Source organism: Euleptes europaea, chromosome 4, assembly GCF_029931775.1.
Source record: "Euleptes europaea isolate rEulEur1 chromosome 4, rEulEur1.hap1, whole genome shotgun sequence".
Classification (NCBI taxonomy): domain Eukaryota; kingdom Metazoa; phylum Chordata; class Lepidosauria; order Squamata; family Sphaerodactylidae; genus Euleptes; species Euleptes europaea.
Genome location: NC_079315.1, coordinates 19,102,032 through 19,390,389, shown reverse-complemented (window position 1 = coordinate 19,390,389; position 288,358 = coordinate 19,102,032). Strand labels below are relative to the sequence as shown.

The 288,358-nt window shown below is 45.1% G+C and overlaps 1 protein-coding gene across 1 annotated transcript; it reads right to left on the bottom strand.

Annotated features, from left to right (window-relative positions):
• Positions 1 to 101,423: 101,423 nt before the first annotated feature.
• Positions 101,424 to 278,257, bottom strand: CPLX1 (complexin 1). The gene is made up of 3 exons (XM_056848251.1): positions 278,131 to 278,257; positions 147,943 to 148,118; positions 101,424 to 101,692 (listed from the first exon to the last, which is right to left on the bottom strand). The coding sequence occupies exons 1-3, from the start codon at positions 278,159 to 278,161 to the stop codon at positions 101,495 to 101,497; spliced, it is 405 nt and encodes a 134-aa protein (XP_056704229.1). The 5' UTR covers positions 278,162 to 278,257; the 3' UTR covers positions 101,424 to 101,494.
• Between the last annotated feature and the right edge of the window lie 10,101 nt (positions 278,258 to 288,358).

The window sequence follows — 288,358 nt, the reverse complement described above, 5'->3', positions numbered from 1 at the left end:
TGACACAGCTGTCTCTTAATAACTCAGCATGATGTGGATGCCGACCAGAGTCCTCCAGTGGTGTGTAGAAATGGCAGGAGCGGAGACAGTGATGCATGGAGGCTAGGGTTGCCAGGTCCCTCTTTGCCACTGGCGGGAGGTTTTTGGGGCAGAGCCTGAGAAGGGTGGGATTTGGGAAGGGAAAGGACTTCAGTGCCTTAGAATCCAATGGCCAAAGCAGCCATTTTCTCCAGGTGAACTGATCTCTATCAGCTGGAGATCAGTTGTAATAGCAGGAGATCTCCAGCTAGTACCTGAAGGTTGGCAACCCTAATGGAGGCGCCCCTCTGTCGCAAGGTTTTATCTTGTCTTGCCATCTGATTCTTTGTTTTAATTTTTTTTAATTTTCAAAAGAATAAAGGAGTAAACATAAAAGAAAATGGATAGGGGGCAATAAGGAATTACAATAATGCATCAAAAATATTACATGGGCCGTGGCTCAGTGGTAGAGCACCTTTTTGGCATGCAGAAGGTCCCAGGTGCAATCCCCGCATCTCCAGTTAAAGAGACTAGGCGAGTAGGTGATTTGACCTCTGCCTGAGACCTTGGAGAGCTGCTGCTGGTCTGAGTAGACAATACTGACTTTGATGGACCCAAGGGTCTGAATCCGTATAAGGCAGCTTCATGTGTTCATGTGTACTGTTAAAGTATATAGAAGAAAAAGTATATAAACTGGTTGGGAATATGTCTTTCCCCCAGTTTAACCTCTAGCATTCTAAAATGTGGTATATCTATTGTCTATTTCTATATATTTGTTATACTAAACAAAAATAACTTTAAAAACACATTTTTAATATTATCCATATCGAACCCCTCATAACTGATGCTGTTTTCACATAAGCATAATAAAGCCTCCAATTTAGAAACAATTCTTCTCTAGGTCTTTTGTTTTCTAAATTAGTTCGTTTCGCCAGGACAGCATATTCTGCCAATTTATCCTTCCATTCTTCTATGTTGAGACCTTCGTCCGATTTCCATTTCATGGCTAGTACCATTCTGGCAGCTGTGACCGCGTATCTATAAAATTCCTCAGACGCCTTTTCCAATGTTGCTGGTGTTATCCCAAATAGCATGTTCTTAGGATCCAAGGCAAACTTAATTTTTAACATTGTTTGTATTTCTCTATGAACTTTAAGTGCAGCTGATTTTTTGCTTGTGTCGTTTATTGCCAGGGACTTGCAGTGCTATTAATCCAGTACTAGGTGAGCCATGGCTACCATGGACTGCCCAAAAAAGCAAATCAGTGGCCATTTATGCTTGGTAATTAGCAGCACATTCCAGGCTGAAATGCCCTGCATATTTTTTTTATTTCTTCATGCTGAACCACCATTCCAGACGTCACTGCGAAGCAGGCCCATACCTGCTTTGCATTTCTTAAGAGCCCCATTAACGCAACCTTTTATATTTGCTCCACCCCCACATCGAAGCATTCACTGAAGGAAGCATGCAGAATCCCAGCCATGGCTTAGCTATGCAGATGACTATTGCTAATGGCTATGCAAACAAAGGAATGAAGGAGCAGGCGAGTGGGGGTGTATGTGAAATTTGTTTGACTTTCTCCTCTTGCATCGGGACCGTGAATAGTCATTTTAAAGGTTGGATTTGAAAAATCAGCATTGAGCAAAGAGCAGAATCGACCCTGCATAAATGGCCAGTGAGTTATAGATCAAATCAAGCCTGAACTGACCCTAGAAGCTAAAATGACTAAACTGACTTTCTCCTCTTGCATCGGGACCGTGAATAGTCATTTTAAAGGCTGGATTTAAAAAATCAGCATTGAGTGAGGAGCAGAATCGACCTTGCATAAATGGCCAGTGAGCTATAGATCAAATCAAGCCTGAACTGACCCTAGAAGCTAAAATGACTAAACTGAGGTTGTCGCACTTTGGTCACATTATGAGAAGACCAGTCACTGGAAAAGACAATCATGCTAGGAAAAGATGAAGGCAGCAGGAAAAGAGGAAGGCCCAACAAGAGCTGGATTGACTCTATAAAGGAAGCCACTGCCCTCAATTTGCAAGACCTGAGCAAGATAGGACGTTTTGGAGGACACTGAGTCATAGGGTCACCATGAGTCGGAAGCAACTTGACGGCACTTAACACGTACAGGTGAGCCACTGCAGGACTTGCTCACTTCCTATCTCCTGGTGCAGACTGGGGCTGCTTGGGAAAGCGAGGAGGAGATATGTTGCTATTGACCCTAGATCAGACAGTGGACAATGATCAAGAGACTCTGGGTTAAAATGGCAAAAAAAACGGATGTCGCCTGAAGTTGAATAGTGGTTTACGTATAAAATTGTCCAGTGGTATGTGGGCATAGAAGCCAGTGTGCAACCCTGCAGTGCTCTTCCCAAAATGAACTTTGCAATATATAAAGCAAACAAGCAGCCTCCCAGTAAGAACAATAGGTTCATTAGGCCATTCAGCCTAGTTGGGTTTGCTTTGACAGGAAACAGCTCTTTGCTAAGGTTACCAACCTTCAGGTGGTAGCTGGAGATCTCCCGCTATTACCACTGATCTCCAGGTGACAGAGATCAGTTCCCCTGGAGAAAATGGCTGCTTTGGAAGGTGGACTGTATGGCATTCTACCCCACTGAAGTCCCTCCCCTCCCTAAACCCCTCCCTCCTCAGGCTCCACCCCCACAATCTCCAGGTATTTCCCAACCTGGAGGCTGGCAACCCTACTTTTTGCACATCCTGGAGTACAAGGATCCTTCCTCTGTAACAGTCACTAAATTCCTACTTGTGCGGTGCCTGATTTGGATTGAGTCCCTGTTGCGTGCGGAGAAGAGGCTTTGGTAGGGTTGCCAGCCTCCAGGTTGGGAAATACCTGGAGATTGAAGTCCCTCCCCTTTCCAAACCCCGCCCTCCTCAGGCTCCGCCCCAAAAAACTCCTGCCGGTGGCAAAGAGGGATCTGGAAACCCTACATATATTCAGTGTGGCCCGAAAGACGTACCCTGCATGGTGAATTCCAATATACATTTTAGCTTAATGCTGAAATCCTTTTGGTGTGTGACTTTTGCCCCACATGCTGTACATTATCTAGAGATTGTGTGCCTGGGAAGAGGTCCTTTGCAAAAGCACCTTATCACACTTTTTAAAAAAGAATGTGTTGCCTAGGCTGATTGATAGCCCCAGAAAAATACATCTTCTGTTTATCTAGCAAGTGAGAATAGGTAATTGCTTTTTCCAAAGTCTCACAAAGGCTTGACTGATGGGGGTTAGGGAACATTGCTATAGTTCAGTGGACGATTTATACCTCATCATGCTTATGTGGACTTTGGCCTTGCTGATGAAAAACGCTAACTCGGAGCCATAATGGAGGAAAGCTCTTTATTTCACCTGCACAGATGAAAAGAGTTAGAGAAGGGAGAAGGTACATAAATGTCTTTGATCTTGTGGAAGCTGGGGGACCACCCTCCCGCCAGAAAACGGCACCCTTGTTATGGACCAGGGTTGTAAACGTAGGAAAATTTGGGCGAAACTGAAAAAGAAAAACTTGTCACAAAATATGTTTTGCTGGCTGTGTGAGGTTGTTTATGCATGGGTACTTTCACTCACATTTGCCCCCCGTCTGTCTCGGTTGTTCCTTGGAGCTATGCATGAATTTTCCATCTGTTAGAGATGACCTCACTGCCAGCCCTCACAAATCCTGGGACTTCCTGCTCCTCTATTAACACGATTCTTCCATCTCCCATGAGCTCAGCCCGGGTGAAATCTCCATGTATAAGGCAAAGTGCGGGACATGCAAGCTTAGTTTCGCTCACAGCCAATTACAAAGCAGCATGTCCAGAGGCAGGGATTCAAGTACTTCCTGCTCCCTGAGAGCTCTTCCTGAGCAGAAGACAGGCTTTTTAAAACCAAGGCTTGGATTTCTCCCTCCCCTTTCTTTCCAGATTTCTCCATTTTTTGTTTTATGTTCTCAAAATGCTTTTTAATGTGGCAATTGGGTACGACGGGGAGGGAACTTTTCTCCTATTACAGCCAATTACGAAGCAACATTTCAAGGGGCGGGGGTTCAAATACTTCCTGATTTGAGCTTGGTGACTGCTGGTGCATAGACTCCCAACAGGAAAGTGTGAGTCCAGAGTAGGGTTGCCAGATGTTTCTTCGCCACCGGTGGGAGGTTTTTTGGGCGGAGCCATGGAGTTCAATTGCCAAAGCGGCCATTTTCTCCAAGTAAACTGATCTCTATCGGCGGGAGATGAGTTGTAATAGCAGGAGATCTCCAGCTAGTAAAAAGATAAAGGTCCCCTGTGCAAGCACCGGGTCATTCCTGACCCATGGGGTGACGTCACATCCCGACGTTTACTAGGCAGACTTTGTTTATGGGGTGGTTTGCCAGTGCCTTCCCCAGTCATCTTCCCTTTACCCCCAGCAAGCTGGGTCCTCATTTTACAGACCTTGGAAGGATGGAAGGCTGAGTCTGCCTTCAGCCGGCTACCTGAAACCAACTTCCGTTGGGATCGAACTCAGGTCGTGAGCAGAACTTGGACTGCAGTACTGCAGCTTACCACTTCTGCTCCAGCTAGTACCTGGAGGTTAATTAAAGACACAGCACGAAGGTTCAAAGACAAAACAACTATTCCATATACGGTTACTAATAACCTAATTAAAAAACAAATGCTGGCATCTATACACAACATACGCAGGTACAATAGCACAATAACCTTTTGCTACTCAGAGCATTCATGTTTAACATTTCGAGAATATCCTTGAAAATGATTCAGAAGCTATCGTTGGTAAAGAATATGACTGCTTGTCTGTCAATGACACCCCAGAAATGGAAGAGTACATCACCGCCTTTTTGCAACAGCTGCAGTGGTGGTCAGTTTACTTCCGAGTCCAATTCAAGATGGCAGTATTGATCTTTCGGGCCTGATAAGTCCTGGGACCTGTCTATTTGAGAGACCACCTCTCCTTTTATGAACCCACATACCCCGAGTCTCGAAGAAGAAGAAGAAGAAGAGTTGGTTTTTTTATATGCCGACTTTCTCTACCACTTAAGGGAGACTCAAACCAGCTTACAATCACCTTCCCTTCCCCACAACGGACACCCTGGGAGGTAGGTGGGGCTGAGAGAGCTGTGACTAGCCCAAGGTCACCCAGCTGACTTCATGTGGAGGAGTGGGGAAACACATCCAGTTCACCAGATTAGCCTCCGCCGCTCACGTGGAGGAGTGGGGAATCAAACCTGGTTCTCCAGATCAGAGTCCACCGCTCCAAACCACCGCTCGTAACCACTACACCACGCTGGCTCTCCTCCTTCTACTTCATTCCTTTTTCAGAAACCACCCCAGATCTTTGTAACAGGCTGTCTGAAGGGCTCCCCCCACCCCGGCTCAGTTTCTCAGCCGGTTTAAGGCCATCTTGTTTAGGTAGGACTTTGGCAAACAATCAGCTGTGGAGGACGACGAAAGCTTGCTGTTAATATGTGAAATTCACACTTCAGTTTCTACTGGTTTTGTCTGCCAGTCCAGTCACTATGTGAAACGTGACCTAAAATTAACAAGCAAACAAAACCTTTTTAAGGAGATGTCTAGAAAGGTGGTCAAGGAAGCTTAGGCAAAGAGTGGATCAGTGATAAGAACACTGGAGATGGGGGCAGTTAGCGTGAGAGGAGTATAAATTTACTTGAAATTAAATCCTATTGAACTCGGAGCTCAGTGCGAACACAGTGGCATTTAATTCTAAAAGAGTTTTATTGACGATAACTTTCATCGATTAAAGTATGGTTTACTATCAGGCAGTTGTGCTTCCGAGTGCATCTGTAACGTTAAATGATTAGATTGCGGTCACAACACGTTGGAGAAGGATAAAGAATTAGAAATTCCTGTGCGGGGTAAAGAATTAGGAAATCCACTCCCCGCCACAATATTGCAATATTCATCACTACCTTGTCCTGAACCTCCGCAGTTAACAAATTGGCCTACTGGGCTGACTTAAGGGTGCCAACCTCCAGGTACTAGCTGGAGATCTCCTGCTATTACAACTGATCTCCAGCCAACAGATATCAGATCACCTGGAGAAAATGGCCACTTTGGCAATTGGACTCTATGGCAATGAAGTCCCTCCCCAAACCCCGCCCTCCTCAGGCTCCGCCCCCAAAACCTCCCGCCAGCTACAAAGAAGGATCTGGCAAGCCTAGGCTGAGTCCTGAAGTCCAGGATTATGTAACCAGGAATGTACTCATCTGTCTACAGACATGAGGGATACGGATACGGAGGGATATTTTACCTCCTTCCTATTCTGGGTAGAACAGATTTTAAATCATGATGGGCTGGCGTGCCATGCATTCTCCAAACCTATTCTCATACTGTTGGAAGTGAAGGACTTTGCACTGTCTCTTAATCTCAGACTTCAGAGGGGGCCTGGACTAGAGAGTCGGAGATAGGGTTGCCAACCTCCAGGTAGTAGCTGGAGATCTCCTGCTATTACAACTGATTTCCAGCCGATAGAGAAAATGGCCACTATGGCAATTGGACTCTATGGCATTGAAGTCCCTCCCCTCTCCAAACCCTGCCCTCCTCAGGCTCCACCCCAAAAACCTGGAGGTACTAGTTGCAGTCCTAGGTGAAGATATCCCAGTCTCATCCCAGTAAGATGTCTCTCATCACCACTTTATCCACTGCACCTTTGCCGTCATCTTCACATTCTGCCCACCATCGCTACTCCCTGGTTACTGTTTCTTCTCTTCGGCTGATCTTTGTGCCTTGTTGTATGTGGTTGCTAGGCAGCCCATCAATGCCAACTTTAAGTTTGTGAGATCTTGGTTGCTATTTTTTTTAAAGGCATGATTTATGCGCCCCACTCACATCATTCCCTGGTTTGTTTTTTAAACCCTTCCAACCTTAAAAAAAAAAAAAATATATTTGAATTTTTCTGCAAACCTGGAGGTTCCCCTGGGTTTGTAGAAACATCCCCCATGTCCATCCCTGGCCCTATTGGGTGGATTATTTTCCCCTTCACAAGGCATATCTGTTTAATATTTAGTATATTTTAAGTACTCTCAGAAAAGTTGTGTGGATTTTTAAAAATCTGCTCCCTGGATCCAAGGTTCAGAATTAAATGCACAATATCTGGAAATCATTTTTCCAAAGCATTTAGACAGTGGTATAGAGTTCTTGTTACATGTTATGTATTCATTTCATTATCCTATCCCATCATCCTTTTCATTCACAGATTCTTCTCAGTTTTGCAGAATCTCAGAAATCTGAGTAGAAGGCAAAATCTGTCTGTCCCTCCTTGGCAATGATAACTTCTTTGTACTAGCTTTAGCTCTCTTAAGAATAGCTGTGTTTCCAGCTTAAGTAGGGTTGCCAGGTCACTTCCCATGCCTGGCTTGGAAGTGGGGATTGCATGCATGTGTGGCTGCGCCGACGCAATCGGGTCACTTCTGGTTTACACCTGGAAGAGCCACATCGCAACGGGCCTGTTACCATTCAAACTCCCAAATTGAGTGGTAAAAAGCCCGTTGCGATGTGGTGCTTCCGGGTGTAAACTGGAAGTGACGCGATCGCATCGGTGCGGCCGCGCACATGCAATCTCTGCCTCAGCTCTGCCCCAAAAACCTCCCGCCAGAGCCAAGGGGGGGGGGACCTGGCTACCCTAAGCTTAACCTTTAGGGCAGGGGTGTCAAACATAAGGCCCGTGGGCCAAATCTGGCCCCTTGAGAGCTCCAATCTGGCCCGCGAGCCAGCTGAGGCAGCCACCCCCCCACTCTCGATCTGGGCTGGCGAGGCATGGTCTAGCCCGACCAATTGACATTTATGTCATATCCGGTCCTCGTAACAATTGAGTTGGACACCACTGCCATAAGGTCTCCTTGCTGGTCTCTCCAAGCTCTCTTTGCGTTCAGGAAGCAGGACAAGCAGCGGAGGAGGAGGATGTGGGATGCATCAGTTGCCAGATCGGTGTTGTCGTATTCTTCTCAAGAGTGTCAAGGAACAATGCCACAAGTATTTCGCCTGCCTCGCTCGTTCTCAGTTGAGTAGCAAGAAACCCAAAGGACAAACATGAGAACACAAAAAATAAAATCATGTTCTTTTGTTGGCAGCTGGAAGCCATTTACTGTGTGATCTCTGTCCGCTGTTGGTCTCGTCTCCAAGAGCTGGAAATGACAGTGATGTGGAAGTAGCTGTAGTTATTTTAGTCCCTGGCATTCTTCTGCGTTCTGTTTGGTTTATACTAATGCAGTTTGGGGACTGCACGGTGGGCAAAACAATCTGTGCCCTTGGGACTGAGGACGTTGTTATACTGTGATGATATCTTTAACCCCAAGTATCTGATCCCAACCTGATTGCCAGCTCCAGAGGAATCTCTGTGGGGTATAATGCCATAGAGGCTGTTCTCTGAAACAGCCATTTTCTCCAGGGGAACTGATCTCTGTAGCCCAGAAATCAGTTGTAATTCTGGGAGATCTCTAGGTCCTACCCGGAGGTTGGCATGCCTAGATCCTAGTGGTAGGTAGGCCAGGGGAATGGAATCAGTTTCTAAGACCCTGGCTTCAGTCCTGCCTCCAGGCTCAAACGAAATGGAGGCGTTAACTTTTGTCTTAAAATCAGTAGAAAAATCAGAATTAATGTAGCAAAACTCAACAATACTAAAACCGTAAAAAAGCAGCATGAAAACAACCCATTTAAACAGTTTCAGGAAACTTGTACTAACCTCCTCAAGTAGTGCCAGCATAGACATTAAAGATCTTCCTTAAATATATACCCATGCTAAAAGTATAAATCTCCTCTGAGAAATTGCATTGGTTTTATTGATACGTTCTTGCTTCCTTCAAAATTCCTTGGAAGGTTGCGGATAGGAAATTCCAGATTTCCTATAGGACTTGACTGCTTTACCCCACGTTTGATGGAAATTCTGCTACCACCATTTTCAACAACCCAGTCCAGTGTATGATTTCTCCTTCCACCCTAAATAATCAACAGGACATGGAAGAAAAAAGAGGGGAATAAGACCCAACCTAAAAACCGAAGCTGGGTACCCGAGGTTGGGCAAAAGGGAAATCTCTCTCTCTCTCTCTCTCTCTCATATATATATATATACACACACACACACACACACACATATATATATATGTGTGTGTGTGTGTGTGTGTGTGTGCGCTCGTGCACGTGTGTGTGTGTAAATACTGTAAATGTAATTTATTGGAAGCGCTATGTAAAGGTTAAAAATATTTTTAAAACATTAAAATAGCACAATGGCATATCCTAAGGTTGACATCTGTAACCACAACCAAACGCATTTCGGCCTATTGGGCCTTCATTAGTGGTTAATTAAAACCCATGTTAGCCTGCATACATTTACAGAAATAAATAAATAAATACATACATACATATACAAACAGTTCAAACCCAACGAGGCATGTGCATAGGTTGTCTGAAAAGATAGAATAATAATGGGTTAGTTTCTATCTATTTAAGAGCCTATTATATAATCCAGTTCACCAGATTAGCCTCCGCTGCTCATGTGGAGGAGTAGTTCTCCAGACCCGGTTCTCCAGATCAGAATCCAGTGCTCCAAATCGCTGCTCTTAACCACTATACCACACTGGCTCACTACACCATAGCTCTTACTACTACCTTGTAGGTTCTCTAACATTTTTCTTTACCTGGCATTGATTGCTACTCAGATGGCCACATTCAGTTAGAAACTGGAAGGGCCAGTCACACTGCTTTGGGTCTGAGAGCCCTTGGGAGCTACACATGAACTTGGCTTGCTGGGTAATGGTTACGCGCTGCTTATATCTACAAACAAAAAGGTGCCATAGTTTCTGCCAGCGTGAAACAGTCCTGTTTGTAGACTTCCTCTTTGTGATTTTCTCCTTTCTTCTTCTTGTTTGTATTTGCTACACACCGTTCAAGGTTTCCTTTTCTTCTCTGCTTTACTGAATTTTTTTGTAGTGATTTTCAGGCCAGGAAATGAGACAATGCACAAGGCCACATTTGATTGCTTGCCGTGCGGCTTTGAGATCTTCTGCACAAAACAACTCCGTCTACAATAAGTGGAATTCTCCCATGCCAGTTTTCATTGTTGTGTAACCATGAGTCAAACCCTCTAAGCAATGTTTACTGTGGGTTTTGATTTTGCCTTCCCCTGGAAAATATATTGCACATTGTGTGCTGGTTATATGCACTGAATTACTTCTTAGCAGGTAGTGTCTACAACTTGGCACATTGGGAGGCTCAAAACCAGCAAGGCTAGTATACCAAAGACTAGAGGCTTGGGGACTGTGTAAAATAGCTTGCTATGTGGCAGACTTCTAAAAACAAGGTGATTCATTTTTATGATGATCAACCAAAGCACATGGTGGTGAAAAGTGCTGTCAAGTCATAGCTGACTTATAGCGATCCCATAGAGTTTTCAAGGCAAGACGTGGACAGAGATGGTTTGCCATTGTCCGCCTCTGCATAGCAACCTGGGCCTTTGGTGATCACCCATCCAAGAAATAACCAGGGCTGATCCTGCTTAACCTTTGCGATCTGATGAGATGGGGCTAGGCTAGGGTTGCCAGCCTCCAGGTGACAGAGATCAGTTCCCCTGGAGAAAATGGCTGCTTTGGCCATTGGACTCTATGGCATTGAAGTCCCTCCCCTCTCCAAACACAGCCCTCCTCAGGCTCCACCCCCAAAATCTCCAGGTATTTCCCAAACCGGAGCTGGCAACTCTAGACTAGGCTGGGCCATCCAGATCAGGGCTAATCACACAATACACTTTCAAATTCCCCAAAACCTCTCCACCATGCTCAATTTCAGTACAAAAAACCCTCAAAAAATGTGTGGAGAAGGAAAAGATGTTTTAGCACATGATGGAGTCCCACATGCCAGTTGTCTCCACATGGTAAGGCATTTCTAGAAGAAGAAGAGTTGGTTTTTATATGCAGACTTTCTCTACCACTTAAGGGAGACTCAAACCGGCTTACAATCACCTTCCCTTCCCCTCCCCACAACAGACACCCTGTGAGGTGGGTGGGGCTGAGAGTGTGTGACTGGCCCAAGGTCACCCAGCTGGCTTCGTGTGTAAGAGTGGGAAAACAAATCCAGTTCACCAGATTAGCCACTTAAGGAAGAATCAAACTGGCTTACAGTCACCTTCCTTTCCCTTCCCCACAACAGAGAACCTGTGAGGTAGGTGGGGCTGAGAGAGCTCTAAGAGAGCTGTGACTAGCTCAAGGTCACCCAGCTAGCTTCATGTGGAGGAGTGGGGAAACAAATCCAGTTCACCAGATTAGCTTCTGCTGCTCATGTGGAGGAGTGGGGAATCAAACCCAGTTCTCCAGATCAGAGTCCACTGCTCCAAACAACTGCTCTTAACCACTACACCACGCTGGCTCTCTAGGGTTGCTAGATGCAGCTTAGGAAATTCCTGGGGACTTGGGGGCAGAGTCAGGAGATGGCAGAGTTTGGAGAGGGGAGAACATTCAGCCGGATTGTGATCTCTATGGTATACCATAGAATCCACCCTCCAAAGCTGCCGTCTCCTTTAGGGGAACTGTGCAGTGTAGTCTGGAAATTAGCTTTAATTCTGGGTGAACTCCAGGCACCATGTTGAGGTTGACAGCCCTATGTTTCCATCAGCAGTGATCCACCTTGTAAACACACTCCTTCCTACATGCCGTTGCAAATTTACCCAACTATGCTTAGTTGGATTTAAGAGGATGTTTTGGCCATGTTTGATATTAATGTGAACACAGAGAGTACAATAGACTTATGCTTCCTGTGCTGAGTACTGCTAAGTTTATGTTAAAGGGAAATTTGATAACGCCTCCACCCAAGAAAGAAATGTTTTAGCTCCTCATACGGGATAGGGTGGACCGATGTCCCTTTTCACTCCTCTTTTTTAGGCCTGCCGTTTGCAATGCCCAGATTCTTCTTCTGTCTAAGAAAAGAGTCTAAAGTGGCTATGGAACAGGGTTGCCATCTCTGGGTTGGAAAATACTGGAGATTCTGGGGGTAGAGCCTGGGGACGGTGGAATTTGGGGAGGGGAGGGACCTCAGCAGGGTATAATGCCATACAGTCCACCTTCCAAAGCAGCCATTATCTTACGGTAGCCAACCTCCAGGTGGTGGCTGAGATCTCCGGCTATTACAACTGATCTCCAGCCAATAGAGATCAGTTCACCTGGAGAAAATGGCCACTTTGGCAACTGGACTCTATGGCATTAAAGCCCCTCCCCTCTCCAAACCGTGCCCTCCTCAGGCTCCGCCCCAAAAATCTCCAAGTATTTCCCAACCCAGAGCTGGCAACCCTACATTTTCTCCAGGGAAAGTGATCTCTATTGTCTGGAGACCAGTTGTAATTTCGGGAGGCTTCCAGCCACCACCTGGAGGTTGGTGACCCTACTGAGGAAGTTTGATTCCTAAGCAGCCATGGGGGAATCCAGAGCGACCTGCAGTGGGAAGAATGGATGTAGAAATGAACCGAGCTGTTCGGAGTGAATTAAAAAAGTTGAGCCACAAGAAAGAGAACGTGGTTTTGAAAAATTCCCCTTCAGCAGTGAGCACATGGAAAGCAGACAGAGCTGGCACTCTGATCAGCTGTGTATCTGTTTACATTATAGTAATCACATGTAATCACATGTAATTTCTCCATCTGGCAACCCTACCTTGTTGTGATTATGCATGCCGTTTCCAACCGTCAGAGGTGGCCTCGCTTCCCCCCCCCCGCCTTTCCCCATGTTTTGCCTGGTTTTCAAATTCAAGATAAAACAGGTCTCTGAAAATGCGGGCAAAATGCTGGGAAACGCAGGGGGAGAGCAAGGCAACCTCTGAAGGAAATGGCATGCATAACAAAGACCTGAAGTCGTCAGAGGGGTGACTGCGAGGGAAACAGCCAAGTTTAAAAGGCTGCGAGGGAAACATCCAAGCATTTCATTGCACTTGCTTGTCTTGACTTGTCTTCTAATGTGGAATATTGTGGCATAGTGGGGCAAAAAAATCCCAACTTCACATATACACTGATGGGATCTGTGCTGGCAGTGACAGACCTAGAAAGGGATCTTGGGGCGGTGGTGGGTGGATCGCTCGAGGAAGATGTCAACCCAGTGTGCAGCTGCTGTGAAAAAGGCAAATTCCATGCTGGCCATAATTAGACGAGGAACAGAGAATAAAACTGCTGATCTCATACTGCCCTGGTACAAATCTATGGTGAGACCACACTTGGAATACTGTGTACAGTTCTGGTCACCGCACCTAAAAAAGGATATTGCAGAGCTCGAGAAGATGCAGAAAAGAGCAACCAAAATGATCAGGGGATTACAGCAACTGTCCTAAGAGGAGTTTGGAGAGAGTGGACAGGGAGAAGCTTTTCTCCCTCTCTCATAATACTAGAACGCGGGGTCATCTGCTGAAGCTGGAGGGTGAGAGACTCAAAATTGATAAAAGGAAATATTTCTTTACACAACGCATAGTTAAATTGTGGAACTCCCTGCCCCAGGATGGGGTGATGGCTGCCAACTTGGAAGGCTTTAAGAGGGGAGTGGACATGTTCATGGAAGAGAGGAGCATTCATGGCTACTAGTAAAAATGGATACTAGTTATGATGCGTACCTATTCTCTCCAGGACCAGAGGAGCATGTTGAATATATTAGGTGCTGTGAAACACGGGCAGGATGGTGCTGCTGCAGTCGTCTTGTTTGGGGGCTTCCTGGAGGCACCTGGTTGGCCATTGTGTGAATAGACTGCTGGACTTGGTAGGCCTTGGTCTGATCTGGCATGGCTTTTCTTATGTTCTTATGCAAAGCCAAGCTTTTTTCGGGGGTGTGTGATGTAATGCTGTTTCTTATGAGCAAGCAATGACTGGCAACTGGAATTAATTTCATGCATGTTAGGTGGGGAAGGTTTCCGATCAAAGAGAAGAAGAATTTCCCATGCAAGGGGAACAACCAACCGCGCTTTTGAAACAGGTACTGCCATGACAGTCAGACTGAGGGAAATCATGACAGGGATGCCGACCTGGCAGTTCCCTAAGGAGATTCTGCCGCAGCGCCGAGGTTGTCCGAGTTGCCTCTTTGCCTATTTCCCTGTTACTCAGTCACTGCTGAATCAGAACTGGTTTTGCTTCAAAATGAAAGATGGGGGTGGGGAGGGGGGAAATTGCCTTTTGTTGTAGAGATTCAAAGCTGAAAAGATGAAATATTTATCAGCAGGAAACACTTTTCATTATCTGTAGGGAAAGGATGTCTCCAGAGCAAGATAAAGGGAGGGGAAAAGGGAGTGAGATCTGATTCAACAGCTGAGAGAAATTTACATAATGGGCAGATGTTCTGAAGAGAAATCCTTCATTTATTGGCAGCCTTCTGGCTAATTCAGATTTTTCAGTTTGATTGATTTTCTTTTCAAGTTGTCACTTGGAAAGATCAGCAAGGAAAGAAGCCAGCTTGGATCCTATATGTGAACAGTCTGAATCAGAATTGATCCGGGTCTTGTGGATCGTATATCTCTGCCTTGAGTGGCTTGCATTGTGAATAATATCTAGGGATGATTTCAAATTTCTCTTTCTGGATACTTTTGACCTGAAAATAACAGTTCCTGTTTTGTCTCTCACTTGTGCAAATCATGGGGTTGCCAGGTCCCTCATGTTCAGCCTTGCATGCAGAGTTTTAAAAAAGAACCACCCTCACATATGTAGGGTTGCCAGGCCCCTCTTCGCCTCCAGCGGGAGGTTTTGGGGGCGGAGCCTGAGGAGGGCGGGGTTTGGGGGGGAGGGACTTCAGTGCCATAGAGTCCAACCGCCAAAGCCATCATTTTCTCCAGGTGAACTGATCTCTATCGGCTGGAGATCAGTTGTAACAGCAGATCGCCAGCTAGTACCTGGAGGTTGGCAACCCTAGCAAACTTTAGTAGCGCCTTTTAACTTTAGTAGTGCCTTAGCAGTGTTGTTATTCTATTAGCAGCAACATGAGCTTAGTCATGCCTCCTTTTACCTGCAGGGGGTATGGCAATAACCCTTCCACCCATATATACTTAATAGACTGGAACGTGCTCAGTGGATGTAGCATTCCCAAGTAGGTTGGCTGTTGAGCTTGACCAGGGGAGGCAGCTACAGCAGAAGGGTGGGGAAGGCTTGCATAGCTTTTGATGATTCAGAGGGCCGCTTAGAAGAATGTGCAGGTACATGCTGGTAATCATTCGTAGCTAGAGATTTCCTTCCAAACAAAAGTGAAGTCACTCCTTTTAGGGCTTATTCAAGGATGGCTTGGGAATGATACTCATTAACTTCATTTATAGCCCAACTTTCTCACTGAGCCTCAAGGCAGCTACAAAATATGATCGAAACAGTTCAATCAAAGAGTAGAGTTCTGTAATGGATAGGGTTGCCATGTCCTTCTTTACCACCGGCGGGAGGTTTTTGGGGTGGAGCCTGAGGAGGGCAGGGTTTGAGGAGAGGAGGGGCTTCAGTGCCATAGAGTTCAATTGCCAAAGTGGCCATTTTCTCCAGGTGATCTTTATCGGCTGGAGATCAGTTGTAATAGCAGGAGATCTCCAGCTAGTACCTGGAGGTTGGCAACCCTACTAATGGGTAAAACAGTGCAGTGGGGCTAGGGCTAAAGAACTGGAAAACAACGCAAGCAAGCAAAAAAAAACCCCACACCTGCCTAAGGCAACAAAATGGTCATTGTAGGCAAAGAACTGACTACGGCAACAAAACTTTCTGTGGTTTGACAAAGGAAGAAGACGTTGAACTGCAGCAAAAGGGGGGTGATATACAATAAATGCCCTATTATCCCTTATAGAAGCAACCTCCTCGGTGGATCCATTATACCATAGGTCTGATCCCTTTATAAGAATGCCCTCCTGAGCATTTGCGTTTTGCCATTCTGCTCAATGATAGAAACGCGGGGGCCTTTTTGATAGCATCAAGCAGACCATTCTGTAATTATGGGAGCCACCACAACATCGCATAAAGCAGTGATATCACTTCTGGGTCTCTACTTGGAAGTGGCATTGCTGCATCAAGATATAGTGATTTCATAAGTCTTTGCCCTCCTGTCTCCTGCCAGTGGCCAGCGAAGGGCTGGTAACCATATGGGTATGTGGGTCTAATGCCATTAAGGCCTTTGTAGGTGACAGCTAGAACCTCGAACTGAACCCAATAACCGAGTCTGAAGAATGGGTGTGACAGAGGTATGTACCAATTATACTTTCAAAACTATCTTTAACTTAGGGTTTCCAGGTCCCTTTTCTCAACCAGGGGGAGGTTTAGGGAGGCGTGGTTGGAGGTGGCGATCAGTGTCATCTACGCGATGACATTTCTTCCGGTTTATGCGGAAAGGTTTTCACGAGTGCTAGAGCATTCCCCCAGGGCAATGCCGGAACTTCCGCATAACCCAGAAGTGACGCCATTGCGCAAATGATGCCGATTGCCCCCCTTCCTTCCCTAGACTGCTTCTACCCGCTGACCAGCTGAGAGTTGGCAGGCAGCAGAAATAATTGGTGGGCAATTGCCCACCATAACCGGGCAGTTGGGAACGCTACTTTAAGGGTAGATCCATGCAGAAACCATTACAATAATCTAGCCTCAACATAACTGTATAGGGGTGCCATGTGCCCACTTTCGGTGGGCAAACCCCTGCTGAAGCACCCCCATTCCTCACTGGTGCTCAAATGAGTGGCAGGGGAAAATGGGGGAGAGTACATTGTTGATGCGTTGACATCACTTCCGGCTAGAACCTAGAAGAGACATTATTGATGCTCTAGGATTTTTCTAGTCTCTACGGTTTTTACCTTTAAAACCCTGGCTTCACAAAGACAAACAGCAGCTTTCATGCATGGGGAGAGAGTAGGGTTGTCAGGTCACTCTTTGCCACCGGTGGGAGGTTTTTTGGGTGGAGTGGGGTTTGGGGAGGGGAGGGATTTCAATGCCATAGAGTCCAATTTTCTCCAGGGGCACTGATCTCTATCAGCTGGAGATCAGTTGTAATAGCAGGAGATCTCCAGCTAGTATCTAGAGGTTGGCAACCCTAGGAGAGAGTCATGTTCCTTTCCTGACCAGGGTAATGATGAATGCTTGTGAAGGAGGTGGATGAGAAAGGGTGCTGCTGCTGCCATTTGTAGTATATTATAATGATACCAAACAATTCATTGGCCAGAGAACTAAAAGCTCCTGAACAATCACATGTGGTGTGAAACATGGGCAGGGGTGTTTGCCTGCCAATTCTGGCCCTTGACCACCGAGATGTTCTAATGCATCTCTACAATACCGTAAGTCTGCAAGGTGTGAAATATAATCAGAGGAAAGAATCAAAAAGCCCTCGGTGACCAAAGCGAGTTCCAAATTCTCTGTACAAATCACCAGCTGCAACATTTGCAGGGGTGGGGAGATAGCTATTCAAACTGCCACTGTGGAGGTTGACGGAGGAGAAAGTAATTCACGGCGATTCGATTTAAATGTGTAACGCAAACAGCCTTTGTCAACTGCAGGGAAAAAAAAAAGCTTGGCAGCTGATAGAAAGTAAAGAGAGACTGATAATGCTGAGTCAGTGGGAAAAGCTGTCCCATTTTTATAGAGTGGCCGTTTAAGAAATAATAGCTCCTTGCTTTAAGTCAGGGATACTGACTTTTGGCCCAAAGGACACCTCTGGCTTTCAATGCAATTCTAATTAGTAATGCTTTAATTTTCTAAATTTGCTAAATGGTTCCCCTTCCCATGGGTTTTTCAAAGTAAAATTTAAACACCTTGGCCTTTTATGCAGGGACGTTTCCCCGCGGTCACCCCTGCCTACTGCTTCAGGGCTTCCTTTTGATTATGCATGCCTTTCCCAACAGTCAGAGATCGGCTCACTCTCCCCGCACATTTTGCCCATGTTTTAGCCAGAATCTGGAAAATGCGGGCAAAATGCGGGCAAAATGCGTGGGGAGAGGGAGGTGACCTCTGACGGATGGAAAAGGTATGCATAATCAAAAGGAAGCCCCGAAGGCATGCATAATCAAAAGGAAGCCCCAAAGCAGTCAGTGGGGTGACCACGTGGAAATGTCCCTGCATAAAAGGCCCTTGACAGTGTGGCATAGCCCTCATTTTATCTACCCTTTTGTAGCCATACTAAATTTTAATCATGGTTTGCATGTGTGTGTAAAGTGCTTTAAAGTCACACCTGACTTATGGAGACCCTGTGGAGTTTTCGAGGCAAGAGCTGTTCAGAGGTGGTTTGCCATTGCTTTCCTCTGCATAGTGACCCTGGTATGCCTTGGTGGTCTCCCATCCAAATACTAACCAGGGCTGACCCTGCTTAGCTCCCAAGATCTGATGAGATGGGGCTAGCCTGGGCTATTAAGGTCAGGGTAATTATGTTTCAGTGTATAAAAAAAGAATTCCTCACATTTTCTCTTGTAAGCAAAATGTTCTCACCAGGGAAATACCAAGGAGAGCCAGGGTGGTGTAGTGGTTAAGAGCGGTGGACTCTAATCTGGAGAACTGAGTTTGATTCCCCACTCCTCCACATGAGCGGCGGACTCTAATTTGGTGAACCGGGTTGGTTTCCCCACTCCTACACATGAAGCCAGCTGGGTGACCTTGGGCTACTCACAGCTCTCTTAGAGCTCTCTCAGCCCCACCTACCTCACAGGGTGTGTGTTGTGGGGAGGGGAAGGGAACGTGATTGTAAGCCGGTTCGATTCTTTCTTAAGTGGTAGAGAAAGTTGGCATATCAAAACCAACTCTCCTCCTCCTCCTCCTCCTCCTCCTCCTCCTCCTCCTCCTCCTCTTCCTTCTTCTTCTTCTGTGTTAGAATTTTATACACAGTGTCCTGTCTGTTCGGGAGAGTATGTGATCCATGATTGTGTAAAAAAAAGGTAAAGGTAAAGGTCCCCTGTGCAAGCACCGGGTCATTCCTGACCCATGGGGTGACGTCACATCCCGAAGTTTTCTAGGCAGACTTTGTTTGCGGGGAGGTTTGCCAGTGCCTTCCCCAGTCATCTTCCCTTTACCACAGCAAGCTGGGTACTCATTTCACCGACCTTGGAAGGATGGAAGGCTGAGTCAACCTTGAGCCGGCTACCTGAAACCAACTTCTGTTGGGATCGAACTCAGGTCGTGAGCAGAGCTTTTGACAGTACTGCAGTTTAACACTCTGCGCCACGGGGCTCCTATGATTGTGTAGCCTCTACTAATATCCTCTACTAATATCTGGCCCCAATTGTTTTAAGGGGACTAATGAGCTATCACAAGTGAGTTCTGCGTTTGTGGTCTGGAAAACAGCGCAGCCCTGGGGAAAGCTCAAGTTGGCCCTCCCTTTCTTATAAGATGCAAGCTCTTATCCAGAGAAAGGCTTCATAGAAGCAGCAAATTCTTTCATGCGGTGCCGTGGGAGTCATCCATTCAGCTCGTCCCTCTGTTCTGATCGTTCCTCTCAAGTTCTAAGGCAGCTAGCAGAGGGAAGACAGGGACACGGCAATGACAGCCCTGTTTTGTAGTGAGAATCTCGGTCTTGGCGGTATTATTGTCCTGCCTTCAATCTGATGCAGATATCCAAGTGGCAGCTGAAATCTCCTCCTTTTGATTTGTGTTTCTATCTAATTGGGTGCTAATGAAGGCAGGGCTTAGCCTTGGTAGCCCAGTGAGTTCCCCCCCCCCACTTTGATTGTCATTTCAGCTTAGGTTTTCTTTAACTTTTACAGCTTTTCTCGGGTTTCAGTTTACCTTCGCTTCAGCATAAACCCCTTCACCTTCGATGTAAAGAACTCTGCCCCTTGAAGACCATAATAGCCAATTTGTGGCCATCGGCAAGAAGGAAATTAGAGCTGGAAGGAGACGTTAAGGTGGATTTGTGGCTGCTGCTGAAAACTGCAGCTCTGCGTCTCCTCCCCCTTTCTCCCCGCTAATGTCTAGTGAGGCAAAATTCATGACGGGGATGTCGCCCAGCTCTTGCTTTGCTCTGTTTCACTGGCTGGCACTTGCGGGGGGTGGGGGGAAGGAAACCTTGAGCTCAATGATGTTGTGTGTTAGTTTTGCTAGATGTTGCTGAGGAGGGTGAGGCACAGGGATTCCACATTTGGTGGCAGCCACCCATCTTCTGCAAGGCCTAATTCTGGCCCTCAGACCACTGCGCATCCATTCCTGGTGATAGGAGCCCTCTTCTTTAAATTACATCACCCTGTAAAGTACATGTGCATTGCTGTCAGCAGTGTGACAAAATTAATGGATTGTTCACATATGTGTAGGGTTGCCAGCCTCCAAGTACTAGCTGGAGATCTCCTGCTATTACAACTGATCTCCAGCCAATCTGATCTCAGTTCCCCTGGAGAAAATGGCCACTTTGGCCATTGGACTCTATGGCATTGAAGTCCCTTTCCTCCTCAAGCCCTGCCCTCCTCAGGCTCCACCCCAAAAACCTCCCGCTGGTGGTGAAGAGGGACTTGGCAACCTTAAATAGGTGAGGGTGGTTCTTTTTTAAAACTCTGCATGCAAGGCTGAACATGGCTGGTGCCTTTTGCTGTGCCATTGGTCATACAGTGGCCATGTAGTAAAAAAAAGCATATGGTATGTCTCATGTTACACAGTACCCTTGATAGTTTCGTAAAATGTGAAGCAGACTTCCCCGCTCAACCCAGCACATTCTATCCCCCATCCCCACCCTATGAAACATGAAATAAGTACACTTTTAAAAACTAGAGTGCATCTTGCAATATTTGCATTCCTTCAGATCACTTAAAAAAGATGCCAGAAACAAATGTGGTGGCGATGGTGCCATCCATGTGTGTAGCCCTTTCCAGAGTACAAGACAGGGATCTTAGGAGGTTACAGTATAACTTTGAAACAAGGAGAAAAAAGGAGGGAGATAAGTCAGGGGAAGAATATGTTATTTCAGTTACATGCTTCACTTTGATGCATGAGGAAAAGGGTTGCCAGGTCCTTCCCAGCAACCAGTGGGAGCTGCATAGGGGCAGGGCTGAGGGGCAGCGATCCATGTGTCCACCATAATGATGTCACCTCCGTGTTTACCCGGCAGTGCTGGCATTGTGCCAGGACACTCTACCACTCCCCCCCCCCAAAACTCTAAACCATAGAATTGGGGGGGGGGAGTGCTAGAGCATCCCCGGCATGATGCCGGCATTTCTGGGTAAACCTGGAAGTAATGTCATTGCTCCAGGCAGGCAGATTCCCTCCCCCCCTTCCTCTGGCCCGCTTCCACCCGACGACCAGCTGAGGGTCAAGGGCAGCCCAGTCAATTGGTGGGCGATTGCCTGCCATTACCAGGAAGCTGGGAACCCTAACGTGGCAGGAATAAGGAGTTATGCCAAAAGACGTCTTAGAAAAGGTAAATTTTTAGTAGGGAAATGAGAGACAAAGAAAGAGGTGGCATTGTTCAGATGATTTGAATGGCTGCTCCAGGCATAAGACCTAAGAGGTAGCAAGTAGGGTTGCTAACTTCAACTTGGGAAATTCCTGGAGATCTGGAGGTAGATCGGGGGGTGGTTGAAGAGGGGAAGGACCTCAGCAGGATATAATGCCACAGAGCCCACCCTCCAGAGCATCCATTTTATCCAGGGGAACACACCTCTGTTGTCTGGAGATCACCTGGAGTTTGGCAGCCTGTTAGCAAGGGGGAAAGATGGAGTGGCTTATGGAAGCAGGAAACATTGCTGTGGCTGAGGGTGGTGGTAAAGCTGGAGGAGCAAAGGTCACAGGTTCAAATGTATTGGGATATGAAAGCAGAGAGAGAGAGAGATAAGGGCGAGGTGAGGCCACTCAGGTAGGGTTACCAAGTCCCTCTTCACTTTCTCTGCCACTCAAGGAAGAATCAAACTGGCTTACAATCACCTTCCCTTCCCCTCCCCACAACAGACACCCTGTGAGTTAGGTGGGGCCGAGAGAGCTCTAAGAGAGCTGTGACTAGCCAAAAAGGTCACCCAGCTGGCTTCCTGTGTAGGAGAGGGAAACCAACACAGTTCTCTGCCGCTCACGAGGAGGAGCGGGGAATCAAACCCAGTTCTCCAGATTAGAGTCCACTGCTCCAAACCACTGCTCTTAACCACTACACCACCCTGGAGAGGTGACCAATTTTGGTGGCAGAGTGCTGAACAGAGACTGGTTGTCAAAGTTCCTATTGTGCCCTTCTTTATGGCTGAATGTTAGACTTATCATTCGATTATTTTACTTATTGATTGCAGGGACACATATCTTCCGCTAGCTGCAGTCGCAAGATCTTAAATCAGTGCTAGGCGGCGACTCATTCAACAAGACCGGTCTTACTTCAGGATTTGTAAACCTGCCTGCTTCCCCCCTTCCTCTGTAGCTGTTTGTTGTGCTCCCTACAGAGTATGAAGGGCAAAGCAGGGGGTCTGCCATGTGTGTGGGTGGGTGTTGGTGGGAACCACACTTCTCTCTTCTAACAGATGCTGCTCTGCCGACAGAACTACTGTTACTCTGGCAGAACAGATAACCCATGTGTGTCTGTGTAAAGTGCCTTCAAGTCGCAGCCGACTTATGGCGACCCCTTTTGGGGGGGTTTCATGGCAAGAGACTAACAGAGGTGGTTTGCCAGTGCCTTCCTCTGCACAGCAACCCTGGACTTCTTTGGTGGTATCCCACCCAAATACTAACCAGGGCCGACCCTGCCTAGCTTCTGAGATCTGACGAGATCAGGCTAGCCTGGGACATCCAGGTCAGGGCAGTTAACCCATAGTAGATTATTTTCTGTTTCAAAAAGTGATGTAAAATGGAGGTTTGAGGTGACACGAAGAGGAAGAAGAAGAGGAGGAGGAGGAATTTTTATAACCTGATTTTCTCTTCGTTTAAGGAATCTCAAACCGACTTACAATCGCCTCTCCCCACAACAGACACTTTGGCCATTTTTGCATGATCAATTTTGATGCTCGCTCAAAGCTCTTTTTTAAAATGCCACTTTAAAAAATGCCTATTCACGGTCCCGATGCAAAAGGAGAAATTCCACTCCCCACTCTCCTGCTCCTTTGTTCCTGTTTGCATAGCCATTAGCATGCGCATAGCTAATGGGCCTCTGTTGTTTTGCATAGTTCCTTGAGGGGGATTCTTCGCAGCAAACACCAAAGATCACGTTCTAGGGGCTCTTTAGTAATGCGAAGCAGGTATGCGCCGGCTTCGCAGTCACTTCCGGAATGACGTGCAAAATGCATGCGTGCAAAATGCATGCGGGGCAATTCAGCCTGGAACGCGCTGCTAATTACCATGCAAAAATGGTCCTTGTGAGGGACGTGGGGCTGAGAGAGTTCGGAGAGAACTGCGATTAGCCCAAGGTCACCCAGCAGGCTTCATGTGGAGGAGTGGGGAATCAAACCCAGTTCCCCAGATTACAGTCCACTGCTCTAAACCACCACACCACGCTGGCTCTCAGGTAGACATATTTACACTGAATTGATGAATTGCCTAATAAGGAAGGTGATTCATCAATGAACCTTCTTCAATCCATTTGGTGATTCTCCTTCCTCCCTGCATACAGTGTACCATTTCCCACTTTGTGTCTATCTGGCTGCTTAATCCATGGGAAAGAAAAGAAAAGGGGAGGATGGAAGCCCGTGCGAAAGGAGGATAAGGTTTTTGCTTGTCTGGGAAAACGTTGACTGGGAGTTGGAGACGCATTCTTAAGAGCCATTTATCTTTCCTCGGGCACAAGCACCTCTACAGCAGCAGAAAGGGACTTGTAAGATGCAAGCCTTTCATTCCGTTTGATTTGTTTTAATTCCAGTGATTAAGCTGGCCGCTGTGATTGCTTTTGCATCTGAAAAGCCCCGCAGGAGACAAAACACCAGGCTGTCAAGGAAACAGATAGGGGGAGCATCCATCTTGTGTTTTCCCTTCATTTGAGTCCGAGGCAAGAGTTGTCACGGGCGTCAGGAATTGCCTCCGTCGATGCAGGATCATTCTTTATGTCATGCACACAAAAGCTGGAAGCTACCAACTTCCAAAGCTATTATGCTGAACATAAACGCTGCCAGAGAATCGGCTGTCTTATCCTCCTTCCTCAGAGATAGTGTCGAAAGCTCTTCCCAAAGATCCAAATGGAAAAACCTGCCCTGCGGCCCTTGAGCACATGAAGTTGTCTTATATCGAGTCAGGTAGTTGGTTCATCTAGCTCAGTATTGCTGTCCAGTAGCACCTTGATGAACAAGATTTCCAAGCGTATGAGCTTTCAGGAGTCAAAGCTCCCTTCATCAAATTCATCAAGGTATTGAATCTGGACTCCGTTCTTTCTCTTCTACCACAGGCCAACATGGCTACCCACCTGAAACTATCTAGCTCATAATATTGTCGAAGGCTTTCACAGTCAGAGTTCATTGGTTCTTGTAGGTTATCCGGGCTGTGTAACCGTGGTCTTGGAATTTTCTTTCCTGACGTTTCGCCAGCAACTGTGGCAGGCATCTTCAGAGTAGTAACACTGAAGGACAGTGTCTCTCAGTGTCAAGGGTGTAGGAAGAGTAATATATAGTCAGAAAGGGGTTGGGTTTGAGCTGAGTATTGTCCTGCAAAAGTATTGTCCTGTAAGTATCAAGATAATGTGCTAATGAGGGTATGGTATGTTAATATGGAACCATTGTATCCTGAAGTGATCTGTTAATGTGTGTAATCCAAAACTAATCTGTATGGCTATTGTTGAATGTTGTCTTTGTCTGGAGGTTTTTCAGGGCAGGAAGCCAAGCCTTATTCATTCTTAAACTCTCCTCTTTTCTGTTAAAGTTGTGCTGATGTTTATGAATTTCAATGGCTTCTCTGTGCAATCTGACAAAATAGTTGGTAGAATTGTCCAGTCTTTCAGTGTCTTGGAATAAGACCCTGTGTCCTGTTTGTGTCAGTCCATGTTCAGCCACTGCTGATTTCTCAGGCTGGCCAAGTCTGCAGTATCTTTCATGTTCTTTTATCCTTGTTTGTATGCTGCGTTTTGTGGTCCCGATGTAAACTTCTCCACAGCTGCAAGGTATACGATATACTCCTGCAGAGCTGAGGGGGTCTCTTTTGTCTTTTGCTGATCGTAGCATTTGTTGTATTTTCTTGGTGGGTTTAAACACTGTTTGTAGGTTATGTTTTTTCAAAAGTTTCTCCATCCTATCAGTGACTCCTTTAATAAATGGCAAGAACTCACACAGATCGCTACTTACACAAAAACTCCAACCACCACCCCCGACAGAAAAGAGGAATAATCAAAACATTAATGGACCGTGCAAGACGGATCTGTGAACCACAGTTTCTCAAGGAAGAAACTAACCATCTAAATCACGCACTGCTAGCAAACGGCTACTCCAAGAATGAAATCAGAAGGGCCATTGAACCAAACAAAAATCAGAAAACTCAAGTAAAACAGTCTCCCATAGGAAAGGTATTCTTGCCATTTATTAAAGGAGTCACTGATAGGATGGAGAAACTTTTGAAAAAACATAACCTACAAACAGTGTTTAAACCCACCAAGAAAATACAACAAATGCTACGATCAGCAAAAGACAAAAGAGACCCCCTCACCTCTGCAGGAGTATATCGTATACCTTGCAGCTGTGGAGAAGTTTACATCGGGACCACAAAACGCAGCATACAAACAAGGATAAAAGAACATGAAAGATACTGCAGACTTGGCCAGCCTGAGAAATCAGCAGTGGCTGAACATGGACTGACACAAACAGGACACAGGGTCTTATTCCAAGACACTGAAAGACTGGACAATTCTACCAACTATTTTGTCAGATTGCACAGAGAAGCCATTGAAATTCATAAACATCAGCACAACTTTAACAGAAAAGAGGAGAGTTTAAGAATGAATAAGGCTTGGCTTCCTGCCCTGAAAAACCTCCAGACAAAGACAACATTCAACAATAGCCATACAGATTAGTTTTGGATTACACACATTAACAGATCACTTCAGGATACAATGGTTCCATATTAACATACCATACCCTCATTAGCACATTATCTTGATACTCACAGGACAATACTTTTGCAGGACAATACTCAGCTCAAACCCAACCCCTTTCTGACTATATATTACTCTTCCTACACCCTTGACACTGAGAGACACTGTCCTTCAGTGTTACTACTCTGAAGATGCCTGCCACAGTTGCTGGCAAAACGTCAGGAAAGAAAATTCCTAGACCATGGTTACACAGCCCGGATAACCTACAAGAACCAATATCTAGCTCATATTGTCCATTCTCATCAGCATCAGCTCTCCAATCAGAGAAAGGTCCTTCCTAACAAGTCCTACCTGAAGATTCTTCAGCTGGAGATACTAGGCGTGAACCTGGAACCTTCTGCATGCAAAGAGCAGTTCCTCAGTGGAGCAGGCTTCCTCGGTAGGTGGTAAGCTCTCCTTCCCTGGAGGTTTTTAAGAAGAGGCTAGATGGCCATCTGTCAGCAATGCTGATTCTATGACCTTAGGCAGATCATGAGAGGGAGGGAACCTTTGCCATCTTCTGGGCATGAAGTATGGGTTACTGGGGGTGTTGGGGGGAGGTAGTTAGGAATTTCCTGCATTGTGCAGGGGGTTGGACAAGATGACCCTGGTGGTCCCTTCCAACTCTATGATTCTATTATTCAAAGCATGTACTCTGCTGCTAAGCCATGGTGCCATGTGCTTTTGCTGTGATTAGGGTTGCCAACCTCCAGGTGATCCAACACGATGACCTGACTATACCTGTTGTGATCTATATGAACAATATGAAAACCTATGGAAGCACAGCTGGAAAAGACTTGTAGTCTTATTAAATCTCAACATATGGCAACCAGCACAACGCAAAAGGCAACCAGCGCAAATCAACGCTGAACAAACTGCTCCTAAAAGGACAAGGACATAAAAACATTAACAACTGGACATTTTATACTTACCAACTGAGGAAATTTATTTTTTAAAACAGGACATATACCGGAATCCTGTCTTGTTTTGTTTTTATGTATGGGTTATTTTTGTGGAGCAACAAGATTATATACTTGGGTTTATTTTCTAAGCCTGTATAATAAGTCCATTCAGAACTCTTGTGGAGCAACAAGATTGTATATTTGTATATATGTTCCAACAAATTCCTACATGAATGCTGTGAAGAAACAGATTCAAACTAATATATAGACGTTATACTATTGGTTTGGTTTAATTTATTTTAGCCATAGTAGCTGCATAGTCTTGAATAACCTCCAGGTAGTAGCTGGAGATCTCCTGCTATTTCAACTGATCTCCAGCCGATAGAGATCTGTTCACCTGGAGAAAATGGCTGCTTTGGCAATTGGACTCTATAGCATTGAAGTCTCTCCCCTCCCCAAACCCTGCCTTCCTCAGGCTCCGCCCCCAAAACCTCCCGCTGGTGGCGAAGAGGGGCCTGGCAACCCTAGCTGTGATACAGGGAAGAAAAAAGTAGATGGATATATACCGGTAGTCCCTCCCCAAGTCTCCAAAATGGGCTGAGATGCACATTCAGACAAGCAAAGACCTTTTATGCATGGCTGTTTCCCTCGCCATCACCCTTCCGGCTTCGGGTCTTTGTTTCGATTATTCATGCCTTTTCTGAATGTCAGAGGGCGCCTTGCCCTCCCCTTTCATTTCTCTGCATTTTGCCCGTGTTTTCAGGGCAGTTTTATCTCTAATTTGCAAACACAGGCAAAATGCGGGGAAATGCAGGGGGAAAGCAAGGCAACCTCTGACTGTCGGAAATGGCATGCATAATCGAAACAAAGACCTGAAGTCATTGGAGGGGTGGCCCCGAGAGAAACAGCCTTGCATAAAAGGACAAAGTGATGCCCTGACTTTTGCACTGGTGTCTCTTCAAAATCTATCGGGGCAGGGTATCTGGCATGAACCAGATGTTTAGTACTTTCTTGCTAAGTATGTTTGTTTTTCAAACAAGCTTGCAGCTCCCCCCAAAGGGGCTGAGGGTACCATGTGTAAATGGCATACATCATGTTTTCAGGCATGTACAGTGAGGGGAAAAAGTATTTGATCCCCTGCTGAATTTGCCCATTTGCCCTCTGATGAAGAAATGACCAGTCCATAATTTTAATGGTAGGTTTATTGTAGCTGTGAGAGACAGAATAACAACAGGAAAACCCCCAGAAACCCAGAAGACAAAAGTCAGAGATTGATGTGCGTTATAATGAGTGAAATAAGTATTTGATCCCTTTGCAAAAGATGACTTAGTACTTGGTGGCAAAACCCTTGTTGGCAATTACAGAGGTCAGATGTTTCTTGTAGGTGGCCACCAGGTTTGCACACATCTCAGGAGGTATTTTGTCCCACTCCTCCTTGCAGATCCTCTCCAAGTCAGTAAGATTTCGAGGCTGATGTGTAGCTACTCAAACCTTCAGCTCCCTCCACAGATTAAGGTCTGGAGACTGGCTAGGCCACTCCAGGACCTTAATGTGCTTCTTCTTGAGCCACTCCTTTGTTGCCTTGGCCGCGTGTTTTGGGTCATTGTCATGCTGGAATACCCATCCTTGACCCATTTTCAATGCCCTGGCTGAGGGAAGGAGGTGCTCACCCAAGATTTGATGATACATGGTCCCGCCCATCGTCCCTTCGATGCGGTGAAGGTGCCCTGTCACCTTAGCAGAAAAACACCCCCAAAGCATAATATGTCCCCCTCCATGTTTGACAGTGGGGATGGTGTTCTTGGGGTCGTAGGCAGCATGCCTCCTCCTCCAAACACAGTGAGTTGAGTTGATGCCAAAGAGCTCGATTTTGGTCTCATCTGACCACAATATTTTCACCCAGTTCTCCTCTGGATCATTTAGATGTGCATTGGCAAACTGCAGACGGACCTGTACATGTGCTGTCTTGAGCAAGGGGACCTTGCAGGCTCTGCAAGATTTCAGTCCTTCACGGCGTAGTGTGTTACCAACTGTTTTCATGGTGACTATGGTCCCAGCTGCCCTGAGATCATTGACAAATTCCCCTCGTGTAGTTTTGGGCTGCTTCATCACTGTTCTCATGATCATTGCAACTCCACGAGATGAGATCTTGCATGTAGCCCCAGACCGAGGGAGGTTGACAGTTAGGGTTAAAGTTAGGGTTGTCACCCTAACTGCTTGGCAGTAGTCTTGTAGGGTTGTCACTAGGGCTGTTGAATTAAAAAAAATTCGGTATAGTTCGGATTCGGCTGAATTCAGCCCGTTTAGATTCGGGATATACCGAAGTCCGAACTCCCCCACTTCGGGTCCGTGCAATTCGGCGGGAATTCAAAGTTCGGGAAAAAATTCGGCCGAATAAAGCCATTAAAAACACAACTGCGCCTTTCCGCCGCTCTGGGGGGCATTTTTGGGGGTAGAGGTCCCAAACTTTCAGCGGAGCTTCAAAGGACGTTTCTTGAAAGACCCCCCAAGTTTTGTAAAGATTGGGTCGGGGGGCTGAGATATGGGCCCCGAAAGGGGTCCCCCCACCCTTAATGTGCATCTCTGAGCAGAGCTTGCCGCCCATGCACAAAGCTCCCAGCCCCGACAAACAGCTGATGAGAGCAAGGGCAGGGCAGGTGCAAAGAAGTTTGCAAAGCAACACAACTGCAAAGCAACACTGCAAAGCAACACAACTGCAAAGCAACACCTTTGCAAACATGCAAAGGGCGGGGCAGGTGCTAAGAAGTTTGCAAAGCAACACAACTGCAAAGCAACACTGCAAAGCAACACAATTGCAAAGCAACACCTTTGCAAACATGCAAAGCAACACCTGACACCTGGGAATTTGCAAACCATGGAAAGGGACAGAGGCAGCTAGCTATGCATAATGAGCAGGAGGGGGTGGAATTTCCCCTTTTGCATGGGACTCGGGACCAGGCAAATGCATTCTTTCAGTCACCATTTGAAAACCAGTTTTAGCAAGCATCAAAATAGACCTAACCGTCGTATGAATGAGGGAAAACCTGAGGACATACAACTGAAGCCCCCCCTCAAACCAGGGAGAGAGAGACTCGAGGGGGCACACACCCCCAGGCAGAACAGGCAAAAGCCCCCTTTGGCTTCCCCCCCACAGAAACTGCTCCCTCCCCACACACACAAACTCTGCTTCCCTTTCCCCCCCACACACACACGAGAAAAAGTATAGATTAAAGCCCCCAATGGGGTCTTACTGTGGCTGTCTTCTGTTCCAGCAGGAGGGGCTGGGAGGAGGACTGGGTAATCCAAGACGATTCCATTTAAGCACGGGACATTTTGCTCTGGAGATGCATACAGGATCAGGTGATCCATTCATCCCAATAGGGAAAAGGGGAAAGCCCATATCTCGGGGGGCCCTGACCCAATGTTTACAAAACTTGGGGGGTCTCTTAAGAAGGCTTGTCTGAAGCTCCGCTGAAAGTTTGGGGTCTGTACCCCCAAAAGTGCGCCCCCTGCAGCCATGGAAAGAGAAAAGGGGGGAGCTGATATTTCTGCCCCCACTGAACCCATCTTTACAAAACTTGGGGGGTCTCTTAAGGCTCGTCTGAAGATATCCTGAAGGTTTGGGGGCTGCACCCCCAAAAAAGCGCCCCCTGCAGCCACGGAAATGGAAAAGGGGGGAAGGGAAAAGGGGGGGAAGGGAAAAGGGGTGGAGCCCATATATCGGGACCCCCTGACCCAAAGTCTACAAAACTTGGGGGGTCTCTTAAGAAGGCTCATCTAAAGCTCCGCTGAAAGTTTGGTGTCTGTACCCCCAAAAATGCGCCCCCTGCAGCCACGGAAAGAGAAAAGGGGGGGAGCCCATATCTCAGGACCCCCTGACCCAATGTTTACAAAACCTGGGGGGTCTCTTAAGAAGGATTGTCTGAAGCTCCACTGAAAGTTTGGGGTCTGTACCCCCAAAAACGCGCCCCCTGCAGCCACAGAAAGGAGCGAATGTGCACAAGCACCCCCCACACGAGGATTTCTCTCACTCTCTCTCTCTCCCCGGCCCGGCCTCACATCAGCTGATTCCTCCAGTACTCAATCCTGACTGATTGGCCAGAAGACGACCCAGCTTGGCCACCGATTGTCCGGGGGAGGAGAATGCTGCTTACTGACGGCCCTGAATTTGCCGAATTTATTCGTGAACTCCTGAACTTGCTGAATTCGGCTCCCCCGTTTTCCCGCCATTTTTGAGTTCGGTTCGTCCCGAACTAAAAACCGCCGAATCGGGAAATTCGGCTGTTTTTCAGTTCGGGCCGAACCGAATCGACAGCCCTAGTTGTCACCCTAACTGCTTGGCAATAGTCTTGTAGCCCAGTCCAGCCTTGTGCAGGTCTACAATCTTGACCCTGACATCCTTGGACAGCTCTTTGGTCTTGGTCATGGTGGCTAGTTTGGAATCTGATGGATTGATTGCTTCTGTCAACAGCAGAACCCTAACCCTAACCCTAACCCTAATCTGGCTGGTTGATAGGGGATCAAATACTTATTTCACTCATTATAATGCACATCAATCTCCGACTTTTGTCTTCTGGGTTTCTGGGGGTTTTCTTATTGTTATTCTGTCTCTCACAGCTACAATAAACCTACCATTAAAATTATGGACTGGTCATTTCTTCGTCAGAGGGCAAATGGGCAAATTTAGCAGGGGATCAAATACTTTTTTCCCTCACTGTATATGGTGCTGCCAGGATTTTGTCTCCAGCAGCAAGGCAAGATTGTCTATACAGACTCCAATGTCTTTGTGCCATCAGCAACCAGTTCACCAATCCCCTCCTTCCTCTGATACCTGTTTCATAGAATAATAGAATCATAGAGTTGGAAGGGACCCTCAGGGTCATCTTGTCCAAGCTCCTGCACAATGCAGGAATTTCACAACTACCTCCCCCCCACCCCCAGTGACCCCTACTCCATGCCCAGAAGGTGGCCTCCCTCTCATGATCTGCCTAAGGTCATAGAATCAGCATTGCGGACAAATGGCCATCTAGCCACTGCTTAAAAACCTCCAGGGAAAGAGAGCTCACCACCTCCCGAGGAAGCCTGTTCCACTGAGGAACCGCTCTGACTGTTAGAAGACTCCTCCTAATGTCTAGATGGAAACTCTTTTGATTTAATTTCAACCCGTTCTGGTCCGACCTTCTGGGGCAACAGAAAACAACTCCGCACCATCCTCTATATCACAGGCCTTTAAGCACTTGAAGATGGTTATCATATCACCTCTCAGTTTTCTCTGCTCCAGGCTAAACATACCCAGCTCCTTCAACCTTTCCTCATAGGACTTGGTCTCCAGACCCCTCACCATCTTTGTTGCTCTCCTCCGGGCACGTTCCAGCTTGTCTACATCTTTCATAAATTGTAGTGCCCAATTGTGGTTTGTATGGTTTGTGTATTATTGTGGTTTGTATGATTGCAATCCGTAGGTGTGAGCTCCTTGCTGTTAAATCAAATTGCTTTCCTGCAGCTTTTGTTGCGTTCGTCATATGTGCTATATAGAGACCGTGCCTCATAATTTGGAGGTGTACCAATGACATTTAAGGCTTCAAAAGTACCTGGGCTATGGTTTGCCATGCAGATAAAACATGGGAAAGAATAATCAGGCATGAATATGAATGTACAGAGGTGAAGAAGAAGAGTTGCTTTTTCCATGTCGACTTTCTCTGCCACTTAAGGCAGAATCAAACCGGCTTACAATCACCTTCCCTTCCCCTCCCCACAACAGACACCCTGTGAAGTAGGTGGGGATGAGAGAGCTCTAAGAGAGCTGTGACTAGCCCAAGGTCACCCAGCTGGCTTCATGTGTAGGAGTAGGGAAACCAACACGGTTCTCCACCACTCATAAGGAGGAGTGGGGAATCAAACCCGGTTCTCCAGATCAGAGTCCACCACTCCAGATCAGAGTCCACCACTCCAAACCACCACTCTTAACCACTACACCACGCTGGCTCTCAACAATCAGCATGGCCACTGCCAGGGCACTCAACTGAATGTCAGTGTAGTTTGGTTTGGGGAAAGAAAGACGTGCTCACCAGAGTCTGGGCCAATCAGTGCTCCCATCACAACTCGGCTCATGATGTCATTATGCACACATCCTAAGGTCACCTTTCTGTATAGCTCACTGCCACTTGCTGGGACATCTTGGGCCAGTTTGTGTATCACAATTCCTCATGCTTTGGTTACTCAACCCCTGGTGATTGACAGCTTAAACATGTGAACTGGCCCAATGCATTGAACAGCATGACATTTAGGACAATAGGAAAGTTCCTCCAAGATATTGAGTTGGATCCACCTCAAAATTTCTGCTTGTGCTAAAGCTCTTGCGCAAGCAGAAATGCAAGAAAAACCTTGTGACTAGCACTTATTGTATCACCGCTTGTTTCTGCTTGTGCAAGATGTTGTACAACTGATCTCTGGGCTCTATAATATATAGGGAGGAAAGCGCTAGATATTTTCTACACCCTCCATGACTGTTGTCCTAATACCTTTTAGGAGAGATACGAGATTAAAAAAACACGAGAATGATTCCTTCTTCAGACATATGTGACATGATACTAAATTTTCACATCTGTTATGGCATCTGGCAGTTCAGCAGTGCATGCTCGGTCAGACTGAGGGAGCCGCCATCCGTCTGCTGACATTAAAAATGTGCTCTTTGGAAAAGATGTTCTTTCCCCCCCCCAGCCAACTGTGAGCTCCTTCAGTTGAATAGAGCAAATAGTGGGATGATGTTCTCTGGGGACCCAAGGGAGTGTTCTCAGTCTCTGGCAAAATTAGGTAAAATTAGCATTTCGAAGCCCTGACCTGGATGACCTGGGCTAGCCTGATCTCCTCAGCTCTGGATAGTACTTGGCTAGGAGACCACCAAGGAAGTCCAGCATCGCTATGCAGAGGCAGGCAATGGCCAAGCCATTGTGTTGGTCTGTGTTGGTCTCTTGCCTTGAAAACCCTACGGGGTTGCCATAAGTCAGCTACCATTTGGAAGCATTTTCCACCACCACCAGCATTTCAAAGCTTCTGAATGTGCAGATGATAGCAAGATGAGAATACTGGAGGAGGAGGAGGAGAACGAGAAGAAGAGTTGGTTTTTATATACCGACTTTCGCTACCACTTAAGGCAGAATCAAACCGGCTTACAATCACCTTCCCTTCTCCTCCTCACAACAGACACCCTGTGAGATAGGTGGGGCTGAGAGAGTGTGACTAGCCCAAGGTCACCCAGCTGGCTTCATGTGGATGAGTGGGGAAACCAACCCGGTTCACCAGATTAGCATCCGCCGCTTATGTGGAGGAGTGGGGAATTGAACCCGGTTCTCGAGATCCGAGTCCACCACTCCAAATTACTGCGCTTAACCACTATACCACCCTGGCTCTCTGGTACACATTCCCAGGATCTGCCAGACATTTTGGGCTGGTTCACACCATCTCAGTATTTTGGGCAGGTTTTATTTATGGACAAGGCAGCAAGTTTGCAGAGCCTAGGAACTGTTTCTGAAATATGAGAAGCAAAGAAGTAGGTAGCTTTATACACAGAAGGAGACTTTAAAAATACTAAAATCAGTACCTTTTCTACCACAGGAAAAAACAAACAAAAAACAACAAGAAGGCCAACAAAAACAGAGAAAGAATACAACTTGGATGCAGAAAATCAAAACATTTAGTTTAGGGTTAAAGAATTTCTGTCCCAGAATGTTCTTTGGATATGGACCTATTCCAATGCATGAAGAAAAGAGTCTTGTGGTTTCTTGACTAGTTCCCATGAGTACACATTCCTAGGATCTGCTGGATATCTTGGGCTGGGTCACACCATCTCAGTATTTTTTTAAAGTGTTCACTCTATGACTTTTCAATGGGGTGGGGGTCAGAATTACGATGTCACTTTTTCCTCGGTCCCCCCAGAACATGGAGGCACAGGTTGAATTGTGTAGTGTTCAAACTTTATAATTCTCCATTGCTGTGACCAACCACTTTCTCTGAATGCCCAGCTTCAATTTTTCAAAAGCCATTTTCATTGCAGAGCTATAAGGGGAACAAAAAAAGGACTAGAGAATTTAAAAAAAATAAAAGCTGGCGATTTAGATGAGCTTGTAGATCACGGCATTAGATTGTTAAAACTATTATGCTATACTATTATGTTATACTATTATGCTGCTATAGCGACATGCCAATATTCAGTTTGAAAAGTCCTCTGGTGGGGGGGGCATGGTGACTGGGGGGTGAGGCAAGGAAAGTATAGGGAAAACTGCTACTTCGATGCTCTGTTTACATTGCAAATGCCTCTGTATTCGCAGCGGCCATCAAAACTACACAGAGAATAACCACTGTATGGAAGGAGCTTCAGCCCTCCTTTCTACCCATTGCTTTTAACCTTGACTTTCTGTTGGGTGTCTCATCTCAGCTGAGTCCCCCAGTGAGGGGCTAGGATGTCTCTTCAGGTAAGGCTCTTTAAAGCAGAAATTTGGCACATGTTTGAAATGTTTTCGTCTGTAGGAGGGAACAGAAAAGAATTCCAGTGGGGTCTGTAGCGGGCTCATCCATTGTTAAGAGGCAAACTCCGCTATGAAAATTTTGAGTGGAGAAATGGCAGTGTCATTTTCCCCTACCAAAATCACTCTTCTGCCAGGTGCTTTTCTCCCTGCAAGACGTATGTTTGTGTAAATGTGTTGTTCGCTCCTCACTGGCCTTAATGCTAGACAGCAAACAGGTCTCGATTAATAGGGTCCAGATGCGTAGAACTATCCCTTATTATCTACAGTTAGTCACTCTGAAGTTGTAGAAGACGCCTTGAGGGAAAGTAAATACTTAATTTTCCAACCTATCTAGATTTATCTGTCTAAAATTTCTCCTCGGGCGGGTTTATCTAAATGCACATCTGCTTGTGTGATGTTATTCGGATGACTCATCCGCTTTCAGAACGTGGCCCTGTCAATCACAGGAAGCAAAAGCTTATTAACAAGCCCTTGAATGTGAGACATTAGATGGGTTTTTTATTTTAAGTATTTGTGAAAGTAGCCAACCCTCTCACAAAATGAAATCATAAATGCCAAGGTAATTTACTGCGTGCTACATGGTACAATTTCAAGTGGTCAAGATGATCAATTTTCAAGGAATAGCATTTGCTACCATTACAGCCAACATTTTGTAAAATGCCAAAAAACCACCACCCCTTACAGTTATAATGCAATAAAATATGAAATCAACAACTATCTATAACAACAGAAAATCACAATACAGTAAAATGGAGCAGGGGAAAAATACAAAGTTAATAATAATTAAATTACAACACCAATTAAATGTGGCAGGTTATCACACCACATAGGCACTGTAGAGGAGAGGTTATGTGTGTGTGTGAAGGGCTGTCAAGTCACAGGTGACTTATGGTGACCCCAGCAAGGGAGCCAGCGTGGTGCAGTGGTTAAGAGTGGTGGACTCTAATCTGGAGAACTGGGTTGGTTTCCCCACTACTACTGGGGACTTTGGGCTAGTCACAGTTCTCTTTGAGCTCTCTCAGCCTTGGGAGACGAAGGGAAGGAGATTGTAAGCTGGTTTGATTTTCCTCAAAAGGTAGAGAAAATTAGCATATAAATACCAACTATTCTTCTTTCATGGCAAGTGAGAAGCAGATGTGGTTTGCCATTGCCTTCCTCTGCAGTCTTCCATGGTGGTCTCCCTTCTGAGTACCGACCTTGCTGACAAGATCAGGCTAAACCATGCCACCTTCCCTCCCAGAGGAGAAGTTTTAAGCACTCTCAATATAAAAAACAATGGGTTGGATCCACCAGAAGAGTTCACAAAATGTGTCACCAGAACAGATCTGCCTTCCCCTTCCTCAGCAGAACAGATCTGCCTTCCCCTTCCTCAAGAAACCAGCCATTTGTCCTGCAACTTTTCTCTGAGAAGAAGTTGGTTTTTATATGCCGACTTCCTCCACCACTTAAGGAAGAGTCAAAGTGGCTTACATTCACCTTCCCTTCCCTTCCCCTCCCCACACAGACACCCTATGAGGTAGGTGGGGCTGAGAGAGTGTGGCTCGCCCAAGGTCACCCAGCTGGCTTTGCAGAGGGGCTTGTTGGGGGGCCCTTTAAACAGATCTGCGCCTCCCAGCTGGGTGGCGCAGATCTGTTTAAATGGCCCCCCGCGCTCCTTCAGGGAATCCCCCTGAAGGCGTGCGGGCCCCCGAATTTTCCCCTGAACTCTGGATCCCCCCGAATTTCGGGGATCCGAAGCGGGGGAGTTCGGACTTCGGCATGGCCCGAATAAAAACAGGCCGAATTTTGCTGAATCCGAATTCTACCGAATTTTTTTTATTTCAACAGCCCTACCTCCAAAGACAGGGACTCTTTGGAAGGTGATTGCAAACCGGTTTGAGTCTCCCATAAGTGGTAGAGAAAGTCGGCATATAAAAAACAACTTTTCTTCTACTACTGTCAGATGTTGTGTTGGTGCTTTTTATTATCCCCCTGCACTGTCCTCTTCTTCAGCTGTGACTGTTCAGTATTTCTGAGGAATCTGTTGCTTACTGCACTTTCCCCCCAACATGCGCTGCTGTCTCTGAAACCTTTCTAATCCCTCCTGCAAACGATCTTGAACCCCAGCCCAGACACAGTGGAATCGCCACGTGTTGTCCATACAGGCGACCTGCTGGGATGCTTCCTTCAACCCTTTTGGCATTGTCGTCAATCCACATGATGCTTCTGTGTTTCAAAACAGTTTTCTTCTTAGCCAGGGAAACCTTGTTTTCTCAGCTATATATGTTTAGGTTGAATGACAGATAGAGGGCATTGCTAATTTAATATTAAGCAAGCGGTGTGTAGTTTTTGCAAAGTTGGGCTCCCCGGCTAGGCTGGAACACACAACATCCTTAAATATTTTGAATTGGAATTGTTCTACATATTTTAACCTGAAAAATTCCACAGCAAATATGCATTATAGAACTCGATTTGAGTCCAGTAGCACCAGCGTGGTGAAGTGGTTAGAAGCGGTGGGTGGACTCTGATCTGGAGAACAGGGTTTGATTACCCACTCCTACATATGAAGGCAGCAGGGTGACCTTGGGCTAGTCACAGTTCTCTTCGAGCACTCTCAGCCCCACCTACCTCACAAAGTGTTTGTTGTGGGGAGAGGAAGTGAAGGCGAGTATAAGCCTGTTTGATTCTCCTTAAGGTAGAGAAAATTGGCGTATAAAACCCAACTCTTTTAGAAGAACAGAATCTGGAGCTGAAAACTGCTTATAAGTACAGTTCTGAACAGGAAGAGGCTTGGCCACTTCCAACTTTTCCCATGACTTACCATTGTAGTATTTCAAAGGAACATGATTTTTGAAAAGCTTCTCCCTGAAAGGCCCTCATCAGTAGGGTTGCCAACCTCCAGGTACTAACTCGGGATCTCCTGCTATTACAACTGATCTCCAGCCAATAGAGATCAGTTCCCCTTGAGAAAATGGCGCCTGTGGCAATTGGACTCTATGGAATTGAGGTCCTTCCCCTCTCTAAACCCCGCCCTCCTCAGACTCTGCTCCAAAAACTTCCCGCCAGTGGCGAAGAGGGACCTGGAAACCCTACCCAACAGCCTAATGAAGAATCAGAAAGTAGGCAACATTAGATATTCATGTGTAAACCCTAGGAGGACCCAATAATACAGCATTGTTCTGAGAAGAATGTGTTGCAACAGAAGCTGAAGAAGAGCTAATTAGAATTTCTAAAGCACTGATTTCCTGCATGCATTTGATAACCCCAGTTCAATGTTGCAGAGTGCATTCCTGTTAACAAACTTTTTTTGGGCTGAATCTACCCCTACCTTACACGTAGAAGACCCCCGTGGCGCAGAGTGGTAAGCTGCAGCACTGCAGTCAAAAGCTCTGCTCACAACCTGAGCTCGATTGCGACGAAGCTGGGGTTCAGGTAGCCGGCTCGAGGTTGACTCCGCCTTCCATCCTTCCAAGGATGGTAAAACGAGAACCCAGCTTGCTGGGGGTAAAGTGTAGACGACTGGGGAAAGCAATGGCAAACCACCCTGTAAACACAGTCTGCCTAGTAAACGTCGGGATGCGACGTCACCCCATGGCTCAGTAATGACCTGGTGCTTGCACAGAGGACTACCTTTACCTTTTTACCTTGTATGTAGCTCTGCATATGAGGGAAGGGGTTGCTATAAGGCACTGAGATCTTCTCCCACTCCCACTTCATCTCAGCACCAGACTTGTATGAAGACAGGGACATTATTGTTCCTGTAGTTACCTTATTATTGTACTGGTCTATGGCCATAACACACAATTCATTCAGTACTTACCTGGAACTGGAGCCCCAACCACATTTCCCAGATGGATCCAATGAGTTGGTTGCTTTACGTGTAGCCAGCTCTTTAGTTTCTCCCTTGTATCCTTAACACATTGGCCATGATTGCAAATAAGTCCCTGCCTGATCATCTAGGGCAAACAAGAATTTTCTCTGGCAACCAGGCAAAGATGTTTTCATTACTAGAAAGGAAACAGCCAGTGTGGTGTAGTGGTTAGACGTGGTGGACTCTAACTTGGAGAACCGGGTTTGATTCCCCACTCCTCCACATGAGTGGTGGACTCTAATCAGTGAACCAGGTTTGTTTCGCCAATCCTACCCTTGAAGCCTGCTGGGTGACCTTGGGCTAGTCACAGTTCTCTTAGAGCTTTCTGAGCCCCCTACCTCACAAGGTGTCTGTTGTGGGAAAAGGAAGGGAAGATGATTGTAAGCCTGTTTGAGACTCCTTAAAGGTAGACAAAATCAGGGTATAAAAACCAACTCTTCTTCTTCTAATGAGAGTAACACGGTATTTGTTATTTTTGACCTCTCTTGATGAGTTGCTAGAGAGACGCAATATGCTAATTCCTCACTGAGAGGCATTAACAAAAATAAAACTTAATGTTTTTCACTGAATAAAAGATAAGCAAGACACATAATGTTGCATTTTAAAAACAAACTAAAATACAAGAGTGAAAAACTGTCTTAAAAAAATGAGTCCTGCAACATTGAACAGAAGCTGGATATATATGTGTTAAGTGCTTCCAACAAATTGCTTCCAACATATGGTGATCTTATGAATTAATGACATTCCAAACATCCTATCATTAACAGCCTTGCTCAGGTCATGCAAACTGAGGGCCCTGACTTTTTTGATTGAGTCAATCCATCTCCTGTTGGATCTTCCTCTTTTCCTGCTGCCTTCAACTTCTTCTAGCATTATTGTCTTTTTCAGTTATTCTTGTCTTCTCATAATGTGACCAAAGTACGATAGCCTCAGTTTAGTCATTTTAGCTTCTAGGGAGAGTTTAGGCTTGATTTGATCTAGAACCCACTTATTTGCCTTTTTGGGGGTCCACAGTATCAATTAAACTCCACTCCAACTTCCCATTTCAAATGAACCAACTTTCTTCCTGTCTGCTTTCGTCATTGTCCAACTCTCACATAGTATTGGCCTACCCTACAAAGCTTAAATAAATAGATCTTTACAAAAGTCATCGTAATGTCTTCAGAGGTAGAAGAAGCAAAGTAGGCCTTTTTCGTATCCATCAGAATTCAAGCCATTTTGAATTTTGATTATTTACCTTGTGTTTTTTTTAGAGAAAATTATAAGTTACCATATGCATGCTACATTCTTAAAGATAGCATTCTTAAGAATCCTCCATTCTTAAGGATTCTTAAGGATAACATATTGTCAATCTACAAGAGTATATGCCAAAGGAGCAGAGCTAGGTTTGCCAGGTCCCTCTTTGCCATCGGTGGGAGGTTTTTGGGGCGGAGCCTGGGGAGGGCGGGGTTTGGGGCGGGACTTCAATGCCATAGAATCCAATGGCCAAAGCGGCCATTTTCTCCAGGTGAACTGATCTCTGTCGACTGGAGATCAGCTGTAATAGCAGGAGATCTCCAGACAGTACCTGGAGGTTGGCAACCCTAAGCAGAGCACAGGATGTTCGCTGGGTGAAATGTGGGCGATAGACTCAAAGAACCGCAAGCCAAATATTGCTCAAATCACAAACCAAAACACTGTTCTTTTGCTTGGCAGGTACTCCTTATTTTTATGCTGGGGGTGTATGTTGGACTCTTGCCCAGAGCATCCAGTGCCACAACATTCTGGGGCTCTTTGATTGCAAGTCAGCTCTAGCATGCAGCATTTCTGGCCTACGGTTCATGCCAAATGGAGGGTCAAATACACATGATGCGGGGTCACTGGAACATTTGACCTGAAGCTGTTTCTGTTTTGTTTTACCCAAAACGGCTGCTAAAGGTTGAAATCTGAAACAAAAGTTTACACAAGCTCTTTCCAGATGTTAGATTTTGGCACTCCAGTTGTGTGAAATGGCAGCATGAGCTATGCGTGAACTTGCCAATACTCAATGCTGCCATTTTGTGTGAATGGGGCATGCACATATTTTTCCATGCGCGTACAGCTCTCACATGCCGATGCTGTAAAACGCATCAAAGACACACATTGTCCCATTCACATAAAATGGTGATCACACATTTTGGGAGGATCAGGCACAGTGCGTGCTCCCATTATGCATGCTTTGAACATCAAAATTTGAAAAGGGCTTTTAGGTGTGGGAGATAGCAGCATGTATCCAATCATCCAGATCCTCCAACAGAACAGCATTTCCATTTGCAGAAGAGGGAGGCAGCGATTTCCACTATTTCTCTCTCTCCCACGTTGCCTCTATGTTGTTCCTGAGGATTTGCTGATACCCCAGAAACAAATTTTTTTTTGGTGGGGGGAGGAAATCAGTGGGCTGCAGCAAGAGTAGGAAGTGGGAAAGGCCCCCTCTACAAAGTCCATGGATGGTTGGATAAACTCAGGTGTCTATTTCCTTAAGGGCTGTTTTTCTTATGAAAACCACACATATGCTGTCTGCTTTTTATCTCATGGAGAAAAAGTGCAATAATCTATATCTTGCTTGGTGGAGCAAAAAGCAGTTTGTAAGGGGTGATTTTTGTTGTCAGAGAGGATCCCCAGGGAAAGAGATAAGTGTTCTTTTCCTTTCAGACTTCCAAACTAGATTGCAGCTTCCCACATTGCTTTGGGTTTAAAAAAAATCTCTTTAGGGAAAAAAATCATGCAATTGAGAGTTGCCAGACATAGATTGATGTGGGGATGTGAAGGAACGGAGATGCACATCCCATTTCCAAACCAACACGTTCCCTGCTTGGAAAGGAGTAACTCTGTATAGGATTGAATTTTTAAGCATCTAAAAGCTGAAACTCAAGGCTGCATTACAAGCTTCCCCCCCAAATTGTGTATGGTGTATAACTAGGGTTGCCAACCTCCAGGTGGTGGCTGGAGATCTCCCACTACTACAACAGATCTCCAGGCGATTCCTAGAGAACTGGGGGCAGTGCCTAGAGGGTTGGTGACTAGGGTTGCCAATCTCCAGGTGGTGGCTGGAGATCTCCCACTATCATAACTGATCTCCAGGTGACAGAGATCAGTTCACCTGGAGAAAATGGCCACATTGGAAGGTGGACTCTTTGGCATTATACCTCATTGAAGCCCCTTCCCAAACCCCACCATCCTCAGGCTCCACCCCCAAAATATCCAGGTATTTCCCAACCTGGAGCTAGCGACCCTATATGTGACCCTCTAATTTGATGCCATGACTCCAAAAATAGTAATTGTTGATCACATAACCATGAAAAATAGTGAGGGTGCAAAGAAACTGGCATATACAGTACCTGCTGCCTGTTCTTCCTTTGAAATTTTCTCGCCAGCAGATTCAGTGTTAAACACAAGTTAGTCGGGTTTATTGTTGGCTGCTTTCTTTTCCAGTCTTCTTCAGTTGGGAAGGCCAACTCAATGCCTTTGTAGGGTCACTTGAGCTTTTGGCTTTTAGAGAGACAGCAGATGCTTTCTCTGAAAACTTGCTTGATTTCTCCGTAATCTCGCCTGATTTCTCCTGCTTCCATTTCCTTGCTGTTGGAAACCAAAAAGTGAAATCTTTTCCAGCCAGAGTTCCTTCCCTTTGGGAAGGAGCATTGTAAAGATGGGTTGTTTTACATGCTTAGCTGTTTGTAGTGCTTTTGAAGCTTCAAGGAGCAATTAGGTAAATCAACTGCTGCCATGGGAACAAATTGTTGTTGTTCAAAATGGCTAGAACTCATTCCAGGCTGGATGCTAGCCAACGCAGCTCTCAGCCTCCAATTGTAAAATTCAGGGCAGAGTCTCTAGGGGACTAAGGATCAATTCTCTGGATAGCCAGCCATGGTTATCATCTGGTGATTTAGCAATCCCTGAGAAAAAAATAGTAACTGGCATGGGGTTTCCTGGGCCCATAGACCATGCCGCTCGTGTGCCCAGTACAATGGTGCATGGACTGCGCATATGACTTGCAAGGAGGGTTGCCAGCTCTGGGTTGGGAAATACCTGAAGATTTTTGGGGCGGAGCCTGAGGAGGGCAGGGTTTGGAAAGGGAAGGGACTTCAATGCCATAGAGTCCAACTGCCAAAATGGCCATTTTCTCCAGGTGAACTGATCTCTATCGGCTGGAGATCAGTTGTAATAGCAGGCAATCTCCAGCTAGTACCTGGAGGTTGGCAATCCTACCTTGTTTCTGCATGCTCTGTTCTTCATCCATTGCATAGGTGGCCCTCTGCTGCTCGAGCGCATACTTCTGACAGGCATTTCTAGTTATGCAGAATCATAACCGATGGATTGAAATTAAATCAAAAGAGTTTCCATCCAGACATTAGGAAGAATTTTCTAACAGTTAGAGTGGTTCCTCAGTGGAACAGGCTTCCTCGGGAGGTGGTAAGCTCTCCTGGAGGTTTTTAAGAAGAGGTTAGATGGCCATCTGTCAGCAATGCTGATTTTATGACCTTAAACAGATGATGAGAGGGAGGGCTTCTTGGCCATCTTCTGGGCATGGGGTAGGGGTGTGGGGGGGAGGTAGTTGTGAATTTTCTGAATTGTGCAGGGGGGTGGACTAGATGACCCTGGTAGTCCCATTCAACTCCATGATTCTATGATTCAACGATTCTGTACAGACAATTGGAGACAAAGCACGAGGCTTAGTGAGGAAGATCCAACATCTGTAGCTTGGATCTTATCCCTTGTTTTAGGGTTGCCAGGTCCCTCTTTGCCACCGGCGGGAGGTTTTTGGGGCGGAGCCTAAGGAAGGAGGGGTTTGGGGAGGGGAGGGACTTCAATGCCATAGAGTCCAATGGCCAAAGTGGCCATTTTCTCCAGGGGAACTGATCTCTATTGGCTGGAGATCAGTTGTAATACCAGGAGATCTCCGGACTCTGGCTATTACCTGGAGGTTGGCAATCCTACCTTGTTTCTGCATGGTCTGTTCTTCATCCATTGCATAGGTGGCCCTCTGCTGCTCGAGCGCATACTTCTGACAGGCATTTCTAGTTATGCAGAATCAATTTCTTTTAAGGAGCCAAAGAGTACCTAGCACCAGAGGAATGCCCTTCACATTTGAGGACTACCTCTGTGATGGATGAGAAGTGCACATAAGTTCAAAACCAAAGCAAGCTCTCTTAATTCTGAAGTACCTTTCCCATGGAGGCAGGTCTGTGGATATGCTTTGATTCTGTGCGAGTACAGAAAAATATAGAATGTGGTATGGCCATGGGCTTGTGCTGCTCGCATATAAAACTCAAATTGTATGACCTTACGATGGTGAAGATGTGCATGAAAAGACAACTTAGAAGATATAATTAGAAGCTGGCATGTTCAGATTATAAGGAAAATGTTTTGATTGTGGCTGTTTGCAAAGGAGGACAAACTAATGCACGTAGGGGCTGTCAAGTTGCAACCAACTTATGGCAACACCAGCAAGGGACTTTCGAGGCAAGTGAGAAGCAGAAGTGGTTTGCCATTGCCTTCCTCTGCAGAGCCTTCCTTGGTGGTCTCCCATACAAATACCATAGGGTAGCCAAGCTCCAGGTACTAGCTGGCGATCTCCTGCTATTACAACTAATCTCCAGCTGATAGAGATCAGTTTGCCTGGAGAAAAAGGCCACTTGGGCAATTGGACTCTATGGCATTGAAGCCCCTCCCCTCCCCAAACCCCACCCTCCTCAGGCTCTGCCCCCAAAACCTCCCGCCTGTGGCAAAGAAGGACCTGATGACCCTGAAGTACAAGCATACATTGGAGATATTGCGGGTTCAGTTCTAGACCACCACAATAAAGCGAGTCTCACAAATTGTTTGGTTTCCGAGTGCATATAAAAGATAACGTTTGTTTGTTTGTTTGTTTGTTTTTGTGATTTATAACCCGCCCTCCCCGTCTGAAGCTGGCTCAGAGTGGGTATCATCATATAAAAACATCACTACACCAACAATAAGAATCTAAATTTAAAACATTAAAATCCCAATTAAAACACAAAATTACAAAGTTTCAAATGGCGCCTAACCATACTCGCATTGCTGGGTGTTTGCAGCAGGTGAGCCCTCCATTGACATCAACAATATAACAGGAAGGAGGGGCAATAGGGAGGCCAGCAGATGATATTTGCAGCTATCCTCAGCCATAGGCCTGGTGGAATAGCTCCGTCTTGCAGGCCCTGCCGAACTCTTTAAGGTCCCGCAGGGACCTGATGTCACCAGACAGAGCATCCCACCAAGCCGGCGCAAGGGCCAAAAAAACCTCTGGCTCTCATGGAGGACAGTCGCACATTCTTAAGGATAGGGACCACCAGTAAGTTGTTATCAGATGACTGTAAACATCTTTGGGGGGGTATACCAGGAGAGGGCGGTCCCGAAGATACGAGGGTCCCAGGCCGTGTAAGACTTTAAACGTCAAAACCAGCACCTTGAACCTGATCCGATACTCCAGCTGGAGCCAGTGATTTACTATACTGTAATCTATTAAGTGTGCAATAACATTATGTCTAAAAAACAATGTACTGTAATAATAATGAAAATTTGAAATATTGCGAGAGACTCGAAGTAAGCACATGCTCTTGGGAAAATGGCACCGATAGACTTGCTCGAAAACACAATATCTGTGAAGTGCAATAAAGTGAAGCATAATAAAATGAGGTATGCCTATACCTACTCTCCTAATTTTCTCCAAACTTTTATTTCATGTTGTATTTTTCCCTCCTGGGTATATCCTTTGCCATTCCTACTATATTGTTCAATTGAATTATGAACTATGAATAAAAACATGGGATTATAAGTTTTCTTAAATGAAAGCTAAAATAATGCAAGAAAGTAAGCTTAATGGACATCTCATAGTCCACAGTATGAGAAAATATTATCATACAATAATTCCGACTAAACTCCTAGACTGATTTACCTATATGAAGAATAATCCACAATGAACTAGAGAGGAATATGGAGTGGATTTCTCACTTTTAGCTTGGCTATTTTTTAAACAAAGGAACACGTTGCAACAAGTAGAAATGAAAACTGATGGATAATATCTAAGATCTTGGAGAAATATGATTAGGTTGGCTCCAGGTATCTGTTATCTTTAGCAATGAATTTCATGAATCTCAGTTCTTTGTCAACTTTAATGTTTGGAACAGAAGCAATATGACTTGCATAATAGATTTCATTAAGGATGAACACAAACTCTCATGTCTGAAGAGATTAAAACCAAGAACTCGATATGAATTTCCCCCCACTTTTTTAGACCTTGCAAATAAATAGCTTTATCTAGAAATCTTCAAGGAGTCATAGCATACATAGAAACTGGACATAATTTGAAACATTAACTGTGACCTTTCCTGGCCAACATGGACAATATCTTGAGTAATTTAAAGGACAATATAAGCACGAGTTACAATCTTTTAAGTCCACTGTAGTCAATTGACTTAGAAGAGGGTTAACTCTGCTTAGGACTGCACTGTTGGAAGGACAAGATGGGCAGCCCAATCCTGAGATGAGGGGCAGATCCACGGCGGCCGGGAGAGGCACAGCCGTGACGCCTCCTCAGGGGTTTCCTGGCAACTGCGGAGGCAAAAAAAGACAATGAAATTTTTTTACAAACTAAAAATGGGGAGAAATCTCAAATTGCCTACAACGGGGCTGCTCAACAGAAAAAGGTGTCACAGCCCCGCCACCGCTCAAGGGCTGTTCCCAGGGCGAAAGGGCTGTGGAAGCTGCCTAAAGGCACCCCGGGAATGCCTCCCCCCACACTGCCATGGGCATTCTCTTCCAGGAAAGCTAGGCCGGTGACACCTAGATGCTGACATGTTTGCATCCATGATAAGGTGGCACCTACGACAGCGTGGGGTCATGCTGGCTCCAAAAAATCTTTGCCCCCCCTTCAGGAATGGGCTTTTAAGTTATAAAGTGAAATAAAAAATGGACCTGCATATTAAACTCTCACTCACATTTAGGGTTGCCAAGTCCCTCTTGGCCACTGGCGGGAGGTTTTTTGTGCAGAGTCTGAGGAGGGCGGGGTTTGGGGAGGGGAGGGGCTTCAATGCCATAGCGTCTGATTGCCAAAGCGGTCAAGATCACATTTCGCATATGGCTTCATCAGCTATATGTATCCAAAGAAGTTTGCAAAACATTTACAGTCTCAAGCGGGACCAAAAGGATTTCTACATAGGTCTCCAGGTGGACAAAATGTGCCACTGGCGGGAGGTTTTTTGTCTACCTGGAGACCTATGTAGAAATCCTTTTGGATACACATAGCTGATGAAGCCATATGCGAAACGTGATCTTGATCTAGACGACACCTCCTGACATCTTCCTATTGTGGCTCTTGCCGTTGATATCTGCCTTCCAGCCGCCTATAAGTACAGAAAAAAAGTCTGTTATGGACAATATATGTTGACTTACCTGATTCACGGGATATCCATATTCTCTATTGAACTTATTATTATGTGGGTTTGTTATTGAAATTTTGTATGTGTATCTTATTGTATTTCATTTTGTATATATGCTCACTTTTTTTGCACAATTCTCACCTTTATAAATTATTACCTTATTTCTAGTACCTTGTGTGTGCTGTTTGGATCTTTACCACCAGGAGGTTGGCAACCCTAGTTACCAACCCTCTAGGCACCACCCCCAATTCTCTAGGAACTTCACAAGCCAGAGTTGGCAAACCTACTTATAAAGTCTTTCTCCAAAGAGATTTTTACATGCTGTTGGTGTCTTGATTTCAAAAGATCTGCACTGCTGTCACACAGGACGGTGATGGTTCTGAGGGTTAGTTGTAGAGCTGTGTTTTTCGTCTCTGGTTTTTAATTGACTTAGGCTTAGTTTCTTTGTCTTTTCATTATCCATCTCAAATTGCCATGGTCAGTCTGAAATATTTTAATAAATTGGCAGGGGAATTCAGTGGCAGTGTTGTGTACAGGGGGGTGGCCAGTAGTAGATTATATGTTAAGAACTACAGTGCCAGAGCCTTTTCCTTGACATCTGAACTTCTGGGTAGAGAGTAGTTTTTAGTATGGTTGAACATTTCTTCATGTGAGCCCCCACCTTCATTCTGAGACACTGCAAGTAGAGTTGACAGGCCACAGCCGGCAACCCCCAGGAGGGAATGGGGGCCAGGACCTGGCATGCTTTTTGCAAAAGGCTAGAGCGTCCGTCGTGTTACTTCCCGCTTTGACTACAAATGATGTAAGCATGCCCGCCTGGCACCAGTACACATGCCTTTCCCTGCTCCATTTCCTCCTGCCAACACCTGAGGTGCCAGCAGGCAACACAATGAGATACTGTACCAGGAGGCCTGGAATCTTGAGGTACAACTAGGGTTGCCAGCTCTGGGTTGAGAAATACCTGGAGATTTTTGGGGCAGAGCCTGAGGAGGGCAAGGTTTGAGGAAGGGAGGAACTCTGATGCCATAGAGTCAGTTGTAATAGCGGGAGATCTCCAGCTGGTACCTGGAGGTTGTATACAACCCATATATAGTTTTACCACCTTGGAGGAGAGGGAAACTGAGGAAGCCAGTGGGCAGAGACAGGAGAAGACCACGTGGCCAGGAACTGGGGAGGCGAGGTGGGATAGATTCACATATCCGTTTGAAACAATTTGTCAAATTGTTGGATGCTGAATAATTTCTGCTGGGATTCCCCCCCCCTTCCCAGCTGCAGATTACCCACTGGCTGGCCTAGGCAGCCTCCCCCTCCCCACCCGCTCCTCTGCGCCATCCAGAGATTTCGCCTTTGAAAAAACGCCAGGAAAGCGTATGTCAGAACCACTCTATTGTGATGTGTGTTTCAAAGCTATGCTCTTCAAAGGCACTACCACAATTTTGCCCTCATTTGCAAAGCTTCTATTGATGTGTTGCTAGCAGTCACTTCTTGTTTTCTCCCAAACACCTCCTTGAATTGAAGAATGATTCTATAGAAGATGAAACGCTCGGCTTTTCCTTCCTGGCAATTTGCTGAGGGAATCTTTTTCCCTCCCCCCCCCCCCCCCGGTCACATGCAAAGTTGAACTCCAAAGGGCTTTGCAATTTGTTCGGTTTTCATTGCTGGGTATTGGATGAGAACGCTTTAAACAATTACGCGGTCCGAACGCAGAGAGTGGGATGTGTTTAGCCCAACGAGGGCACACCTGCACAGGTACGAATCCATTTGTTAGCTCGGATTCAGCTGTGCAAAATTGCCCTGCCACCCCGGGCTGCCGACTCCCTGTATGCTGATTGGGCTGCAAGATACCCCTTTGAAGTGGCTCCACTTTCTGTGTAGTGATAGTGTTTCCCCTGGGGTGACCAGTATTAAGCTAGTGTTTCCTTAGGGTTGACAATCTCCAGGTACTAGCTGGCGATCTCCTGCTATTACAACTGATCTCCAGCCAATAGAGATCAGTTCGCCTGGAGAAATGGCTGCTTTGGCAAGTGGACTCTATGGCATCGAAGTCCCTCCCTTCCCCCAACCCTGCCCTCCTCAGTCTCCACCCCAAAAATCTCCAGGTATTTCTCAACCCAGACCTGGCAACCCTAGTGGTTCCTCAAGATATCAGTTCTTTTTTTATGCAGCAATTGGGTTTCTGAGAGGGGGTGAGTTTTCTCTCACTACAGCCAATTACAAAGCAGCATTTCAAGGGGCAGGGACTGAAATGCTTCTTGATTTGAGCTTGGAGACTGCTGCTGCATAGATTCCCAGCAGGAAAGTGTGGGTCCAGCGAGCAATGGACCTCAGGCAAAACTCCCATGCATAAACAACCTAAGTGAGTTTGAGCTGATCTGTAGATTGTACAGAATGAGGTAGCAGCCTGTAGTGGTAGCATTCAGCACTGTAACCATATCACAATGCAGATGGGGGAGGCTGTATTTTTAAGCATGTTTTTAAAAATCCTCACTGCATGTAGAAAGCTAGTATATTAGGCGGAAATAGTAGCACCTCTCTGAGGTGCTAATTTACCACCTGTAGAGAGATTGGCTTTTCGGAGTGTGGAGGAGCATTCAAATATTTGAAGCCGACAAGACTTGCACTCTGTAGTAGCACAGTCCATATTTCTGCCACTGGAGTCTACCATCTCATTAAATAAGATGCTCTCCTTTTTAATTGCCCCAAAGAGGAACCACTAGGCTGAGGAGCCTCTAGCTCAGGAACAGGACAACTAGGGTTTCCAACCTCCAGGTGGTGGCAGGAGATCTCCTGCTATTACAACTAATCTCCAGCCGATAGAGATCAGTTCCCCTGGAGAAAATGGCCGCTTTGGCAGTTGGACTCTATGGCATTGAAGTCCCTCCCCTCCCCAAACCCCGCCCTCCTCAGGCTCCGCCCCCCAAATCTCCAGGTATTTCCCAACCTGGAGCTGGCAACCCTTCAGGACAACAAGCAAATGGTTAAAATAAGATAATCAAGGAAACTGCAGGGGTACCCAGGTGTCCCAGCATTATGGTGCCACGTGGCTGTGTTTAAGCTGCCTTTGCCAAAACAGGTAAGCCAACACCCTCACGCAGGAAGTGGGCTTAGGTCAAAGCTTTGATTGAGCCTGAATTATCTCCTCTCTTGCAGGAGTGCTTTCCTGGGGTTCTCCCCCCGCTCCTCTTTCCATCATCACACTCCTTTAGAGATCGTATGTGACATCTCTGTATAACCCTTCGAAATTGGGGTGGTGCCGCAGTAATGTACACAAATCAGAAGTGTGCCGATTGACTGAAAAGTCTGATTAATCCGTCTGGAGCGGCGGGAGGTGGCCGTGCATACCGAATAGGGGCTTTGTTTCCCCGGAGTCGAGTCAGCTCGCCGTTCGGACGAAGCCGATGAAGATGCGCTAACAAGGAGAGAAGGGGAGCTGGGTGTAATGTATGCAGTAGAAAAGCAAGGCTCATGTTGAGCTGGCTATTTTCCCCAGGCTCCTTCGCCTTTGTTTCTCATTGGACGATGAACTCCAGCCGCCCAATCACAGACTTGGGGGCGTGGCTCCGGGTGGTTGGGATTGGCATATAAGCAGGGCGTTGTGCATTGACCAGTTCAGTTCAGTTCTGGGTTGTTAATACAGCGGTTGTTGTTGGAACTCCGGTCTCGTGTATCACCCACGCATACATAAAACTGGGGTTATCTGGGATCTGATGGAGGGCTGACTGACCTCAGGCTAGGGTTGCCAACTCCAGGTTAGGAAATACCTGGAGATTTTGGGGGTGGAGCCTGAGGAGGGTGGGGTTTGGAGGGGAGGGACTTCAATGGGGTATAATGGCAAAGTGTCCACCTTCCCAAGTGGCCATTTTCTCCAGGAGGACTGATCTCTGTTGCCTGGGGATCAGTTGGAATAGTGAGAGATCTCCAGCTACCACCTGGAGGTTGGCAACCCTGCCTCAGGCCACTTAAAATCTTGTGTTTCTGCTGCAGCAGGAAATTGCCAAGTAGAGCTGCCAGCTCTTTGTTGGGAAATTCCTGGAGATCTGAGTCTGTGTGTGGGGGTGGATCCTGGTTTAGGGAGGGAAGGAACCTTAGTGGGGTGTAATGCCACGGAGTCCACCCTCCAAAGCAGCCATTTTCTCCAGGAGAACTGATCTTTGACATCTGGAGATCAGACTCCAGCCCCCACCTGGAGGGTGGCAACCTCATCACCAGGGGAGAAAAGCAAGCCCCTAATGGTAAACCTGGGGTCACATCGTACAGCCTGCGGGTCACGTGTGGCCTGGTGGACTGAGGTTTGGCTCTTCTGGGAGATCAGAATGCCAAGGCCTAGCTGGAGTCGACATTTAAATCCCCTTTTTCCTTCCGCAGCCAGGAAATCTTTCACTGGGAGCTGGCACAAGCATAAGGCATCCTGGGCAGTGAGGAGGGAGCAGAATGTCAGCTTCCAGCAAGAGTCTTCCTGGACAGGGCAGAGATCATAACATGGACTCCCAGCTAGGGTTGCCAACCTCCAGGTACTAGCTGGAGATCTCCTGGCAATAGAGATCAGCTCACCTGGAGGAAATGGCCGCTTTGGCAATTGGACTCTATGGCAATGAAGTCCCTCCCCTCCCCAAGCCCCACCCTCCTCGGGCTCCGCCCCCAAAACCTCCTGCTGGTTGTGAAGAGGGACCTGGCAACCCTACTCCCAGCTGATCCCTCCACCCCAAAATTTCTCATGACGTCTCTGCTAGGACCTGGTGAGGACAGAGACTGGGGAAAGGGATCAGAATGCCAAGAGGTACCATTCTTTCTTTCTTTCTTTCTTTCTTTCTTTCTTTCTTTCTTTCTTTCTTTCTTTCTTTCTTTCTTTCTTTCTTTCTTTCTTTCTTTCTTTCTTTCTTTTTTCTTTCTTTCTTTCTTTCTTTCTCTCTCTCTCTCTCTCTCTCTCTCTCTCTCTCTCTCTCTCTCTCTCTCACACACACACACACACACACACACACACACACACACACACACAGTTTCCTTGTTGCATCCTGTTTGCATCACCCTGGGATGCAACTGAGAAACCATTCCATTTGTGGGATCCCAGAGGCCTGCATATGCCCATGGAAGAGTAGGGTTGCCAGGTCCCTCTTCACCACTGGCGGGAAGTTTTTGGGCAGAGCCTGAAAGAGCGGGGTTGTGAGAGGGGAGGGACTTCAATGCCACAGAGTCCAATTGCCAAAGCGGCCATTTTCTCCAGGTGAACTGATTTCTATCGGCTGGAGATCAGTTATAATAGCAGGAGATCTCCAGCTAGTACCTGGAAGGTGGTAAAACTTATTTAGGGTTGCCAGGTCCCTCTTTGCCACCGGCGGGAGGTTTTGGGGGTGGAGCCTGAGGAGGATGGGGTTTGGGGAGAGGAGGGACTTCAGTGCCATAGAGTCCAATTGCCATTTTCTCCTGTGAACTGATCTCTATCAGCTGGAGATCAGTTGTAATACCAGGAGATCTCCAGCTAGTACCTGGAGGTTGCTGGAAAAATGGACACCACTGTGCAAGTAACACGAAGTTTTGGAAATTAGCACAGACATGAAGAATGTAACAAAGTGCAAAAGGTATATTGAATATGCTACACAACTATGCAATGAAAAGGAATCTAACATACTGTTATAACAACTACATCTATCCTAAACTAAAGTGCACATTATCTTGATACTTACAGGACAATGATTAGCACATTACCTTTGATACTTTTGCAGGACACTGATTCAGCTCAAACCCAACCCCTTTCTGACTATTACTCTTCCTACACACTTGACACTGAGAGACACTGTCCTTCAGTGTTACTCCTCTGAAAATGCCTGCCACAGCTGCTGGTGAAACGTCAGGAAAGAAAATACCAAGCCCACGGTCACACAGCCCGGATAACCTACAAGAACCAATGAACTCAGACTGTGAAAACCTTCGACAATATTTTAAAGTGCAATGATTCATCACAATGGACATGGAAGTCTCAATATGGTATAAAGTTCAAATCTCCATACAGGTAAGATGGTGGAATATTCACAGTAATGAGATATAGTGCTGATATATCAATGTATTCTTCTTATTTTCTAGGATCCTTCACCAAGGTATTTGAACAGGAGAAATATCATCCAGTACCTGGAGGTTGGCAACCTTATTCCAAGCACACAACTTCTGGACCACATTTGTCTATGGGACATGTGAGGATTTCCTAACATGTGCTTTGGGCCCGAGCGCCACCACAGCTATGAATCCATGGCTTTCAAAACTGGGATGTAACACAGTGGTGTTACTAGGCTCCGTTTTCTTTGTGGCAACGCTCTTCTTTGATTATTGTGGTTTTATTAAATGGCATTTTAAAACCGGTTCCCCCCCAGCGCTTGTAATGTTCCAAGATAATTTTTTTTTAGTCGCTTAAATGCGCAGTTGGATAGAAAAAAGGGGGTGGAAATGATAAAAACAAGTAAAGAATTAAGTCACTGCGTGGGAGTTCAGTGGGAGGAAACCCATGAATCTCTCGGGCTGCTTCTGATGCAACTGCATTCGAAACAACATAGACTTGCATAGCCCTGGAAAGATTCTGAAACTTCTGCTGAACTCCATGGTCATTCAAACCGTGAAATGCGCAACTCACAGGTCTGTTTGCCAAGAAAACCAAACCGGCGGGTTCATGCATCTCTCGATAGGGTCCGCCACCTGCAAAGAGAGTTTTGAAGCTCTTTTGGTCCATTGACAACCAACAACGTGTTATTCGTAGTACAACAGCCCTCTGTTTGCATCCCAGCTTATACAGTCAGGAGGACTCTTCAGAAATGCCTACGTTCTTTCTTCCTTCTGGGTTCAGTAATGTACGGAATACTAACCTGTAGATATGGTGCACTTTACATTCCTTAGCCGAGGGTAGGCGCTTGAAAGCGTGAGCAGATTCTCGAAAGAGCAGAGCGCCCAGGAGGGAACAATATAAAATAGTTCTTTAAGAGGTGCGTATGCTGCCTGAAGAAAATCATAAATCCTGGAAGTGTGGAATGGTTTTGCTTTGCTTCATGCACAACATTTTCACATCTGGATATAGAGGCATATGGGGGGGCACTTATCTTCTGTCTCTCATTTTGAATATTATGCTAAAATATCTTTTTTTGCTGTATAAAAACTTATGGAATTTCTACAAATGTATTTTATCCGCAGACGGTCCCCAATCCTTTACCTTTTTCCCTTTCAAAATAAATAAATAAAAACTAAAAAAAAAAAACTTATGGAAGCTGGAGCGTATCACAGAACAGGCCTCTGCCTCCAACTTCAGGCCAGCATCCGAAATAGGGTTGCCATGCCAACCTCCACGTACTGGCTGGCGATCTCCTGCTATTACAACTGATCTCCAGGCGATAGAGATCAGTTCATTTGGAGAAAAGGGCCGCTTTGGCCATTGGACTCTATGGCATTGAAGTCCCTCGCCTCCCCAAAGCCCGCCCTCCTTGGGCCCTGCCCACAAAACCTCCCGCCGGTAGCGAAGAGGGACCTGACAACCCTAATCCAAAAACACCCGCCCAAGTCTGAATCAGCTCCTTCAGGGGATGTGCAAACCCCTCTGGAACAGGCTGGCTCCTTAGTCTTCAGTGCAGTTTTATCATCGGCCAGCGGTATCTCCATCTTGCCTGGGTTGAGCTTAATTCAGGAGTTTTACTGATGCGAACATAAATTGTTCTTTTTTAAAAAAACTGTTCTTGTTTTCGTATTGGCTGCTGTTATATGCCTAGTGCTTATGCCTTTGTTGCAGATGCCCTTTTTAAAATTCCTTTTTATTGTTTAATTTCCCCTCTCCCTTTTCCTTTTAGTGGTGTGCAGCTTTGTGATTTTGTAACAGAAAAATCGGGGTGCAGATTTTCTGAAATGAAAAAACAAATTTTTTTTACTGGGCTAAGTGACGCAGAGAGAGGCAATGGCAAGCCACCTCTGAATGACTCTTGCCTTGAAAAACCCACCAAGATTCACCATAAGTAGAGTTGCCAGGTCCCTCTTAGCCATCGGTGGGAGATTTTTGGGGCAGAGACTGAGGAGGGCGGGGTTTAGGGAAGGGAGGGACTTCAATGCTATAGAGTCCCATTGCCAAAGTGGCCATTTTCTCCAGGGGAACTGATCTCTATCGGCTGGAGATCAGTTGTAATAGCAAGAGGTCTCCAGCCACCACGTGAAGTAAATAGGGAGAGCGCTCATCCCTCAGTTCTCTCTTTGCATACGCTCATCACTGAAGCCATCATATCCAGGCACAATGGAGGCATGCATTCTTCCCCCATAGACAAAGAAAACTGGACATGATAGGCAGAAAGATCTCTTCATCGAGAGCAACTGGCCCTGAAAGTGTCCAATTTCACAGCAATAGTGGGGCGTTACCAAATGTTCTTATGGGACAAGATGCCTCAGTACATCGATCTCCCCCCTGGCCTGTATGGCCCCTTCCAACTAGGGTTGCCAGGTCCCTCTTTGCCACCAGTGGGAGGTTTTTGGGGTGGAGGAGGGCGGGGTTTGGGGAGGGGAGGGACTTCAATGCCATAGAGTCAAATTGCCAAAGCGGCCCTTTTCTCCAGGTGAACTGTTCTCTATCGGCTGAAGATCAGTTGTAATAGCAGGAGATCTTCAGCTACTACCTGGAGGTTAGAAAATCTGCAACGGAGTCTTCAGTTCAAAAGTAGCAAGAAATCTTATTGGTGCTTACACATATGACATCAACAATACAAGAGTGAAAGATACATATAAGAACAGTCAAAGTTATATACAGTATGTACAATCTAAATAGGGTGCAGTCTCAGTGCACCAATTGCCATGTTCTTTCAAGTAAATGTTGTATTTTCTTCAAAAAGTCCAATAGTAGGTACTATCCCAAAAGCACACTTTTTGGGAAAAGGTGGGGGACGGCCGTTTCAAATCTTTTCTTCAGCCCCAAACAGTAAACGTATCCAAATCGTACCCAATAGTCAAATCTTTCACTCTGTTCTCAGTTCCCTGAGGGATACTCTAAGTACTTGGCTTCACTTTAGAGTATCCCTCAGGGAACTGAGAACAGAGTGAAAGATTTGACTATTGGGTACGATTTGGATATGTTTACTGTTTGGGGCTGAAGAAAAGATTTGAAACGGCTGTCCCCCACCTTTTCCCAAAAAGTGCTTTTGGGATAGTACCTACTATTGGACTTTTTGAAGAAAATACAACATTTACTTGAAAGAACATTGGTGCACTGAGACTGCACCCTATTTAGATTGTACATACTGTATATAACTTTGACTGTTCTTATATGTATCTTTCACTCTTGTATTGTTGATGTCATATGTATAAGCACCAATAAGATTTCTTGCTACTTTTGTACTGAAGACTCCGTTGCAGATTTTCTAACCATTGGTACTGGCACGGAGGTGCCTATTTTGTATTGTAACTACCTGGAGGTTGGCAACCCTAGCCATAAGTCAGCTGTGACTTGACAGCAAAAAAAAAGGTGACTTCTAATAGGTTTGATTAATTTCAGATATTAAGGAAACTCCACGTGGGTACATGAGAGTGGTCTGAACATTGAATGAATGAATGTGTAAAAGAAAGAGGAGCTCGATTATTGTTGAGGCATTTCTTCCTTTATCCTTCCATCCTGGCAGCCTTTCCCCCAGCTTATCTAGATAGCAGCGCTTTCAAGCCAAAGGACATTAAATCAACAAGAGTTTAAAGAAGTGACTCAGCGGCTCTCCAAAATACACCAAGCCTTTTTTTTTTTCCCCTGCTGAGGAAATAAGTTTCGGGGAGGATGGGGGGGACCGAGAGCCGAGTTTGAAGCGTTCCGGAGTCAGGCCAAAGAGACCTTCCAACTCACAGTCCCGCATCCTCGCGGAACAACTACAGACTGCCTTGGATTGCTTAATGATTCGCCTTAAGTGAGAAGCAATATCTTTCCACTCGCTTGTTTGACAAGATCCGCCACTTTGTAATTGCACGGCGCCTTGCTTATTATCTGGCGCCAGTGCATGTTGAAGGGCACTCCGGGAGCACTCGAAAATTGGATTTTTATGAAAAGCCACAAACCCAGCAAGAAATGTGCATAAATGTGCTTGCTGAATACTGTGATTATGGACCCCCTTCTCTACCCTCTTCCCTCCTGCTGGGAATGCACGTGGCTTTGTTTTCTGGGAAGAGAAGGGTTATTCTACAGAGGAAGGCCAATGTTATCAAGGGACAGCAGGCCTACCATTGAAATCTAGCAAAACACTGTGTTGCGTCACTTTTAAAAAGGAAGATGTGTTAGCGTGTCGATGGAATTACAACATTAGAAGGTCCAAAGGGCTTCACATATATGAGCAGAATGATCCTTATGACACTTATTCACGGTGTGTGTGTTAGGGTTGCCAAGTGCCCGGTGGTGGCGGGTAAAATCCCGCCAATCCACCAGGCTGCCCGCCGGCCAGCTGATGGCCAGTGGGCACTGCGGGCATGTGCGCACACATGCGTGCACGCGTCACTTTGGGGTAAACCCGAAAGTGACGCGGACACTCTGGGAATCTTGGAGAAAACTCCTGAGATTGCTTGAGTGTCCACATTGTGTCAGGCGCACGCACCACAAACTACAGCCACATCCCCAGAAAGTTTTCACCGGTGGAGCAACGGGGCCTGGCAAGCCTAGTGTGTGTTAAGTGCCATCAAGTCGCTTCGACTTACGGTGACCCCATGAATTAATGACCTCCAAAACGTCCTATCATTACCATCCTTGCTCAGGTCTAGCAAACTGGCTTCCTTTATAGAGTGACTCCATCTAGGGTTGCCAACCTCCAGGTACTAGCTGGAGATCTCCTGCTATTTCAACTGATCTCCAGCCGATAGAGATCAGTTCCCCTGGAGAAAATGGCTGCTTTGGCTGTTGGACTCTATGGCATTAAAGTCCCTCCCCTCCCCAAACCCCACCTTCCCCAGGCTCTGCCCAAAAACCTTCCACTGGTGGCAAAGAGAGACCTGGCAACCCTAACTCCATCTCATGTTGGGTCTTGCTCTTTTCCTGCTGCCGAAAAAAACAATATACCTTCATGTCGAATGAAGTAACAAGGAAACAACAATGCGATAGCTCCTTTAACAACTTGGCTCTATTTGCCACTATACATTCTCACACAAGCACCACATAAGCAACTCAATAAACAACAAGGGAGTCCATACAATTTGTTAAAGCTATACGCTCTCAAAAACAGTTGCACTTTGAATACAGAAAAAAGAGTGTATAACAGGCTATAGTCTGTAGCAGTCCTGCTGCCTTCAGCTTTTCCTAGCATTATTGTCTTTTTCAGTGACTCTTGTCTTCTGAAAGAGCCCCGTGGGCCAGAGTGGTAAGCTGCAGTACTGCAGTCCAAGTTCTGCTCATGGCCTGAGTTCGATCGTGACGGAAGTCAGTTTCAGGTAGCCGACTCCAGGTTGACTCAGCCTTCCATCCTTCCGAGGTCAGTAAAATGAGCAACCAGCTTGCTGGGGGTAAAGGGAGGCCGACTGGGGAAGGCACTGGCAAACCACCCCGTAAACATATAGTCTGCCTAGTAAACGTCGGGATGTGATGTCACCCCATGGGTCAGGAATGACCCGGTGCTTGCACAGGGGACCTTTACCTTTACCTTGTCTTCTGAGAATGTGACCCAAATACGTTAGCCTCAGTTTAGTCATTCTAGCTTCTAGGGAGAGTTGAGGCTTGGTTTGATCCAGAACCCACTTATTTGTCTTTTTTTGCCAGTCCACGGTATCCATAGAACTCTCTTGCAATACCACATTTCAAACAAATAAATGTTCTTCCTGTCAGCTTTCGCATCCATACACGGTAATGCCATAGTATGTGTTATCTTCATCTTAGATTTTCATTCTGCCATACTTACAAACAGATTTTCATTCTGCCATACTTGCCCACACCTTCCTACCTATCTGGTGAGTCCCTGTCATGTTTAGACTGTAAACCCTTTTGGGGTGGGGACCTATATTTGTTTTGTTGATGCTGCTCCATTTAGGGTCCCCAGACCCCGGTGGCTGCTGCATACCACTGGCCTAATTTTCCTCCTTTTGCAAGCATAACTCAGGACTGAACGCAGAGGCCAAGACAATGAGGGAGCCATTGGCTGCCTGAATGTGGGCATCTTCTCACTCCTTCCAAATTGCTTTTTCAGTGGTCTATTTGGGAGGATGGTTAAAGCAGCCTTACCTGTAGATGTGGGGGTACAGTCAGCTCTGTGCTGCGTTCTTATATTAGTCAACAAAATCGGAAGCGACGCAATATATTCTAATAAATTCTTCTCCAGACACAATCAATTTGGCTGCGTCTTTGTCTGAGAGAAGAATATCCTTGCTACTTCGAAATGTCTTAAAATATCGGGACGCCTTGTTTAGAGCTTTTCCTGAAATTAAATTAAATGTGCATGCTTGTACAATTTACCAGACCAAGAGAGTATTAGCCGAAATTGGATTCATTATGAATTAGGGAGTTTGCTGAACAAACATAGAAGGAAGGCGGGGGGGGGGGGGGAATGTGGTGGCAATTAAACAATGTGACAATTTCCCCAGAAATTGAATGAAATTTTTCTCTCCTCTGAATTCTGTAACTCCAGATCATCTGTTTTTGTCTTCGGGTTTACTGTAACCATATGCTTTGTGTCTTGCAGGAATCCAAAGGGCCCCTATTAGCTGCTACAAAGGAAAACATAGGAGGGATAAATAGGCTAATTAATTGGAATCTGGTGCTAAAAAGATAAGCTTGTTGTGAAAAAGCAAGCGAGAGCAAACCTTCTTAGTTGAAGTAGGTGCCTGTGTGTGGTTGCCCAAGGTCAGGAGAATGTCACTTTGAATTAATGACCTCATTACCATCCTTGCTCAGGTCTAGCAAACTGAGGGCCGTAGCTTCCTTTATAGAGTGACTCCATCTAGGGTTGCCAACCTCCAGGTACTAGCTGGAGATCTCCTGCTATTACGACTGATCTCCAGCCGATAGAGATCAGTTCCCCTGGGGAGGGGAGGGACTTCAATGTCATAGAGTCCAATTGCCACAGTGGCCATTTTCTCCAGGTGAACTGATCTCTATCGGCTGGAGATCGATTGGCACTGAAATCCCTCCCCTCCCCAAACCCTGCCCTCCTCAGGCTCCACCCCCAAAACCTCCCGCTGGTTGCAAAGAGGGACCTAGCAACCCTACGGCAACCCTACTCATGATTGCTTGCAGTTGTTGAGCACGGTAAGTTCACCTGCCAAATCCGTTTGGTAGTAGCAGATCTCCTGCTAATTCAACTGATCTCCAGCCGATAGAGATCAGTTCACCTGGAGAAAAATGGCCGCTTTGGCAATTGAACTCTATGGCATTGAAGTCCCTCCCCTCCCCAAACCCCGCCCTCCTCAGGCTCCACCCCAAAATCTCCCGCCGGTGGCAAAGAGGGACCTGGCAACCCTACCTAGATCCTATGAGAGGCTGTTTGTATCCTGGGTGTCTGAAAAGCAGCCATGTATGGTGGGGAAATGGCATAGATATTGCTTGCTTTTAGTACATCTCAGCTGACACCAGCAAACTGCAAAGTGTCTGTGAAAAAACCCTGGTACACGGCAGCAGAAATATTTGCCTTTTTACGTTTCCAAAAATTATGCAGTATGCATCTGGATTTCCTAGTGAATATACACTCAACAAGAAGCTGGAGCCAACCCCTGCAGGTCCTTGGAGAGGAAAATAATATGATTTACATGCTGGTAACAACTGTACCGTATAGTTTAGGTGCACATAAGTGACTCATAATCTGGAGATTTAAGAAGCACATAAAGAAAATCAACATTCTTGTAATATAATCACAAGCGTGTTGCCAACCATGGGCAATTTTTTCGGCTAAGCCCTGGGATTCATTTATCATCTCCTAATGGAATTTGGTGCTCAGCTTCCACATCGGCGTCCTCTTATCACCTGGGCAGCCATAGCTTGCCTCGATTACGAATTACGTTCACACCATCCTGGTAACTGTTACTTAATTCCACAGATGTCTCCTGTGGATGCGGTTATGACTGCGGATATTGAGTTGGCAGCCATGACCAAAGCGTCGCGATATAAAAGAAGCATTGGACGTTTTTATGTTTCCCCGCATGACTTTGAGTGTGGCAGAAATATTCATAACGCAAGGAGACCGCATGTTTCATCAGTGCCAAGGAAAATTGTTAGACAGCAGCTACAAAGGCCCATATGTTCCAGATGGCAAATGTCCTCATGGAACCCTTGGGGGGCCAGCTGTAGACCTTGCCATGGATTTCATGGTAGAAAGTGGAGGAAGAACAAGAGAGTAAAGTTAACCTTAAGGGAAGGTTCTGGGACATTACCCAAGACTTCTATTCAGGACCATAGGAATGGTTTGTCGCCAGTGTGGTTTAGTGGTTTGGAGGGTGGAGTCTGATCTGGAGAACCAGGTTTGATTCCCTTCTCCTCCACATGAGCGGTGGAGGCTAATCTGGTAAACCGGGTTGGTTTCCCCACTCCAACACATGAAGCCACCTGGGTGAACTTGGGCCAGTCACAGCTCTCTTAGAGCTCTCTCAGCCCCACCTACCTCACAGGGTGTCTGTTGTGGGGAGGGGAAGGGAAGGTGATTGTAAGCCGGTTTGATTCTTCCTTAAGGGGTAGAGAAAGTCAGCATATAAAAACCAGCTCTTCTTCTTAATCAGCCGTGTCCCATTATGCAATAGAAAAAGGAAGCCAACACGCTGGAGGAACTCAGGGCGGGGAACCAGATGTGATTTGGCAAATTCCTCATTATGAGGTGATGAGGAGAAGAGCTGAAAGACAAAAGAGAAATGACAGAGGGGAGGAGTAACAGGAGAGCTAGTATGGAGGTAGGGTTGCCAACTCTGGGTAGGGAAATTCCTGGAGATTTGGGGATAGAGAGGGTTTGAGGAGGGGAAGGACCCATGCAGGCCAGTTAGCTGGAATGAGGAGAGGAAAGGAGGTGAAATCACTCCCTCCTTCTGTCGGCTGGATGAAGAGAAGAGTGCTTCTCTCTCCCCCACCACTGTAGCCTCCTGACCCCCATGGAGATTAGTCCACATGGGTCCCATGACCCTGGAAATAAACTTTCCTGGGGTGACAAAGCGCTGCTGGAAGGAGGGAAGAGTGGGGAAGCTCTGCGACTATGTGGGATCCAATCCGCTCTTTAGTGTAGGGGTAGGCAGCCCTCAGCATGTGTGCTTCCTTGTGGTGGTGGTGGGAGGAATTATTTGTATGCGCACAGCATGCATGCGCAATAATGTCCCTTCCATGTTTACCCCGGAAGTGACAGGGACACTCTAGCGAATGTGCTAGAACAGGGGTGTCCAATCTTTTGGCTTCCCTGGGCCACGTTGGAAGAAGAAGAATTGTCTTGGTCCACACATATACTACATTAACACTAACTTGGGGTGCACATAAAATACACTAACACTAACGATAGCTGATTCATAATGTTTTAAGTAAGTTTATGATTTTGTGTAGGGCTGCATTCATAGTAGTCCTGGGCTGCATACGGCCCGGGGGCCGCAGTTTGGACAAGCCTGTGCTAGAGCGTCCCTGCCACTTCCAGGGTAACTTGGAAGTGACGGAGACGCTCTAGCACATTTCTCCAAAAACTCTATGAGTGGTGTGCTAGAACGTCCTTGTCACGTCAGGGGTGAATCTGAAAAGGGCATTATTTCACTGTGCGCTGCCGTGCGTGTGTCTGCCCGAGAAAAGCCCTCATCCCCTCCCTTTGGTTTTTGTTTGCTGGCCCACCGACACCTTCACAAGTAGGTTTTGCGGAATGGTGCAAAAGGATTGCTTACATCTGGGTTAGAGCGTGTTCGAAGTCTTCGCCCAAATATATGACAGCTCCAGCATCCTTTAACAGTGCCACCAAGGTACATCCTGTAAGCCAGGGATCCCCAACCATTTTGAACCTACAGGCATCTTTGGAATTCTGATACAGTATGGTGGGCACAGCCACAATAGAGCTGCCAGGGGTTACCTTCAGCCATACAGTGAAGACCTTTGGGCTGGGGTGGCAGCCAATCAAATCCCCAATGGCTAATCAAGAACCTTGCTGAGCAAAAGCCTCACCTTGTTCTTCCCAATTCCAAAAAGCACTTGGCAGGTGCCAGGAAAGGTTGCGGCAGACCCCATGGCTCCCATAGGCACCATGCTGGAGACCCCTGTGATAAGCTAACTCGTTTTCTCCTAAAGCGGGAGCTCAGGTAGTGGGAAATATTCATAGTTCTTTTGCCTGTTCCATTGATTGCTGATCATTAGGGCTCCCCCCGCACTTGTCATGTGTGGGTAAGGTTGCCAACCTCCAGGAACTTGGTAATCAAACACTGGCTACAAGTATAAAATAGGAGAGTAGGAAATCAAAAGTCTGCACTTGTATAAAGCTCAATAAAGCACATACAAAGCACTGTAAGTAGTTATATTGTGAGGTGGCGCCTCACCAAAACAATATCCCAAGGATATAAATACAGAGCAGGGACTTGTTATAATGCAATGAATTACATCAGGTAAGTGTATATACACAGCAAAATCAGACTCTCAGCTAGCCTCTTAAACAGAATGGCAGAATAGACGTCTCTCCAAACTTTGGTGATATTTGCACGTGGTACTCCTTGAAGCTTGACGAAAGCTCTGAAATGGGGATTTTACCGGAAGCCCATTGCGTTTGAAATCTGTTCCGTGCTTCATTTGGACATTACCGTTCTGGATTGTCAATTTCTGTGCACCTGATTTTGCTGTGTATATACACTTACCTGATGTAATTCATTGCATTATAACAAGTCCCTGCTCTGTATTTATATCCTTGGGATATTGTTTTGGTGAGGCTCCACCTCACAATATAACTGCTTGCAAAGTGCTTTGCATGTGCTTTATTGAGCTTTATACAAGTGCAGACTTTTGATTTCCTAACCTCCAGGTACTAGCTGGAGATCTCCAGCTATCAGAACTGATCACCAGTTGATAGAGATCAGTTCACCTGGAGAAAATGGCCGCTTTGGCAATTGGACTCTATGGCATTGAAGTCCCTCCCCTCTCCAAACCCCGCCCTCCTCAGGCTCAGCACCCAAAACTTCCCCCGGTGGCAAAGAGGGACCTGGCAACCCTACTGATCATGGGAGCCCAAGGTCAGGCCTACCGAATGAGGCGGTAGAAACCCGGTACGGTAAAACATCTCTTCGGAGTTTGTCTGTGTGTCAGTTTTTGAAGATCTCCCCCATATAAACACTCCTAACAAGCCCAAAATTAGCATCCAGTAAACTCCCTCATGTCTTAGTTTCTATTTGACAGGCAGACGTGTTTTTTAAAACATAGGAGAACGTTAACTGAAATTATCCATCACCAATGAACCACTTTACCGTCTCAGGGTTCTACCACGACATTCTCACTTTCCCCATCCTACTGGTATGACATGGCATTGACATCAGCATTCACTTGAAGCCATAGTATACCTGCATGGACACATAATACAAGTATAAATAGGTGGGAGGGACACAGGAGGGAATAGAAACCAGGGACCTAATAGGTGAGGGACACAGGAGGGAATAGAAACCAGGTGACATTCCTTTTCACACAGTCACATTAGGAGAGGCAGTCTGTGTATCTAGACCTCTTCCATCGCTTCAGAAAATCACGGCAGTGTACTTCTCATTGTACCCTACATTGGCAATCTGGTGTTTCGAAAATACTTTGTGGCTTTAATTTACTGGCAGAGATTTCCTTTTCTTTCAGGGTAGGCGGCTTAGTTCCTACTGACGCTCTGCCCCATTCTCCAGCCCGCTGTGAAAAGGAAGGCCAGACACACTGAAATGGCTGGCACTTTGGATGAAAAGATAATCAGGGAGATCTTAATTCAAAAGTCATGTTGGGTGGGCGGATGGAGAGGACACCCCGTGCTTGTCAATAAACGCAACTCTTGCCATTTGCTTGGGTCGAGGACATCAGAAACGCCACATCGACGCTAATAGTCGCTTTGTGAGCCATTGTTATTCTGATTAACATTTTAAAAAGCACTTAGTCACATCAAAACCTATTAGAAAATGGAATTGTTGAACTGGACGTGTGTGGAACCTTATTAACAAAAAACAGAGCAGGAATGAGGAAGAGGTTAGCATTCATATTTTGATGGAATTATTTTTTTTAAAAAAAAAACATAGCAGGCTGGATCCAGACTAGGGTTGCCAGGTCCCCCCTGGCCACCAGCAGGGGGTAGGGTTGCCAGATCCAGGTTGGGGAGCTCCTAGGGATCTGGGGATGGAGCCTGGGGAGGAACAGGGATCTCAGTGGGGTACTATGCCATAGAGTCCACTCTCCAAAGCAGCCATCTTCTCAAGGGGAATTGATCTCTGTAGTCTGGAGATGAGCTGTAATTCCAGGGGTATCCCCAGATAGGGTTGCCAGCCTCCAGGTACTAGCTGGAGATCTCCTGCTATTACAACTGGTACTAGCTGGAGATCACCCGTTACTACAACTGATCTCCAGCAGACAGCGATCAGTTCACCTGGAGAAAATAGACACTTTGGCAATTGGACTCTATGGCATTCTTAAGAGCCCCTTTAACGCGACCTTTTGTGTTTGCTCCGCCCCACCTCGAATAATCCCCTCAAGGAAGCATGCAAAATCACAGCCACACATTAGCTATGCCAACAGCGGTTGCTAATGGAAGGAATGAAGGAGTAGGTGAGTGGGTGTGCGTGGAATTTCTCTTTTTGCATCGGAACCGTGAATAGGTATTTTAAAGGTCGCATTTAAAAAAAGAGCTTTGAGCGAGCATCAAAATAGACCTGGCATAAATGGCCACTGAGTAATTCATAGTTGAAAATATTCCTAATTTTACAGATTATGAGTTGATCGCATTTGTTGTTCTCCTGTCATGATATAAATTTTAGTAAATGGTGTATCTTGGCAACCAGCTACTGAGATGCGAAAGGAGTGATAAATCGGAATATACTTTTTCCCGGTGCAGTGTAATAGCTTTATGATGCCATCAAAACAAATAAAGAACAGCTCAAGATCAATACATCACACATTTTGAGGAAAGGATATTTTCTTCTTCGGAAACATGCAATAGTATGATCTCTTCTCCTGCTGTGAAATACTTCAATATTGAAATGTGACACAAGAATGAAGATCTGTTCTTCACGCAGCTGCCTATTTAATTTTTCCTCTCTGAATTTACGCATCCATCTGCCTAGGACTTTAAAATATGGTTTCAGATAGCATGCAGTAGGTAGACTTAAAAGGAAAGTTGACACAGGTTGTCAACTAGCATAGCTTTATTACCTTGCTTCTATGCAGGCAAGTTGAGGTTCTGCTGAAGGCACCAAAATTAGGGTTGCCAGGTCTCTCTTCTCAACCAGCGGGAGATTTTTGGGGCGGAGCCTGAAGAGGGCAGAGTTTGGGGAGGGGAGGGACTTCAATGCCATAGAGTTCAATTGCCAAAGTGGCCATTTTTCTCCAGGCGACCTGATCTCCATAGGCTGGAGATCTGTTGAATTAGCAGGAGCTCTCCTGCTACTACCTGGCAGTTGGCAACCCTAACCAAAATATACGTTTGCCAGTGACATGTTCAATGTATGTTTGTCAAGATTACTAAAAAATGATTTTGCTTGTGGTATCTGCATGTTTTCACTTATTAGGCAAATAGCAGTTGCTGGGGAATATATTAGGAAAATAGCACAGAGGAAGGATTAACCATCTTCCCCATCATATCTAATTCTGAATGTAGCCTAACTGGACAGATCAAAAAATCTGCACAATGGGGCCACACAGGAACAGGGGAGAGGTTTCTACAAACATGTGAAAAACCCCAGGTTTGCAGAATATCTGGAAATTTGGGGGTGGGGGTAAAAGCCTACTGAATAAAAGGCTGTCTGCAAACCTGATATTCAGGAAACATTGTGTGTTACTAGAGCAACCCAAAATGGTGCCAAAGATTCTATAGACCCAGCCAGGAGAGAAGGGGCTCAGGAGTAGGAGATGGGAAGGGGAGAGGGGGAAAGGCTGGAGAGGGGAGGGTGCAAGCGACTGGAGAGAAAGCAGCAGCTTGATGGTATGCTTAGCCCTCATTTTACTTATTACCTATAAATAGGGTTGCCAGGTTTCTCTTTGCCACTGGGGGGAGGTTTTTGGGGCGAAGCCTGAGGAGGGTGGGGTTTGGGGAGGGGAGGGGACTTCAATGCCATAGAGTCCAATTGCCAAAGGAACCATTTTCTCCAGGTGAACTGATCTCTATCAGCTGGAGATCAGTTGTAATAGCAGGAGATCTCCAGCTAGTACCTGGAGGATGGCAACCCTAGATCCACCTCCTGCTGGCAGCTCCCAACCTTTGCCACCGTTCAGTAAAGAGTATGAGTGGAATTTGAGAGGGTTGCCCAGATGTGATGATATCCCTGGGAAGCCAGGGATATTTCACTCTGAGCAATGGGTCTTTATTTATATGGAATATACTTCATCTTTCTATTTAAAAAGCACACAGGGCAGCTTATAAAATGAAACATAAAATGATAATATAACATTAAAAATAACAATTAATAAAAAAACAAATCCAATAGTTAACAGAATAATGTAGCAGAATAAACAAAGCATAGAATTAAAACAGTTGTGGTTAAAATAATCCTATCCAACGCTATCCTGAAACCTTACACTCTTTAAAGCAGTCATAATAGAAAAATAAAACCAATAACATCAATAAAATTCTCAAAAACAGAACAACAAAATACCCCTTGTTTTGCTTTGGGGGGCGGTTTTACTTAGCTCCCTTGGGAAAAGCCCTTTGGGAAAAGAACCGTCTTAAGCTAAGTACAGAAAGGGTGGAGGAACCTGCTACCAACACAGAAACCAAGTCAATCCAGAAAAAGGTTGAGAAGCTAAGATAGAGGTAAAAATCCAATCTGCTCTTCAAAGCCAATATAATCAAACTGAATTAAATATGCTTTAATGAATAAACAACATTTCTGTTATCTGCCAAACATTCTTATTGTAAATCATAAAAGGCCAAGCACATTTCAACATGATGCCTTATTTATAACATTTTATAAAGGTACCTTGGATGACAGCATCATGTCGAGACACATTGACAATTTGTAAACAATTTTTTGTTATTTGAATTCTATCAATGATGTTTTATCTTTTATAAAGGAATAGTTGTATTTGTAAAATTCTGTAAAGGGGGCCATGACAAGGACATTGCATGAAAACATGTTTGCTCTTTTACGATTTATGATAGGAATGTTCAGCATTATAGACACAATGCTTATTTATTAAAAGATATTTGTTTTGATTATATTGACTTTGAAGAGTCGACTGGATTTTTATTGATCTCTTAGTTCCTCAACCTTTCCAGGATCGAAAGGAAGTGTCTTACCCAGTCTCCAGAAGGCGATCGATAAGGGACCATCTGAGCCTTCGGTGTCAAGGGCAACTGCAAAGAAGACCCTCTCCTGTGTGCTTACTAATCTTCTTGCCTTCGTGTGGCACCTAAAAAAGAAAAATCCTTAGGGCTGTTTAGCTTAGAAAGAAGGCGGATCAGGGGAGATATGATAAGAGGTCTATAAAATTACGCATGGTATGGAGAAAGTGGGCAGGGAGAAGCTTTCCTCCTTCACTCATTATACCAGAACGTGGGGTCATCTGCTGAAGCTGGAGGGTGAGAGATTCAAAACAGATAAAAGGAAGTATTTCTTCACACAATGCATAGTTAAATGGCAGAACTCCCTGCCCCAGGATGTGATGATGATGGCTGCCAACCTGGAAGGCTTTTAGAGGGGAGTGGACATGTCCATGGAGGAGAGGGCTATCCATGGCTACTTGTCAAAATGGATACTAGTCATAATGCATACCTATTCTCTCCAGGATCAGAGGAACATGCTGTTATATTAGGTGCTTTGGAATACAGGCAGGACAATGCTGCTGCAGTCGTCTTGTTTGTGGGCTTCCTGGAGGCACCTGGTTGGCCACTGTGTGAACAGACTGCTGGACTTGATGGGCCTTGGTCTGATCCAGCATGGCTTTTCTTATGTTCTTAATCCAAAGGACTGCAAGCTGTGAGCTGATTCATATAAGCACTGAGCAAGTGGGCTGTCCTGCAAGTGCCCAGGTTCAAGGACATTGAAGGCTTTCAAGGTCAACATCATCATTTTGAACTGGACCTGGAAACAAAGTGGGAGCCAGTGAAGCTGTTGCAATAACATAGGGAGGAAGCAATCCCTGCAGTACCAGTTATAGTCTCTGGACCATTTTCAATGGGTGAATACTCCACATTTCCCTAAGAACTCCCAAAGTATTGTTACAGGCTTTGACATATTGGAGCATATGAACATGGTATTAATGTTGTACATATGCAGAATTATTCAGAATATAACACAACTACACATACAAACTGCAAAAGATATATAAAGAGGTTTAATTTCCTTTTAAAAGGAAGAATATTCTTTGCAAGAGGCTTCTGATTCTATTACTCTATCAGAGGCTTCAGTAATTTTCCAGCAACATTCTATTCTATTATTACCAAAGCCCTTCCCAGATGAGAAATGGTTTCTCATGTCTTCTATAACAGCTGGAATGAGAAACGGTTTCTCATGTCTTATATAACTATTGAAAAGCAGAAACCGAATGTCAGATTCCAATGACTTCACATGCAGATATGCTCTCTATCTACTCATGTGATACTGATAATGTTGTAATGTAAACTATAATCGTATTTTATGATTCAAACATGAATGCTAGATGTTAGAACTTAATGAATGGGTTCATATTAAATGTATTTTTCTGTAGATGAGAATGATACTAAAATGGAATATATAGAGTGATGATAAAGCTTAAAACTGATTGTTTATAGTTTAGCAAAATATTCTCCTGAAAGAGGAAGTCCAAATAAGGTAATGGAATAGGAGGCTACTGAGCATGTGCAGTAAAACCATTTCTTGATTGAAAGACAGTTTCACTTACACTGAGAAACGGTTTCACATACATTGAGAAATGGTTTCACATCCATAAGGTGACTGAAACAGTATAAATACAGGCACAGAAAGGCTTGTACTTCAGACCTCAGAGGATCTCAAGAAGAGGCTGTTGGTATGTATGGCTTTACAAATATACTATTCTAGAGTGTGAATTAGATACTTTGAACTAAATCAGACTTATTTGACTGTTACATTTTAAGTGTTGGATTTTAAAACTGAATAGTATGTAGAACTTGTTTGCTTTACAGTATACATTGTAACCATACATTGTTACTGAACATTAAGACTGTAATACTTGCATATGCATATATTACATTGAAGTATATCAATAAAAAACTTGCTTTTTAAAGTGAGTAAAGTAGTTGAGTCCTGCTTAGTAGGTGACTATCTGAATAAGATAACATACCACTTCTCAGGAAGGGGTCAATTCTAAGAGCATAGTCACTCGAAAGGCACTGACCCGCTTCAGTATTTCCATGCACAGTCAAATATTGTCAGTCTGAATGGCTTCTACATTACTGAACCTCGTGAGGATCAGAAGGCTTCAGAAGCGGCCTGGAATCGGTGAAGGAGGTGGCACCATTCTGTGCAAACGTCTTGTACAAATCGCGTAGTTCGAAGTGACCAAAGACTGCAGCTGGCATTCCCCCCCCACCCAGTCCATTCCTATAATGGAAGGGTTCCTTGTCACCATGCTTTTCACTGGGAGGCCTTCATTTCTGGATCACCCCCTACTGAGATAGCTTTGTTTCCTCGTTTAATCTGCCCACCACCCCATTAGCTCAAGTTAAATCTAATTACAGTGGCATTTCACTCCCATAATTAACTCCGAAAGCATAGCTGATTGCTAAAATGAGCAACTTGCGGTGCCAAATAGGGGGGTTTAGAGCCCACCCAATGACACAAATAAATACATGTTTGACTAATAGAACTTCTGCCAATATTAGCCTCAAACAAAATAAGCCTTCTGGAAGGGCTTTTCCGTTGCGAACGACTGTCTTTGTGAAAAGAGAAATTGCTAGCCAGACGAAAAATAAGTGACAGGTCAACATGGCATATTTATTGTTCAATAATACATTTTAAATACACCTTTCAGTGGTGCTAGTTTCTATATGTGCACCATATATTTCAGCATTCTGTTTTCTAAAGCTATGTGTCATTGCTTTCCAAGATAATATTGCCTCCTCGCTCCTGGGAGACCTGCATTCATTTCCTGCCTCAACTGTACACCCCCGATCTCTTTGTCTCAAGTTCCTATAAAAAAATGAAATAAACATAAACTCACAAAGCTATCGTGAGACTGTTTGAAATTCAACACTATAAAATGCACTGAATACGATCAGGCTGAAAAGAAATTGGTGACGCAATTCACTCCAGGCATGTGCAAAATGGCTAGCATAGCCAGGCTACTCTGCACATCCTCAGTGTGGTGAAGAAGAAAAAGAAGAACAAGAAAAAGAAGTAAACGAAGATGAAAAAGAAGAGTTGGTTTTTATACCCTGATTTTCTCTACCTTTAAGGAGTCTCAAAGTGGCTTACAATCGCCTTACCTTCCTCTCCCCACAACCTTGTGAGGTAGGTGGGGCTGAGAGAGATCAGAGAGAACTGTGACTAGCCCAAGGTCACCCAGCAGGCTTCATGTGGAGTGGGGAATCAAACCTGTTTCATCAGTTTAGAGTCCGCCACTCAGATTAGAGTCCACCGAGCTTAACCAATATACAACGCTGGCTCTCAAGGGTGGTGGTATCGCTATGGGAACCATAATAAGTTACCTATCCATGAGATCTGAAGAACTCCGTAAGTCTAGCAGCAATGAATATTCCATACATCAAGGTTTCTGTGTTGTCTTGATGGCATTACAATGGGAAGGAGTGATAATGAGGACTTAAGGGATCACGAGTGTTATACTATATGGGTCCAAATCAAATATATACGTATGTGTACCTTCCATGCATTACTGGCAACACCCAGGAAAGCTGAAAGGCCAGAAGTGACATCATTGCCAAGGGATTTGTAGTGCGCCACCGCAACACAGTGGTGTCATTTCTGATTTTTTGGCCAAAATTGTTGGGAATTAGGCAGCGAGTTTTGTCTATGTCAGAACAACAAAAATAGTTAAATGTTTATATTTTGTTGCATAGTCTTGGGGAACAGTTCTGGCCACTTAGCTTAGTTGGCCACTTAGTTAATTGGTCAGTTAAGCTGGTATTGGTCATGTGATGTTCAGTCGCATTCCAAGAAGCAGGAGTTGACGTTTTGTTGTTAAGCAAGACTTGCTATGCTTAAATGCTTCTTCCTGAAGTTATGAGCCATGTGTCAGCAGGAGTTAAAGAAAAATTAGTTGTAGTTAGAAGTTGTTATTTTATACCCCAAGTTTACCCTCCCTTTAATATAGTAAACATTTGTTTTGTTAAAGAAAGGAACGTGTTTAGAGTCTTTATGTGTGTTTGTGATCCATAATCAACAAGATCACGATCTTTTCGCATTTAATCTCAACAAAATTGACATCAGTGTATCACATGATGCCATTTCCCCCTCCTTGCTTGATCCTCCACTACTCATTTAAATAGTGGGGGCAGATCGGCAGGATCCCTCCCACTATATGGGTAAGTGACAGCATGGTGTAGTGGTTAGGGAGTGATGGACTCTAATCTGGAGAACCGGGTTTGATTCCCCACTCCTCCCATTGAGCGGTGGAGTCCAATCTGGTGAACTGGGTTCGATTCCCTACTCCTCCACATGAAGCCTGCTGGGTTGCCTCGGGCCAGTCACAGTTCTCTCTGAACTCTCTCAGCCCATGCAGAGGCAGGCAATGGCAAACCACCTCTGAATGGTCTCTTACCTTGAAAACCCTATGTGGTCACCATAAGTCAGCTATGACTTGGCGGGACACACTTACACATCCTTCATGCTCATACATATCCAGGAAGAAATGAAGGGAGGGGGGTGAACTGTGTTTCCGTTGTGCTCATGTTCTCATTATTCCTGGAACTTGTTTGACTGACATTATTGGCAACAGCTAATTCTTTCTCGTTTGTTAAAGAAGCTTCTGATACAGAGTCATGCTGCTTTGCTATTGTCAATGTTCTTGAAACAGCTGTTCCTTCTAGCGCTAATTATTTTAGAGCCTGCTTCCCAGTTTATACAGCAATGCTCGAATCATCCGCAGCTGCGTTTTGATTTTTGGAGTGGCATTCGTGTTTCTGCACCGCAAATGAAACAACTGCTTGGTGACCCTTGGAAGATAAAAGCTTGTGGTCAGCCTTAAAAAGAAGATGAGCAAAGTAGAGAGGGAAGGGTAAGAGCTTGCATTCTCAGAAGAGGGCTTGTTTACATGGTCAGGTTATCCTGAGATAATTCTCCATTTACTCTATGTGGCTGTGGGCTGAATCCTAAGGAGTGGGACAATTGAAGACTCTCTTATTGCCCCTGTTTTGTTTGAAGGTCATATATTTAGAAGCAAAATATGTTTCAACTAAATGTTAAGTAATTTTTAGATTTTTACATGATAGAATACCAACGTGGCATAAGTAGACTAACCAAACGCCATATTACAATCATTTCTTAATTTAGAGAATCTATCACAAAGTATGATAACTGACTATAATTCTAGCTCTAACTGAGTTTATTATCCAATGAAAAATGCTATATTGTATGTTTTTATATATATAACGTTTTACCTTTCCCTTTTTTCTCCTTTCTGTACCCTCCCAAATATATAAATAAAAAACCCTTTTATAAAAAAAAAAAAAAAAGAAGAAGCAAAACAGCCTGGTAGTTCTTCCTTCCTTTATTATTAAGCTCATATGACCAAAGATCCTGAGCAGGAAGAATACATAAAAGGTAAAACAACATTAAAACATGATAAAATCTTAAAGGACTTAAAACAGTATACTATTACAAATATAGACAATAAAATAGATAATACCTACAGTTAGCATATAAGAAAATAAATACATAGACACATCCAATTCGTATATAATCAGCAATAAAATCATTTTAACCTAACTTTAAAGAAACTACTATTGCCAGATATTTTGCAACGCATCTAGTTAGTTCTGGATCAGAGTCTGCTAGCAATAGTGATACCATCCATGGCTCAACAGGAAGTCAATATTTAGATAAAATAGGAGCAATCCAGATAGCCCTGGGTGCAATCCATTAATCACAGAATAGAAACAGGTGATCTATTGCCTCTATTGCCCCTGATACGCAACCACAGAAGTGATCTGAGAATGGAATCTTATTAAATTGTCCTCTCAGTTCTGCTGTCGGCAGGACATTTAATCTGGTGAGCATAAAAGCACGCCTATGACTAGGGATTGTGAGGTACTTCAAATATGGAGGAGAAATTGGTGGAGAAATTCCTAGAGCAAAAGTTGATTGGAGGAGAAATTCCTAGCGCAAAAGTTGAGCACACTCTCCTTGTCCAACTCAGTGTACTAGCTCAGTTAAGATCCATCACCCTCATATTAATCAACTTGAGCGCTTCCTGGATTGTTCCTGAAGGTTGTAAGGGAAAGGCCAAGGAATTCTACCTTATCATCTATACCCAGGCACTTCTAAAATTGTCTTCCTTTAAGAGGTACAAAAGCCCCCCATAGTTATTGGGTACCACAAAACATAAAAGCGGCAACCCAAGCCCTAAACTCAAATGAGTGCTGCCAACCTGGTAGTTGGGTATACCGAACAAGATGGAATCCAGAATGCAGTGTCCAACCTTTGACCTTCAGGGCAGAAACAAATAAGGAAGCCTATTGGCATATTGCGTGAATCAGGATTAATGATTGTTCAGGCCCTTATCATCATTAAATACCACTTAGTAAACTATGCAGAACATTTCTATATACAGATTCCCTGAAGAGGTGGCATCGACATTTTCCAAATAAATCTGTAAATAAATTCATGATGTTCCTACAACATCTGTTTTAGACCACACATGACTATTCTTCCAGAACATCTGTATTTCAGGTAAGTTCAGATGTCCTTCAACTTTTCACAAATGCAGATAAGGACCTGTTTGTGAAGTCCCAATGCTCATACTAAGGATCACTGTCCAGGCTCACTTACTACTCATTGCAGGGGGAAGTACTCCATCAAGGTATGGCCTGCCACTTATAGCATTCTTGTACATACATTTAAGGGCATGTGCACTTGGGACCATCACATGCTTCCCCCCACTCGGAGATTTCACTTCTTAACACCTTGAGGAGGGAAGCCGAAGCCTAAAGAATGGCATCTTATCTATCTATCTATCTATCTATCTATCTATCTATCTATCTATCTATCTATCTATCTATCTATCTATCTATCTATCTATCTCCCATTTCCCCCCCCCCCCAATGGGGACCCATCATGCTCCTCTCCTCCATTTTATCTCTAGCCACTTACACAAGCAATGCTTTACCGAGGCACATCCAGAAGGCAAAAACAGAGGCGGTGACTTGCCAGGGACGGGCACTGGGAAACAGGATTGATCCCTACTACCCAGAGACATTAGATTGCCTGAACTTGCCAAATCTATACATCAAGTGATGTGTGTTAACAAGAAATAAATGACTCTACCAGACAGCATTTTGAACATTGCGATAGATATTGTGGTGTGTGTGTGTGTGTGTGTTTTAAAGGAAACACAAGAAATGCTTTTAAAACACACTTCTTTTTCAAAATTTAATTTTGAACATTTTGAAAGGTAAGCTTTTAATGCCTGAGAATCTTATCCTGCTCATTGGAAACCCCTTCTGCTGAAATCTGAAATTGCACCCCTGCTCTGAACGAGCTCCCTAAATGAAACTCCACCCATTGCCTTGCTGGAACTTCTAAAAAGGATATCATATGGCTGCATCTTTTCTACCAGCAGTGGAAGTTTTATCTCACTGTCCCAGTAGCTTTGTCATACGAGGCTCGTTCTGATGTGCATCTTCCAAAGGACAAAGCCAACAGCTGGGCTATTGCCAATTACAGAGCTGGCAAGGAATACAGAGAGCTGGGTTACGGCTCCACGGGAGATGGCCCTTGATAGGACGCCCCATGCTGGCTCAATTCATCTTCCTCTGAATAAATTGCAGGTCTCCAAAGTGAGTTCTGGACTGGTGCAAATTTTGCAAGTTTCATTTAACCCCCCCAACCCCTTTCCAGCCTCACGCATTGCTCGCACATGCCATTTTCTCTTCCAGCTGCGCCTTGCCAATTTAATCCAGCTCTCTCTGTTGGCTGCCATCCCTTTTTCAGAGTTGGTGGTAGCATTAGCTCTTAATTCGGGGGGTCTGAGAAACCACAGCCATGGCGATTAATGAACCCGTCCGCCTCGAAGAGCATGAATCTGAGAGAACTACAATTGAACGATTTGTCTAATTTTGTGCAAATTCCCAGGGCCGATAGGGTAATGAAGTTACTTTGTGTTGAGAGTTGTACACAGCAGCTGGTACTCTGGCAAAGATTCCTCTCATTTCTCTTTGGCTTCTTTGCGCAAGTGGGAGAGCAAAATAGTCTGTCAAGCGAAGAGGCTGCTGAGAGATCACGGAGAGGGTGAGCTCCCTGGCAGTTCCTTCGGCGCTGCCGAGCAGTCTGCGTGAAAGCGCTCTTAATTAGAGATACTCTTAAGATTGCAAGGATGTAATCATTAGGGGGAGAAAAAATAGACAAATCCCTCTAACCGCATAATTGTTCCTTAAAACATACAGTTGCAGTGTGATATTTTCTTTCTCGGAGCCAAGCAGCCTGTGATTCATCTCTGCAGAAGATCAGTGACTTGGATCCTATGGTAAGTTTGCAGGAATGGAAGGGACTTCTGTCAGCAGAATGGGACTTCTTCACATTCCCCCTCCTGCTGCAGCCCAAAGTGATCCCCAAAATGCTGCTCTTGGGGGATAGAGGCCCACTAGGAACAGTATGAGGGGTGAATTGAAGGTCTGCAGTGGAAGAGGGGGAACAGTTGAAACCAACCCCCCATTAGTAGATAGTTTCCGCAGGATCCATCATTGGATCTCCTAACATCCTTCTTAAAGCTTAAAGAGCTGTGACAGTTGCAAGTTGACTGGGGGTAGGGGAATGCTGAGGGAAGACATATTTAGCTAGCATCTCAGCCACGTTCCCAATTGAAGTCCCCTTCCTTTTAAAGCAGCTTTTAGCCCCACTGGTGAAAAAACACCAATGTATTGTGCTTGCCTTCCTTGCTACCTAGTCTGTTAGCAGCTTGGAGCAAAAAGGTGGTTTCCATCAGGAAAGTGATGCACAGAGAAGGGTCAAAACATTCCTCCCACATCATGACTACCCTGAACAAATTCTGCTTCTTCCCAACATTCCTTGCTGTGGGCGTTTTAATGGCAATGCATGTCTGCTGAGGTGCCCATGAATAACTTGGAAGGAACAAAAGGCATTGGGAGACGCTGCGCATGCGCAGTGGTTTGGACAAAGCCTAAAACCAATCAATCAATCAATCAAACAAAAAAATTTGATTGCTTGAAATGCTTTGAAACAGCAGCCCAATCTTGTTAGAGCTCAGAAGGTAACCAGGGTTGCTCCTGGTTAGTACTTGGATGGGAGACCACCACGGAAGTTCAGGGTTGCTACATAGAGGCACACAATGACAAACTACCTTTGTTGATCTCTTGCCTTGAAAACCCTACGGAGTCACCATAAGTAGTCTGTGACTTGATGGCACATTCCACCACCACTAATGTGAATGTACAGTCTATAAACATGATTTCATTAGTACTGTGATTTTTAACCCATTTGGTAAGCCACTTTGAGTGTTTTTCGGAGAACGGGTTAAAAGTGTTCTAGATAAAAATAAATGAATAATAAGGTATTCAAGCAGGTTGCAGGCAACAAGTTTTTTTTAAAAATAAGAAACTTTATTGCATACATCAAATTTACATACATAAAATTGGGAATACAAAGAAACAGAAAATATCAATCAAATTTACATACTGTTACAGATAAAAGTAATAATAATAAAGGATAACAAACTCAGCTGCGCATATTAAAGCCAGCAAAAACATTACTCGTCTTCCTCTCCACGTTCCAGATTTTTTAAAGTTTTTTTTTTTCCATTCTGGAGATTATTGGGATCCAGACAGCATCTAGATCTTCCATATCATTATCATTTTTATAATAAGTCAGCTTAATTAATATGTGCATTTGTTTAACTTTCTCTATCCAATTGTTTATATCCGGGAATTTGTTTCCTTTCCAATACCTTGCAAAATTAATTCTAGCTGTTATTAACATAGGAAGGAATATGTCTCATAGATCTTTTTGTATATCTGGTATATAATTTAGTAAAATTGTCTCAGGATTTGCTGGGATATTTATTTTGAGACTGTTAGCTATAATTTGGATCACTTTCTTCCAGTATGCCTTAGCTCTTCTATGCAGGTAACAAGTTTTATTGCACAACTATGTAGTATCTCCCAATGTGTCTCAATATTTCATCACGGGAATATTGAGGTTTTTTTTAAAGTCTCCCTTTATGCTCTGTGTGAAGAGCTGTACAACAGCCATTTTCTGAAGGAAATTGTCCTGGCTTGGATGATGGTGGTGGAAGTGACTGCGATCATTATGATGTGGCAGGCCGAGGAGGAAAATAATTCTTCCTATTTTCCTTTGCAGGAAATCTAGGTATTAGTGATGTCAGGGCAAACTCCAATGTTCCATAAAGACTTCGAAATCCCTGAGGACAGCTTAAGAGCTATTGGGCTGAATGTTGCCTGAAGGACACCACATTATATTCCGGTTCTCGGCAGATGATTCCAAATGTCTGTGATAGAGTCTAAACCCCATTTTAATCCACTGTTAGTGAATCAATAACCGTCCGTGAAAAGCTTTAGCAAGAGGAGAAGGATCTCAGGTCTGACAGGCGATCAAATCGATTGCTGGCTCCGAGGCGTCAGCAATGTGATGATCCTGAAAGGGTGGCGGGGGGTTGACAATTCTATTGGGAAAGTCAGAGCTATGGGAGAGCTTATTTACAGGCAGAAAGCAAAGCTAACCTTTCCTTAAAGTCCCGAGGCTGATAAAGGGACATACACCTGAAAGGTCTTGGAGGCTTGTTTAAGAAGTGGTCGATGGATCAGTGAACGTTTCCAGAGACAACAGGGCAGTAGGTTCCAAAACTGCAGCTCGAGTTATCACAAATAAAGCCCTGTCGTTAAAGAGGTAGCAGGAAATGGCCTCAAAATAGCAATTAAATAGAACTTAAGTTTACATACTAATAGCTTCATTCTTTGCTAGTCAGGCTTCATCTGTGTCCAAGTCTGGTTGCCATACTTCAAGGAAGACACAGATCAATCAGAAGATGTCCAGAAGAGGAGAACCGAGCTGTTTGGAAATCTGCAAACCAAGTCTTATGAAGGAAGGCAAAGTCCCTTGTTACCGTAGAGCACTGGTTCCCAACCGGGGGTCCGCGAAACTAAATTAAGGTCCGTGAAACAAAGTTATACACCCATAATAAATTAATATTTTCAATTAAAAGTTCTCTATTATAAAAATATATATTCAAATATTATTCTAAGTTTAATGTTTAACTAACAGTTATGATTAAAGTTTATTTTCAAATTCTTGGAATTTTTATTTTGAACCTTGGGGTCCCTGCACCGAACAAAAAAGCCCTAGTGGTCCCTGGTCAAAAAAAGGTTGGGAACCACTGCCATAGAGAATTCATGCTTGCTCACTTGAATGCCGCTCCTTCAGCGGTGTTAAATGGAAGATACAGCAGTTTACCTTATCTAGAAAGGCTTTGTCCATGTGATTTGAAGAGAGTGGATTCATTATCCCATATGATGTTGAAATGCCCCCAATATAATTCCTATCACAATCAATGGCTTACCCCTATATTAATCAAATTACCAGCCACCGTAACAAAAGATAAAACAGTCCCCTTTTTGCTGGCGGATAGAGACCCAAGAACAACCTTGGCGATAGCCAAGTATCTATCCACCATATTTTCCTTAAAGAAATGAAGGCTCCCCTTTTACTGCTCAAGACCTTTTGGTCAAGGGAGCATGAAAGAAGGAAAGATTGGGAAAGATTGGGAAGAAAGGCAAAAGAGCTGGATACATTTAACCTGAGAAGACAGGAGATATGACCATGCTCTTCAAATCTCAAAAAGGCTGTCCCACGGAAGAGGCCAAAGACTTATTTTCTGCTGACCTAGAGGGCAAGACTGTACCCAAGGGTCTTAAGTTATCAAAGGGTAGATTTCAGTTGGACATTAGGAGAAACTTTCTAATGGTGAGAACAATTCAACAATGTAACAACCATCTTGGGGTTGCTTGGACTCTCCCTTGCTGTAAGTGACCAAGCAAGGGCTGGACTGCCATCTGTTGGGAATGCCTTGAAAACCCTACAGGGCTGCCCTACGTTAGCAGTGATTTAACAGCAAGATACATATGGTCATGCAGACTGGAAGCCTGGCAGTCACATGCATTGGGAGTGCATGCTACATACAATCACCATTGTGGTTGAAATGGCAACATAGGTGTTTTCAGACTTGGCACATACATACCAAGAGTTCCGTGGCACAGAGTGGTAAGCGGCAGTACTGCAGTCAAAAGCTCTGCTCACGACCTGAGTTTGATCCTGATGGAAGTCGTTTTCAGGTAGCCGGCTAAAAGTTGACTCAGCCTTCCATCCTTCTGAGGTTGGTAAAATAAGTACCCAGCTTGCTGGGGTAAAGGGTAGATGACTGGGAAGGCAATGGCAAACCACCCTGTCAACATAGTCTGCCTAGTAAATGTCTGGATGTGACATCACCCCATGTGTCAGCAATGACCCAGTGCTTGCACAGGGGATTACCTTTACCTTTATCTGCATACATACCGGAACACTGGAATATCAAGGTTCCGGTGTGCATATTCTAAACCTGGAATTATGTGTGTTGTCTCTTTCAGACAAAAGAGTGACTGTGTGTATCAGGAGGCTTTGGAGGTAGCACGTTCAGTCCCCATATGCATGGCATGTATCAAATGTATGCTTGGAAAGGGCTAACAAAACCAGCATTTGTCAATGCGACTAAGAGTCGAGTGATCATCTTAAAGTTGAAACCTGGTTACAAAACTAACCTCAGTTAAAAGAAACCATGATTTCACTGGATGTCTGAACTGCGACAATGGGTATTTTTTTACAGGAACCTACCTTCTGAAGCTTCAATTGATTTGCAACAGCTCAATGACCCTAGGAGGGGGAGAACAGGGAACATCTAGTCTGTGAGTTTTTAGCTTTCATTTTCAACTTCTGAAAGACCTGCCGTTCACACTGTGTGGCATAATTACATTGAGAGGATCACACCGTTTCTTTAAGACCGATGTCTCGGAATTGTAGAATTAGGCCCCTAGGCTTCTTATCACAGGCTAAAAATTTAGATTTTGATCTGAAGTTTCAATCCCAATGTACTTTGTACTTAATGCTACTAAAGACTTCAGCCATTGATTGGCTGTATATGCATGTTCCTCCCTGCAGAAGCGGGTGCGTATTTCCTTACTGCAAGAAAGACAATGAGTTCTGTTTCTCAGTGCTCATGCTCCTTTCTGGCCACATGCACCTGGCTCTGTCTTCGGGGGAGTTTTTCCCCCCTACCTCCCCAGGCTTTGTGTAGGCTTTAGATTTGGAGGATGGTTTATTCATTTTCTTCAGCTCCTTTTTGCTTTAACCAAACCCAATTTTTAGCTTTTTAAGGCTTAAAAAACTATGTAGGTGAGGGATGGTGGTGGTGGTTTCATGACTGCCATGAGATCTCAGCAATCGGGAGGCAAAACAGCCAGATGGGGAGGTGGTCGTAGGTGTTCTCATGATTGTCACAAGGGCCGACCAATCAGTACTCTGAACAGCCAGAGGAGGAGATGGAAGGAAGGTGACAGAGGTCATTTATGTATGGGTACTTGGACTCACGTTCGCCCCCGTCTGACTTGGTTGTTCCTTGGAGTTCTGCATGAGTTTTCTGTCCATTAGAAATGGTAAATTGCACAAAGTAAAACGTACATTTATTCAAGTAGATTCTGTTCACATTCTTATTGCAGTTGATAGAAAGGCCGTTAACGCACGGTCATCTTGTTCCCTGTTTCTCCCGCAAATGTGGTGAATTTCGCAAGTCAGCATGCATGATTGTTCCCTGTCTGCGAGATTGCCCCACCCATTTCCAGGGGGGACGACTTCCGCAGGTTTTCAAAATCCTGCATTGTCCTGATTTAAATGGCTGGTTTTTCAGCAGGAACAGAGAACATTGTAAGCAGTAGCTACTGTAAAAAGAAAGTATATGCCTGAAACACAAGATCAAGATATTGGAATACAACTGTGGAAGTGTCTCACACAAAATGGTTTGATGTGCCTCTGGAGGAGAGTGTCGTCTTGTTGGCATTTTCTGGACTCTCCACACAAGACAGATTTATGAGACTGTAAACAATACTCCATATAGGCTAAAAGCCATTGGTGATTTATGAGACTCTAACTATATTCCATATAGGCGATAAGCCATCTATGAATATATATTTTAAAATTGTATAAACATTGTATTGATAATATGAAATAGTTTTGTGTATATTTAGATAGTAATTATAGGTATCAGTACACTGGTTGTGGAGAAACATGGGTTTTTTTTTTTTATATTCCATGCTGGATGTTTTTGATGTTACGAGTATTGATGTTGTATAATAATTAAAGTTTAATGCTTTTTGTATAATAGAGTGGCCATACTATGTGAGTTGGTTTGCTTCGCCAAAGTGGATAATAGTCATTGAAGACAAACTAAATAACCTGGGTTTTACCCCACCCCCCCTAGCACTACTTCAGTTAGGGTGGGATCAAGCCACGTCAACTATAAACCAAAGGGTTAAAGATATCGAGCGACAAGCAGATTTAGCAAGAGTGCCTCTATTTATGGCTTTCCCCACTCCAAATTTATCCTTGCACCAGCAGCCTATCTCCGTTACTTAGAGATAAACAAATATAGGAGGGCTTTTACTTTGGCTGTGTGTGCAGCCTTACCCTCTGCTGTGTTAGAAGGGAAATTTAAGAAGATACCCAGGGCGGAGAGACTCTGCCCCTGTAAATCCGGGGATTTAGAAACAACTGAACATGTTCTCCTGAATTGTAACTTTTACACAATACCTCGTTCTAAGTTTATTGAGCCCCTCATACTGAGAATGGGACCCGACAGGGAAAGAGAAAAGACTGAAAAGCTCCTACAAGGAGATAATGCTTCAATCACCTCTCAGGTAGCAAAATTTCGTACGGCAGCAATGAAAATTCGTTGCCATAGAGTAGTCTCTTAGTCCAAATGGCATGTGTAACTGGGATGTTATTTATTTTATTATTTTTTAAAGTGATTTAAGACTCGGACTGTAAACCTTTGTCTGTAAGACTATTTTAGTCCATGTATTTTGTTTTATCTGGCCAGGGGCCGTAAATAAACCATCTATCTGATTTGCTTTGCTGCAGTTGCAGGAGTTTGCTGGTGTGTTTGTGAACACCTGTAAACTCCCCTCCGGGAGAAGCCAGTGCCCAGCCCTGGTGGCAGCAGCGGCGGCGGCGGCTTGTTTATGCCCCCAATCCCATGCCTCTCTCTCCTCTCCCCCCCCCCCCCGTTCCCATGCCCTCCCCACCCCAGGCATGCTAAGTTGCTCTCACTCCATCAGTAATATGGCAGAGGGCAGACTCAAATGAACTGATGATTGTGGCAAACCATTCTGAGTATAAACTATTGGAAGATGCAGAATGACCCATGGTGGATTAGGAGAGGGAATATTTTCAGTTGCATCCTAAGCAAGCTGCTTAAAAACCATGAAGATTTCTAAAAACATTTTTCTTTATCAATATTGATTCTGTTTGCATACCTTATTCCCATGCCTGGTTAAAATTACCCACCCACAGCTAGCTTATAAAACTGAGAAAGTCATTTTTCTAGCCTTTGTGTTATTCTTTGATGCTTATCAGACGTTGCTATGTAAACCTGTGGTTTTCTCACATTGGACATTCATGTACTCTTCAGCTTCCAAATTACTTATATCAGACTTCACAAATAAGGCACATCTGAGCTCTCAAGATGGAAATTCTCTCCTTTTCTGCCAGAGATTTTGAATCCATCAAAGGCTATATTTGCTAGCTTTATCTGAAGATTTGAAAGAAGCGAGAGACCGCCTTTTAACGACTTATTTGACATTCAACTAACCCAGTGATTCTTAACAGGGACACACAGCCTCCCAGGAGTGATCTACAAATCTTGAGGGGTCACTCAGAGCCCTGGGGAACATTTGGGGTATTAGACAGCCCCGTCTTCCTACATACAATAGCTTCTGGCAGCATGTGAAGGAGAGTTTTATTTTTTTTCCCCCCGCCTTCAGAATAAAATCTCAGATTTCTTCCCTGGGTCCTTAGAAGAGGAGCACGCATACACATAGGAATGAAGGCTAATATTGGGGAGAGTGAATTTCTTCCCCCTTGTAAGCTATAGCCCCACGCCCAGTCCCAGTCCCAGCTCTTCATCGTCATGGCTGTTTCTGCCAAGGACCCCACCTCTCGTACTTCTGCAAACTGGCTTAAGGTTTAAGGGCCCTCTCACAGGCATTGGGTGCCAAGTAGCTCTCCCAGTGCTTCAGAGGGGGCATAAATCCTATGTCTGGTTATCTGAAGCACTCTGAGGTCTCAGTATAGTGTTGGGTTTCCTAGGCAGCCTAAAATGGCAATGGAGGTCTTGCAAGGTATTTTCAGAAGATCTTGGCCACTGAGGAATTTCATGGTGGTGGTGGTGGTGGTGGTGGTGGTGGTGGTGGTGGTTCTTCTTCTTCTTCTCCTCCTCCTCCTCCTCCTCCTCCTCCTCCTCCTCCTTCTCCTTCTCCTTCTCCTTCTCCTTCTCCTTCTCCTCCTCCTCCTCCTCCTCTATTGCTGTTCCAGTTTAGGGATGTTTCTCCTTCCCCCCTTTTTGCAACATTTAGGATTTTCTTGCAATGCTGGCCCTGTGAGACATAGGGTTGCCAACCTCCCCTTTCCAAACCCCACCCTCCTCAGGCTCTGCCCCCAAAGTCTCCAGGTATTTCCCAACCTGGAGCTGGCCTGGCAACCCTACCCCCCATCCCCTGCTGGTGGCCAGGGGGTACCTGGCAACTCTACTCAATTATGGTTAAATGAAGAGAGTTTTTAAAATTCCAGAACTGGATCATGAGCAGTTTTGCTCACCGTTTTCCTTCAAGTCGTGGGCTTTTTCCTTCTCTACATTACTGCCCTGCATTGCATGTGCATTGGCAAAATTCCAAACAAAACACTCTTGATGCAATTGTATTTATAATTTCACCAAGGTGCTATTTGAGTGGTGTCGTGCTGAAGCGCGTATGCGCTCATGTGCACTGGAAGGCAATCATATGTAAAGCCACGTCCAGATGGCTTCGTTGCAGTATTAATGCACATGTGAGCAATGGAAATGAGTAGCAAGAGGAATGCCAATGAACTGAAGGAACTGAAAGGTGTGGCAAATAGTGCATGAGCAATGCTTTGTCCCACATCCAGAAATTGAAAACAGAATAATGGAAGGTCCCTAATGTATTGATTTGTCATCGGAAAGAAGGCCAGCTAATCTGGAACTCTAAAATCTGGGGAGAAATCGGGACAGGGAGAGTTTTGGAAGCATCCCTGTCTTGGCTTACTATCTTCCTCCCATGGAGCCAATTTCACCCCTGCTGCTCGACATTCTCGTCCCCTCTGCAGTCCTGAAAAGTGGCACAAAAGATCTCCATACTGCGCTGCTTGTGATCAAATCATCTTAATGCTCCCTGGTTATAAAGAACCTCATTTTTGGGGGTCGGGGGAGCCATTACAGAACAATTTGGAGAGGAAGGTTTTTTACAGCCTCCTTAAGGCTCCGCAATTTCTCACGTCCAACTGCAGTTTTCTTCTGCCTGCTGCTCCATGCGTTTTATACAGATTCGGCTGTGCCGGTATTTGGAAGTCAGGCTGACTCTGGCGCAAGATCCAGGAATTATGGATGGGGGCGCATGCCAGGAGGCAAGGAAATGCACAGAGCTGCTCTCAGGGGGGGATGGTGCCTGAGACAGGATTTGATTAGTTTACTTATTGCGCAGGGACCAAGCTCTTCGGCACAACATTCATCTATATTTGTGAGCAACACATAGTCCTGTAGAAATTGTCACACTGTGTCAGCCTCTCGATGCCTGTAGCCTGCGGAGCTGTGATCATTACCGTGATATCGGTTTTGTTGCCTCCCCCCCTATGAGGCTTAGCTGTCATTTTATTCTCATGATGCTGTGTGATTTAGTCCAGTGTAAATTGTAAAGACCTAGGGGCAGGGTACTGTCTCTTTTGATCATAGAATCATAGAGTTGGAAGGGACCACCAGGGTCATCTAGTCCAACCCCCTGCACAATGCAGGAAATTCACAATTACCTCCCTCGCATGCCCCCAGGGACCCCCACTACATGTCCAGAAGATGCCCAAGATGCCCTCCCTCTTATCATCTGCCTAAGATAATAGAATCAGCATTGCTGACAGGTGGCCATCTAACCTCTTCTTAAAAATCTCCATGGAAGGATAGCTTACCACCTCTTGAGAAAGCCTGTTCCAATGAGGAACTGCTCTAACTGTTAGAAAATTCTTCCTAATGTCTAGAAGGAAACTCTTTTGATTTAATTTCAACCCATCAGTTCTGGTCCAACCTTCTGGGGCAACAGAAAACAACTTGGCACCATCCTTTATATGACAGCCCTTCAAGTACCTGAAGATGGTTATCATATCACCTCTCAGTCTTCTCCTCTTCAGGCTAAACATACCCAGCTCCTTCAACCTTTCCCCATAGGACTTGGTCTCCAGACCCCTCACCATCTTTGTTGCTCTTCTCTGATTACATTCTGTTTAGCTTGGAAAGAAGGCAGTTAAGGGGAGACATGATAGAGGTCTATAAAATTATGCATGGTACGGAGAGAGTGGACAGGGAGCTCTGTGCCTGGATTGGTTATTGTTTCTAACTGGGTTCTCTTTGGAACATTTCCCGATCACTACCTTTCTGTTCCTTGTAACGCTGGGTATAAACGTATGGACATACGCTTCAGTGCATCTGATGAAGTGAGCTCTGAAAGCTTGTGCAGGAATAGATTTTGTTAGGCGTTCAGGTGCTGCTGAGCTCCTGTTTAATCGTCTCCCGTTTTCTCTTCTCCGCGGGAGCTGTCAGAATTCTCAATATGCAGAACACATGGCTCCTTTTTCACGTGGCGAGTATAATATGTGTCCAGGCTCTCTGTCTTAAGAGCACTCTGTTAGCACCCCCTTCAAATGACAGGCCTGCCTTTTCATTATTTATCGCCTGCTAAGCACTTTGGTGTACAGAAATGCCTTATAGCTCTTTGCATTAATCAGCACAATAACGCTGGGAAGTAGGTCAGCACAATCTGCATTGCACAGATGGGTAGCTTATGGGACCTCCTTGTGTAAGGGTAATGATCTTGTCCCAAGCCACTTAGACAGGTGGGAGATTAATATTGAAGATGTTTTTCCCATATGCTGATGTGTGATTGGAGCAAAGAAAAATTCACATGCGCGTGGTCTGACTTATACCAGCAGTAGAAAAGAGCAAGAGTCTAGTAGCACCTTAAAAGACTAACAAAATTCTGGCTGGGTATGAGCTTTTGTGAGTGACAGCTCACTTCTTCAGTTACAGCTAGAATGTGAGTCCATTTATCCTTAAGAAGAAGAAGAAGAAGAAGAGTTGGTTTTTATATGCCAACTTTCTCTGCCACTTAAGGGAGAATCAAACCGGCTTACAATCACCTTCCCTTCCCCTCCCCGCAACAGACGCCCTGTGAGGTAGGTGAGGCTGAGAGAGCTGTGACTAGCCCAAGGTCACCCAGCTGGCTTCGTGTGTAGGGGTGGGGAAACCAACCCAGTTCACAAGATTAGTCTCCGCAGCTCATGTGGAGGACCGGGGAATCAAACCCAGTTCTCCAGATCAGACTCCACCGCTCTAAACCACCGTTCTTAACCACTACACCACGCTGGCTCTCTTAAGTATAGTGAATTAGACACAATAGCAATGTAAATGTCAAAAGCAAGTAAATGATTGGATTAGGTGTGATATGCAGAGGAGTAGTAGGCATGGAGAAATCAGCATTGGTAATGAGCCAGGAATCCCAGATCTCTATTCAATCCAGGAGAATGCATTGTCTTGAACTTCATTATTAGCTGTAAATCAGCAGTCTCTCTTTCCAGTCTCCCTTTGAAACCCCTTTGTAAGAGAACTGCTACCCTTAAATCAGCAACTGAATGTCCTTGAAGGTTAAAATGTCCCCCCACTGGTTTCTGAATGTTGTGGTTTCTGATGTCAGAATTATGTCCATTCAATCTTTGTCGCAGGCACTGCCTGTTTACCAGCAGTGAATGTGTCCCATTGCAGATTTGGACCTCTCTTGGTTCTTGCTCTCCTCCCGCTTCTTCTGTTTATATTGCACATCTGTATACTTCCTCCTACTGAGTACAACACATCATGCATCTGGGCTGGGGGTCACTCAAGCTTATGCTGAAAAAACCACGCCCCTCCCCAAATTGCAGATTTTACAGAAGAGGAGCTCCGGGCTTGCATGAGTTTGAGCTCCGACATTGTTCCTGTTATGTATGTATTGTGACAGTAGGCAGGTGAAACCCCGCCGAGCTTGGGGTTCTCAGAGGCTCCTAAAACTGTATGCACCATTGGTCACTAGGGGTCGTCGCCCCCCCAATCATGGACCAGGGGGGAGTGGCCGCAGGCGGCCAGAGGGGCATATAAGCGGGGGATCAGTCCACTGTACTTCAGTTCTCGTTCTCAAGAAAGCGGTTGTCGTTGGAACTCTGTCTCCGACCTCGTGTGTCCTCCCCACGCAGACTTAACAGTTCCTATGAGTAGATAGGGTTGCCAACCGCCAGGTAGTGCAGGAATCTTAGGCTATAATTACTACAACACAAATGAGTGAAACATCAAAGTGTAATCAATGCATACAATAGTGGAAAGGGACAAACATACAACTATATACAATGGTATTTCAATAGTCCACAAAGGTATGTATAAATGTGTTTTTTTCAATAGTCCATAAGGGTACATAGATCCAAGAAGATTCCAATAGCTGGTCACAAGAACTCAGCAGATGTGTAAAAGACTATTATGAAAGGAAGACGATCGTTTCATTCTTCATCAGTTCCATTCCTATGTCAAAAATCATTCTGTTAAAATATTGCATAATTATGCATAGTAACAATATTTTAATAGAATGATTTTTGACATAGGAATGGAACTGATGAAGAATGAAACGATCGTCTTCCTTTCATAATAGTCTTTTACACATCTGCTGAGTTCTTGTGACCAGCTATTGGAATCTTCTTGGATCTATGTACCCTTATGGACTATTGAAAAAAACACATTTATACATACCTTTGTGGACTATTGAAATACCATTGTATATAGTTGTATGTTTGTCCCTTTCCACTATTGTATGCATTGATTACACTTTGATGTTTCACTCATTTGTGTTGTAGTAATTATAGCCTAAGATTCCTGCACTACTTTCCTTATCCTTGATATTAGTGCAGAGGTGTTGATTTTGGTTTGCTCAACCGCCAGGTAGTAGCAGGAGATCTCCTTCTAATTCAACTGATCTCCAGCCGATAGAGATCAGATCACCTGGAGAAAAATGGCCGCTTTGGCAATTGAACTCTATGGCATTGAAGTCCCTCCCCTCCCCAAACCCCGCCCTCTTCAGGCTCCGCCCCCAAACTCTCCCACCGGTTGAGAAGAGGGACCTGGCAACCCTATGAGTAGACCACTGACACTGGCAGTGGTGAAAAGTGCAGTCAAGTCATAGCCGACCTCTGGCGACCCTGTAGGGTTTTCGAGGCAAGAGACGTTCACAGGTGGTTTGCCATAGCCTGCCTTTGCACAGAAGCCCTGGAATTCCTTGGTGGTCTCCCATCCAAATGCTAACCAGGGCTGACTCTGCTTAGCAGCTGAAATCTGACAAGACTGGGAGACCCTGGGCTATCCAGGTCAGGGCCTATGCTAGCAGGGTTTTACAGCACTTACACTACCAAGTTCACGGCAGGTCAATTGTTTCATGCGTGCTTTAGATCTCTTCTCACCATCTTGCACTCTATCCTCATGGGCTTTTTCCCATTTAGGCAAATTACCACATAATTAAGCTCCATCCCTGAAGCAAATTGAGCTTCGGTTCCATCCCCTCCCCCCGGTTAAACTCTCATTATAATCTAAATGTGACACACTTTGAGCAAGGAGGATGCCATCTAGAAAGGGAGGAGGGTAGTTGCTTCCACATAGGGTTGCCACCTCCAGGTTGGGAAATTCCTGGAGATTTAAGGGTGGATCTGGGGGATCGCAGGGTTTGGGGGAAGGGAGAGTTCTCAGCATCTGGAGATCAGTTACAATTCAGGGAGATCTCCAGGCCCCACCTGGAGGTTGGCAACCATATTGCAATCGTCCTACCCATAACTATGGAAACAGCATCTCTGAGGGGACTTGGGTGGCAGGTTGTTGAATTGCACAGGCCGAGGTAATTCTTCTCTGACGTTTGCTGTAAGGCCAATTATCATTCTGCCTTTCTCTCTTACAAGCACCCTTCTCTTCCTAGCTATCAGATAATTCAAAACGACTTGATTCTGAAACTTGGCCAGAAAAACTTGACTCTCTCTCCCCCCCCCCCGGTGTTTGGCAGTTTTAGGCCAGAAATATGCTTCAGGAAAAAAAGAAAGAGAGTGGATAATGATGGAGGTAGAAGAGATGGCTGCGGTTGTCTTCAGAACTGGTTCAGCAGATAAGGTAGCAAAATAATGGACGGACCCAATTCCGTCCCCTCTCCTTGTGACATAATGACACGTATTGTTCCTGACCAGACTGACAGCCCCGGAGGTGGTTTGTCTGAGTCAGCCACAGCTGAGACGGTTTGAAAGAAAAAGCGTTAGAAATTCTCATACACAAAGAAGCTTCAACACCCAGGAAAACAAAGGAGGGGCATTGGGCTGCAATGGAAGGGAAGAGTGACGGTTTTTATAAGCCATCATGTTGGATCTTGGCTTGAGGAAACCCACGTTATAAAAGCTGAAGCAAAACTCCCAGCAGAATCAGCAGCACAGGCTGGGGGGTGCGGCTGAGCAGATGTATGGAGCTGCTAGCGAAAGGCTGGCATCTGGCAGGATAACAGGGTTGCCAGGTCCCCCCTTTCGATCGGCGGGAGGTTTTAGGGGACGGGGCTGGGGCGGCAGTGCGCACATGCGATGATGTCACTTCCGGGTTTACTTCTGGAAGCGCCGCATCACTGAGGCTTACAATTGCCTTCCATTCATTTCCCAACAGATACCTTGTGAGGTAGGTGGGGCTAAAAGTGTTCGGAGAGAACTGTGACTAGCCCAAAGTCACCCAACAGGCTTCATGTGTGTAGGAGTCAAACCCGGTTCTCCAGATTAGAGTCTGCCGCTTTTAACTACTATAGCATGCTGGCTCACTTAGGACATCAGCCAGTGCTGTGTTTAGTGAACACATGAACACATGAAGCTGCCTTAAACTGAATCAGACCCTTGGTCCATCCAAGTCAGTATTGTCTACTCTGACTGGCAGTGGCTCTCCAGGGTCTCAGGCAGAGGTCTTTCCCATCACCTACTTGCCTAGTCCCTTTAACTGGAGATGCTGCGGGGGATTGAACCTTCTGCATGCCAAGCAAAGGCTCTACCACTGAGCTATTGTTCAAGGCCTAGTTCCAAGCTCTGGATAGAATATTGCTGGGGGTTGGGGTTCGCACATGTAGCTCCCAGCCAAACGCCTGTGATGTTAACTGTAGATCTCATGCTAGAATGAATATTTGGACCAAACAGTGCGTTGTAAGTTCTGCCATTGCGTGTGACAGCTTTGACCGGTGCCAGTAGCGTATGTATGGTTATTAAATTCCAGACAATATCCTTTCCTCTTGGCTGTGTGTACTGTTGTAACATTTACTTTTCCTTTCTGTCTGTGGGGTTTGCTTAAAAGCCTATGAAAAACCTACCTCTTCACTCTGGCATTTTCAAATTGCTCTCATTTCTCCCCCCCACCTTTTCCCAACTCGTATTTCTCTCTCTCTCTCTCTCTCTTTTTTTTTTATAGCAAGGATCCCCAAACCTGTAAAGCCTGTGGCTGCTTTTGGAATTTTGAGAAATAATAGTTGGCACAAGCAAAAATAATGACTGCCATGGGAAGGGACTCACAGGCAGTTTTATCCAAATGGGGAGGGGCCATGGCTCAGTGGTAGAGAATCTGCTTGGCATGCAGAAGGTCCCACATTCAATCCCTGGCATCTCCAGTTAAAGGGACTAGGCAGGTAGGTGATGTGAAAGACTCTGCCTGAGACTCTGCCTGAGACTCTGGAGAGCCGCTGTTGGTCTAAGTAGAGAATACTGACTTTGATGGACCAAAGGTCTGATTCAGTGTAAGACAGCTTCATGTGTTCATATGGCACTTCCTGGAGACCCAAGGGTGATACCTTCAGGGGTTGTCCAGAGCACTTTTTAGTTTGGCAAAGTGGAGAAAAGCAAGGATGGGCTCTTTACTGTGGGGAAGAGATGCTTTAGGGAAGAAGGAAGTCGGCACTGGGAAGCACATCGATGAGCACCATGACATCCTTTGGTACCTCTCTGGGAACCACAGTTTTAAGATGTAAACCTGAGGGCAGGAGCTGGGTGGTGCCGTATATAGGCACCATAATAATAATTATGGGCTGTCAAGATGCATGGCAACCCCAGGACCATAGGGTTTCCAAGGCAAGAGACATTCAGAGGTGGTTTGCCATTGCCTTCCTCTGCATAGCAACCCCAGTCTTCCTTGGAGGTCTCCCGTCCAAGTACCAACCGTGGCTGACCCTGCTTAGCTTCCTGGCTCTGACAAGATTGGGCTAGTCAGGGCAATAGAAATAAATAAATAAAGGAATGATTATAAAACGAAACAAAGGTTCTTTAAAAGTAATGGCTTGGATCCTCCAGAACTTGTCTGCTAACTATGCCATTTTATCCTGATGCAAGGACTCCAGCAGAAGACCTTCTTGTGCCTGCTCCTTGCATGGGAGAAAAATGCTACCCTCTACTGCAAAAATTCTGTAGGCTCAAACATGCTGCTTTTGCAGAATTGAACCTTAACTATCTCAGCCTTGCTAAGAACTTTGTCCTCCTCCCAAAAGGTCTCTGCTGTATCCCTCCCACCTATGAAAATGTGATATACCCTTAAGGAAGGGCGGTGGAGCAATGTAGAAGGCAGAGGCTTGGAGCCTATGACCTAGGCTCTGTGAATGCTTGTCTCCGGGTGCTACAAAGCACTGTGAAGCACATTCTTCTTGTGCTGAGTACTCTGCAGCTTACTGAAAGACATTGGTCTAGCATGAGCGGAAGCCAGGGCCGGAATTAGGTTTGATGAGGCCCTAAGCTATTGAAGGTAATGGGGCCCTTTATATGTCCAGCTGTCCTTTGTCAACAACAAATTGTCGCTGTTTTTTGTGTTGAATATATGCTATATGGTAATTTATGTACCTATTAGGTATCTAAAGCCATTTGCACATAACAAAATATATATTTTATCAAAGTAATTGTTGAACTGAAATACAATTAAGAAGTATCTTAATAGTGAAACAATTATTAAGCTCTAACTTAAAATGATTTTTTATTCATAACAAACTTAATAATGCAAACACATTGGCATGCAGAATGTAGGCACCCTATATATAGAAATGATCAAACCAGTGATATTTTAGGGAGCAGGCTAGCAGGCAGGGCCCATTATTGACATCATAGGAGCCTACACAATACAAAACACTGTTGCTGTATGTAGGTTTTATTTTATTTGTTTTTTATCTTATAGTTTGGAAATGTACATCCAGTTTTTTTTCCTTTAAATTTTTTTGGGGGGCCCAAGAGAGTGGAGCCCTAAGCTATAGCTTGTTTAGCTTATACGTAAATCCGGCACTGGCGGAAGCGCTTGGCACCAGAGGAAGCAGGATCTGTGGTGGAGGATGGAGCCCAGAGAGAAGTGTGCATAGAGCAAAGGTATAAGATCCAAGCCAAGTAGCATAGGGTGAAGATAACAAACACTAAAGTGGTGGACTGTTTCCAATAAACCTTGCAAGGGGCATGTATTGAACTCTTAGAGAGCCAGTGTGGTGTAGTGATTAAAAGCGGCAGATTCTAATCAGGAGAACCGGGTTCAATTCCCCATCCCACTCCTCCACATAAGCGGCCGACTCTAATCTGGTGAATTGGGCTTCCCCACTCCTACACTCCTAGTCACAGTTCTCTCCAAATTCTCTCAGCCTCACAAGGTGCCTGCAGTGGGGAGGGGAAAGGAAGGAGATTGTAAGCCGCTTTGAGACTCCTTTGGGTAGAGAAAAGCGAGGTACAAAAACCAATTCTTCTTCCTCTTCCTCTTCTTCTTCTGTGGTGGGTACTTGAAGTCAACAGCATTAAACCATCTGGAGCTTTAGTGAAACTGGACAAACGGGTACCGAGTGAGGTTGTTCTTCAGTTGTTCTTCATTATAACCAACATCATGGTTATAATGGAGCCCGTTTTGTGCATGGGGTCCGATTCAATATTTATCCTGATCTGCTTCAGGAGGTTCACCATGTCTAAGCAGACCTCTGCACACGTGTCATTTGCTGGACCAATAACCTTGACCATAAATTGACCTCTGTCCTGTCAACTCTACTCAGCAAAATCCTAAGCCTTCCTGCAGCCTTTGGAGATTTCCTCTGATGGCAGTTGAGCCCCTTCCATTGGAGGGCGGCTTCTGCGGCTGGAGGAACACTTAAAGCTTTGCCAAGTGGAGTGGGAGGAGGCAAAAACCAATGGGATGCCATCAAACCCTCACTGGACTCAAGGTTGGACCCCATTGGTCAGTATTGTGTCACTTTCAGTTGGGTGTGCAAATAATGGTGCATTCCCATCCCCGTTCTGGCACAACTAGCCTTACGACAATGCCTTTTAAAGTCCAGTGGGCAACGCTAAACAGAGGTTTACAAAACTTTGATTGATGCCAATGGGCTTGAAAAGGTGTTACCCTTTTTAGGATTGCACTCTTGAGCGGCCTAGGAGCTATTCCATGGTAGCATTCGCCTAAAATGTAGTGCATGAATGAGACAAATGTATATTTTGACATGCATTTATACTACAGTTACATTCCTCAGATATTCGGAGTGCCCCTGATTTTGGGATCCCCCTCCCCCCACCTTCTGAGATCAGTAAGGTGGCAACCCCGGGAGAGAGCCTTCTTGGCCATAGCACCTAAACCCTGGAACTTTCTCCCTAGGGAGATTTGTCTGCCCCCTTCTCTTGCCATCTTCCACCAGCAGGTGAAGACTTTTTTGTTTTGTTTGGCATTCCTGCACAATGTTTTAGTTGTCGTTTTTATGTCTTTGCATGTATTTCAATTCTGGTTTTAATGATATCGTTGTTGTTCTTTTTAGTTGGTTTGAATGGTTTTAAAATGTAATGGTTTTAAAATGCCATCTTCCACCAGCAGGTGAAGATTTTTTTTTGTTTTGTTTGGCATTCCTGCACAATGTTTTAGCTGTTGTTTTTATGCCTTTGCATGTATTTTAATGCTGGTTTTAATTGTTTTAATAATAGCGTTGTTGTTCTTTTTAGTTGGTTTGAACGGTTTTAAAATGTGGCCGCATTACGTATGTTTTCATTTGGGGGCAGAAAGTCAGGATATAATTTTAGTAAAATAAAAAATAAATAAAACAATAAACTTCCAAGACTGGCTGCAATTTCCGATTAAGTGTACTTTTGGTAGCATTCCTCCAAATTGCCACCATGCTGAACAGCACTTCTCAGCTCCCAAGGCCTGGAGGAAGTACAAGTGAAGAATGGGTAAATGCCCAGCGGTAAACTAGTGCCTTTCTGCATGTTGTTCCCCAAGGCTTCTCTTTCTCTAATGATACCTTGACTTTAAGTTCTACATGGGTTAGTATAAATTTAATGATATCCCCGACCTCCGCTTTCTTCTCTCTCATCCTGCCACCAGCAGTCTGCCAGTTCATCCAAAGACCTGATGGCTGCCTGGGAAACAATTACTGTTTTGCATGGTGGGTGGGTGGGTAATTGAATCCAGCATTCTTCCACAAGATTCTCCATTTCATTTTCTGGGATTCATTTTCTTTCATATTTTAAGAATTATTTAGATACTCCAATAGTATGCATAAATCTAGACAGATGACAATTGTCTACTAGTTATTTGTAAATTGATGCCGTGATGGTTGCTTTTGCTCTTGTATTAATATTAATTTAATTTTTTTTTAAATGAACAGCACTTCTTTTTTAGCAGAAATGTTACAGCGGAACGGAGGGAGGGGGGAAAAATGGAAGAAAATCGCTTTTTTATTATTACCATTTGTTTTGTTGTTGTTTATTGGCTGTGATTCCATTTGAAAAGAACGTTGTACCATTGAACCCACATCATGCAGGAGAAAGGTAGCAGGCAGATTACGAACAAATTTTACATTCACAAAGTCTACTTGAAGTCACCTTCTCGGCTGCTTTAGAAGGCGCTGCATGCAACTCGAAGAGAAAAAAAAAAGGAGCATTTTTTTATTTGTTGCCCTATTAGAAAATGCCCAGCGAGTTCTTTTTGTTGTTGTTTTTTGTTTGTTTTAAATCGTCATGTGAATTGTGAAAACAAGCATCGTTTAAAAAGACATTTACTGAAAGATGTTGCCGACTGGTCACATATAACCGGAATCTCGGTTAACACGGAATAAAACGGATACAGAGAAACGAGTTCGGAGGTACATAGGACATTACATTCAGGTCACGACAACGGGTTCCTAACAACAATTGGTTCTAGTGATCTAAAGAGCCTGCTCGAAAGATGCGTTAAACATCACGGGCATGTTGGTTCTTGGCTGAAGGACTGGGCAGATGGAAACAAAGCTGACATTTGTGTACTGGAGAAACAGAGACGGAGAAATACCAAGGTGATTTAGCACACAATCTGAATTCTGATAATGCATGTGTGTGTGTGTTTTGATTGAAACATAGAGTAGCATTCAGAATTGATATTGCAGTCTGATTTCATATGGCTTTCTCTAAAGGTAAATGCAAGTTCGTGAAAGTCAATGCCAAACTCAGTCACTCGGCTGCTTCCTAAAATGAAGGCCTGTGGATTAATACTGCTTTTTTTTTTTTTTTTTTGGTAATTAAACAGAAAAACTTGGGGAAAGCAGGAGGGCTGCAATGCAGAAATTGGCAAGAAAGGAACGGTCCAAGCGTTTCTGTAGCAATAAAAACCCATTTTCAAAAAAAGCTAACAAAAGACCTCATATTCCTGAGATTGAACACATTTGTGATGTTAATATATTTTAAAAAGAGCATGAAAGGACAAAGAGATATTCAGAATCCAAGCAAAGAACCATGCTTCTCTTTGGTCGTTGTGGTTGTTGTTAAGTGCGTTGACTGGCTGAGGGTTGGGGGGTTAGTGTTTTGATAGTGGCCCTCATGGTTAGGCTTACCAGGTCCCATTGCTCCACCGGTGGGAGCTCTTCAGCAGTGTGCAGTGCGCGCAACTGCTTTGCGCGATGAGCGCGCGTGACCCGCGCAACACGCCTACGTCACTTCCGGGTTTACTTGGAAACAAAGCGGATGTTCTATCAATCTCTGCCAAAATTCTATGGTTTTATAGAGTTTCGGTGGAGGTTGCTAGAGCGTCTGCGTCACTTCTGGGTAAAACTGGAAGTGACATGGGCACATCACGTGGGCGCGCGTGCCTGCATTGCCCGCTGGCCCTCAGGTGGTCAGCGGGCAGCCTGGTGGATTGGCGGGATCTTACCCGCCGCCACTGGGCACTTGGCAACCTTACTCATGGTCAATCAGATCAAAAGCGAATGGAGAATTAAGGAGCTGTGCCAACATTTCATTTCAGGGTGGGAAAGTGCCAGGGTGACTGTGTTCACATCAGGTTAGGCACTTGGGCGGGAAAGGACCCTTGGATCTGGGCATTGTTTTAGCTGCGTAATTCAGAGCTGTTTGGGTAGAGGTCTTTGTTGACTGTACCCGTTCAAATTGAAGGGGTGTATGTGAGATATTATGTTTCTGAACATTCTCCCACGTTTTTTTAAAAGGTCCCTGCATGTCAAAAGCTAGCAGATCAAGGAAGTGACTAACCGTGAAGTGTTCACCTGAAGCTCTAGTTTTCTGCATGCAGAGAAGGAGAATATTAAAAAGATACAAGGATCTATTTGCAGCCCAAAATGGGAGAGATCAGGAAAGTTTCTGTTAAGTGAGGTTGAAGAGTATACACTGAGTATCTCAGTCTACCTGTTGCAAGATCATGTGCAATAAACCCTGGCTTTTCCTTCACTCCTAGACATTGAAATCACAGTTGCACTCCGTATACTGTTAAGGACCTTTGGATCTCATTCTTTTCCTACACTTTTAGGCTGTAAGACTACTATCCTAGGAGTAAGCACGACTGAACTTAATGGGACTTATTTCTAAGTAAACCTGCCTTTCCCCTTTCGTGCTCAAACTGATTCTGTGGCCAGAATGCAGCGAGTTCTCTTTAAGAACGTCAGATTCCTCTGCCCATTTCGAAGTAATAGTGCTCTTTGTAATCGGTGTAAATGTGTGCCGAACTCACCATATAGCAAAGGCTGATCTTGTGTGATTTGGTCCTTAAGAAGGAATGAAATAAATAATAATAAATAAAAACACACCTCAGTGGTGAGGAGAGGCAGCTCTGCCGTCCCCTCTGCATGCCACGGGGTGGGGTGGGGGTGGCGGCTGCCCTCCTCGCCTGCCCTAGTTAGGGCCTTGGGCCTATCACCGCATGCTTGACCAACAAGTGCGGGCCCCAATTTGGACCCACCAGCTAGTGAAAAAAATAGATCCGACTTTCTGAACTCTTGGACCCAGGCTAATAGCCAGAACCATTGTGTGTGTTGAGGGGGGGGGGGGGCTCAAGTGGGACGTCCCATCATAAGTCAGCGCGAAACAGAAACCCCTAAATAAAAATAGTCTAATGGGTTTCCTGTTACGCCATTCACTTGTTAATTTTCAAATATATATATAATTACGGTTTATTGACCATTATTTATTTATTTTATTTATTCATCCATAATAAATGAATGCATTTGAAACAATAAAATATTGTTATTACTCTTGCTTAAAGTGCCGAAGGTCTGCTAGAAGCTTACTTTTAAAAAAAGCAAACACTGAACATTCTGGAAAGAGGCTGGAGGATGTCTTCAAGCAGGGTTGCCAGGTCCCTCTTTGCTACCGGCGGGAGGTTTTTGGGGCGGAGCCTGAAGAGGGCAGGGTTTGGGGAGGGGAGGGACTTCAATGCCATAGGGTCCAATTGCCAGAGAGGCCATTTTCTACAGTTGAACTGATCTCTATTGGTTGGAGATCAGTTGTAATAGCGGGAGATCTCCAGCTATTACCTGAAGGTTGGCAACCCTATCTTCAAGGGAGCCTGCCTTACGCAGTTAGTGGCTAGGCCGTGTGTGTGTGTGTGTGTGTGTGTCTCTGTGTGTAAAGAAACCTTGAGGCTTTCAACAAAGTTGGTCAGATAGTGCAGACTGAAGATCTCTGTACAAGTAGAGCCAGCTTTTTTTTGGGGGGGGGGATGTTACAGGATTCAAGGGAAGTGCTGGCAGAAAGGAAGACAGCATTTGAGATTATGCCAATGCTTTTCTCCCTAGCTCCTTGTTATGGCTATTCTCAAAGCTAGACAATCTGCTTTAGGAGTTTCCTTATTGAGAAAGTACAAATGGGCTCAATTCTTCCATACTAGGTTGGTAAGATGAGGAACATATGGTTCAAGCTTCCAAATTATCTCTTTTTCAATGAATAATAATAATAATAATAATAATAATAATAATAAAATGATCTCTTTCCACAAACGTTGGAAGTATCCCTGGTTTAGAATAGTAGGGCTGCGCCAAATATTCTCATGTTTCAATTCTCTGGACAGCACACATCGTAATTTTGGGAACTAAACGTTCTGAGCATGAGAATGTTTCTCTTTATTTGTAACACATTTGATGCTGTTCTTTCCCTTGCTTCTGAGCCATTTGGGATGACTTCTATTTCTCTCTCCTGCTGGATTCGTCACATGGGCGACCTCAGTTTCTCGGGAACCCCATAGCGAATGGAATGATGTCACGCCCTGAGGCATCCAATCGGATTTGACTATTGGATGGCCTTGCTCGGAGCAAAGTCAATTGCGAGCGAGGGCACGCTTTCTGGATTAATCATACGAATCGTCCCAGCCAATCAGGAATGAGCGGAGTGGCATCATTACATTTGTGGGTTGGGCTCTGTAATAACATCACTGAGGGGCAAATAAAGTCAGTGGAGAGGGAGAACCCGAGAGGCCGATGAAAATGAACAGGCAAACGTTTTCATAGTCATTGCCAAAACATCATCGAAAAAAGGTGGATTTTTTTTTTTGACGTTGCCAGAAATGTTCCTCGAAACAGTGAGTATTTTCAGCTCAGCCCTCTTGGAGAGAAACCCTAACGCTGTTGATTGTTGGGGTGGCCTAATCCACATTTACCAAATGAATGAGAAAAAACAAAATAAGCCAACAGTTGTTCCCTGTAGGTGAACCCTCCCTCTTACCGGGAGATGAAAGCAAACATGCTATCGTTCCTTCTCTCTGATCAATGTACACCTTCCTGTATTAAACAGACGTAGTACTATGGCTTCATAATAAGAAAAAAGTTGTGTAGACTGCAGCTTGTTAATCTTTACATCCATTTGGAGGCATCTACTAAAGGTGAGTATGTACAAACTAAGAAATGGATGGGAATCGGTGTGTGAGGGGGGGGGGAAGGGGTGGATTTGAATGAATGACTGGGGCAGAGGTTGTGTGATGGGTGGCAAGTCAAAATCCCCTGTTTTATTAAGGAGAAATCCATTGCTTAACTGTCCATGGACAGGATGGCAGTCTGTAGCCACATTACTTCTTAAACATGTCCTGGAGGGGGCCAGGCAGGTATTTGATAACGGTGTCTAGGATGCTTTCTTCCTCCTCCTCGTCCTCGTCACCACAGCCAGGGGGGATGGCCTTCTTTGGACGTGTCAAGCTTCCTTCAGCGTTGGCTTCCAGTGCCGCTTGGGCCTCTGCTTCTCTTTCTTCCTTCTTCTTGATTCCATACTGCAGAAGGGATTTGGAAGGAGGGGGGGGGGAAACGAGATATCGTCACTGTCTCAAATAAGAACTACGAATTAAAGCCGCAGAGGGCGCCTGTCAAATGTTAATATTTGCTTTTTTGGAAGAACTCGTCTCCCCCTCAAGTGTGCTGGTCAATAACGCTGAACCTTTCCACCAGTTTATTCAAGTTTATTATTTTTAAATGTCATGCTGGCCTCGAGTCTCACAGAGAAGAAAAATGGGGTATACCTATCTAAATAAATGGTCTTCCAGCGGAGGCTGAACAGTAGGGTTGCCAGGTCCCTCTTCACCACCAGCGGGAGGTTTTTGGGGCAGAGCCTGAGGAGGGCGGGGTTTGGGGAGGGGAGGGACTTTGATGTCATAGAGTCCAATGGCCCAAGCGGCCATTTTCTCTGTCAGCTGGAGATCAGTTGTAATAGCAGGAGATCTCCAGCTAGTACCTGGAGGTTGGCAACCCTACTGAACAGCCATCTGTTGAGTCTGCTCTAGCTTTGAACATCCTCCAGTGAGCCGGGGGGAGGTTGGACTAGATGGCCTAGAATGCGCCTTCCAACTCTAGGACTCTCTGTGAGTAGGGTTGTCAGCCTCCAGGTGGTAGCTGGAGATCTCCGCTATTACATCTGATCTCCAGGCAACAGAGATCAGCTCCCCCTGGAGAAAATGGCTGCTTTGGCAATTGGACTCTATGCCATTGAAGCCCCTCCCCTCTCCAAACCCTCCCCAGGCTTGGGCCCAAAAGTCTCCAGGTATTTCCCAACCTAGAGCTGGCAACCTTATCTGTAAGTGGGGCTGACCTATCTTAGTGTTGCCTTACCCTGCATATCCAGTCCTTCGGTCTTTGCAAGCTCCATTATCTATCATCTTTCAAAATACCACACTGGCAACTTCCCAGTACAAATGAAATGTGGCAAAAAGTCATTTAGAGGGGAAGCCCCCCCATAAACTAGATACCTGAACTTATTTCCTGTTTCATTTTTGGATGCCCCCCCAATTCTTTTTCTTTTGCCACTCCCACCATCAACATGACCCTAACCCCTGCTATAGGGTTGCCAACCTCCAGGTACTAGCTATTACAACTGATCTTGCTATTACAACTGATCTCCAGCCAATAGAGATCAGTTCACCTGGAGAAAATGGCCACTTTGAGAATTGGACTCTATGGCATTATAATGATAATAATTTATTAATACGGTCACTGACCAACAGAAAAAACAACAACAGCCACAACAGATAATAAGAAAACCACAACAACTACTGTAGTAGCTACTACTGCTACTACAAATAATCTAAGCCTAAAAATTACATAATACATGTGTGAATAAAATTTATATAAACATCATATAACTTGGTGTGACCACCTTAATATTTTGAGTAATAAAGTTTTCTGTTACTCTTATCCTGTCAGGGATTTTAATAGCTGCAGCACAGAATTTAGCAGTCAAGAGTGTAAACTGTGATTTTTCATCAGTTAGGAGCTTCTCAGCCAGAAACAAACTCTATGGCATTGCAGTCCCTCCCCTCCCCAAATCCCACCCTCCTCAGGCTCCGCCCTGAAAACTTCCCACCGGTGGTGAAGAGGGACCTGGCAACCCTACCCTAACCCCTGCTAAGATTTTCCTGGTGGGCTTACAAATTTTGGCAACCACATGGGTATGGTTGCAACTGACATCAATGAATGCTGCAGTTGGATGTCAGCGTTGACCTTTTGCGCTGCGGGCCCAGGAACACCAAAACACACTGGCATATGGGAATGCCAAAAAACCCACACACACTTTAAAAAACAGGCACATATCCAGCTACAAACACAGATGTGTTTTGTTGAGAAGCAGCTGAAAAACGTTTCCCCAAGCGGACGACACTTTAGATCAGTGGTTCCCAACCTTTTTTTGACCAGGGACCACTAAGACTTTTTTGTTCGTTGCAGGGACCCCAAGGTTCAAAATAAAAATGCTGAGAATTTGAAAATAAACTTTAATCATAACTGTTAGTTAAACATTAAACTTAGAATAATATTTGAATATATATTTTTATAATAGAGAACTTTTAATTGAAAATATTAATTTATTATGGGTTTATAACTTTGTTTCGTGGACCTTAATTTAGTTCTCATGGACCCCTGGGGGTCCACGGACCCCCGGTTGGGAACCAGTGCTTTAGATAGTTGCAATTTGATGGTTATGCGTCTTGGAAGTTTTCCTGTTTTTCACCCCTTTCTGAACACTTCCTTTGATATTACATTTCTGTCCCAGAAGCTGCTTGAAATACCCATGTCTAACTCAATAAGAAATGAGTATAATTGAGGAACTGAAACGAATATTCAAAATCGGTTGCTGCGTGAATCTGCCGGGCAGACTTGAGCCCTGCCAACTCTCTCCTTAGACGCTGAGCTCGGCTCCCGTGTTTCTTTCTCCCTTCTTTAAACCAGCGCTCGCATTTCAGCCAGAGGCTCTTGAAAATCAAGCCCTTCGTTGCAGCAAAATAACTTTCAGCAGGCTTGGTTTATAATACCGGAGGCTTTTCAAGACCAATCAAGCAGATTTTGTTTTCAGTCTTGCTCTTCCCTACACCCTGTGGATTTCTGTCACTTTGCTTGTAGTTTGGAGATGGAAGGACAGACTCCTCCTCCCCTCCCTACCCCCATTTCAGGCTTGGAAAACAGCAGGGTGAGGGAAAGGGGAAGCCGCTTCTCCCCTGTGCCGTGGTTCTGGTAGGGATGCTGGCCTCCCGGTGGGACCAGGGGATCCCCCAGAGTTACAGCTCATCTCCAGATTACAGAGATCAGTTCCCCTGGAGAAAATGGATTCTTTGGAGGGTGGACTCTATGGATTTGTACCCCACTGAGGTCCATGTCCTTTCTAGGTTCCACCCCACATCGAGGATGATCAGGGACCTGGAGACCAAGCCCTAGGAGGAAAGGCTGAGGGAGTTGGGAATGTTTAGTCTGGAGAAGAGGAGGTTGAGGGGAAACATGATTGCTCTCTTTAAGTATTTGAAGGGCTGTCAGAGGAAGGCAGGGAGCTGTTCCTGTTGCCAGCAGAGGCTAGGACTTGCAATAATGGGTTTAAATTGCGGGAAGAAAGGTACCGGCTGGATATTAGGGAATTTTTTTTTTACAGTAAGAGTTGTTCAACAGTGGAATCAACTACCTAGGGAGGTGGTGAGCGCCCCCTCACTGGCAGTCTTTAAGCAGAGCTGGACAAGCACTTGTCAGGGATGCTCTAGGCTGATCCTGCATTAAGCAGGGGCTTGGACCAGATGGTCTGTATGGCCCCTTCCAACTCTATGATTCTAGGAGTTTTCCAGCCTGGATCTGGTAACCCTACTCCTGCACACCCTGCCAGTAGCAGAGGGGACCTGGCAAATCTAGGTTCTGGTCTAAACTGGACCTTGGGCCTATGAGGAATGAGGCGGACCCTCAAGTTAGACACAGCCTATGAACTCTGTAAGGTGTGAATTGGCGCTAATATTTTTGTTCACCCCTTGGCCCCTTCATTCTGCCCTTTGACCACTCAGCTCTGTCCTTGAACACATGTGATCTGCACCTTGAGCCTACTGAGCCCCGCCCCTTGAACTCCACTGGTCCTGCCTCTGAGTGAGTGGGCCCTGGGATGATATGGAGTCAAGATCGCAGATCTGACCAGTACTTTTAATGGTAAATAGTTGAGACTGGGGTCATGTAGAGAGGGGAGAATGGATTTAACTGTTTCACTCCCCCATGGCTTTGCTAATCCTTTCTCTGCTGTCATTCACGTTTTAATGGGGTGGGGGGATGATCACCTTTTAAAGGGAGGGGAACTTTTCAATGAGGGCTAAAACCCTCTTCTCGCAGGGCCCCAATCCAAGTCAGGGTCCTGCTTAGCTGAAGAGCCAGCGTGGTGTAGTGGTTCATTGCATTTTATATTGTTTGACTTATATTGTTTTTTAATCCATATTTTTTGAATGTTGTGATCCGTTTTGAGTTTCAGCAAGAAAGGCAGACAATAGAGTAAAATAAATAAACATGTAGGGTGTAATAGGGCAGTTCACAAGAAGGTAGGTTTTCTTTCCTTATGGAAAGGCACTGGGAGAATGTCCCTGTGTATTTTATGATCCATTTGTCTGTGGAACAGCCTCCTGGAACAGGTGAGGAACAAGTGAAGAAGACTCCCATCAGGCTGATGTTCTGTAGAATCAAACTGAATTATTTAGGAGGGTGTTTGGGGGAGGGATGACCGATTAAGAGGGTTTGGTCGCTGTGTGCTTTACTGCAAAAAGCAACCAACCAAGCAACATACCTTACAAATATTATCAAGAAATAAATTATTCTGTGGGCTGTTTCTTGATATTTTTTAAAGGATGTGATCATAATACTTGGTCAGAAGATGATCAAGACATGGGAAAACAGAGGCACAATGAGAGAATGGCACGAACGAGTGAGCTCCACCTGGGGTTTTGTTTTCCTTCCTGGCAAAGTTAGGCCACGTTAAGGTCAGCGTGGTGTAGTGGTTAAGAGTGGTGGATTCTAATTTGGAGAACCGGGTTTGATTCCCCGCTAGGGCTGCCAATCTCCAGGAACTAGGTGGAGATCTCCTGCTATTACAACTGATCTCCAGCTGACAGAGATCAGTCCACCTGGATAAAATGGCCGCTTTGGCAATTGAACTCTATGGCATTGAAGACCCTCCTCTCCCCAAACCCCACCCTCCTCAGGTGCTGCCCCCAAAACCTCCCGCGAGTGGCGAAGAGGGACCTGGCAACCCTATTCCCTGCTCCTCCACATGAAGCCTGCTGGGTGTCCTTGGACTAGTCACAGTTCTCGCTAAACTCTCTCAGCCCCACCTACTGTCAGGCATGGTCCGAGAAAGGAAAGTTGTGGTTTCTCCAGGTGCTGGCCTTGGCCGACTCTGTATCCTGTAAACAGGGTGTGTAGACTGCTCTCTGTGGGAATGCTCCTAGCTCCCTGACAGCTCCGAGGAGGGGGGTTGCCATGGTATCCAGATCTACCCCGATTTGCCCTTTGCTCTACCATATATGCCCTGTACTGTACCCGTAGTTTTCACTAGTGTCCATCTGACTCCTGGCTTCTGCTACCTGTAGATTTTCCAATAAATCAACTTTCTTTGGACTGTCGGTCTGCTGGTGTTGTTTGTGGGATTATCATGGGACTAGAGCTTACACCTACCTCACAAGGTGTTTGTTGTGGGGAGAGGAAGGGAAGGCGATTGCAAGCCGCTTCGAGGCTCCTTAAAGGTAGAGGGAAAAGTGGGGTATAAAAAACAACTCCTCTTCTTCTTCATTTGGAATGATATTATTTTGGTGCAATTAACTACCAAGGATGCTCCATTAATTTACATTAGGCGGAAGTGTCTGCTTGGGGATACACTGCTCGCCAGGTGTGAAGAGCTCCATTCCTCTCCTCATAAATTCATTCATTATCTCCTTCGCTATTGTGGGAGTTCTGCGGCAAACATGAACGCAGGCAGGAAGACCCATATGGGATTGCCTTGGTGGCTGCTGGGGGGATGAGTGGATGGATGTGCCATCCGACCTGAGGCATGAGGCTGGGGCACTGAAGCAGCAAATGAAATAGACTCTACTTGCCCCTTGAGAATGGGAAGGAGGAAAGGATTTTAAAGGCCCGAAGAAATCAACTGAGCTGTTGTATGTGCTCTGCATGGAAACACTATCATGGGGAGTCCCCCACTCTTCAAAAGATGAACCAAACAGCCTCTAATGTGGATATTTTCTTTGAAAGTGAAATATTCAAAGAAGCTAACACATGAACACATGACACTGCCTTATACTGAATCAGACCCTTGGTCCATCAAAGTCAGTATTGTCTACTCAGACTGGCAGCGGCTCTCCAGGTTCTCAGGTAGAGGTCTTTCACATCACCTACTTGCCTAGTCCCTTTAACTGGAGATGCCAGGGATTGAACCTGGGACCTTCTGTAGGCCAAGCAGAGGCTCTACCACTGAGCCACGGCCCCTCTCAAAGCACATGGCCAGGGGAAAAAAAAAACTGCCTCACCAATTCTTTTTGCCGTTCAGAGCTCTTTTGTTCTGACTGCTGGTGTTTCTTCTCAGGACAGTTTTTTTTCTTCCTTGCCCTCACTATCCATGACCTTCATTGTCCATTCTGCAGTTATTTTGGTTACGGGGGATTAACCATTCATGGTTGTTCCAAACAATTGGATGGAATTACAGCGATGGCAAATGAGGGCAAAGAATTAACTTGTGCATTCCTTTCATTATTAATGAATATTAATAATAATAATTACAAAATGTTATTAATGATAATAATTACAACAATGTGGTGTTTCATAATTATTGTAATTAATATGAAAACTGAACAAGTTCTCCATCTAATCATTCTATAAAGGGGGAGGCATGATTTTCTTTCGTATCGTGCTTGTTCTTTTGTTATTGCAGTCTCTGGCCTTTTATGCAGGGGTGTTTCCCCGCGGTCACCCCTGCCGAGTGCTTCGGGGCTTCCTTTTGATTGTGCATGCTTTCCCCACCCGTCAGAGGTCGCCTCGCTCTCCCTGCGCGTTTTGCCCGCATTTTCCAGATTCTGTCTAAAACCGCATCCGGAAAACACGGGCAAGAAAAGGCAAGTTCATGAGATCACTTTGCAGGCATTCTCCTTGTCCCCATCCCAAGCCTTTAGCGCTCGTAAACCCTCCCCCTGGAGAAACAGTGATGAAAGACTGAAGCAACCACTAGAGGGAGTGAAACACGTGTGGAAAAGGGGGAAAACCGACACAGTACGGGCACACAACCGACGGAAATAACATGGAAAAATCCAAGGTGATTACAAGCTGCACTGAACTGTGGACTCAGGGAGGGAGAAGCAATAGTTTTTCCTTGCCAAGGGGCTGTGAATCCTAGCATAGAATTCTGAATAGCCCCACATGTTGCCAGAGCGTTGCTTCAAACCACTGATGTGTAAGCAAATGTAGCAAAGTACCACTTTGCTCCATTAAGAGGTAAGGATGGTTTTAACATACAGGCCATTTATGCAGGGCTGTTTTCCCGTTGTCACCCCCGCTGACTGGAGCTTCCTTTTAATTATGCATGCTTTTGCTGACTGTTGAAGGTCGCCTGCGCTCCCTGCTTGTTTCCGTGCCTTTTGCTGCATTTTCTGGATTCTGGCTAAAACAGCATCGGGGGAAAAAGCAGGCAAAATGCACAGAAACGTGCAGGGAGAGTGAGGCAACCTGTGTCGGGAAAGGCATGCATCATCAAAAGGAAGCCCGAAGCAGTTGGCGGGCTGGCTGCGAGGAAAACAGCCCTGCGTAAATGGCCACAGAATGAAGCTGATAAAAAGTGATAGGGACAATCAAGTCCTTCCAAACAAGCAATGATGGATTTCTCTTCCGTTAGAATTGCAGGCTGGCTGAGTGTAATGAAAAGTTTCTTCTCGCTGATTACAATAGACTTTTAAAGAACCGTGTAACATAATTTTGGTGTTGATAAGTAGGTACTCCATCCGGCATTCAAGAAAGGCATGGATTCTCTTGGGTGGATACTTCAGTCTGCCATTTCAAAGGAGAAGTTTCAATGGGACAATCTTCCTTCCAGTGATTGTTCGGATAATTTGCAGTTTCTCAGGGAAGTTATTACTACTTTAACGAGGAACTAACTTTCCAGAGACAAAACTCAAAAATGGAGTCCAAACTAGTGAGGTTGACAAAATGTGATTTGGGAGAGCTCAGAATGTGAATTTAACCATCTTGAAAATATGCTATCTAATGCATATGATCCAATTGATTTGGGGGTCTGGGCTCACATTATGGCTTGTATTAATAATTGTAGAGTCAAGCATGCTGAGTCACACCAATTCATGGCGACCCCATAATGTTGCACCTCATGGGGTTTTCAAGCCAAGAGATGTGCCTTCTTTTGCATAGCATCCCCAGTCTTGTTTGGTGGTCTCGCATTCAAGTACCATCTGCTTGGCTTTTGAGCTCGGACAAGATTGGCTTAGTTTGGGCTATTAGAAGAAGAAGAAGAAGAGTTGGTCTTTATATGCTGACTTTCTCTACCACTTAAGGAAGAATCAAACCGGCTGACAATCACATTCCCCTCCCCTCCCCACAACGGACACCCTCTGAGGTACGTGGGGCTGAGGGAGCTCGAAGAGAGCTGTGACTAGTCCAAAGTCACCCAGCTGGCTTCATGTGGAGGAGCAGGGAATCAAACCCGGTTCTCCAGATTAGAGTCCTCTGCTCCAAACCACCACTCTCAACCACTACATCACGCTTGCTCCCAAGGGCTGCTCCAGCTTGTATTAATAAGGAGGGACAATTGACTGGCTTGACACCAGCCCTCCCTCCTTGCCTCTGTTTTCCCTTCCTCCAGATTAACCTATTGCCAGGCAGTGGCTGTAACTCCACAGCCCTCTCACACATACAGAATTGCAGCTCTGTTTCACTCAGTTGTGTTTGTGAGAGAGTCTGGCAGCCATTGAATAAACACCAGGTACGTTTGCCAATAGCTCTTCAGGGTCTTAGGGCAGAGCTGAGATTTTTAACTGGAGAGGTCAGGGATTGAACCTGGGACCTTCTGTCAGCTTGGGGTAGTGGTTAGGAGCAGTGGACTCTAATTTGGAGGACCAGGTTTGATCCCCCACTCCTCCACAAGAGCGACAGACTTAATCTGGAGAACCGGGTGGGTTTCCCCACTCCTCCACATGAAGCTTGCTGGGTGACCTTGGGCTAGTCACATTTCTTTCTGAACTCTCTCAGCCCTACCTGTCAAGGTGTCTGTTGTGGGGAGAGGAAGGGAATGAGATTGTAAGCTGGTTTGGTTCTCTTTAAAAGGGTAGATGTTCCAGCTACCTTGAGACTTGGTGGCGCTTTCCACCACCACCGCAGTCAATAAATCAACTTCTGATCCTGTTTTGAGGGACCCCAACTAACCATAGTCAATAGGGTGACCCACTTTCAGATGATGCATGGTGTAGTGGTTAAGAGCGGTGGTTTGGAGCAGTGATCTGGAGAACTGGATTTGTTTCCCCACTCCGACACACGAAGCCACCTGGGTGACATTGGGCAAGTCACACTCTCTCAGCTTCACCTACCTCACAGGGTGTCTGTTGTGGGGAGGGGAAGGGAAGGTGATTGTAAGCTGGTTTGAGTCTCCCTTAAGTGGTAGAGAAAGTAAGCATATTAAAACCAACTCTTCTTCTTCTTCTCTCAGCTATAGTTTTATGTTTTGCAGGTCCAGCTTAAAACAAAGCTCTGTGGGGACTGTGATCCATATGCAAGCTCTTTGTACACAGGAGCTGCCTCTGCCCTACAACGCTGGGGCAGTCTCCTCTGTTGGCCTTCCCATAGCAAGTGCCGATAATCAAACAAATAGGGCAGTCCCTAACCCAGCCTCCAGCCAATCGGTGTACACCCTGGATATTCTGCATGTGTTCTGATGCTGCTGGCCCAATGCTAAGATCCTGATGTTTGTTTGCAGAAGAACATTTACAAAAAAACCATTAATTCATCCTTTGGTCTTGCTGGCAACTCAGCCCTTTCTGTTATGTAAAGAAGGCAAGCAGCCTAGGACTTGAATGGCACTGGGAAAAGAATACAAAAATAATTTACAACTATCCTGGGTAATAAAAGCTTACAAATGTTCCTCACTTGGAGCGTGCTCCCCACCCCTTCCCCACCTGCTTCAATTGAATATTCATGAACATCTGGGTTGGGAAGAGTTTGTTGGCAAGAATGAAGAGAGAAAGCCAAATCCATCTGAATAACTGTTTCAGACCCTCCTCTCTCCCTCTTTAATTGGACTCTTTCTAAACTGTGGCAACTGAAAATGTAGCAGGGTCCTATTTTTAGCAGACGCAGGCACTTTCTGCCCTTTAACCTGCTGTTGACAATAGACGTAAAATATAATATGGTAGCCCTCCAGAATATTTAACTGACTGCCTATATGTGTTTATGATGGTGTTACATAGCTAGTCTAATGCAGGGTAATCTGCTGAAGCCAGAGGGTAAGAGGGATTCAAAACAGATAAAGGGAAGTATTTCTTTACACAACCACTAGTTAAACTGTGGAACTCCCTGCCCCAGGATGTGGTGACGGCTGCCAACTTGGAAGGCTTTAAGAGGGGAGTAGACATATTCATGGAGGAAAGGGGTATTCATGGCTACTCGTCAAAATGGACACTAGTCATAATGCATTCCTTGGTTCCATCATCAACCAAAAGGGAGACTGCAGCCAAGAAATCAGAAGGAGATTGAGACTGGGAAGGGCAGCCATGAAGGAGCTAGGAAAGGTTCTTAAGTGTAAGGATGTGTCACTGGCAACCAAGATCAAGTTAATTCATGCCATTGTATTCCCTGTTACTATGTATGAGTGTGAGAGCTGGACAATGAAGAAAGCTGATAGGAAGAAAGTATTGGAGGAGAGTGTTACTGATACCCTGGACCACCCAAAAAACAAATCAGTGGGTTTTAGATCAAATCAAGCCTGAACTGACCCTAGAAGCTAAAATGACTAAACTGAGGCTTTCGTGCTTTGGACATATTATGAGAAGACAAGAGTCACTGGAAAAGACAATCATGCTATGAAAAGTTGAAGTCAGCAGGAAAAGAGGAAGACCGAACAAGAGATGGATTGACTCAATAAAGGAAGCCACTGCCCTCAATTTGCAAGATCTGAGCAAGGCTGTTAAGAATGGGACACTTTGGAGGACATTGATCTATAGGGTCACCATGAGTTGGAAATGACTTGACGGCACTTAACACACAACACACACATAATGCATACCTATTCTCCCCAGTACCAGAGGACCATGCCTATTATATTAGGTGCCATGGAACACAGGCAGGATAATGTTGCTGTAGTTGGTTTGTTTGTGGGATCCCTAGAGGCACCTGGTTGGCCACTGTGTGAACAGACTGCTGGACTTGATGTACCTTGGTCTCATTCAGCATGGCTTTTCTTATGTCCTTATGTAACTACTCTTGCAGAAAATAATAATAATAATAATAATAATAATAATAATAATAATAATAATAATAATAATGTGTGTTAATGTGTGTGTGTGTACTTTTCAAGAATCGCTTCTCCTCAGACAAGCCCATGCCCAGATGCTCCTCACAGAGCCAGTGCTGGTTTTGAGACTAGGACCCTGGGAATCTGGGTTCAAATCTCCATTTCCCCACGAATCCTACTGGGTGATCCTGGACCAATCAATCCCTCTTAACTTAATCCATCTCACAGAGAAGCTGTCAGGATAAAAATGGAGGAAGGGAGATCATCTGTGACCTCCTTTGAGGAAAGGTGGCATCAAAATGCACTCAATAGTGCAAACTGTGTATAGCACATGAACAGACGGTATCAGCTTCCGCACACATATGTCTACCTTGCTGAACTGCGGCAAGAGTGTGATTGGGCAGCGAGATGCTCCCCTCCCCTCCCAAGCTAGTGTGATGCACATTGCCTACAAATGGCCTGATGTTCATTCAGAAGAAGGGAATATGCATGCAGAGTTTGATATTTATGCTGTCAGTGTCTCCTTTTGTGACCTGTGCCCTCGGTGATGAAGGGTAAAGTTAGGCAACATCGAGTACTCGCATGTAGGAATATGCAGTATACCAGTATATTTAATATACCAGGGGAGAACCAAATCTAAACAATAGGCAGGGGTGAGATGAAAGGGCACACCCTGCCAATGCTGGGGTGCTTTGCCCGCTTTGCTCTTGGCTCCCAGGCTCTTCCTATTTTAGGAACAGAAGAAGACTACTTCTGAATCAGACCAGTGGTCCATCTAGCTCAGCCTCCTGTTTCACATAATGGCCAATCTATGTCTCTTGATGATGCTTAGCAAATGCCAGTAACACTGGGAGAGGAAGGTTACCTTCGCTGGCTCCTGAACCCAACAGAGATGCCACCCTAGGCTGCGGACCCCTAATCATCTTTTTTGATAAGGGCTCTCCGGATTGTATGCATTCATTTGTTTCTTTTTAACTTTCATCCTTAGCTTCTCTATGTCTTGCTTTGGCTGACAGGCAGGAAGTATCTCTTTCCATTTCAGGGCTATCAACCGCTTGACAAGAAGGGATGTCATTTGACTTAGAGGCATTAAAACGGCACAAATAACAAACAGTAAGATATATCCTACGTTCGATGATAGGCTTCTGTTGCGCTGGGAAATGTATTCGCTCTGGGGGTGTGAGGTGTAAATTACTCCCAAAATGCTAAAGGGGGAGGGAATACTATCTGCATACAGGAAATGTACAGGTGATAATTGAGTTCCCTTTATGATTCAACCCTTGAGGGAGCAGCAGGTACCTTGCACCAGCAGAGAAAGAGCGATGATGTGGGCACGTCAAGGCAGAAACGAAGCATGGATGGCTGTTGAGTCTTCTAAAATGCCATGCTCTTGCTTAGTTTCTGCTTCCAGGCACAACTCAAAATGCTGGGTCTTTCTTTTTTAAGCCCCTCAGTGGCTGGGGATTCAGGATGCTGGAAGGATAGCCTCCTCTCCTAGTGCTGAAGTTAGTGGTTCTGGGGCCCTGGGCAAAAGTCCAGGGTGGAGCCCAAGAATCATTGCAACCCTGGCTACCCAGCCTCACTGGTGCCATACAAAGAGTGGCCCTCACCTCATGAGAAGCCACCATGGCTGCCTGAACCCTAAATGGGGAACACATGAAGCTGCCTTATATTGAATCAGACCCTTGGTCCATTGAAGTCAGTATTGTCTACTCAGACCAACAGCAGCTCTCCAGGGTCTCAGGCAGAGGTCTTTCACATCACCTACTTGCCTGGTCCCTTTAACTGGAGATGCTGGGGATTGAACCTGGAACTTTCTTCATGCCAAGCAGATGCTCTACCACTGAGCTACAGCCCTTCCCATAGAGGCACCAAAAGAACCTGCTTGTGACTGAAGAAGCTAACTGGTTCTCCACTTTGATATCTCAAAGCCTGCTTCAGTTGGTGCTCCTTGTGGTAAGACATTAGGTAAGGTAAAAGGTAAAGGTCGCCTGTGCAAGCACCGGGTCATTCCTGACCCATGGGTTGACATCACATCCCGACCTTTCCTAGGCAGACTTTGTTTGCAGGGTGGTTTAGCTGGTTACTCATTTTACCGACCTCGGAAGGATGGAAGGCTGAGTCAACCTTGAACCAGCTACCTGGAACCAACTTTCCGTCGGGATCGAACTCAGGTCGTGAGCACAACTTGGACTGCAGTACTGCAGCTTACCACTCTGCGCCACGGGGCAGCTCATTGGTAAGACACTAAGCTCTGATTTATTGGCATGGATGGACAATTCCAGGCGCTATCCAAGGTGCTGATTCTTAGCATTAAAGCCCCCAAAGGTCTGCATCCCTGAGAGATTGCCTTCTCCCCATGGTCCTCTCCAGATACTAAAGCCTGCTCTAGATGCCCTGCTGCTCTGCATTTCTTCTCACAGAGTAATGAGCTCTACAGAGGTATGAGCATTCTCAGTAGACACTCCTACTGTCTGGAATTCCCTGCCAAGAAGGTTCACCTGTGACCTGACCTTCTTCGTTTGTAGCTTCCATTGTCAGTGTTTTAGAAACGCTTTAAAGGTTACTGCTGATGGCCATCTGTGTGTGTTTTAATGTTTTTGCTCAGTGGTATGCATTAAACCACTCTGTGTGTGGAATGCAAAGTTTTCCTGTATTTCTCTTGGTCTCTGCAGCCCCTTTCAATTCCTGGTTTGCAGGAGCAATGGCCACATGGGTTGTGGGGGATGGAGTGAGGAAGGGTAAGGGGGAAGAGGAAGAAGAAGAGTTGGTTTTTACATGCTGACTTTACCACTTAAGAAAGAATCAAACTGGCTTACAATCACCTTCCCTTCCTCTCCCCACAACAGATAACCTGTGAGGTACGTGGGGCTGAGAGAGCTCTAAGAGAGCTGTGGCTAGCCCAAGGTTACCCAGCTGGCTTCATGTGTAGGAGTGGGGAACCTCATGTGGAGGAGTGGGGAATCAAACCCTGTTCTCCAGATTAGAGTCCACTGCTTCAAACCACCGCTCCTAACCACTACAACACGCTGGCTCTCTTCTTCTAGCCTGAGGTCTGTTTTATGGATACTTTTTAGGTTGTTCAGTTGTTCTGGGCTGTTTTTATGACCCGCACACACCTTCTGTTCAGAAATTTGTGACTGATCTATTCTCTAGCTCAGGCAACGGTCAGAAGAAATGTGATAAAAGGATGCATGATTAGATCATGCCTTGACTTTGTGCAATGCCATCCCTAGGATTAATTACTCTTAGCTCAGAATGGGGAAAAAAACACCACAATTTTATCTTCTTTTTAAAGAGGACCACATTAATTATTGCCTTCCTTAATTTATTATTTATATAACTGAACACCTTGAGGACCCTATTTGGAACAGCTTGGAATCTAGGTTAATGACAAAGACGGAGCAGGCTGATGAAATCAATAAATGGCTGGGTTTGATTTTTCATTAGTCCTGGAATGAATGCAGACTGAAATTTGAATGCTCTATTAACGAGGGATCCTCTTCAAAGCCATAACTCTCTGGAAGGTTTACATGAGTATTTCCTACAGCAAGGTGAGTATGTGTAAGGCAGCGTGAAAGAAAGAAGCACCAAAATAAGTGGGGAGAAAGTGTAAAGAAGAAAAAGCAGTAGAAAAAAAGTCAAAAGAAGAAAGTGTTAAGAAAAAAAGAATTTTAAAAAATTACAAAAGAAGTGTGGAGTAGAAATTTCCTCCAGTTTTGATCCTTTACTGTCTCAGAAGTCTGATTTGCATAATCTTCCACTCCTTAATTTCTGATAAACTCTGAGAATTTTGAGAATTAACTCCCACATGTCAGCCTTGGTTTTCTGCTCCTTTCACTGATTTCAATATTCTATTTCTTTGGTGTTTGCGATCAATGCATGCTTGCTCACTGGTTTAATTGTGGGGGGAAACCCAATCTGGTGTTCGTATGTAAGGTTGCATAAAGCTTCTTTTGTGTGTGTGGTGTTTTACTGACTTCTGAGTTTACTTCTGCAACTTAGTAAAACACCATAGTAAAAACAATCCTGATAAAACTGTACATACAATCACATAAATACTGCTTTATGCAAAGGAAGGAAAAAGAAGAAGGAAGGCTGCTGTGGTATGAATGGAATTCTGAACAAAATTTGGAAATAATAAAGTAATGGAGAAGTCCTAATATATTGGTTGCATTTCAGAAACAAGCCCAGGTCTGACTTCTATGACTCCCTTCATCTAAGCGAATCTTGCTCTGGAGGAAGTAGTCATTTACTTCATTGCAAGGCTTAACGGAAAGCATTCCTAGACTCCAACCCCAGGTAACTAGAAACTCAAAAATCTAAGGAGATATTCAAAAGCATCCTTAGCATGGGGGGAAGCGAAGAAACATGGGGGCTAGAGGAAACACAAGGATTATTATTCACAGTGCATTATTATTATTATAATTATTATATTATTATATAAGGATTATTATTATTATTATTCAGAAGCATTATTAAAACCTCAGTTTTCAGTTTAATTCAGTTCTTTTTGCTAAATCTCGTTTTCTTCCATTTCAGGGATGGGCAACTTTGCTCTCAAACTAGATACCCAATCCAGGATGCTGAGTTTTCCTTTCTCCATTCCAATTAATTGGCTACTAATTGCCAGTCAGGGAAACTCAAAGTAGGACACATCCCAGCTTTTTGCTCACTAGAACATATAGAGGGAGAAGAAGAGTTGGTTTTTATACCTTGCTTTAAGGAGTCTCAAAGCAGCTTACAATCACCTTCCCTTCCCCTCCACACAGCTAGAGTTGCCAGCTCCAGGTTGGGAAATTCCTGGAGACTTTTGGGGCGGAGCCTGAGAAGGGTAGGGTTTGGGGAGGGGAGGGACTTCAATGCCATTGAGTCCAATTGCCAAAGCAGCCAGTTTCTCCCGGTGAACTGATCTCTATCGGCTGGACATCAGTTGTAACAGCAGGAGTACGTGGATGTTGGCAACCTTACCCACACATGACAAGTGCGGGGGGAGAGATGGGGAGGCCAGCAATGATGGACAACTCGTGGTTGCCCTCAGTTATAGGCCTGGTGGAATAGTTCTGTTTTACAGGCCCTGTGGACCTCCTTAAGGTGTCGCAATTGGCACTGCCACAAGCCAGCATGGTGGTTTGGAGTGGTGGACTCTGATCTGAGTTTGATTCCCCACTCCTCCACATGAGCAGTGGAGGCTAATTTGGTGAACTAGGTTGGTTTTTCCACTCCTACACATGAAGCCAGCTGAGTGACCTTGAGCTAGTCACAACTCTCTTAGAGCTCTCTCAGCCCCACCTACCTCACAGGGTGTCTGTTGTGGGGAGGGGAAGGGAAGGCGGTTGTAAGCTGGTTTGATTCTCCCTTAAGTGGCAGAGAAACTCGGTATATAAAAACTAACTCTTCTTCTCTTCCACTGCCCCGTCCAAGGGTACGAGTCAGAAACTTGCCCTGTACAGTTTTAAGTTTTGTAATTGTTAAGCAGCAAGCCTTTTGGCAGAAAGCTAGCAGAACTTTATGTAGGTTGACAGAGTTCCTGATGCAAGATGTTTCCTTGAACTCGCTTGCAAAAGAGGCTTGCTTCCAGGAGTCTCCGCAGGCCCCAAGAGCCTCTTCCTACTTTGCTATTTAAATCTGAATGACCTGGTTAGACTGGTTAATACACGTAATTAGCACTCAAACAGGTCTGGGAACCAAAAAGCGGAATTCTGGATTCATGTATGACTCCTTCCCTATCTCCGCCAGATATATATTATTTCCCTTCAGACCTCTGTGTCCTTAAATTGTAACACAGGAGGGAGCCCTTAATCTGCACGCGGCAGCAATCAATTATAGAGTCTTAGCATTATCAATTCAAATGGAGGATGCGCGGGATAACAGGAGTCCTTGTCAATCAAAGTCTTGGGGTCCATTCTGACTCATTTGTGAGCCACTGCTACCCCGGATGTTTCCGCTGAGCATCTGGCCCTTTTACACCACCGGGAGAGTAGAATCGGACCCACCGTTGCGAATGCAAATGCCGTTAATGAGGAGGGAAAAATAGACGGCAACGAAATAAGGGGGAAGAATTTATTTACAATCATAATATTTTGAGAGTTTCCAGGTGTGTCAAGTATGGTTTCCTGACTGAATTCATGTTTTAAACATTTGTGGATCTTGCTGTATGAGACCGTCTTGCTTGAATGGGGTTGAGAATTTGGAGTGTCAACAGGGCCCTTTCTTCAGGTTAGAAGGAAGGGTTTGGACGGTGAGCACGGTTCCTTTGTACCCTCCTGCAGGGCTTGCCATTGTTGACACTTCTGAGCTAGTGGGACTTCTTCGATTAGGGTTGCCAATCTCCAGGTACTAGTTGGAGACCTCCTGCTATTACAGCTGATCTCCAGCCGATAGAGATCAGTTCACCTGGAGAAAATGGCCACTTTGGCAATTAGACTCTATGGCATTAAAGACCCTCCCCTCCCCAAACCCCACCCTCCTCAGGCTCCGCCCCAAAAACCTCCCACCGGTGGTGGAGAGGGACCTGGCAACCCTAACATGTGTGCATACAGGGTCAACTTCAACTTGATTTATCCTGACTAAAGAGTGACAAAAACCAATTACAAAAATCACCTCTCCCCCACTATAGGGACTTTAGTGCCAGCACAGGGAAGGCATGAGGAAAGGAAATGAACCAACAAAATTAATCATCAGCATGATCACCTGGATATGGAACGTGTGAACATTTCTCTTCTTCTGGAAGGAACATGATACTGACAGGAATCTGAGGAAGGGCTTTAGATAGATACTGAATACCTTTCTGATTTGTGTATGAAATAAAATCATGCCACATCTCATAGAAATCTGATATTTTAGCTTTACCTTTGACTACTCTAAGTTGATGTATCAATTTTTGCACCACAGCTATTTGCCACCGTTTGGAAAATCAGGAATGTAATGTTAAAATTCTGTGGTTTCCCAACATTTTGCTATTACCCTATGGGCTGCCATCAACATAAAAACTATTAATCTCTTGGATGCCGCTTTTCCATTCTGTTCTCCCCAGATTGTTAACAGAGACAATGCTGGTGTAGCATGGATAATCTGATGCCTAATATTTGTCATTTCTATAAATATTTTCCCCAAAACTGTGACACTACAAGGCATGGCCATCACATGTGGATATATTTGCCTTGCTGGTTGCAATGTCTCCAACCTTTTTCTTCCAAGATGCACCGGAGTAATATACCATCAGTGTAATAATTTCAAAGAATTCTCCCTCAGGACTGCTGATATAGTTTTCCTTGTTTGAGTCATCCATAATTTATTCCATATATTTTGTTCTATTTTATCCCAATATCATGTTTCCATATTGTTTTCAATCCATTTGACATACGTGTGTCTATTTCAATTAAATGAGAATACATTTTGGAAATTAATCCTTTTGCGCTAGTCATACGTTCCATCACAACTTGTTCAAATAGCCTCATCATTCTGGTCATACTTTGCCTCACTGTAGGATTCATAATTAAAGAGTGTAACTGATGAAAGAGTGTAAACTGATGAAAGCTGCCACTCCTTGCAGCTTTTCTTTTCATTGTACTACAGTAAATCCCTTCCAACCCAAACCGTCTCGCTGGGTTAATTGCTGAGGGAAGGAGATGCGAAATGCAGCCAGGAGACAAGACAGCAGTAATCTGAACCGGATCCCAGTAGGACAGCAACTGAAACTATTATTACGAGATTTTCCTTCCCTGCACCGCTGTCACGAAGGATGACCGAGCGAGCAGGATCAGCTTGAAATCCTTTGTTTTCATGGTGACCCTCCCTCAAGAGTTCAACCTTAGATAGACACATTGGCAACAGATGTAAATGTTTGACAGATGTAAGTTTCTGCAGTGGTCTTCTGGTGGGCAGCTGGCCTCTTTCCTACTGTAGGTTCTTGGAATTTGCTGGTTATAGCTAGCTGCGAGCATATAATCACTCTGCGAGTTCAGAGAAGGTGCAGAGGGGGCCCCAGGCTTGCTGCCCCCACCCCTGACTTCTGTGCAATCGGCAGATCATTGGTACCATGCCTACATGTGAAGAAACTTTGTGTTCCCCCCTCCATGACTTGGGACACCGCTTTCCTAATGTATAGGGTTGCCAGCCTCCAGGTACTAGCTGGAGAATTCCTGCTATTACAACTGATCTCCAGCCAATAGAGATCAGTTCACCTGGAGAAAATGGCCACTTTGGCAATTGGACTCTATGGCATTGAAGTCCCTCCCCTCCCCAAACAAGGACAGTGTAAAATGTGGGTAGGCTCACAAGGCCTGCTTAAGGTTCAACATTTTCCCGATTAGCCATGCATCCTTGTACTTCATACTGCACTGGGCAATCCCTGGCTCCACTCACCCACAAAAAAACCCAGTGATGTGAATTTTCTGGGGGTCCATGTACAAAAGGATTGGGGTAAATTAGATTCAGTGTGGGGTGGAATTAAAGACTTGAAACTTCCTGGAAAGGCTTATCAGTGATGGAGTGGAGGTGGGAAAGCAATGGTACTGATGAGACAAAGGAAAAGATGGCTATTTAGCAGAAGGAAGAGAAATGACAAAAGTTGGGATTAGCATAGCGTTTAGCATAACAATATCTGTGTTCCAACATTAACATGAACATTTGCATCCCAATGAGTACAGAGGTGTGGGACAGATTCAGAGCAGATGGAAATGGAATGAAATGAAATTGTCAGTCATTTTAATCTGAAGGCACTCTGGTGCCCTCCGATCAAGAATCACAAGCCTTGGAAACAGAACACTGAATGAAATATGGACAACCCAGTTACTCTGAAATCCAAACAATATGCTTGAAGCTGTGTGAGACGGCATCACTCAGTGGTGAAGTACATCCTTTGTAGGCAGAAGTCATCATAATTCAACCCATGGAATTTCCACTCAAAAGGTAGCCATCAATTTTGGAGGAGCCAGAGAAAGGAGTATTTTTTGCCCCAATGTTTTATTGATTCACATATCTGTTAGTAAAAACTCCACAGATATGGTTGCCAGCTCCGAGTTGGGAAATACCTGGAGATTTTTGGGGTGGAGCCTGAGGAGGGCGGGGTTTCGGGAGGGGAGGGACTTCAGTGCCACAGAGTCCAATTGCCAAAGCAGCCCCAAAAACCTCCTGCCGGTGGCAAAGAGGGACCTGGCAACCCTAGTCACAGACTATCAGCCTAACCCATCTCACAGGGTTTTTGGTTATGAAGACAGCATGGAGGAGGGAAGATCAATGTGATAAACCACTTTTGGTCTTTGCAAGGGAGAAAAAGGGGGATCTAAATAACTAATAAGGAAAAATGAGGACTTAGTCCTGGCTTTAAGGGGGATGGAGCCATGTTTGCTACCACCTTACCTTGCCCAGGAGTAGCTCACAGATCATCACTCATTGTTCCCCAATGTAGAAGGCAGCACAATCCCAGCAGAATGTCTTAAACAGCTGCAAGAATTCAGGAAGCTCTACTGGGCATATGCTGCAAGGAGAGGTGTTAGCTGCTCTGGGTGGAGGGAGCAGGCAGAGTCAGTGAGAGGTGGTGGTAGGGTAGGGAGACCAGGACTCCATCTTCAGCAGGAGACCCCCTGCCCCCTCAGTCAGGGGAAAATGCCAGGGGAAGTGAGGGTTGATCAGTGTTGCACCAACAGCATGACATCGTCACATCAGACAATGCTCTAGCATTTGCCCAAAACTCTGGGGAGAATGCTAGAGCACCATTACAGCACGATGATGTCACTTCTGGGTTGCACCCAAATTGACTTCATGGTATTGGTACAAGGCTGAAGAAGTAAGTCCCTGCCCTCCCCTGATCTCTGGCCATTTGCTGGCAGCCCTGTGTGTAGGGTTGCCAGGCCCCTCTTTGCCACTGGTGGAGTTTTTTTGGGCTGGAGCCTGAGGAATGCGGGGTTTGGGGAGGGGAGGGACTTCAATGCCACAGAGTCCAATTGCAAAAGTGGCCGTTTTCTCCAGGGGAACGGATCTCTATTGGCTGGAAATCGGTTGTAATAGCAGGAGATCTCCAGCTACTATCTGGAGATTGGCAACCCTACCTGTGTGTGTGTGTGTGTGTGTGTGTGTGTGTGTGTGTGTGTTGTTAAGGAAGAGTGGCATCAGACTGCACCCAGTGGTAAGAACGTCCTGTAAGGAGATGAGGCCCCCACATTTGTGCACACTGGTATCATGGTGTGTGTGTGTGTGTGTGTGTGAGAGAGAGAGAGAGAGAGAGAGAGAGAGAGATGACTTGGAAGATACTGAAAACTGTGGCCACCTGCACATGCACATGGTACAAAAGAAATATAAATAAGGAAGAAAATGAAGATGTGAAGCCGCCTTATACTGAACCAGACCACTGGTCCATTAAGGTCAGCATTGTCTATTCAGACTGGCAGCAGCTCTCCAGGGTCTGAAGCAGAGATCTTTCACATCACCCGCTGCCTGGTCCTTTCCACTGGAGATGCCAGGGCTTGAAACCGAGACTACCTGCATGCTAAGCAGATGCTCTGCCACAGAACCATAACCCCCCACTCCCCAGTGCATCAGTTAAATACAGAAAAGCAGGTCATTTGGAATTCCAAAATGCAATTTGGAATGGATTCAGAGGACATTACGTTTATCTGTATTCGTGGTTGATGTGTACCATGATGTTGTTTGCTGGTCATGGATTGTAATAAATACCTTTGAAAGGATTCAGAGGGTGTCAGATATATGCCTAGATAATTCTGGGATAGATGGTTAACAATCAACGGGCTCATTACTAGGCAGCATATATTTATACCACAATCCAGACTGGCATTGCTTATTGGAGGCTTTTAAAAAGCGATAATTGTTGTTTGTTTTGTTACACAGTTGTCTCAAATGGGAGTTGGGATAGGGACCTGGGAAACAGGCATGCCCCAGTGGCATACTGGACTATAATTAGTGATATTATTATTTCATATTAGTAAAGATCTTGTTTTGCTTGGAGATGATGCAAGGTACACTGTGCTAAGTTGTGTTGTTGGTGCTTGGACTGCCCCAGCGACCTGGTATGCCACTAATTGAGTCATGAAGCTGCCTTATACTGCCTTATACTGAATCAGACCCTTCGCCCATCAAAGTCAGTATTGTCCACTCAGACCGGCAGCAGCTTTCCAGGGTCTCAGGCAGAGGTCTTTCACATGACCTACTTGCCTAGTCCCTTTAACTGGAGATGCTGGAGATTGAACCTGGGACCTTCCTCATGCCAAGCAGATGCTCTGCCACTGAGCCACAGTCACAGCTGTGGTGTCTTCTCTTCATCATGCAACTCTACATAAACACAGAGCTGCAAGCATGGAAGGGGATGGATCATTCTGCAAATACATGCCTGATGCCAAGAATAGCTATTGTTTGAGTTCTCAAAGGGTCACTCTCACTGCATTCAGTGGGGACTTGATCCATAGGAATTAGGACTACAGTCCTCACATGTATCTATGAATTTCATCCACCCATGGATCAAATCTATCCATCTATCAAATCTTGTCTCCTCTGATATGGTTTCCGAGTCAGCAGCTCTAAGCGTCAATGGAAGCGGAAAACTGCCATCATTTCATATTTGATGCTCTTTAGCAAGTCAAAAGAGCCCGAGTCTCATTAGTAATATTTTGGATGGGCTTAATATTTCCCTTCGTTTTCATGAGTGTTCCGGATGAGATGCTTTATGGCAACCGCCCACAACAATAAGCTCTGATGTGCAGCAATTCCCAGTTTCGAATCTTTATTTCAAGAATGCTCGTACACCTTTCACATCAAGATTTTGTAATATTTTTTTTAAGTGTCTTATTATTCACTGTGCACACTCCAGTCATTGCTGATGGGCAGCTGCAGAGTTGAAAGAGGGCTGATACACTTGAGGGATTCCTGAAGTGGAGGCTGGGTCAAGCAGTGTCAAATACACAAATGCAGTCCTTGGCAGAGCTACCCCAGGCTAAGTCTATTGACATCAGTGGGCTTAGACTGGAGTAACTCTGCCTAGGACTGCACTGACAATGTCTACTTGCAGCTCTGCCCATTCTGCCATAGGAATGAATGGCTGCTGTTCACTTCCATAAAAGAGAGAGAAAATGTGAGCGCTCGAGGACATAGTTTGGACAGGAGCTCTGCTTTGAGCTGGAGGCTGGGTTTGGCACCCGATCCTAACTATCTTGCCAATTACATCCCATTTACTTGGTCACATAGAACTTAATGGCAGCCATTATCCGAGTTGCCCAACTAGGGTTGCCAGGTTCCACTTCACCACCAGCGGGAGGTTTTTGGGGCAGAGCCTGAGGAGGGTGGGGTTTGGGGAGGGACTTCAAAGCCATCGAGTCAAATTGCCAAAATGGCCATTTTTTCCAGGGGAACTGATTTCTATCGGCTGAAGATCAGTTGTAATAGCTAATAGTTGGAGGCTAATCCGGTGAACTGGATTTGTTTCCCACTCCTACACATGAAGCCAGCTGGGTGACCCTGGGATAGTTACACTCTCTCAGCCCCACCTACCTCACAGGGTGTCTGTTGTGGAGAGGGGAAGGGAAGGTGATTGTAAGCCGATTTGATTCTCCCTTAAGTGGTAGTGAAAGTTGGCATATAAAAAAATCTTCTCCTCCTCCTCCTCCTCCTTCTTCTCCTTCTCCTCCTCCTCCTTCTTCTTCTGTGTGCATGGTACTTTTGAGAAAGAGGGAACACTCAAATATGCAGCCCCGTCCCATGCAGGTTGAAGTGGTGAAGTCCACAAAAATCTTTCCCATGATTCTTCTGATTTTATGAAGTGTTCTGCAATCAGTTATTCTGATTTGTTTCCCAGACAGTATGATACACTGAGGTGCCATGGAAAATAAACCACAGAACCAGTGATAATGGGAATGCAGCAAATTTATTCCATTTGTTGGGGGTGTTAATCATGTATTTGGTGCTTCATATAAATATTTACTGGAGCATCAATTAAACAGCTTATTAAACAGTTAGTGTAGCACCTTAAGGGTGATGGTTACATTTTGTACTGGGAGAACTCATTGAGTTTCTCGCACAAACCATCAGAAACCTTCTCAGATGTGTTAATGATTTCTAGGGATCTACTGAATATTCTCCATGGTTTGAATTTTTGTGTTTCAAATAAAAAAGAATCTTGTGGCAACCTAAGGACTACCACAGTTCTATTGCAACATACGTTTTCATGGTCTAGATGCAGTGGTCCAGATGCAGTTTATACTGGAATGCAGAGGACTGACCAGAGCCGGAGCGAGCGGCCCTATATATATCCGGCCAGCAGACCTGAGTGAAAACCTCAGGTCCCATTCCAGCTGGGTGGGAAGAACAAGGACCCTGGGCCCTGATTGGCCCATTCAAATGGGGTGGGTGGGGCTGGCACCCAGCCAGCCGCATGGCCGGCCTCCGCCATTTCCCCTGCACCATGGAGTTGAGCAGGGCAACGCCAGCCGCTCCTGGCCCGCAGCCGGCCTGCAAAGCAGCCCCGGCTCCAGGAACCAGGGTGGAGAGAGGCGCACCAGGGGTGGCCTCACCAGAACTCCCCCCCCCTGCACGGAAGGAGGAAAAGTGGCAGGAACTCCTGGCTCCTGCTGCAGATCCCACAAACCCAGCTCCAGGTAAGGCAGGGAGCTGATGCTTCTGTTAGTCTTTAAGGTACTCTGTTGCCCTGACCTAGATGGCCCAGGCTACCCTGATCTGATCAGCTCTCATAGGTTAAGCAGGGAGACCCCCAAGGAAGTCCACCTCTGTTTGCCTCTTGCCTTGAAAACCCTATGGGGGTCACCATAAGTCGGCTGTGACTTGATAACCCTTCCTATATATGACTTCTATTTATTTTTACTGCAAGCCTAAGAATACTTTCCTCATTCTAGGAACGAAAATTCCTGGAAATTTGGAGGTGGAGCTTGGGGAAGGGAAGGAGCTCAACAGGGATGTGATATCATAGAATCCACCCTCTGAAGCCCCCCTTTTCTCCAAGGCAACTGATCTCTGTAGTCCAGATCAGTGGTAGATCTGGGAGAACTCCAGCCAACCCTAGTATTCCGAGACTTCTCTGGGACTGGTTCCTACTCGACAGACATGAGTAGACCTGCTTAAGATTCCTCTTACATTGTCATCCTAAGCAGCATTACACCATTCTAAGCCCACTGACTTCAATGGGTTTAGAAGAGTATAAATGCTTGGGATTGTACTGTTAGCTTCTTTAGTCCTTTGCTGATTCGATGCTTTTGGGGGAGCATTGAAAGAAGGAGAGGATAACTTACCATACAATAAACTGACAGTGCAGTCCTAAATGGAGTTACTTGCTTCTGAACCCACTGAGGTCCATGGGCTTAGAAGAGTACAACTCTGCTTAAGATTGCACTGTGAACTACTCATTTAAAAAGAAAATGCATCATAATTTTTCATTCCCTATTACAGTAACAGAGCCTCAAAAAATTAAATATTCTCTTCACTTTGCAGATTAAAATCCACCCCTGGTGATCAATTAACTAAAGATTGTTCGATTTCCATATTTAAACAGTATTAAACAACATTTGGGGGGGGAATCCATGCTTGCGTGTGTGAAGAGTGAAGGATTAATTTTCTATTAGTGTTCTGATAATGGAAAGGGTTCTTAGAAAAATCTATTCTAAGAAAAGTCTGTTCAGAGAAAAGCTCTGAACCCAGTCACACAAGCAGCTCTTGGGGTTGCAAAGTGACTGAAGTGTGCTCCAAGAAAAAAATGTGCCATAATTTTGGATCCAGGATTTGAGGTGGGCACCTTCACTGTTTATTCCTGATTTTCAAGTAGGATATAACAGGTTCAGGATTCAGATCCATGTTGTTGTTGTTGGTTTTTTCCCAGAATTTTGGGACCATTATTTTGAATGGAGGGGAAATTTGAGGCGCAGCAGATTTTTAAGATAATGGCACCAAATTTGCACAGAACCTAGTCATTCATCTAGTCAGTGAGGTATAGTGGTTAAGAGGTTTGGATTGGAGGACTCTGATCTGGAGAACCGGGTTTGATTCCCCACTCTTCCACATGAGAGGCGGAGGCTAATCTGGTGAACTGGATTTGTTTCCCCACTCCTATACACAAAGCCAACTGGGTGACCTTGGGCTAGTCACAGCTCTCTTAGAGCTCTCTCAGCCCCACCTTCCTCACAGGGTGTCTGTTGTGGGGAGGGGAGGGGAAGGTGATTGTAAGCCAGTTTGATTCTCCTTTAAGTAGCAGAGAAAGTTGGCATATAAAAACCAATTCTTCTTCTTCTTCTTCTTCTTCTTCTTCTTCTTCTTCTTCTTCTTCTTCTTCTTCTTCTTCTTCTTCTTCTTCTTCTTCTTCTTCTTCTTCTTCTTCTTCTTCTATCACAAACCAGACTGGCATTGCTTATTGTAGGCTTTTGAAAAGGGATAATTATTGTTTGTTTTGTTACGCAGTTGTCTCAAATGGAAGTGGTAGAGAAAGTCGGCATATAAAAACCAACTCCTCCTCCTCCTCCTCTTCATTATTATTATTATTATTATTATTAATATTATTATTATCTAAAGACCCTCTAAGTTTCAAGCAGAATGGGCAAATGGGGCTGATTCTGCAACCACTGAAGAAGGAGCCCCTCAGCTCACTTTTCTCCGCTGTTTCCTAAGGGGGGGCGAGGAAATGGGCATGGACTGGCAAGAAAGCGCCAGCCACTGGCATTTAAAAAAATTCCCATCTGCATGTAGTCTTTTTATGTACTCTTACAGTGACTGACAATGTATTTTATATTTCCACTGAAAACTCTGCATTTGCCATCCTTCCTTGCTGTGGTCCATTGCCTTATTTCACAAATAAGAAAAGTTTTTTTTTCATAAAACCATCCCTCCACCCCATCACTGCATTCTTTCAATTTTTCCAGAAACATATAGCATGTGTGTGCAACTGGATGTGATAAATCAATCATCCAACTGCTATGAGACATTATGTCTTCATGCTGGATTTCCACTGTAGGGAGTATCTTAATTATATACTATTTGAGGAGTTACGGGTGGACGTGCTCTCTCATTCCTCTGAAAATGTTGTCTGGCTCAGAGCAGCAGCTGTGGACCTTAAAAATTCCATCTCTAGAGCTTGTCTGTAATGGTGATTGGCTAGGAGCTCTCCTGATCCCTTCTAAAGATCCAATTGGAAGGGAGAAACGCAGTTGCCTGGTATCAGGGGAATCAAAGAAAAACAAGAAAGCTGCTGCTGCTACTGCTGACAGTACATAACTGAACACAAAAAAGATACAGATTTTTTTTTTCAGGGGGTGTTTTTCATAAAGCCTAAAAATCCCGGAGGATATTGAATGGTATGGTACAGCCCGATCTTGAAAGATATCAGAAGCTAAGCACAGTTGATTCTTGGATGGGAGACGACAAAGGAAGATTCTGCAGAAGTAAGCAATGACAATCCACCTCGGCTTTTCACTTGCCTTGAAAGCCCCTTGCTGGGGTCACCAAGTTGGTTGTGACTTGATAGCACATACATACATGCATACATACATGCAAGCATGCATACATACAAGAATCCTGAATTTGTGTTTGCTGTTACAGAAATAACAGTAATGACCTGAAACATTTTTGTTAGGGGATTTTGGGATGCACTCTTCTAATTCTGATAAAGATGCTTTTGTGAACCACTTCAAACTAGTCTTTAAAATATGCAGATCTGAGGCTTTGAACATCAAAAACAACATCCTCTAATCCAGTTGAATTGATTGAAATGGTTGGCTTGATCCTTCCCTTTAAAAATGGACATAGTTCCTGTAGACACTATTAAAGAAGAAGCCCCACTGAACAAAGGACTCTGAAGAACACCAGTTGACACTTAACTTTCCTAAAACAATTGTAATTAACATACATGAAGCTGTGTTGTACGAAGTTAGACTATCAAGATCAGTATTGGCTACTCTGACAGACAGCAGCTTGCTGAGGCCTTAGGTCTTCCTAACACCCCTGAGCACAGCTGGACTTCACATGGGACTTCCCTTTGGATTGGCACCGCACTGAGAGAAGTGACGGAGATTCAGTGGGAAAGACCCATGCAATTGGGCCCCGCTCACACTCTTGGGACTTTAATTGTTCTCCCAGCTGCATAGGAGCGGCTTACAGATAACCAGCTCTCACACATCTGAGAGAAACTCTCATGGGTGCCTGAAATGACCCCTAAACAATGTGGAACCTTTTGCCTAAGGTAGGCGTACAAGAGGAGGCAATTTGTTTTGTCTGCCCAGTAAGGTATTTATTAAGTCAGAGAAGGAGAAAAACCAAGATAAGACTGCTGAGGTCCACAACAATAATTTCTGATGAAATTACTTTCTGGGAGGGAGAAAATTCAGTTTGCTGTACAGCTCCAGCTTTTAATATTGATGTAATCACCCTGACTTTGCAGTACATACAGAGGTATTAAGCAGTAAGGATAAATTGCTTTATCCTGAAAAAAAATCTTGATATAATCATATATATCATTGAACATCAAGCCAGCTATGATTCAATATAGGAGCTATTTTGAGATCAGAGATGCCATTCCTAATATGACTATATAGGTAATTAAATTTAATCAGTATTTTGTATCTGTTAGTATCTGGGGCCCTGACTTAGATAGCCCCAGGCTAGCCTGATCTTGTCAGATTTCAGAAGCTAAGCAGGGTCAACCCTGGTTAGAATTTGGATGGGAGACCACCAAGGAATACCAGGGTCCTCACGCAGAGGCAGGCAATGGCACACAACCTCTGAACATCTCTTGCCTTGAAAACTCTACGGGGTTGCAATAAGTCAGCTGTGACTTGATGGCATACACACACACACACACACACACACACAAACACACACACAGTATTTAGTGGTCAGCAAACCACAATATTTACTATTTGGCAACATCGGAGAGATGGCATTCAATGATACCTAATATTTGATAGTATTTCCCAAAAGAGGTGGTATTTGGTATTTCATAATCGAATGAATTATCAAAATTATTTCAGCTCTATGGATTAGGAAAACAGTTCCACCAGTCCAAGAAGAAGGACTTCAGATAGAATTCCTGTCCGAATAGTCAACAGACAGCTCTAGGAAGAATCACTTTTAGTACTGTGGTACCAGATGAGAACAGGATTTTTGGGTACAGCTGGGATCCTGTTAGTTGCTGTGGCATTCTGGTCTAATCATGGGTAATATCTTCTTGAATCTGAGGCCAGATCTGGTCTTACATCACTAATGAAGCATTATTGCTTTACACATAGAGAGATCTGTCCTGTCATCCTCTTTCCCATCAGACTCCCCTGACAGCGGAAAAGTAATAGGGATTGGTTTGGATGTAGGGTTGCCAGGTCCCTCTTTGCCACCGGCGGGAGGTTTTGTGGGCGGAGCCTGAGGAAGGTGGGGTTTGGGGAGGGGAGGGACTTCAATGCCGTAGAGTCCAATTGCCAAAGCGGCCATTTTCTCCAGGTGAACTGATCTCTATCGGCAGGAGATCTCCAGCTAGTACCTGGAGATTGGCAACCCTAGTCAGTAATGACCCAGCGCTTTACCTTTTTATAAAACAGGGGTACTTTCCCTTGTGTGTGTGTAAAGTACCTCAAGTCGCAGCCGACTTATGGTGACCCCTTTTGGGGTTTTCATGGCAAGAGACTAACAGAGGTGGTTTGCCAGTGCCCTTCTCTGCACAGCAACCCTGGTGTTCCTTGGTGGTCTCCCATCCAAATACTAACCAGGGCTGACCCTGCTTAGCTTCTGAGATCTGACGAGATCAGGCTAGCCTGGGCTGACTGATAATTGGTAGGGAGGATCCCCTGGGCGAGGGATCTCTGAGAATTTCATTCCTATTCAGTGGGGGAGGAAGGAGTTACAGCCAGAACCGTGTTTCCCATTGAAAACAAATCCCAGATCTGAATAATTAAACCAAATGGCTTTAATAACAAAGTTAATGAAACCAATTCAAGTATTTAGAGGAGAAATGAACTGAAAATGAAAATGAACAGTTGGATTGCACCCCCCTAGCCATTTCTCCTGCAATATGGAAACTGGTTTACTTAAGGTTATCAATCTTTGCTCTGCTCAAACAAGGATTCCCCCCACCCCCGGCAACATGGAGCAATCATTCAAATAAAACTTTATAAAAATCCAACACTGCAAGGGACAGAAAAAGGCCTCACTCAGGATTTTCTCCATTTTGTTTTGTTTAGGTAGGATTACGTGGGTAGTGTGGATTGGTTAGGGTTTCTTTCATTTTTTGGTCACCTTTGCAAATAGGAGCTTTGTTTAGACAACATGAAAAAGAAGAAAAGTTAGTTTTTATATGCCGACTTTCTCTGCCACTTAAGGGAGAATCAAACCGGCTTACAATCACCTTCCCTTCCCCTCCCCACAACAGACACCCTATGAGGCAGGTGGGGCTGAGAGCGTTCAGAGAAAAGTGTGACTAGCCCAAGGCCACCCAGCTGGCTTCATGTGTAGGAGTGGGGAAACATCTAGTTCACATGGAGAAGTGGGGAATCAAACCCGGTTCTCCAGATGAGACTCCACCGCTCCAAACCACCGCTCTTAACCACTATACCACAATGGCTCTGAGAACCAAACAGAATGATAACCAAACAGAAGCCGAGTTTTTTCGGGAGCTGGGATTTGCCCAGGACACTCGAGGGACTGAGTTGCCCAGATCTTATTAGAAGTCAGGAGGCGGCTTTGACATATATTCATTCCACACCTTGCTGAGTTTTACTCTTTAAGGGAATTAGATACCTACAATATGTTGAATTTCAAAAGGAAACTCCCCCCTCTAACTTTATAGAGCTTGGAAGTGAATTCTGCCGTGATGTGTCCTGCAAATGACTTTTGCCTGTCCTCCAAATTCAATCCAGTTCACACCCATGTCCCTTTTCACTGTGTTTATTAATAGCTGGATCAAAGCTTGAAGTGAACGGAAAGTCTAGGAATATCAGAAATTTCCCCTCCATTGAGAAACTTGAAATCCTTTTGCTTTTCTAAGAATTCCTTGGATGTTTCATACTGAAATTTCGCGGTAGGCAAAATTCAGTGGCAAGTAGCGCTATTCAGCTGTCTAGAAACGTTTGCTGGATAAATCAAAACACTTTTTGCATCCCTTAAAACTCTTGAGATGTTTCCCTCAAACAGGAGCTTCTGAGTTTGCTTGCAAACCTTGCTATAGGCTAGGCACCGTTCAGTGGCACCACTGGGAAAATCTTGTTGTAGTCTACACTCTAAAGGGTTGAGGGCTCCATGGCTGGGAATTTGAGCTCTGCTTAGGGTTGTGCAAAATAATAATAATCGATAAATTTTGGGTTTGGGTTTATTGGGCCTGATTTATTTTTTGGCAAACCCCGAATAAGCCAGATACCTACTGGTAAATTTATATTTCGGCTTTATTTCTGGGTTACTGAAAAATTCGGGTCCACTCCATTACCGTCTATGGGGATTTCCCCCCAGAAGCTCCTGTGGGGGCATTTTTGGAGGTAGAGTTCCCAAATTTTCAGGGTAGCTTCAAGAGACTCACCTTGCATGAACCCCAAAGTTTTGTGAAGATTAGATCAGGAGGTCTGATTTTATGGGGTCCGGAAGGGGTCACCCCCTCCTCCATAGAGTAGCATTGTAAACTTTACCATACTTCTTTATGGAGGGGGGCAACCCCTTCCAGACCCCATAAAATCAGACCCCCTGTCCCAAACTTTACCAAACTTTGGGGTTCATGCAAGGAGAGTCCCTTGAAGCTATGCTGCAAATTTGCTGACTCTCCTGGGAGAATTTTTAAAAGACTTACTTTTCACAGTCTGTAATGGCTGCTTCCTCTCCAATGAGTCGTGGGAAAACTCAGTTTCCCATGAATGCTTGCAATGATCCTGCAAAATTGTGCAGGACCATTGCAAGCATTCATGGAGGCTGGGATCCCTATCCTATATCCATCCTCAACAGTTAACGTGCTGTCTAGAGTTTCCAAGAAGTAAAACCAGGGGTGGACTGAGAAGACAAATCATTCAGGAAAAGGGCCCCATCCCTCCCCAACATGCTTACTCCCCTGATTTGGCTCCACATGGTGGTGGCAGAGGGCAACATGCTCAGGGCTGCTGGGGCCACCGTGCATTTGAGTGGCCCAGGGCCCTGGCAGCCTGGGTTGGGGGTGGGGTGGGGGGGGGTTCAGGAGAGGCGGCCCCTGGCCATTGGCCACCTGAGTGGCTATAATAAGCAATACGCCCCTGATGAAAACATCAGTTTTGAGATCTGAAAAGACAATCCATGCCAAATTTGGGAAGGCGTCATCTCTGACACATCAAATTCTGCCAGGTTCCCCACCTAATGCTCCTTCTTAAGTGCAATCCAAAGAACACTTTTCCTTTGATTGAATAAAACAGGAATTGCTTCTGAGTAAACCTGCTTAGCATTTGCTCCCTTTAGTTCCCACTAGGGTTGCCAGGTCCCCCCTCTCCATCGGCAGGAGGTTTTAGGGGGCAGGGCTGGGACAATCGCAAATGCGCGCAGCCACACATGATGCAATTACGTCACTTCCAGGTTTGAGTGCTTAAGCGGCTGTGGCGACGCGGCGCTTCCAGAGGCCCCTTTGCCCCAAAGTCATCGAGTCAATGTGACTTCCGCCTCCAGGAGGGGAGCCATGCTGGTTAATCTGGAGCCCATGCAAGCAGCCAATCAGGTCAGGAGCGGTGTGATGCAACATGAAACAGACACACGGTAAGACCCAGTTGCCCAGGTAACAAGTTGTCTGTGCCCACACCTGCATTACAATTCTCGAGTGGCACTGCAAGAATGGTACGGTATATACATATACACATAAGTAAAGCTAAAGGTCCCCTGTGCAAGCACCGGGTCATTCCTGACCCATGGGGTGACGATACATCCCGACGTTTTCTAGGCAGACTTTGTTTACAGGGTGGTTTGCCAGTGCCTTTCCTAGTCATCTTCCCTTTACCTTTATATGTACACGTAGATATACATACACACACACATACACACTCATATATGCAAAATAATTTTTTAAAAACTATTCAAAAGGCTTTTTAATTTTGCTAGCATTCACAAATGCTGCTTATTGTTGGCGATGCAGTTACAGTTTGTGCCGTGGGCATTTTGCCTATCATGTTCTTGCCACCTGTCTAGCACAGCTTCTAGCTGCCGATGGCTCGTGCCAAAAGCAGAATGGTGTGTGTGTGAGAGTGAGGCACTCCTACCAGCCCACACTCTATCCTTCTCTAGTAAGTAACCTTTGTTTAAATGAACTGAAATTGTTGAAAGGAATCTGTTAAGTACATAGGCTGTTTAATGTTGCTTTGCTTCAGGTGGTATACTATGACCCACAATGATTCTGTGATGTTTTTAATAGATTTATGATAATGTGATTGAATAATTATGCAATATTCATGCAATATCTAGGGTTGCCAGATCCCTCTTTACCACTGGCAGGAGGTTTTTTGGAGGAGCCTGAAGAGGTGGGGTTTGGAGAGGGGAGGGACTTCAATGCCTAGAGTCCAATTGCCAAAGCGGCCATTTTCTCCAGGTGAACTGATCTCCATCAGCTGGAGATCAGTTGTAATAGCAGGAGATCTCCAGCTAGTACCTGGAGCTAGTACCTCCAGCTAGTACCTGGATTGAACAATGAGTTCGATCTATCTAGCTTTCTGTAAGCATGTGATTCTCTTCAGCTGGCAGGGCTAGAACCTTTTTTTAAATACTGAGAAGCAGAATCATTGCTTTACCAGCCTTCAGAGTTAAGTGTGATACCCGTGAGGGCCACTGGTCAGAACATTGGTAAGCTGGAACTTATGCCTTTCTCTCTATTTAAAGTATAAATGTTGAGCTCTTTTTGCGATTGTTATTTCTTTCACATAACATTTTTCTTTCAGAGGTCTTTGTACCCGTGGGAATATTGTCTTTAAACAAACAAATGTACAACTGATGAAGCAAGTTTGCGAAACGTACACAGACTCCGGAAGTGGCGTTTTGTTGTTCATTACTTTTTATTTTTATTTGGACTTTCTACGATTGATTTTGGAGCCCTGGAACTTGATATTATATTTTGAAGAACTGAAAAGCAACTGTGTTGCTAGGAGGATTTGTTGGTGAACTTTAACCAGTCTTTTGTTGGACGGTGAATTATTTGGTGAATTTTAACCATTTTTCTGTTGGACTCTGTATTTAACATTAGGCTGCTGTAAATTTCTAGCCATATTTATTTTTGTATGATATGAGTTCTGGAACTTGTCCAGAGCGCAGAGCCCGCCCGTATTGCCAGCTCCAAGGGAGAATCGGCTACGTGCAGTGCAGGCGGTAATGTACAAACCTCCCTTCCCCTTTTAACGGCGGGGGGGGGGGGCAGTGAGCAGGGGATGCTTGAGCTTATGAGAAGGGCTTTAAGAGAGGAATTTGCCCTCCTTGGGGACTCGTCTTCCAGGGGGCCATTGAGTTCAAGGGCATCCTCTCCATCTAGAGGCTCTGTGCGTTCAGAGCCTACAGCCCAAGGTTCCAGCTCTGCCTGGCCAACAAAGGCAGCCAGAAAGGCACCCCCACCCCCCAATTCCAAGACAGTTCAACAGCATCTCTCTTCCGAAGATGAGGAGAGAGAAGAAGGACAGTTCTCCTCAGAAGAGGAGCAAGAAGGGGGGGCCCAGGGCCAAGATCTCCACCCACGTTTATTCAAGGCAGAAGACTACCAGTCCTTCTTATGTAAAGTCATGGCAGCCCTTGACCTCCATGAAGATGAGGACACTGAAATTATTAAAAGCAAAACTAAATTCAGGGGTTCTAAGGAGTTTTTTGCCAGATTACACTCTAAACCACTTTCAGTGCCTTTCCCTGAGTATTTTGAAGACTTAATTAAGGCAGAGTGGCAAAAACCCATGTCAACTAAGCAGGTGCCAGTTTCAATAAAAAAGTTGTATACCCTGGAACCCAGAGCCATGACCTTATTGCAAGTACCCCTGGTAGAAGCCCCTGTGACAGATCTACAATCCTCGGGCTTAATATCAGAGGACGGGGCAGGTAGCATAAAAGATCCCCTAGATAGAAAAATTGATTATGCCACAAAAAAGGCGCTTGAGACTGCAGCTCTGTCTATCCAGGCATCAGCCACAGCAGCCCTGGTGGCAAGAGCTAGTATAATGTGGATTAGGAAGATTATTGACTTGCTTCCACAGGAAAACAAGAGAGTGCTGGATGGCCTAAACAGGCTCCTAAAAGCCTCCAACTTCATGGCCGATGCTACCCTGGACTCTATGTCCTTCACAGCAAAATCTTTGGCAGCGTCCTCGGCGGCTAGAAGGGCAGCCTGGATTAGATCCTGGTCGGCTGACGCAGGGTCAAAATCCATACTTCTGGGATACCCCTTTGAGGGAGGTCGTCTCTTCGGTCCCAAGCTAGATGACATCCTCATAGAGACCAATGACAAGAAGAAAGCATTACCTAAGTACCTCAAGAAAGATGGAAAACCATCATTTTCACATTCCTTTCGGACCTTTCGGACCTCCCACTTCATGGCTCGCCCCAGATCCGATGGACGAAGAGGCGGCTGGAGTTCAGGCCGAGGATCCTTCAGGAGAGGTTCAAGATTCGGAAAGGGATCTGCCTTCCAGAACCAAGGTCCAGAGAAGTCACCACGATTTGGTGACAAACAAAACAAGCAATGACTCTTCAGCAATTCCAGTAGGGGGCAGACTTATTTATTTTGCAAACATCTGGGTCTCTCCTCACACAGATGCCTGGGTGCAACAACTAATTCGCCAAGGCTACAGCATAGAATTTCTAAGACCCCCTCCAAATCGTTACGTTATATCTCCGATCTCTCGAAGACCAGACAAAGCCCTTCGGACTCTGCATTTGATTGTTTAACAGTAAATTCTAAAAAATTGTAAAATTGCATTGCATATTATTAATTATTTGAGCTGTGGTGCTGTTTAATTTCTTCAATCAAAGTACCTGGAGGTTGGCAACCCTAGCAATATCCAGTATCGAAAAGGAAAGCTGTTTATTCATATACAGATTATAATTGTTTCTCTGTCTATCTAGCTAGCTTTCAAAGGGAAGGGAAGATGGTATAGCCTGATCTCATCAGATCTCAGAAGCTAAGCAGGGTCGGTACTTGGATGGGAGACTACCAAGAAAGCCTCTGCAAAGGAAGGCAATGACAAACCACCTCCGCTTCTCCTTTGCCTTGAAAGCCCCTTACTGGGGTTGCCATAAGTCAGTTGTGACTTGACAGTCACAGCACTTATGTACATACCTTTCTATAGATAAACCATTATAATTTGTGTGTGTGTGTGTGTGTGTGTGTGTGTGTGTGTGTGTGTGTGTGTGGCTATATCATCTATAGGGTTGCCAACCTCCAGGTACTAGCTGGAGATCTCCTGCTATTACAACTGATCTCCAGAGGACAGAGATCAGTCCCCCTGGAGAAAATGGCCGCTTTGGCAGTTGGATTCTATGGCATTGCAATCCCTCCTCTCTCCAAACCCCACCCTCCTCAGGCTCCACCCCAACCTGGAGGTGGCAACCCTAATCATCTATATATACATATTTACCTGCAATAGTAATATTAACATCAAAAGAGTGCCGAAGGAAAAGACCTTTTCATTTTTCGAGGCTCCTAATTTTTAGAAGATCACAAATAGTCCCCAGAAAATCTATCATGTTTGGTAAGAGTTAAGGCACATGATTGAAGATCCCATTAATCATCTGGGATAGTTGAAATTCATATTGTTGGTGAGTTATCAATAATTAAAAGGAAGATGTCATTGAAGTCTGGCAGACAGGACACTGTGGTCACCTGGGATGTAAACTTTATCTCCAGAATTACAGAACATGATTAACAGGGAGGAAAAAAATTATCTCTATTCGAGGCCCTTGACCTTCAGACATGCCCTGAATATTCCTCTGCCTGGAGACAGCTGTGGGGAGAGTCTCAACGACAGAATTAATATTCTACACTGTCCAGTAGGAAATAATATCTTCAAAACTAAGGTTTTTGGGCAACAAGCTGCTTTTCTTGTGAGGCGATTTCCTGGGGGCCTCCAAGCGATATCTACAGGTAAAGTTGCTTAGAGTGGGTTTATCATAGAATCACAGAATCACAGAGTAGGAAGGTACCACCAGGGTCATCTAGACCAACCCCCCTGCATAATGCGGGAAATTCACAACTACCTCTCCCCACACCCCCAGTGACCCCTACTCCATGCTCAGAATATGGCCAAGATGCCTCCCTCTCATCATCTGCTTGAGGTTCCTGAGAGTGTGCTTGTAAATCATTGAACATTTTCAGTAAAATTAGGGGATTTTGTAAAAATCCTGCAAAACTGTTGAAAAGGAAGTGCTAGATTTGGTCAGAATGTTCACCAATGGATGTCATTCTCCCCTGGACTCTTAGGATCCCAGTACGGAAGTACCACTTTCCTATCTGGAAAGAGGGAAAGGGGGGGGGGGAATAGGATGTGGTAGCATGCCTCTGCCTGTTGATCAGCATCCCATAACAATTAGACCTTGCCTCCAACATCTGCACTGGCTACTGAAAACATCTGAAATACAGCCCAAGAACTGGAGATTGCGCTGCAAAAGGGTTAATAGTTTATTTCGTTTATTTCACTTCATTTATACCCCTCCTTTCTCCCCAACGGGGACTCAACACAGCTTATATCATTCTCCTCTCCACAGAGGGTTGCCAACCTCCAGGTGGTAATAAAAAAAATACCTCATGCTGAAGTGGGAGTGAGGAAATAAAGTAGAAGCAGCACTGATAGCTAACTGGTGGTGGCAGGAGATCTCCCACTATTACAACTGATCCCCAGGTTCAGTTCCCCTGGAGAAAATGACCTCTGTGACCATTGGACTCTATAGCATTGAAGTCCCTCCCATCTCCAAACCCTGCCATCTTCAGGCTCCACCCCCCAAATCTCCAGGTAATTCCCAACCTGGAGCTGGCAACCCTATCTCCACAAACTCCCTGTGAGTTAAGGTTAAGCTGAGAGTGTATGTCTGGCCCAAGGTCTCCCAGCAAGCTTCCATAGCAGACTGGAGATTATAACCTGGATCTCCCAGATCCTAGTCCAACACTCTGACCATCACATAACACCAAGGCAATCTAGTTAACTGCTATATCACAACTTCTTTATTTTGGAGGTCTTTCGAAGAGGGGACATCTTCTGGATCCATTCTAACTCTAAAGTTCTTTTAAGTCTATACTGGCTTTTACAGTATGGGTCTAAATTGGGAAAGGTAAAGTGACTGATGGCCCTTATCTGGATGGCCCAGACAAATCAATTCGATTCAAATCTCTGAAGCTAAGCAAGGTTGACCTTGGATGCCAGACCACCCATGAGGTCCAGGGTTGCTATGCAGAAGCAGGCAATGGCAAACCACCTCTGAACATCTCTTGCCTTGAAAACCCTATGGGGTCACCATAAACTGATGGCACTTTCCACCACCAAATTGACTGATGAGCTTGTCAAATTTAAGCTTCATATAGGCTGGTTTTATTATCTTGGATCTTGGCACTACCACCTAAGGCACCTCCTCCTAAGAAACTTACTTCTTGTGGAACTACCTCCAAAAGGACACATACATGAACACATGAAGCTGCCTTATACTGAATCAGACCACCAAGGTCCATCAAAGTCAGTATTGTATACTCAGACCGGCAGCAGCTCTCCAGGGTCACAAGGCAGAGGCCTTTCACATCACCTACTTGCCTAGTCCCTTTAACTAGAGATGCTGGGGATTGAACCTGGGACCTTCTGCATGCCAAGCAGAGGCTCTACCACTGAGCCACAGCCCCTCCTAACTATCAAGCAAGTGATCTCCTAAGGATCTGCTTCCTAAGGCACCTCTTCAAAGGAACTGCTCATGCCATAATTTTCTTTTTTAGTCTTTATCAGCATTCTGTAGAAAGCTTTCTGAGACACCACACAATTGTGGTCTCCCTAACACCCAGTGATGTAAGAGTTCTTCTTCTGTTGTTAAACTTGGAATAATGGGGTTTGGTTACACATGCAAGCTATCACAATTTATTAATGTATCGAATGTATGCACTGCCTCTCCAGAGATCTGCTTAAGGTGGCCCACAAGTAAAGATAGGGTTGCCAAACTCCAGGTACTAGCTGGAGATCTCCTGCTGTTACAACTGATCTCCAGCCGATAGAGATCACCTGGAGAAAATGGCCACTTTGGCAATTGGACTCTATGGCATCAAAGTCGCTTCCCTCTTTAAACCCCACCCTCCTCAGGCTCTGCCCCCAAAACCTCCCACTGATGGCAAAGAGAGACCTGGCAACCCTAAGTAAAGACAATACCATAAATTCATAAAAACAACATAAATAATCAATATTAAAAACAAGTCATTAAGAACAGCATAAAACAATCTTTCAGTAGGTTCTTGTAGGTTATCCGGGCTGGGTAACCGTGGTCTTGGTATTTTCTTTCCTGACATTTCGCCAGCAGCTGTGGCAGGCATCTTCAGAGGAGTAACACTGAAGGACAGTGTCTCTCAGTGTCTCAGGAGAGACACTGTCCTTCAGTGTTACTCCTCTGAAGATGCCTGCTACAGCTGCTGGCGAAACGTCAGGAAAGAAAATACCAAGTCCATGGTTACCCAGCCTGGATAACCTACAAGAACCTATGAACTCTGACCGTGAAAGCCTTCGACAATCTTTCAGTAGCCCAAAAATATCCATTAAAACAGTCTTCAGGCTAGAAGTAGACCATCAACAGCTATAAAAGCTGTTAAAAGCCAGGGCTTGGGACCAAAAAGACAGTAAGGTAGGGCCAGGTGAGCCTCAAAGGGCAGGGCATTCCAAAGGCAAGGTGCCACCACTGAAAAAGCCACGGCTTTAGTTGTTACCTGCCTCACTGCATCCGATGGAGGCGCAAAGTACAGGCTCTGAGTGAAGATCTCAGCTGGCAGGGGGATAATACTGCAATCATCTAATGACAAACTTTGGTGTGTGAACCGGACCTTTGTGCACCCTGGTAGGGCTGCCAGGTCCTTCTTTGCCACTGGTGGGAGGTTTTGGGGGCAGAGCCTGAGGAGGGTGGGGTTTGGGGAGGGGAGGGACTTCAGTGCCATAGAGTCCAATTGCCAAAGCGGCCATATTCTCCAGGTGAACTGAGCTCTATCGGCTGGAGATCAGTTGTAATAGCAGGAGATCTCCAGCTAGTACCTGAAGGTTGGCAACCCTACACCCTGGACAGCTTTGCCCTTGTTTTCCTATAAAACCACTTTCTTTGAATGGAGTTTTTTTTTTTAATTACATAGATGCATCAGAACTACACTGTAATCCAACATCATGCAGCTAAGCAAAGCATGCTCTCTGTTCCCTGTGCTCTTGCGCATACTTACCTTTACTCTATTTTTGAGAATATTGTAGCAGTATTCCACTTCCCCATTCATCAAGCATAATAGCTGCTTTGATGCCTGGACGGCACACAGCAAGAATTCGACCAAGAGATTGATACCTTTGATTGTGCACAAAAATGTGCACAGGCAGATGAAAATTTCAAACGGTACTACATCTTCCATTGCAGTTTGCACAATACAAGGCCTGTCAGTTTTATGGTGTTTAATGGCCCTCATCTCTTAGTACAATTCTTCCTATCTTTTTCCTCACTGGTCCTGTAACAGGATTGTAAAGGTGGGTTTGCATTTCTGCCCTGCAGTCAATATTAACACATCTATACAAATGTTAGTAGTCTGGAGTCATCAGCGGTTGCTGTTTTCTATCTCAGAAGACAGCCGCACAGCCAAGAAGCGATGTGTTTAGATGGTGAGCTGAACGGAACTGTCAAAACTTTAGTCATGAATTCATTCTGCAGTAAGGAACCATTGTGATATGTCAGCTTTTAAATGGAAAAGGTATGAAATATCAAATTTTGATGTCTAAAAATGTGCAGTTTTCAAATGGAATATAAGCAGAACGGCAGTATTTTACATTCAGCATTTGTCCCCAAACTCAGTGTGCACAGGCATAGATTCTGCAGAATGTGTCTGCTAATGAAAGGGATTTCCATTAGTGGGGTAGAACTTCCTTGCCTCCCCCTCACCAGGGTTGCCAGCTCCGGGTTGGGAAATACCTGGAGATTTTTGGGATGGAGCCTGGGACGGGGTTGGGGAGGGGAGGGACTTCAATGCCATAGAGTCCAATTGCCAAAGCAGCCCTTTTCTCCAGGGGAACTGATCTCTATTGGCTGGAGATCAGTTGTAATAGCAGGAGATCTCCATCTAGTACCTGGAGGTTGGCAACCCTGCCCCTCACTGAAGCTCAAAATGCCCCCCCCCCCAAATGCTGCTCCTGGGGGACAGGGAAGACCCAGGGACAGCATGGTGGAAGTCAAAGGTCTGCAGCGGAAGGGGGAATGAGTGACAACTGCCCCTCTCCTGCTCATTGAAATCCTCTGCAAGATCCCCCTATACATTCCAGATCTATTATGTTTTAAGGGGGGAAAGTGGACTCTTATTGTACAGCCAGTCAGTGGCCTACTAGCCTCACCTGGTTCCCAGAGTAAATGTATGTGGGCCCCAGTGGCAGTACAACAATTTTGTCACAATATGACTTTAAAAAAATCAGCATTATACTTCTAAGGAGAAGGAGGTGGGAGACTCAGTGGGTACCTAACTGCTGATCTGCTCTTGGAGAGTTTATTTTGGGAAGCATGCACATTAGGGCTGTTGAAAAAAAAATTCGGTAAAGTTCGGCTTCGGCAAAATTCGGCCCGTTTAAACTCGGGACGTGCCAAAATCCGAACCCCCCCACTTCAGATCCGCGAACTTCAGCGCGAGATCCGGAGTTTGAGGGAAAATCCCCCCCCCCCGCGGACCTTCACGGGGCTTTCATGAAGGCGCACGGGGGGCTCTTTAAAGAGATCTGTGCCTTCCAGCTGTTTAAAGGCCCCCCCGCGCGCCTTCAGGGAAGCCCCCTGAAGGCGCGCGGGGGGGGGGGGGACAGATCTGCGCCTTCCAGCTGGGAATTTTTTTTAATTCAACAGCCCTACTTTGTTGCATCAGGCTTAGATGGTCAAAGTGTCACTGAAAGACTCCATGAGAGAAGCAGCCCGTTTGGGGAGCATATTAATGTTTCTTTGATTACACATTGAAGTTTAAAGCTTGTCTGGCTGAAGAAGCCACCTTTGGGTGGTGAAAGCGCTGTGAATATCTGGAAAGGCGTTTCCTTTGACCATCTAAGCCTGATGCAACAAAGTGATCTGCGACAAGCCAAGCCGTTTGTTTTTGGAGTGAGAACCTCCAGGTAGTAGCTGGAGATTTCCCACTATTTACAACTGATCTCCAGCAGATAGAGATCAGTTCCCCTGGAGAAAACGGCTGCTTTGGCCATTGGACTCTATGGCATTGAAGTCCCTCCCCTCCCCAAGCCCTGCCCTCCTCAGGCTCCACCCCAAAAACCTCCCGCCAGTGGCGAAGAGGGGCCTGGCAACCCTAGACCTGCTTGCCTCTCCTCCCACCTGCTGCCACTCAAATTGAGCCTCAAAATTATCACTCCCAGGGTACAAAGGAGCCTTCCCCCAAAAGAGCATGAGGAGAAGTGTGAGAGCTCTGTAGAAGTTCTAACCCTGGGTGGGGAAACATCTGGACATTTTAGGGGCGGAGCCTGTGGAGGGTGGGGTTTGGGGAGAGGTGGGACCTCAGGGTACAGTGTTGTAGAGTCCACCCTCCAAAGCAGCCCTTTTCTCCAGGGGAACTGATCTCTCTTGTCTGGAGATCAGTTGTAATAGTGGGAGATTTCCGGGCCCAGTGTGGAGGTTGGCAACCCTAAAGATCTGCCATGGGAGAGGACAACTGGCGAAATCCTCCTCTTCTGTCAGTGGAAATTTCTATCCCTGAAACTGATGATGAGATAGAAGAAGAAGAAGAAGAAGAAGAAGAAGAAGAAGAAGAAGAAGAAGAAGAAGAAGAAGAAGAAGAAGAAGGAGGTTTTTATATGCTGATTTTCTTGACCACTTAAGGGAGACTCAAACTTGCTTACAATCCCATAGATAATCTTCCCAAGGAATATTCACATCCGTAATGACATAAGACCATCTCTCTCATTAAATGGTTGTCCGGGGGGTGGGGGGGGACAGAACAGCTTTCTTCTTGCAATAGGGCTTTCATGAACTGAAGAGAGGCCATTCCTCAGTATTAATGACCTCTTGGCAGTTATTGACTAGGTGATATGTTTGCAATATTCTTTACGCTGCAATGGTGGGTTTATGTTTTATTTTCTTACAGGGCTCTGCCAAAGGGGGGGAAGGGGGGGGAAAGGCTACACTGACAAAATTTATTCAGTTGAATGTTCTTGTCGTTATATTTCTGGAGTGCATTTCCTGCTTGATGGAAATTAGATGAAACTCAACAGCTTGCTGAGGGTAAAGTGTCAAAGATTGGGAAAGGCACTGGCAAACCACCCCATAAACATAGTCTGCTTAGTAAATGTCGGTATGTGACATCACCCCTTGGTAGGGTTGTCAGGTCCCTCTTTACTACCAGTGGGAGGTTTTGGGGGCAGGGCCAGAAAAGGGCAGGGTTTGGGGAAGGGAGGGACTTCATTACCATAGAGTCCGATTGCCAAAGCGGCCCTTTTCTCCAGGTGAACAGATCTCTCTCGGCTGGAGATCAGTTGTAATAGCAGGAGATCTCCAGCTAATACCTGGAGGTTGGCAACCCTACCCCTTGGGTCAGTAATGACCTGGTGCTTGCACAGGGGACTACCTTTACCTTTTATGACAGCTTTCCTAGCATTTGCAAAAACAGATTGGTATGCAGCTGAAGCGACCCGGCCAATTTGCCTCAACCCAGCTAGGCGGTACATGTGCTTGAAGGCATAGACATCTGCATGTTTAGAATGGATTAACTCTGCACAGGAACTCAGGACCTTGTCCTCCCCTTAAGCCCTCAACAACTCTGAGGTTCATTGGATGGTGATATAATAATGTGCCTAGTGAGCTTCAGGACAGAGTGGGGATTTGAATGTTCCCCTCTGCCATTCATCATTTGAACACACAAGAAGAAGAAAAAGAGTTGGCTTTTTATACCCCGCTTTTCTCTACCTTTAGAGCCCCGTGAAGCAGAGTGGTAAGCTGCAGTACTGCAGTCCAAGCTCTGCTCATGGCCTGAGTTCAATCCCGACGGAAGTCGGTTTCAGGTAGCCTGCTCAAGGTTGACTCAGCCTTCCATTTTTCCGAGGTCGGTGAAATGAGTACCCAGCTTGCTGCTGGGGGTAAAGGGAAGATGACTGAGGAAGGCAACGGCAAACCACCCAGTGAATATAGTCTGCCTAGTAAATGTTGGGATGTGACGTCACCCCATGGGTCAGGAATGACCCGGTGCTTGCACAGGGGACGTTTACCTTTACCTTTTTTCTCTCCCTTTAAGGAGTCTCAAAGCAGCTTACAATCACCTTCCCGTCCTCACAACAGACACCTTGTGAGGTAGGTGAGGCTGAGAGAGTTCAGAGAGAACTGTGACTAGCCCAAGGTCACCTGACAGGCTTCATGTGGAGGAGTGGGGAAACAAACCCGGTTCACCAGATCAGAGTCTGCCACTCATGTGGGGGAGTGGAGAATCAAACCCGGTTCTCCAGATTAGAGTCCGCCACTCACGTGGAGGAGTGGAGAATCAAACCTGGTTCTCCAGATTAGAGTCCGCCACTCACGTGGAGGAGTGGAGAATCAAACCCGGTTCTCCGGATTAGAGTCCGCCACTCTGGGGAGGAGTGGAGAATCAAACCCGGTTCTCCAGATTAGAGTCCGCCACTCACGTGGAGGAGTGGAGAATCAAACCTGGTTCTCCAGATTAGAGTCCACCGCTCTTCCCCACTATACAAAGCTGCCATATACTGAGTCAGACCATGGGTCTCTCAAAATCAATATTGTCTACTCTGAATGGCAGTGCCCCTCCAGGGTCTCAAGCAGAAGTCTTCCCCATCACCTATACCTGATCGCATTAACTGGAGATGCCGGGGATGGAACCTGGGACCTTCTGTATGCAAAGCAGATGCTCGCCCACTGAGCCACGGCCCCTCTAAGAACTACTCTCGCTCTCCCGGTGGCAACCTGCTTATCTTTACCCATGTCACCGCTTCCTGCTCTGTCAGACTGAAATTTCCTCAATAGAATTCCATCCTCCAGTCAACAGCTATCTCCCCCCGTGCCCCCGGCTGCCAGTGAGATCCCTCATTAAAGATAACTGGGAAACATACATGAATTCATATTCGGCTGGTACATTTCTGCACATTTTGCAGTCTCATATACTGCAAATGTTACTTTGCCCTCCAGTAATTATTACCGATGAATTTAAAAAAACGAAATTGGAAATACGTGGGGAATGGTGCATGCCTCAGCAATTTGGGAAACACTGGAAACTACTTTAACGCCTGCAATATATTTGCAGGTACAAAGCTTCCCTCTTCAGAGGGAAACTACAGCTCACAAAACTGACATATATTAAGGAAAATAGATCAAAAGCAATCTTTTACCGATTACACTGGACTTGTACACTGCGTTGAACTTTGGAACAGCAGTTACATATTGTTCAAATAAATAAACAACTATAAATAAATGATGCGACAATCAAAAAATACCCTAAATACACTTTTGACAAAAGCTATACACTGATGGGCCATAAGCATAGTTGACGGCAACCATTAGAGTTTGAGTGTCCCTTAGCTGCACTGCTTGGGACCAGAAGTGGTCCATATTTTTGATCTTTCCGTATATTGGAATATTGTGGAATTTTTGCATATACACAATGAGCTATCTTGGAGATGGGAACCAAATTCATTTTATGTTTTATATACACTTTATACACATAGACTGAAAGTAATTTTAAACAATATTTTTAAATAATTTTGAGTACACTGAACCATCAGAAAGCAAAGGTGTAACTATCTCGCCAGAATACCTGTATCAGCTGTTCAACAAGAGCAATAACAAACAGCAAACTAACACTGGCAGGCTTTCGGTCTCCACCTATGATGCAGTGTACACTGTATTTTATTTTTTTAGGTAAGAGGAAACATTGAAAGTAGGCAGCATGGATCTGCCTGCATGCCGGCTCAAAGGGTCTGGTTTTTGGACCAGTCCGGATATGGGATGTCCGCATAAGGGATATTCTACCTGTATCATCAAAAATGGACATAGGCCAAACTTTTATGTGCAGCATTGACATTAGCTTGTGACATCAAGGCACTGCTTGAAATAATTCCACATCCACTCCGCTCACGTCCCACACGGACTAATCGGAATTCGCCCAAAATCAAACCCTACCTTGTCCCGAATCCCTTGCCTCACGTTTTCCCGTTCAGACTCCATCTTAGCGTACTTTGCTTTCCTCTCCTCCTCCTGCTGCCTCAGGGCCTCCTGCCGTTCTTCTTCCTTCTTGGCGGCATCCGGGTCCTTCTCTTCCTCTCCACCCAGCATCTTCCCCATGTCTTTGGTCGCCCCTAAGGAAATGGTGTGACAGACATACCTCGTAAGCAAAAGCAATGGTGAAGAGAGGTCACAATGTTGTTCTTGGATATTGTCATTTCAGGGAGTTGGGTGGAGGCTATGCATAAATAGGGTGCACATTCACAGGGCTTTATAGAAAACATCCACAAAGGAAGAACATAGGCAAACACATGAAGCTGCCTTATACTCACATGAACAAACATGAAGCTGCCAGTGCCTGATACTGAATCAGACCCCTGGTCTACTGAGGTCGGTATTGTCTGCTCAGACTGGCAGCAGCTCGCCAGGGTCTCAGGTAGAGGTTTTTCACTTCATCTGTTACCTGACCCTTCTAGCTAGAGATACCAGGGATTGAACCTGGAACCTTCTGCATGCCAACCTATGTTCTACCCCAGAGCCTCGGCCCTTCCTGCCACTTACTCACTAAATAAACAGGATTTGTGTGTATGTGAAATGCTCAGTCAATGCACATAGTACCTGAATGGTGTTGGGGCAACTTGAGAGCATAAAACAAATGATCTCATCCATTGCTAGGGTTGCCAAGTCCCTCTTCACCATCGGCGAGAGGTTTTTGGGGCGGAGCCTGAGGAGGGTGGGGTTTGGAGAGGGGAGGGACTTTAATGCCATAGAGTCCAATGGCCAAAGCAGCCATTTTCTCCAGGTGAACTGATCTCTATCAGCTGGATATCAGTTGTAATAGCAGGAGATCTTCTGATATTACCTGGAGGTTGGCAACTCTATCTATTGCTGTGTTAGCTCCATCACAAGGATTGCATCAGAAGTGCCATGGAAGTTCTCACTGTGGTTTTTGTGCTGCAATATCAGCTTTGCAAGCAGTGCCAGATTTACGTATAAGCTAAACAAGCTATAGCTTAGGGTCCCACTCTCTTGGGGCCCCCAAAAAAATTAAAGGAAAAAAAACAACTGGATGTACATTTCCAAAATATAAGATAAAAAACAAATAAAATAAAATCTACATACAGCAACAGTGTTTTGTGTTGTGTAGGCTCCTATGATGTAAGTAATGGGCCCCGCCTGCTAGCTTGCTCCCTAAAATATCACTGGTTTGCTCATTTCTATATATAGGGTGCCTACATTCTGCATGGACTGGTTGCATGGCAAGATGTAGCATGCAGCTGCAGACTACAGTGCAGCACAGTTGAATGTAGGTCAAGCTGTTGTACCTGTTATCTAATATTAAAGAGTGCTTGTAGACTGATGATCAGGCAGCATAGACTAAGGGTATGAGTCTTATGCCTACTGATTGATTTCATGTAATACAGAATTTATTTATTTTGATCCCATTATAAAATTACTTTAGAAAAATATTCATCTTTATTATGTAGTAGTAGGCCTATTATATTATTTACTAGTACAGTTCCCTATTACCCCCACTTGCTACTATAATATTATATATAAATATCATAATTATATTAAATATTTTTCCTACAGTTTCTAAAATGTCAACCAGAAGTTACAAAAGTGGAGCTCAAAAGAGGAAGGAGAAGCAGAAAGCTGAAGAAGAGCTTAGCAAATTGCCAAAATTAGATAGCTTCTTTACAAAGACAGATAAGGGGCCTGATGAACCCAAAGCCTATACCACAGCCAGTAAGTCATGTGATATTCGTCCCATTCCTGATACAGAACCTGGTACATCTAGTTCTATAGAATCTGCTTCAATAACTGAAGCAAGAAATATTCAGATTGACCAACCAGAGAGTAGTACAACCACAGAAGATTCAACATCAAAATACAAACAGAATGATGTTGGGCTATGGGGTGATTTAAGCAAAGATGACATTGTATACTGGGTAGAAAAAGGTCCGTCAGAGTGTCAGCACTCAGATGGTTCATTTGAAAAGTCAAAGAGGTCTTTTGCAAACCAAGACAGATATTGTTCAAAGAGCTTGCTCTATCCCAAACTGGCTACTGGTGAAAAATACTGCAGAGAATCAGAGGCGGATCTACTGTGAAGCTAATGAAGCTTAAGCTTCAGGGCCCCTAATCCCAGAGGGGGCCCCTGAAGCAACTTTTTTTAATGTGAATTTCTCAACAAAATCGATGGAGTTTTTTAGCGATAGAATCATAAGCCAATCGGTTGAAGTACTTTAATACCCATTTCATATGGCCTGAAAATGTCCCTGTAATTGGTCAAATTTCAAAATTTTGTCAGGGGCTTGCAGCACTCGAACCCCCAGCTGTAAGGGCTCACTGAGCTCACCAGAATCTATTCATAGCCTATATTTCGGCAGCTGGATCCTCGAATCCTTAGTTGATGCACGGCTTAATAGTTCTATAGTTTTATCCCATCACTGTTTGGCCCATTTTCAAGGACTCCATCCCACCACTCTGTTCTCCACCATTTGGGCCTCAAGGTCCTTGCAAGGGCAGCAAGGCCCTTTGGACCTTGCTGGATGTTGCCCTGTTGTTGCTGGTTACGGAGGGGGCCCCATAACAGTTCAAGCTTCAGGGCCCCAAAAATGTAGGTCTGCCACTGCAGATAATGGTTAGTATATTCACCAGAAACTGGCCATGTATACTGTTTTGTGTGCAAACTCTTTTCAAATTCTTCAACACCATTATCATCAGATGGATTTTCTGATTGGTGCAACACCTATTTAGTTCAAAGTCATGAAAACTCTGAAGACCATAGAACAGCGTCAGTAGCATATCTTACAAGAAGAAAACGTGGCTCAACAATTGACTGTCAATTACCAGAACAGATACATAATGAACGGCAGTACTGGAAACATGTTCTTGAACGAGTTGTGGCAGTCATAATAACTCTGGCAGAGCGTGGTTTACCTTTCAGAGGAGATGAGGAAATATTTGGTTCTCCCCACAATGGCAATTACCTTGGATTACTTGAATTTATTGCAAAATTTGATCCTTTTCTAGCAAACCATATAAAAGAATTTGGAAATAGAGGATCAGGTGTTACATCCTGTCTTTCCAAAAAAACATGTGATGAATTTATCCAAATGATGGCATTTAAAGTAAGAGAATCAATTTTGGATTATTTAAAAACTGCAGGGTACTTCAGTTTATCTGTAGATTCCACTCCAGACCTGTCCCACGTTGATCAGCTCACTATTATTGTAAGGTATGTCTCACCAGATGATGGGCTCTCTATTGAATGTTTTCTAACCTTCCTAGAGATGGGAAGCCACACAGGGGAAAGTATGGCTGAGATGGTGCATGACTACCTTACAAATGAATGCAAAATAGATTTTAGTAAGTGTCGAGGCCAGTCATATGATAATGCTGCCAACTCTGGCAAATACCAAGGTATGCAAGAAATAATATTGAAGATTAATAAGTAGGCTATGTATATTCCATGTGCAGGTCATTCCTTGAATCTTGTTGGTAGAGCAGCAGTTAACTGTTGCTTAGATGCAGTAAACTTTTTTGGAATTGTTCAAGAAATATATGATTTCTTTTCATCATCTACACATAGATGGGCAGTGCTGTTGTCATTCTTCAAAGATGATTCAAAAGTTCCAAAGTCATTGTCAAAGACTAGATGGGAAGCTCATTCAAGGGCCACAAGTGCAATACTTGACAGTTATGATGGAATAATTTCTGCATTGCATCAGCTGCATGTTGATACCACAGAGAAGGGTGAAACAAGAAATCAAGCCAGAAACATTTTGAATAAAATGGAGGAACTTGAATTTATGGTAATGTTATATTTGTGGAGTTATTTGCTGGATGAATTTCACAAGGCTAGTCAATTACTGCAAGACCCCAAAATTAGCCTAGATGTATGTAGTAAATTGTATGCTTCACTTTCTGATTTTGTTAAAGGTTCCAGAGATCTTTTTGATCATTTTGAAGAACAGGCAAAGGACAAATTGCCTGATGTTGAGTACAAGAAAAGCAGAAGAAGATCTAGAAGGAGGCATATAGGTGAAGACGAAGATGAAGCTTTAGAGAACCTTGAGCCAAGAGACAAGTTCAGAACCAAAGCATTTATACCTGTGATGGATGCATTAGAATCAAATCTGGCACAAAGGGCATCAGTATACAATGATGCTGCATTTTTTTTCCATTCTTAACAAAATTAGATGCTACAGAAGAAGAGATTCATGAAGAAGTTAATGCTTTAAGCCATACATATCCTGAAGATGTGGACATGAACCTTGTTGGAGAACTCAGGCATTTTCATCAATATGTTAGACATAGTCAAAGCCATGAACATGATAATCTGTCACATCAGGATCTGTACCAAGTAATATTTAATGACCATGCCCAATCAGCATTCCCTAATGTAGAAGCAATTCTGAGAAAGTTCCTTTGTATGATGATTACAAATTGCCATGGAGAAAGATCCTTTTCTCAGCTGAAGAGGATAAAAAATGAATTTAGAACACCAATGTCTCAAGCTAAATTATGTAACCTCAGCCTCATGTGCATAGAAAGTGACAAGCTACGCAGTTTATCATTTGATGATATCATCAGTGACTTTGCTTTGGCAAAGGCAAGAAGGAAAGTATTGTAATTTAGATCAACAATACCGTCTTTTACACTCACTAACAGGGTACAAAGGTCTGCTGTCCCAATGAACAGTGTGGACTACTTAATTTCATATTAATAAAGCTATTTATAATTATTAGTAGTTTGCATCATTTCATGTTATAGCAAGTTTCTAGAGACTAGATTATGAGTCTTTGGAAATTGTGTTTCTAAAGGAACTTTTGTTTTTGCCAAATGCCAATGTGTTTGCATTATTAAGTTTGTTATGAATAAAAAATCATTTTACATCAGAGCTTAATAAATATTTCACTATTAATATACTTCTTCTTAATTGTATTTCAGTTCAACAATTACTTTGATAAAATACATATTTTGTTATGTGCAAATGGCTTTAGATACCTGTTAGGTCCATAAATTACCATATAGCATATATTCAACACAAAAAACAGTGAAAATTTGTTGTTGACAAAGGACAGGTGGACATATAAAGGGCCCCATTACTATCAATAGCTTAGGGCCTCATCAAACCTGAATCCGGCCCTGTTTGCAAGCCCTGTACCCCTAACCGATGTGGGAAGAGGGCAAAGTGTGTTGGGGGCGGGGAGAGTGCATTTGGCGCACTGGCCTGACTTCAGCTCTTTTGCCTTGAAGCGAGCCCATTGCCCATGCATGACTGATCTGTAGGGTTGCCAACCTCCAGGTACAAGCTGGAGATCTCCTGCTATTACAACTGATCTCCAGCTGATAGAGATCAGCTCCCCTGGAGAAAATCTCCGCTTTGGCAATTGGACTCTAAGGCATTGAAGCCCCTCCCATCCCCAAACCCTCCCCTCTTCAGGCTCTGCTCCAAAAACCTCCCGCCAGTGGCAAAGAGGGACCTGGCAACCCTGCATGACAGGACACCATTGAAAAACAGCCTTGACCATTGGGGCAGAGTGAGTAGGTTCAGTGTTAATTTGGGTTGAATGTATAGCAGTGGGGCCAGAGAGGGAGCAATAAGATTGATCCTACTCTCACCCATGCATTCCCCTGGATACAGTGTGTGTGTGTGTGTATGTGTACAGGGCTACACATTTTTTTAAAAAAATATTTTATAATAAAAAGGGTTCAGAAGAGAAAAAAGGGGGGAAAGGAAAAAAATTAAGTTATCCAACGTATATTTTAAAAAGCAAAGATTGGAGAACAATTTGAGCAGACTACATTGCCCACTTTTCAATATCATCCCAAACTTATAATTGTCCAAACTGTAAAACAAAAAAGAAAAATTATTTGGGCAAACTAAGCATACAAAATGGTTGGGAAATGATCACCTTTTATACCTGTTGAGCATGCATAATATCTCTACACTCAAACTGTTATACAGGGCTACACATGATGGAGGGATATCCATTAACAGAAAGGGGAGGTGATTTTTGCCAATCCCCCCAATTTCCCCACCAACACTTCCTGGGGGTCCCCTTTCCCACAGTAGAAGAAATTTGGGGGGCATTTTTGACTGCAGCAAGAGAGAGAAGCTTGGGTGGAGATCCCTTCTGCCTTTGGAAAGCTCCAGTGGATCCAACCCATTGCTTATGGGAACTTGACTAGGGTTGCATCCACTCATTATTGGATATTGGGCAAGGATGTGAAATAGAGACAATTTGCCACTCGATTTTCCCTGTGTGGGCAAGACAGTCCAGTTGCAAATGGCGGCTATTGTACAATGACTGCGCAATAGCCTGCCATATGTGGCTGCAGCCTTTCCCTCTCCATTTGTGGCGGACACATTCATTTGCAGCTCCCATCGTTTCAGCTCCGTCATGAATTGACTGTACCCAGCTAATAAAAAAAATGGATTGATACACAGGAACAGATAGCCTAATGAGCTGATTATTGCACTCTCTAGAATTTAATATGGCAGAGGCACAATACGTCCGGGGAGACGAGAGAGATTGCAAAGTAGAAAATCATTAGCAGTTCTATTCATTTTCCATCCAAAGCATTTCCCCTAGAAATTACCGCAGAGATTGAGAATTCTCAGAGTTTTCAAACGGTAGCAATTGCGTAACCCTTGGCAGCAGAGTGGACGGGTCCTTCAGCTTACTGGGAGAGTCCACGGTGAGCCATTGCACTGGAGGTCCAGCAAAGGCTGGACCCACCCAATGGCGCTCGACTCAGGCCCGACCAGTAGCCGCACCAATGGCCATTTTTTTTATTTTTTTATTAAAACAAAAACAAGGGTCTAAAACACAAATGACTAAATACACAGACCTTGAAATATACACGTTCGAACTAACTGCTCATTCTGGACATTTCATTTTTCAAACTTTTCGGACTTTGGGAGGTATAACAGACAGGTTAACTTACACAGATGATTGATAGGGTTGCCAGGTCCCTCTTTGCCACCAGTGGAAGTTTTTTGGGGGTGGAGCCTGACAAGGGAGGGGTTTGGGGAGGGGAGGGACTTCAATGCCATAGAGTCCAATGGCCAAAGCAGCCATTTTCTCCAGGGGAACTGATCTCTATCATCTGGTTATCAGATGTAATAGCAGGAGATCTCCAGCTACCACCTGGAGGCTGGCAGTGGCAACCCTAGATCTGCTGCCAGTCAGAATAGACAATAGTGTTCTTGATCAACCAGTGGTCTGACACAGTAGCAGGCAGCTTCATGTGCTCTCAAAAACCTCCCACTGGTGGTGAAGAGGGACCCAGCAACCCTACTATACCGACTGAGCTCCTGCTCAGGAACAACGATGATGCCTTCCATGCTTCTGGTCCTGCCCCTGCCTGTTTCGTTTCTCTTTCCTTTGCTCTGCCCTTGCCCATAGGTAGGGTTGCCAGCTCCGGTTTGGGAAATACCTGGAGACTTGGGGTGGGTGGGTTTGGAACCTTCAGAAGGCTAACTATTGACCAATGGCCATTTTAATATCCCAATCCCCTTCCCCACTTGGAAGCCAGTGTGATATAGGGGTTATAGCCTTGGACTCAAGACCCTTGGGTCCAAGTGCTGTCTCACTCATGAAACCTGCTGGCAGACCCTCGGAAAAAGCCCTGCCTACCTCATTGTGTTGTTGGGAAGATTTGATCCAGGGATTCTCCGGCATGCGCACATTATCACTGTACTATACCATTCCTACAACAGGACGACCCAAATAAAAACTGCTGTCAGAAGCCTGTCCTAAGTTTAGCATTTTTATTTTCCCTAGTCATTTCCGAGTCAGGAGAGCTACATCAGCTTTATCTCCAGTTAGTTTATCTTCTGTTAGAGCAGCCCTGACGGTAATGAGGTATGCTACTCGGGAAACAGGATTCAACTATATGGTGACAGAAGAAAAAAAAAGATAGGCTTATTGCTTCTAAGTGCTGCTTTAGAGGCAGTCATTATGCCAGAACACAGCCTCGCCCTGGCTGGTTCTGTAGCTTTAGAGGAGGCAGGAATGTTGCATTCCTCAAAGACAAACAGCAGCACTATTAAAACCAATGGAAGAAGTTGGCCATAGACATTGGTGGGTTTTGGACTTCTCCTTGGGGTTGTGAGCGTACCGAATCCTAGTATGTCTCTCCATGTTGGCTCTGTGCTAGGTCATCTGATGGGGGTGCTGTTCCTTGGGAAGAGGTGCCTCATCCTTAAGGAAGAGGGTCCCCAAAGTTGCTTCTGGGGTTCCAGTTCTCATTAAAAGATTAGGAGGGTGCCAACTGGATCGGCATGCTTTGGTTACCCCAAATCCAACCACTGTAAGAAGAAGAAGAAGAAGAAGAAGAGTGTGAGGCAGGTAGGGCTGAGAGAGCTCTATGAGAGCTGTGACTAGCCCAAGGTCACCCAGCTGGCTTCATGTGGAGGAGTGGGGAAACCAACCCGGTTCACCAAATTAGCATCTGCCAGCGCCGCTCATGTGTAGGAGCGGGGAAACCAACCCAGTTCACCAGATTAGCATCCGCAGCTCATGTGGAGGAGTGGGGAATCAAACCTGTTTCTCCAGATTAGAGTCCACCGCTCCAAACCACCACTCTTAACTACTACACCATACTGGCAGTGAGGCAGATGATGCTATCCTTTCTGTCTTCTCCCTGCTGGCTTCCTGAACCCACAAGTACAGGAGGATCAGTACTGGGGATGCTTTGCTGAGCAGTGCAGAGGGCTTCTTATAGCCGCACCAAGACCAGGAGTGCAGTGACTCACCTGACCTGATTTTGAGACCTGTCTGTCATTTATATCTAGGATTGCCAACTCTGGGTTGGGAAACACCTGGAGATTTTGGGGATGGAGCCTGGGGATGGTGGGATTTGGGAAGGGGAGGGACCTAAGCAGGTTACAATCCCACAGACTCCACCCCACATGGTTACCGTTTTCTCCAGGGGAACTGATCTCTATAGTCTGGAAATCAGTTGTAATAGCGGTAGATGTCCAGGCTCCACCTGGAGGTTGGCAACCCCATTTATATCTAATATATAACCCTGCTTCATCGATGCATAAATAATGTTAAAAATGTGTATGTTATGCAGGAGAAACATGATACGGTACAGAAAATTGTCCAAAAAAGAAGATTCACAGATTTAATTTGTGCTGGGGGAAGCTAACTGAAACTCGGGCTTTTAAAGCAACCCAGAAAGGGTGAAAAATTTAACAGCATCCCTAAAATCCTCCATTATTCCTTGTTTTATTTCCAAGTATAGAATGCTTTATATGCGCATTTAGATTCTTAGAATCATAGAGTTGGAAGGGACCACTGGGGTCATCTAGTCCAACCCCCTGCACAATGCAGGAAATTCACAACTACCTCCACCCCACACTCCCCCAGTGGCCCCTACTCCATGCCCAAAAGATGGCCAAGATGCCCTCCCTCTCATCATCTGCTTAAAGTCCTAGAATCAGCATTGCTGACAGATGGCCATCTAACCTCTGCTTAAAAACCTCCAGGGAAGGAGCGCTTACCACCTCCGGAAAAAGCCTGTTCCGCTGAGGAACTGCTCTGACTGTTTGAAAATTCTTCCTGATGTCTAGATGGAAACTCTTTTTATTTAATTTCAACCTGTTGGTTCTGGTCCAACCTTCTGGGGCACCGAAAACAACTCAGCCTCCTCTATATGACAGCCCTTCAAGTACTTGAAGATGGTTATCATATCCCCTCTCAGTCTTCTCCTCTTCAGGCTAAACATACCCAGCTCCTTCAACCTTTCCTCATAGGACTTGGTCTCCAGACCCCTCACCATCTCTGTTGCCCTCCTCTGGACATGTTCCAGCTTGTCTAAATCCTTCTTAAATTGCAGTGCCCCAAACTGAGCACAGTACTCTAGGTGAGATTTAACCAGAGCAGAGTAAAGCGATACCATCACTTCAAGTGATCTGGACACTATACTTCTGTTAATACAGCCCAGGATCCCATTTGCCCTTTTAGCTACCGCATCACACTGCTGACTCATATTCAGAGTTTGGTTTACTAAGACCCCAAGATCCTTTTCACACACACTACTGCTCAGACAAGTCTCCCCCATCCTATAATTATGTATTTGTTTTTTCCTTCCTAAATGCAGAACTTTTCATTTATCTTTGTTGAAGTGCATTTTATTAGTTTTAGCCCAATTCTCCAGCCTGTCAAGATCATCCTGTATCCTGGCTCTGTCTTCTACCGTATTTGCTACCCCTCCCAATTTAGTATCATCTGCAAATTTAATAAGCATCCCCTCTATTCCTTCATCCAAATCATTTGATTCTCCCTTCCTTTACACTGCTGCTATACATGTGCATGTTGATAAAACATCTCAAAAAGAGCACTCTTGAGATATATCTGGATCAAGATTCTTTTTATATAGTTTTTTTTACCAATACACAGAACTGCATGTACACACAATCAATAGGACGCTGTAAAAAAAAGCCAATGCTCTCATACACACAGGTGTATCAACTTTGCTTTTTCGCAGCATTCGATCAATGCATTGGTAACAGAGAAGGAAATAAAGATTCAAAAGAACCGGAGGCATGAAAACTGCAGCAAACTGCACTTGCTGTAATTCCAGAATTAATTTCAGAAATATTTCTAGTTAAACTGGAACTAAGGAGCAGTGGAATGTAGCCCAAAGGGAAACGTTGGAATAACGAATAGATCAGGGGAAATCTCTTCATCCCAAGGAATGACTTGCTCCATGGAACTAAAGAACTTTATGTCTAGAAGTATGCCAGGGTGACAGTTCTGATCCTCACTTCTCCTGGGAGAGTGAATATGGCTTAGCAAGGCCATCCTCTGGCCTGTAGCCTTGCATTCCTGTGGGGCTTGGCAAATTCAGGTATAACCAACCCTCTACCATGGTTAAACATGGCTAAGCACGGTTAAGCAGCACTCCTCAAGCATTAGACCTGGGAGTACCATTCAGCTTCAGAAAGGGGTAGGGTCAGGAAGATGGTAGTGGGGACACCATTTGCATTTCTCGTCTTGGAACCAAGGTGTTTGGGGCCAGCATGGTGTAGTGGTTAAGAGCAGTGGACTCTAATCTGGAGAACCTGGTTTCATTCCCCACCCCTCCACATGAGCAATGGACTCTGATCTGATGAACCGGGGTGGTTTCCCCACTCCTCCACATGAAGCCAGCTGGCTGACCTTGGGCTAGTCACACTCTCTCAGCCCCACCTACCTCACAAGGTGTCTGTTGTGGGGAGAGGAAGGGAAGGCAATTGTGAGCAGGTTTAATTCTCCTTAAATGGCAGAAAAAGTCGGCATATAAAAACCAACTCTTCTTCCTCCTCCTCCTCTTCTTCTTCACCACCTCTGTTGGCTCCTAAAAACAAAGATCCATGGGGGAGCACAGAGTGTCAAGGAATCAGGGAGTAGACAACTTGGCATCTTGAGCTGCTCGGTCAGGTGGTTCTCCCTTACTGAGTGTGAGAGTTTGGCAGCAAGACGTCTTCTCTGTGGAAATTCGGCATCTGCCCCTCTTCACAATTTTCCAGGAGCATCTTAGCTCCCTGATGCTGCCTAGGTGTCTGGGGACTGATTAATCAGTACTGAGGACATGGCTATAGCATTGCTCCATGGGTTTTATGCTCAACTGGGCCCAGAGTGGCCACTGGAACACGCTTGCACATGCAAGGACTTCTCTGCTTTGGCTTTAGGTGGGATGAATCCTGCTCCTTCTTTCTGGATCAGTTTGTTTCGATGACACTTGGAATGAAAGGAAATCTCCCAGAGTTCGTGTTGGTTTGCATTGCACGCCATCTAAGATTGCAGGGGCACTCATTAATCACAACGAGTGCTGTGCTGAGATAGTTAATTGACAGGGATGCCATGAACTACAAGGAGCTATAATGTGGCATTCCTCTCTATTTAGAATGGGGCATGGGATGCAAAAAAATATTAAGTATTCCTTTGAAATGTGGTGTTGGAGGAAAGTGTTATGGATACTGTGGATTGCCAAAAAACAAACAAATCAGTGGGTTTTAGATCAAATCAAGCCTGAACTGACCCTAGAAGCTAAAATGACTAAACTGAGGCTATCGTATTTTGGTCACATTATGAGAAGACCAGAGTCACTGGAAAAGACAGTCATGCTGGGAAAAGTTGAGGGCAGCAGGAAAAGAGGAAGACCTAACAAGAGATGGATTGACTCAATAAAGGAAGCCACAGCCCTCAGTTTGCAAGACCTGAGCAAGGCTGTTAAAGACAGGACATTTTGGAGGACATTGATCCATAGGGTCGCCATGTGTTGGAAGTGACTTGACGGCACTTAACACACACACACACACATGCCTTTCCCTCCTCCTCCTTGCTTTTTTTTAAAAAATGCTATTAAAAAGACAGGGTGGTGTTGTTTTTTTTGGCAGCTCAGCAACAAAAGCCCCAGTGATTAATTTTTGTTGTGCAGAAATCTTTGCAATTGGAACAGCTGTCTGGAGAACTGGCAGGGAATTCTGTCTTTTCACTGGAGGTTTGAGGGAAAGTTTTTTAAAAGAGCTTTAAAAAAAAAGCATGTTTTTTGTCCTCCAAAAACAAATTGAAGGTACATTATTAACGCTTACCAACACCTATCTATGGCCTGGGGTTGCCAACTTTCAGATGGGGCCTGGAGATCTCCAGGAGATGCAACAAATTTCTGTTTCTTTGGGGAAAATGGCTGCTTTGGAGAGTGGACTCTATGGCATTATAGTCTGCTGGGGTCTCTCCCCACCCCAAACCCCACCCTCCCCAGACACTACCCCTAAATCTCCAGGAATTTCCCAACCCACAGTTGGCAACCCTACTATAGCCCCAATCTCTAAGGCACTGATACAGCATAGGAAGCTCACCACTGGAAAAATACTTTTGTGTTTATAGGCCCTGTGTTTAGGGTTGCCATCTCTAGGTTGAGAAATATCTGAAGATTTTGGAGTAGAGTCTGAGGAGGGCGGGGTTTGGGGAGGGTTTCAATGTAGGGTTGCCAACTGCCTTGGCTGTTACTTAGTACATGCAGGTCGTGTTACCCAGAAATCAACTTTTTGTGGTCTGGAAAGAACCACAAGGCAGAGGAAAATGCAGTACACACCTGGAGATATTTGATTAGGGGATCCAACTTAGTGTTCATCCCTGATGGCTAACTGGAGCCCCCATCTTTGGGAGGCCTCTGAATACCAGAGTATTTTGGAGAAATAATAAGGGAAAGCTCTTGCAGGCTCCCCAGAAGCGGTTAGAAAGACCTTGATGGATTTTTAGTTTGGTCCAGCAGGGTGCTTCTCACATTAGGAGTAAGTGGGTGGCTAAAGCTTGCTAAACATTTTTGAAATGGGCAGATATATGAGTCAGAGTCACAAGCGACCATGGGAATCTGAAACAGTAGGAGCACGTCCTCCCACGTTCACACAGCCATTACATAAGGGTGTATGTCCTTTTCTCTCTCTCTCTACACCCATTTCATTATCTCTCCAAAGCAGGTGATATTTTTTTATTAAATCAAATACCCTTGACATTTTAATAATCAAGCGATTTACATGGCAGGTTCGGGTTGTGTGTTTTTTAAGTCTCTTAAAGTTGGACAACTTTGACGATGTCTGAACTTTAATTGGGGGGTCAGTGGGTCCAATTAGAATGGGGGGGGAAAGCAAGGTGGGAGGCAGAGAGCTCACCATCTTTTCAAGAGGGCTGGAATGAGCCATGTTTGTGCTTTAAACAGTGCCTGTGGTCTGTTTAATGGGTTTTTTTAAAAATGGTTTTTATGCTAGTTTCAATGTTTTTAAAAGCTTGTTTCAATGTTTTTTGACTGTTTGCTGCCTTGGGGGACCTTAAGCTGGGCAGCAAGGCAGCATTAAAATGTTTTCAATACATATGTGTGTGTGTTAAGTGCCATCAAGTCGTTTCCGACTCATGGTGACTCTATGAATCAATGTCCTCCAAAACATCCTAAACAGCCTTGCTCAGATCTTGCAAACTGAGGGCCATGGCTTTCTTTATAGAGTCAATCCATCTCTTGTTGGGTCTTCCTCTTTTCCTGCTGCCTTCAACTTTTCCTAGCATGTTTGTCTTTTCCAGTGACTCTTGTCTTCTCATAATATGTCCAAAGTACGACAGCCTCAGTTTAGTCATTTTAGCTTCTAGGGTCAGTTCAGGCTTGATTTGATCTAAAACCCACTGATTTGTTTTTTGGCGGTCCAGGGTATTCATAACACTCTCCTCCAACACCACAGTTCAATACATACATTAAATTAAATGGACCGTTATTTCCAGTTTTGAAGATAAGATTTCTTTTTTTTTAGTAGCGAGCTGCATGCCCCCATCCCAGAGCTCCCGCGTAACATCTCTAGTTTTGCCAACGTCCAAGTAATTACTCCAAATCTAATACAGTACAGATCAACAATACAAAGTATAGCTAAACAACAGACTGTATTATACAATAACATTGACAAGCACATACAAAAAATCCTATTTCTTAAGCATAAAGAAACAAAATCACAATATTCCAAGGTTTCCAAAATTCACTATCCTAAAGACAGACAAAAAGTCCAACAGGTACCAATTCTAGGTTTTTTTCTTCTTTCAGGTGTGGATTCCAGGCAAGTATTACTCAGTCCCAAAGCAGGGGATCAAAAGTGAAGAGGAAGATGGCTGTTTCAGTTCTTCATCAGTTCCACTTCACCAACCTTATATATCCCATCTTATTTTATATTAAAGAATCCATATCCAAGAATCCTTCATGAGGTTCCTTCCTAGGATATCAACAATTTTATTTCTTAAAAGTCTTCCAACAGGTTCCTTCTCAGGATCATACCTGTGGCCAGCATGGTGTAGTGGTTAAGACCGGTGGTTTGGAGCAGTGGACTCTGATCTGGAGAACCGGGTTTGATTCCCCACTCCTCCACATGAGCGGCGGAGACTAATCTGGTGAACTGGATTTGTTTCTCCACTCCTACACACAAAGCCAGCTGGGTGACCTTGGGCTAGTCACAGCTCTGATAGAGCTCTCTCAGCCTCACCCACCTCACAGGGTGTCTGTTGTGGGGAGGGGAAGGGAAGGTGATAGTAAGCCGGTTTGAGTCTCCCTTAAGTGGTAGAGAAAGTTGGCATATAAAAACCAACTCTTCTTCTTCTGCTGCTTCTCCTCCTCCTCCTCCTCCTCCTCCATGAGTCCTAACAGGTCAATATTTCCCTCTGATATCTGCTCTTCTTTTCTAATGACACCAACTTGTGTTTCTTCTGAGAGCTCTGCCCCGTCATTGGCTTCATCACTTTAGGGGACTTGGGGAGTAGATACCGTTGGTGCTGAACAGTATCAGCCCAGCTTGTTGTTCCTTGTGTGCGCATGTGGTGGAAAGAGATGGGGCTTAATAGCTCTCAGCAATGTTTTATGTCCAAGCCAAGATAAACTAAGCCAGTGGTGATGCTGAAGGACCTATTGTGGAGGATAAGGTCCATCAATGGCTACTAGTCATGGTACCTCCATTTTCAAAGGCCTTTGATATCCAGTGCTGGGAGGCAACATCAGGGAAAGGTCTTGGCCTCCGTGCTCTGTTTGTTAGCCTTCCAAGGCAACAGGTTTGCTACTGCGTGAAATGTTGACAAACATTACTGACAGCTGCTGTTGGTTCTGGTGATGCCATTTGGAACCACTGAGCTGGTTTAAGATACCTGTATTTATGGAGAGACAGTCTGGTCTGAACATCTCTAGATATCTTGCTTCGAGTATCCTAAACCTGAGGTATATTCAATTGATATTGCATTCCCTCCTCCCAAATATTCACATTAACAAATAAATGCATTTGCAGAAACACCAGGTGGGAGGAGATATACTTGCACAAAGATATCCATAATTCCATTTTGGATCCAGTTTTTATTTAGACAAACATAATTTAAAGTGAGAATAAATTATGTATCTGCTGCCAACTGAAAGTTACACACTTTAGAGCTTTTTTGGTTCCACCAAAGAGCAACGCAAGAGGACCCTGGTGTAAATATGGCTCAAAGCTATCATCTTCTAAGTGCAGCTGTTCAACATCTGTTGCAGGCTGTGATGTTCTCATATCGCCTCACCCAAATTCCCATAATGGGTTGTGACTGCAATCAGGGCTCTGTGAAATGTGCTACATTTCCTTTATTCTGTTGTCTAGGGTTTATATGGAAATGACTCCATAATGAATAGTTAAATGCATGATGCTCCAAATTCATGGACATTTCAAGGAAATGTCCTGCAGCCAAAGGTGTGGTTGGTTGTTTCAAAACCACATATACACATCCGCTTCCTTAAACCTATAGCTATAAGAACAAAAGAAGAGCCCAGTTGGATCAAACCAGTTGTCCATCCATCTAGTCCAGCATCCTGTCTCACACCGTTATCCTGGAGGGCCAATGAAGGGGACACAGAAACCTTCCCCTGATGTTGCCTCCTAGCACCAGCATCCATAGGTGTGCTGCCTCAGGATAAGGAGCTTCCATTTAGTCAGCCCTTAGCCATGTGCATCTGTACCTTTTTGCTCTGCCAGTTTGTCTTCCCCCGTCAGACTCCCCATATTGGTTGTTTCCTTTTCCCTGTGGCCTTTTGAACCACATCCTGTTCTACCCTCGTCTCCACAACACTCCCGAGCCCAACAAATGGCTGTACAGATCTTGACTTCTCTGCTATCATACTGCCCTTGTACAAATCTATGGTGAGACCACACTTGGAATACTGTGTAAAGTTCTGGTCACCACACCTAAAAAAGGATATTGCAGAGCTTGAGAAGGTGCAGAAAATAGCAACCAAAATGATCAGGGGACTAGAACTAGAGCAACTGCCCTATGAGGAGCAGTTAAAACACTTAGGGCTGTTTAACTTGGAAAGAAGGCGGTTAAGGGGAGACATGATAGCGGTCTATAAAATTATGCATGGTATGGAGAGAGTGGACAGGGAAAAGCTTTTCTCCCTCTCTTATAATACTAGAATGAGGGGTCATCTGCTGAAGCTGGAGGGTGAGAGATTAAAAACTGATGAAAGGAAGTATTTCTTCACAACACATAGTTAAATTGTGGAACTCCCTGCCCCAGGATGTGGTGATGGCTGCCAACTTGGAAGGCTTGAAGAGGGGAGTGGACATGTTTATGGAGGAGAGGGCTATTCATGGCTACTAGTCAAAATGGATACTAGTCATGATGCATTACCTATTCTTTCCAGGATCAGAGGAGCATGCCTATTATATTAGGTGCTGTGAAACACAGGCAGGATAATGCTGCTGCAGTCAAAGTCTTGTTTGCGGGCTTCTTGAAGGCACCTGGTTTGCCACCGTGTGAACAGACTGCTGGACTTGATGGACCTTGGTCTCATCCAGAATGGCCTTTCTTATGTTCTCTCTCTTTCTCAAGTAGTTGAGCATTCTTTTTCAGGAATTTGGTCAGGAAGGATTTGGTCGAATGTTGTTATGGAAATTAGAGATAACTGGGTTGCAGTCCTGCAAATAAGCATGATTCTAGACCTGCAAACCACCTATAAGGAATCCTCACTATGGTCCTATGAAGCCACAATGTTCTGAAAAAACCTTTACAACAAATTAGAAAAGAGAGGAATCCAATCAAAGATCAGAGAAGCCTAACACCTCTTGTTTCTTCAGCAAGATGTTTTTTTTTTTTAAATAGCTGCAGGTGCACCCAAGTTCCATTCAGCTCAGTGGGCTTTCCATCACCGACCTTAATGGCAGGATTATAAACCCACCTGAAGAACCTTGTCTTTGTGTCATTATTGAAAGAGAGGCTAAATGGGACGGTTGTTCTGCCACCCACGCTCAATACACCTGACAATCTTCTTTAAAAGCCCATTTGCATATGTAAATGACAGTCTTTCAATTTAGTTTATTCAGCTGAGGAGATGGCAACCGGGGAGAGGAACAATACTTCATTGTGGTCGAAGCAACCGGTTCAGAGGTTCCCTGCAGAGGTCTCCGTCTCTCAACAGGCCTTGAAAATAACTCGGCGTTGGATTTCCTCCCCCCCCCATCTTTCTGAACCTCTTTTCTGAGCATCTTTCAAAACCTAGCAAGATTTTATGAGCCGTTCCAGAGGCGGAGACAGCAACCCAACTGCCTGCATGCTATACTGCAGCTCTTTCAGTCTTTATTGCGTAGGCTGTCTTCCAGTTATTAATCAAGGCATGGAAACTCAAGTTTTGTTACCTCTTCTGAACATGAGCCAATAGAGAGATTTTGCAGATTTCCATATATATATATGGAAATTTAAAGCCTTCTTATGCTGGGCATTTGGATGAGGATCAAGGATTCTTGCCATGAAATATAACACCAAATAACATGTCTCCTTCTTGTCAGCAAGCAGAGATGCTTCACCTTTGCAAGAGCCTGAAACAAGCTCTCCCTTCCCAAAGAGGTCTCTCTCCTTTTAAATGACCTTTACATACAGCACATGAATGCTCGTTCAGTTCCAAAGAGAACTGAGAGCACAAGCTTGTGTAAATGACTCCCTCCCTGCCCCAGGATGTGGTAATGGCTGCCAACCTGGAAGGGGAAGGGAGTGGACATGTTCATGGAGGAGAGGGCTATCCATGGCTACTAGTCAAAACGAAGGGGCTGTGGCTTAGTGGTAGGGCATCTGCTTGGCATGCAGAAGGTCCCAGGTTCAATCCCCGGCATCACCAGTTAAAGGGACTAGGCAAGTAGATGATGTGAAAGACCCCTGTCTGAGACCCTGGAGAGCCCCTGCTGGTCTGAGTAGACAATACTGACTTTGATGGACCAAGGGTCTGGTTCAGTATAAGGCAGCTTCATGTGTTCAATACTAGTCATGATGCATACCCATTCTCTCTAGTATCAGAGGAGTGTGCCTATTCTATTAGGTGCTGTGGAACACAGGCAGGATGGTGCTGCTGCAGTCGTCTTGTTTGTGGGCTTCCTAGAAGCACATGGCTGGCCACTGTGTGAACAGACTGCTGGACTTGATGGCCTTGGTCTGACCCAGCATGACTTTTTTATGGTGTTATGTGTAAGGCTGCTGTGAACCCCATGGCAGGGAGGTTTGGCAAGTGCCAACGGCCTGTGGACTGAGCCTCAGATCTTTCCACCTCATTGTGGTTGGCATTGTGCACCTGTTGAATTGGGACCAGCAGCAGGTCTGTGGGAGAGGAGGGAAGAGTTGTATGTGAGGAGTGTCCTGACTATTAGTTGGGCCCCTTGCAGGCAGCAACACAACCTTTCGGGGTGGGGTGGTCATCTCCTTGGTCATGACCACTGGGCAAGGCATGAGGCGAGCTGGTAGGTGTCTGGTAGGGTTGCCAACCTCCAGGTGGTAGTTGAACTCCAGCCAATAGATATCAGTTCACCTTGAGAAAATGGCTGCTTTGGTAATTGGACTCTATGGCATTGAAGTCCCTCCCCTCTCCAAACCCTGCCCTCCTCAGGCTACGCCCCCCAAAATCTCAAAATATTAGAACACAGGGTCATCTGCTGAAGCTGGAGGGTGAGAGATTCAAAATCGATAAAAAGAAGTACTTCATACAACGCATAATTAAATTGTGGAACTCCCTGCCCCAGGATGTGGTGATGGCTGCTAACTTGGAAGGCTTTAAGAGGGGAGTGGACATGTTCATGGAGGAGTGGGCTATCCATGGCTACTAGTCAAAATGGATACTAGTCATAATGCATGCCTATTCTCTCCAGGATCAGAGGAGCATGCCTATTATATTAGGTGCTGTGGAACACAGGCAGGATGGTGCTGCTGCAGTCATCTTGCTTGTGGGCTTCCTAGAGGCACCTGGTTGGGCCACTGTGTGAACAGACTGCTAGACTTGAAAGACCTTGGTCTGATACAACATGGCCTTTTTATGTTCTTATGTTCCAGGTATTTCCCAACCTGGAGCTGGCAACCCTAGTGCCTGGGGATCCATAATCAATGGAAATGAATGGGATTATACTGGAGTAATTCAGCATAGGATTGTACCATAAAAGTACTGGGCAGAACTTTCAGGATGATTTTAGATTTCATGACCTTCTCTACCCTCTGTTTGAAAGGCTTGTATATGAATTTACTGAGGGATTGTTGAATTGTGTTAAAAAAGAAAGAATCCACGAGATATACTTGATCCTCAAGGGTACGCATGAAAAACATGGGCATTGCAAACCTGATTGTATTTTTGCTTCTTAGAACTGTTCTATTGATTTGCTCGTCAGTGTGAGTTTGTCCAGATAGCAGAAGAGTTATTAATTTGGACTGGTGCTATAAGCTGCTGTCTTCTGTTACACTGGGCTCTTCTTGTGCCAAGATTTCCTTGGAGTAAAACTGTGTGGCTTTTCTCACTAGAAGTCTAGGAAGCAGGGTTGTAACTCTGTTAAATAAATGTAAATAATCATGTGAATTGAACTGATTGATGAATGGCTGTGACCCAATTAAAGAAACCTGATCAATGTTGATCAGTCAGTGGACTGTTCAAGTACATTTGCATATGAATACCACATAGCTGTCTGGAAAACATATTTTGGTTTTAAAATATTATTGCTAAAATAACAAGGACCAAGCGTTTATCTGTCATTTTGTAAACTGGATTCCAGCCTAGTTTGTTCTCAGTGGCAGATGGCAGGTTCCTTGGTTGTTGAGCAAAGGTGGGTTGCCAATTGCCTGGAGAAAAAATGTTTCTGTACCTTTAATAGAGGTTAATGGGAGGCTATTTACCAGGAGATGCTATTACCCCCATGCCATGAGAAGCTTCAATTGCCGATTTCCACACATTAAGCTTCTGTGAAAGGGACAGGACATTTTTCTCCAGGTTTGTTGGCAACTCCTGGTACCAACTTGCCTTCTGGTGGTACCCTTTCTGACTAGAGTGATTCCTAGCACATTCTTTCACCCACTGCTGTCTTGAATGCTACCTCAGATGAAGCATTTCTGGTAGGGAAGGGCACTTGGGGTGGTGGTAAAGGAGAACTGAATTGGATGTGCCATAGATCTCATAGCCAGTCCTCATGACATAAGGAAGCCTGACTCACCATCCTCATGTACAACCTGCAGGAGTAGCGTTGCCAACCTCCAGGTACTAGCTGGAGATCTCCACCCCATTTGCTGCTGCTTCCACAGCAGGAACAGCTTTTCCTTTGTGGTGTAGTGGTTAAGAGCAGCGATTTGGAGTGGTAGAAACGGGAAAATATGTGTCTGTATTTGTCAAAATATGTAAAAAGGGCAGGGCTGAATCCTGGCTCACCCATTGAACCCCCCCCCCCAAAGGAACACTTCTGTCATTGGGGAGAGTAGCATATGGGGTGCAGCCCTGCCCGCGATTTCAGCAACATACTGAGCAATCTACTTTCACGTGCCAAATGATTTGTCAGATCAGGGGGGTTTTCTTTCCAAGACTGCATTTGCTGAGCTGAGTTAATATGTCAATGATCTGCAAAGTTTATAAGGGTTTGCCATATTCTTTCCCTGTTCAGAATTTGATATTCCTCTATTTGCTAGCTGGAAATAAGGATCAGGTTAAAGCATACTGAGGCCCTGCGCTATGGCAAGTTTAAGAAGCCCCATAGCATTACCAAAAAAAGGAGGTGGAATATAGGCCTTTTATGCATTGCTGTTTCCCTCGCGGTCACCCCTCTGATGACTTTGGGTCTTTGTTGTGATTATGCATGCCGTTTCTGACCGTCAGAGGTTGCCTCGCTCTCCCCCGCGTTTCCCCACGTTTTGCCCATGTTTTCAGAGACCTGCTTCATCTAGGGTTGCCCTGTGCCTCTTTGCCAACGGCGGGAGGTTTTTGAGGCAGAGCCTGAGGAGGGCGGGGTTTGGGGAGGGGAGGGACTTCAATGCCATAGAGTCCAATTGCCAAAGCGGCCCTTTTCTCCAGGTGAACTGATCTCTATCGGCTAGAGATCAGTTACAATAGCAGGAGATCTCCAGCCACCACCAGAAGGTTGGCAACCCTAGTTTCATCTCGAATTTGAAAATGCAGGCAAAACGTGGGGAAACGCAGGGGGAGAGCGAAGCGACCTCTGATGGTTGGAAACGGCATGCATAATCCAAAGAAAAACCCGAAGTCATCAGAGGGGTGACCATGAGGGAAACAGCCATGCATAAAAGGCCATAGTAACTTTAAAGGGGGGGATGTATTTAAAGTCCACTCATAATCTGAGATCCTAAACTGTAGTTTACCTAGGTTGTCCATAAATTCAACTCTGCTTGAAATTAAACAATTATATCTTCAGTAACTTCTTGGTTTTTAATTTATTGTTTTTTGTCCTGTGATGTAGTTTTTGTCCTGTTATGAAATAAGTGCAATCAATTCAGTTTAAAAAAATAAATAAAAAATTCAGGCATGCAAAACAGTTAAGGAAAAATAGTATACCTTGCCTTAGAAAGTTTGTGGTTGGCATTGTTTTCTGATTCTGTAACCCTACTCCGATTGCATGATTCAGTGGTTGTCTAATTTGCCCTCTTTTATATCCTGTAATCTGCCTTGAGCCCCATTGAGAAAGGGGGACTATAAATAAAGTAAGTAAATGAATAATAAATAAGATAAAATAATATGAATGCCAACTCCTTCTCATTTCAGTCAAACATAATGTTTTAACAAATGGCTAGTGGAAATTAGCCCATGTGTTAGATACACAAAACCCTCAGAACAAAACTGTCCTTTGCCCTTGCTAATGGCCTTTTAAAGTATTTACCTTGGTCTAAAGGAAAATGATGAAAGGTCAGAAAAACAAAATAATGTTCTGGAACAGATAATTTTTTTAAAAAAATAGTCAGTCGGAAGCAACTTGACGACACTGAACACACACACACACATCTCCTTGGGAATCATTGCACACTGGACTGATTGCAGGAAGGTTGGATAAAGGCTGTGAAAAATATCAAATAATAGGGTTTAGTGCAATCATAAGCAAAGTCTTCACTTTGATGGCCTTAGAAGGGTGCAACTCTGTTTAGGATGGCACTGAGAGTTGCTCATAACAAAGACCATGACCCTAAACAGGTCTACTCAGAATCCTACTTAAGTTTGTTCAGAGAAGCATACTCCCAGGAAAGCACTCTTAGGAGAGCCCTTGTATTTTATGATGATGAAAAAAGAACAAAGAACATATTCTCTATTAATGATAAAAACTGGGTTCCACAGAAATTGCAAAATTGAGAGCCAGCGTGGTATGGTGGTTAAGAGCGGTGGCATAGAGGGGTGGACTCTGATCTGGAGAACCGGGTTTGATTCCCCGCTCCTCCACATAGCGGCGGACGCTAATCTGGTGAACCAGGTTGGTTTCCCCACTCCTACACATGAAGCCAGCTGGGTTACCTTGGGCTAGAACAGTTCTGGTTAGACCTCTCTCAGTCCCACCTATCTCACAGGGTGTCTGTTGTGGGGAGGGGAAGGGGAGATGACTGTAATTCTGCTTTAAGTGGTAGAGAAAGTTGGCATATAAAAACCAACTCTTCTTCTTCTTCAAAGAGGAAACTACTTTGGAAAGACTATGACTGGGATCTGGGAAAGGGGCATTGTCAAATGTTCTGTCAAATGTTGTATATGGCAAATAAAAATAGGAATGCATGAGGCAAAAAGTGGGAGAAAGATTTAAGAATGAGAATTCAAGCTGATACCTGGACATATGTATAGTGTCAAGAATTGACTACATCACTAGGCGTGTCACTGTTGCCAACTGTTTAGAAAAGCATAGCCAGATGGTACCTGACTCCCTGGAGTCCTAAGCAAATATATCCCACTGTTCAACCCAAGTGCTGGAGATGCACCTATTTTAAAGCTGATATAATCTGTATTTGGTTGCAATGTTTTCCCTCCCATTCACAAATATCAAAAACATGTAAATTGGAAAGATTAAAATATGATCAGGGATTAATATATTACAGCATTTTACACATCTGAGAACCAAATTAGCCATTGCAGGAATTTATCATCTCTTGATGAAGGCTAGAATAAGTAACGTCACAACACGGGAAGAAGAGAGATCTTCCATATGCAATGTGCATTAAAAATATGGATGTACTTAAGCTTATTAAAGCTGACATTTATTCTAAGATTTAAAGCAAGGTTAGGTACAGAATTTGGATATATCAATCAATGCACCCTTTGGCAAAACTCCAGGATAAAAAAACGAGTTATTCTTTGAAAAATAGCAGCACTTCTAAAATTTGCTTTCCAATGAGGCCAGCCTAAATATGTCCACTTTTGTATGATTGATGTTCTCTCCCCCTCCCGCCCCACCCCAGCTTTTAGTGAACAGGGATGAGGCATCTAGATACCATTTCTGTATGGTAAACAGGCTGATTCTCTACTGTCTATTGAACGGCCATGTCTACTGTTTTCCCCTGAGTACCCTGTTGAACACATGAACACATGAATTTGCCTTATGCTAAATCAGACTCTTGGTCCATCAAAGTCAGTGTTGTCTACTCAGACTGGCAGCAGCTCTCCGGGGTCTCAGGCAGAGGTGATTCATACCACCCACTTGCCTAGTCCCTTTAACTGCAGAAGCCAGGGATTGAACCTGGGACCTTCTGCATGCCAAGCAGATGCTCTACCACTGAGCCAAAGCCCCTCCCCTGTTGATGAGTTTGTTCATATTGGTTTGGATCTGACCAGCTTTTCTACTGGCAAAAGAAGAAGGAGAGGCCTCCTTTGACCACCAAAGAGGGTGTGCCCCTGGATCATGAAAACTGAGTGGACAAAAGCCACATGGAATGGGGGTTGCAGGGAGGAGTGGAAACAGGACAGGTCATGCTAAAAAGCTGGTAAGAGCCAACCCACTGTTTTGATTATTGTCACAGAGGGAACTGGTACAATGTCCTATTAGCACACACCATTCTTTGAGAAGAAGAAGAGTTGGTTTTTATATGCCGACTTTCTCTACCTTTTAAGGAGAATCAAACTGGCTTACAATCTCCTTCCCTTCCTCTCCCCACAACAGACACCTAGTGAGGGTAGGTGGCGCTGAGCGAGTTCAGAGAACTGTGACTCACTCAAGGTCACCTAGCTGGCTTCATGTGTAGGAGTGGGGAAACCATCCCACTTCACCAGATTAGAGTCCGCCGCTCCTGTGTATGAGTGGGGAATCATTCATTCATTCATTCATTCATTCATTCATTACCTTATTTATTGGCATGATGAGTGGGGAATCAAACCCAGTTCTCCAGATTAGAGTCATGCTTGAGTCATGTTGGGGTTCTTGAGTTACCAGATACATATAGCTCTGTCCCTGGTAGTTGGGTCAACCTGAGGATGACGTGATGATCATCTTGTGATGAAGACACGTCTTTAGGACTGGCTAGAATATGGAGGAATGTTCCCCTTCCGCTATGCACGCTCTCATCCATGTGCTGTTAGCTCTGCAGGATGTCGCCACAGCAGGGAGGAGAAACAGAAGGCTGTCCTTGCTCCTTCCATCCGCGGCTGACTGAGGATGATGCCGGTGTTGCAGTGGAGAAGGCAAACGGAGGGCAGTTTCAGGTCCTTCTGTGTGCTTCTGACAGGTGACGGTCCCCGTGGTCGCAGCCAGGCTACCGAGCCTATCCAGTCAGGGAGCACTGCTAGGGTTGCCAATCTCCAGGTAATTGAACAAAAATAATATCAATGGTACTAGTAAGTTAGTTGTAGAAAATAGACTACACACTCAATTGCTAAACAATTCACGAAATTCACACTTAAATCCAAAACAAATTACAAATCACAAGGTTTTATATAATGTATGAATGTAACAAACCACATAAACATACAAGTACAATCTAACACTATACACTACCAGTTGTTTTGTATTTCTGCATATATGAACATCTTCCTCTGTTTATGAGGCTGTTAGATTATTGTATACAGTGTTAGATTGCACTTGTATGTTTATGTGGTTTGTTACATTCATACATTATATAAAACCTTGTGATTTGTGATTTGTTTTGGATTTAAGTGTGAATTTCGTGAATTGTTCAGCGATTGAGTGTGTACTCTATTTTCTACAACCTCCAGGTAATAGCAGAAGATCTCCTGCTATTACAACTGATCTCCAGCCGATAGAGATCAGTTCACCTGGAGAATATGGCTGCTTTGGCAATTAGACTCTATGGCATTGGAGTCCCTCCCCTCCCAAACCCCGACCTCCTCAGGCTCCGCCCCCAAAATCTCCTGCCAATAGCGAAGAGGGACCTGGCAACCCTAAGCACTGCGTACATTGATTTATTTTTCATTCACCTCTGTCCTCACGAGGCTGCTACTCAGCAGGAAGATACTGGAAGGGAAACTAATGGAAACTGCTGCACCATATGGAACCCCCTGCTGACTTAATATATCATCGGTTGTAAAATAAAGCCTATCCCTGTTTACAAGCCTGCGATTAATCCGGTTCTGTTCATCCAGGAAAAATAATATTTCAGCCGAAGCAACTGTTTCGCATCATTGGTCTCAGCAATGCAAAACATTTATGTCAGTTCTGCCAGATAAAGTATACAGGATGTTGGATCATTTGCGAACTGCACGAGGCACCGGTGGATAAAAGAACATCCCATTTTTCAGAGAGGCCTCAGATGTTCTTGGCAGATTCTCTGTTATTAACTCTCCACGTTTGCTTTCAATTTCTGCACATAAATGTTCGGATTGGGTCCTATTTAAAAGCAAGTGGTCTGAAAAACAGCAGATGCAAAATCCATCGTTGTGCTTGCAGGAAGGGAGATTATATATATATAAATACGGTAGTGTGCTTATGAGAAGGGGAATGAGGGAAACTGGGACCGCAGAAGTCATTTTGTTACGGAAACATTAATTCTGGGAATCCATACGAAGTCGCTGCTCATCAACAGAACTTCTCTGACTATGAATATATTGTTTTTTTCCTTGTGGGAAATGCTTTCTCACCCTTATAGCTTGTGGATTTAAAAAAATCTGCAAAATGGGCTCACCCAAGGTCACCCAGCTGGATTCATGTGTAAGAGTGGGTGTGGTGGTTAAGAGCGGTGGCTTGGAGGGGTGGACTCTGATCTGGAGAACTGGGTTTGATTCCCCACTCCTCCACATGAGTGGCAGATGCTAATCTGGTGAACCAGGTTGGTTTCCCCACTCCTACACACGAAGCCAGCTGGATGAGCTTGGACTAGTCACAGTTCTGTTAAGAGCTCTCTCAGCCCCCCCCCCCTCACACGGTGTCTGTTGTGCGGAGGGGAAGGGAAGGTGATCGTAAGCCACTTTGAGTCTTCTTTAAGTGATAAAGTTGGCATATAAAAAGCAACTCTTCTTCTTGTTGTTCTTGTTCTTCTTCTTGAAGAGACCAGGATTGATTTGATCTAGCACTCACGGATTTATCTTTTTGGCAGTCCATAGTATCCATAAAATTCTCCTCCAACACCACATTTGAAATGAATCATTTTCTTCCTGTCAGTTTTCTTCATCATCCAACTTTCACACCCATACATAATAATGGGGAATACTATCTTATGAATTATCTTGATATTTGTCACTAGCGACACATCCTTACATTTAAGGATCTTTTCTAGCTTCTTCATGGCTGCCCTTCCCAGTCTCAATCTCCTTGTGATTTCTTGGTTGCAGTCTCCCTTTTGGTTGATGATGAAGCCAAGGAATAGAAAATCTTTAGCAATTGCAGTGTCTTCATCACCCACCTTAAAGTTGTTTAATTCCCCAGTAGTCATTACTTTTGTCTTCTTGATGTTTTGCTGTAATCCTGCTTCACATTTTCTGCTTTAACCTTCATCAGTAGTAGTTTCAAGTCTTCCTTATTTTCTGCCAGTAATGTGGTGAAATCTGCATTTGTCAAGTAAATGTTCCTTCCACAAATTTTCACACCGCCTTCATCTAAATGCAATCAAGTTTTCCGTATAATATGTTCTGCATATAGATTGAAGAGATAGGGAGATACAATACATCCTTGTCTGATACCTTTGCTAACAGGAAATAATTCTGTTTCTCCATATTCTATCCTAACAGTAAGCTTTTGGCCTCAGTACAGGTTGCACATCAAAAAATCAGTTGTTGTGGCACACCCATTTCTGTTAAAACCGACCATAACTTTTTATGATCCTCATAGTCAAAAGCTTTGCTGTACTCTATGTAAAATGTGATTTTTTACAACATCCTCAACACTTCCTGTTGAAAAACAAACACAGCTCTCATTGTTAGTAATATTGTGTGTGTGGTGTCTCTGTGTGAAAATGTTCTCAATTCATTTTAACTGTTTTCTCAACACATGTTATATGTGCTAATAAATGCAGTACCCTAGCTTCATTTTACAACAGGATATATTTTTTCCCTAGCATAGGTAATAGAAAGTTTTTTTAAAAAATATTTGCATATATGGGCTTAGTGGAAAGATGCACATTTATTTGGAGAACATTAATCTCTTTAATCTCTTTAATTCCCCTGATACAAACAATAAAACCAGCAGCGAGAGCAGAAAGGGCTTTTGGAGGGACGTGATGTTGTAAAAAGCTATGTCTGCATCATAATGCCTTGCATATCTGCAAAGACTGCCCCTATCTTTCAGAGGATGAATGGAAAGCTCAATGCATTACAGCAGTGGTCTTCAGCCTTTCTGGACCTGGGACTCATAGAATAGAATCATAGAATCATAGAGTTGGATGGGACCACCAGGGTCATCTAGTCCAACCCCCTGCACAATGCAGGAATTTAACAACTACCTCCCCCCACATCCCCAGTGACTCCAACCCTCCCCCAGCCATGCAAGATCCCACAATCAAAGCACTCCCAACAGATGGCCACCTAGCCTCTGCTTAAAGACCTCCAAAGACGGGGACTCCACCACCCTCCGAGGCAGCACATTCCACCGTCGAACAGCTCTCACCATCAGAAAGTTCTTCCTAATGTTTAGGTGGAATCGTTTTTCTATTAGTTTAAATCCATTACTCCGTGATCTAGTCTCTAGAGCAACAGAGAACAAGCTGGTGCCCTCATCAACATGACATCCCTTCAAATATTTAAACATGGCTATCATGTCTCCCTTCAACCTTCTCTCCTCCAAACTAAACAAACCTAACTCCCTAAGTCTCTCCTCACAGGGCATGGATTCCAGACCTTTGACCATTCTGGTCGCCCTCCTCTGGTCACGCTCCAACTTGTCAACATCCTTCTTAAATTGTGGAGCCCAAAACTGGACAGTATTCCAAGTAGGGCTGTCGATTTGGTTGCATCCGAACGCTGTTTCCAGCTTGGATGCAACCGAACTGAAAAAAGGCGAGAAAATAACTCGCCAAATTCGGCGAGTTCAGGGGAACGCCGAATTTATTCTGATAAATTTGGCATTCCCAAATTGGCATTTTCCCACCTTCCTAAACAAAACAAAAAAGAGCTCCGCAGGAAGTCCCGGGAGGCGTCCAGGTAGACCCTTAAAAAGATCCGTGCTTCTAAGCCGGGAGGTGTGGGTCTTTTTGAAGATCCACCCGGCTAACATCCCTCCTCCCCCACCACCCACCACTCTCCCGGGCAATCCTGGTCCCGGTGGGGGCCAGGATCGCCTCCCCTTCCCAGCCCCCCAATCTCCCCCCCAATCTCCCGAGCGATCCTGGTCCTGGTGGGGGCCAGGATCGCCTTCCCTTTCCCCCAATCTCCCCCCCAATCTCCCAGGCAATCGTGGCCCCCACCGGGGGACAGGATCGCCTTCCCTTCCCCGCCCCAAAATCTCTCCTCCAATATCCCAGGCAATCCTGACCCCGGCAGAGGACAGGGTTGCCTTCTCTTCCCCACCCCCAATTTCCCCCCCAATCTCCTGGACGATCCTGGCCCTGGCAGGGGACAGGATCACCTTCCCTTCCCCACCCCCAATCCCCCCAATCTCCCAGGCGATCCTGGCCCTGGTGGGGGACAGGATCACCTTCCGTTTCCCCCCTAATCTCCCCCCCCAATCTCCCGGGCGATCTTGGCCCCAGCAGGGCCAAGATTGGTTGTGTATAGGGTTGCCAGGTGGGTGGTTTTGGTGGGCAATTGCCTGCCAATCCACCCAGCCACTCCAGAGTGGTGGTTGTGTGTGCGTACAGGCATGCACACGTGATGACATCACTTCCGGTTTTACTTCCGGAAGCGCCTCATCACCGCAACCAATTTAATAACACCCCCCCAAAAAAAACCCACGCATCTGCCTTAGCTCCACCATTTAAAACCTCCCGCCATCAGGAGGAGGGACCTAGTAACCCTAATAATGGAGCACAGTGACATCATTCCATTTGGTACATGATTCCTGATTGGCTGGGATGATGTGCGAAATCCAGCAACAGAAGATGCCATAGTCAGAAGAAAATGGTTCAGAGGCACACCAGACAAGGCAAATAGGCTAAATCAAGAAAAAGTGAGTATTCTTACACACGGTTTTCCCAGGACGTATTTCTGCCCCCAGAAAGCATTTATTTTGACCCAAATTCAAAATGGGAGAACATCCTGTACAGCCCAACAGTAGCTATTACTGCAATATGTTATTTCAGGAAAGTGCACTTCCATTCAGAAAGCAATCCATAAATAGCTCCAATATCACAGAACATACACATACGCTGGTTCGAGATGATATGACTTTCGCTCATCGGCTTTTAAAAAGTACACTTAGTTTGTTTACCTAATGCTTTCTAAGGTCCCAGGCACCAAGGCTTGCCACCGGTTTATAGCAAAGTAAATCGACGGCAACAAATCAACGGGAAGATTCTCCACATTATACTTTTCATCCCGATTGTTTTTTCCACCCAAGTCACTTCTGCCTAGTGCTTGGGTCCTAAGATGACCCTTCGTTTCTAGCTATCCTCACACCTGGTTGAGCACACTTCCTTCTCGCCTGGACCAAGTTTTTTTTTTAAAATGAATCATACATTGGCTGGAGAAAAGATATTACAGTCTCCCCCGTCCTTCTCATGGATAGGGTTGCCAACCTCCAGATAGTGGCTGGAGATCTCCTGCTATTACAACTGACCTCCAGCCGATAGAGATCAATTGACTTAGAGAAAATGGCCACTTTGGCAATTGGACTCTATGGCATTGAAGTCCTTCCCCTCCCCAAACCCCGCCCTCCTCAGGCTCTGCCCCCAAACCTCTCGCCAGTGGTGAAGAGGGACCTGGCAACCCTACTCGGGGGTGAAGAGGAAACTACACAGACACAACTGAATAGCGAGTTCCTCCTGCCGTTTGTAAACATGAGGTAGACATAAGAGACAACAGGGCAGGGGAGAATTACATATGCCCACCCTGAGCCCTTTGGAGGGAGGATGGAAGAAAAATATAATAGTAATGGTGTTACCAAAACTGCTCTTTGGTTGGGGAAATTAGCATGAGCAGCGGTACTAATTTATTTATATAGTGGAATCACCCAATGTAAACCAGGGTTGTTTTCAATGAATCTCAGAATAATGACAGACCAAGGATTTCCAGATTAAAAGTGTTTATATATTCATTCATTCAGTGTTGCAAATACATACATACAAGAAACTAAGAATAAAAAGGAGGTAGGATTAGGGACGTTTCTCAAGGGAGGGGATGTTGTTGATTGGGTAATACATTACCGATGTAGAAGTGGAGATGTCCAAAATCCGTGGCATATAGGTACAAAATAAAATATAGCAGGGGATGGTAGAGGGATGTATTGTAGCCTTGAGCCAGCCAAGTCACCGGAAAGGAGGGGGTGTGGAGCTCCGCAAAACTCAACACACATGGTAAAAAGGAGAGATAGGTAGGGCAGAATCTAAAAGAAGAACCTTTCTGCTTTGTCGGGGAGGGCAAAATATACCCTTCTCTGGGTTGGGGGGGGGATTGAGATTCCCCATATGGCTCCTATCTAAAACATAGTGCTTCTAATTATCAACCTGGTAAAACAATGTTCAGCCGATAGAGATCAGTTTCCCTGGAGAAAATGGCCGCTTTGGCAATTGGACTGTATGGCATTGAAGTCACTCCCCAAACTCCACCCTCCTCAGGCTTTAAGAGGGGAGTGGACATGTTCATGGAGGAAAGGGGTATTCAAGGCTACTAGTTAAAATGGATACTAGTCATGATGCATACCTATTCTCTCCAATCTCAGAGGAGCACACCTATTCTATTAGCCGCTGTGGAACACAGGCAGGATAATGCTGCTGCAGTTGTCTTGTTTGGGGGCTTCCTAGAGGCACCTGATTGGCCGCTGTGTGAACAGACTGCTGGACTTGATGGGCCTTGGTCTGATGCAGCATGGCTTTTCTTATGTTTAGGCTCCACCCCCAAAACCTCCCACCAGTGGCAAAGAGGGAACTGGCAACCCTAATGCAATGGGAGAATGCAGTAAGTAACTAGGAACAGTTCTTTGGGGCTATGTTACATAAAATGCAGGTTTACGGGAACACACACACAAATAAAGAGAAGTAGTAATGCACAGCATTTCTTCAGGTTATTTCTATCAAGGGTTGATCCTCTGAGGATAACGAGCACTCTCATCTCGATTCGCTTACCAGAAAGTGAACATCTTTCAATTAACTTCAATCATGTACTTAAAGCTGAGTACCTGCTGAAGCACCGTTGCTGGATGGGATCTGTGCCTGCTGTCTTTCATTTAGGCATAAATCATAAAGATGAGTTAGAATGCCAGGCTGTTGGCAAGAACCGCTTTATAAAGCATAGGATTGCCAACCTCCAGGTAGTAGCTGGAGATCTCCTGCTATTACAACTGATCTCCAGCCAATAGACATCAGTTTACCTGGAGAAAATGGCTGCTTTGGCAATTGAAGTCTCTCTATGGCATTGAAGTCCCTCCCTTCCCTAAACCCCGCCCTCCTCAGGCTCCACCCTAAAAACCTCCCGCCGGTGGTGAAGAGGTATCCGGTAACCTTAATAAAGCAGCACAGAAAGGTCCCAGGGATGGGGCCATGTGTCAGGAAGCCCTAGAGCCACAGCTACAAAGCTCTCCTAACCCGACTGCCCTATTGGAACCAGTGAACCCAAAGCACAGAAGAGGGACTGGGCAACCCTAGCTAGAACAGTCTTCCTTTCTGCTACTCTGAGCCCAAGAGGAAGCCAGGCACTTCGAGAGAATGGGCGTGGGGGAGAGGCTAAGGGTTGTCAGTTCCAGGTGGGGAAATACCTGGAGATTTGGGAGGTGGAGTTTGAGGAGGGTGGGTTTGGGGAGGGAAGGAATTCATTGGGGTACAATGCCATATAATCCACCTTCCAAAGTGGCCAATTTCTCCAGATGCACTGATCTCTGTCACCTGGAGATCAGTTGTAATCCCATAAATTGAAATACAAGTAATTACATAACTTGAATTATCTTATCTTATACTTATGTCATTTACTGGGCCTAGGGTTTCCATGTCCCTCTTTGCCACTGGTGGAAGGTTTTTAGGGGGGAGCCTGAGGAGGGCAGGGTTTGGGGAGGGGCTTCAATGCCATAAAGTCCAATGGCCAAAATGGCCATTTTCTCCAGGTGAACTGATCTCTATCAGCAGGAGATCAGTTTTAATAGCAGGAAATCTCCAGCTAGTACCTGGAAGTTGGCAACCTGAACTGGGCCACTCATCCATTATATCTTAAAGATGAATAACACTGCATATTTCTTATAGTTGAATCTCGACTTGATGGCACTTTCCACCACCAATGAATGCACCAGATGGCCTTAGCAAGCCCTCTTTGTTTTACCCATCCACAACGCAGAGAAAGATAGTGCTGATCTACTGTATAGGGCTGTTGTAGAGATTACTGCACTCAGACATGTTATTAAGTCGGAAATGCACCAAATGCATGCTAAATATTATTATTCAGTCTGACTATAGTTTGGGGATTTGCCCACTGGCAGGATTTGGTGGTCATGCACTAGTGCAAGACAGTGTCTACGTTTACAGGTTCCGCATCGATCTCATCTTCAGCCGCACTTGTCTGTTCAGAATCCAGAAACGCTCTCTGTGCCAGCCTTCTGTGGAAGCCACCCCGCCCAGAGCCATCTGCAGTCCTCAAAGAGGAAGATACAGTCTCTGTAATGCAGATGAAAGGAAACCCCGTTTCCTGTCGGTGGCAATTATTATTCTACACATCCATCCATGCCGCAAGCTGAATGGGGGGTGGGGGGGTGAGGAAAGGTCTGTTGCCGGAGGAGGACTGCAATGCAGCACAGTCAGACGGCCAGGCCGGCTCTCCCTCACCAGCATCGCTGCCCTGTTCTGTAATAATGCTGGGCTGCCCGATACAAACCGAATGCTTGCAGCAGAACACTAGTTCAGCCTCTAGGTGGGGCAGTTTGACAATACAGTCCTAAGGACAAGTGACAAGAGAGCCACCGTGGTGTAGTGGTTAAGACCGGTGGTTTGGAGCGGTGGAGTCTGATCTGGAGAAACGGGTTTGATTCCCCACTCCTCCATGTGAGCGGCGGAGGCTCATCTGGCGAACCGGGTTGGTTTCCCCACTCCTACACACGAAGCCAGCTGGGTGACCTTGGGCAAGTCACACTCTCTCAGCCTCACCTACCTCACAGAGTATCTGTTGTGGGGAGGGGAAGGGAAGGTGATTGTAAGCCGGTTTGATTCTGCCTTAAGTGGTAGAGAAAGTCAGCATATAAAACCAACTCTTCTTCTTCTTCTTCTTCTTTGGTTGCAGGCAGAGGTCTTTCACATCACCTGCTATTTGATCCTTTAACTGGAGGTGCTGGGGATTAAACCTGGGACCGTCTGTATGCCGAGCAGATGATCTCCTAATGAGCTACAACCAGCTGGTTTTGAACTAAGGTACTCTGACACCAGGTCTGAATCTCTCCTGAGCATATAACAAGTCTTTGGGTGCTCCGGTGAGGTGAGCTCTTGAAAACAAGATCCTACAGGCTGTGGCAAATAGTATTTTTCCCCTCAAACAGCATTTGGTTAAGAAAGTTCCTTTATTCTTTGTTCTTTATTCTCTCTTCAGCCATGCTTATATATATTGCCATCACATCTAGGCTAGATTACTGTAGTACACTCTTTGTGGGGCATCCCTTGAATAACACAAAACCTTCAGCTAGTACAAAATGCAGCCACCTGTCTGCTTGCTAGTCAGGCCGATAAGTTCACATTACACCAGCATTAAAATGACTGTATTGACTACCAGTTCATTGTTGGTGTAGTTCAAGATGCTAGTTGTTACCCTCAAAACCATCCTCATCCCTGGAGGGTGCACAAATCTCATGAACAGTTGAAGCTGCCTTAGACTGAATCAGACCATTGGCCTATCAGGTCTTTCATCTCACCTACCACCTGATCCTTTTAACTGAAGATACCAGGGACTGAACCTGGGATCTTCTGTGTTGTGATAGAACGTGTAATTTCAAGATGTTCCCTTATATTAATCTAGTGTGTTGCTTGGAAGACCTTTCCTAAGGTCACATGTTCAAGTAGGCACTTCAGCTAGTTGAGAGTGCTTGCACAAACCCATTGGAGTGGCTCCTTAGATTAAAACTGTTTGAACTATCATACTCCTTGTTCTTCTGGTCTCTGTTTTGGAGCCCAGAAACTTTACATCTTGCATGGATAGCAAGTGCTCTATCACTGATCCATGGCTAGGGTGGCCAACCTTCAGGTACTAGCTGGAGATCTCCTGCTATTACAACTCATCTCCAGCCGATAGAGATCAGTTCACCTGGAGAAAATGGCCGCTTTGGCAATTGGACTCTATGGCATGGAAGTCTCTCCTCTCCCCAAACCCCGCTCTCCTCAGGCTCTGCCCCAAAAACCTCCTGCTGGTGGCGAAGAGGGACCTGGCAGCCGTAGCCATGGCCTTTCCTCCTTATATCTAGAGGACTGCCTCTCCTAAGCCCAGGTTTATGGTTAGAGCTATCCATTGATCTTAGACATCCCTTCATCATGGATAGCCTTAAAGGCTTTGATTAGAAAACTGTCTTTTTTGGTTGGTGGTCCATCATTACAGGGTAGCCTCCCTAATGGTGTATACTAGATTCCGTCCCTCTCTACTTTGCAAAAAAAGATGCTTCTTTCAGAGCGCTAGCTGCCAAAATGCTTATTAGATTGCTGGATTTCTGAATCTCAAATGCTGCTTGACTATTGGATCGATGAATTATGCTGACTGTTGGACAGATGGATTATAAATTGTAGCGCTGGCAGATGGTTGAGGTCTGGCGTGGGTGCCTTTATGGAGCTGTTTTATAACTGGTTGAGCATTTAGCTTTTTGTCAGTGGTGTTTTTTGGGAGGATCTTGCCTTGACTTTACAGTTCCTTATTGCTAATCACCCTCTTTCCAAAGGGTCAGATTAAAATATCTGAAATAAATTTTAAAAATGGCCCTAGTCTTCACCTGAGTAGGGAATAAATAGTTCCAACAATAGTAAGGACCAAAGACATTAGAAGTTTTTATCTCTCTTTTTAACAGGGCAGATTGTACAAGATCTGTGTTTGGTCTATTTCCAGCCCTCACGGAGGGTTCCCCCCTCCTCTCCTCTAAATATATAGGCCATGTCTGCTATTGATCCATGTAGCTTTCAGCTGTGGAGATCAAGACACTTCAGTGTGTGGAATTACGCAGAAAAGCTCAAGGAATCAGGGGATAATTGGAGAAGGAAAAATAATTGATGTCATTTCTGTTCTTTTCACTTTTCCGGGAGAAATGTTTGAATGATAAGTGAAGGACACAGAACTTTTGAAAGCTGGCTGGGTGTGCGTGTATTGAACCTTTTTAGCTTATGAGCTACCTAACTATATAACTTAGCATCCTCATTAGACCAGAGGAAGCATCGAGGAAAAGGACTGGGAGCTTTCAGAATGATCCATGCTGTGGTTCAAAGGCAGAGCTAAAATAGTTGTCCAGAACCAAAGTAGCATTATTAGTAGCATACAAGATATCAGACTCATAGAATCATAGAGTTGGAAGGGACCACTCAGTGCAATCAGAAGACGACTTTCCTAGCAGTAAGGATTCCAAACAGACCTTCTTAGGACTATTATCTTCAATTCCAATGAAGAAGAAGAAGAGTATGTTTTTATATGCCAACTTTCTCTACCACTTAAGGGAGACTCAAACCGGCTCACAATCACCTTCCCTTCCCCACAACTGACACCCTGTGAGGAAGGTGGGGCTGAGAGAGCATGACTAGCCCAAGATCACCAAGCTGGCTTCATGTGGAGGAGTGGGGAAACCAACCCTGTTCACCAGATTGGCGTCCGTCGCTCATGTGGAAGAGTGGGGAATCAAACCCAGTTCTCCAGATTAGAGTTCACCGCTCCAATACATTGCTCTTAACCAATACGGTGGCTCTCAGTGTTGTCAGGACAGACCTATGGCCTCAGTCAACAATGACACTGTATCATGATGTTATCACAATGAGCATTTTTCATTTAACATTAGCAGATTATGTGCTGTGGGACTGGGGAAAGTATGTACATGTGGGGAGGGGGAGAGCTCAACACACAGATGCCATTTTTAGTGGTATCCCTGTGTTAAGTATATTGCATCCAGAGATTTGTCAGGGCAGTACTATTTTATATGCCATTATTATATCTGATGTCCAGGTGACAGAGATCAGTTCACCTGAAGAAAATGGCTTCTTTGGAAGGTGGAATCCATGGCATTATACCCCATTGAAGCCCCTCCCCAAATCCTGACTTCTGAAGGCTCCACCCCACAAGTCTCCAGGTATTTCCCAAACCGGAGCTGGCAACCCTACCTATGAGCAAAGGAAAGAGAAACGAAACAGGCAGGAGCAGGACCAGAAGCATGGAAGGCACCATAGCTGTTCCTGAGCAGAAGCTGAGTTGGTATAGTAGAGTTGCTGGGTCCCTCTTCACCACCAGTGGGAGGTTTTTGAGAGCACATGTAGCTGCCTGCTACTGTGTCAGACCACTGGTTGATTAAGGACACTATTGTCTATTCTGACTGGCAGCAGATCTAGGGTTGCCAACCTCCAGGTGGTAGCTGGAGATCTCCTACTATTACATCTGATCTCCAGATGATAGAGATCAGTTCCCTGCTTTGGCAATTGGATTCTATGGCATTGAAGCCCCTCCCCTCCCCAAACCCCACCCTTCTCAGGCTCCACCCCAAAAACCTCCCACTGGTGGTGAAGAGGGACCTGGCAACCCTATACCCCCCTCCCACAAATCTCAATTGCCACAGTATTCAGCAGGTTAATCCCCTGCTTCTTTACCTGCAGTATAGTTCTCTTGACGCTATCAGCCTACCAATTACTATTTTGCTGGCCTGGTGTGCTTTCCAGCCTATTTTTTTCAGAATTAGAGGTCTTTAGTGCCCAGGGAGCCAAGCAGGGAGGAAGCTGCCATTGCCCTGCCTGTGATGTTTAATAGAGTTTAATGAAGTGTATTGTATTGTTTATGTTTGAAAAACTCCAAAAATACATCTTTCACACAGCTCTGGTTACGGCCACATGTTTGAATGCATTCCTGCCATTGGGAAGGCACCCCACTGGTTCCCTATTAAGGTTCACAAAAGGTATCTGATTTTGATGATAAGAAAATCTTTGCATGGCATCCTTATTTTATAACGCTGAGCAATATAAGCCACGTTCAGAAAACACCGTCTGTTCATAAATAGATCTTTTAAAGGAAGGAACCAGTTGCCTGCTTTCCTAGCTCGTTTTTCTTTGTCTAGCTGTCGATGGCATAGAGTCAACTTATAATGGTATAGCTTGCTCGGTGGTAAGTGCATCTATACGGGCACTTTTGAGCAAATTGGGAGCGTCTTCAATCTGTCACAAAGGGTTGCGATTGAAGCCCCTTGCCAAAATTGCAGAGATGAATTGTAAATGCGTCAGGTTTCCCACCCACCTTCTCTGGACAAATGCCTGAGGCCAAGTGGAATGTTAATATTTTCCGACATGTCATCTGTCACTAACGTCTGCCACTCAGAAGTCTAGTGTTGGCTGGGTGAAGAGGGCAGGACGGATAGACAGAGGAGAGCAGAGAAGATTTTTTTACAGAATGCACTTTGAAGAAGTCTTCTGCTGCCTCCATGAAAATGTTCCCAAGCAATCAACCCCATGAATCCTCTTGTCAATTGTACTCCTCCAAACCTGTGATGTTTGGGATGAATCAACTCCCCTGAGAAATTGGGTAAGGCTTATAAAAACTCTTTTGGCTTCCTTTGAAACTTTGGAAATCTTTCACCTGGAGAGCTCAGATTTGCTTTAAACTTCACTATAAGTGAAATTTGAGAGGCAACTTTACACAAAGATTTGTGCTGGCTTAGAGAAGTGAAGGTCATGATCGTTTGAAAAAAAATAGTGCTGGGGGAGCCAATGGCACACGTGGGGAGGGGGGCATGAGAACAGTGGGCTGGATCCAGATTAAATGTGTTGCTGATGGAAAGGGTGTGGTAATTTCCAGCTATTCCCTCTTCTAGCTGCAGATCCCTGATTTGCATCTCATACTTATCCTAAGGGTCCCTGTCCCTATTTGGTAGGGTTGCCAGGTCCCTCTTCGCCACCGGTGGGATGTTTTTGGGGCGCAGCCTGAGGAGGGCAGGGTGCATATGTTATACTAGTCAGCAGTTTGTATAGTAGATGAAACTGATCTAGTTGACAGTAGTGTCATGTGACTGAGCCAGTCTGAACTGACTTGAATGGCCAGAAAGGGAATTTCCAGGATGACTCAGAGTGACACAGCAAATGTATATGATTGGTTGACAATGTAACTGTAAGTCCATGAGTTACATGCACAAGTGTGGTAGGAGAGAAATTGATGTATGGTGGAGCAGTTTGATACTGAGAACCGTGAATTGGACTGTGTAAATACTGTAAATAAATTGTACATAGCAGAACTGCTGTGGACTGAAATTGCTGCCAGGTATACTCCTGCATTACAGCTCAGCTGCGCGCATCAGGGTTATGGGCCCAGATTGACTGCTCTGAGAGCTGGAGGTTCTATGGAGTTGGTGAACAACTATTTTGTGAATGTCTATGGAAGCCAGTGACACTGAGGACCTGGAAATACAGTCCGGTGATATATCAACTGAGTCTGACCGTTAGTCGGAGGAGAAATCAGAGGAAGATAATCAGCAACTGCCGGTGAGCGAAGAAGCCATGGCACAAGCTAATTTTACCTTGATGGTTGATAAACTGACTGCAGATAATTATACTGTGTGGTCATTGCGCATGGAACATTATCTCAAGCGGGAGTCATTGTGGACTTTTGTGGATTCTCCCCCACAAGCTCCTACCCCAGACGAACTGTTGAAGGATCAGAAGGTGTTAGCCGCGGTGATTTTAAGTGTTGCTGACGACCAGTTAGTCCATGTAGTGGGCAAGGGCATGGCGAAGGAGGCTTGGGATAGTCTCAAGACTGTCTATGTTCAAGACATGGCCGGTTCCCTTATATCTCTGATGAGAAGGCTCTACAGGACTGTAATGCAACCTCAACAGACGGTGAGAGCACATTTAAATTCCCTAGCAACCTATTTCCAATTGTTGGCACAGAGGGGAAAACAAGTTTCCAACCAGGACCAAGTATTCATTGTGCTGAGTTCCCTGACTGAAAGGTTTGACCCGCTCATATCAGCGTTGGAGTCCGTCGACACAGCAAACTTAACGTTGGGATATGTAACGGGGAGATTGCTCGAGGAGGAGGCTCATTATCTACAACGTGAGATGGCAGTCGTCCAGACTGGGAGCAGTGCCAAGTCAGAGGGAAGATGTGAAGCAAGTCACAACAGCTGCATACCCAAGGTCGTTGATACCTGCAAACCGGCAAACATAGCATTGCGTGTGCGAAGATGTTTCAACTGTGGAGCTACAGATCACCTGAAAAGATTTTGTCTGGCAGCTAAGAAAGGCAGAGGAGGGAAGAAATCTTCATCTGACTACAAGCAGCAGGCAACATTGGTGAGATTGGCTACAAGCAACAAGGAAGAGACGTGGATTATTAACTCTGGTGCTTCACAAATTTTTGTTAATGATGAGAAACTTTTAACGAACTCACATCAATCGGCTTTAGGACATGTAAGTTTGGAAGATGGGCGTTCTGCAACTGTCACATGCCTAGGGAGTGTGATGTTTGAAAACTTGCAACACTGTTTTGAAAATGTTCTTTGTGTACCCTCTCTTGAGGATAACCTACTAAGCATAAGTGTGTTGAATGCAGCTGGATTCAGCGTAATGTTTAAAAATAAATGCTGCAATATTATGAAAGATAACAAGGTAATGGCAGTAGGAAAACTAACAAACAGTGTGTATGTACTTGAGAACAAGTCAGAGAAAGCACAAACTGTTGTAAATAAGAGTCCACATCACAAATGCATTCATTTATTGCATCGTCGGCTAGCTCATGTTAGTTGGGGCACCTTAAATAAAACTTTTGCCCTGCTAGGCAAAGAGAAAGTGGAAGGATGTAAATCTTACCTAGACTGTGATGTGTGTAAGCAAAGTAAAGCAAAGGCACATCCAGTGGCTAAGAAAAGTGAGAGAATAACTGATACTCCTTTAAAACTTGTACACACAGATTTAGTGGGTCCATTTCCAAACAGCATATCTAAGAGGAAATTCTTGCTTGTATTGGTTGATGATGCCACAAGGTTCACATGGGTGTATCCACTGGTAAAGAAATCTGAGGTGTGTGAAACAATAAAAATGTGGGCCACAAATGGGCAAAGACAGCTAAGCCACAGTATTTGTAAAATACAAAGTGATTTTGGTGGTGAATACATGTCTGGTGAATTAGCTAAATGGTTCAAAACCCAGGGAATAGAGCATAGAATTGCAAATGTTGCTATGTCTCAGGAGAATGGAGTGGCTGAAAGAAAGGCTGGAATACTACAAACTATGATTAAATCAATGTTAGTAGATGCTGATTGCCTATATCATTCTGGGCAGAGGCGGCAAAGAATGCTTGCTATATATTGAATAGGGTTTGGACTAGTGCAACAAACAATATTCCTTACAGGGCGCTGTATGGGAAAGATCCTAGCTTGGATCACATAAGAATTTTTGGTACTAAAGCATGGGTAAATATTCCTTTGAAGCAACGCAGAAAAGGTGGTGCCAGGGCCAAGAAATTAACATTCCTGGGATACCAGACAGGAATGAAATCTTACAGATTTGCAAATAGTCAAAATGCACTGAGTTTTAGTTGCTCAGCTAATTTCTGTGATGATGTAAATTGGGCCAAAGTACATGCTAACCAGTTACCATCTGTTGTATTATTACCTATGCATGATGTTTCTGATAATATGCCAGAGGTAAAACAGGAGGTACAGGCACAAGTACATTCAGATTCTGAGAGTGTGCAGAGTGCAGACCAAAGTACAGATCAGAGGGAAGTGCCTCGAGTATCCTCTAGATCAACTAAAGGTATTCCCCCTCAGAGGTATGGAGTGGTAGCAAATCATGTGTTTGTAAAAGTGCCAAATGATTACAATGATGTGTTAACCATGGATACTGAGGACAAAAATGCTTGGCTGCAAGCCATGGAGGAGGAATACAACTCATTAGTAACAAACAAAGTGTTTTCATTATCTGAGTTGCCAGCAGAAAGAAAAGCAATAGGATGTCGTTGGTTGTTTAAGCTTAAAAACTTGTCAAATTGAGATGTTAAATGCAAGGCGAGACTTGCAGCGAGAGGTTTTTCGCAGATAGAAGGGCAAGATTATTATGAATCGTATGCACCTACAATTCGCATGGAAACGATTCCAATAGCATTGACCAAGGCAGGAGCAGATGGAATGCTTGTAAATCATTTTGATTTTGACACGGCTTATTTGAATGCACCCATAGAGGAAGAGCTGTATTTAGAGCAGATTCCAGGGTTCAAATGTCAGAATACTCAAACAATGCTGAGATTGCACTAGGCATTGTATGGTATAAAACAATCAGGACGTGCCTGGAATTTATGTTTAAAATATGCTTTGACACAGAAAGGTTTTAAACAGAGTGTGTCAGATCCGTGTCTGTACAGTATGGATATATGTAATCAAACCTGTTACTTACTTGTTTTTGTTGATGATGTTTGTCTAATGCAGTGGTACTCAACCATCCTAATGACGCGACCCTTTAATACAGTTCCTCATGTTGTGGTGACCCTAACCATAAAATTATTTTCGTTGCTACTTCATACCTGTAATTTTGCTACTGTTATGAATCGTAGTGTAAATATCTGCTATGCAGGATGTATTTTCATCACATAGGGAGACATTTTAGATGTTACGTTAGGTTTGCGTAAGGCAGCTAATTGTGCTCATGAACATTCAGCAATTCAGGGGAACCATATGATCCGCCTGGGATCATTGGAGAAGCCAATACAGTAAATAAAAACAAAATACACCAGTAGGAAAGAAACACCCAACCCAAATTCGTTCACAATCAAAATCTCCCTGCCCTTGGAAGGAGTGAGCCGTGAAGAAGGTGAGCTGTGACTCACGAAAGCCCATATACCCTGCCAGAAATGTTGTTAGACTTTAAGGTGCTAGAATCTTGCTCTTTTCTACTGCTACAGACAGACTAAGACCCATCCCGATCTATCTCCTTGGAAGTTTTGCAAACGCACAAAGCTGCCTTCTACTGAATCAGATCCTCAGTATTGTCCACTCAGACTGGAAGCGGCTCTCCAGGGTCTTTGGTCAAGGCCTTTCACATCACCGAAATTCTGATCCTTTAACTCAGCTGTTTCCTAACTGTGCTCCATGGAGCACTTGGTGCTCCGCGAAACATCTCCTAGTGCTCCGTGAAGAGACTGGAAAGAAAAATGCTACTGTCATTGCTAGGTGAAAATTAATGACTAATTTCTCTCCTGAAAAGTGCTCCATGATGATGCAAAAGGTTTGGGAACCATTGCTTTAATTGAAGATGCCGGGGATTGAACCTGGGACCTTCTGCATGCCAAGCAGATGCTCTACCACTGAGCCATGTTTTGCTCTTTCTTCCTGAAGTACCGAGACTTTGAACAGAATGTCCTGAGGGGTTGCAACATCCCCTTTTGTGAATGCTGCCATCGCCCCCCACCCCCAAAGGCAGTTTTCAATGCAGAAACCGTGGCAGGGAAGAGAAGGCAGAAACCAAGCACAAAAGCTGAGCCCGACCTAAGCCTCTCTCATGGAGCCCGCAACGGCTCGCCCTCAGACAAGAGACCCTGGGGAGGGGGAGGAAACACCAGAGGGCTCCAATTTGCCCGTCTGAGCCGCCTCAGGGGGCGAAACATCCCCGGTGTCCCCAGCGCAGAGCAGCCTCCTGTCTCCCAGGCTGTGTGAGGAAGAAGCCACCGTGGCTCCCGCCAGCTGCGCAGGAGGGGACAAGGGAGGGAAGGGGGGAAAGGAATGTTGGCCTCACGTGACGCGGTGTGGCCAATGGCAAGGTGGGTTTCGGGCCTGGTGGGGCGGGAGGGGGAAAGAGTGAGAGAGCGAGTTGCTAACTGAGGCGGTTTCCTCCTTTTCCTCGTCTGGGGAGTCTGAGAAGGGGGGGTGGGAGGGGGAAGAGCCCTGCGCGGGGTCTGAGGGAATTTTCCAATGGTCTTAGGCAACCCCTGTGAAAGGGTTGTTCGACCCCCAAAGGGGTCGCGACCTACAGGTTGAGAACCGCTGGTCTAATGTACCATAACAAGGAACAGTTGAAATGGTTTGAGAAAACAATACAAGAGACATTCAAACTGAAGCATCTAGGGCCAATTCAAAATTACCTGGGAGTGCAAGTAACCAGAAATGCAGATGGTTGGTTTGAATTGAGCCAGGAAAAGAAAATCAAGGAATTACTGATCAAATATGGCATGAGTGAAGCTCATGAAGTATCTACCCCAATGACAACTAGCTATAACAGAGAGCCTGATAGTGAATTGTTCAATCAAAAGCAAGTGTATCAGTCCTTAGTAGGGTCACTGCTGTATATAAGTTGTTGGACGAGGCCAGATATTTGTATAGCTATACACTGGTTGTGTAGGAAACTTGCTTGTCCATTTCAAAATGATCGGGTGGCTGCGAAGAGAGTTCTCAGATATTTAAAGGGGACCATGTCACATAAATTGGTGCTGAAAGCAGACAGAGAACCAGCATTGATGGCTTATAGCGATGTGAGTTGGGGAGAGTACATTGATGGGAAATCAACATCAGGGTATGTACTATATGTATTAGGAGCATTGGTGCAATGGAAGTCAATCAAACAGACTCATGTATCTACAAGTTCATGTGAAGCGGAATATTCAGCTTTGTGCAATTGCTTAGTTCAAACTGAATGGTGTAAACAATTGCTATATGACTTGAATGTAGAATGTGAATTGCCAATACTAATAATGTGTGACAACACTGCAGCACAGCAGTTAGCGCATGATCAAGGTGTGCGTACTAGGAGCAAGCACATTAATATCTGTTACCAGAATGTGAGAAATGCTGTGAGTAAAGGATTTGTAACATTACAGCATTGTAATTCTGAAGAAAATGTAGCAGATGTATTTACAAAACGTTTATCTGCTGATAGGTTTCAATTCCTAAAAAAGAAGCTAAGTCTAACAAACTTTGACTAGGGAGGCGTGACAACATGTGCATATGTTATACTAGTCAGCAGTTTGTATAGTAGATGAAACTGATCTAGTTGACAGTAGTGTCATGTGATTGAGCCAGTCTGAACCGGCTTGAACGGCCAGAAAGGGAATTTCCAGGATGTCTCAGAGTGACACAGCAAATGTATATGATTGGTTGACAATGTAACTGTAATTGTACATAGGTCCATGAGTTACATGCAGAAGTGTGGTAGGAGAGAAATTTATGTATGGCGGAGCAGTTTGATACTGAGAAGTGTGAATTGGACTGTGTAAATACTGTGAAATAAACATAGCAGAACTGGTGTGGACTGAAATTGCTGCCAGGTATACTCCTGCATTACAGCTCAGCTGCGCGTGTCATGGGGAGGGGAGGGCCATCAATGCCATAGAGTCCAATTGCCAAAGCGGCCATTTTCTCCAGGGGAACTGATCTCTATCGGCTGGAGGTCAGTTGTAATAGCAGGAGAAATCCTGCTAGTACCTGGAGGTTAAGGAACTCAGTACAGGAGCGAATATATTAGAAAATAGCAAAACGTATTGCAACTATGTACAATTGTCTAAATGACCAGCAACATACACAGACAACTAGTTTCCAAAGCAACAAGTAAGTGGTAAGTAAAGGTGAGTACACTTCAATTAATAGTCCTTCTATTATATTCTTTTTCCACAGAAGCAGGTATTGATGGATCAAAGGGTGTCAGCAGACAAAAGTTCTCCAAGAGGATACGATCGTTTCAACGTCACATCTTCATCAGTCCTTCATTACAAAAGTCTCGTAATTTCCTATGTGATCATCTAGTTGTCTGTGTATGTTGATGGTCATTTAGACAATTGTGCATAGTTGCAATACATTTTGCTATTTTCTAACATATTCACTCCTGTACTGAGTTCCTTATCTTCTAGATAATTGTACAGAGGTGTCTTTTTTCCTCCTTCAGTACCTGGAGGTTGGCAGCCCTACTATTTGGGGAGATCAATGGGCTTCAGTAGAAAGAGGGGGGCCTTTTGTATTTGCTCCGCCCCCACCTCGAAGCATTCGCATTAAGAATCACAGCTGGCAGCTTAGCTATGCAAACGTCGATTGCTAATGGCTATGCAAACAAAGGAATGAAGGAGCAGGAGTGTGTGTGTGTGTGTGAAACTTTCTCCTCTTGCATCGGGACCATGAATGGTAATTTTAAAGGTCAGATTTAAAAGGGAGCTTTGAGCGAGCATCAAAATCGACCCTGCATAAATGGCCATAGTCTGCCGGGTATTTGGCATCTGCATGGTACCTCCTGGTGGGAGGACATGGAAAGGAAGAGAGATTCCTTTCCAACCTATCAGCTGGCTGCTGGCCACCTGGCTGGCTGCTGCCACCACCACAAGCCAGGCATCACAACATCTGCAATCCCTGCCAGTATCTATACAGGGTGACAAACCTCCATTCTACAGAGATCAGTTCCCTTGGAGAAAATGGCTGCATTTGAAGGGTGGACTCTATGGCGCTGTACCCTGCGGTGGTCCCTCCCCTCCTCAAACTCCGCCCTCCACAGGCTCCACCCCCAAATCTCCAGGAATTTCCCAAACCAGAGCTGGCAACCTTATCTCTAGCACTGGATGCACGGTAGGGAAGGACGTATGAGGGAAAGTCTTTCTCACTTTGTTTGAATTCCTTGAGTCCACAGTCAGGATCCAGTGGGGAAAATGGCATTTGTTCAATTGTTGCTATTCCCATTAATTTTCATTACCCAAACAAATAAGAGTTCTTCCTTCCCCAGACTCCTTTTTTGGGGGGTTTAGAAACCAACGCATCACCCTTATCCTATATCCATCTTAAAGGTTTCTCTGCAGAACCAGGGGAAATGTATAAAAATCCACTTTTCTTTTACACAACCAGTGCCATGGGGGGGAAAAAGAAAGAAAGAATGCATTTCTATTGTTGATCCTGTGGATCTCTTTTCTGCTTGTGCTAGTTAGATGTGACTCATTGCAGATGTACTTTGCTTTGGGAATATAAACACAGGTGTCCCAGAACTTTAGAAAGAGAAACTGCTTGGCTCTGTAAACATGTCCCCGCTGTTTTTTACAGAACACTGTTTTCTTTCTCTGTCTTCCCCCCCACCACTGAGAATCTGAACATCTGCCGCATGTGCGTTTTTGTTACTGTGCAGAACGCACAACGCTCTGCCATGCACAGAAGGCAATCACTCTTCATCTTTCCATCTGCTCAATGACAGCTTCAAGAAGGACATGAAGTCATGCTTCGTTAACTGCCACCATCCTTCCTTTATGAGATGCAAATTTTGGGGAGTTGCTGAGCTGTTCCATCTCAACCCTCTCATCTCTGCCTAGACCTCAATAGCTAAAACCATTCCCTTCTCTCAACCATTGTGTGTGTAAAGTGCAGTCAAGTCACAGCCGACTTATGGTGACCCTTTTTGGGGTTTCCAAGGCAAGAGACTAACAGAGGTGGTTTGCCAGTGCCTTCCTCTGCACAGCAACCCTGGTATTCCTTGGTGGTCTCCCATCTAAATACTAAGCAGGGCTGACCCTGCTTAGCTTCTGAGATCTGACAAGATCAGGCTAGCCTGGGCCATCCAGGTCAACCATTAGCCCATGTGATTCCTCTTCTCAAATCTCTTTGCTGGCTGTCTAGCCCTTCTGGCTTTCCATCCAACACAAACACTATATCCTTATTTCCAAAGTGTTGCTTTGCTATGTGTTCCACTTCCTACCCTTGTTTCTTGTTATGTACTGGTTTCAGTTATAGATATCAAGGCCAGATTGCATTTAGAACACATGAACACATGAAGCTGCCTTTTACTGAATCAGACCCTTGGTCCATCAACGTCAGTATTTACTCAGACTAGCAGGGGCTCTCCAGGGTCTCAGGCAGAGGTCTTTCACATCACCTACCTGCCTAGTCCTATTAACTGGAGATGCCAGGGATTGAACCTGGGACCTTCTGCATGCCAAGCAGATGCTCTACCACTAAGCCATGGCCCCTCCCCTAAATTCATTCCCTCCCTGGCCTGAAAAACAAACACTGGAAGTATGTGGGAGGGGAAAAAATTATGAAATATTTCATTTCTGAATAGTGAGTGAAAAATACTTCAAGTAGTGTTTTCAAACAACAATGTTATAGTCATAATGTCACCTTGCTGTGACTCTGCTACATCAAAGATTTAAAAGAGGCAATGTTTGTGTTGTACACATTATTAATGTGATTAAATGGGGTTGCTAAACAAGCAAGGATTTCTTAAATGTTGCAGAACACAGAACATCTTAAGGTGCAAACTGGGAGTCTGCCAAGCATATTGTGCTTGCAATGTGGAGTCCCGTTCTTTAAAGATCAATTGCCTCATTTTCCTTTGGTCTTCTGCATCAAGGGTAACAAACAAATAAATGATCACAATACACATATACATTCAAGGGACAAACCTTCATGCAAACTTTCCATTTTCTTTTTCTTCTTTTTTTTAAGTTTTCCACACTTGTTTATTAAAAACTGACACTGAATAAAACCTGTACAAAACAAACAAACAAACCAACCAACCAACCAACCAAAGTTGCCTGGCATTTTTCAGTGGCTGTAAGAATATTATCACCTAGGCCACCTCTTCCTCGGCTATGACCTCTTCCAGGGTTAAGATTGCCAACCTCCAGGTAATAGCAGAAGATATCCTGCTATTCCAACTGATCTCCAGCCGATAGAGATCAGTTCAACTGGAGAAAATGGCCACTTTGGCAATTGGACTCTATGGCATTGAAGTCCCTCCCCTCCCTAAACCCCACCCTCCTCAGTCTCCGCCCTCAAAATCTCCCCACCGATGGCGAAGAGGGACCTGGCAACCCTATCTAGGGTTGCCAACTTCCATGTACTAGCTGGAGATCTCCTGCTATTACCACTGATCTCCAGCTGATAGAGATCAGTTCACCTGGAGAAAATGTGAGGTTTCTCATGAAACATAGCCAAGGAAGAGGCAGGAGGGCTAATGATTCTGTTTTTGACTCTTTGCTGCAGCCACCCACGGTGCATGACTTTTTGTCCATATGGGCTCCCTGAAATCCAGTGTTGTATTTTGGGGTCCCACAAGAAATTTGTGGAAAGGGGAAGGGAGAAACAATTCACCTCCACAAGCTTGTTCTACTGGCTGGATAGGGCTTACATTTTCATTTACTGGGATGGAGCAGGATGTAAATAAATGCATGACCAGGACAGGTAATTTTGTGGCCTTCTTTATTTAATGCTGATTATTTTTGGTTGATAACTTGCATTTATTAGTTTTATTATAAGAACATATGAAAAGCCCTGCTGGATCAGACCAAGGCCCATCAAGTCCAGCAGTCTGTTCATGCAGTGGCCAACCAGGTGCCTCTAGGAAGCCCCCAAACAAGACGACTGCAGCAGCACCATCCTGCCTGTGTTCCACAGCACCTAATATAATAGGCATGCTCCTCTGAGACTGGAGATCAGAGGTCCTACTTTTTTTAAAAAAAAAAATGTATGGTCCTACGTTTTTGTTGTTGTTGTTGTTTTTTAAGTTGTAAGCCACCTTGAAGCTATGGCAAATTGTGGGGAAAATAAGTTTAATAAATATCAATAAATGTTTTAATAAATAAAGACAACATAGCTCCAGCTGTGAGTGATGATGTACTATTGAAAAGTTCAATGTATTATAAAATTTAACTGAATAGCCATAATAAGGAGAGGCAAAATTATGGCTATTCAGTTAGATGTTATTACACATCAAACCTTTCAGTAGTACAATAATTTACTATTATCGGGATATTTATTTCCTGAACTTTTTTTTTCTTAAACAAGTTGGTTTTTCCTGCCTTTGCATGATATTTCTGAGGGAAAACCACCATAAAATGATCCCTCAGCAGCTCACTATGAAAAGAGTAGCGGCAGAGTACAAAATGGAAATGTGTCTACCATCTCATGGGGTTGGTTCACATATTACGTGTGGTGGTGTGGGATCTCTGCCAGTGGGGACATGCTAGAGGAGAAGTCTTGAGGTGCCACTGTCAGAGGCTCAGGCCAAAGAGTGGGTATCTGATGGACAGCTAGTCTGGTGGCATCTACTATAGCAAATTTAATCCAGATTATATCCTAGGTGCTTTTTGGGGGAATTGGATCCATCATAATTGGTCTGGATTTCGAGATTTCAGTTGATGATATTTTCTCTCCTGGAAGAAGCATATAAGAATCTCAGGGATTACACATATTCACCCTCTAAAAATACTAAAAAAAGACATTTTTGCTGTGATGTATTTCTTTTGATGATGTTAATAAGATGTTATCTAAAATGGGAATAGAAATAATGAAAGGAAGATTTTAAAGAAACAACTGGATGGCCCAGGTTCGAACTCATCAGATCTCAGAAGCTAAGCAAGGTCGGCCCTGGTTAGTACTTGGATGGGAGACCACTAAGGAAGTCCAGGGTCGCTATGCTCAGGCAGGCAATGGCAAACCACCTCTGTTAGTCTCTTGCCTTGAAAACCCTACTGGGTCGCCATTAGTTGGCTGCGACTTGACGGCACTTTACACACACACACATACATCTTTTGTCCTGTCAATTTTTCTCCTGGTGAAAGAGGGAGAAGGTGACCATTTTTGACTACCAAAAAAGGCTATGGTGGAGAAGTTAGGACCCTTGTGGACAGCAGTCATGTGGGATGGGGGCTGCATCAAGAAAGGGAATCAGGCATGGTTGACTAGAAAAGTTGGTAGGATACAACCCATTTTCTCCAATTTATGATCTATTGTTGGAAATGTTAGAAGTTGATCTAGATCGATAAAATTGCAGCGGCAATGAGCTGTCACTGATGAAGTAAAGAAGAAGAGGAGCTAGGCCTTCCAGACATGAGATCAATTTACCTTAAGCCTAAAATCTAAAAGCAGCACAACTAAAAATGACTTACCCCGCAGAAGTTGAACAGAATATATAAAGCTGAGGTTCTGCTGCTGGAGATTCAATTGTCTAGACATGGGGTTTAGCATATGGGGTGGGTATGTCCAAACATGGCAGATTATTGGCATATGGTAATTGATAGTCTCTATGACCTTTGAAATGATATGCAAATGATATCCATGTTGATTTGGATGTTATAAAGTTTAGGTGTTAAGGGTGAGCTTTTTATTATTTATCTGATAGTGACTGTGAAGTAGTATATTCAAGTCAGTGGAGATCTAATATTATTCCAGAGCAGAAAGAAGCCATGAATAATTTCCTTTATGTAGTGGAATGGGGGGGGGGTCATTTACATTAATGAAGAAGACTACAGTTTGTTCACTTTTATCTCAAACTTTGATGAAGGTAGGACAGAATTGAAAGAGTATATATAAGCATATTCCAGATCATGTATTAAGTATTGTATATGATTGTTTGGAATGTATGTGAGTGAGTAGATGGGTCTGACACCCGTTAAATTGTGTGGATAACATCCATGTTATAAGGCTATACAATGTACAGTGTGTTTGATAAAAATGTTCCATGTGAAAAAGGATAGGATTCCCCTTTACTACACCCATTTGCCATAAGTAGTATATAAAATGGCTATTTGTGTGGGTAGGTTGGGGGAAGAAGAAGAAGAAGAAGAAGAAGAAGAAGAAGAAGCGGCTTACGATCTCCTTCCCTTCCTCTCCCTACAACAAACACCTTGTGAGGTACGTGAGGCTGAGAGAGCTCGAAGACCAGCCCCAGGTCACCCAACAGGCTTCATGTGGAAGAGTGGGGAAACCAACCTGGTTCACCAGAGTACAGTCCACAGCTCATGGGGAGGAGTGGGGAATCAAACCCGGTTCTCCAGATTAGAGGAGTGGGGAATCAAACCCGGTTCTTCACTGCTCTTAACCACTACACCACGCTGGCTCTCAGAGAAAGCACAGCCGAACATTTGCTTGTTGAACAATTGCTTGTTGAAATTCCAGTGGAACCGTATTTTGTCTGTTTTCTTATGTTTTCTTCTTCTTCTTCTTAAACATTCATTTGCAGTCTTTTTTCCTTCCTTTGTGTCTTGGGATACCTTATGGTCCCTTGGGGCTCCTAACAAGTAACTTGCTGTCATGTATTTACAGTGCAATCCTGTGCAAAGTTACTCCAGGCTAAGCCCATTGGTTTCACGGGGCTTAGTAGGGTTGCCAGGTGCCCGCTGGTAGCAGGCAAACCCCCGGCAATTGACCCCTCTGCCCGCTGACCACCTGAGGGTCGGGGGGCAAACGTGCACATGCGCGTGCATACAGTGCGCGTCACTTTTGGTTTAGAACCAGAAGTTCCGCCTCGTGAGGGGCCTTATACCTCTTAGTTTGGTAAAGGTCCACTTTACCACTCAAACTAAGAGGTATAAGGCCCTTTGCGAGGCGGCACTTCTGGTTCTAAACCGGAAGTGACATACGTGCGTTGGCACGCGTGCATGCGAGCACATGCAAAAGACTCCCGCCAGAGAAGAAGGACCTGGCACCCCTAGGGCTTAGACTAGAGTAACCCTGCATAGGATTGCACTGTTACTTATTTAAAACATTTCTATACTGTTAAACTTGTGGGGGAAAGTTGCCCCAGGTTTCTGGCACCAGCATTTATTCAGTGAAGAGACTGGATTCACATATCCCCCCCCCTTTTCCCCTGTTCATAGGCCTCTGTAATAGCACTGTTGCATATGTTGGCTAGATATGCTGCTGTTAGGTTAATGGCTCAGGATGCTTGGTGGATGTTTTCTCAGTGGGTGCTAATTAGGGCTGTCGATTCGGTTCCATCCGAACTGAAAAACAGCTGAATTTCCTCTGATTCGGCAGTTTCTAGTTCAGATAGAACCGAAGTCAAAAAAGGCAGGAAAACAATGAGCCGAACTCGGCGAGTTTGGGCAGACACCGAATAAATTCATACAAATTCGGCAACCCCGAATCAGCATTCTCCCGCGGCCAATAGGTGGCCAAGCTGGGTCTTCCTCTGGCCAATCAGTCGCAGATGAGTGTGTGAGCCCGGCCACTGTGCGGCCCGGGGAGAGAAAGAGAGAGTGTCTGTGTGTGTGTGAGAGAGAGATCCCTGTGGGGTGTGTGTGCATGGTCCCGGGCTGTGCGTGCATGGTCCCGAGTTGCTGTGCGGCCTGGGGGGGGGGGGAGAGAGAGAGGCCATTTATGCATGGGAGGTTTTGCTTTGGACTTGCCGCTCTCTAGATGCACATTTTTGGGGGCTTTTCTCTATAATGTTTTTCCTGTGTGTGTGTATGTGGGGGGGGGGGAGATTCTGTGTGTGGGAGGGGAAGCCAAAGGGGGGGCTGTTCTGCTTGGGGGGGTTGATTGCCTCTGCGCTAGTGTGTTTTTTGCTGTTTTCACTGGTTGCCACCTTCGCCTGGAGGTCAGTGTGGGTCAGTGAGTCTCTCTCTCTGGCTGCCCCATTGTTCTCCTTCGTTTGGAATTTGCACCTTCTTGTCATGGGGGGGCTGTTCTGCTTGTGGGGGTTGATTGCCTCTGCGCTAGGGTTTTTTTTTTTTTTTTTTTGCTGTTTTCACTGGTTGCCCCCTTTGCCTGGAGGTCAGTGTGGGTTGGTGAGTCTCTCTCTCTGGCTGCCCCATCGTTCTCCTTCATTTGGAATTTGCGTCTTCTTGTTGCGGGGTGGTGGTGGTGGCTGTTCTGCTTGGGGGGGTTGATTGTCTCTGTGGGCTGTGTCCGTAGAATCCGAGCTTTTGCCTTCTTTTGCGCGATGGCGGGGAAGGAATGGCGTGTAGCTGGCATGCATGTGTGTATATGCCAGTGGTGTCATGTGCCATACAATGCAGCATCCTGCTTATTCCCCCCTCCCCGGCCCCCCGCGGGTGTCCCTGCTCAGGATTTCTCCTTTCCCCTGACAGTGACAGCTCAGCCATGTTGTCTCCTCTCTCAACTCCCCCCCCCAATCTTCATTGTTTTTGGGTGCCCCTGGGGCTGAGGAAGCGGTGACAGGAGGAAGCGAAATGCAGAGGAAAGGGCGGGCAGTCCTGATCCTCTGGCCTGCTTACTCGGAAGTAAGAGCCGTGGTGGGGCTTTGCTCCCAAGGTAAAGCGGAGCGAATCGTAAACAACGCCTTTTATCAGTCCGCAACAATGGGAGGTTTTGCCTTGGATTTGCCGCTCTCTAGATGCACATTTTCCCCATCCAATTTCTCAAATCTCAACAATAAGCACCCCTGTAGAGTTCTGAGAATTTGGCTGGGGGAAATGTGCATCTAGAAAGCAGAAAATCCAAAGCAAAACCTCCTGTGCATAAATAGCCAACGAGAAACAATGGGAGGTTTTGTTTTGTATTTGTCGCTCTCTAGATGCACATTACCCCCATCCAAATTTCCAAATCTCAACAATAAGCCCCCCTGCAGAGTTTTGAGAATTCAGATGGGGGAAATGTGCATCTCGAGAGCAGCAAATCCAAAGCAAAACATCCCATGCATAAATAGCCAACAAGAAACAATGGGAGGTTTTGCCTTGGATTTGCCGCTCTCAAGATGCACATTAAGGATTGCCTGCTCCCATTCATTCCAATGGGCGGATGGGAGGACCCCTTCCAGACCCCATAACTTGGGACCCCCTGACCCAATCTTTACAAAACTTGGGGGTTCTTGCAAGTAGGGTTCCTCCAAGCTACTCTGAAAGTTTGGGACCTCTACCTCCAAAAACGTCCCCCAGAGCTGCGGAAAGCCGCGAATGTGCTTTAAATGGCTTCATTTGGACGAATTTATTCGGGAACGCCAAATTTCATGCTGAATTCCATGAATCCGAATAGGGGGAGTTCGGACTTTGGCATTTCCTGAATAAAAACAGGCTGAATTTTGCCAAATCCTAATTTTACCGATTTTTTTCCCAACAGCTCTAGTGCTAATTGCTCAGAGAGAACCGCTGTTCAGGCTTCAGTTAAGGATCCAAGGGATCAACCTTTTATAAAATCCAGAATCCAACCCCGTTCCTGATTCCCAGTTCAATAGCAATGGCGCTTCATGAAACCGCCCACCCAGAATGGTCATCTTAAAGTCCTAAAGGAGTAGGGTTTTGTTTAAAAGAAGAATTAATTTTTAATAGCTGCATCGGATGATTCAGAGAGTTAACCTTTCCAGAATGAAGTGTTAGGCATTTCAGAAAGGCAAGCTAATCATATGTACATTAACCTCTGCCTGAAACTGCCAGGGCACAGTGTCTTCCAGACAGAGGGCTCAAACAAGTTTATTAATCTGTGCCTAGACAAAGATTAATTAAACTTTTCATTTTTTTTGCTAAACCTTTGTTGGAAGGCGGAGCAGAACTGACACCATCTAGTAAGGTATTGATATGTTAAGTGGAAATCCTGCTTACAATGAACCTTTGAAATGGAATACTTAGCAATAAGTAAAAGCTTTGAGTGAAGCCCAGTGAAGCCCAATTACATCCAAGGTCATAAAGGGTCCCTCTCGATCTGCATAGGGTTGCCAGGTCCCTCTTCGCCACCAGCAGGAGGTTTTTGGGGCAGAGCCTGAGGAAGCCAGGGTTTGGGGAGGGAAGGACTTCAATGCCATAGAGTCCAATGGCCAAAGCGACCATTTTCTCCAGGTGAACTGATCACTATCGGCTGGAGATCAATTGTAATTGTAATTGTAAAACCTCCTGCGGGGGGTGACCTGGCAACCCTATTTGCAATTAGCTGTGAGAGAAAGCAAGCTTGCGTGTCCCGCACTTTGCCTTATGCATGGGGATTTCACCTGGGCTTTGCTCAGGGGAGAGGGAAGAGTCAGGGTAACAGAGGAATGGGAAGACCCAGACATTGTGAGGGCTGGGCACAAGGTAATCTCTAATGGACGGGAAACTCATGCATAACTCCAAGGAACAACCGATTCAGACTGGGGGCGAATGTGAAAGTACCCATGCATAAACGACCTAGCTCAAGATCATCCAGTGAGTTTCATTGGCTGAGTAGGAATTTGAACCTGGGTCTCTCAAATCCTAGTCAGACACTTTAACCACTACGCTGTACTGGCTCTTGGTGTAGCCTTGCCCTTGAAATTATGACACTTTCGTCACTTTCTCTTTGACCCCCCCCCTTGTAATAATGCAACTCTGTGCTTGGTTGAGCACGACTATTCCTTAGGTAATACATTATTTGAACTATATTTATTTATTCTGCCTAAAGCCCTCAACCATTGCATTAAGGCTTCTGCTTCAGTGATGTTTATATTTTCTTTTGACGTGAGACTGATATTTCCCTGCACATATTCAAAAGAGGAACATCTCTGAGGACTGCCTTGCAAGCAACTGTGATAATAATGGAGTTAACAAAAGTTTTCATACAGCTCCCCCCTCCCTCACAATCTTGCTACGAGTATTGCTGTTGCTGTTGGAAAACAAAAGGCAATGTATGACTGTCAATGTATGACATTGAAGATCTGTTGCACATTGGGAATAAAACGCTCACGAAATGGATAAAACAATATTTCTTTCCACAATAAAACTGAGCTAAAAATATCGGCGCTGGACAAGACACCCCCCAAAGTACCATATAGGTATTTTTTGGAAACCCCAAAAAACCCTGAATCTGAATACCATACCGGTATTTGGTATTCAGGGATATTGGGAATACCAATATTTTTGGGGTCTAATATACCCAAAAACACTGATTTTTTTTGCACTTTTCTAGTCCCCACCCACACCTGCTCTTGCAGCAGGAGAAAATTGGTGGGGGAGGGATAATTTCTGGGTGCCACAACCACAACACTCTAGAAATTTCACAAATCTCTATGGTCTACACCATAAAGTTTGGAGGAATTCCTAGAGTGGTGAGGGTATGTGATGCCATTGCTACAGCAGTGGTCCCCTTCTTTATGCTCCACTACCCAAAAGCTCCTTGGGGTTGTCAGTGCAGGGATAGCAATCCTACTGTAAGGTGATCTGAAAGCTACACTTTTAACACTATTATTACACTTGAACGGATGGTTAGTAGTACATTTATGGCCTTTTTCCATAATGAACCAGAAATGTAACAAATGCAAAGGGCTTGCTTTTAGTCTGCCCTCCCTTCTTCATTTTATCCTCACAACAACCCTGTGAGGTAGGTTAGGCTGAGAGTATGACTGGCCCAAAGTCATCCAACAAGCTTTACAGCAGTGGGAAGATCTGAACTTAGATCTCCAGGTTCCTAGTCTGATACTCTAAACATGACATCACACAGGCTTTAGTGTCATCAAATCTTGCACAAGAGAAAACACTGTGAAAGCAATCTTAAATGCCCTTGTGAGTGTCCCCTTACTCATAATTAAAGTGTGTAAAATATCTCCAATGAGAATGTAACAGTCTCTAAGCTGATGACAACCTAGGGTGGTTGAAAGCATGGGGGGGGGGGCATTGGAATCATGCCTTGTCTGTGGATCACCAGCTCCCAAACATTCGTCCAAACTTCTGTGCTCAGGTCATGCACAAGGGCTTGCTGGACTGCATTTTCTGCAATGCACAAATCACACCAAGGTCATTTATGCAGGAAAAGTTTGTGTTTGGTTTGCTGCAGTTTTCTGATCCAAATTCTCAAACATCATATGCATGAGGGCTTCCCCCCTCCCAAAGAAATTTCAGGAGTATCTTGTGATTAATAATGCATCCCCAGTGAATCACGGAGCTTTCTGAATCCCTCCTCCTGCAGCCTTGTTGCAGTTTACTTGGAGGGGGCGGGTCAGCTCTTACAGGGACTGCTCCCTGTCTCTGTGTGTGCTTTTTGCAAATCTGGGTATTCCTCCCCTCCTTTCTTTAACAGCTCCCTGCCAGGAGCTGCCTTCCAGCCTCTCTTCGGTTGGTGTCTTCCTGCACATTTCATGAAGGTTTCACTCCCTCTTTTGTGCTTCGCTTTGAGGGAAGGGGTTGGATGGGAGGGAGGGAGGGAGAAGTCAGAATGGATGTAGGGAGAGAAACCCCAAGTTAGAACTATGCATAGAAATGGCAGGGATTTCCCTCACTCTTACTTTGAAGCAGAATTTAAATTCATTATAAAACAGCATCCTAGAACTGCGGGGAAAGAATGAGGCGGGAGCAAAGTGACTTCTAAGGTTGGTACAATCGTGAATAATGAAAATGAAGCCTCGAAGCAGTCCAGCAGGGATCGCGAGCTAAATACCCCTGCATAAATGGCCCAAGAGAACCTTCACATGTGTTGCTTATATATCCACGCAGATTTGGCTGCACGAGTGTGGGTGGGAGGCAGGGCCGGTGACCACGATCTCTGCCCCCACTGCGCAGGTTCATTCTTTCTAGAATGCCATTTGCATGGGGCGAAGTTCTTTTCTTGTTATTTTAAGCACGTATTGACTTTTCTTCATGCATCATTTAAAACACTGGTTTTAAAGACTGAAAACGGCTTGAGCCCTGTATATCTAAACCTCACTGGCATTGTGTGGCTGACAGGCATGTCAGCAGTTCCCAGTTTCTTCCTCCTCCTCCTCTCTCCCCGGTAATGTCTATTAATATAAAAAGGATTGACGTTGCTGAAGTTTGAGCTTTCCACCCTCATTCCACCTCATTGGCTGCTGCTGGCAGGGGCACAGTCCTGATGACAAAAGGCTAAAACTTCTGGCACGTTATTACTTAGAAAGATAATAATCAATGAACAAAAATGACACATGAAATGAAAGCAGAGTTAGTGAGCTCCATTTCACATTAGAGTAGAACTCTGTTGTCCCCCAAAATAGTGATCCCTGTCCTAGATGGACAAGGCTAGCCTGATCTTATCAGATCTCAGAAGTGAAGCAGGGTCAGCCTGAGATAATACTTGGATGGGAGACCACCAAGGAAGCCCAGGGTTGCTACGCAGAGGCAGGCAATGGCAAATCACCTTGGAACATCTCTCACCTTGAAAACCCTTTGGGTTCACTGTAAGTCAACTGCAACTTGATGACATTTTCCACCACCAGTATAGTTCCAAGGCAGGTTAGTTACACTCTTCTATGCCCATTGACTTCCTTAGGCATAGAAGGTGTAACTTTGCTGGAATTTAGTCATGCAGCTGTGGACAGCATTCACAATGGGAATTCACCACTGACCATCAGAAGCAGTGGTGTGCATTCTAGCACCTCAGTGTACCACCTCATTCTCCCATATGTGGAAGAAGAAGAAGAAGAAGAGTTGGTTTTTATATGCTGACTTTCTCTACCACTTAAGGAACATACATTGAACATATGAAGCTGCCTTATACTGAATCAGACCCTTGGTCCATCAATGTCTGTATTGTCTACTCTGACCAGCTGCAGCTCTCCAGGGTCTCAGGCAGAGGTCTTTCACATCACCTACTTGCCTAGTCCCTTTAACTGGAGATTCCGAGGATTGAACCTGGGACCAAGCAGAGTCTCTACCACTGAGCCACAGCCCCTCCCCTGAAGAATCAAACCAGCTTACAATCACCTTCTCTTCCCCTCCCCACAACAGACACCCTGTGAGGTAGCTGGGGCTGAGAGAGTTTGGAGAGAACTGGGACTAGCCCAAGGTCACCAGCTGGCTTTATGTGTAGGAGTGGGGAAACAAATCCAGTTCACCAGCTTAGCATCCACCGCTCATGTGTAGGAGCAGGGAATCAAACCTGGTTCTCCAGATCAAAGTCCACCACTCCAAACCACCACTCTTAACCACTAAACCATGCTGGCTCTCACATCACACCAAGCAATTGTTATGGCTTTGGAAATGGCAGCAGGGGTCTGCAGATCCATGTCCACATCCGCAAGACGTTGCACATGAGGCAACAAGCATAATGGCCATTGAAGTGGAGATTGCGAAGCCAACCTGGCTGTTCGTTTACATCTTTATGTGGGATGAATGCCTTGACAGAATATGCAAGTCTGTTCATATTAGCAATGACAGGTGGTTTTAGATTCAGGGGATCTAAGTGTCAAGCTAAGCTGATGCAATAACCTGGAAAGCCCCTAGAAGGCCTAAGACTGAGTTAATGAGTTGCACCTGTAGGGTGACTCAGCCTGAAGGTGATGAGTTGCACCTGGAGAGTGACTCAGCCAAGTAACACTAATTGCGGCCTGGAGATGGCCTCTGTATATAAGTGTAAGACTCTGTGAGTCTGTGTCGGGAGATAGTGGTGGAAAGAGTGTGTAAATAGCACTGTGAATAAATAACTGCATTTTCTACAAGCTCTACTGATACTGGTGGTTATTCCTGGGCGTTGGCACAATCCGCCAGCTCCCGCAACATACCTCTCCCATGTTGTACAGCAGATGTAAACATATTCCCACATCTAAACTTCCATGCACAGTCCGAGGTGCACATGGCATCCTTTTAAACATGGCTGGTCCGAAGCCAAGATTGTCAAATTCTGGTATGTTGGATGTGTATGTGTGTGTGTGTGACAGAGCATCTCTCTGTTTTGTGATGGTAAATGATTGACATCCAGAATGTCATGTATGGTTCTTTCTCCATTTAAAGTGTTTCTAAAAGCTGAAGGTGCATTAAATTTGGCATCACAATTAAGATGGGTCACAGCAGCAGCTGTGGTTCCATATAATCTCTATATTGCCAATCTGGGTTTTAAATACACAGTTCCTCTAGGCTACGTAATCCTGGCGTGTTTGCTTGTAATCACTTCAAAGCATGAAATGCCAAGCTCCTGGCTGGTGGATCTACATGTTTTTCAGAGTTGGGTGATCATAAGAGCTGACTCTGTTTTCAGTGAATTCAAATTAAGCTGCCAAACTTCCAAATTACATGGGGGAGAAGCCCAGTGGCAAACAGGGAATTAAAACCTTCTGCACTCAGGTACAAGTGTACTGGGTGTGCAAGGTGAAATTTTATTTATTAAATATTTATTTATTTAAACAAATTTATACCTCGTGGCGAGGAAGATCAGGGGCCTGGAGACTAAGCCCTATGAGGAAAGGCTGAAGGACTTGGGAATGTTCAGTCTGGAGAAGAGGAGGTTGAGGGGGGGGGACATGATTGCTCTCTTTAAGTATTTGAAGGGTGGTCACTTAGAGGAAGGCAGGGAGCTGTTCCTGTTGGTCGCAGAGGATAGGACTCGCAATAATGGGTTTAAATTATGAGCAGAAAGGTACCGGCTGGATATTAGGAATACATTTTTTTTACAGTAAGAGTTCTTCGACAGTGGAATCAGCTACTTAGGGAGGTGGTGAACTCCCCCTCACTGGCAGTGTTTAAGCAGAGGCTGGACAAACACTTGTCAGGGAAGAAGAAGAAGAAGAAGAAGAAGAGCTGGTTTTTATACCCCGCTTTTCTCTACCTTTAAGGAGTCTCAAAGTGGCTTACACTCACCTTCCCTTTCCCACAACAGACACCTTGTGAGGTAGGTGGGGCTGAGAGAGTTCAGAGAGAACTGTGACTAGCCCAGCAGACGTCAAAATGAGGAGTGTGGAATCAAACCCAGTTCTCCAGATTAGAGTCCGCTGCTCTTAACCACTACGCCACGTGTTCAGGTTTATGCAGACAGATGGGAACATTAGCAATGTAGATTCTTCCATAGATTAGCTGTGGCTGTTGTAATTTAGAAAAACATCACTCACTACGGATTCTCTTTTATCCTCTTGCAGCTGTCTATCGCACTGAAGAAGATGTGGTTCCAATGTACTCTTCCCTCCTCCCCCTCACCTTCTGGTGTGCAGAAATTCTCTTCTGCATTGTCTGTGTGCAATTAGAGAACTTTAAAACAAGTTGGGGAAAGAGAAAAACAATACTTTCTTCCTTGTTTCTTTTAAACCTTTCTCTTACATTAGCTTCCTATTGTAATTATATACATCTTGAAGGAGGGGGAAATGTTAGTTTATGGGGCTCTCCTGAGGCTTGCCTATAAATGTGAAATTTGGAGATATGCCGGCAGAGTGCTGTGCCAATATCACACTGATGTTACCCTGAAGCTGGTGTAAATTGCCACCAGTGTGACTCCAAATGCATAGTGACTAAAGGAGTCATGCCATGGGAGGAGTAGGACCAGGTATCCTAAGCCCACATCCCACCCCAATGCAAGCGTCACATAACAGTGAAGAAAACACTGCCTTAAGTATAAATGTGCCCATTGAACTCGATGGGAGTGAATAGCAAAGACTCAACTACTCCTCCACCAGTCTCCTGCCATGCCTATACAGCCACAGAACAAATTAAGATACCAAGTTAAGTCTACAGCCAATCACAGCTTTTGTAAGCAGTGTATAAACCCGAGCTAGGGCACTCATATCTCAGATGATAAGTGTGAGGCATAGGGCTACATCTCTCTAGCCTCCTATCATACACACTTAGAATACCCATGGCAGGCAGACTTAAGAACCTAAGAAAAACCATGCTGGATCAGACCAAGGCCCCTCAAGTCCAGCAGTCTGTTCACATAGTGGCAAACCAGGTGCCTCTAGGAAGCCCACAAATAAGAGGACTGCAGCAGCATCCTGCCTGTGTTCCACAGCACCTAATATAATAGGCATGCTCCTCTGATACTAGAGAGAATCATGACTAGTATTCATTTTGACTAGTAACCATGAATAACCCTCTCCTCCATGAACATGTCCACTCCCCTCTCAAAGCCTTCCAAGTTGGCAGCCATCACCACATCCGGGAAGGGAGTACCACAATTTAACTATGCATTGCGTGAAGAAATACTTCCTTTTATCTGTTTTGAATCTCTCACCCTCCAGCTTCAGCAGATGACCCCACATTCTAGTATTATGGGAGAGGGAGAAAAGCTTCTCCCTGTCCACTCTCTCCATACCATGCATAATTTTATAGACCTCTATAATGTCTCCCCTTAACCGCCTTCTTTCCAAGCTAAACAGCCCTAAGCTTTTTATCCACTCCTCAAAGGGCAGTTGCTCTAGTCCCCTGATCATTTTGGTTGCTCTTTTCTGCACCTTCTCAAGGTCTGAAATATTATTTTTAAATGTGGTGGCCACTGGCCAGAACTGTATACAGTATTCCAAGTGTGGTCTCAAACTTGGTTTCATCTTAGGGTTGCCAACTTCCAGGTGGCACCTAGACATCTTCTGCTAGTACTACTGAACTCCAGGTGAACAAGATAAGTTTCCCTGGAGAAAATGGTTGCTTTGGAGGGTGGACTTTTTGGCATTATACCTTGCGGAGGTCTCTCCACTCCCCAAACCCTCCCCTCCTCAGGCTCTACGCCCAAAATCTCCACGTGTTTCCCAACACAAAGCTTGCAACCCTATTCCACCTGGAGGTTGGCAACCTTAAATGGGGCAGAGCTGGGGAATCTAGTCATCCCTACTACTAATTATTTCCTTACGGAGCAGTCCACTCCCCTCTCAAAGCCTTCCAAGTTGGCAGCCATCGCCACATCCTGGGGCAGGGAGTTCCACAATTTAACTGCGTTGTGCGAAGAAATACTTCCTTTTCTCTGTTTCAAATCTCTCACCCTCCAGCTTCAGCAGGTGACCCCATGTTCTAGTATTATGAGAGAGACTTTGGCGATGGAAACTGTACAGAGAGGGCACTTTGTGAAAAAAGGGATCACCTTGCGCAAACAACCAAGGATTAGAACATTGTTACAGCATAAGGCTAACACTACTGTGTTTGGAAACTTTACCAGTGCCTCCACCTCAGGACACAAACACCAGCCTGGATCCTACGCTCTTCTAACTGGAAATGCAATGACAGGGTGCCCCACACAGGTAAGCAAGGGAAGGAGATCCCCTACTGCAAACACGGAATATTTGTTTAAATATCTATTTAACCCCTGTACATTTACTGCCTACGGTCTTCAACGGCATGGGTTGCAAAGGCTTGCAGGGAAAAAAGCTCATTGACATATTTTAAAAAGACAATTGAAGCTGACGTCTCTGACAAGTGGCCCATTATTTCTGTAGCCTTCCATTTGTTCATTAGAGCCAGTGCCTGCTGAGATGAGGGCTCTCTTGACACCACTTCCGATTGCCTGCCAGAGATTTCCTCTGCGATTTCCATGGAACCTGGAGCTCCAGTTCAGAAGCCCTTCGGCCTGCCTCTAGTCAGGACAGAGTGGCAATTTGGGTTCTTTCTGCTTTAAAAAAAAACACACCCAGCTTTTGCCTTGCTGTGTTTTAGCCGGACCTGCATTCAGCCGGTGTGGTTGAAAATGCTTCATGAGTAAGTGTCTCTCTGTCTGAATATCTTACCCCATATGAAACCTGCATTCCAGCACCAAGTCTGTGGCCAAAGCATTTACATCTTTACACTAGTAACATATAGGGTCGCCAGATCCCCCCTCTCCACCAGTGGGAGGTTTTTGGGGTGGAGCCTGAGGAGGGCAGGGTTTGTGGAGGGGAGCCATACAGTCCAATTACCCAAGCAGGCAGGGGGGAGAAAGGAGGGAGTAGATCAGGGCCGGATTTAGGTTTGATGAGGCCCTAAGCTATTGAAGGTAATGGGGCCCTTTATATGTCCAGCTGTCCTTTGTCAACAACAATTTTTCACTGTTTTTTTGTGTTGAATATATGCTATATGGTAATTTATGGACCTAATAGGTATCTAAAGCCATTTGCACATAACAAAATATGCAGCTGGGGCCCATTACTTACATCATAGGAGCCTACACAACACAAAACACTGTTGCTATATGTAGGTTTTATTTTATTTGTGTTTTTTTCTTATATTTTGGAAATGTACATCCAGGTTTTTTTTTCCTTTAATTTTTTTGGGGGGCCCCAAGAGAGTGGGCCCCGAAGCTATAGCTTATTTAGCTTATACGTAAATCCGGCACTAGAGTAGATATCCATCATGATGAGTAGCCATTGATAACCCACTCCTCCATGAATCTGTCCACTCCCCTTTGAAAGTCTTCCAAGTAGGCGCCTGTGACCACATCCTCTGGACCATCACAGAATACCAGGGTTGCTATGCAGAGGGAGGCAATGGCAAACTACCTCTGTTAGTCTCTTGCCTTGAAAACCCTACTTGGTTGCCATAAGTCGACTGCGACTTGGCACACATACACACATATGCCAAGGCTGGACATCAATTTTTATAACAATTCCATCCACTTTCATAATTGTGGCTGGGGGGAAAGATGGCTGCTGTTTCATCACGAGAAGGGAGAGCAAATGTCAGAAGCGGGGATTTTTCAAATAAAAAATAGTTTATTTGAAACATTTGGTAATATCCCTAGTTCGGGGCAGGGGAACGTTTTATCATCTCCAATAGGCTTACTAATTGGAGTGGTTTGATTTTGTTAATTAATATGACCTACGCCTCGCCCTGCTGCAAAAGCACTCCAGGCAGCTCACAACATCATTACAGTAAACACTCAATTGTAAAACAGCAACATTAAAATTAACAATATTAGTGGCAAGGAGCCAAATCTGCAGAGAACTTGCAACCACCAATACTGAAACCCCACTAGAAGTATGAAACTTCTGAGAGGCCAGTACAGGGGGCGACAATCCACGTCCCCGCTCGATTATGTCACTTCTGATGCAATGCAGAAACACCGGCATTGCACTGGGGGACGCTCTAGCACTTGCCCCCAAACTCTGTGGTTTCCATAATGTTTTGGGGAGAGTGATAGAGTGCCCTCCCATGTGACGCCGGTGCTTCCGCATCATGGTAGAAGTGACGTCATTACGCAAGGATGCGGATCGCTCTTACCTTTTCGGCTGGCCTGCTTCCACCCGCCGAACAGTTGAGTGTCGGAGGGCAGAAGCAGGAAGCGCCAGGAGATTGCCTGCCATTAGCAGGCACCTGGGAACCCTAGTGGCAGCTGAGATGGGACTCCCAAGCATCTTCACCAAATGTATTTCAGATAATGTGGGTTCCCACAATAAGGTTTTACCAGCTAGTCTCCCATAGGAAGTTTTCACCAGCCAATCTTAGAACCTGGGCAGGGTCATATAGATAGAGAAGATCCTTTGAGTACTTTGCATAGCTCTACCTTATCACTTGAGTAACTCCATCTTGGATTCGATTTCTTGTCTGTGCTGGCATAATGAAACTCAGGGAAGGCCAAATCTTACTCTTGTGTTCCATTGTCTTTGGAACAGGATGTAAGCAATCTAAAGCCAACATGTTCTGGAACTTTTTTAAATGGTTTTTCTTTGTTCTTTGTAATGAATGAAATAAACGTTTTGAATAAAAACATGGAGAATCTTTAACAAAAAAAATGAACTCTTGCCTTCTTTAATGAAGGGGAACAACATATCAGTGTGTCTAAATGTTTAAAGAACTTTGATAAGAGCTCTTGTTCACCAAAATATAGAGAACCCCGACAGAGAAGCTAATATTTCAATCAGTGTTCTTTAATAAAGATATTCAAAAAAACAGCAGGTTATTCATCTAAAAGCTTCTGCCGACATTTTCCAGTGATTACTTGCTACAAATGTATTGCATTCCGGGAGAACCCTGATGGGAAATGCTAAATGTGTAAGAATTTCTGGAGGTTCTTGTTAGCACTAGAAATAGCAGCGAGTCTGTCAGGTTTTCCATTACCAAGCCATATTTTCCAGGAGACCTCTGCAGTGTAAAGCGATATTTTATGCCACAGGGTTTGTCAAAAGCCAAAATGTACGAGATGATCATTTCAGTATTGCTTTAGATCTTACACACACATAATGGGGACGCGGCCAATAAAAGTTTAATTGCAAAGCTAATAGACTTGTGCATTTATTTCGTTATTAATTACAAAAAATGGGGTATTTCTAATTATTACAATTAATGTGAAAACAAAATAAATTCCCCATCTAAACAGCCTACAACCCCCCCCCCCAAATGATTTTCTTTTGTTCTGGTTTCCTGTTATTGCAGTCTCTGCTCCTATTGGCTTCACTTTTACCAGGCAGACACCATTTTCCTAATAAGGGCCTAGACAGAGCCCAGTGTTCCCTAGGAGAAAAGGGGAGAGCCCCTCTGGACTCTCTTGATTGACTGCAAGCTGTAGCCACTAGGATTACACACATGTGTGAGGTATACCAATCCTGTAGAATGAGGTGGGACTTTGCCTTTCTTTTCCCCATGCCTGACCATCTGAGCCAAATCTTCCCTTGCTGTCTGTACTCCCCTGCTTGCCTGTTGCTCTCCAAACTTTATCCCTTGTCAGGGTGGATAAAATCAATGTTTAATTTTTTTTAATTGCATTTTAAAATTTAAATCAGATTTATTTTTATAAAATGCTTTTTGAGGAAAAACCTATCTAAAGATACTTTTCTATTTAAGACACATTATAGCCCAAAGATTATTTATCATAAAATAAGGATTAGTTGTTAATTATGTAGTGTGAGGCTATATATTCATGCAATGTTTAATGTTTTTTGGTTAATGCATTCCATTAATCCATTCACAATGGTCCTGTATGCATTGGTACTTGAACTCATGTTTAATCCCAGACTGACTTGGTCGTTCCTTGGAATTATGCATGAGTTTTCTGTCCCTCAGAGATGACCTCTTTATGTATAAACACGTTAATGATTATTATCTTTAGAGAAATTGACCATGGTTTATCTTTAATACTATCTTATTTAGACTGGCTATCTAATATACATAAAAATATATTCGACTACTTTTTTATTGAGCAAAAATTGAATAGAAACTAATATTCTGAATCAGCAGTAATAAGTATAATTTTGGTACTATGTGTGTATATTAATGATTGAGACAATATTGTTTACTGCAAATGGATGCAAAACTTTCCCCCTTCCCCTTCTTTCCCTTTTGTATTCCTTAAAACACAATAACAACAGCCCTTGCAAATCCTGAGTTTTCCCGTTGCTGTTAAATCTCGATTCTTCGATCTCTCCTGAGATCAACCCAGGTCAAATCGTCCTCCTCTCCATGCGTAAGCCAAAGTGCAGGACAGGGGAGCTGGGGGGTGACTTTTTTTACAGTAAGCACTACAGCCAATTACAAAGCAGTGTTTCAAGGGGCGGGGACTCAAATGCTTCCTGATTTTTCATCTTCCAGCCAGAGTTCGTTCTGAGTAGATTTGTCATAAAAAAGGGTTTTAAAACAACGCTTGGCTTGCCTCCTCATTCCATTCCTTCAAAAGAACTCCTTTTTGTGAGATGCTTTTTAACAAGGCACTTAGGTTTCTGTGGGGGGAGGGGAACTGGACATTTTTCTCACAGTAAGCACTACAGCCAATTACTAAGCAGTGTTTTCAAGGGGTAAGGATTCATGCTACCGGACTTGAGCTGGTGATTGTTCTGGTTAGCATTTGCAATAGAAAAGTGTGGGACAAGTGAGCATCAAGCCCCAGGTAAAACTCCCATGCATAAATGGCCGATGTCATGTTCTTCCAGAGATTTCTGTAAGATTCTTTTGGACAATTTGTCTATCTAGAAGATATTATCACAGGTACTTGGTTTTGCAGTTCTCAAAACTGAGAATTCGTGTCTGCAGAGATAACACGCCTCTTCTTCACAGCAAAAATATTATAAAATAAAGACTTCTAGTCATGATTTAAATTGTGAAAATCTAGTCTTACTGACTAGTGATTTAAATCATGATTTAAATCAATTTGATTTAAATCGAACCCACCCTGTCCTTTGTCCAAGCAAATCTTTCTCAAGGGCCTCCTCTTGTTGCCTGCCTGCCCAGATGCCTTACTCTACTTGTGCCACCAAATGCCCTTGCCTTGTCAGTCTTCATCTTTCTTGTGCTACCGTTGTTTGAGCTCAGTGGCTGCAGTGCTGCCTGTTACTATTTGGGATCTTCCCTATCAGTTCACCATAGACTTGAATGTTAAAAATGGGTGTCTCTCGTGGACACAATGGGGGAGAAGAAGAAGAGTTGGCTTTTGTATGCCGACTTTCTCTGCCACTTAAGGGAGACTCAAACTGGTTTACAATCCCCTTTCCTTCCCCTCCCCACAACAGACACAGCTTCGTGTGTAGGAGTGGGGAAACAAATTCAGTCCACCAGATTAGCCTCCGCAGCTCATGTGGAGGAGTGGGGAATCAAACCTGGTTCTCCATATCAGAGTCCATTGCTCCAAACCACCACTCTTAACCACTATATCACGCTGGCTCTCTTATGGTTTCTTCCTACTCAAAAATTCTCAAAAATCCCCCCTCCCCACTGGGGTAGAGGGGCATGGTGGGGGGGAGAGGAAAGAAGGCCCCTGGCTTGCGCGCCAGCCATGATCTGGCCACAGTGCATCGAGAGAGAGGAGGGAGACCCAGAGCAGGCTGGCCGCCCCTCTTCAGAAGAGTGATGGGAGGGAGTTTTGCCTTGGGTTTTCCGCTCTCAGGATGCACATTTTTCCCATCCGATTTCTCAAAAATCCCCTTCCCTGCTGGAGTAGAGGGGCCAACAGCCCCTTCCCTTGAACATCTCCCCCACGGGTCCAGCTGCCCTAGACCGAGCTGCCACCCCCCCCCCAGCGTGTGAGGAGCACATGGCGTGGCCCCGCCGGTCTCACCCTGGAGCCGTCCGTTTGATGTCCCCCTGGGCTTGGAGGTGTGGGCCCATCTCCAGGGCCCATCCCGGGATGGAGGGAGAGAAGTGCCAGGACTCTAGGCAGGCAGGCAGGCAGCAAAAGGGGCGGTATTCTTGTCCGAGCGCGAAACTCCCCCAGCCAATCACCATTCTTGGGGGAGGAGAAAGGAGACGTCACAGGGAGGGACAGAGGAACCGAAGCAAACATTTTTTCATGGGCATCCGAGCAACAAAACGCACTTCTACTGGAAAGTACGGCTCAGAAGTGGTTTGGTTTGCCGCTGACATAACGCGGCTTTTATACCTCTATCAGGGAAAAGCCGGATCTGCAGTGAATAACCAAAATTTGACTCCGACACAAATCAGCATCAAAACAGCAGCAAATCTCCGTGAAAAATCCCCCCTTGAGTTCTGCCCTTCAAAGTGCCTTGAATGTCAGTGAAAAGATCAATAGAGTGAATGCACGAGACTGGAGATCACACCTGAAATGGGTTTAGGGTTGCCAACTCCTCGTTGGGAAATTCCTGGAGATTTTGGGGGTGGAACCTGGGGAAGGCAGGGTTTGGGGAGGGGAGGGACCTCAGCAGGGTATAATTCCAGAGTCCACCCTCCAAAACAGCCACTTTCTCCAAGAGAACTGATCTCTGTAGTCTGGGAGATCTCATAAGAACATAGGAACATAAGAAAAGCCATGCTGGATCAGACCAAGATCCATCAAGTGCAGCAGTCTGTTCACACAGCCAACCAGCTACCTCTACGAAGTCCACAAGCAAGGTGACTACAGCAACATTATCCTGCCTGTGTTCCACAGCACCTAATATAATAGGCATACTCCTCTGATACTGTAGAGAATAGGGATGCATCATGACTAATATTCATTTTGACTAGTAGCTATGGATAGCCCTATCGTCCATGAATATGTCCACTCCCCTCTTAAAGCCATCACCACAACCTGGGGCAGGGAGTTCCACAATTTAACAATGTGTTGTGTGAAGAAATACTTCCTGCTATCTGTTCTGAATCTCTCACCCTCCAGCTTCAGCAGATGACCCCGCATTCTGGTACTGAGGGAGAAAAGCTTCTCCCTGTCCGCTCTCTCCCCACCATGCATAATTTTATAGACCTCTATCATGTCTCACCTTAACGGCCTTCTTTCTAAGCTCAACAGCCCTATGTGTTAACTGGTCCTAATAGGGCAGTTGCTCTAGTGACCCTGATCATTTCGGTTGCTCTTTTCTGCACCATCTCAAGGTCTGCAACATTCTTTTTTAAGTGTGGTGACCAGAACTGTATACAGTATTCAAAGTGTGGTCTCAAACTTGGTTTCATCTTAGGGTTGCCAACTTCCAGGTGGCACCTAGAGATCTTCCGCTATTACTGCTGATCTCCAGGCAATCAAGATCAGTTTCCCTGGAGAAAATAGCTGCTTTGGAGGGTGGACTTTATGGCATTATACCTTGCTGAGGCCTCTCCACTCCACAAACCCTCTTCTACCCAGGCTCTACCCCCAAAATCTCTAGGTATTTCCCAACTCAAAGCTGGCAACCTTATTCCATCTGGAGGTTGGCAACCTTAAATGGGGCTGAGCTGGAGAATCCAGTCATCCCTACTACTAATTATTTCCTTAAGGAGCAGTTCTAAGAAGGTCGGCTTAGCACCCAGTTCCATACTATTCATTGGGGATTTCTGTTTTGGACATTGGCATCTCTTGATTGATTGCCAATATCCAAATGTCAGTTATGAAATGGACTTGAGATGCTCAATGTTCAGTTTGCATTGTTTGATAAATAGCAGCAGTCTTTATTTGATTAAATTTTGTTTGCAAATATCAAATTTGAGTGTTTAGATTTGAACATTACTCTGATAAATGCTGTTAACAATTTTGACAAATTTTAATGAAGCAAAAAATGTGAGTTTGCTTGTACTTATTATTTCATCAACCACCTTGCTGCTAAGTAGCTGGTATTAAACAGCCATTCCGTGTCAACTACTAATTACTAGTGCAGGAAAACTATCAGATCCTGTCAGCTACTAAATACTAGGGGTGTCGTAAATTTCTCCATGGACACATTTGACAGTCAAACTCACTATGTTCAAAGATGTCAATTAGACATGAGCTGATTGCCCAGCCTGGTTCAAACCAGACAGTTAGGGGTATGCATTTGATTATGCTGAACCAAAAAAAGCCAAAAAAATTCAGGTCTATTAAACCTGAATCCGAAAAATACTGAAAAAAATTGGTCCACAACCCTACTAGACAGCCATGAATGTCTGCCAGACAGATGTGCATCAGGTCTTTCAAACTTGCCCCTGTGCAAAGGCTGAGTAGAACTGATCGGCAACCATCACTAGGGACTACTTAGATCAGGGGTGGGGAACCTTTTTTCTGCCAAGGGCCATTTGGATATTTATAACTTCATTCGCGAGCCATACAAAATTATCAACTTAAAAATAAGCCGACCAAGCCCCAGGCAGGCAGCTGCCCGGATGACCCCCCCCCCCAGCACGGGCAAGCAGGCAGGCATCCAACAGGTGGCGCACTCGCCCACCTGGTGGCACAGGATGGTCTGTTACACCAGCCAGGAGTAGCCATCCAACCACACGCCGGAGTTGCTCCTGCTTCCTATGGTCGGGACGGATTCTACAGCCGGCTCCTGCTACCTCCGCCTGCAGGGATGAAATGAGGACACACTGGCTAAGAACTCCCCGTCCCCGTGCATTCTGGCCCTGCCCCTTTTAACCCCTCCATTGTCGCCACTTAGATCCTTCTGAGCGGATCGCCAGTCTTAGATCATTCTGAGCTAGAGATCTACCAGGACCCATGAAGGGCCAGACCAAATGAATTTGCGGGCCTTGAATGGCTCCCGGGCCTGACATTCCCCATCCCTGACTTAGATGAACACCAAAAGATAGGATTTATCAAAACACAGCATTTATTTATAACTGATTTATATGGTTTATATGCCTGTTGAGTGATGCAGTTACACAGCAAGGATGAGGGGGTAGTAGAACTCGTTCGGGCAGTGTGGGAAAGCACATGTTCAAAAAGCTAATTATGCTCTACTGCATTGTTACGAAGGAATGCGGTGAAGCAACCTGACGAACAGCTATGAACAGGTTGACGAATAGCCTAACCTTATTGAAAAAGCAGCTCCCTATTTGCAACTAGTGAACAGGACATATGCCAAACTAACACCCGTACTAAATGCCATTGCACATCGGCTATCAAATAACATCAGTTACTAAATATCATTGCATGTCAACTATCAAACACTTTTAACTAGTAATTCTCAAATGTCAAATACTGAAATTTAAAATCATCTGATGTTAAACAGAGATATTAAGTAACCGGGAAATATTTGAGTCTTCTGAGCATATATAAAGACTATTTGCTCCCAAAATTTGCAGAGCAGGATTTTGTTCAGCCCCATCTCCAGTTATCCAGAAATCATCTACTGTTTTCAATGGGGCGAAAGACCCCATTAAACCACAAAAAGCAGCAAAACAGCTTTTTATTGTTTAATGGCGAATGGCGTTAGGGGATGGTTCGCCTGTGCCTTCTCCCCGCCGTTCCTGTACACCAATTCTCACAAATGGGCAGTCTGTTCCCCAGTGTCGTCCACCAATTGCCCTGGAGAGCTAACAAACAGGGCATAAATCTCAAAGCTTTCCTCTGATATTGTCTCCTAGGACCTGTCTTCAAACTGCCTCTAAATATGGAGGCTCCCTTAAATCACCATGACTTATATCTCTTGATGGACCTGTCTTCTATGAACCTGTCTAAAGCCCTCTCTGCTTGTGTCCATCATGCCCTATGGGGTGTGCCTACAAATGCAACAGAGGTTGCTTGGAGAAGCAAATGCTATATCCCAGAAGGGTGGCAGGTGTCACCAGCACTAGGTAACAAATTCAAACTGTAGCTGATATGAGAGGCTTGTCAGCCCAGACAATAAAAGTCATCTAAAATGCTAGGAACCAGAGGACTTAGGCAGCTCCTTATCTTAAACACATCGGTATCAAGCCGTGCACCAAGCCCGATCACAATCTTACAAAGCATTACAATCAAGGAAATTACTATTTGCAGCCTGGAAATTATGTACTATGCAAGGCTAGGCTCCATTTCCCCCCCCCGAATGGACTGAACCAATAATGACAAAAGACCTAATCTTGAGCCCCGAAGGTAAATAGGAGCCTCAAATGATCACCACAAAAATGCAGGAGAGAACAATACACCGTAAGATTGAAATCCAAGTGAACAATGGGGTTGATTTTGCTAAGCAATCCTAACCATTACCTTCGCCGTTGAGGTCAGATTGCCACAGGATTCTGTTATTACTTCTCTTGAAATCCAGACTTCCAGGGGTGAGGGAGAGCCAGACATTTTGAAGGCACACTAAAATAGGCCTCTGATCTAGAACATGTATGCTATACATAGTTGCTTTGTGATCATGCCGCAAAATGTGCAGGCTCTATCACATTTTACCAAGAACAGTTGGAAGTCCTGGTTCTTTCCCTGACAAAAAATGTTAAAGGAAGGGTGATTCCCGCACAAATGCATTATTGCTCTATGGCTTGCAACACAAGATGTGAATTGAGCGACTCAATTGAAAAGGAACGTGTATGACGTGATAAGCCCTGACCTGGATATCCCTAGGCTAGCCGGATCTCATCAGATCTCAGAAGCTAAGCAGGCTCAACCCTGGCTAATATTTGGATGGGAGGCCTCCAAGGAATACCAGGGGTGTGACATGGAGGTAGGGCTGCCGATTCGGTTCGGCCCGAACTGAAAAACAGCCGAATTTCCCCTGATTCGGCGGTTTTTAGTTCGGGATGAACCAAACTCAAAAATGGCGGGAAAACAATATCATCAAATTAACTCGGTTTATCTACAAGATTTGAAAACAGGTTTTTTAAAGACTAAATCAACTTTGCAAAAACTCTTGTTGCATACAAATGACCACTTAATATCTAAAATAAACTATTGCTTGAACTTGATTGTGAACAAGACCGAATTAAACCTACCATGATCAGTTGGGCACAAATGATGGGACATAATATTAACTTGCAAAAATGGGAGAGATTGTGGACAAAACACTTGAAACTGTTATCTTCGCAACTATTAAGAGAAAACATCTATAAAATGATGTACAAATGGTACCTAACACCTAAGAAATTAGCAATGTCATCCCCCACAATGTCACCAAACTGTTGGAAATGCAAAAAGGAAATTGGTTCGTTTTATCATGCTTGGTGGACTTGTGAAAAAGCTAAAAAAAATTGGGAAATGATATATAATGAAATAAGGGTGGTTTTACAACAGAATATATCTAAAACACCTGAAATGATACTTCTTAGTATGGTGCCAGACCAAATCTTTACTTATAGAACATTTTTAATATATGCTACAACAGCGGCTAGACTGATATATGCAGCTAAATGGAAGTCTGATGAGATACCAGAAAAAAAAAGACTGGATAAGTAAAATGCTGGAAATGGTGGAGATGGCTAAACTTACAGTTTTTATTAATGAAAATGATAATGAACAATTTTGGGGGGCGTGGGAGGCGTGGATAATATACTGTGAAAGTTATTTTTCAATAGGTCAATTTAAAGGTTATTCCTTAATATAATCCCTAATTTGAACTTCTTATTATAGATATTTTAGAATATTATACGAACTGGATTTGATAATATAAGATAAATAAGATAAATATAATGTAAATCTACAAATGAGGATTACATGTTGGCAAAAGTATATACAAATTAAATGCTAGACAGAATAGAGTGAAGGGGAAGTCCCCTTTTTTTTGTAATAGATAATTGACTTTGTTTTTTACTCTGTTTAAATTTATAAGAATTATATGATGAAAACTGATTTAGTTTGTAATAAATGAGAAAATAATAAAAAAATTATTTTTAAAAAATGGTGGGAAAACGGGGGAGCCGAATTCAGCGAGTTCGGGAGTTCACGAATAAATTTGGCAAATTCAGGGCGCAGCAGCATAACTGTCAGTAAGCAGCATTCTCCCCCTGCCAATTGGTGGCCAAGCTGGGTCTTCTTCTGGTCAATCAGTCAGGATTGAGTACTGGAGGAATCAGCTGCTGCACGGCCCGGCAAGGGAGAGAAAGAGAGAGAAATCCTCGTGGGGGGGTGCGTGTGCACATTCGCTCCTTTCCGTGGCTGCAGGGGGCGCATTTTTGGGGTACAGACCCCAAACTTTCAGCGGAGCTTCAGACGAGCCTTCTTAAGAGACCCCCCAAGTTTTGTAAAGATGGGTTCAGTGGGGGCAGAAATATGGGCTCCCCCCTTTTCTCTTTCTGTTGCTGCAGGGGGCGCATTTTTGGGGGTGCAGCCCCCAAACTTTCAGCATAGCTTCAGAGGAGCCTTCTTAAGAGCCCTCCCTAAGTTTTGTAAACATTGGGTCAGGGGGTCCCGAGATATGGGCTCCACCCCTTTTCCCTCCCCCCTTTTCCATTTCCGTGGCTGCAGGGGGCGCATTTTTGGGGGTGCAGCCCCCAAACATTCAGCATAGCTTCAGACGAGCCTTCTTAAGAGACCCCCCAAGTTTTGTAAACATTGGGTCAGGGGGTCCCGAGATATGGGCTTTCCCCTTTTCCCTATTGGGATGAATGGATCACCCGATCCTGTATGCATCTCCAGAGCGGCAAATCCAAGGCAAAACCTCCCGTGCTTAAATAGAATTGTATCGGATTACCCAGTCCTCCCAGCCCCTCCTGATGGAACAGAAGACAGCCACAGTAAGACCCCTTTGGGGGCTTTAATGTATAATTTTTCTCCTGTGTGTGTGTGGGAGTGGAAGCAGAGTCTGTGTGTGTGTGGGGAGGGAGCAGTTTCTGTGGGTGGGGGGAGGAAGCCAAAGGGGGCTTTCACCCGTTCTGCTTGGGGGGGGGGTGCCCCCTTGAGTCTCTCTCTCCCTGGTTTGAGGGGGGGCTTCAGTTGTGTGTCCATCATAAGATTGGTTAGGTCTATTTTGATGCTTGCTCAAAACTGGTTTTCAAATGGTGACTTAAAGAATGCATTTGCCTGGTCCCGACTCGAGTCTGATGCAAAAGGGGAAATTCCACCCCTCCTGCTCATTATGCATAGCTAGCTGTCTCTGTCCCTTTCCATGGTTTGCAAACTCCCAGGTGTCAGGTGTTGCTTTGCATGGTTGCAAACGTGTTGCTTTGCATGGTTGTGTTGCTTTGCAGTTGTTTTGCTTTGCAGTTGTGTTGCTTTGCAAACTTCTTCGCACCTGCCCGCCCTTGCTCCCCGCAGCTCAGCTGTTTGTCGGGGCTGGGAGCTTTGTGTGTGGGCAGCAAGCTCTGCTCAGAGATGCACATTAAGGGTGGGGGGACCCCTTTCGGGGCCCATATCTCAGCCCCCCCTGACCCAATATTTTCATTTCATTAACCTTTATTGGCATACCAAAAGACAGAGATAAAAAACAACAATATACCTCCAAAGGGCAATACATATAAGTTACAAGTCAGGTTAATAAAACTTTTCTTGTTCTTTAAGAACTCCTGTAAGAAATTCAGCCACGGTAGCCGTAATTTTGGGATCATGATCACTCAAAAGAAATTTGCATTTCACTTCATTACTCCTGTAACTCTTGTACTGGAGCAAAGTAAATAGCAGTTTATCCCGCAAAGTCACATAGAAGGGGCAATCTAAAAGGATGTGGTCAATTGTATCCAACAAATTTAAACCGCACGTGCATAGGCGTTCATGTCTAGGGATCTGAAGGTATCTGCCTAAGAGCATCCTAGATGGGAATGCGTTAACCCTAGCAAATAGAAAAGCATGGCGATGAGAAGGTATCTCTAGGTTATCTAGATACCTAGCCATTTTACCCGATCCATTATTAAGGCCTAGGGCCACCGGAGAACAGATGGGGGGAAGAGCTGGATTAAAATTCTGCAATTCTACATCAAGGAGACGTTGCTTGATTCTTTTAAAGATGTAAGATTCATTGGCCAGAGCAAGATTATCTAAATCAATTCCAATTTGGCAGAGTCTAGATCTAATCAATATGTCCCATGAGAAATAATGAAGTTCACTTTTCAAAATATATAAAAGGGAACCTGGCTCAGTTTGAAAGTATAATTTGAGCCAATATCTTATTGTTTGAATCCAGGCTTTGGTAGCAATCAAGTTTTGCCCGGTTTCAAGACAAATTGTAAAATATGAAACACATTTAGGTATCCCCAATATTAGTCTAAGGAATATGGCTTGGATGTTCTCCACTTCTTGATTAAGAGTTCCAAGCCATAAGGGAACACCAAACAGAAGTTGGGGGAATATTTTCAAATTCAGGATTTTGATCACTGCAGGAACACACTGATTCCCCTTCGCGTAGAAAAATTGCTTGAGTTGATTTAAGGAAATCCTGGTGGCTTTAATAGTATTTTGTCGATGTATAGACCAATTGAGATTATAGTTATAAGTAATTCCCAAATACCTATAGCTTTTAACTTGTTCGATTGAATCCTTCCCAATATGCCATTTGTATAAGGACCATTTTTTGGAAAATACCACTACTTTTGATTTGTAGGAATTAATAGAAAGTAAATTCAAATGGCAGTAATTATTAAAAGCATCTAGATATCATTGGAGGCCTACTTTGGTGAAAGAAAGAATGACAGTATCATCTGCATAAAGAAGTAGAGGTGAAGACTGGGACCCTAATTTAGGTGGGTGACCATTAAATGAACCCAATGACTGCGCTAAATCAGAAAGAAAAATATTAAAAAGTAGGGGAGCTAAAACACACCCTTGTTTAATGCCTCTTTGAATTAAAATTTTCTTAGTCCACCATTAGGTGAGTATTTAACTTGGCAGGTGGTGTTTGAGTGTAATTTCTTTAAAAGTATTAGCAGCCTGGGGTCAATTCCTAGATTTGACAATTTGTCCCACAGTTTCTCTCTAGAAATAGAGTCAAAAGCACTTTTTAGATCTATGAAAGCAGCAAACAATTCCCCCCCAATCTTCATGTATTTTTCCACAAGAAAGGATAAAACGAGACAGTGATCTAAAGATGATTTGTTCTTAGTGAATCCTATTTGTTCTGGGCCAATAATAGATTTAGCTTGAGACCACTCCGAAAGGCAGGTCTCAAGGTGTCTAGCATATAACTTGCCCAGTACTGATAGCAAGCTAATAGGACGATAATTTCCCGGTAAATTGGGGTCTCTCTTTTTATAGATTGGCATTAAGATTGAGTTCAGCCATGAATCAGGAATGATACCATAATGATCAATTGATGTAAAAAGGCTGGCTAGTAGTGGAGCCCAGCAGTCAGCATATTTCTTAAAGAGTTCAACAGGGAGCCCATCAGGACCTGGTGCTCGACTGGATTTTAGTTTAGAAATTAGGGTCATAATTTCTTCCCTACTTACTGCATGCCATGGAGGGATATTTGAGGGAATAATCTCCTCATTATCAGATGGAGGGACCACAGCATGGCCAAAGACACTGGAAAAATAATCAACCCATACTTGAGGGACAATATTTGAGTCAGGAAAGGGTTTGTTGTTTAATAGACAAGAAATTGTTCTCCAAAAGATTTTACTGTCACTTGATTTCAGAGATTAAAAAAAGCTGGTCCCATCTTTTTTGATAATAGGCTTTCTTTTTATTAGCCACTAATTCCTGATAAGCTTTTTTGATGAAAAATATTGCTCCATATCGATTGTTTGGCCTCCTTTCCTAGATATCCCAAAAACCGATCGCAAATTCCTTTTTTGAGTTAAACATTCATAATCAAACCAGGTCGATGTTTCAAAAGTAGTTTTACGTATCGGTTTGGCTATAGGGCTACATTGCTCTATAACTTGAGAAAAGGCTATTAGTACCTCCTCATGAGAAGAAGAGCCAATTATAGACATCTTTAGTTTGGACAATAAGTCAGATTGGAGGATATTGAACAATTCAATTTCTGTAGATTCTGACCATTTAATCCTTGTCAGGATTAAATGGTCAGAATCTACAGAAATTTAATCTTTGTCAGGATTAAAACCTTGTTCTCATTAGGGGAGGGATTTAAAAAATTGAAGGTCTTTATTGGGAAATTTAATAGAAATGAAAGGGGGAGATGATCACTTTCGGTACGGGTTTCAATATTCACTGACTTGACAAGAGGCAACAAGTTCAAAGAGCATCAACCATAATCAATCACACTACAGCCTCTTGTAGATATAAAGGTGGAGTTTGTTGGTGAAGGGAATTGTGGTAGTCCATTTAGAGTTATTAAGCAATGAGTCACACAGAACTCTATCAGTTTAACTCCAGCCTTATTATATATTTTATCAGTAGAGTAATGAGGCAAACTTAATTGGGGAGATAACAAGTCTTCCCCATCAAAACCCATAGAGGTGGACCATTCCTGCTGGTTTGACCCAATTCGAGCATTTAAATCTCCCAATAAAACAATTTGAGCCAACGGATGATTTTGAGCAATTTTAAAAGTAAATTTAGAGAGGTTGGACCACATAGTGTCCAAGTCCTTAATATTATTAGAGGGTGGCAGATAGGTATTAATCATAATAAAGCTCAGAGTAGGAGAGGAGAGTAATATTGCTTGAGCAAAACAATCACAATTTCCCAAAAAGGTTTGCTTAAAGAAGCTATTATTCCTGATCAAACTAGCTAGGCCGCATTTTGGGCAACCAATTGAGGACACTTTATAGGCTGGGAGGAGAAAAGTTTGGAAACCATTTATACTCAAGTCAGTAGCTTCCCAAGTTTCCTGTAGGAATATACCATCAAACCCTTTAAGAAAATTAATAAAATCAGTATCCTGTCTTTTGTTATTCCACCCAGCAATATTCCATGATAACAAATTAAAAGCTCTGTTATTACAGTCTGGAGATAGTCAATCCATTTTTCTATCAGATCAAGCTGTTTCAGAGGGTCATTAAGAATACAGCCATTTGATTGAGGAAGGATTAGAGTACCAATGGGCATTCCTGACATTTCCAAGACGATAGTAGGCTCAGTTGCATCCAATGAGGAAGATGGAGATATATTTGTCAGTTTTTGCGGAGAAGCAGAATAAGGGTCATCAGTGTCAGTCAAATCTGTTTCCTGGGTGAAATGAGGATCCGATGTAGTAGAAGGACTAACAGACTTTTTCATTTTTAGTGTCAATAAATGGTTTTTTGTACATTCCAATCTCTCAATTATGGCTTGTTGTTCCTGGGCAGGGAGATCTCCAAATGAGAGTAAAAAGGAGTCTTCAGTTAAGTTCTCCAGATTTTCTCTGGCTTGGGATGCCTGAGAAGGCAATTCTTCCACCTCAGCATCTGTTTGAATATTTTGTTGGGAGGGTGAGACCAAATTAACAGTCGCAGTAGTAAAGGAAGACTGCGTTGAAGGTAAAGTGGGTAGAAGATAAGACAGAGGGATATTAGTTTCCATCTCCTTAGGGGACCCTTCTAAGTGGAGGTTCAAGGGTAAAGTTGGTAAAGTTGGTAAATGCTGAGCAGTAGCATGTTCGGCTTCCAAAATTTCAGTAGCCAAAGATTTATTATGCGACAGGAAACATGGTGTCTGAAAAGTAACTCTGTGTGATCTTAAGTCCAAATCCATCTCATATTGAGCTCCATCCTAACAATTGGTTGCCAGGTTCCCTGGCAATTTAAAGGTCTTGGAAATTCCGTCCTGAGATGATGATTTCAGGGGAGAAAGACTTTCACCATTTAGAGGATGAACAATTGGAATTACACTCGAATTGCCAGGTTTGATAGGGTTGTCTCCATCTCTTGTCTGTTTCTGTTCTGTTCTAATATTACTGAGAGAGGCTATTCCTGATGCGTCCTTTGTTGGATTAAATAGAGAATCTTTTCCCCTTATCTTGAGGCACAGGGGAGCTTGCACACAGTTCTTAAAAACTCTGGTCACCCGAATTCCGTATTTCCTATATAAACTTTTTTGGAGGTGCAGCATCCTAGAAGGGATATCTCCATTTTTAAATTGTAAAACCAGTCTGTTATAAATTCCCACTCTGGGGAGTCTAAAATAAGAACGCAGGGATATAGTTGAGATATTGCAGTTAAGCAATTGGCTCAATGAAAGGGTAATGGCTTTAAAATTGCTCCATCTATAGTAATCAGTCTGAGAATTAAAAAAGATAGCCAAATGGTTCCGTTGAAATGTCAGGGAAGCTGGTAGAGAGTGCACCCGAAAATCCTCTTTCGTATTTGGCAAGTCAGCTACAGTCAGTTTGTTTGGTTGCGGAAGTTCAAGGTCTGCCTTATCATTAAACATGTTAGGCTTGTTAACGATTACAAGGCAGTCAATAGCTTCCCTCATGGAGCTTACTTTGGCTTCTATGTCCTTGACTTTAGCTAATAACATAGCCATAGATTGAGAGGTTAAAATTGCTTCCTTAGAGAATATATCCAGGAGTAATGCAGGTAATTGCTGTCAGCAGTGTTGATGTGGGTTTGAATCAAGAGGAGTATCCTCCTCATGCAAAACTCCCTCTTCATCACCCGGGAGTAAGGGGGTTTCCGATTCTAAAGCAGCAAATCTGTTAACAAGTCTAATTACTCCAGGTTGTGTTTCAGAGGCATTGTTGTCAAGGACGTACCTATCTATTTTTTGTTGTTTGCCAACTTTTAAGCCAGTTGTTTCGGAGGAGGAACGTCGGCGTTTTCTTGTAAACATAGTCTCCTTCAAGCCTTTAGAGATTTTCCAACCACAGTGTTACTGATTTATCTTTAAAACAATTCTAAAAAGACCCTGAGATTATCTCAGGTTTCAGACTGATAGTTAGCTAAAACACCCTCAGTAAAAGTTGTAAAAAAAGAAGATAAAAGTTTTCACTTGCGGAGAGAGTATACCGGAGCTCCTAACGAGACGCCATCTTCAGGAGGACTCTGGTATCACAGTTGATCTCCAGCCGACATAGATCAGTTCCCCTGGAGAAAAATGGCTCCCCTGACCCAATATTTACAAAACTTGGGGGGTCTTGCAAGAAGGGTCCTTTGAAGCTCCGCTGAAAGTTTGGGACCTCTACCCCCAAAAATGCCCCCCCGGAGCCGCGGATAGGCGCGGTTGTGTTTTTAATGGCTTTATTCGGCCAATTTTTTCCCCCGAACTTTGAATTTGCGCCGAATTGCACGGACCCGAAGCGGGGGAGTTCAGACTTCGGCATATCCCGAATCCAGACGGGCCGAATTTGGCCGAATCCAAACTATACCGAATTTTTTTTTACAACAGCCCTACATGGAGGCAGGCAATGGCAAATCACCCCCAAAACGTCTCTTGCTTTGAAAAACCTATGGTGTCGCCCTAAGTCCGCTGTGACTTGATGATGCAAAAAAATGAACTGATATTCAGAGATAGGAATCCTCTGTTTGCAGAAGATCTTGGCCATCTGGCGATCAATTGTAATAGCGGGAGATCTCCAGATGCCACCTGGAGGTTGGCAACCCTACTGTTCGACTGCAGGCGAACACAGCAGGTAGCTGCAGGCCAGAGGGTAGCTGCAGGCCAACACATCTACCCTCTGAAACTATCTGATGTAAGTAATGGATCGCAAGAATTTTGGTGTGCCTTCATTGATGGGATATTAATAATTGAATTATGATTGTATCCTGGTGGCCCTGCCTTTGAGAAGGAAATGGTCCCTGCTGGGGGTAAAGGGAAGATGACTGGGGAAGGCAGTGGCAAACCACCCCGTAAATTAAGTTTGCCTAGTAATGTCAGGATGTGATGTCACCCCATGGGTTAGGAATGATCCTGTGCTTGCACTGGGGACCTTTACCTTTTAAAATTTCCCACTAGGTAGTTAGGGAGAGGTCGTGTGGCCTTATAGAGAATCACTATCTTTTGTGATACACACACACGAGAGAGACCCAGTCCCATCAAATGAAAGGAGAGTGCATGATCAGAAATAAGTAGGCTAACCAAATAGCAGAGAAACATTTAAAAAAATGAACTGTAGATGTTGCTTGAGGCTAGAGACTGTGGCTTATAACCACCCATATAAAAAGATTCCAAGTCATGCGCCTCCATCTGTGGATTGGTCTGAGCTAAGCAAGTGCACTGTGACAGTCCCATTAATTTCGGCAGAGTTGCTTGCTAATGTGTTCAGGTATGCTCTCCTAACATACTTCCCATCACACCAGGACAGATTCTATCATCTAACAAATGTTGGTTCAATCACAATGGGGATTTTTTTACGAAAAATCTAAAATAGAGATGTTGCTGAATGGAGTGACAACTCTGGTTAGATTCCAAAACAATATTTTTTCTTGGAGGAAGAAGAGTTGGGTTTTATATGCCGACTTTCTCTACCACTTAAGGAAGAATCAAACCAGCTTACAATCACCATCCCTTCCCCCCACCACAACAGACACCCTGTGAGGTAGGTGAGGCTGAGAGAGTATGACTAGCCCAAGGCCACACAGCTGGCTTCATGTATAGGAGGGGGGGGGACAAATCCAGTTCACCGGATTAGCCTCCGCTGCTCATGTGAAGGAGTGGGGAATCAAACCCGGTTCTCCATATCAGAGTCCATCGCTCCAAACCACCACTCTTAACCACTATATTACGCTGGCTCTCTTATGGTTTCTTCCCACTCAAATAAACTGCCGTTGTCTTTTTCCCCCTCTCCCTGAACTTATTCACAGCCTTGGAGAGTTTAAAAAGGTCCCTGAAAGTGTGGGCAAAATGCGGGGAAACACGGGAAGAGCGAGGCAACCTCTGACAGTCAGAAACAGCATTAGGGTTGCCAGGTCCCTCTTTGCTACCGGTGGGAGGTTTTGGAGATGGAGCCTGAGGAGGGCATGGTTTGGGGAGGGGAGGGACTTCAATGCCATAGAGTCCAATTGCCAAAGCTGGAGATCAGTTGAAATAGGAGGAGATCTCACATATGAAGCTGCCTTATACTGAATCAGACCCTTGGTCCATCAAAGTCAGTATTGTCTACTCAGACTATCAGTGGCTCTCCAGGGTCTCAGGCTGAGGTCTATTCACATCACCTACTCACCTAGTCCCTTTAACTGGAGATGCCGGGGACTGAACCTGGGACCTTCTGCATGCCAAGCAGATGCTCTACCACTGAGCCACAGCCCCTGCCCAAATCTAGTGCCTGGAGATTGACAAACCTAAACGGCATGCAAAATCCAAACAAAGACCCCAAGTTGTCGGAGGGGTGACGGGCAAGTGAAACAGCCATCCATAAAAGACCCCAGTGAAGTTATTTGTTCCTTTTTAAAAAACAATTTTTTCTTTCTTGACTTGACTTCTGCATCCAATCATTTCCCAATAGTCTGCTAATAAATTGAGCCGTGCTCTTGTTTGCACAGGAGTGATCAGCATCCGTGTGCCCCCTGAGCTCTTCTCTGAAGGTCATTAGCTTGTTTTAGGATGGTGGATTTATTTTTTAATAAGCTGTCACCTAGCCCAGTGAGCTCTTTAAAATTCCTTCTGTTCTCAGCTATAGGGCAGCCACCCTTCTAGTGCGGGGTGTGATTTATTCTGTCTGTTTGGTTTTTCCTTGAGGACAAAACAAATGCAAAGGGATTATGACCTTCTGGCTCTCCCCCTCCAAACATCACACCCACAAGTAACTGATTTTACAATGTCTTTTCTAGCAGGCACATATTGGAGCATGTGATGTCAGAAGAATAGGTTTTTGTTATCTGTGACTTTTTACAAAAAAGTTTCCTTTTGGTTCTTGCTACGGTAGCTAGCTCCAGGTTGAAAAATTCCTGGAGATTTTTTTTTTGGGGGGGGGATTGGAGACTGGGGAAGGAAGGGGGTGGAGCCTGGGGAAGGAAGAGCCTGGGGAAGGAAGGGTGGGCCCTCATTGGGTATAATGCCATAGAGTCCACCCTCCAAAGCAGCCATTTTCTTCAGGGGAATTGATCTCTGTCATCAGGAGATCTGTTGTAATTCCAGGAGTTCTCCAGGTCTCACCTGGAGGATGACAACCCTAGTTATTGCCAGCAGCAAGTTCAGTTCAAGGTTAAAAAAAAACATATCTTTGTGGTTATCATAATGTTACCAGTTGGTTACCACTGGCCACCAGTTATAGAATCATAGAATAGAATAATAGAATCATAGAGTTGGAAGGGACCACCAGGGTCATCTAATCCAACCCCTGCACAATGCAGAAATTTCACAAATACCTCCCCCACAGACCCTCAGTGACCCCTACTCCATGCCCAGAAGATGGCCAAGGTGCCCTCCCTCTCATGATCTGCCTAAGGTGATAGAATCAGCATTGCTGACAGATGGCCATCTAGCCTCTGCGTAAAAAACTCCAGGGAAGGAGCGCTTACCACCTCCCGAGGAAGCCTGTTCCACTGAGGAACCGCTCTAACTGTTAGAAAATTATTCCTAATGAATGTACCTTCTCTGTGGCCTCTTCTTTATGAGACCTAACAGCAGCATTTTTATAATAAATAACCTAGCTGGCATTGAATGCTGAAATTACAGGGGCTGGCCAGCTGGCCCAGCCAACCATCTAGCACAGGGGTCGGCAAACTCATTAGTCAAAAGAGCCAAACATCAACAGTACAACGATTGAGGTTTCTTTTGAGAGCTAAATTTCTTAAACTATATAGGTAGATACACTGTTTATTAACTTAATAAACTTTAATTAAAGTTTTAAGTCTTAATTAAACTATAAGTACACTGAATAAAACTTGATATTACACTTAATAATGATCTTTTTATTGATAAAAATTAAATTGTATGTCCCTGCCATTTCCCCCTCCCCGTCCGGAGTCCTCGTCTGGAGGCCTGGTCTACCACCATAAAAGCCTATTGGTAGACCTGGCCTCCGGCTGAGTCCCATTGGGATGCCAGGTCTACCCATTGGCTTTCTTGGCAGTAGACCTGGCCTCTGGAGGCCCATAGAAGCCAATTGGTGACCTGGCCTCTGAAGGGGGACTTTTCCCCCTCCTCGGAGTCCAGGTCTACCGCCAAAAAAGCCAGTGGGTAGACATGGCCTCTGAGGAGGGAAAAAAGTAAGTAAGGTATCCATAAAATTAAATCATGACAATGACTGACAAACAATGGGAACAATGTGAGCAAACTTTTCTCTAGATTCACAGATGCAGTAAACACATGAGAAAGGCTGTCCTGGATCAGACCAAGAAAGGCTGTCCTGGATCAGACCAAGGCCCTTCAAGTCCAGCAGTCTGTTCCCATAGTGGCCAACCAGGTGCCTCCAGGAAGCCCACCAGCAAGACCAGTGCAGCATCATTGTCCTGCCAGCGTTCCATAGCACCTGATATAATAGGCCTGCTCCTCTGATCCTGGAGAGAATAGGCATGAATCATGACTAGTATCCATTTTGATTAGTAGCCATAGATAGCCCTCTCCTCCAAGAACAGGTCCACTCCCCTCTTAAAGCCCTCCAAGTTGGCAGCCATCACCACCTCCTGGGGCAGGGAGTCCCACCATTTAACCACGCGTTGTGTGAAGAAATACTTCCTTTTATCAGTTTTGAATCTCCCACCCTCCAGCTTCAGCAGACGACCCCGAGTTGTACCATTATGTGTGTCCCGGGTCAGGGGGCCCAAGCCCCTGCGCTGGCTCCAAAATGTGCCTCTTCCCGGCTTACAGGGACCCACATGCCCAGAAGACAATGGGGGAATGGAGTCAGCGCCGCAGAAGGCGGGGCACCATGGCCCAGCGCCGCTGCCGGGGACGCGCCGCCAAAGGAAGCCCGCCACGCCCAACAGCTGATAGGCAGGTGGGCCCGGGCCAGGAACCGCCCAGCCGCCCGCCCAGCAATCGCGCAGCTAGAGGGGAGGGGAGGCTTTAGCCTCCCAACCATTGAGGGCAAGGGAAAGGGGGACCTGGCCAGCGCCGCTGAAGACGGGGCACCACGGCCCAGCGCCGCTGCCGGGGACGCGCCGCCAAAGGAAGCCCACCACGCCCAACAGCTGATAGGCAGGTGGGCCCGGGCCAGGAACCGCCCAGCCGCTCGCCCAGCAATCGTGCAGCTAGAGGGGAGGGGAGGCTTTAGCCTCCCAACCATTGAGGGCAAGGGAAAGGGGGACCTGGCCATTCTCCACGGTGTGTGTGGGGGGAGACAGCGCGCCCGCTCGCCTGCTCTCTCTCTCTCAGGCGCGCCGGCTCCGCAGCTTGGCTGCTGGCGCAAGTGGGCGCAAGAGCGGGGGCTCCGTACCAAGTTTGGAGAGCGCAACTCAAGGGGCCAAAGAGCCCCATGAGGCTCTCGAGCCGCAGTTTGCTGACCCCTGATCTAGCAGAACCAGCCAGCCTGAGTTATAGGGTTGCCAACCTCCAGGTAATTATACAAACAAAGATAAACCTGTGCCAGAATTAAGATATTTTAAGAAATTGGCAGCATGTGCTGCCAATTTCTTAAAACCTCCAGGTAATCGCTGGGGATCTCCCACTATTATAACTGATCTCCAGCCAAGAGAGATCAGTTCACTGGGAGAAAATGGTCTCTTTGGTAATTGGACTCTATGGCATTGAAGTTCCACCCCTCCCCAAACCCAGCCCTCCTCAGGCTCTGCCCCCCAAATCTCCAGGTATTTCCCAACCCAGAGCTGGCAACCCTGCTGTGTTACCTCCTTCAGTGACAAGAGTTGCCCGGACTAAAGACATAAAGCAGAATCGGAGAGCTTTATAACAAGCAGGAGCACATGATTGGCTCACTGAGATCAGCTGATTCCCAGAAGTAGGAAGGTCCTGGGCTTTGCTACTAGTAACCTATCTACAACCAGCAGCCTCGGTGGCATGGGTGGGAATCAAAGAGTCAGTGCGTGACCTTCAAAACTTGAGATCCTTTCCTGACAGTCGACCTTGGAGGAGTCTGGAGAGATCTGCTGGGCACAGCCATAGAGGATCAGGGATCTTCTGTCTTTTTAGATCCTGATAGAATTTTTACTGATTGCAGTGGTAACATACTAATGGGTTGGTAATAGGGTTGTCAGGTCCCTCTTCGCCATTGGCGGGAGTTTTTTGGGGCAGAGCCTGAGTAGGGTGGAGTTTGGGGAGAGGAGGGACTTCAATGCCATAGAGTCCAACTCCCAAAGCAGCCATTTTCTGCAGGTGAACTGATCTCTGTCGGCTGGAGATCAGTTGTAATAGAGGGAGATCTCCAGCTAATACCTGGCGGTTGGTAACCCTATTTGGTAATCCTGCCTACATAACTGTACTTTATGTAACAGCAAGTGTAAAATGCTTTCTAAGCCATAGGGTACAATCACATATTACCATGTTATTAAGGTCTACCGAAGCAATTCTCAGTATGCTTACTTGGAAAGTCCAAGTCATTGGCACTTACTCTCAAGTAAAAGTGGATAGAATTGCTGCCTATATAAATGTTCTTTTGTAACCCCGAATGAAAGAAACCACCCTTTGGAGTCAGATAGATGGGTGATTACTGATAGTCAGGTTTGGTAGTTTGGACTGATGGAAACATTTGAAATGTTCCTCATGCTAGCAATTAAGTGGTCATCTCTGGGAGCTGTATTGTGTTAAATGAATTACTGGCTTGCAAAAACCATTTGAAGTTTGCTCCCAGCAACCAACATCCATTTCCCTATTTTATTATCACATACAAAGGGAGGCCGTTCTAGCATGTCCTGAAGAAGCCTTTGCCGTTGCGCTAATATTGCAGGCTGACAAACCGTGATAGGATGGAAGTCCAAAAATATGTGTGAGTGAGTGTGTGCTTAGAAGTACCAGCTTTCCTGGATTCACCCCTCCTGGCTCCTCCAGAGTCCAGGTTGATCTATGGTTGCCCGGCTATAGCTGGCAATCCCCTGGCAGAAATTGGGGCAGGTCCGGGTATACTGGCATTGTGTTGGTGCAATGAGGGCACTTCTAGTAAAAACTGGAAGTGATGTCATTAGACTCTATAGATTTTTTTTTCATGGAACTTTTGTAAATGGTGTTACCATAGAGTTTTTGTAAATTCCAGAACTCCCACTACATCACTTCTGGTTTTTACTCCTTTATTATTTTTATTTTCCCCTTATTTCCTCCCTCTGCTTCCTGAGGCACCGGCAGGCAAAACACCAGGATGTCGGGAAGTCTCCTACTGTAGCAGAAAGCCCAATGTATCTAGGTTGATCCTAAATGGATCAGTTTGAGTCTGCCCCACAGACTTTCCTGATTGTCTTTTCCCAAACTTGTCTTGGTTGGTAGGGTTGCCAACCTCCAGGTACTAGCTGGCGATCTCCTGCTATTACAACTGATCTCCAGCCGAAAGAGATCAGTTCACCTGGAGAAAATGGCCACTTTGGCAATTGGACTCTATGGCATTGAAGCCCCTCCCCTCCCCAAACCCTCCCCTCCTCAGGCTCCGCCCCAAAAACCTCCCGCTGGCGGCAAAGAGGGACCTGATTCCCCACCGCTCCACATGAGTGGCAGATGCTAATCAGGTGAGGTGGATTTATTTCCGCACTCCTACACATGAAGCCATCTGGGTGACCTTGGGCTAGTCACACTCTCTCAGCCCCTCTGACGATATCAGGTCTTTGTTTTGATGATGCATGCCGTTTCTGACTGTTTTGCCCGCGTTTTCCAATTTGAGATAAAACAGGTCCCTGAAAACCTGGGCAAAACAGGGGGACATGCAGGGGAGAGCGAGGCGACCTGTGGTGGTGGGAAACGGCATGCATAATCCAAACAAAGACCCGAAGTCGTCAGAGGGGTGACCATGAGAGAAACAGCCATGCATAAAAGGCCTACGATTCCCATCCCTTGGTAGCTCTTCACTGCCAATTTATTGCTACCAAATATGGTTTGGGGGATCTACAGCAGCCAGGATATCCTCTGGTCTGGATGGATTTATGCCTGCATTGCATTTGCATATTTTATATTCTGTGAGCCACAGTGAGTTTGTTTTTCATGGAATGGCAGCTCAAAAATGATCTCCATAAACAAATATACGCATTTCAGCTTATTGCTGCATGCCCCCCGGCTGTGCTTTTAAAAGTTTGATTAATACTGGTGGTTTCATTTGATATCGTTGTCTATTTTTTAAATAATTTCGAAGTTGCCACAAGACCCTGTTGACAGGCTGGGGGGGGGGCGGTGGAAAGAAATTTTAGAACTGGATAAATAACTGGGGGGTGGGAATTATTGCTTTCGTACACAATTTATTATCCCCCTGCTCCTTCGAAACAGCTTTAGAGCTTCAAAGGAACAATCGTATTGGAATCAGTGTACATCTCGTGTTTCATTGGTATGTCTTTGAGATCAAATGTAATCTTCTATTTCGGCAGATTGCACACATTTGTGCACTCCCTTGAGATTAGGAACGTATATCTGGAAATTAATGAATCCAAATCCAGATGGAATATCCTATGTTCATTAATAAAAACATAAGAACAGCTGACCATTTAGTACAGCTTCCTGTTTCATACAGGGGCTAACTGGAGGCCTAGGGTTGCCAGCTCTGGGTTGGGAAATACCTCGAGATTTGCGGGGTAGAGAGCTTGGGGAGGGCAGAGTTTGGGGAGGGAGCTCTATAGGGCATAATGCCACAGAGTCCACCTTCCAAAGTGGCCATTTTTCTCTTGTTGATCTGATCTCGGTCGCCTGAAGATCGATTGTAATCCCAGGAGATCTCCAGCCACCAGCTGGAGGTTGGCAACTCTATGGATGCCCCAAAAAGGTAACAAGTACGGGATAGAGGCTAGTGACTCACCCCTGTGGGGTGGGCACCCCTGCACTGGTATTCAGAGGGTTACTGCCTCTGAACGTGGAAGTTCCATTTGAAGCTAATAGCCACTGATGTGTTCCTCCATGAACTTCTCAGACCCTCAGAGCCAGCGTGGTGGACTCAAATCTGGAGAACGAGGTTTGATTCCCCACTCCTCCACATGAGCAGTGGACTCTAATCTGGTGAACTGGGTTGGTTTCCCCACTCCTCCACTTGAAGCCTGCTGGGTGACCTTGGGCTAGTCACAGTTCTCTCAGAACTCTCTCAGTCCCACCGACCTCACAAGGTGTCTGTTGTGGGGAGAGGAAGGGAAGGTGATTGTAAACCGGTATGATTATCCTTACAAAAGGTAGAGAAAGTCTGCATATAAAAACCAACTCTTCTGCTGCTGCTGCTGCTGCTGCTGCTGCTTCCTCTTCCTCCTTTTAAAGACCTCTAAACTAATGCTTGAGTAAAGGTGTGCTTCCTTTTAATGTAAATGATCAGATATCTAAAATGAATAGCATTTGGTAATCTCAAAAAATGATCGTTACTCTGGCATGGCTGATAAATGAATGCTGAAGTCTTTACTAACCTTGCCCTCTTCTCTGCCACTTCTCCCAGCATCCAACCCATTATTAGACTTGTGAATTAAAAATAAATAAATAAATAAAAGAACTGGCCTCATTAATGACTTAACAATTTATGCATCCGAGCAAGCAGTCGACAGATCTGCCAACAGTGGAGTTTTCTTCTTTGCCTTTTGAAGTGCACTTGAGACAAAGCTGACGGACAGTGACTCAGTTGGACAGACAGGAGCACCAAAAATAGCACTTTGAAATCTCTTTGTTTTTACAAAAATTAGTCCAAGGAGAAAGGCAGGCAGGTAGAAAGGAGGGCTTCGGATCTACAGAAGCAAAGTCTCCCCCAGTTAAACACCGACAAGTTAATTAGCGCTGCTGAAAAGACAGGTCATATTTCTCCCTCCCCGTTATTTAAAAAGGCTTGGTTTCACAACAATCAGTGGGATCTAGTTATCATGTGGTTTTCAGATTCCACATGAGTTGATTCTTCCAGTTGCAATGAATGCCAGCGTTAGATCCTATGAACTGCGATCGCAAGGAACTCGTGGAGGTGGCTCCCTCTTGCCTTCCTTTCCCCCCAACATCCCTGTGACCCCCACCTAAAACCTGCAGTTACCCTGAAGGTCTGGACCTCTGGAAACTCAATTGTCCAATTTATTGATGGCCTTCTAGAGCTTGGGTTAAGATGACCAGGGCTGGTTTCAGGTTTTGGGGGGCCCTGGGCAGAACGTTCCCAGGGCTTCACTCCCCTCCTCACCAACAGGCATTCATGCCTTCCTTTCCTTCCACCCCTCTGCATGCCCCCCACCTGCTTGTATGCCCTTCCATTGTCTGCTCACAAGCACTACCACTGCCTGTAGGTAGGGTTGCCAACCTCCAGGTACTAGCTGGAGATCTCCTGCTATTACAACTGCTCTCCAGCCGATAGAGATCGGTTCACCTGGAGAAAATGGCCGCTTTGGCAACTGGACTCTATGGCATTGATGTCCCTCCCCTCCCCAAACCCCGCCCTCCTCAGGCTCTGCCACCAAAATCTCCAGCTATTTCCCAGTCTGGAGCTGTCAACCCTACCCATAGGGTTGCTATCCTCCAGATGATTATACAATACAAAGAAAAGGAGTGGCAATAGAATTGCTAGGATCTGTGGATATAGCAAAAATAACGCAATTCAGGCTAACATTCACATCAAACTGGAAAATTATATTCATAAGAACATAAGAAAGGCCCTACTGGATCAAACCAAGGCCCATCAAGTCCAGCAGTCTGTTCACACAGTGGCCAACCAGGTGCCTCTAGGAAGCCACAAACAAGACGACTGCAGCAGCACCATCCTGCCTGTGTTCCACAGCACCTAATATAATAGGCATGCTCCTCCGATACATCAAAGATTGCAGTATTTGTGTATTACAACATGTAATTCTCTTAACTTGGTCATTCAAATTAAATCTATCTATGGCTAGAAATCTCCTGGAATTACAGCTGGTCTCCAGGGGATGGAGATCAGTTCCCCTGGAGAAAAGGGCTGCTTTGGAAAGTGAGTTGTATGGCATTATACTCTGCTGGGGTCCCTCCCCTCCCCAAACCCCGCCCTCAGGCTCCACCCCCAAAATCTCCAGGTATTTCCCAACCCAGAGATGGCAGCCCTAATTGGCCATACTCACAGCTGCCTGCAGTCTTTTCCCTGGTGGCAACAGACAGTCTGCAGCTAGCCACTGAGTGGGCAAGGGGTTCTGGCAGCAGTAAGCCCTTCCAGAAATATTGGGCTTTGGCAGCTGCCCCCACTCAGGGTATGGCGATGCCAGCCCTGGTTAAGAGTGTTCTTTTCTAGGAATGGAGAGGGGTAAATGAATGCCCTTCACAAAGCTGACCATTCTTTGACAAGTTAAGTTGCTGGTTTTTATCAATGTGGTTGGGTTATCATTATTATTATCACAGATTGTTATAACATATTGTTATGTTATTGTAATGGTTCCATGGTTGCAGGGTTTGAAAGCTAGATTCAGATGGGGCCTTCAGAGTGAATGGGAAGGACACAAATAGGGTTGCCAGCTCCAGGTTGGGATATACCTGGAGGTTTTGGGGGAGAAGCATGGGGAGGGTGGGGTTTTGGAAGAGGAGGGACTTCAGCAGGGTACAATGCCATAGAGTCCACCCTCTAAAGCAGCCATTTTCTCCAGGGGAACTGATGTTGATTGCCTGGAGATCAGTTGTAATAGCAGGAGATCTTCAGGTGCCACCTGAAAGTTGGCAACCTTAGATACAAATCTTATAAATAAATACCAAGGCCAGGGGGAACTTCATGGGAACAATTGTTATGCCCCATTACAGGCTTCAGGGAGGGGGAGGAGGAAGAGGAGAAGAAGAGTTGGTTTTTATATGCCGACTATCTCTACCACTTAAGGGAGAATCAAACCTGCTTACAAGCACCTTCCCTTCCCTCCCCACAACAGACACTCTGTGAGGTAGGTGGGGCTGACAGAATGTGACTAGCCCATGGTCACCCAGCTGGCTTCATGTGTACGAGTGGGGGAAACAACCCGGTTCACCAGATTAGCCTCCACCAAATCCAGTTCTCCAGATCAGAGTCCACCGCTCCAAACCACCGCTCTTAACCACTACACCAAGCTGGAGGAGGGTGCACCAGGCAAAAAATTATCACCTCCCTTTTCTACTAATGAAAAAAGATCTGCTAAAGCAAGATCTCTGCTATTGGGATGATTTCACCCAACTACCCTTCCTTACTACAGCCCCTCTCCCATGCCATGTGGCGTTTCCCCCACAAGAGAGCCCCCCGGCCCCCGGTCAACAGCATCAGTTTTTCGGGAGTCACGAAGGCTGGTGGCAGAAGGCAGAGACGATCTGCCTCATTGGTTGTTTTGCACTCATGGTTCGTGGGATAAACCACCCAAAGTCTTACCTTCTGGGGTGCAAACTCTGTTAGATGTGAAGGCCCTTGTGACAGGTAGAGCACAGAAACGTACCCCAGAGATGCAGGAGCCAGTCAGCGCGGTGCTCTAAATCAGTCAATAGGAGCTGCGCACTGGAGCAGTGAAGACCTGATAGGAGGTGACTGAGAGTCACAAGTTCAGTTTTGAGAGTTGAGAGAGAAGGATTAGTATAAGAGGAGTGTGAAATCAAGGTCTGAGGAGGTCAGATCTTTGGGTTTTGTTTCCCGGTCTGGCTAACTGAGGTGTTACAGTACTGCCAGCCAGGTTTGCTGGGTCTTTTGGGTAATTTAGCAGCAGCAGAGTTCTGTGTTGATAGGTTTATAAATATGCCTGAGAGATAGGGTTGCCAGCTCCAGGTTGGGAAATACCTGGAGATTTTGGGGGTGGAACCTGAGGAGAGTGGGGTTTGGGGAGGGGAGGGACTCCAATGCCATAGAATCCAATTGCCAAAGTGGCCATTTTCTCCAGGGGAACTGATCTCTATCGGCTGGAGAGCAGTTGTAATAGCAAGAGATATCCAGCTAGTACCTGGTGGTTGGCAACCATACCTACAGGAAGTGGTAGTACCTGGAGATGTTTTTTGGGGTGGAGCCTGAGGAGGGCAGGGTTTGGAGAGGGGAGGGACTTCAATGGCATAGAGTCCAATTGCCAAAGCGGCCATTTTCTCCAGGTGAACTGATCTCTTATCGGCTGGAGATCAATTGTAATAGCAGGAAATTTCCAGCTACCACCTGGAGGCTGGCAACCCTACTGAGAGATTGTCTTGCTGAGTCATGTGCAGTTTGAAGCCAAACTTCTCACAACCCCAGATTGTTAATATTTTCCTCAAGTTGTTTATTTTTTTCTCAATAAACTTTGTTCTTGTTCCCCATTTAAAAGAAACAATCTTGTGTCTGAGAGAGTTACTTCAAGTTTCACTCCACAGTTAGTCTCAGGCCCAGATTCTATTCCCTCTTAATTCCCCACTAGAAATGCTGGTGCAGTTAATAGGTGAAAAATTGAATTGGGATGGAGCTAAAAAATAAATAATGTGTTCTACCATCAGAGCCCTATTGTACGATAAGTTAGGGAGAAGAGAGCCACAGGCTAATGGTAGAACACATTATTCATTTACAATAGGGTAGCCAGCTCCAGGTTTGGGAAATAGCTGGAGGTTTTGGGGGTGGAGCCTGAGGAGGGCGGGGTTTGGAGAGGGGAGGGACTTCAATGCCATAGAGTCCAATTGCCAAAGCAGCCATTTTTCTCCAGGTGAACTGATCTCTGTTGGAGGTCAGTTGTAACAGCAAGAGCTCTCCAGCTAGTACCTGGAGGTTCAAGCAAGATGCTTAGACATCTTTTAAAGATCGTTGGATCTTCTGGTTCTTTGCAAAGTCCTTTGTGACACGTTTTTGGGGACATTGTCACCCCCTGCCTTTGTGTTTGTTGTCCTTGTACATTTTTGTATGCTGTTTTTTCTTGCTTGCACCTCACTGTTGTAGTCACTGTACTGTATATATTGAATATATTGTTTGATACTTTTTGCAAATTTGAGCTGTGTGCTGGTTTATTTATCTGCTAAACCGTACAGCGCAGGTGATTTTTGTGTTTGCGTACCTGGAGGTTGGCAACCCTACTAACAGAATGTAGAATGAGCATCGCTACTAGAATGAGATTGGCTGCAGGTTGAGTACAGGAGCTGCTCCCACATGAAAGACTGGCTCATGCAGGAACGTTCCTCACTCAGTGACTGCCATGCCAAGTAACAACTTGCAACGGTGGGTGTGGGATCAAAGATGAAACACAACACCCAGAGCCTCCCTATTGGCTCACATCGCCTCAACTACAAAGGCTTTCCAAGTCAATTTAAACATTCAGCTGCCAATCAGCTAGGATCACAGTCGTCACAGACTCATTGGCGGAGGACAGTCCTTGTTCCTCCGCAGCATCTGGTGATTTTAGGCATGTGATAAATGATTAGTTCCATTGTTTATTTCAAATATCTTTACTCTTCCTGATACTTTACCAACGTTTAATCCATAAGAGGGCCTTTCCGCTTATCCCATGACTCCAAAGCATCAATTCAAAAATGCTGTGTATTGTCACGTATCATTAAAGACTCAATGTTATTGCTCGACCACCATCCTATATGAAATACATGGCCGTGCCAATGCTGTCAATTACAAAATTGAAACGACAATCAGCTACCAAATACAGCCAAATATTCAATGTCATTCATCACATGCTGTCAAATTTCAATGGCTGTAACCAATTATCACTGGGTCTCAAATACAGAAACCAACTATTTGGTAAATACCTTACTATTCAGAGAATATCTAGAAAATATTCAATATAAACATTTGCAGAGAATGTTAGGAGAATATTCAGACTATCTGGGAAAATATTCAACATAAACATTCACAGATAATGTTAGGGGGGACCAAATGTTTCCTGTGCAAATCCGCATATCCAATTATCCATCTTTGAGCTTACAATTTTCTCTTCCCATTCATCTCTGTGCCCCCACATCTTCCCATGCATAGGAAATTATGTTTTGCTCAAGAAGATCCAAGCTCCATCCATAGTCAATCACCCAAAGAATGAAGCAGTCATGAAAAACCTATCGCTCTTATCAAGCTGAGGCTTAATTAACTTGTGACAGACCTGTCAGTTCAACTTTCAAGCTAACTTATCTCGCCATTCTAAACTTCCTCCTTTAATGCATTCAAACTGAGAGACGATCTTGACCCCGTAAAGTAATAGGAATCATGTTGAACGCAACACCGTTGCATTGTGTCACATTTTGAAAATGCTTCCCCCCTCTCTCAAGTTATGTCTATAGCTCTAGGGAACATTTACAACTTGTTTCGGTGACTAAGTGTCTGCTCCTTCTGTAGCTAGGAGGGGGAAAGGTGATAATGAAGTCTTTTAGCGGAATCTGTACCATTTTCTGGTGAAGAAGAGAGTGAATGGGGAAAGCTGAATAGATTCTGGCCGGTAGCAAATGCAGGAAAGCGAAGGTTGTTTAAACACTTGAGATGGAAGATAAACACTAAAAATGAGGACAATCTTCAGTCTATTAGGTTGCTTTGGATCAAGCAGCATCCAGACAGCTGAAAGCCTTTCACATCATGATCAGCTATTTCGCTCCACACTGCATTGCAGCTAAACGTGACTCTGCAGTGCATAAGAATTCATGTGCCGAGCATTCTGTAAGCCACGCCAGCATGGAACTCTAGCCATTCCTTAGGTTCAAAGTCCTGGAAGAGCAGACCTTAAGCTAAGGTTGCCAACAGGTGAAAGGTGGTTTTGGATGATTACTCAACACATTCACTGATTAAGAAGTTCACTCAAAATATAAGTGAATAGTAAGTACACAAACATCAGTATAGGGGACATTTTAAGCTACTGGGGGAAAAAACTAAGAGTGTGAAAACAGAAACTGCTGTTTAGTTTTTGGAAGAAAAGGACCTAAGAACGTAAGAAAAGCCCTGCTGGATCAGACTGAGGCCCATCCAGTCCAGCAGTCTGTTCACACAGTGGCCAACCAGGTGCCTCTAGGATGGCCACAAGCAAGATGACTGCAGCAGCATTTTCCTGCCTGCGTTCCACAGCACCTAATATAATAGGCATGCCCCTCTGATCCTGGAGAGAATAAGACATCTTTCATGTTTTCTTTCTCTATTTCACAAACATACCAAACCAAACGAACCTCCAAAAAACCGCAAAAAAACGCATGCCCTTATTTCACAGCCTGACAAGCTAAAACTTACTAGGGATGTACACCTGGATATTAATAAATTCAACTATTACAAATAGTTGTACAACTGATACAGCTAAAATCAAACTATTTTCTTTATTCTTAGATTTATAGTACATCTAATTGCTAAATATTCCAACAAGGTATGGTATCTCAAAATCTTTGGAAAGGTCCATTGTCAATTCTGCACATACACTGGTTGCTTTTTATAGTCATGGTAGGTGGTAATGAGAAAGTGGGAAGGAGTCCATGGGAGTGGGAAGGGTAGGGAAAGAGTGAATCGCCGTACAATGTAAATGACACACAAATGATCCAACCGGAAGGGTTAGCAGATGTTCCCACCAAAGAGGATAGTCTCCAAAGGCATTCCTGTGCATAGCATTTCAACACCCCACCAATCATAATATTGCTCTCCCTTGCTCAGAGAAAGCTTTCTTGATTCTATAGGAATACAAATGGGTCTTATTTCTTTGCTATTCTGCTCCTTGCTTTGGAGCATCAATTGCCTGCCTGCTAAGGCTTGAACATATTTTTTTTAATGTTCTCTGAAGCCAGGTGCTGCAGACTTTGGGAGGGAAAAAAAGGAAGGAAGAGGCTACTTCCCCTCCCCTCTGTTAGCAGCATGCCTCCCGGACAGAAAAAGACAGTGTTTTGCTTGTGCTGTTTGGAAAGCAGGTGCTAAGGGCTGGGGAATTAAGGTAGAAGCTAGGTTAGGCTGTAGCCATCTCCCACTGGCCACGCTCCTGCAGGGGGAGAGAGAGAGAGGTTGCTTTATACCCTGTGAAAGCCAAGCAAGGGAGCAGGTTGTTCAGGTCAGATGGGAGAGCAGGTGATAGAAGCCAATGCTTCTCCTTTGCCCCATGAAAAGTGGGGGGAAACCTCATGACATGCTGTCTACTCTTGAAGTTAAAATTAAAAATGTGCATGGGTGAGGGTAGCTAAGCTCTGGCCTTAGGGTTGCCAGGTCCCTCCTTGCCACAAGCAGGAGGTTTTCGGAGCAGAGCCTGAGGAGGGCAGAGTTTGCCATAGAGTCTAACTGCCAAAGTGGCCATTTTTCCAGGTAGACTGATCTCTATCAGCTGGAGATCAGTTGTAATAGCAGGAGATCTCCAGTTAGTACCTGGAGGTTGGCAACCCTACCTGGCTTTCTTGTTATACTCAGTCAATGCAGCAGTTCTCTCCCATTCCATCTCTAAGACCAGACGCCATCCAGGCTGGAAGGAAAACACTGAAACTAACCAAGCACAGGTTTGTACAAGGGTGACAAGAGTTTTGCTTACCTCACCCACATACTCTGTTTTTTGGTAAACAGTAGCCCTCTCCCCACAGCCGCCACTTGAGGATCCCAGGAAAGAAGGAAAACCCACACGCTTGAGCTTCACAAGGAAGAAAGGTGGCTAATAAATGTTTTAAATAAATAAAATGAAATAGTGTTGTGCTTCCCTGTGCTGACTCTACGAGGCAGAATTTTCAACTGCCTGTAAAAGGGAGGTGCTGGTGTTTGGTGTGGGAGGGGCTGTTCCATGGCTAGGGTTGCCAGCTCCAGGTTGGGAAATACCTGGAGATTTTGGGGGCGGAGCCTGAGGAGGGCGGGGTTTGGGGACGGGAGGGGCTTCAATGCCGTAGAGTCCAATTGCCGAAGCGGCCATTTTCTCCAGGCAAACTGATCTCTATCAGCTGGAGATCAGTTGTAGTAGCGGGAGATCTCCAGCCATCACCTGGAGTTTGGCAACCCTATCCACGAGGGACAATGTCATCCCAGTTGGCTGGGGAACCAAAAGAAGCCCCTACAGAAGGAAATGCGCTTACTGTTGCCAAAGGGGGGGGTGAACGAAAATCACATTGAATACAGATAATAATGAACAAAATGAAACAAATGCAACTTCCCTCCATACCCAATCAGCATGCTAGTAAAACATCAGCTATTAAAATCAGCCCAAATCACCGGATCAACTGAAGCTTGCATTTCAAGTGTTCAGACCTAGTTCAGAACTATACAATGGAATTTCACTTCAGACAGCAATAACTTTGATTGTTAAGATTCCCGAAAGGGGACCATTAGTGGACTCTGCGTCTCCTCTTGTGTGTCATCTTTTTTTCAAAAAAGCACACAAAAAAACCAGGGGCTTGAACTAACAAGAGAACAATGGTGTGGTGAGCTCAGTTCCTCATTCCCTGCTGTCAGCCAGAATTACCTTTCGAGCCATCTTCAATTTATCCATCGTGGCACTGGGAGGCAGTTGCTTCTCCCCGGTGGTTTACGTGCCTTGTGCTCCTTTGCAAACTTAGATCCCAAAAAGAAAAAGGGGAAGCAAGGGGTGCTGCGTGAAACAAGGAATCCTACAGCCAGGCAGCAGCAAGGGTTTGCAAAAGGCAGAAAAAGGCGGTCAAGACAAAACTGGTCCCTGTGGCTCACCCGAGTCTGTTTCATGGATGTCATAGAGCGTAGGGTTGCCAACCTCCAGGTAGTACCTGGAGATCTCTTGCTATTACAATGGATTTCCATGTGACCAAGATCAGACCTCCTGGAGAAAATGGCTGCTTATGGCATTGTGCCTTGCTGAAGTTCCTCCATAAGCCCTGCCTTACCCAGGTTCCGCCACAAATCTCCAGGTTTTTCCCAACCCAGAGTAGGCAACCCTAATTTAGAGCTCCATTAACCACTGTAGCATATTGTTTTCTAGTATGTAACCACACCTTTCAACAGTTGCTCTCAAGTGCAGGTCAGGACCCTTTTGCAGGCTAGATGGGAGGAAGAGGACCAGAGTAGGGTTGCCAGCTCCGGGTTGGGAAATACCTGGAGATTTCTGGGGCGGAGCCTGAGGAGGGTGGGGTTTGGAGAGGGGAGGGACTTCAATGCCATAGAGTCCAATTGCCAAAGTGGCCATTTTCTCCGGGTGAACTGATCTCTATTGGCTGGAGATCAGTTGTAATAGCTGGAGATTTCCAGCCACCACCTGGAGGTTTCCAAAAAATAAAGCACTTATGGCCCAAATACAAGAACTTAACTTGACATAAACAAGTCCAAACAAGAAAGACTGTAAAAATATATTCTGAACAATAGCACTGTGGCAGTCAAGACTAATAGGCACAAATATACAGTCAAGTTGAGTGAGAACAATATAAACAAAGGGCATAGCCCCTCAATCTAAGATGCCAGGTGAACAACACAGATGGGTCTCCGGTAAAATCCCATTTCCCTTCTGCTTCATCAATTATGGCAGTCTCGAGAAGATGCATACAAGGAACATTTGTTCCAGATGCAAGGCATGTACCTTTCTTTTTCAGCGGATGGCTTGTATGAGTCATCTATAGAATCAACCTGGAGGTTGGCAACCCTAGACCAGTGGGAGTTGGGAGAGAAAGCTTGGAACCTCTTTCTAGCTGTGGAGGAAGGAGAGCCGAAAGTGCCCATAAGGTCAACAAGGTTGGGAACCCCTGCTCCAGTTGAAGGGCTTTCCAAGCAGAGATTGCTGCCACAGAAGGGACCCATTCAAAATGGGCCCCAGGCCTCAGTAGTTCATGTGGAAGCAGCCCTAATTCCCACTGAAATCAATTGAACTGAGAGCCAGCATTGTGCAGTGGTTAAGAGTGGCAGACTCTAAATCTGGAGAACTGGGTTTGATTCCCCTCTTCTCCACATGAAGCCTGCTGAGTGACCTTGTTGGGGGAGAGGAAGGGGTTGGGATTGTAAGCCGCTATGAGATTCCTTAAGGTAGAGAAACACAGGGTATAAAATCAACTCTTCTTCTTCTAAGTATATATGCTTTGGTGGTACCGAACACACTAAACTCAAATGAACTTCTTGGACTTGCTTGAAAAAAACTCATTACTTACAAAACTGTCAGCTTCCTGGAAGCCAAAGAGCTGCATATTTTTTCACAGAGGGCACGGCTGAGCCAACAGGGTACATGGGTGTCAGTAAAGGTCTAATTTTGCCTGCAGGGCTTTGATTAGCAGTAATGATATGAGAGACAGAAAGAAACCAGGTTGACTGGCAGGTCCCAAGCTGAGGTCTCACAGCTGGAGAGCTAATGGAGAAAAGCTTGTCTATTTGTAAGCTGAAGGCGTTAACGAGAAAGGATAAGAAACAAGGAATGCTGAATCGCATTACAAGACGGTGTCCAAGATGCTGGACTGTCCTCCCCCAACAGTAGAAGTAAAGTGCCCTCATGTTGCAGCCAACTTATGACAACCCTGTAATGTTTTCAAGGCAAGAGCCGTTCAGAGATGGTTTGCCATTGCCTGCCTCCGTGTATCAACCCTGGACTTTCTTGGTAGTCTCCCATCCAAGTACCAACCAGGGCCAATCCTGCTTAGCTTCCAAGATCTGATGATGATGAGGAGGAGGAGGAGGAGGAGGAGGAGTTGGGTTTTATATGCCGTCTTTTTCTACCACTTAAGGAAGAATCAAAACGGCTTCCAATCACCTTCTCTTCCCCTCCTCACAACAGACACCCTGTGAGGCAGTTGGGGCTGAGAGTGTGTGACCAGCCCAAGGTCACCCAGCTAGCTTCATATGTAGGAGTGGGGAAACAAATCCAGTTCACCAGATTAGTCTCCGCTGCTCATGTGGAGGAGTGGGGAATCAAACCCGATTCTCCAGATCAGAGCCCACCACTCCAAACCACCACTCTTAACCACTACACCACACGGGGTGGGGGTGGGGTGGGGTGAGATTTATTCTATTTGGCAATGTGAATGTCCACTACGCTACACTGGCTCTTCTGGGCCATCCAGGTCAGTTGGATTTGATGGTCCCTTCCAACTCTATAATTCTATGGGGAGGCATCAGATGGCTTCTCGAGTGGACTCCTAAATTTAAACTTTAATTATGGGGAAACTCGTCTCTTCCTTTAATAGCTCTTATACTGCATTCCCTTTGAACCACATGGCTCCCATTAAAAGCCTATGCAAATTCTCTTCCCAACCTCACATTTATATTTAATTCTCCTTTGGGGCTTTGCTAGCGGCATATGCACAAATGCCCTTTTCTTTAAAATTGCTGAGTTGACCCCATTCAAAAAACCGAAAGCGCTTGGCCGCTAGAAGGCAAGTGTATCGGCTGGAGAAGTCATTGCAAGGGCAAGGGACCTGTCCAGGCTGCACCGTATAATGTTAATCGATTCACCTGGCCTCGCTTTCACCCCGTTGTCATTCCGAGGCTCCTTGGGATGATAAGCCGCCCACATTAAAGCTTGACATTTGAGTGAGAGAAAAAAAAGCAGCAAGGTCGTGCTGTATTCCATTAACAGGCTATTAAACAAATGTCAAGCTGGCTCGTCTCCGAGCAAAGGCTCCACCTTGCTTCTTGGGGGGGAAAGAAAACAGGAAATGTCCAACTTCAAAGGTAAAACCAAAGAGGTGAACCAGTCTTAGTCAGAGTCAAGACTGGGGAGAAAGATGCTTATGCCTTGGATTTCTGATACTCACAGACAACATTGGCCAAGACTCTTTCTAGGATGTAGCTCAGACTCTGAGGATGCAGTTGAGGAGTATCTCTACCCAACCTCCAGCTCTGTTTGATTGTTACCGGCACTAAGGGTAGCAGTGGTGTTTAGTTTGCGGCCAGATGTACTAAGGAGGGCTATGCTGGGATTGGAAACTCATCTGTGTAACCCAAGGGAAACATTAGCACACCCCACAAAAGCAGAAGAATTCAAGGAAAGAACAAAAGATACCCAAGGAAACCTAGCAATTAAAACTGAAGCTATGACTACAAAAGATAGAATCATAGAGTTCAAAGAGACCACCAGAGTCATCTAGTCCAACCCCCTGGACAAAGCAGGAAATTCACAACTACCTCCCCCCCACATCCCTAGTGACCCCTACTCCATGCCCAGAAGATGGCCAAGGTGCCCTCCCTCATATGATATGCCTAAGGTCTCATGATCTGCCTAAGGGCCAAGACGCCCTCCCTCTCATGATCTGCCTAAGGCCGTGTTGGCGAACCTATGGCACACGTGCCGCAGCCGGCACACGAGCCCTCTCTGTGGGCACGCGCAGACCCGTCGCGTCTGCTTAGGGCTGTGCCGTGTTGCCATGGTGAGGGCGCTGAGGGCGGTGCTCCTTCTCCCCAAGCCCATGCTCCCCAAGCCTGCGCTGGCGCCCTCCCTCTCCTTGCACCTGGGCAAGCCCCTCCCTCTCTCTCAGCTGAGCTGCAGCCTAAGGACTAAGATGCCCTCCCTCTCATGATCTGCCTACACTGGTTAGATTTAGAAAATCTGGAAATGGAGCTAATAGTAATATTAATATTATAAATGGAGCTAATAATAAAGCTCTATCTGGAAAAATAAATTCTATGACCTGCGTGAAACACTTGAGAAGATAGAAGGGATGCCAAAGGACAGCACAGTTAGTTCTGAAAATGAAATCCTTAAAGTGTGGAATTCTCTTCCAAATGATTTTAAGTCAATGAAAGCACTTAGAATTGCTTTCCTTACTTGGTTTGGATCATCTTATGCTTGTGAGCAGCTGTTTTCAGCTTTGAATTATATCAAATCTGACACCAGAAACAGGCTAACAGATGACCTGAGTGCTGCATGTGTTGCTCTCAAACTTACAAAGTATGAGCCAAGGGTTAACAAATTATCATCATGCACACAACAGCAAAAATCACATTAATTGTTCAAAAAATTTGACGATTTCCTCAAAGATGTCACAAAAATGGTGAATTACATCATGGCTCGTGCTCTGAACTGTCGACAGTTTCAAGCACTTCTTGAGGAGGTTCAGGCACAGTATAATTGTTTACTTATGTACAATAATGTCCGGTGGCTGAGCAGAGGACGAGTCCTGGAGAGATGCATGCCAAATGCAAACTTTTACCTTTCAATAAAAAGTTGTTTGTATCATTGAAAGCTCTGTTATTGTGTTTTTCTTTTAACGCAAAATATGTGAATGTATGAGTTGTTTTTTCTAAACTAAAACCTCAGTATTCAGGTTAAATTGCCATTTTGGCACTTGGCGATAAATAAGTGGGTTTTGGGTTGCAGTTTGGGCACTCGGTCTCTAAAAGGTTCGCCATCACTAGCCTAAGGTCATAGACCCAGCATTGCTGACAGATGGCCATCTAGCCTCTGCTTAAAAACCTCCAGGGAAGAGAACTTACCACCTCCCGAGGAAGCCTGTTCCACTGAGGAACCACTCTAAGATAATTTTACTCCATTTGAGGACCACTGAATCCTTCACAGATTTTACAAAAATATCCACCTAAGGCGTAGAGCAGTGGTTCTCACCCTTTTTTGCTCCATTCCCCCCTTTCACCATCGTTTGGAATATAATTCCCCCCTTCCCAAGATAGTTATTAACTTTATTGAATGTCGCAGATTAAATTAAAAACAAACTACAATTTTACAGATTGTACATAAACTACAGCACATCCCACTTTGCTGAATAGTGGTCCCAATTCCCCACAGGACCCTAAAATCCCCCCCAGGGGGGACTTCCCCCCCCTTGTTGAGAACCCATGGCTTAGAGTCTAAAGTGATAGTTTCTGGGGCACAAGATAACCTAAAAGCTACATTTTGCCACGCCATTAAGATATGTGAGGGCTATTAATTTAGGACGAGGCAAAAGGTTCTCTCCCCATTCTAAGATCCCTTGTCTGTATTAATACCATGGCTACAAAATTCCCATCATTCTGAGGGGCAAGCTGTGAACAGTAGGTGGACCAATTAATTGCAAGAAGGTGAAGTGAGTCTTCTTTATGGGGCCCTACCTTTGAATATGTCAGCGGTTGCTGGGCCAGAGGTTCGTGGACAAGGTTTGACCCTACTACAAGTGTCTCTCGAGTGCAGTGCTTTACTATTCCCCATAAAACAGAATGACAATGATTCACATGTACAGGAGAAAGAAGAGCGAAGAGTTGGTTTTGATATGCCGACTTTCTCTACCACTTAGGGAAGCATCAAACTGGCTTACAATCACCTTTCCCTCCCCACAACAGACACCCTGTGAGGTAGGTGGGGCTGAGAGAGCTCTCAGAGAGCTGTGACTAGCCCAAGGTCACCCAGCTGGCTTCATGCGTAGGAGTGGGGGAACCAACCTGGTTCACCAGATTAGCCTCCACCACTCATGTGGAGGAGTCGGGAATCGAACCAGGTCCTCCAGATCAGACTCCACTGCTTCAAACCACCACTCTTAACCTCTACACCATGCTGGCTCTCAGAAAGTCAAGCAATACCCTCTGGAACACCATTGGAATGGGTGATAAACTTGCCACTGGTGGTCCCAGTGTCCAGGATGTGGGAGTACTCCTGTGCATACCCTACTTGGTAGAATTTCTTGGGAGTCCTCTGTACCTATTAAGCCTGCCCACATCTGAGGTTCTGTTTCTTGGCCGAGCAAAAAGTGTGATGGCAACTGGTTCATACATATCTATATGCACACACAAGTTACATAACCATTATTATTATGGGTAGGGAGTAGAGGAGGGGTCTTTTACATTGCAGGGACCACTGAGTATGGGGAAATACGTTACAACCCTTTCTGAGATTTGACACCATGGAGGGCATCCAACAGCCTTATTATTTGCAGTACCCCATAGATACTTGGCTCTAGTTCAAACATCTAACAACCCAATAGCTGAGCTTCAACGTTCATATTTTCAAAAAAGAAAACCTGAAGCAAAGGCTTAATGCATTCCTGGTGGGTGGCTTCTCCTCTATCAGTCACTGTTTCAATGATCCACAAGGATTTTTTTTTTTAATGAAGCTCTCTGTTTTGAGAGATTGTGTTACACTGCAAGCATCTAACCTATCGAGTGCCTTTTTCTAAAAGATGTTTACTGCTTTCTTTAAAAAAAGGCAAACAATGAATAATTCATATCAGATACCTTCAGCATGCAAACCACTCAGGTTGTTGAGAACTTCCCTTATCTGACAGATGCATTTTGGGTTGTTGTTCTTTTAGCAAACTATGAACAGCAGAGACATTTAAAACTTTTGTGAAGATGCAGTTCCAGCAAAAAAAAAGTTATGGGCATTGCGCTTCCAATAAGTATAGCAAGTGTTTTTTGTTGATATAAAGAGAACAATCTTCCCTACTGCAGTCCCACATTTAGCTTCATAAGGAGGACTTAAGGGATGTTTCAACAGTCTTCTCATCCAAATTTCGCCCTGGATTTTGTAGCTCTGAATTACCTGGTCTTGTTTCAGAAGTGGAGCTGGTGCATTAGGAATTCGCCATCGTTCCATTTCTCAATTTTGCCTAGAGCACTATAGATGTGCAATTAGCCACAGTTTTCCGCATATTTTTGCTCCTCTGTGATATGTTTATTTGTACCCTTCCTTTTTTTTTTCTTCCTTTCATGGAAATCAAGTTGGCTTGCACAGAATTCCCAGGTGGTCCCCCATCTGGGCACTTCCGAGACCCAAACTTGCAAGGTTGCTGCATTATATGCCCTGAAAGCATAACCTCGCATGAAGTTACATAAAGAAAGTTGGGACTGCCTTTATCTCGGGATCAATATATGAATACCTTGACACTGCAAAAATAAAATATTGTGTGTATGCATGGTTGTACACCAGGGTTGCCAGCACTGGGTTGAGAAATACCTGGAGATTTTGGGGGTGGAGCCTGAGGAGGGCGGGGTTTGGAGAGGGGAGGGATTTCAATGCCATAGAGTCCAATTGCCAAAGCGGCCATTTTCTCCAGGGGAACTGATCTCTGTCGCCCAGAGATCAGTTGCAATAGTGGGAGATCGCCACTAGGGTGCCAGGTCCCTCTTCGCCACTGAAGGGAGATTTTTGGGGCACAGCCTGAAGAGGGCAGGGTTTGGGAAGGGGAGGGGCTTCAATGCCATAGAGTCCAATTGCCAAAGCGGCCATTTTCTCCAGGGGAACTGATCTCTGTCGCCCAGAGATCAGTTGCAATAGTGGGAGATCGCCACTAGGGCTGCCAGGTCCCTCTTCGCCACTGAAGGGAGGTTTTTGGGGCAGAGCCTGAAGAGGGCAGGGTTTGAGAAGGGGAGGGGCTTCAATGCCATAGAGTCCAATTGCCAAAGCAGCCATTTTCTCCAGGGGAACTGATCTCTATCGGCTGGAGATCAGTTGTTATAGCAGGAGGTATTCAGCTAGTACCTGGAAGTTGGCAACCCTATTGTACACATATATGGTGGTATTAAGATTCTTTTTGTCTGGCATTTTACTGATACATAGGAGCACATCAGTCAAATATCACACAAAAAGAATCATGCTGTAGTCATGCCTGTGCTTGCTTTATGGTGCTTTATGCTATTTTTAGGACCCTTCTTTTATGGCTTTTTTAAAATAATTGTATCCTGTTTTATGATGTATTGCTGCTTTTAAAAAATATGAGCTGTCTTGAGAGCTGTCACTGGAGAGGTGGCATCTACATTTTTTTCTAAATAAAGCAAGTAAAATAATAAAACTGGCAGACTCTGAGCTAGGGTTGCCAACTCTGGCTTGGGAAATTCCTGGAGATTTGGAGGTGACGTCTGGGGAGGGTAGAGTCTGGGGAGAGAAAGGAGCTCAGCAGGGCTGTGATACCATACTGTCCGCTCTCTGAAGTTGCCATTTCCTCCAGGAGAACTGATCGCTGTCATCTGGAGATCAGTTGTAATTCTAGGAGAACTCCAGGCATTACCCAGAGGTTGGCAGCCCTGCTCTGAGCACCCAAGTGGACCTGTGACTGGCCAGGGTACCCGATGCCTCGGGTAGAGGCAGCAAGCACTGATCTTGTCATCTTTCATTTTGCACCAAGCCTGAAGCACTACATTGTTAGAGCTGTTGCCCTCTGAAGACCAAAGGGGAGTTATTCCGTAAAGCTGGGGGCCCTTTTCCATTTATCAATGTCCTGACTCCTGATACTTGTCCCACACTCTCCACTGCAGGCACAATCCTCATCTATCCTTTGGAGCCCTCCCAGAGTGTCCCCCCCCCCAAGAGAATCGGGAAGAGTGGATTGTGCAGACAGCAGCACCAAGAAGCTAAACATGAGGAAAGGTTCAAGGAGCTGGGTATGTTTAGCCTGAAGAGGAGAAGACTTAGAGGGGATATGATAAGCATCTTCAAGTGCTTGAAGGGCTGTCATATAGAGGAGGGTGCCAAATTGTTTTCTGTTGTCCCAGAAGGTCGGACCAGAACCAACGGGTTGAAATTAAATCAAAAGAGTTTCCGTCTAGACATTAGAAAGAATTTTCTAACAGTTAGAGCTGCTCCTCAGTGGAACAGGCTTCCTCGGGGGGTGGGGGGGGTGGTAAGCTCTCCTTCCCTGGAGGTTTTTAAGCAGAGGCTAGATGGCCATCTATCAGCAATGCTGATTCTATGACCTTAGGCAGATCATGAGAGGGAGGGCATCTTGGACATCTTCTGGGCATGGAGTAGGGGTCACTGGGAGTGTGGGGGGAAGGTAGTTGTGGATTTTTTGCATTGTGCCAGGGGTTGGACTAGATTACCCTGTTGTCATTAAAATGGCAGCTGTAGCGATTGGATTCTATGGCATTGAGGTCCCTCCCCTCCCAAACCCCACTTTCCTCAGGCTCCGCCCCAAAAACCTCCCACCAGTGGCAAAGAAGGACATGGCAACCTTAAGTATCAAAGGAGCATGCCTATTACATTAGATGCTGTGGAACAAAGGCAGGACAATGCTGCTGCAGTTGTCTTGTTTGTGGGCTTCCTAAAGGCACCTGACTGTCTGAACAGACTGCTGGACTTGAAGGGTCTTGGTCTGATCCAGCAGGTCTTTTCTTACGTTCTTATGAGGTCACCTTGGCTCTGTGGGCTTCCCATTACCCATTCTTGGGCTACAGAATACCTCAATGAACTGTGGAGCTCTTGAAAAATGCCAGCCACCGCTTATTTGCCCTTCCGATGCCATTGGTGAGGTTATGCATTGTTTGCAAATGCATGTGAACAATAAATAATAGACTAATGTCAGCCTCCTTGATGAGTTTGCCCCAAATGAAATATGAAGGAGGCCCGTTGCCACATTTGCTTACCCTTGCTTTTTCAGTTGCACTTAATGCCTCATTTTAAATCTTTTATAAATGACCACATTATCTTTTTATCTCTCACCCATGAAATGCACAGATTTCTTTGAAATGCTCTTGCAACCCCCAATGTCAGCAAAAAAAAAAAAAAAATCACAGTGGAAGACTTGCCAAGGAGTTATTAAAGCTAATGTCTTTGACCTCATCCTCGCCATAATTTTCGTTTAAACAACATGGCAATTTTTTTTTAACTTTAGGAACTTACATCTGTTTCCCATTGGCTGCAGGAGCCCTTTGGTTTATAACTGAGTCACAGTTTAACCAACTAAGTGGATCGTCCCTTGGGGAAAGAAATCTAGGACACCCTCTTCTTAAGGGCAGCAGAAGAGAGGAAGGTCTCGCTTTGAAGTGTCTATGCAAGTCAGGGAATTTTTTTTAAAGCCTTATGCAACCACCTTCATTTCTTTCTTTTCTATCCCTAAAAAGCATCTCAAACCCAAGGTTAGTTTGAGGCCAGTTACTGGATTACACAGTGGAATGTAAATTGTGGAACTTCCTGTCCCAGGATGTGGTGATGGCTGCCAACTTGGAAGGCTTTAAGAGGGGAGTGGACAGGTTCATGGAGGAGAGGGCTATTCATGGCTACTAGTCAGAATGAATACTAGTCATGATGCATACCTGTTCTCCAAGATCAGAGGAGCATGCCTATTAGATGAGGTGCTGTGGAACAAAGGCAGGATAATGCCACTGCAGTCATCTTGTTTGGGGGCTTCCTAGAGGCATCTGGTTGACCATTGTGAGCACAGACTGCTGAACTTGATGGGCCTTGGTCTGATCCAGCATGACCTTTCTTATGTGGAGGAGTAGGGAATTGAACCCAGTTCTCCAGATCAGACTCCACTGCTCCAAACTACTGCTCTTAACCACTGCACCATGCTGGACACCAAGGTCCTTTATGCATGGGTACCTTCACTCACATTCACCCCTGGACTGTCTCGGTTGCTCCTTGGAGTTATGCATGAGTTTTCCAACCATTAGAGATGACCTCGCACCCAGCCCCTCACAAATTCCAGGTCTTCCCATTCTTGTGAAATCCCGATTCTTCAGTCTCCTCTGAGATCAGCCCAGGTGAAATCATCCTCATCTCCATGCATAAGGCAAAGTGCAAGACAGGGGAGCTGGGGCAGGGGGGTGATGTTTTTCTCACAGTAAGCACTACAGCCAATTACAAAGCAGCGTTTCAAGGAGCATGGACACAAATGCTTCCTAATTTTTGTTCCCCACCTGGTTTGTCTCACATAAGAAAGGGTTTTGAAATGACGCTTGGGTTCCACCCCCCCATTCCTTTTAAAGAGCTCAGTTTTTTTAAATGCTTTTTAAAACAGCACTTGGGTTTCCACCAGATGGAGAGGGGAACTGGACATTTTTCTCGCAGTAAGCGCTACAGCCAATTACAAAGCAGCGCTTTCAAGGGCTAGGACTCAGACACTCCGGAATTGAGCTGGTGCATAGCAATTTTTGGATTCACAACAGAAAAGTGTGGGTCGAGCGAGCATCGGACCCCAGGTAAAACTCCCATGCATAAACAACCCAAGCTCAGATTTCAAAAGCTCTGCATCCCATCAGCCACACATGGAGCCAGCGTGGAGCAGAGAATAGCCAGGGGAGACGCTGGTCTGATGTAGGAGAGGTGAATCATGGCAGGCTAGAGGCAGAATCTGGTAGGCCTAGAAAAGAGTCTGAGTAGACCTTGAAGCTTGGGGTAGAGCCAGGAATGGAATGGAAAAAAAATTCCAAGTAATGAACACAGCCTAGTGGGCCACTGGGGAAGCCAACGTGGCTTAGAAGAAGAGATAGCATCATGCTGGCAGATCAAGCATGAGCTGCGGCTGAGTCTGGCAGGAGGACATGGTGGGGCCTTAGGGTTGCCAGCTCCAGTATGGGAAACACCTGGAGATTTGGGGGGTGGAGCCTGAGGAGAGCAGGGTTTGGGGAGGGGAGGGACTTCAATAGGATATAATGCCATACAGCCCACCTTCCAAAGCGGCCATTTTCTCCAGAGGAACTGATCTCTGTTGCCTGGAGATCAGTTGTAATCCCAGGAGACCTCCAGCCACCACCTGGAGGTTGGCAACCCTATGGGGCCTGGCGGGCTTGAGGGTTCGGTCTTTACCTAAATAACCTTTGACAGGTTACCTATGGAATTTAATGGCTACTCAAAGGAAGCCCAATCTTGGCTATATGCCTGAGCACAGTTTTATTGCTCAAAACAGTTGGTAACGCACACTCCTACTGGAACAGCTCCACCAGACAAAGGCAGTGGTCTCCTTCCCTTCTCTGACCTTCGCTTGAAACTAATGATCTCCCAAGCCATACAATAAATAGTTTAATTGACTTTTCAGTGAAAAGGGGTTGGAGCTCTCAGCTGCAGAGCTGCTCCCTTTGATAACTCTCTCTCTCTCTCTCTCTCTCTCTCTTTTTTATGTACAGATTGTTATTTATTAAATACTACCGCCTGGGGGAAGTGCATATGTTTCTCCACACTGCTGGTAACTTCAGGGGAGAAAAAACAATTCCGTAAGAACTGGGATACTGTTGGTGCCACATCTCCTTCAGAAGAGAACATCGTAACCAAGGTCATTCAAGCTTTGATGAGAAGAGGGAGGATTTTATCAAGCGAGTGAAACAAAACAATAACAGGAGCTCCATCTGTATATGGAAAGTGTCGTTCCCATCAATTTGTGGCAAATGTCATTCCCATTCCTCTTCAGGGTATCCCCCAACTTCCACAATTCGGGATCTCCACTTAGCACAGAGCCCCCATTGCTGAGAAACTATATTTTTGTGTCACCAAACGGTATGTGCAAAATGTAAGTAGTTACTAGGAGCATATGCATGCATATCTTGTTAGTAAGAAAGGGGATATACTAAGGTCAGGCAGGAGCCGGGATGATTAGATGTTCTCCTCTCAACCAGCCCTCCCCATCTATTTTATTATTCATGCAAAAAATAAACAAGGTGCAGTAATACAAGCAGATTTTGGGGGGGGGGATCATGAGAAGGAGGGAACGGACGGCACCCTGCTCTATCAAATTATAGCCCAGATCTTAATCTGCAGCCACTCTCTGGTAGTTTATTCATGGGTACTTTCACTCACATTCGGCCCCAGTCTGTCTCGGTTGTTCCTTGGAGTTATGCATGAGTTTTCCCTCCATTAGAGATGACCTCGCTGCCAGCCCTCACAAACCCTGGGACTTCCCGTTCCTCTGTTAACCCGATTCTTCCCTCTCCCCTGAGCTCAGCCTAGGTGAAATCTTCATGCATAAGGCAAAGTGCGGGACACACAAGCTTGGTTTCTCTCACAGCCAGTTACAAAGCAGCGTGTAAAGAGGCAGGGATTCAAATGCTTCCTGCTTCCTCGGAGCTCTTTCTGAGCAGAAGAAAGGCTTTTTAAAACTGAGGCTTGGATTTCTCCCCCCCCCCACCTTTCAGATTGCTTTGTTTTTTATTCTTATGCAGCAATTGGGTTTTTTGGGAGGGGGGATTTTCTCTCATAGTAAGCTCTACAAAGTAAGCCAGTTACAAAGCAGCATTTAAAGGGGCAGGGACTTGATTTGAGCTTGGAGACTGCTGGTGCAGAGATTCCCAACAGGAAAGTGTGGGTCCAGCGAGCAACGAACCTCAGGTAAAACTCCCAGGCATAAACGACCTCTGGAAGCAAGCCCTGTGACAACTTGGGCGGAATCAATTACTCCACTCGACTAATGGAACAGGCTGCCTCTCCTGAAGTCAGGTTGGCCCCAAACATGGCTGTTTTCTTTCTTCCCCCCACCCCCCCATAGGCAGGTCCAGTAGGTCTGTACAACCATTGGCCAGCAAACAAAGCTCAGCAGCCACATATTGTGAGCAAGCTCCCAGGTGCTTGACAACCTCCGTGTGTTGGCAGCTTCAGGTGGAGAGGAAAAGGGGAGGTTGCAGCTCCTTCTGGGCCACTATACACGGCCCGACAGCGGCGCTTGGCTTGGTGGCTCGTAAGCTGCCCGGCCTGGTCCACAGACTCTGCTGCGGGCGTGTGATAATGCTGAAGCGCAGAGCTGGCTCTTACCCTGTATCTCTGAAGCTCGTCAATGCGCATAAAAGAAAATATGAGATCAACACGCATGAGATGAATATGTGGTTTGACGACAGACAAATAGGTATTTACTCAGGTCTTGTGTTATAGGCGTGAACATGTGAAGCTTCCATAAACTGAGTTAGGGTTGCTAGGTCCCTCTTCGCCACCGGTGGGAGGTTTTTGGGGCGGAGCCTGAGGAGGGTGGAGTTTGGGAAGGGGGAACTTCAATGCCATATAGAGTCCAATGGCCAAAGCTGCCGTTTTCTCCAGGGGAACTGATCTCTATCAGTTGGAGCTCAGTTGTAATAGTGGGAGATCTCCAGCTAGTGCCTGGTAACCCTAAGGATGAATGAGAAGGAGTTGAAACTGAAAAATAAGGGGGGGTTTAGAATGGCAGATCATGAAAGAAAGAGAGAAAACAAAGGAGGAGAAACCTATGGGAAAGAGTTAGAGGAATGTAGGAAAACGCAGCACAAGGGTTTGTTTGTTTGTTTGCAGCCACACTCTAACAGGGCTGCCCCTTGGCAAGATCTGTCTGTGCAGGAGCTGGGTAGAACTGAAGGAAAAAGGAAACCATCGACTGTTGGAAGATCATGACTTTATTAGGAGGCTGCATCCTGGCAATGACCGTAGCTTATGCTGGCTCGTCTTGCCTTGCTCAAATGCTGGCTTGGCTGATGGCTTTAGCCCGATGTGAGAAGGAAGGGCTTCCCTCAGCCTTCTAGTGAACTTTGCTGAAAGGCCGAGACAGCAGAATCAGAGATGCTCTTTACTGTGCTCTGCCTTCCCTGCATCCCTGGTGGCTGCAGTCAGAAGGACATCAGAATTATTTTAATGCATTCCATGAATACATCATGACGCTGCCTTCAGGGTAGGTTTGCCAGGTGCCTCTTCGCCACTGGCGGGAGGTTTTTGGGGCGGAGCCTGAGGAGCTAATACCTGGAGGTTTGCCTTCGCAGCAGGCCTGTGGACTGCCAGAGCCCCCACACAACAATTCATAGCAGTCCAGAATAGAGGGTGGGGGAGAGAAATAGGAGACCAAAGTGGCGATCAGCATTACCCTGGGCATGTAAGAAAGGGCCACAAGAGCCAAGCACCGACACCACCCTTCCCGCCCTCCCTCTCACGATCTGCCTAAGGTCATAGAATCAGCATTGCTGACAGGTGGCCATCCAACCTCTGCTTAAAAACCTCCAAAGAAGGAAAGCCGCCACCTCCCAAGGGAGCCTGTGCCACTGAGGAACCGCTCTGTCAGAGTGTTCTCCCTAATGTTCTTCCTGGAGGGACTATGAATAGGCCTGCTAATCTGTGGACCAGATCTGAATCTGCACATGACTCTGCTGCTTTGAAAAGCTCAAGTGGTCAATCAGTGTTTGAAGAGAGCTGCAAACAAAGAAAGATGTTCTATTCATAATGAAGGGCCCTTGACTCGGGCCTTGTTTCATTTGATCCAGGTGATGGTGCAATCAACAGCTCAGTCATTTTTGAAAGGTAGTGCTGGACACAGTTTATAAGGCACTTAAAAGATGCTAGGACTTGAGACTGTGTGGAGAGAGGAATCATTCAGCCATGCTAACGTGAGTTCTTGGTTCATAATGCAGATGCAGAAAAATTATCACTGCCAAAACACCCAGCGTAAAAGAGGCCCCACTTTCTGCCCTCTGGGAACAGTTCGTACATGCTGAAGCTGTGGAGAACTATTCCAGATTTCTTGTTCACCAGTGAAAGAAACTGGATCCTGGATAGTCTCACTAAGACTGCCCTGTATTCAGGAGGTTTTCAGTGCTGGTTTATGCAGGTCAGGGTAGTATTTTTACATATAGTTCTGTTATATAAAGGTAAAGGTAGACCCTTGTGCAAGCACCGGGTCATTACTGACCCATGGGGTGACGTCGCATACTGATATTTACTAGGCAGACTTTGTTTACGGGGTGGTTTGCCATTGCCTTCCCTAGTCATCTACACTTTACCCCCAGCAAGCTGGGTACTCATTTTACCGACTTCGGAAGGATGGAAGGCTGAGTCAACCTTGAGCCAGCTACTTGAAACCAACCTCCACTGGGATTGAACTCAGGTCATGAGCAGAGCTTTTGACTGCAGTACTGCAGCTTACCACTCTGTTATATAAGACGATTAAACACACACACACACACACATATGGCCCAAAGAGAGTAGTGTGAAGAGCTGCCCTAGTGAGATAGTCCAGGGCTCTCCGTGTATCCATAGAGGCAGTTTGGCACGGCCAAGACCACTCGAGCAGAGATGCCGTAAGATCAGGGCCACAATAGAAAGCCATCAGAAAAGTGCAAGGCTACAGGCTCTGCACAGAGCACTCAGTAGGATGGCCAACCTCCAGGTACTAACTGGAGACCTCCCGCTATTACAACTGATCTCCAGCCGAAAGAGATCAGTTCACCTGGCCTCTTTGGCCATTGGACTCTATAGCATTGAAGTCCATCCCTAGACCCCACCCTCCTCAGGCTCCACCCAAAAAAACTCCTGCCAGTGGCAATGAGGGACCTGGCAACTCTAGCACTCAGCGATGATGAAACCGGCAATGCCTGAATGGCCTAATGAGCGACAGCTGTTCTGCATTAAGATAGGGCCTATTTAGGCAGGCAGTGAGGTCAGTGCTGTGTGTGGGAGCAACTTGTCCATTTGCAGCTACCCTGTATCTCTGTCATTCTCTGAACTTCTGTTACCCTGACCTTGGAACCGAACCTGACCTTGAATTCGGATTACCCCCTGCTTAGATGTTGGACTCGAACAGCACGGTACCTGCCCTCGGACTGGTTTCCTGCTTACGCTACCTGCCTCTGGCCCTTGTCTCTCACAGCATTCCAGACACAGTTCATGGAAGGACTTAGTATTTGCCACCACCACTGCTTGTAGGGTTGCCAACCTCCAGGTAGTAGCTGGAGATCTCCTGCTATTCCAACTGATCTCCAGCCGATAGAAATCAGTTCCCCTGTAGAAAATGGCCGCTTTGGCAATTGGACTCTATGGCATGGAAGTCCCTCCCCCCCAAAACCCTGCCTTCCTCAGGCTCTGCCCCAAAAACCTCCCACCAGTGGCGAAGAGGGACCTGGCAACCCTAACTGCTTGATTTTTGAGTTGAAGAAGCCTTGGTCCAGGTGGTTATGCATCCCAGATGGTGTCCCTCAGGCCTCTCTGAGAGCCACCTCCATAGTGGCAGCTGCCAGAAGGATCTAGTATAGATGTGTGGGATGGGAAGGGAGGAGCAAAAAGAACTGAAGCTGCTTCTTCCATGTGCTCACAGTTTCCACCCACATATACTGGGAGATGAATACTCTCTCAGCTGCTTCCACTGGAGTGGTTCCACTTTATGTAAGGAACAAGATGGACTCTTTCCGTATGTTGGACATTCTACAACCTCCATGGGGAACTGCAGGACGCACAGTTTGACAATCCCATCCATCCCCAAGTTCCCCACCACCACCAGCTTTCATAAATTCTCAGGGCCTTGAGCAGGCTGGTTTCTTCCTCTACTTTTTCCCATTAACTGACACTCAGTTGGTCTCAAAGTTCGATCCCTTCGAACATACTCGGTCCTCCCTCGGCCCTTTTTCTTTTTTTCTTTTTTTTTTTGCTTAATGCACCAAGTCATGTTTATCTGCAAGTTGGAGTAGGCCTTCGAACAGAGATCCTGATCTTCTGTAGGTTTTGCTGTTTTTACCATTTGCATGTAGGGTTGCCAACCTCCAGGTACTAGCTGGAGGTCTCCTGCTATTACAACTGATCTCCAGCCAATAGAGATCAGTTCCCTGGAGAAAATGGCTGCTTTGGCCATTGGACTCTATGATATTTAAGTCCCTCCCCTCCCCAAACCCTGCCCTCCTCAGGCTCTGCTCCAAAAACCTCCCACCAGTGTAAAGAGGGACCTGGCAACCCTATCTGCATGGGGGCTAGCCCCTTTACTATTAGATATGGCATTATAGTGAAACCAGTTCCCACTGTGACAGCATTTGGCCCCGAGTGGCTGTTTCAAATGCCAAGGCCACCCTCAGGGAACAAAGGCCTGGTGACAGTTGACTGAAGGGCATGGATGGTAAGGAGGGCAGGTTGGGAGAGAGGATGCAGCAGAAGCTCTGGGAAAAGGCTTATCAACAAATATCTGCTATGAGTGCTACAGCTGCCCTGGCCTGTGTGACCCAGGCTAGATGGTCCTGTCAGATCCCAGAAGCTAAGCAGGGTTGACCCTGGTTAGTATTTGGATGGGAGACCACCAAGGAATACCACAGGCACTATGCAGGGGCAGGCAATGGCAAACCATCTCCCATCTTGCCTTGAAAACCCTATGGGTTCACCATAAATTGGCTATGACTTGATGGCATTTTACACACACACATATGAGTGCTACAGCAGTCGGTTTGCTTCTGTTGACTACACATATAACTTTGGCGTATGTCACCCATGGTCTTTCTAAAGCAGGACTTCCCTGCTTTCCCGTCTTGCTACAGTCCACTGAGCCTCCTTTAATTTCATTGTTGGGGGCGGGGTCAGCAAATCCTCAGAAAAAGCCTAGAGGATAAAAAGGACATCTGCAGGGGAAGGGGAGAATTGGGGGGGGGGGTCAACATCCCCTCTTTTGCAAACAGAAGCACTGTTCCATTGGTGGAACTGCAAGTTCAGATATATACCATTTTTTAATATATGTTGTACACCTTCATGCATTTTACAGGAGTTTCCTGACTCCATGCAAAGCCCTAGAATTCTCTTAACAACCTGTCAATAAACTATCCTACAATGATAAGTGTGCTATCAAGTCATAGCTGACTTATGGTGACCCTTCAAGGGCTTTTCGAGACAGGAGATGAGCAGAGGTGGTTTTCCATTGGCTTCCTCTGCGTAGCTACCTTGGTCTTCCTTGGTGGTCTGTCCTCCAACTACTCACCATGGCCCACCCTCCATAGCTTCCAAGCTATTCTGGCTGCTAAATAATCCTATATGTTTGTCTAATGCGATCATTTCAGAATTATCTCGGTGTAATTAGCATTTCCTTTGACTCCAGCCAGTTTAAGGTACTGCTTCATCATTTTAAAAAATCTAGTTACAATTGTTTAAAAGTAATTGGAATTTTCCATTTGCAAAACAAAAGACATTACACAAAGCAGAAAAAAAACCCGCTCAAAAGAATATTGGAAGAGAGTGAAGTTACTCATCAATAGTCACCTTTATCAATACGCCACCTGGTTTTGAACAATCAGTGCACATGTCTTTTTTTTTTTACCATAACTGAGAAGAATGATGTGCGTTTGTGCCCTTTAGGCTTTTAATTGCCATATGAATTTGAATCACCTTTCTCTAGTACAATCGAAGAGACTTGCACTGTAAAATACAGAAAAAAGTAAACAACCAGGCTAAACCATCACAACAGAAATGCAGCATACACCACAATTCATGCATGGACGGATGACCTGTCCCTCTCCCAGCACAAATGCTTAGGTGCTCTAGGGTTGCCAACTGTCGGGTAGTAGCAGGAGATCTCCTGCTAATTCAACTGATTGCCAGCCAATAGAGATCAGATCACCTGGAGAAAAATGACCGCTTTGGCAATTGAACTCTATGGCATTGAAGTCCCTCCCCTCCCCAAACCCCACCCTCTTCAGGCTCCACCCCCAAAATCTCCCGCTGGTTGAGAAGAGGGTCCTGGCAACCCTAAGGTGCGCACATGCCACTGCATTCCAGGCTACTAGTAGGAATGGGAAGCAGGTGCACACATCCTGTATGCCCATGCCTCTCTCCCACTGAGATACAAGTAAAAATGACCAGAGTGAAAGTAAGCTGGGGGGAAGAAGGAGGAGGAGGAGGAGGAGGAGGAAGAGGATTTTATATGCTGACTTTCTCTACCACTTAAGGCAGAATCAAACCAGCTTACAATCACTTTCCCTTCCCCTCCCCACAACAGACACCCTGTGAGATAGTGGGGCTGAGAGAGCACTAAGAGAACTGTGACTAGCCCAATGTCACCCAGCTGGCTTCATGTGGAGGAGTGGGGAAACCAACCCGATTCATCAGATTAGCGTCCACCGCTCATGGGGAGGAGCAAGGAATCAAACCCGGTTCTCCAGATCAGAGTTCACCACTCCAAACCACCACTCTTAACCACTACACCATTCTGGTTCTCAGTATTGTGTACAGCTAAGAAAATGGCCAAAGTAGTACATCAAGCCTTCCAAAAGTGATAGTACTGGTAAGAAATTTATGTTAATTTTAACCTCTGGGAGGAGGAAAAATATGAATACTTCAGCATTTGGTAAATGTCTAATGCCACCTCTCCTGGGAACCCGCCTGTAGTGGCTTACCAAATAAAACAGAAAAGCAGGATTTTTATAGAACCTTATGCTGATTCCCCATATGTGGCTGAGCCTGCAAAGGGATGGCCACATGTCCATAGCAATGAATATAAAAAGCGGGAGTAAAAGCACATGAAAATCCATGAAAAAGTATATGAAAATCACCCAAAGGACTTAAAATATGCACAGCCAGATGGTCATTGCATAGAAGGAAGTGCCTTAGAAATCAAAACACCTGACTGACTGGTGGTAAAGCTGGGTGAGAGAACAGGCCATAAAGATATCTTTAGAATGATCTAGGGTGCCACCACTAGAAAAGCCCTACCTCAGACCTCTGCAGAGTGCATTTCAGTCAAAGAAGAATAGAGTGTAAGGCAACATCAATAGGTATTATGGAGCAAACCAGAACAAACTAGAGGATGTACAAAGCACAGGCCAGTTCAGGGTTTAACAATCAATATTTTGTATTGAGTAGTAGTAGTAGTAGAAGAAGAAGAAGAAGAAGAAGAAGAGGAAGAAGAAGAAGAGCTGGTTTTTATATGCCGACTTTCTCTACTACTTAAGGAAGAATCAAACAAGCTTACGATCACCTTCCCTTCCCCTCTCCACAACAGACACTCTGTGAGGTAGGTGGGGCTGAGAGAGCTGTGACTAGCCCAAGGTCACCCAGCTGGCTTCATGGGTAGGAGTGGGCAAACCCACCTGGTCCACCAGATTAGCATCCGCCTCTCATGTGGAGGAGTGGGGAATCAAACCCAGTTCTCCAGATCAGAGTCCAGATCATTAGCCAGATCAACACAGATCAGGCCCTTTGGATCTCCTCAAACCAAACTGGAAACCCAGGCGCATGTTTTCCCCCAGCATTTCTGTCACTGGGTGCATCCCCACCCTCTGCACGCAAACCCTGCTCTGAACCTCTAAGCCATTTCTCATCGGAAGTATGGCCGACACCAGCACATTGGCTGAGGAACTGCTTGTCACATGATTTTCTGGGGGCTTTTGGAGCCAAAGTGCAGCAGAAACCTTCGGGCTCCAGCATCAGTGGGAGCAGTTGCTCTATAACCATGCTGATGAACAAATAGGAAGGCAGTGCAGATGAGCATAGACTGAGCTACTGTGTCCCTTTTACCATGCTCTCAAGAGGACGTGAGCCACAGATTTCGACTGAGTCAGCAGCACCATGTAAAGCGCATTACAGTAACCAAACAACTTATTCTTTTGCAAAGGATCTCCCGTCCTTCTACATTGCTCTCTTCCCTACTTGGGATTTCCCACCCCCACCCCCACCCCACACACACACGCACACACACACACTTTTGCTTCTTGCATTTCTTACATATTGTGTGAGGAATGCTAATATGGCTTTTTACATCTTTTAGAAAAAATTAAAAGGTCATAAGAAGAGAGTTCCTGCTCTCACATGCGGTTTCGCAAAATCTTCAGGAGTCTGTTTCAGCGGCAAGACATTTTCCCAGAGCAGCTTACCATGCCACCTAGCAGGGGTTTTAAGAATTGTTATTTGCTTAGAAAGAACTCAAGAAAAGGCAGAGTTTGGCATTTTTCCTTATTGTCTGCGGACATCGGAAGGCACCAGGAGGGAACCGGTAGGCATGAGTCACTGAGGAGGAAAACATGTTCAAATCTAAAAAACCCATTAAGATCAAAATAAGCAAATGGCAATAGGAGTCTACCTCTGCCCAGAACAGACTTCTTCCTTATTCTTATTCTTTACTGTCTCCCAGATTCATTCAAACTGTCTTTGACCAACTATCCCCCCAACCAGTTTACAATATTAAGGAACTTCCAAGAGAACACAAAAACAGGATCACAAAGGAAATGTTTACCAACATTTTGTATTTGCACCTGGATTGCCACATACTCAACTGTCCCCTGTCCTGCTGTACCTCTAAAATTCCTTCCACCTTAAACCATCTTCTTTGAGTTCTCCTGCCTGTCCACAAGAAGTCGACATCTATCAAAGGTCAAACATGGCAGTGATATCATTAATCTGATTGTGCAAAGGTCAATGGAGCCCCTGTGCAAAAAGTACATTCACCTAGAGAAGACACATGAATGACACCCTAAACCGTGAGTTATTATTATGTTTTTGTACCGTGAGTATTGTTATGTGTTTGTACTATCAGAGAGCCCTGCCCTGAATAGCCCAGGCTAGCCTGGTCTCATCAGATTTCTGAAGCTAAGCTGGTTAGTGCTTGGATGGGAGACCACCAAGGAACAAGAGGGTGGCTATGCAGAGGCAGGCAATGGCAAACCACCTCTGTTAATCTCTTGCCTTGAAAACCCTAGTGGGTTGCCATAATTTGGCTGCAACTTGACAGCACTTTACACACATGCCATGGGAGGAGAACACTGATTGGATCCCCTCTCCTACTTCAGCTACAAAAAAAATGTCTCTAGCCAGCCCCACTCAGTATTTTTTAATCAACATTTCATTGCTCTTTTCTCTCAGACTGCAAAGTTCCCCAGAAGACAACTTTATGATCATTTTGATTCATTTGCTTCCCTAAACCTTGCCTCGCTCTGAATTCCAAAGGCCTGGCTGGCTGCCGGCTGCAAAGGTGACATTGCTCCAAGGTCAATCTCGAAGCAAATCAGCTCCAGAATTCTAAATGGGCTGCAAATGCTTTTGAAGGGGCTTGGACGTTGGGCTACCCCTGGTTTCTAAGTAAGGACGGAGGAGCTTCATGGAGGAGAGGGCTAGTATTCATGGCTACTAGTAAAAATTGATACTTGTCATGATGCATACCTATTTTCTCCAGTCTCAGAGGAGCATGCCTATTATATTAGGTGCTTTGGAACACAGGCAGGATAATGCTGCTGCAGTCGTCCTGTTTGTGGGCTTCCTAGAGGCACCTGGTTGGCCACTGTGTGAACAGACTGCTGGACTTGATGGACCTTGGTCTGATCCAGCATGACTTTTCTTATATTCGTATGTAAAGCTTTAAGAGGGAAGTGGACATGTTCATGGAGGCTAGGGTTATCCATGGCCGCTAATCAAAATTAATATTAGTCATGATGCATTATGCATATCTATTTTCTCCAGGATCAGAGGATCAAGCCTATTATCTTAGGTGCTGTGGAACACAGGCAGGATAATCCTGCTGCAGTCATCTTGCTTGTGGGCTTCCTAGAGGCACCTGGTTGGCTGTTATGTGAACAGACTGCTGGACTTGATGGGCCTTGGTCTGATCCAGCATGGCTTTTCTTATGTTCTTATGAGACACAGTGTAAAATACACATCCATCGTGGGGGGGGGGGGGGGGAGAGAGACCTGTTAGAATTTGTTTCGCATTAAGGCATTTGCGCCCTGAGCAAGCCTGGCTCTTTTTGAAATCAGTTAATTTCAAATTGCCAAACAAATCAATGGAAACCGAAACCTGTTATTATAACCTCCAAAGTGGTAAAGCACACTTTGGCTCGCAATGCATTTCCAGCCTGTCCTATGCGCTTCGCCTCTGTGCTTCTGTATTGATTTCCTGACTCACTTCGCCCGGTTCTCAAAATCGAGGCAGCCCTGCATTTGTACTGAGCACATTCAGAGGTGCAAAGTTTTCTTCTAATGCCACAACTCGTGGCGTGCCTGGCCTTAGTGCCGCTGCAGCCGACACTGAGCCCTTGCTGATGTAACGCCCAAGAGGACTCTGCGAGTAAGTTTACGTTATGAAGCGGCAATTAAAGAGCTGATTTGTTAGAAGGATGTTGGGTGGTTGTTGTTGTTTTTACACACACCCTCTCCAAGAAGTATGGCAGCACAGACCTAATTAAAAGCACATAAATAGTATCACCAAAGCCGGTGGGATTTCTTACATCTTTCCTGTGAGTCATGCGTTCACTTGTCTTAATGAACCACAAGCATCAGAGTACGGCTTTCACATTCGAGGTTCAATTCATACATTAATTTTCTGGGTGGTGGCCTCCACAACGAACACACATGAAATTGCCTTATACTGAATCAGACCCTTGGTCCATCAGAGTCAGTATTGTCTACTTGGACCGGCAGCGGCTCTCCAGGGTCTCAGGCTGAGGTCTTTCACATCACCTACTCGCCTAGTCTCTTTAGCTGGAGATGCTGGGGATTGAACCTGGGACTTTCTGCATGTCAAGCAGATGCTCTACCACTGAGCCACAGCTCCTCACATCCAGACTGACCTAAGAAGAAGAGATGGTTTTTATATGCTGAGTTTCTCTACCACTTAAGGAAGAATCAAACTGGCTTACAATCACCTTCCCCTCCTCACAACAGACACCCTGTGACGTAGGTGGGGCTGAGAGAGTGTGACTCGCCCAAGGTCACCCAGCTGGCTTCATGTGGAGGAGTGAGGAAACAAATCCAGTTCACCAGATTGGCCTCTGCCACTCATGTGGAGGAGTGGGGAATCAAACCTCGTTCTTTCTCCAGATCATAGACCACCGCTGCAAACCACCACTCTTAACCACTACACCACGCTGGCTCTCTTAGGTCACCAGTTCAAAAACTACCACTGGCCTGAGTTCTCCTAACATGCACACACATTGGCACATGCCCATGTGGGCAAGCCTGATATCAGGACCCTCTCTTGGAGATCCATGTCTTCTGAGATACACCCACATGCCAACTGAAGGCAATCCAATGCCTGCTACAAACGATTTGTTCCTTTGGGGAGGTTTACTTCGCTTTGACAAGAGCTACCATCTCCTCTGTAATTGCCACCCCCTTTCAGAAACAGTCTTCAGACATTAGTAAGGAAACAGCTCCCTTGCCTCTCTGTCAACTTGTGAAGGCCACGACTGTGTCACACTTTTCCCTAGTGATGAGTGACATCTTAAGAACATTTCTCTGGGTGTAAGCTCCATTGATTAGACCTGAGTAGAGTTTTCTGTATACCAGTTTAGGATTGCTCTCTCTGAGAAACACAGGCACCTTTACAGTGCAATCCTAAAGAGAGTTACAAAAAATTATCTTAGAGCTATAATTGAATGTTGCAATATATTGGTAAGTGGCAAAGGCCAGAACAAATATTTTGAATAAAAAAAAGTTAAGACAGTTAAGAATTATCATATTAGGTTGGATTCCCCCTCCCTCCCCCATCTCCTTTGCACAAGGGGAAGGGAGTTCCACTCATGCAAGGTGAGGGAACCTGTGATTTCTTCAGATCCCCACCACCAGCTGCAGCTCTCCCCCTTCCCAAACCACATCCCATGAGATTCCCAAGAGTCCCAGAAACTTCAGCAGCAGCATTCTTGGTGCAGCAGATGGAAAGGGGAGGCCAAATTCCACTTTTCTGAGCTCTTCTCCCAGTGCTTAGAATCTTATTTCTTATATAAAAACAACCTTTTTTCAAACTTCTCTGAAAAAAAGCAAATTTCCCCCTTTACCTAAACACCTCTGTTGGTTCCATTTCTGCCCCTTTGCTTGGAACTTCCTTTTGTCCCTGATTTTCTTTCCTCTCCCATCTTCCAAGCCACCCTCAGGGTCAGTTTTCCTGCCCTCCTGAAACAAAAGCCAGTCATGTCTTTGCTAACATTCACCACCCTTTGGATCCTTGCCTCTCCTACCTCTGGTATCACCCCACCCCCATGTCAAAACACAAGCATCCAGCTCCTAAGAGAAGAAACCAGAGGCCCCTTCCAACATCCTTCCAGTTTTGGAGTACTGATGGTATGTCGGCACATATTTGGTGTTATTGGGATGGATCCTACACCTCTCCCACCACTCCATTGAGTAGCGTTTGTTTATTAATACCTTTATACCCCACATTTCCTTTTGACTCAAGTGTGAAGCCTTCCTCCAGTATAAAGAAAAGCCACTTAAGTTGGGGGATGCTTCCTCAGGCTGGAGGAAGGAGGATGGTTGGATCCATCCCACCACTGGTATTCTACATGCATTTAACCTGAAGCTAATCCTAGGGGTTTCCAAGAAAGCCTGGTTAGGATTGAGATGTTCCGGTAATATTAGAGAATTTGGAATGGATAGAACTTTGGCAGGGGGATGGGGGAAGAGACCATTTTAGTGATGCAGAAAATATCAATTTCAGAGAATAAAGATGAATGGGGATGGGGGGGAAACTACTCTGGACACGATCCATTCCACTTTGGGCATAGCTACACACATGTAGGTCCTGACCTGGATGGCCCAGGCGAGCCTGATCTCATCAGATCTCAGAAGCTAAGCAGGGTCAGCCCTGGTTAGTATTTGGATGGGAGACCACCAAGGAATACCAGGGTTGCTGTGCAGAGGAAGGCACTGGCAAACCATCTCTGTTAGTCTCTTGCCATGAAAACCCCAAAAGGGGTTTCCATAACTCGGCTGCGACTTGACGGCACTTTACACACACACATACACACATGTAGAGGAAATCATAGAATCAGAGTTAGAAGGGGCCATTCAGGCCATCTAGTCCAACCCCCTGCTCAATGCAGGATCAGCCTAGAGCAGTAGTTGCCAAACCGTTTCACTTGTGTACCCCTTGGCAGCCCATTTCCATAAATTGTACCCCTCATATTACCAAAACGTTTGTAATTAATATAGTTGCTCTTTTCCAAATGCCTTTTTCTGCCATTATTCAATGTTTTTCATGTACCCCTAAATGTCCTGGTTTGTACCCCTGGGGGTACATGTACTTTAGGTTGGGAACCACTGGCCTAGAGCATCCATGACAAGTGTTCATCCAACCACTGCTTGAAGACTGACAGAGAGGAGGAACTCACCACCTCCCTAGGCAGCCAGCTCCACTGCTGAACTACTCTTACTGTTAATTCCCCCCCCCAATATCCAGCCGGTACCTTTCTGCCCATAATTTAAACCCATTATTGCGAGTCCTATCCTCTGCTGCCTACAGGAACAGCTCCCTGCCCTCCTCTAAGTGACAGCCTTTCAAATACTTAAAGAGAACAATCATGTCCCCCCTCAACCTCCTCTTTTCCATACTGAACATTCCCAAGTCATTCAGCCTTTCCTTGTAGGGCTTGGTCTCCAGGGGGCAGCCTCTCCTCTCTCTGCCCTGCTGGTGGTCCAGAATCAAGAAACATAAGAGCAAGGGCATCATGGAGGACAGTGGGGGGTGGCTGGATGCAAGCGCAGGCTTTCCTGGTCTCTGCAGTCTGCTATAGTGTACATGTGTCAAGCATGTATATGAAGGGAAAGAAGAGGGTTGCATTGAGCCTTATACCAACACCACCCCATGGTTCACTCAGATGTAGTCACATAGGGTTAGATCGTGTTGGATTTTTTATAATACTACCCTTATAAAACTAACAAAACTAATGGGATCTAAGCAGCCTGTGTGCAGCTTAGGACTCAAAATGAAGAAATAATTGGGGGGGGGGGGGGAATCTGAGCACATTCCTTTTTTAAAAAAGGCTCATGCCTCTCATTTAATGGACTTTTAGATGAGAAAAAAAAAGAGCACCCTCCATTTTCTAACACACACCGGAGAATAAAATAGACCATAAACTGCGCCTGATACAGTAAATAGCGTCATCATATGTTTTTGGTGCAAATGGCATCCCTAGCGGAGCATAATAAACAATAATGGTACGTCTAACAGGATAATATTTGTTGGGAATAATACTACATTGCCTTGGATGACTTGCAAAAAAAAAATTACTGCAAGTGTATCAGTGACCTTCAGAGCAGGTCTCGAAATGCCAGTCACTGGAAGAGCATTGTGAAAAAATGCACTGTAATGCTACAGAAGAAGCAGCAGCCCTCCGTAAAGACGCTCAAATTGTGAAGTCATCAAATAGCTTCATGACTTGCACTTTGCTTATCAATTATCGGACCATGCCCCCCTCCCGCCGCCTCTGAACAACCAGAGGACATCCATTAAAAGACAAATACTAGCCAAGGTAGACCACAAGAAGACTCTTTCTTTAATGGTTGTCCTTGAGACTCTTACTGCAGTGTTCTCCGGTAACTGGTTCATAAAGATTCTATGTAGCCATGCCACAGAGAGAAATCAGGTAGAAATCTGTTTTCGAACCAGTTTCACTAGCATCACCCCCACACACACACACACACACACACACACACACACACCTAGGGCAGGGACATTTATCTGAGTGCACCGAAACTGATGTTGTAGAGATGTTTAGGTTTTCAGAGAAGTATAGCACCTAGGGTCATTTGATTAGGATCAACAGTTAACCAACAAAAGAAATACTACAGAGAGTAATTTACTTGTGGAACCCATGGCCACAGGCTGGAATAGTGACTAAGCTGATTTTTAAAGGGAACTCAGCAATTCATGGGAGGCTCACCAATGGCTATTGGCATATCCAGAGGCAGTAACCCTTTGAATGCCAGGGGGAGCAAAGAAAGAATGCTTTGGCTTCTATGTCCTGCTTGTAGCCTTCCGGGAGCAACTATTGGGCCATGCTGTAAAACGAGATGCTGGGTGAGATGGGTCTGATCCAGCACAGCTGCTCTTAAACTGGTGTGAAACCTGGTCTACATTTGCAATGTAGACATGTCATTATTCAAAGATCCATGGGAAATGATTGGATTTCATCCTGTAATAAAATACATCTGTTTCATTTAGTTTAGCTAACCCTTTTTCTCCAGTAGCCCTCTCTCCTTTTGCACTTTTGTGGGGGTATTTCCAAAGAGGTGAGCAGTTGATCGAAATACATCTGCTTAGATAGAACAGACCCTTGGAAGTTCAGCGACCAACTGTATGCTTGAGGCAAACATTCTGTACTGCCCTCTACTGACCATGAGATTCAACAAATGAATACCACTGCACTTCAGGGAGTCAATGCAAGTTTTACATTTCAGACAACTCATATGATACACAGGAGGGGGAGAATAAGAAGCAAATTTGCAAAACGAAAAAAATAATTACATCAATTGCTTATCTCAATGGTCTGTGTTGGGCTTATTCAAATCTCTCAGCCAGCAAGTTTTCCAATGTCAAATTTACATTATTTGCCATGAAAATTCTTTATAAGACAGCATCAATGCAGAAAGAAAGGGAACGAAGACACGGCGACCACCGAGCAATTACCAAAAGCACCATCTACACCACATGCCCTTTCGTGACAAAGTCCATGGCTTCCCAAGAATTCCTTCCCATTGAGCAGTCCCCAAACAACATCACTTTGCCCTTACCTCCTAAAGCTTGTTTCATTACAAATTCCATGTTGATGGCTTTAAATTCCTTTCCACCAGATCAGTTCTCACATGCAAGTTAGATGCAGACGAGTTCTCGAGCAGCTTCCTGCAGCTGAATTCAGAAGGTTAAAAAAAAAAGATTCGCATGAGGGTTGTTGTCTTTTGGAATCTGGCTCCGGCTATGTGCCTTACCGCATTAGATCTCCTCATCCTCCCAACAGTCTATTGGGTTGGTTCCCCCACCCCTCCATTCACCCAGAACCTGAAGTTACTTCCTAATGGTTTGGACAGCTAGACAGCATGGTGTGTTCCTTAACATAGTGTAGTATGATCGTTAGGGAGTAAGAAAAAGAGGAGCAATCTATCACTGACATACTGTCATGGGATAGCACTGAATTAATGGGGAACTATTCTTGGACTGAGGCACTATTCACTCTGAATCTTTCAGAAGAAAATCAAGCACTGTAACAAATAAAAACTGTGCCTTCATTTGCCATTTAAATAGATTGTGGCATTTAATTGAATTTTCTAAGCACCTGTTTCTTTTTTTATGCTGGGCCATTTAGAAGGAGCTATTTAGTTCAACGTGAAATCTGTTGAGTTTAGATGAGTTCTCACCGGCAAAGAGTTAAACTCTGTAGTGATTTTTCAGAGAGGGTTCTTGAGGAGGAGAGAGGGAGCTCTAGCAAAGAGAGGAGGCAGCACTGGGGGGCATTTGAAGGTTGAAGCACTTGAGCGCCTTGAATTCTCAGCAGTGGGCATCGCTGTCAATACCACCTAATGGCTAACCTCACGCTGGCATCATTGACCGGCAAAGTCACTCCAGTCAAATATCAGGCACATTACAAGAAGGGTAACTGAATGCCAATTGACTATTGAAATGTCATTGAAATCATGTAAGCTGGAAGCACCTAAAGCTAGACTGACTGTATCACCTCTGAAAAACAAGGTCAGTTTCTTGAAAAGTCACCGGGAAGTTTCTCTGGGATTTGGTGCAATAATTGATAATCCTGACATTGGCTCAAACTGCGGCACAGACTTTCAGACTGAGACAACAACATTAAGGATAGTAACTGGCAGGTCATCAAATCCTTTTTCTTTTCATCAAGTGCTTTTCCATAAACAAAACTCTATTCATTATTTGAAATCACATGGAACTGTATTATCAAACTTGAACTCCAGAAGGGAATGGGATTTCCAGGAAGAGGAAATTACCATTTAAACCCAGTGATGCCCCCCACTAGATCTGCAGAGAAACATACATGTCCCCAAGAGCTTCATTTACAATGCCCTAGAGATCAATCCCATGCATCTTTACTCAGAAGTGTCCCACTGTGTTAAGTGGGGTTTAAACCCAAGATTGAAAACCCGGTCACGTAAGCTGTTTATTTTATTTTTCAATAATATAACTATCCAGGCAGGCTCTTTTTTCTTGAGAAAAGGGGGAACGAGAGCTAGCGAGAATTTATCAAGACAAAAACAGTGAGCTGCAAGACTGCATCAACTTGCCATTTCCCTCTCTCCAAACTTCTGTGTTCGAGAAATATTGTGACCTCAGACTCCTCTTGGAGGAAGAAGAAAAAAATCAATGCATGCGCCAAAGGAACAGGAGGCATGCTTCTAATCCCAATGAAGTTGCACAGCCACTAGGCAAAACACCCTGGGAAGAGATGTTTTAAAAATGCACACTGTACTTTGAACCAAGGGATAACCAGAACGCGATAACCTTTTCCCAAGCAAATAAAGCTGTCAGCCCGGAGAGCCTGCAAGGACAGCTCGCCGCAAGTCCCTCCATGCCCAGACCGGGGAGGCTACCGCAAGCAGAAACATCACCACCATTAACACTCTCCCCACTTCCGCACACAGCCGAGGGACCCATCTGGGCGAAAACACGCAGAGGAGGTTTCAGCACCTAGGACAGCTCCCCCCCCTCCCCGCACCGCTAGCGAGGAAGCCCGGATCGGCGAGGGGAAGAGCTGCAGGGCGTTTCAGCACCAAGGACATTTCCCTGCATCCGGGCGGCGCCGAGCCCCAAGCACGCGTTGCCGAGCACGGAGGCTTCAGCACCTCGGACAGTTCCCCGAGCCTCGCCGCAAGACCAGGGCGGGAGAAATACCTGTCCTCTTGGGTTCCAACGTTACGGTCTCCTCTTGAGTCGCGATGGGGGATGTTCTTTTTTTTTCCTCCTCCCCCCCCCTCTCCTCCTCTCTCTCCTTCCCCAGTTTTTTTTCCTAGCAGATCAAGCTCCTGCTCCTCGCCGGGTCCATGCGTGCCTCGGGGAGCGGAAAACGCCGTTTGCTGAAAGGGGTGGCCGGCTGCAAAAGCGCAAGAACTTCGGGACAACGTCCGGGGCACGACAATGAGCCAGCAACAGAGGGAGGGGGGGGAGAGAGAGAGAGAGAGGCAAGCCGAAAGCTCGCTACTTCAACGACTCCCTCTTTTTTTTTTTTATCACGGGATTTCCGGACCATCCCACTGACACTATTCCCTCCTTACACTACGCTGGCTCCTTCCTCCTCCTCCTCCTCCTCCCGCCACCGAGGCTGCTGGATCGGCATTTCTCGCTCGGCTCTCGCTTACTCCTCCCCCCCCACCCTCCCCGATCCCACGGTAAGGGTTGCGGGAGGTTAGCAGCTCTACCTGCCGCAGGAGATGGCTTTTCCCGCACCTGCAGTCGGGGATGGGGGCATATGCGGGGCTTGTCTGGAGGACGGGCCGCTCATCCGACCTGCGGCCATCTGGATACATTTGGAGGGGGGGGGGATATACCCTGACAGGTCTTGCCCGCTTGTAGCTTTAACAAGCTAGGGTGTGGGGGAGCGGGGGGGGGGCAACGACCGCGTTTCCATTTGCTGAACTGAGCAATGTGCTGTGAGTAATTTATACGTGGGATCATTCTAATCGGAGACCTGGGTTGGTGGGGGGAAAGGAAGTATGGAAGGGGGGGATGCGAAGTCAGCAGTTTTCTCTGCAAAAAGCTTCCCTGAAGCGGAGTTCTCCCGCCTTAGGCCCCGTGACTGAGCGCCTTCTCCCCGCTCCAGTCTCAAAAATCTGGGAACAGAGAAGGGGGGGAGGGAGATCCAGGCGAAGCAGGAAAGGGCATCGCAAGGTTGAGGTAGTGGGCGGCGGCTTTCTAATGCCTTAATGACAGAGCGGCTGTCAAATGAGGTTGATTTTAGAGAGGCCTTGGCCGTCTTCACACACACCCCTTTCCTTCAAAGGGGGCGTCTGAAGGTTACAGTATTCCAGTATGGCTGGAGAATGTCAAAGATGCGAGCCCCTGACGGGGCATGTCGGAGTATGGAGGTGGTGAGCTCTCCTTCCCTGGAGGTTTTTAAGAAGAGGCTAGATGGCCATCTGTCAGCAATGCTGATTCTATGACCTTAAGCAGATGATGAGAGGGAGGGCATCTTCTGGGCATGGAGTAGGGGTCATTGGGGTGTGGGGGGGGGAGGTAACCGTGAATTTTCTGCATTGTGCAGGGGGTTGGACTAGATGACCCTGGTGGTGGTCCCTTCCAACTCTATGATTCTAAGGCAAGAGGCGGGAGCGCCTGCTCGGGAACCCCTGAGGTTTGGCGAGGGGGTGGAGGGGAGAAATAATCAGATACAAAATCCGAGTCCTCCAAGGGGCTGCGTCGGACCCGGCTGCGCAGGAGGGAGGCGAAGCGGCTGGAACTCCTTCGCCCTTGGATTCAACTCGCCCCGACAGCAGACGGCCCCCCTTTCCCCCCTTCCCCCCCCCCGCAATTAAAACTGCTGCAATCGCGGCGCTCTCCGCCCGACGCTGCTGCAGACCGGGTCAGCTGACGGAGCCTCCCCGGGCTCCGGAGGTACCTCTCTCCTCGTGCGTGACGGGAAGGAAACGACCCGAACAGACTGCAACGGGGAAGGGAAGGGGAGGGGAGGGGAGGGGAGGGGAAGGGCGATCCGGGAGGAATGACGGAGCAGCAGTCCAATTAAAAAAAAAAAAAAAAAAGACCGAGGCGTAAAACGAAGGGTAGGGGGGAAAGACTTTTATGGTCATTTATGCCTGGGAGGTTTTGCCTTGGTTCTGCCCCTCTCTAGATGTATATATTTTTTTCCACCTGAATTCTCAGAACTCTGCCTGGGGGCTTATTGTTGAGCTTTGAGAATTTGGATGGGGGGAATGTGCCTCTAGAGAGGGGCGAACCCAAGGCAAAACCTCCCGTGCATTAATGGCCTTTTATTGCTGAAAAGGGCCAAGGAAAGAAGCGGGTCTTTCGACCACCCTGCGGCTCCTTAAGCCATTTGTGCATGGGAGCTTTTGCCTTGGATTTGCCTCTCTGTAGATGTGCATTCCCCCGCCCCCATTTGAATTCTCAGAACTCAAAAATAAGCCCCCATGCAGAGAATTCAGATGTGGAAACCGTACCTCTAGAAAGCGACAAATCCAAGGCAAAACCTCCCAGGCATAAATGGCCTTAGAGTTAACTTCAAGGTTAAAGAGGGGAAAAGATCCGGCAGGCAGGGAAGGGGTGGGAGAGGGGGGGTGGCAACCAATGGAACAAGGTGGGTTATTGGAGCAAGGCAAATATTCATTTCCCGATCCTGTGTGTGTTTAGTCGGAAGCAGGACCCACCGAGAGCCAGGGGGCTTTCTCCCAGGTAAGTATGCATAAGACTGACCCTGAATCTCAAGCAATTTTTTGTAACAGGATTATCCTGATCTAGATTGCATGCTTTGTCCTGGTCCTTGCGGTTCCCTTCTCCTTCTTGCTGGGCTGGTTTGCATGTGTGTAGCTTCACCGCTGCAGCATCAGGCTTACCCGTGGGAGGTGGGCATTACATCTCAGACACAACTTCCCTATTGCCCCAAATGCAGTTCACGTGTCCAAAGGACGGGCATCCCTTTCACAATAACAAATCAAGTCTCTGAACAGGCCTCTGTGTTGTCCAGTCATATGTCCTTGTTAGTCTGTGTGTGTGGCAAAATGAGACAAGCATTTCGACACCATGAAGACTAGGAGTTATCTGTGCTATAGACTTACACTGCTTGACTGATCATGACCTTTCTCCCAAGACACTATGGTCATTTATGCATGGGAGTTTTACTTGCGGTTCGTTGCTCCCTGGACCCAGGGCTGGTGCCAGTCCTTGTTGTGCCTTAGGCAAGGCTAACTATTTATGGGGCACCCATTGCTAACCAATTTTGAAAAACAGATGTCTTGTAGAAAAAATAAAAGCGCAAAACTTTTAATAAGACATTATAATTAATTATATTCCATAGCACTGTTGTGGTACTTATCTTAAAATAAAAATATATATAAATTGTCAGTTACATTTTTTTAAGAAGCTAATCTGTTTAAAACTGTGCCCCTCAGGCCAGTTCTGCACCCCTCTGAGGTCTGCGTCCTAGGCAACTGCCTAGTTCATCTAATGGTAGCACCAGCTCTGACTGGACTCACACTTTCCTGTTGTGGATCCATGCACCAGCAGTCTCCAAGCTCAAATCGGGAAGTATATGAGTCCCCGCCCCTTGAAATGGTGTTTTGTAATTGGCTGTAATGCTTAATGTGAGAGAAAAGTCCCCCCCTGCGGAAATCCAACTGCCATATTAAAAAGCATTTTAAAAAAACAAAACAAGGAGCTCTCTAAAAGAAACGGGGGGAGGGGGAGAAACCCAAGCCTCATTTTAAAAATCCTTTCTTCTGCTCAGAAAGAACTCCAAGGAAGCAAGAAGCATTTGAATACCTGCCCCTAGACACGCTGCTTTGTAATTGGCTGTAGTGCTTTCTGTAAGAGAAACGTCACTCTCCCAAGCTTCCATGTCCTGCACTTTGTCTTATGCATGGGGATTTCACCCAGGCTGATCTCAGAAGAGATTGAAGAATAGAGGAATGGGAAGTCCCAGGATTTTTAAGAGTTGGCCACAAGGTCATCTCTAATGGACAGAAAACTCATGCATAACTCCAAGGAGCAGCCAAGACATACCGGGGGCAAACGCGAGTGAAAGTACCCATGCATAAATGACCTATGGCTACTGTAGATTTGTGAAGGGATTTAGGAAGCTCTAACCCAGGGTTTTCACTGAACTACAATTCCCAGAATTCTTTGGAGGAAGCAACAGCAGATAAGACTGGTATCAAACCCAAGTGTGTACCATAGATGAGAATTTATGGTGAGCTGCAACTCATCAATGTTAAATCTTGTATTGGATTTATCTAGAACGCAGAATTTATATGAGCTTCCGAGCCAGTGTGGTGTAGTGGTTAGAGGGTCAGAGTAGGATCTCGGACATGCAGGCTTGAATCACCATTCTGCTATGGAAGTTTCCTGGGTGACCTTATGCCAGTTACTTCCTCTCATCTTCACCTACCTCAAAGGGTGAGTGTTTTGTGGATAAAATAGTGCTGCTTAGGGTCTTCATTGGAAGAAAAACAGGATATCAATAAACAAGCAAACTCATGTAAAGCTCCTGGACCTCATTACTGAATAACTAGAACCAGCCTCCACATATAAGAGCATAAGAAGAACCCTGCAGGCCAGACCGGTAGCCCATGCAGTCACACAGTGGCCAACCAGTTACCCTGGAGGGCCAAACAAACAGAGCACAGAGATCTAGGCCTTCCCCAGATGTTGCTTCCTAGAGCTGGTATTCACAGGTATCTAACAAAAGGAAATTTGACTCTTGAAATCTTATATCCTGAAAATCCTGCTGGTCTCAAAGGGACTGTTGGACTAGAATGTAGCTCTTCTACCACAGACCAACATGGCTACCTTCGGAAACTTGCGCCGTCTAAACTGGCATGGACTCCAGTGTAGGGGCACTTATGTCGGCCCCCCTGGACGGCAGCAGCAGCGCAGCCCTCCGACGCCGGCTCAGCCTCCTGATGGCATCCTCCCGGCGCAAGTCCACGTGCCGGTGTCCCGGGAGACATTCCCGGGGTGGAGCTGCCTTGAGGCAGCTTCTTAACCCCTTTCAGCCCAGAAATGCCCCCTTAAACAACGGTGGTGCTGCACCCCCTTTTTGTTGTTGGAGCATTGCTATTTTCACCTTTTCCGATTTTTAAAGTAAAAAATAGCCCTTTTTTCCCCCTTCGCCGCAGTGGTGAACCCATTTTGGAGGCACCACTGACACCCCAAAGCCACGCCGTCCCCGGCAGCACTCAGGAATGGGCTGAACATCTGGCATTTCCAGTTTGTTTCTTTAATAGAATTCTTTTCTGCTCTTTTTCCTCTAAAAAGTCTCAGATTTGTGTGCGACGTCAAAATACATCCTCATTCCTTCTAATAGTAAACTGGCTGACCTCGGGGAAACATCCCTGCATAAAAGGCCCAGACCACTGACCTCCTTCTTCTAGAAGTTGAATTTTAGAGCCAAATAATACCTCTGACTTTTGAACCATGGAACTCCAACAGCCCATTCCATATAGTTTTAAACCAGCATTTCTCCAATTTCTGATCTCGGAGGAACAGAATTTTTTTCTGGATTCAAAGTAGAGGCTCAGTTTTCTCTTGCCCCCAACAAGGCTGGCCTTTGGCGCTCGCAAGAATTACTTGCCTCGTGCTGCAGCATTAGACGCGAATACAGACACATATCCAGAACAATGACTCATACAGCAATGCAACAGGCAGACTCCTCTGAGAGTGGGTAATAATAATAAATAAATTTTATTTGCGGCTAGTATGCCAGATAAAACAGGTAAAACAGAAACTGACCATACAGAGTAGATGTTTACAACCAAGGCCAACAAAATTAGGAATCACCCAATTTTACATTTCCACAGATTAAGGGTGTACATTAAGGCAACGTAGCTTCATTGCTGCTGCACAGTATTTTGTGACCTGGGTGGTGATTGGTGAGCTGTCTCCCAGAAGAAACCTTTTGGTCCATTCCCCCTCATCACCAGAGCCCAATTCCCTAATGAAAGGGTCAATAATACTGAAGCAGGCTGACTTGTAGAGGGGACATCTAAAAAATACACGCTCAATGGTTTCCAGCTTCCCTGTGTTACACGGGCAAAGTCTCTCCACCCTGGGGATGTTCCTAAATCTCCCTTCTAATATGGCAGATGGTAGGGCTGCCTGAAAGTGGGTACTTTAGGCATGCTGCTGCCTTAACTATTTCATTTAATTTCATCTGTTGCTTCTTGCAGACGAACAGGTCATTTGGGGTAAACTAGTGTGCCCCGATCCACCATTTGGCCCTTCTCCATTCAAACACACAAAAAATAAATTCTAAAATTAAACTTCTGCCTCTTCATTTGCATGCTCATCTCCTATGGTGCAAACTCTAGCTCTCCATTTTTAAATTGTATAAAATGACAAATGGCGGCCACAGATGTTTTCCTTTCTGTGCAGGAAAAAAAAACCCACCGGGAAAGCCACTGCTTAGACTCAATTATGCTAATTAGGCAGTGCTTCAGACAAGCCATTGCCAGAATTTTGGCCCAGCCTCTTCGTTCCTCAGATGGGGACAAAAATGCTGTTCTTACAATGCACTTGGATTTCCAGCAGTGACTGTGCAGTCCTAAAGAGAGTCACACCCTTCTAAGCCCAATGAAGTCAATGGACTTCGGAGGGCGTAGCTCCATCTAGGGTTACCCCTATTTGTTACCCCTATCAGTGCTGGGCCTCCAGACTCCCCGATGCCCTCCCCACTGGAGAACAGCCACAACAGATATAGCAAGGAGTGTTAAGTGTACTAATGTTGTGCTGGATGGTTGCCAACTGGTGTAACAGAGTGGCTAAGAGCCAATGCAGATCCGAGTTCAGTCGGCTAACCCCTGCAAATTACTGCTCTTGGGGGGCCATCTACTCAAAGGAGCCGTGTAACACTAGAGAAGCCCTGCCCTTCCATCAATGGGACACTTATAAATGAAGATCTCCCTAACCTCTGAAGTAGAACTACAATCTCATCCAATTTCACTATCCCAACGTTGCTCAACTCTTGCAATCGCAAGAGCACATTTGCAAGGGGGAGCTGGTTGCACAGGTTGTAGCGTTCTGGTTCTAGAGTTGCCGGATCCCTCTTTGCTACTGGCGGGAGATTTTTTGAGGCAGAGCCTGAGGGGTTTGGGGAGGGACTTCAATGCCATAGAGTCCAATTGCCAAAGTGGCCTTTTTCTCCAGGGGAACTGATTTCTATCGCCTGGAGATCAGTTATAATAGCAGGAGATCTCCAGCCACCACCTGGAGGTTTATAAAAAAGTAAATGTACTGATCTATAATTATGCAACCCTAAGAAAATGATCTCAGTACACAGCCACAATTTATACCACTCTTTAGTATAGTCCTTTTCAAAATATTTCTTTATCTTACCCTTTAGTTTGTTATAACCAATGTACAACAACAAAATTATAACTTTGTTGTTGTACATGTGGTTATAACAAACTAAATGGTAAGATAAAGAAATATTTTGAAAAAGACTATACTAAAGAGTGGTATAAATTGTGGCTGTGTACTGAGATCATTTCCTTAGGGTTGCATAACCACCTGGAGGTTGGCAACCCTACCTTAAAAGGTAGAGAAAAATGGGCTTATAAAAACCAACTTCTTCAACTACATGCCTAAAGTGGGACAGACATAGCTAAATCCCCCAAATCCGGCCAAAAATCTCAAGAAAACTGAGATTACTAACCCTTCCAGCCCTGAGCACAGAAATAATGATTCAAATAGCAGTGTGATTATTAGAATGTCACCAATTGGGTCAAACAGTAACTGCTCCTGAGAGCTTTACTGTAGCACTATGTCTAAAAAAACCCCAAACCTTTCTCTTGTTTTCAAGCACTGTCCTATTGAAGCTTCTGTCTGCAGATCTCAGGTGCATCAAATGCTGTTTTTATGAGCAAACAGCACTGTTTTGATTCCTGGCAGCTGAGGATTGGCTGCTCCCTCTTTCTGAGCTGTGGTGTTGGTTTAATGTCCCTTTCCGGCTATCATGTAAGCATTTTATTTATCTCAACAACTTATATCTTGCCTTTTGACCTTCGAAAAGTGCTCTAGGCTGCTTGCAACCAATAACAAGCATCATTGAACAAACAAAGAATACATCATTTTAGGTCAATAAACATAGCAATGGGCAGATCGATAAAACGAGGTAAAAGCAGTTAAAGCTGGGGAAAAAAACAAAGTAGCAGGAACAGATAACCATAATATGTTGACATTGCTGTGATCTGTGGCTGCTACCTTGTAAGACTACTCATAAAAAGGACTCAGTGCAAGAAATTAAAACATACCTGATTTAAAATAAAGACGTTCTTG

What these genes read in the sequence shown, in the direction of transcription:
- CPLX1 (XM_056848251.1), bottom strand. Translation starts at nt 278,161, where the DNA reads ATGGAATTTGTAATGAAACAAGCTTTAGGAG. An exon ending in AATGAAACAAGCTTTAGGAG is followed by an intron (nt 148,119 to 278,130) that starts GTAAGGGCAAAG and finishes CCATTTCCTTAG; the next exon opens with GGGCGACCAAAGACATGGGG. An exon ending in GGCAAGGGATTCGGGACAAG is followed by an intron (nt 101,693 to 147,942) that starts GTAGGGTTTGAT and finishes TCCCTTCTGCAG; the next exon opens with TATGGAATCAAGAAGAAGGA.